Raw genomic sequence first — 266163 nt, 5'->3', positions numbered from 1 at the left:
CAAAACACTGATTGTATTCCTTCTTTAGAGGTATCAATTTAATCCGTGTAATAGCGCCATTATATCCATACCTTTTTATAGTCCTGCTGACAGGTTCTCTTTAAGAAGCTTCTGTTCTCTACATGTGGGCTGGAAGCTAGAAATAATCTATAAGATGGCTTGTGTGATATGAAAGCATTTTCTTCTCTATTAGCTGTTTATTTCTCTTAATATATTTTCCATAAACCACTTGTTCCAAAACAAATTTTAATAGTATTCGAAAAATAAATGTTAATTGGAATAGTACTCAGGAATTATTTGTGTAAACCCAGTGAATGCACAGTATGAAATAGAATAGCATGGCATCTAATCCAAGTATACATCCTCTGAGAAAATATGGGTTAGATGGCCAAGCGATAATAAAAAAATATATAATGACATTCAAATTAAACCGTTAAAAACATAGGATCACACAGTGGAATCATTATGTGTATCAAGTAAGGAATATCTAACAGCGGTAATACATTTTTCTATCGTTCCGTTAACAAATGATCATAGCAATGTAATTATAGAGGATAAAGAAGGCAAACGCTTGGCAGATGAGGTTTAAGATTGATTAATGTAGAGTAATGTACCTAGTTTGGAGTAATTGTATTGCTGCGAATACATTAAATGAGTCCATATTCCTGATTACATAGCAGGAGAAAAACCTTGGTATTAAGGTTACACATTAGCTAAGCAGCAGTACTTGATGTCAAGCATCGGCTACAAATCAAACCAAATTTTCCAATCACCCATGACAGTACCACAGAGAGAATAAAAGGGTGGAGCCCCTACCACACAACAGTTTGTTTCCTCTCCTTGGAGAGGGAAAACTACATTCTGGAGTTATCCAGGGAAATATACACTGCTCTAACAATAAAGGGAACACTAAAATCCCACGTCCTAGATATCACTAAATAATAAATAAGTTGTTAAACTTCATTCATTACATAGTGTAATGTGTTGAAAACAATAAAACCTAAAAATTATCAACGTAAATCACAGCAAGGTCTTAAGTTGGAATGATGCTCAAAATCAAAGTGGTAAATGAAGTTACAGGCTGATCCAACTTCAGTGGAAATGCCTCAAGACAAGGAAATGATGCTCAGTAGTGTGTGTGGCCTCCACGTGCCTGTATGACCTACCTACAATGCCTGGGACAAGCTCCTAAAATGAGGCGGTGGATGGTCTGAGGGATCTCCTCCTAGACCTGGGCTAAAGCATCCGCCAACTCCTGGACTGTCTGTGGTGCAACGTAACGGTGGATGGTGCGACATGATGTCCCAGATGTGTTCAATCGGATTCAGGTCTGGGGAACGGGTGGGCCTGTCCATAACTTCAATGCCTTCATCTTGTAGGAACTGCTGATACACTCCAGCCACATGAGGCCTGGCATTGTCCTGCATTAGGAGGAACCTAGGGCCAACCACACCAGCATATGGTCTCACAAGGGGTCTGAGGATTTAATCTCAGTACCTAATGGCAGTCAGGCTACCTCTGGTGAGCACATGGAGGGCTGTGCGGCCCTCCAAAGAAATGCCACCCCACACCATTACAGACCCACTGCCACAAACCGGTCATGCTGAAGGATGTTGCAGGCAGCAGATCTCTCTCCATGGCTTCTCCAGACTCTGTCACATGTGCTCAATGTGAACCTGCTTTCATCTGTGAAGAGCACAGGGCACCAGTGGCGAATTTGCCAATCCTGGTGTTCAGTGGCAAATGCCAAGCGTCCTGCACGGTGTTGGGCTGTGAGCACAACCTCCATCTGTGGACATCGGGCACTCAGACCATCCTCATGGAGTCCGTTTCTAACCGTTTGTGCAGACACATGCACATTCGTGGCTTGCTGTAGGTCATTGTTGCAGGGCTCTGGCAGTGCTCCTGTTCCTCCTTGCACAAAGGCTGAGGTAGCGATCCTGCTGCTGGGTTGTTGCCCTCCAACGGCCCCCTCCATGTCTCCTGGTGTACTGGCCTGTCTCCTGGTAGTGCCTCCAGCCTCAGGACACTACGCTGACAGACACAGCAAACCTTGCCACAGCTCGCATTGATGTGCCATCCTGGATGAGTTGCACTACCTGAGCCACTTGTGTGGGTTGTAGAGTCTGTCTCATGCTACCACGAGTGTGAAAGCACAACGAACATTCAAAAGTGACCAAAACACCAGCCAGAAAGCATTGGTACTGAGATATGGTCTGTGGTCCCCACCTGCAGAACCACTCCTTTATTGAGTGTGTCTTGATAATTGCCAATAATTTCCATCTGTTGTCTATTCCATTTGCACACCAGCATGTGAAATTGATTGTCAAACAGTGTTGCTTCCTAAGTGGACAGTTTGATTTCACAGACGTTTGATTTACTTGGAGTTATATTCTGTTGTTTAAGTGTTCCCTTTATTTTTTGAGCAGTGTACTTACCCTGGCCGGTTGCCTGGGTGGCAGTCTGGTACTAGTGTAGCCAGACCTTAGGGTCCTGGAGGCACCACAGCGGTTCCCTACTGGAAATATGCTGGTGAGCAGATGCTGACCGACTGCATAATAAATATATGCATCTTCTGACGGTCGCGTTGTGGTGGGTCTGCGCATGCAACATTAGGAGCGCTAGAAATGTTGATTCCAGTTCTGTGAGGCACCGAATCACAGGATGGTCGTTTGGATGATGGCCTCTGCAGACCCTCCTCAACAGCAGCAAATACAGCAGCCTTTGGCAGCAGCAGTGCTAGGATGGTGGACAAATTCACAGCCTCCAAAGAAGATCATTCTGAAGAAATGATTCCTCCTCCTAATCCAGTACATAAACTTCTATTTAGTTGTAAGTGACCTCTGTGAATATTCACCTTGTAATGGGGTTTCTTAGGAAAAACTTAAAGGGAACCTGTCACCTGAATTTGGCGGGCCCTCTGTCCGGTCCGATGGGCGGTGTTTCCTTAGCTTTTATTCACCCCTTCCTTTCCCGCTGGGCGCAATATTTTCCGGACTTTGCGTCGGTTTCCTACGTAGTTCACACGTGTGCAAAGCAATCTTGCCTTGCGCACGCGCAGTATGCTTTGCCCAACTGTGGGCAAAGCCAAAAAGCATTAGTGCGCATGTGTTGGCGCACTATGTCCCGGAACACAGCGAAATACTTCCGGGACATAGTGCGCCGGCGCATGCACACTACTGCTTTTCGGCTTTGCCCGCAGTTGGGCAAAGCATACTGCGCATGCGCAAGGCAAGATTCCATTCCCTGTCATGGAGAATACCTGCTTGGCCCTGTGTTGAATGACACTTTGGAGAAAGAAGGTGACATTAACAAGGGATTTCCTAATTTAGCAATTCTTTCATGTGAGAGGTCCTTTTCAGAGAAGGCAATAGAGCTGGAAAATGCTCTCAAGGGGTGACCAGATAAAGAAAAGCAGATGTTTCATTTTAGGGGGACCCTCCTCTGAGGACAACAGATGCCACTTTCAGGACAATACCAAATCAGAAGAGGCTGAACAGATTCCTGAAATTCAGATCATTCAAAATGGAGTCTATAAGATTGGCCTTAAAACTATGTACAGATTGCTATATGGTAGTCCTGGATTTAAATTATGCGTGCTGTCATGTTACAATTCACATGGAACACCAGAAATTCCTGAGAGTTGTTCTCATTATAAAAGGAGAAATCAGACGCTTCCAGTTTCCGGACTTTCCCTTCAGATAGTCAATGGCCCCTCAAGTCTTTCCAAAGATTGTAGCAGAGGTGACAGCTCATCTACAGGAGAAAGAGGTACTGGTGACACCTTACCTCGACAATTTCTTGATTGTGGGCAGATTAGTTGAGCATTGCAAAGCTCAGTCAAGGTTGCCCTGATCAACTGAGCTCTGAACATTGACAGAATTAGGTTGGCTACGCAATTTAAAAAAATCAAGGATAGAACTAAAAGAGTGCGGGTCTTCCTTGGTGTTCTTCTGGACTCAGTGAATCAGACTTGCTATCTCTCAGAGGAGAATAAAGAAAAGATTTCATGCCAAGTGAAGCAAATCTAAGGCAAAATCATTAGGAACTCTAACGTTTTGCATTCTGGCAGTGGCAAAAGAAAAATCTGGTTCCTCCAATCTGAAGGTGCTCCTTGCTGTAATGCAGTCCCTAAGAAAGCTCTATTCATCTGTAAAAGTTCCCCACGTAAGGCTCTTGTTGGACCACAAGGTAACTGTAGCTTAAGTAAACCATCAAAGGGAACCAGGTGCGGATCCCTAATGACAGTGGCAGACAAGATCTTTCGTATAGTGGAGGCTCACTGTGAAGAATATAGGAGGAATTTAATGGCAGCTTACAATCCTCCTTCAGCATGATGTGCAGCTGTAACAAGACACCTGGCTCTGCAGATGGTCCAGCCACACCAGTTAGTATCCAAGTTGATACAGGATGACTGACTGTAGAGGCCAGGCTGTGTAACTGCTTTGTCCAGTCAGACAGAATTTCATAAAGAGATTTAAGGAGAATATGGACTTATCGTACAACCATAGCCACATATCGGTTAAACTTCCGAGATCTCTGGAACAGGCCAAACGCATTGCAGGGTCTCAATATGATCTGGCGCCCCAGGGTGGGGAGCTACACAGAATGGCTAGTAGAAGCCAGGTAGGTGTGTTCGGTCTCCAAGAGTAACAGGGGCCCGGCCGGATCTTATGGCTCAGCACTAGACAGGCCGAGTGCAAATACAGGTGAAGTACAAAAGATATATACGCAGATGAATCATGTCAATTACTCGTTTGATGTTCAACCATGTGTGATGGGCTGCCAGCTGATTCACGTTCCTCCCAGCATGTTATGCAACATGCCCCCTTAGAACTGAACAGCAAGTATGGGCTAAACAGCAGGTCATACTGTATGAGCTTGGATACTAGCTGGTGCGGCTGGACCACCGGCTGAGCGAGGTGTCCTATAACAGCTACACATGCTAAGGGAGGATTGTAAGCTTCCATTAAATCCTCTTGTTTTCTTCACATATACCTCTTATACTTAACAGCACTTCACATAAAAGGGAATTGCAGAGCAGACTTCTTGAGCCGCCTCCAGCTGAAACAATTGTAGTGGATAGTGAATCAGACAGTGTTCGTGGACTTATGGAGGCTTCAAGACATAGATCTCTTTGCAAACAAGTACAACAGGAAGGTAAGGAAGTTCAGTTCACTGGACCCAATAGAATACCCACAGGCGGTAGATACCTTCCTGCTCAAAAGGGATTTTGGATTGGCTTATGCCTTTCCGCTCATCATGTTGATCCCAGCAGTTCTGAGGAAGATCAAGGAAGATCAAGCAAGAGTAATCTTGATAGCACCATTTTGGCCCAATAGTCCTTGGTTCTCAAGGATGAAAATTATGTCAGTCACCGATCCACGGGTCTTATCAGATATTCCAGTTCTGCTGTTGCCAGGTCTAATTCTTCATCCTCAAGTGGCCAGCTTGCATTTGATGTACATGTGCACAAATACACTAGGTGGTTAATATACAAATATATACATAAATGATGCGTCAGGACACTGTGACTAATAAATACAACAATATTGCTGTAAACATTAAATTAAAAACATAAGATACTTAGAATTTTTTGATCAAAAAGCACAAAAGCCATCCAGCCACGTAAAGGTGTACCTTTTAATATGCATGATCTCTAACCACGAAATGTCTTACCTCTCTGTGCCAAACCAGGCCTCATCTTAATGGGGAATAAAAATGAAACCAGTCATAGATTGCAATTAGAACCTTGTGTGGATAAGGGTGCTGACTGAGCCTTAGAGGGTGCCACCCCCCAATATGTGCTAAAAAAAGGAAAAATAGGGCCCGCACAGTTTTGATATATTAATGTACAAGTGCACAAATACACTATGGTATTCTTTTGATTCCTTCTGAATGGGGAGTGAAAATTAATCAGGTACATCTCTATAGTGTTCCAACATACAGTGCAAAACCAACCAAAGTGGCAGCAAGCGAAAACAATTGACATCACCTATCCCACCCTCTAATCCCACCCCCACCCAACTACCCACTCCCTTTTTTCCGTATGAGATAAAAATACTGTTAAATAGGGCCTGAGCTGTGCGTTACAATAGTGTATTTTGTGGACCCTGATTCCCCACCTATGCTGCCGAAATACGTTACCAAAGTAGCCGTTTTCGCCTGTCAATCAGGCTGGTCTGGTTGGATGGGCGTGGTGACATCGCTGTTTCTTCCCCCAGATCTTGCTCGGTGGGGGCGGCCATCTTCCCAGAAGGTGTATAACTTTGGGCATAACCAGAGCATATGGCATATCCCTGCCTTTATCCACGAACAATGAGAACATGTAGAATCAGCTCTCATACCGACATTGAACATAATATCTGATGACTTATATGCCCTATGTATAACAAATACATGTGAAAGACTATTAGGTTCACTATGAGAGAGCTTGGGAATATATTCCAGGATTGATGACCATATATCTTTAGAAATAATACTAATCTCCGACTACAGTAGGTTTTTCATTTAGTTGCATAATAATTCTGCACACTAAGGCTGCCGTCACACTATCAGTATTTGGTCAGTATTTTACATCAGTATTTGTAAGCCAAAACCAGGAGTCGAACAATTAGAGGAAAAGTATAACAGAAACATATGCACCACTTCTGTATTTATCACCCACTCCTGGTTTTGGCTTACAAATACTGATGTAAGATACTGACCAAATACTGCTAGTGTGACGGCAGCCTTATAGTTGCACACATACATTTTCTCCTATGAAAGACTAATCCTCACTGTTACTTTCTTACATACTTAGGTTTATTAATGTCTTGGATTGACCGACAGCATTGTCTAGTTATAAAATTAATTATCAAAAATAGAAATTCCCTAATAAATGTACATTCTGTGTATGTAACTCTGTATCTATCTTCTTCAGTATGCATGTATTCTGAATGTGAGAGAAGAGACCAATAGCAGACACCTCTGAAAAACAGGTTAAAATCTTACTGTCCCATCCAATATATGACAGCCTTTCAAGTATAGTTTTTGTTATTTTCCACACCTAGGATAAAATATTAATGTCACACTGTTGTTTGTGAAACCACTGTGCCAGCTGGGAAAGGCCTAGAGGGGCATAGCTAAGCAATCACATGGTTCTTCACTAGAGCCCCTGATGGTGTGGTTAGACTTGACTTCAGGTGGACGCCAGGTAACATTTCAAGACAGACCCCAGAGACGCAGTAACTGACATCCAAGGTGGAAGGTAAGCAGGGATGGACTTGGAGAGTCAGACTGGCCAGGAACTAGTTAACAGAAGGGAAGGATGCTGTACGGCTGGTTAGATAGAGCAAGTTCTAAATTGGATTGCACCAGTGGTAGACAGAGTGGATACTGAAATGGGATGGAAAGAACAGGTTCAGAAACACAGGATGGACTCAGATGCAAGGTCACAGGTGTTGGTCCAGACTAAACTGAACAGGTGAGTGTAGCGGAACAGGTGTGAAATAGGTGGATCAGAATCAGGACTAAGTATAGGCAAGATGGGTTAACGAACAGATTCAGCAGCACGGACAAGACCAGGTTCAGACAAGATGGACAGGATCAGGTTCAGGGAGCACTAATACAGGGGCCTCACAACGAAGTAGCAAGTGTACACACTAATCACTGATGTTGTTCAGGTACCTCCCTATAGGGGAAGGTGCCTTAAATCCATGACGTCTCCCATCTATTGGCTGGGGACATTTTCAGAAGGCCCAAAGCACACTGCCAGGAGACCTGCACACCATGCGCAGCTCCTGCGAGGAAGCAGCTACTGCAGGTACCAGAGCAGGACAACTGAGTAGATGAGCACATTGGCGTCCCTGGTAGTTGGAGGAAGAGGAATCGTGCAGGCATTCCAGCGCTGACATTACAATTCATTTGGCCTATTCTTATTCTTTCCATATTCAAACTGCTATTTGCTTTCACTTGCAACACAAATCCACAAAGCTTTGTTCTTCTTTCTCAGCCAGTGCAATTACAACTATTGAGAAGTGGCTGGGCAGGGCACTTTTAAGGCTATGAGCATGTCACGAAATATAAAAAGACTTAGCACTATCATTAAAATGGGGTGGAGGACTTGCAGTATGACATATGTGGAAGTCAGGTTCTTCGGTGGTGCTCTGCTAAATAATTCTTGACAGGATCAGATAAAGAGCTATTTTCAGAGAAGACGTAAGTGGCACTCACAACGAGCAGTAAAAAAGGTAATTTCTCTTTTGTGCTTCTTTAAAACATCTTGTCAGTTTTGACAGCAGAGAGAAGAGTAGTGGGTGCTGTTAAACAGACCACGGCGTTGTCTAGATGCATTTCAACAGGCAAGTGCTGGTGCACTTTTAAGGCTATGTTGTCTCTGTAAAGTCCTCAGTGGAATTGTTAAGGTGTTGCACTGGAGCTGCAAGAATGAAATCCACAGTAACATCTACAGTATAAATTGACATGATTTCTTATCAGCATCTGAATATACACTGCAGGTTTCCTCTGCAGCATCTGGATGAGAATTCTAAAACTCTGATTCCCAATTCTAGTTCTGAAAAATGCAGATGATTCTCTTTTGGTTTTGGCTAAAAAAAAAATATAATACAGTATATATTGGTATGTACTGCACAAAGATGGAATATACTCATATATAATACACACCTATGTACTATATATTTGTATATGCTATACATAATTATATATAATATCTGCAGCAATACAAATGCTGCAGGGGAGGAAGGCTGGGGTCAGGGGCCACTCTGACACTAGAGTTATTACAGCAGAAGTGACAGGAGGCTTCTGGGGTCAGTGATAACAAGCAGTGAATTAGTAATTGTGAGTTTGGTGCTATCTGATCGGTGCAGGATCAGTTTTCTCAGCCACCAGAAGCACCAATCACTGTTGTCATCAGGGACAGCGCTGCCTCCTATCACTGCTGCTCTGGGGATTCTGACCTGCAGAAGGTACAACTCCAGGCCTGCTCTCACATTGTGCTCTGTGACAATAGGACACAATGGCAGTTGGAGGATGGATGCAGGCGCAGAGGGACTTTCAACTAGCAGAGTGGCGTTCAGGCGGTCTCTCTATACGTTTTTGAAGAATGTAAAACTGCCTAGTTAGCTACGCCCCTGCCATGTGACTAAAGAGATGCTGTGCTACTGCTTCTCCCACCTCATAGCCAGCGGGAGCATCAACAAGAGGAGAGGAAGTGGGTCCTTAACAGTGTCTTTTGCAGAATGTATACCCCCTTCAGTATGCAAATGAATCAGGTGCGGGCCCCTTCCTCTCCTCTTAGTTTTGATGCTGCGGTCAGCTCTATGACAGAGCAAGGAGTTTCAGAAATTGTTGGGGCCCTCTCCCCTTTTGGGGCCCCGGTACAGTTGCACTGGCTGCATCGGCGAAATGTCCATCCCTGCCAGATAAATAAGTAAAACTGATGATGGGTAATGATGATATAGGTACAACAAGGTGCAATCACAAGTTAAACAGGTACATGGATAATCAAAGAATATAGAAGTGATTTAGAAACAAGGATGAAGATGCCAACACTATTAAAGTCCCAAGAAATAAATTATTTCAAGCGCACCTGTCACCCCCAAAATCGATGGTGAGGTAAGCTCACCGGCATTAGGGGCTTATCTACAGCATTCTGTAATGCTGTAGATAAGCCGCCGATGTTACCTGAAAAAGGAGAAAAAGAGGTTAGATTATACTCACCCAGGGGCGGTCCCGCTCCGATGGGCGTCTCAGGTCCGCTCCGGCGCCTCCTATCTTCATTCCATGACATCCTCTTCTTGTCTCCGCGCCGCTTCTTCGGCGCAGGCGTACTTTGCCCTGTTGAGGGCAGAGCAAAGTACTGCAGTGCGCAGGCGCCGGTAAGGTCAGAGAGGCCCGGCGCCTGCGCACTGCAGTACTTTGCTCTGCCCTCACCAGGGCAGACAAAGTACGCCTGCGCCGAAGCCGCGGCGTGGAGACCAGAAGAGGACGTCATGGAATGAAGATAGGAGGCGCCGGAGCAGACCTGAGACGCCCATTTGACCACGGACCACAGCGGGACCGCCCAGGTGAGTATATTATAACCTCTTTTTCTCCTCTTTCAGGTAACATCGGAGGCTTATCTACAGCATTACAGAATGCTGTAGATAAGCCCCTGATGACGGTGAGCTTACCTCACCATCGATTTTGGGGGTGACAGGTTCTCTTTAAGATGCAATAATCGATACAGTAATCAGGACACATGGTAATCAGAACATGTTAGAGCTCATCCACCAAATACTCTGGTATTCTGACCACTGCACAGAGTCAGACCCACCGGCTACTTCGCACCAGCATGGAAGATCATGTCAGCAGTCTAAGGCTGCTTTCACACTTGCGTTTGTAGCAGCTGCGGAGGGCTGCGGACTTCCTGCGTGAAGCCCCGCCCTCCGCCGCTAGCTCCGCCTATTTCTGCATGTGGCCGGCATGCGGCCTGTGTACCTATATTTAACATTAGGTACGCAGGTCGTGCGGCTGTATGCGGATGTGTCCGCATGCGTCGTTTTGACGATGTGGAAAAAAAAAAATGCTACAAGCTGCGTCCTACGCTGGTCTCCGCATCGTCAAAACGACGCATACGGAAGCATCCGCATACTGCTGCACGACCTGCGTACCTAATGTTAAATATAGGTACACAGGCCGCATGCCGGCCGCATGCAGAAATAGGCGGAGCTAGCGGCGGAGGGCGGGACTTCACGGAGGAAGTCCGCAGCCCTCCGCAGCTGCTACAAACGCAAGTGTGAAACCGGCCTCAGTGGCCTAGAGTGAATTCATCATCTCAGTCTTCAAAACTCCTAGACTGCTCTCACCTTCCCATTCCCCCATTCTCCCCTGAACCTTAGTCACCTCTGGTATTGGTCTATAACTCATACTCTGACTTGGGTCTGGACTCTAATCAAGCAATAAAGGTGAGAGACATTGTCGCCAATCTTGTTTCCACTGTGAACCAATCCATTGTGGTAAAGAAGTGGATACCTCACGCTCTTCAGGCTCTTTGTCTTTTAGGACGGTCAGATAAACTGCAAAATGTTTCTCTAACTGCTCCAAACTCCTTGAGATTCTAGACATGGAGTAGGTGCAGCTTTTACAGTGGAACTTGTCACCATCTGGTCCCCCTCTTCCTCGTGTGGACCCTCTGGTGCTTGTGGAACGTCCCCAAGGGCTATGGGGTACTCGGTACCGGGCCCTTCGGTTCTCAAGGGGGATGTCACGGTGGCTGACCCGGTCCGTGGCCCTCGGGAGGTCCGTTGTAAATGGGGAAAGGTCTTTATAGGGGAAATAGTCGTGATGCCACCTGTGGTATTCAGTCAGGGTGACCGACGCTGCTTTAAGGGGTCCGCTGAGGTGATGTTATGGCAGCTAGATGGTATACCTTCCCACAGGTGAAGTGTATCCCCAGGGCTTCCCAGTGTGTAGATGGTGGATGGTGAGAGGCGCAGTGAAGAACGAGGACACAAGGTTGCAGTCTCTTTACCTTTACTGAAGGCTTTAGTGCAGCGCCCCAGAGTCCTGGTCGTTGCAGTACTGACGCTCCGCCGCTAAGGGGGGCTATGGTACGTCTGATGGCACTGAAGGGGTTCACCTGACCAGGTATCACAGACACCAATACACTTCACAGTCTGGCCTCCAGGGGGAGCTAAGGGTGCTATGTATTAGGCCACTCCTCACAATCTGGTAAAACTGGGGGTTAGAGAGGAAGTTAGTAAGAAGCTGACTGGGAATCGAACAGGCAACACCCTGTGGCAGAGGGTGTTGCGGGGAAAGACTCAGGGGGGTCCCTGTCAGGGGTGGGATCCTGACAGAGGCCTAGCGAACAGAGAGAATGTTACGGGACCGCGCCTGCACGAGATAGCGGCGGTACCCTAAGAAAGGACAAGAAGCGAGGTATATTGTGCTGAGTGAGAAACGAGATCAACGCAACAAGGAGAAATACCAGTAGGAGTCGTGCTGTAAGACGAGGCAACATCCTACTGAGTCGCGTAGCCGGTGGCCGGAACGCCGAGGAAGTACTAGGCTCCAAGCAATACTTCAAACCTACGGCAGGACAGTCAGCTATAGGTGGGCTGTCTCACACAAATCACTGTTGTGAATTTGGATTCTGGGCTCCCCCGGTGGCTACTGGTGGAATTGAACTTGTGACATCATCTTCCCTGTTCACCTGTTCTGATTAGATCTGGGTGTCGCTATATAACCTGGCTTCTCTGTTAGATGCTTGCCGGTCAACAATGTTATCAGAAGCCTCTCTGTGCTTGTTCCTGCTCCCAGACATCTACTAGATAAGTTGGACATTCGTCCATGTTTTGTTTTTGTATTTTGGTTCCAGTTCACAGCTGCAGTTTCGTTACTGTGTCTGGAAAGCTCTTGTTGATCAGGAATTGCCACTCTGGTATTATGAGTTAATGCCAGAGTCCTAAAGTAATTTCTGGATGTGTTTTGTTAGGGTTTTCTACTGACCATGAAAGTATGCTTTCTGTCTTCTGCTATCTAGAAAGCGGACCTCAAATTTGCTAAAACTATTTTCCTGCTGCGTTTGTTGTTTCATCTCATATCACCGCCAATATATGTGGGGGGCTTCTGTCTCCTTTTTGGGCATTTCTCTAGAGGTGAGTCAGGTCTTATATTTCCCTCTGCTAGCATTATTTAGTTCTCCGGCCGGCGCTGGGCATATAGGGATAAAAAGTAGGACATGCTACCTGGCTACTTCTAGATGATGCGGTAGGTTTAGTTCATGGTCAGTACAGTTACATCTTCCAAGAGCTTGTTCCTATTGAGGCTTATGCTAGTTCTCTGGCCATGGAGATCATGACAGTTTGACCGGCCCACTAAAGGGTTAAAATCCTTGGCTGAGAAAGGAGAGAAATAAGAAGTCTGCTGAAAATTTTTTTTTTTTTTTTTTTTTTTTTCTCTAGTAGTTAGTGTGCTCTTAATTGGATCACTTGCCAGTCTGTCTATGCTGCAGTCTTTCTTTTTTTTCTCTCTCCTTCTAATCTTTGAATGGCTCTATGTTCACCTGTCTATAATGGATCTACAGAGTGTAACTGCAGGTTTGAATAATCTCGCCACGAAAGTACAAAGTTTGCAAGATTTTGTGGTTCATGCTCCGGTATCAGAGCCGAGAATTCCTTTGCCGGAATTCTTCTCAGGGAATAGATCTAGCTTTCAGAATTTTAGAAATAATTGTAAGTTATTTTTGTCCCTGAAATCTCGTTCTGCTGGAGACCCTGCACAGCAGGTTGGGATTGTGATTTCCTTGCTCCGCGGCGACCCTCAAGATTGGGCTTTTGCATTGGCACCAGGGGATCCTGCGTTGCGCAATGTGGATGCGTTTTTTCTGGCCTTGGGCTTGCTTTATGAGGAACCTCATTTGGAACTTCAGGCAGAAAAAACTTTGATGTCCCTATCGCAGGGGCAAGATGAAGCTGAAATTTACTGCCAAAGATTCCGTAAATGGTCTGTGCTTACTCAGTGGAATGAGTGTGCCTTGGCGGCTACTTTCAGAGAGGGTCTTTCTGATGCCATTAAGGATGTTATGGTGGGGTTCCCTGTGCCTGCAAGTCTGAATGAGTCCATGACAATGGCCATTCAGATCGATAGGCGTCTGCGGGAGCGCAAACCAGTGCACCATCTGGCGGTGTCCACTGAGAAGACGCCAGAAAACATGCAGTGTGATAGAATTCTGTCCAGAAGCGAGCGGCAGAATTTTAGACGGAAAAATGGGTTGTGTTTCTATTGTGGGGATTCTACTCATGTTATATCAGCATGCTCTAAGCGTACTAAAAAGCTTGATAAATCCGTTCCCATTGGCACTTTACAGTCTAAATTTATTTTGTCTGTGACCCTGATTTGCTCTTTGTCATCTATTACTACGGACGCCTATATCGACTCTGGCGCCGCTTTGAGTCTTATGGATTGGTCCTTTGCCAATCGTTGTGGGTATGATTTAGAGCCTTTGGAGACTCTTATTCCTCTGAAGGGGATTGACTCCACCCCATTGGCTAATAATAAACCACAATTCTGGACACAAGTGACTATGCGTATTAATCCGGATCACCAGGAGACTATTCGTTTTCTGGTGCTGTATAATCTACATGATGATTTGGTGCTAGGATTGCCATGGCTGCAGTCTCACAACCCAGTCCTTGACTGGAGAGCTATGTCTGTGTTGAGCTGGGGATGTAAGGGGACTCATGGGGACGTACCTTTGGTGTCCATTTCATCATCTATTCCCTCTGAAATCCCTGAGTTCCTGTCTGATTATCGTGACGTCTTTGAAGAACCCAAGCTGGGTTCGCTACCTCCGCACCGTGAGTGCGATTGTGCTATAGATTTAATTCCGGGTAGTAAATACCCAAAGGGTCGTTTATTTAATCTGTCTGTGCCTGAACATACTGCTATGCGAGAATATATAAAGGAGTCCTTGGAAAAGGGACATATTCGTCCATCGTCATCTCCCTTAGGAGCCGGTTTTTTCTTTGTGTCAAAAAAAGACGGCTCTTTGAGACCATGTATTGATTATCGGCTTTTGAATAAAATCACGGTTAAATATCAATACCCATTGCCGTTGCTGACTGATTTGTTTGCTCGCATAAAGGGGGCCAAGTGGTTCTCTAAGATTGATCTCCGTGGGGCGTATAATTTGGTGCGGATCAGGCAGGGGGATGAGTGGAAAACCGCATTTAATACGCCCGAGGGCCACTTTGAGTATTTGGTGATGCCTTTTGGTCTTTCTAATGCCCCTTCAGTCTTCCAGTCCTTTATGCATGATATTTTCCGCGATTTTTTGGATAAATTTATGATAGTGTATCTGGATGATATTCGGATTTTTTCGGATGATTGGGACTCTCATGTCCGGCAAGTTAAGAGGGTTTTTCAGGTTTTGCGGTCTAATTCTCTGTGTGTCAAGGGTTCTAAGTGCGTTTTTGGGGTTCAGAGAATTTCCTTTTTGGGATATATTTTTTCTCCCTCTTCCATTGAGATGGATCCTGTCAAGGTTCAAGCTATTTGTGATTGGACGCAGCCCTCTTCTCTTAAAAGTCTTCAGAAATTTTTGGGCTTTGCCAACTTTTATCGTCGATTTATTTCTGGTTTTTCGGATGTCGTTAAGCCATTGACCGATTTGACTAGACAGGGTGCTGATGTTGCTAATTGGTCCCCTGATGCTGTGGAGGCCTTTCAGGAGCTTAAGCGCCGTTTTTCTTCTGCCCCTGTGTTGCGTCAGCCTGATGTGACTCTTCCTTTTCAGGTTGAGGTCGACGCTTCTGAGATCGGGGCTGGGGCAGTGTTGTCGCAGAAAAGTTCTGACTGCGCCGTGATGAGGCCTTGTGCCTTCTTTTCCCGTAAATTTTCGCCCGCTGAGCGGAATTATGATGTTGGGAATCGGGAGCTTTTGGCCATGAAGTGGGCGTTTGAGGAGTGGCGCCATTGGCTCGAGGGGGCCAGACATCAGGTGGTGGTATTGACTGACCACAAAAATTTGATCTATCTTGAGACCGCCAGGCGCCTGAATCCTAGACAGGCGCGCTGGTCATTATTTTTCTCTCGGTTTAATTTTGTGGTATCGTACCTACCGGGTTCTAAGAATGTTAAGGCGGATGCCCTTTCTAGGAGTTTTGAGCCTGATTCACCCGGCAACTCTGACCCCACAGGTATTCTTAAGGAGGGAGTTATCTTGTCAGCCGTTTCTCCAGACCTGCGGCGGGCCTTGCAGGAGTTTCAGGCGGATAGACCGGATCGTTGTCCGCCTGATAGGTTGTTTGTTCCTGATGATTGGACCAGTAGAGTCATCTCTGAGGTACATTCTTCTGCATTGGCAGGTCATCCTGGAATTTTTGGTACCAGGGATTTGGTGGCAAGATCCTTCTGGTGGCCTTCCCTGTCATGAGATGTGCGAGGCTTTGTGCAGTCTTGTGACGTTTGTGCTCGGGCCAAGCCTTGTTGTTCTCGGGCTAGTGGATTATTGTTGCCCTTGCCTATTCCTAAGAGGCCTTGGACACACATCTCGATGGATTTTATTTCAGATCTGCCTGTTTCTCAGAAGATGTCTGTCATCTGGGTGGTGTGTGACCGTTTTTCTAAGATGGTCCATTTGGTTCCCCTGCCCAAATTGCCTTCTTCTTCCGAGTTGGTGCCCCTGTTTTTTCAAAATGTTGTTCGTTTGCATGGTATTCCTGAGAATATCGTTTCTGACAGAGGAACCCAATTTGTGTCTAGATTTTGGCGGGCATTCTGTGCTAGGATGGGCATAGATTTGTCTTTTTCGTCTGCTTTTCACCCTCAGACTAATGGCCAGACCGAGCGGACTAATCAGACCCTGGAGACATATCTGAGGTGTTTTGTGTCTGCTGACCAGGATGATTGGGTTGCTTTTTTGCCATTGGCGGAGTTCGCCCTCAATAATCGGGCCAGCTCTGCCACTTTGGTGTCCCCGTTTTTCTGTAATTCGGGGTTCCACCCTCGATTTTCCTCCGGTCAGATGGAATCCTCGGATTGTCCTGGAGTGGATGCGGTGGTGGAGAGATTGCATCATATCTGGGGGCAGGTGATGGACAATTTAAAGTTGTCCCAGGAGAAGACTCAGCTTTTTGCCAACCGTCACCGTCGTGTTGGTCCTCGGCTTTGTGTTGGAGATTTGGTGTGGTTGTCTTCTCGTTTTGTCCCTATGAGGGTCTCTTCTCCTAAGTTTAAGCCTCGGTTCATCGGTCCGTATAAAATATTGGAGATTCTTAACCCTGTTTCCTTCCGTTTGGACCTCCCTGCATCCTTTTCTATTCATAACGTTTTTCATCGGTCGTTATTGCGCAGGTATGAGGCACCGGTTGTGCCTTCCGTTGAGCCTCCTGCTCCGGTGTTGGTTGAGGGTGAGTTGGAGTACGTTGTGGAAAAAATCCTAGACTCCCGTGTTTCCAGACGGAGACTCCAGTATCTGGTCAAGTGGAAGGGATACGGCCAGGAGGATAATTCTTGGGTCACTGCATCTGATGTTCATGCCTCTGATCTGGTTCGTGCCTTTCATAGGGCCCATCCTGATCGCCCTGGTGGTTCTGGTGAGGGTTCGGTGCCCCCTCCTTGAGGGGGGGGTACTGTTGTGAATTTGGATTCTGGGCTCCCCCGGTGGCTACTGGTGGAATTGAACTTGTGACATCATCTTCCCTGTTCACCTGTTCTGATTAGATCTGGGTGTCGCTATATAACCTGGCTTCTCTGTTAGATGCTTGCCGGTCAACAATGTTATCAGAAGCCTCTCTGTGCTTGTTCCTGCTCCCAGACATCTACTAGATAAGTTGGACATTCGTCCATGTTTTGTTTTTGTATTTTGGTTCCAGTTCACAGCTGCAGTTTCGTTACTGTGTCTGGAAAGCTCTTGTTGATCAGGAATTGCCACTCTGGTATTATGAGTTAATGCCAGAGTCCTAAAGTAATTTCTGGATGTGTTTTGTTAGGGTTTTCTACTGACCATGAAAGTATGCTTTCTGTCTTCTGCTATCTAGAAAGCGGACCTCAAATTTGCTAAAACTATTTTCCTGCTGCGTTTGTTGTTTCATCTCATATCACCGCCAATATATGTGGGGGGCTTCTGTCTCCTTTTTGGGCATTTCTCTAGAGGTGAGTCAGGTCTTATATTTCCCTCTGCTAGCATTATTTAGTTCTCCGGCCGGCGCTGGGCATATAGGGATAAAAAGTAGGACATGCTACCTGGCTACTTCTAGATGATGCGGTAGGTTTAGTTCATGGTCAGTACAGTTACATCTTCCAAGAGCTTGTTCCTATTGAGGCTTATGCTAGTTCTCTGGCCATGGAGATCATGACAAATCACCTACGAAGACACAGGGGGCAACAATAGGAGAAGGGCGACACTAGGGTCCAGGAAGAGCTCCGAGCCTACCCGTCATACGGGTGCGTCCTAGCCATATCATGTGGGGGACGAAGAAGAACATCAGAATCGAGTTGTGCGGGAACACGAGAAACAGACACAACAGTTGTGGGGACTATCCCGAGAGCACAGCAGGGGAGGACCACAACACACAAGCGCTAGAAGGTAGGCACAGATTTCCACCTGCAAAGGAAGCTCTGGAGGTGCCATCGGACCGGCCGGACTTGCGCAGCCTGGTTGACCATATTCCGGACTGAGGATCCTGAAGCCTTCAGTAAAGAGGTAAAGAGACTGCAACCTGGTGTCCTCGTTATTTACTGTGACCGGCACTGCACCGCACTACCACCACCATCCACACCTATTATTGGGCGCCCCTCAGCAGGGTCACGGACCGGGTCTAGCCACCGTGACAACCCCAGACCAGAGACTCAGAGGCCCGGTACCAGGTACCCCTAGGCCCTGCGGCAGTGGGGGCGCTAGATTAGCATCCACAGTCCAGAGCACAGGGCAGGCAGAGTCCGGCCGGTTTGGAGGCAAATCCAGAGTCCCCTTATCCAGGTGAAAATCAGTAGCCTTCCTCTAGCGCCTGGGTGTTGTAGTACCTTAATGCTGAGCCTCTCATAAGGTCCTCACAACTGTTGTAGATGTTCTAGATGTTATGTCTCTTTCTCTGTCCCCGGATGGATAGGACAACCCGTATGACCGGTGGCCTGAGGCTTTTTACAGGGACTCTAACACGCCCCGGCCTCTGAGGGGTGCCACTGCGACTCCTGGGTATGGGGCGGATCAGTAACGTGAAATTAGCTGTCCTGCTGGTATCTGGAGCAAGGCATAAAGGACTGTTGCTCCCTCGGTGTACTGGCTACCGGATCCTGCGCCTCAGAAGGAGGCAGCCTGTGCAGGGCAGAACTCCTTCTGGTTCCCACTCCTTTTGCTATGACTTCGTTTTCACCCTCTACAATACAGTTCTCTGTTCGTGTCCTTTCTTAGGGGCTGCCACACGTGGGGCAGGCGCAGCTCCGTGTCCTTCCATCTAGGCCTCTGACAGGATCCCACCCCTGTCAGGGACCAACTAACTGAGCGGAGCTCAGCTAGCAGCTGCCTGAGTGAAGCTCAGCCAGCATCTGCCTAACTTCCTATCCAGACCACCAGTTTTACCTAATTGTGAAGAGTGCCCTAATAAATAGGAGCATAGCTCCCCCTGGTGGACTGGAGTATGAAATGTGTTGCATGTTTGTGATACCTGGTAAAGAGATCTCCTTTATTGCCTCCAAACGTAACATCACTCCCCCCTATAGGAGAATGATATTACTGTATGACCAGGAACCTGGGGCGCTGCACTCGGTTATCAAGAACCACGTCCTATCCATTTTCTGATGCCACATCTCTAAAGTATCCCATGAACAGACTAGTGGAATCCATGACTAAGTCTGCCTTGTGTCCAGATTTCTCTGCTACCCAGGTTGCGAAGGCTGTTATTGCCTGGGCAAAACACCTGTGCTAAGCCATGATATCCAGCCCTCTAATATCCGAGTTGGCAGACCTCACAGATCAGATTGCCCATGCGAGTAAATATCTTAAGGGTGGCCCAATCAGTTATTAGGTTTAGGGGATATCACTTTTTCACACAGAGTCGTATAGGTTTGGATTTCTTTTTCCTTTAATAGGGGAGGAGAGGAGTGACATCACACCCATGTCAGCAGATTCAGCCCATAATTACTGCAGTGCAGTAATGTGAGCTAGTTGTACACTAGGTTTTTGTCAAATTTCATTAGCTGCTCCCCCTAGTGTTTAAAAGTGGAAATGCCAAACCTTTTAAAATTATTTTTCATATTTTACTAAATTAAAAACAAATGATAATATTTTTTAAGAAAATGTAAACATTAATTCTTTACATTTTTTCAATCGCTGGAAAAAAAAATTTTTTGATGGCACCTTCCCTTTAATTTAAAAACTGCATTTTGTGATTACTTCTATTACTTTGTGACATATATAAATTTGTTTGGTGATCTGAAACATTTCAGTGTGACAAACATGCAAAAGAATAGGAAATCAGGAAGGGGGCAAACACTTTTTCACACCACTGTATGTCAACGGTCCCCAAACTTAGATTGCTGTGATCAGACACTTGGAAGGTTGGAAGAGATGCAGCGACCAATGACAGCAACCCTTGGTCTCTGATCGCTGTGATTGGGTAGTAAATGTTTAGATAAATAGGTAAATGTTTTACATACCCCGGCAGAGTTTTTACTTTGGCCTTTTTTCATAGAATATTAATGGTAACGCCAAAACTTTTACTCCACTCGTGGTTAGTGGTTGGCTGAAGCCATATATTGTCAAACTACTGTGTTTTCTCTTTTTATATCATAATGACAATCCAAAACATCCAAATGACCCTGATCAAAAGTTCACATACCCTGGTGATGCACAAAAGTTGACACAAATGGGTTTGAATGGGTACTAAATGTAACATCCTCACCTGTGACCTGTTTGCTTGTAATCAGTGTGTGTGCATAAAAGCTGAACGAGTTTCTGGGATCCAGACAGACTCTTGCATCTTTCATCCAGCCACAGATGTTTCTGGATTGTGAGTCATGGGGAAAGCAAAAGAGAATTGTCAATGGATCTACGGTAAAAGGTAGTTGAACTGTATAAAACAGGAAAGGGATACAAAAAGATATCCAAGGAATTAATAATGCCAGTCAGCAGCATTCAAACTACGATTAACAAATGGAAAAATGGAAAATCAGGGGCTCTGTAAAAATAGATAAGAGCAACAATAATGTCGTCCACAACTGCCAGGAAAATTGTTCGGGATGCAAAGAAAAACCCACAAATAACATCAGCTGAAATACAGGACTCTCTGAAAACTAGCGGTGTGGCTGTTTCAAGATGCACAATAAGGAAGCACTTGAAGAAAAAGGGGCTGCATGGTCGAGTCGCCAGAAGAAAGCCATTACTGCACAAATGCCTCAAAGTATCTTGCCTACAATACGCAAAACAGCACAGAGACAATCCTCAAAACTTCTGGAACAAGGTAATTTGGAGTGATGAGACTAAAATTGAACTTTTTGGCCACAACCATAAACATTACATTTGAAGAGAGGTCAACACCAAAGGAACACCAGTCCTACTGTAAAGCACTGAGGTGGATCGCTGATGTTTTGGGGATGTGTGAGCTACAAAGGCACAGGAAACTTGGTCAAAGTTGAAGGAAAGATGAATGCAGCACGTTATCAGTAAATACTGGAGACAAATTTGAACTCATCAGCCCGGGAGCTGTGCATGAGACGTACCAGGACGTTCCAACATGACAATGATCCAAAACACAAGGCCAAGTCGACCTTTCATTGGCTACAGCAGAACAAAGTGAAGGTTCTGGAGTGGCCATCTCAGTCTCCTGACCTCAATATCATTGAGCCACTCTGGGGAGATCTCAAGCCCACAGTTCATGCTAGGCAGCCCAGGAATTTACAGGAACTGGAGGCTTTTTACCAAGAAGCTTTACCATCTGAGAAAATTAAGAACCTCATCCACAACTGCCACAAAAGACTTCAAGCTGTCATTGATGTTAGAGGGGGCAATACATGGTATAAAGAAATGGGGTATGTAAACTTTTTGTCAGGGTCATTTGGATGTTTTGGGATATCATTATGATTTAAAAAGAGAAAACACAGTAGTTTGAAAATAAATGGCTTCACCTAACCACTAACCATGACTGGAGTTTTGGTGTTATCATTCATATTCTCTGAAAAAAAGGCAAAGAAAGCAAAAATTCGGCAGGGGTATGTAAACTTTTGAGCACAACTGTATATATATATGTATATATATATATATATATATATATATATATATATATATATATATATACAGTATATATATGCAGCGCCCCCACTGCCGCAGGGCCGAGGGGTACCCGGTACCGGGCCTCTGAGTCTCTGTTCTGGGGTTGTCACGGTGGCTAGACCCGGTCCGTGACCCTGCTGAGGGGCGTACAATTAAGATGGATGTATGGTGATGATGTTATGGTGCGGTGAAGTGCCGGTCGCAGTAAATAATGAGGACACCAGGTTGCAGTCTCTTTACCTCTTTACTGAAGGCTTCAGGGTCCTCAGTCTGGAATACGGTTAACCAGGCTGCGCAAGTCCGGCCGGTCCGATGGCACCTCCAGAGTTCCCTTTGCAGGTGGAAATCTGTGCCTACCGTCTAGCGCTTGTGTGTTGTGGTCCTCCCCTGCTGTGCTCTCAGGATAGTACCCCACAACTGTTGTGTCTGTTTCTCGTGTTCCCTCACAACTCGATTCTGATGTTCTTCCACGTCCCCCAGATCTTATGGTTAGGACGCACCCGTATGACGGGGAGGCTCGGAGCTCTTCCGGGACTCTAGCGTCGCCCCACTCCTGTTGTTACCCCCCTTGTGTCTTCCTAGGTCAATTGGGTGAGACAGCCCGCCTCTAACTGACTGTCCTGCCGTAGGTTTGAAGTTTGGCTTGGAGCTCTGTACTTCCTCGGCGTTCCGGCCACCGGTTATGCGCCTCAATAGGATGTTGCCTCGTCTTACAGCACGACTCCTACTGGTATTCTCCTTGTTGCGTTGATCTCGTTTCTCACTCAGCACAATAAACCTCGCTTCTTATCCTTTCTTGGGGTACCGCCGCTATATCGTGCAGGCGCGGTCCCGTAACGTTCTCTCTGGTTGCTAGGCCTCTGTCAGGATCCCACCCCTGACAGGGACCCCTCTGAATCTTCCCCCTACAACGCCCTCTGCCACAAGGTGTTGCCTGGTTCCAACCCAGTCAGCTTTCTCTTCTAACTTCCTGCCTAACCCCCAGTTTTACCAGATTGTGAGGAGTGGCCTAATGAATAGAACCCTTAGCTCCCCCTGGAGGCCAGACTGTGAAGTGTATTGGTGTCTGTGATACCTGGTCAGATGAACTCCTTCAGTGCTATCAGACGTACCATAGCCCCCCTTAGCGGCGGAGCATCAGTACTGCAACGACCAGGACTCTGGGGCGCTGCATATATATTGCTGCAATAGCTGCATGTGTGTAGCAGATGAGGTTATGCCTTGATCTGCTCAGACACAGATACACAAAAGAAGGTTTTACTTATGACGTCCTTGTTCGCTAGTTCTGCAGATGATGAGTCTCAGCAACAGCATACTGGGCAAAAACATACTCAGTATAATGCTAGTGCCACTGTAAGTGATTGGGTGCCCACAGAATCCTACACTCCTTGCGTGAATTTATTTTGTCCACGGACGTCCATGTTTACATTACAGGGTTTAGGGAGGTTGATTTAAAAAAATAATCCTCTCTGAAGAACTATTAAATTTAATAGTTGAGCAGACCAATTTGTATGCTGCTTAATTCATTGCCAGCCACCCGACATCATACTACTCCAAAAGTAGTAACGGGAGACCTGTTGATGTGGCGGATATTTTAACATTTTTCGGCCTACTCTTAAACATGGGTCCGATAAAGAAAAACACCATCAGATCTTACTGGTCATCTGATGTCATGTACGACACCCCTATTTACAGAGAAGATTTGAGAGCATTCTGCGATTCCTACAATTCCTAGAAAACTCAAATTGCCTCTCTCCCAATTACCCCAGCCATGACCGACTTTACAAAAGTCAGGCCCTAATAAATTATTTTAATGATACATTTTTCCACACATACAGTACAGACCAAAAGTTTGGACACACCTTCTCATTTAAAGATTTTTCTGTATTTTAATGACTATGAAAATTGTACATTCACAATAAGGCATCAAATAGCCGGATTACTTACGGTAATGCTCTTTTAATGAGTCCATGACAGCACCCACTGGAGAGATAGGGATCCGCCCCAAGGAACAGGAAACCTACAGAGACATAAAAGGGGGCGGTCCCCCTCTCCTCCTCAGTTTAATTTCAGAGTACCCGGAGGACCGCCAGTGTTAGTCAATCATCACAATGTATCATCAGAATATAAACTTCATAGAAGTAATTACATTGGCTTTTATTAGGGAGGGATGTGACTGGGTGCTGTCATGGACTCATTAAAAGAGCATTACCGTAAGTAATCCGGCTATTTACCCTTCGCCATGACAGCACCCACTGGAGAGATTTCCAGAGACCAACACCTAGGGGGGGACCACCGTGCTGAGGATAGTCCTGCCAAAGTGTAGGTCAGAGTCAGAAGACAGGTCAAGCCTGTAGTGATTATAGAAAGTGGAAGGAGCCAACCAAGTTGCAGCCTTACATATATCTTCGATTGGCACGTTCCCTTTTTCGGCCCAGGAAGAAGCCATGGCTCTGGTGGAATGTGCTTTGATGCCCTCCGGAGGTTCTTCATTTTTCATGGAATAGGCCAACCGGATAGCGTCTCTTATCCACCTGGATAATGTTGCTCTTGTGACTCCATATCCTTTCTTTTTGCCCTGGAAGGATATGAACAGAGCCCTACTCTGCCTCCAACTACTAGTTTTCTCAATATATTGCAAAACTACTCTCCTGACGTCTAAAGTATGGAATTTTTGTTCTTCAGGAGTAGAGGGGTCTTTAAAGAAAGTAGGAAGATGTATCTCCTGTGACCTGTGGAACTTCCCTGCTACCTTAGGAAGGTATAGGGGGTCCGGTTTTAAGATTAGTCTGTCATGAAATGTGAGAAGGTAAGGTTGATCTATCGACAAGGCCTGAATGTCGCTGACTCTTCTAGCCGATGTTAAGGCTACTAAGAAGGCTGTTTTTAACGACAAGTGTTTTAACGATGCTGTGTCTATAGGCTCAAACGGAGATTCTGTTAGAGAGTCTAAGACTAGATTTAGATCCCACGGAGCTACTCTAGGTATGTGGACAGGAGTAACTCGTTCACAGGCCGTGATGAAGCGGGATACCCATTTATTACCAGCAATATTATGGCCATAGAGGGCACCCAGAGCGGACACCTGGACCTTTAGTGTGTTAACTGACAGACCTAACTCTTTCCCTTTCTGTAGAAATTCTAGTATAGATTTTATTGGGACTTCAGAGGGGTTTGAACTAGTATGGAACTGAAGAAACTTCTTCCATACTTTGGTGTAAATTTTTGTTGTAGATGGTTTCCTGCTAAGCAGGAGTGTATCAATTAGGCCTTTTGAAAACCCCCTGGAATTTAATATCTGCCTTTCAAATTCCAGGCCGTCAGGTGGAGGCTGTCCACCTGAGGGTGGAAGAAAGGTCCCTGGGAGAGAAGGTTTGGGATTGAGGGAAGGACCCAAGGATCCGTCACCGACATCGACCGCAGGCACGAGAACCATGGTCTCTTGGGCCAGAATGGCGCTATTAGTATTATCCTGGCCTGCTCTTCCCTGATTTTCCGTATTACTTGTGGAAGCAGAATTATCGGAGGGAAAGCATACGCCAGCTTGAATTGCCAGGGTGTTTGAAGAGCATCTAGAATGTCCGGGTGATCTGCACGGGACCGAGATGCGAATTTGTGGACTTGTTTGTTTTGTTTTGTAGCGAACAGGTCTATTTGGGGTTTGCCCCATAACAATGTTATCTTGTGGAAAATGTGAGGATTGAGACACCATTCTCCTTGATGAAGAGTGTGTCGACTTAGGAAGTCCGCTTGTTGATTGTCCTCTCCTTTGATGTGGACTGCCGAGAGGGACAACAGATGCTTTTCGGCCAGGATTAAGGTACTGTTTGCGGAAGACATTAGAGCGTCTGATCTTGTGCCGCCTTGTTTGTTTAAATACGCCACTGTCGTAGTGTTGTCTGAACAGATTCGGACGTGGCTTCCTCGTAGCTGTGGGAGAAATTGACGCAGTGCATAGTTTACCGCATTCAATTCTTTTAGGTTTGATGAATATAAATCCTCATTCTTATCCCAGGTTCCCTGGCAGAATCTATCTCCCATGTGTGCGCCCCACCCGTGGGGACTAGCGTCCGTAGTTATCGTGTGGGATGGTGATATTACCCAAGGGACACCCCCCGCTAGGTTGTCTTTATTTAGCCACCATTCTAAGGAGGATAAGACTTTCTCGGATAAAGTTATTTTTGATTCAAGGTGCCCCAGAAATTTCCTCTGTTCCCGAAGTATCTGATGTTGTAATGTTCGGGTATGAAGTTGTGCCCACTGAACGGCTGGAGTACAGGAGGAGAGGGATCCTAGCAAGGACATTCCTGCTCTCAGGGACATTTGAGGTTTGTGAATGGCCGCCATAACTTTACCCTCTATAAGAGATATTTTTTCTTGGGGAAGTAGACATTTTTGCTTTATGGAATCTAGATTAAATCCCAAAAATGTTTGAAGAGAAAGTGGGAGGAGTCTGGATTTTTTATAGTTGACGATCCAGCCCAGGCTTTCTAAGGACGAGACAGTGTCAGCTAATCGTTCCGCACACTGAAGGGACGAATTCCCTACAACTAAAAAATCATCTAAGTAGGGAATGATTAATGTGTCTCTTTGGCGAAGGTAGGCCATTACTTCTAACATTACCTTCGTGAAGATCCTGGGTGCCGTGGAGAGACCGAAGGGCATGGCTGTATACTGGAAATGATGAATCTCCCCCTCAAGAGTTACTGCCACTCTTAAGTATTTTTGATATCTACTATGGATAGGGAGATGGTAGTAGGCATCTTTTAAATCAATGCCGCCCATTCTACAATTTGGAAAAAGGAGCTTAATGGCCGATCTAATGGACTCCATTTTAAACGTATAATTTTTAATAAACGTATTGAGTTTTTTAAGATTTATAATTGTTCGAAAAGAACCATCGGGTTTAGGGATTAAAAATAACGGAGAGTAGAACCCTTTACCCTCTTGTCCCTTTGGCACCCGAACTAAAACATTTTTAACTATAAGACTTCTAATTTCCAGTTCAAGGGCCTTCTGTTGCACTGGTGAGGAAAGGGCTGTTAAAATAAAGGAATCATGGGGAATTTGGAGGAATTCTATTTTCATTCCTTCCTTAATAATATTTAGCACCCAGGAACTTGACGTGATTTTTCGCCATTGGGGAAAGAAAAATTTTAACCTGCCCCCTACTGGGGTGTCTGGTGTTTCAGAATTTGTTGTCTCTACGGAAGGGGGGGCCTTTGAACATAGTGCCACCCTGTTTTCCCTCTCTTGTGGCCCATCGTGACGGTCTTTCATTTTGTGTTCTTTTCCCGAACGGCCTCTTCCTAAAGGTCTTCCTATAGAAAGGAATTGAGGGGTCAGGGAAGGCTTTTTTCCTCTCTTTTGCTTTTTTGAGGATCTCGTCTAATGCTTTCCCAAACAAAAACTCACCCTCACACGGAATAGCGCAGATCTTAGCCTTTGACTGCGTATCCCCCTTCCAGCTCTTCATCCATAACGCACGTCTGGCATTATTAATTAGACCGGCTGACCTTGCTGCGAGGCGAAGGGAGTCAGCTGAAGCATCGGCCATGAATGCTGCTGCACCTCTAATTAGTGGTATCGCATCCCGCAATTTTTGTCTGGAGACCCCCTGTTCGATTTGTTGATCCAGCTGATCAATCCACACAAGCATGGATCTAGCTGTGCACGTGCTGGCAATTGATGGCTTAAATATGCCCGTGGAAGCCTCCCATGATCGTTTCAGTGACGATTCTGCCTTCCGATCTAAAGGATCAGAAAGTAGGCCCGCATCCTCGACTGGTAGGGCTGACTGTTTTGAGGTGGAGGCGACTGCAGCGTCCACCTTAGGGATTTTAGTCCATGAAATTAACTCCTCATCATTAAAGGGGTACTTCCTTTTGGAGGCTGACGGGAGGAAACCTCTCTGGTCCTGTTTCTCCCACTCCCTCTTTATCAGAGCCTTAACCGCAGGAATTACTGGGAATGCTCTTCTCTTCCTCTCCGCCAACCCTGCAAACATGATGTCTTGTGCAGTTTGGTCGTCTTTTGTATCCTCACAACCTATAGTATTCCTGATGGACTTTACTAGGTTGTCCACCCCATCAAGGGGAAAACAAGCTCGACCCTCAATGTCGGAATGTGTTGAGGAAGAGGATGACGCCTGCGAGGAGTCTGAGTGGATAACGCCTTCCTCCTCGGACTCAGAGCTAGATACAGCCTTTTCTTTCCCGGATCTTTTAGGGGGGGTACTGGCTTGTGAGATGGCCTGTAGTTCCTCTCTAATTATGGCCCGTATATCTGTGACCGACATAGATGGACTCTGCATTGTTTCCGCCATACACTGATTGCAGAGTTTTTTGGGGTGGGAATCTGGGAGAGGCTCGTCACATAACGCACATTGCTTGTGCTTAGATTTCTGTCTCCTTTTGGCCTGGGAGAAGAAGACATTGTGGAAAAGGGTGTCAGCTTTATAGGCAGAGGGGAAATCACACTCACCCAGTGAAGCTGTACGGTACCGAAATAGGAGGCTGCGACTTTCTGGATCTTGAATCCTTGGTCTCACTCCTGTGGCTGGCATCTGAGGACTTTCTGCTGGCTGGCTCACCTGCTGGGTCCACAGTCTTGCCTGGGGACGACATGTTGCATCGCCTGTGCGTTTGCAACTTCCCCTCTTTTATAGGCCAGATCCGGTCAGTAAACTTTTTTTTTTTTTTTTTTTCTGCAGTGCACTGCGCATGCGCGAAACCGCGCTTTTCCCCACCGCTGTGTGAGTGACCCGGAAGTGTCCTCTACCTCCGGGTCACTCTGGGGATTCTTACACCGCTCCTGCGCATGTGCGGCCGCCATTATCCCGGCCTGCGCTATGGAGCGGTGTACCGGCTGCCGCTGCAGCTGTGCCGCAGATCCCGGACCCTTTACCTGTGGTCCGCGTTTGGAGCCTCTCAAGGCCGCACCTCTGCAGCGTTGTTCCGTGGAATCGGCGTCGTCTCCCCCGGACTCAGCCATCCCACATGCCGGCCAGACGAGGGGGGAGCCGTCTAACGGAATCTCCCCCGACGCTGCATCTGGACTGCATCCCCTGCCGTTCCCGCAGAGACCGCACAGGCGGATGCTCCTAGCCCAGGTAAGATCTTCTGTAGACTTCAGAGATCCTGTCCCCTGGGAACAGGAAACCTAAACTGAGGAGGAGAGGGGGACCGCCCCCTTTTATGTCTCTGTAGGTTTCCTGTTCCTTGGGGCGGATCCCTATCTCTCCAGTGGGTGCTGTCATGGCGAAGGGTAAAACTATGAATTAACACATGTGGAATTATATACTTAAAAGTGTGAAACAACTGAAATTATGTCTTATATTCTAGGTTCTTCAAAGTAGCCACCTTTTGCTTTGATGACTGCTTTGCACACTCTTGGCATTCTCTTGATGAGCTTCAAGAGGTAGTCACCGGGAATGGTTTTCAATTCACAGGTGTGCCCTGTCAGGTTTAATAAGTGGGATTTCTTGCCTTATAAATGGTGTTGGGACCATCAGTTGTGTTGTGCAGAAGTCTGGTGGATACACAGATAGTCCTACTGAATAGACTGTTAGAATTTGTATTATGGCAAGAAAAAAGCAGCTAAGTAAAGAAAAACGAGTGGCCATCATTACTTTAAGAAATGAAGGTCAGTCAGTCCGAAAAATTGGGAAAACTTTGAAAGTGTCCCCAAGTGAAGTGGCAAAAACCATCAAGCGCTACAAAGAAACTGGCTCACATGAGGAAGACCAAGAGTCACCTCTGCTTCTGAGGATAAGTTTATCCTAGTCACCAGTCTCAGAAATCGCAGGATAACAGCAGCTCAGATTAGAGACCAGGTCAATGCCACACAGAGTTCTAGCAGCAGACACATCTCTACAACAACTGTTGAGGAGACTTTGTGCAGCAGGCCTTCATGGTAAAATAGCTGCTAGGAAACCACTGCTAAGGACAGGCAAGAAGCATAAGAGACTTGTTTGGGCTAAAGAACACAAGGAATGGACATTAGACCAGTGGAAATCTGCGCTTTGGTCTGATGAGTCCAAATTTGAGATATTTGGTTCCAACCACCGTGTCTTTGTGTGATCCAGAAAAGGTGAACAGATGGACTCTACATGCCTGGTTCCAACCGTGAAGCATGGAGGAGGAGGTGTGATGGTGTGGGGGTGCTTTGCTGGTGACACTGTTGGGGATTTATTCAAAATTGAAGGATACTGAACCAGCATGGCTACCACAACACCCCCAGAAGGAGAGTGATGGGGTGCTACGCCAGATGACCTGGCCTCCACAGTCACCAGACCTGAACCCAGGGCTGCCACTAGAAATTTCGGGGCCCCATACTGGCAAAATTTTCAGGGCCCCCTTGAGACTCAGCCCAGGCTCCACTCCAGCCCCGCCTCCACGCTCCACCCCTCAAACTGTCCACAGTCCCACCGCTCTCTCTTGGAAAAACTCCACTGCTCACCTATCACACATTAACAGTTCCCATCACCAGATCACACATATAGCCGACAGCTTTTGTTTTGGCCAAAAGATTTTTTAAGCCGCCACCATAACACGGTAGACACTTTTGGCTGGGCCCTACTCTACTGTAACCTATTAAATATTTGTTAAAATATGAAATACAATTTAGGAATATTTTTATTTATGATGATGTGTGCAAAACTGTAAAGCGCTGCGGAATATGTTAGCGCTATATAAAAATAAAGATTTATTTATTTTTCAATTTTTAAAATGACCAACAATATCACATACAAGGAACAAATACCGCAACACCATGTCCAGACCACATATTACCACCAGTGACCAAATAATATCACATACAAGGAACAAATACCACCGCACCATGACCAGACACCATATTACCACCACATAGTGACTGAATACTACAATTCTGATCAGTAATAAAAAACAACAACACAATACTATCACCATAAGTGCCAGTATTCACAGGAGATCTGTACTTAGTATGCAGTGTCTGTGTATAGATAATACAGTGATCACTGGTGACATTATATACAGGACCTCTGTATATAGTATACCGTGTATAGTGTCAGTGTATAGGTAACACACTGACTCACCAGTGACGTCTCTAGGTGAAGTCCTTCATCTTTCATCCAGCACAGACCGCCATCACTTCATCCAGCCAGGGCTCATCTCTGCAGGAAATAACGCAAATAACGCAGTTATCTCGAGCTCCTCTTGTAGAACACATTACTTAATTTTTCTACATTACACCACATGAAAAAAAAGAGGAGACATAGTGTCACTCTACACAGTAACAGGACCGCCCCCCCCATTTACAACAGTGTCCTAAAAAAATAAAATAAATACATCACTGCAGTAATAATATCCCTAAATTAGTCCCTATGGTAATAATATTCCCCATCCTGGCCACCGTGTGTCTCATTCCTGGCGTCAGCCATATGTTCTCCCATCCTGCCCTCATGAGTATCCATTCTGCCCCATATGATCTCCCCATCCTGACCCATGATCCTGCACGATCTGTCTCCAATTCTGCCCCCAGTGTCTCCAATCATGCCCCCATGTCTGCAATCCTGCCACTTGTCTCCATTCATGCCTTCTGTGTCTCCATTCTGCCCCACCTGTCTCCAATCCTGCCCCATCTGTCTCCAGTCATGCCCCCATGTCTTTCATCCTGCCCCGTGTCTCCAATCATACCCCGTGTCCAGCGTTCTGCCCCCGTGTCCAGCGTTCTGCCCCCGTGTCCAGCGTTCTGCCTCTTTGTCCGGCATTCTGCCCGTGTCCAGCATACTGCCCCCGTGTCCAGCATACTGCCCCCGTGTCCAGCATACTGCCCCCGTGTCCAGCATACTGCCCTCGTGTCCAGCATTCTGCCCCCGTGTCCAGCATACTGCCCCCGTGTCCAGCATACTGCCCCCGTGTCCAGCATTCTGCCCCCGTGTCCAGCATTCTGCCCCCGTGTCCAGCATACTGCCCCCGTGTCCAGCATACTGCCCCTGTGTCCAGCATACTGCCCCTGTGTCCAGCATACTGCCCATGTCCAGCATACTGCCCCTTTGTCCAGCATTCTGCCCGTGTCCAGCATCTCCTGTGCCCCTTTGTCCAGCATTCTGCCCCTTTGTCCAGCATCTCCTGTGCCCCTTTGTCCAGCATTCTGCCCCTTTGTCCAGCATCTCCTCTGCCCCTTTGTCCAGCATTCTGCCCCTTTGTCCAGCATCTCCTCTGCCCCTTTGTCCAGCATTCTGCCCCTTTGTCCAGCATCTCCTCTGCCCCTTTGTCCAGCATTCTGCCCCTTTGTCCAGCATCTCCTCTGCCCCTTTGTCCAGCATTCTGCCCCTTTGTCCAGCATTTCCTCTGCCCCTGTGTCCAGCATTCTGCCCCTGTGTCCAGCATCTCCTGTGCCCGTGTCCAGCTTTCTGCCCCTTTGTCCAGCATCTCCTCTGCCCCTGTGTCCAGCATTCTGCCCCTGTGTCCAGCATCTCCTGTGCCCCTGTGTCCAGCTTTCTGCCCCTTTGTCCAGCATTCTGCCCCTTTGTCCAGCATCTCCTCTGCCCCTGTGTCCTGCTTTCTGCCCCTTTGTCCAGCATTCTGCCCATGTCCAGCATCTCCTCTGCCCCAGCGTGTCCAGCATTCTGCCCCTTTGTCCAGCATCTCCTCTGCCCCTGTGTCCAGCTTTCTGCCCCTTTGTCCAGCATTCTGCCCGTGTCCAGCTTTCTGCCCCTTTGTCCAGCATTCTGCCCGTGTCCAGCATCTCCTCTGCCCCAGCGTGTCCAGCATTCTGCCCCTTTGTCCAGCATCTCCTCTGCCCCTGTGTCCATCTTTCTGCCCCTTTGTCCAGCATCTCCTCTGCCCCTTTGTCCAGCATTCTGCCCCTTTGTCCAGCATCTCCTCTGCCCCTTTGTCCAGCATTCTGCCCCTTTGTCCAGCATCTCCTCTGCCCCTGTGTCCAGCTTTCTGCCCCTTTGTCCAGCATTCTGCCCCTGTGTCCAGCATTCTGCCCCGGGCCCCCCCCTGGATCGCCGCTCTCAAAAATAAAAAAAAGGTAGCCATGAAAATACAGAAAAATCTTTAAATGAGCAGGTGTGTACAAACTTTTAGTCTGTACTGTATACCCCCGAAAAAAATGTCTGTATGGATGAGTCTCTGGTCCTTTTCAAGGGCAGGCTGCATTTCAAGCTGTATTTGCCGAACAGAAGGTCCCAAATTGGACTGAAAATCTACATACCTACATACAGGGTGTATTAGGGGAAAGACACCCAAATTGTTCCTCCCAAATGCCTCCCACTCTCTGAACATAGCTGGGAAAATTGTCTGGACCTGGCTCATTCCCTTTTAGATAAGGGATACAATTTGTACATAGATAATTATTATACAAGTGTACCCCTGTCTACCAATAAAACAGTGGCCTGTGGCACCATTTGCCGGAATAAAAGAGCGTTGCCCAAGACACTTGTCACCCATAAATTGAAGGTAGGTAAAATCAAGGTGCTCCATAATGAGGGCATGCTACTTGTCAAATTTCATGACAAAAGGGATATCCTCATGTTAATATCAATTTCTATACCCAGGCTATACTGTCCGGAAGCCTGTCTGTGTACAGGATTACAATAAATTTATGGGTGGCATGGACATTGTGGACGAGATGCTACAACTAGTTCTATAGCGCTGTTCGCAAGTCTCACGTATTGTACAAAAATCTTGTGGTACACCTAATCCAAGTAGCCTTAAAATTCTATTGTACTGTACCGGAAAACTGTACGCCAAGGATCTTACTTTGAGATCCAAGAAAAAATAATAAAACATCTGATATTTGAAGACCAAGGGAAGATGGGGAGAGAATTATCTAGTGAGGCCTGCAGAATTGTCCAAGATAAGCATTTTCCCTCACAAGTGCCACCTACAGCCAAAAAAGTGCAACCCCAAAGGAGAAGTAGGGTGTGTTACAAAGATGTCAGGAAACCAGTTACCTGTATGACACATGCTCTGATAAACCTGGTCCCTGCATTTGGGAATCTTTCTGTCACTACCACACATCCCTAGAATAACTGGATTTATTTTTTTGGCATCTTCTGCCATTTTCTCTTTATTCACTTTTTATTTTTTATCACCCATTTATACAGTAAATTGGAATACATAAAAAAATGAAAAAGTTAATACTCACTATACCCCTAGATGAATACTGTAAGGGGAATTGACACTTCTGTAAAAAAAAGAATGACATTTTATTTTTTTCACACTCCTTTTGAACTAAATTCTTTAAATAAAATGTGGGCTCAATAGACTCATTACACCCATAAATGAATTCTTTAGGGGGTGCAGTTTAGAAAATTGGGTCAATAGGGGAGTTTCTGCTGTTTGGGCATCTGAAGAACTCTATTTCAGCCAAATTCGTATTCCAAAATTCAAATAGTGCTTCTTCCGTTCCGAAAGCTGCTGCTTGACCAAACAGAGGTTTGTGACCACATGCCAGGTATCTCCATGTTCAGAAGACAGTGAGTAACAAACCTAGCAGTTCATTTTTTCAAGTTATGTTTTGCAAAAGTGAAGAAATTGAGGTTAAACAACATTTTCGGGAAAAAATTTAAATATTTCTATATGACAACCTAATTTTATCACCTTGTGTGTAGTACCTGTGGGTTCAAAATCCTCACTATACCCCTGATTAAAGTCTTTGTGGGGTGTAGTTTCCAAAATTGGGTCAGTTGTGGGGAGTTTCTACTATTTAGGCACCTTATGAGCTGTGCAAATGCGACATGGTGCCTGCAATCTATTTTTAGTCAAATTTGTATTCCAAAATTCAAATATTGCTCCTTCCGTTCTCAGCCTTGTCTTTTTTGTCCAAACAGTGTTTTTTTTTATACCACATCTGGGGTATCAGAACGCTCACAAGAAATCTCTTGCAAAAGTAAAAAAATGGGGGCTAAAGCAACATTTTCGTGAAAAAATTGAAATATTTCTAGATGATGACCTAATGTTATCACATTATGTGTAGTACTTGTAGGTTAAAAATCCTCACAGTACCCCTAGATAAAATCTTTGAGGAGAGTAGTTTCCAAAATGAAGTCAGTCGTAAGGGGTGAGGTTTCCACTGTTTAGTCACATCAGGGTCTCTCCAAACGAGACATGGTGCCCTCTACCGATTCTAGACAATTTTACGTTCCAAAAGTCTAATGGTGCTCCCTCCTTTCCGAGCCATGCTGTGCGCCCAAACAGTAGCTTCCCACCACATATGGGGTATCGATGTACTCAGGAGAAATTGCAAAACAAATTGTGTGGTGCATTTTCTTTTTTTACTCTTGTGAAAGTGCAAATTTTGGGGCTAAAACAACATTTTTGTGGAAAAAATGTTTTGTTCTTTTTAATTTTCTTGGCTCAATGTTATAAAATTTTGTGAAGCACCTGGGGGTTCAAGATGCTCACCACACATCTAAATAAATTCTTTAGGTGTCTAGTTTTCAAAATGGGGTCACTTTTGAGGGTTTACTTTGGTTAGGCTCATCAGGGGGCTCTCCAAATTGCGACAATGTATTCACTACTGATTCCAGTCAATTTTGCATTCAAAAAGTCAAATAGTGCGCCTTCCCTTCCAAGCCCTGCCATGCACCCAAACAGTGGTTTTCCCCCAAATATGGGGTATCAGCATACTCAGGAGAAATCGCTCAACAAATTGTACGGTCCATTTTCTCACTTGTGAAAATGCAAAATTTGGGGCTAAAGTAAAATTTCTGTGGGAAAAAGTATTTTTTTTCCATTCACATTGCTTTAGTTCTTGTGAAGCAACTGAAGGGTTAATAAACTTGTCAAATGTGGTTTTGAGCACCTTGAGGGGTGCAGTTTTTAGATTGGTGACACTTTTGGGTATTTTCTGTCACATACACCCCCAAAGTCACTTCAAATGTGAGGTGGTCCCTAAAAAATGGTTTTGGAAAATTTGGGGGGAAAAATTAGAAATCATTGGTCATCTTTTAACCCTTCTAACTACCTAACAAAAAAAAAAATTAAAAAATGATGCAGTTGTAGACACGTAGGAAATGTTATTTATTAACTATTTTGTGTGGTATAACTATCAAATTTTTTTCTAGATTTTCAATATTTTCATAAATAAATGCAAATAACATTGACCAAACTTCACCAATAACATGAAGTAGAGTAGGTCACGAAAAAACAGAATCAGTGGGATACGTTGAAGCGTTCCACAGTTATTACCTCATAAAGTGACAGTGGTCAGAATTATAACATTTGGCAAAGTGGCTTATTAAGGACAAAAATGCTGGAAACTTGACAGAAAACAATAAGAACATGCTGGCATTTCTTCAAGCATCTTCCTCTGTGGGTTCACCTGTCCTGAAGGAAGTGTTATTTTTTATTGAGCATTCTCTGGCAGCGTAATGATTTTCCCACTATTTCACTGTAATGCAGGGCCGGCCCGAGAGATTACGGCGCCCTAGGCGAAACTATTTTGTTGCGCCCCTACTACTTTTAACATACCTCCCAACTTTTGAAGATGGGAAAGAGGCAAGCTTCGCGCGCCGCGGCAAATTTTAGGCCACGCCTCTGGCCACACCCATTCATAACTAGCCACACCCATATCCACGTCCCAACCACACCCATTTAGCTCTGCTGATCACACTGTTTCATAAAGAATAATTATAAACAAAAAAATATGGCCACACAGTGCCCCATACTGTATAATGGCCACACATGATGCTCCATACTGTATAATGGTCACACATGATGCTCCATACTGTATAATGGCCACACATGATGCTCCATACTGTATAATGGCCACACAGTGCTCCATACTGTATAATGGCCACACATGATGCTCCATACTGTATAATGGCCACACATGATGCTCCATACTGTATAATGACCACACATGATGCTCCATACTGTATAATGACTGCACATGATACTTCGTACCGTATAATGGCCACACATAGCTACTCCTACACACGCGGCTGCGCTCCGTACACACGCGCTCCGCTCCATACACCTCGAACACACGCGGCTCCGCTCCGTACACCTCGTACACATTTAGCTCCGCTCCATACACCTCATACACACACAACTCCGCTCTGTACACCTCATGCACACACGGCTCCGCTCCATACACCTCATACACATTCAGCTCCGCTCCATACACCTTTTGCCTTTTGAAAAGATTTTTTATAATTTTTTCTATTTTTTCTCTGGCGCCCCCTTAGGGTCGGCGCCATAGGCGGCCGCCTAGTTTGCCTATACGTTCGGGCCGGCCCTGCTGTAATGTGAACAAGGCTCACGCTTTGTCACCAGAGCTGCATTTAATTACACACTTTCATCAGTTACTATATGGCAGAGCCATATAGTTAGGCTACTTTCACACTAGCGTCGGATGACGCATGACGAATTGCGTCGTTGTGACGTACCGACGCTAGCAGTGAATGCGCCGCTGTTTTTCAAAGCATCCGCTGCCCCATTGTGAGGTGCGGGGAGGCGGGGGCGGGGGCGGAGTTCCGGCCGCGCATGCGCGGTCGGAAAATACGGGAACGACGCACCAAAAAACGTTACATGCAACGTTTTTTGGTGGCGACGGACCGACGCAACACGACGCAACCGTCGCACGACGGTTGCGACGTGTGGCAATGCGTCGCACTGCGTCGCTAATGCAAGTCAATGGAGAAAAAACGCATCCTGCAAGCACTTTTGCAGGATGCGTTTTTTCTACAAAACGACGCATAGCGACGTGCAGTGCACGACGCTAGTGTGAAAGTAGCCTATACTGATGAAAGTAGCTGCCGCAGAGCTAATCTGGTGTCGTCCAGCAAGAACATAGCGCAGTACTGGCCGGCGCGGGTCCTCTTGTGCAGCAGGTGGCGCTGTGACTGGAATGCGGATCGTGGAAGTTTTCTCTCGGAACTGCCATACCCAGTGCACGGGAGGAGCGGCGAGTGACACGCACACCCGGGGTCAGTGCAACGCAGAGGGGTCTGGGCGCTCATATATGGGGGAGGTAACATGGCAGAGCTATGGCAGACGTGCAGCTGGCTGTGTGGGGCATGCCATGGACAGGGTGCAGCTGGGCTGTTATGCAACCACGTCCTCCATGCTCCTGACTGCTGAGTGTTCCTGTGCAGGGCTATTGGGACATAGCTGGGTGTGGGCTTCATCATAGAGCTGAGTATATATATATATATATATATATATATATATATATATATATATATATATATTTTATACTATTATTATATATTAACACAGGTCGTTGAATACAATTTTGCTATATTAATGAAAAGTTTAATATATATAGACACACACACACACACACTGTACACACTTTCTGACCTCACACCACCCTTCCGGTATTCTCACATTAACTGTCAGTAAAGTTATTATTTTTTTTAATAATTGTGCCTTAGGTATTTTTTAAATGGTGCACAAAAGCCTTTTTGGGGGGCAAATTCTACCCTATGTCACATGTTCCAATTCAATCCCACTTTTTCCTGCTAAGCATTCGGCTTCCACGTGTTATTTTTGTGCTTATTCTGACGGGTTAGACTGGCATGTTGCTGGTGGGATCGCATGTTCACATTACGCATGATAAGTGTATGGCCTGCTGTGCCAGAGGTTTAATGAGCTAAATTAGAAAAATGGATGTTGGGCTATGTTCCCACTGGTGTTTCTGAAGTCCTGTTTGTCGCAATAGTGCAGCAGAATATAAAAAACGGAAGCGTTGTATAACTGATGCAAACAAACTCTGATTATTTTGAGTTGCTTTTCTGAATGTTTTTGTATAATGGAAGGAAAAGCGTATCGTCAAAGACCGCGCTGAAGTTGGTTTCTTATTGAACCGGTTTCTTATTCGTCTGGTTTCTTATCTGGAGCTGAAGTTGGTTTCTTGTTTGGCTTTTTTTTTGTACTGTTTTTTTTTTTTACAGGTTTAACAGCAAAAATAAAAAATCCCAATAATAAAATACAATGCAGCGAGGTGCCCTGATGAGAATACACTTAAAGACAGTTACAAAAATTATAAAACTGGCACAAAAATGGGCATGAAATTGGGGCCCGAAGGGTGTTATTGAAAGGGTTAAATGACTTTGGCACACTGATATCACAATGCACAAAACAGATAGTGATGCCCCGCATCTAATTCAGGTCACTTGAGCCTGGCCCAAATGGGTTTTGGGCATCAGAACTGGCATCAAAGTGGGCAAATAGGCAATTTTTCTCAGATTTGAATAAGTAACTGGTATTTTTAAGGGGATGAATGACTTTGTGCCACTGATCTCACAATGCAGACACACAGGTAGTAGTGCCCACATCAAATTCAAGTCACTCCAACCTGGCTCAAATGGGTTGTGGGCATCTGAACTGGCATCAAAGTGGGCAAATAACCAATTCTCCAAGATTTAAATAAGTAACTGGTGTTTTTAAAGGGTTAAATGACCCTGGGCCACTGGCCTTCTAGCAGGAAGACCCACATCAAAATCCAGTTTTTTGTTTTTTAAGGCTGACAGAGTGGTTACTGATCAAAAAAGGTGTCAAAGTGAGCAAACTGCAACTTGAACAAGTTACTGGTTTGTTTTAAAGGTTAAAGAGGTTGTCTAGTCTAAAGCTACAAGTCTGCAGTCACTGTCGAATAAGAAACCAATTTCAGCCCCAAATAAGAAGCTGGGCGAATAAGAAACCAACTTCACCATCGTATCATACAGTCCATTTTTTTCCATTGGGACCCTGGTGGACTCCATCATAATCACTGGGCTTCCTTTGCTTCTATATACATCTGTTATGCACATTTGTTTTTTTACTTTAATTCCATTTGTCTGTTCCTTTAAAAAATGAAACTAATAAATGGAATGGCAAAATATGCAAGTGTGAACATGGCCTAACTGTGTTGCCGTACTGGCATGCCCTGGCCAATGACTCTGACTAATAGAAGAGGTTGAAAGCAGGCTTCCAATATCAACTTTATATCGAATGAGCTGTCTTAAGATATTGATGACATATGGTTTGGAGGGGGACCAGCACCCCCTGCTGATCAGCTGTTTTCTGCTCCATTGGTGGCCGAATGTACATAGTGAGGAGCCAACCTGCTCCTGTAGTGTCCGTTCTCAGGTACTATAGCTCAGTGCCATTGAAGTAAACTGGAAGGAAGGTACACTACACGGAGAATGAAGCTGTGCAATGTGGCTCCATTCACAGTTTACATCTTGCCGGAGTTGAAAATAACTGTTTGACACCCAGGATCCCCACTGATCTGATATTGATTCTAAGGATAGATCCTCAGAAAAAGAGAACACCCCGTCCTGTAAAAGTGCTGATATTTGTTTGTTCTGTTTCCCTTAAAGACGGCTACAAAGTAGTGTTTACCCTTGCGCGGAGATGAAAAAATAATAATTTTATGCATCATCAGAAAATGACCTATTGTTTCTTAGATATGAAATAAATTAACAGTAGTTTCTATTCTTTCCCATCATGTTTTTGGCCCCACAAACCACCATCAGTAACGCATAATTCTGTTCCTGCAGTCTCTAAAGGTGTCTTTAGTAGCCCAATTTGATACGTTATTAAGCAAAAATGATGCCTTATTCCTCCGCTATATGGCTTGCATAACATTCCTGAGTAAAAGGCTTGCAATGACCGTCCCTGTTGTCAGGGGCTGCCCCCCTTTACTTTGCTTTCTCCATTAGTTGCCTGAAGGGTCTTTCTTGTAATCTGTGGGGGATCTCCATCCATCAAACGCCAGATCAGTTATCATTGAGGGACAACCACTTTATTAACACCTTACATTCTTATTCTCAGCCGCTTAATTTTTCATTAGTGGTGTAATAAAACAAATGTATGATACAGCGATCATTTCCTGTATTGATTGTTGCGTAATGGTATAGCACATCTTTAAAATCCTAATTAATTAAACGTCTTACTGATGGTAGGGTTTATCGTATTTAGTCTTTATTCATTATTTATTTGTTACAACTGACACAATCTAATACAAATAATCAACCAATTATCTTTCCATCTTTTACTAGGTTGATAATGGCAGCGCGTCCTTCTTGTCTGCATCAGCTATTTCTGTAGCGAAACTCTGCTTACAGCCCTTTCACGCAATCATCAAGGTAATATATGTAAAGAAGAACAAACGGGTGGCTCTCTATAGGGTTGCGTTTACACTGGCCACTCGTTCCCAATAATCAGGCAGTTGAAATGAGATGCCAGTCACCCGCTGCATGATCAAAATGATCGTTCTTCAGGTAAAAAGAGTTTATTCATATTCTTGAAAATCATTGTTCTTGGCAGCACAATGTAAACAGGACATATGCTGCCGAGAGCGATGATATTCTATGTGCACAGAACTATCGTTTTAACATTTGTTTTGTGCACATGGACGTGCGGTTGGCCTGTCTAAACAGGCTATACAACTACCAGTCAACTTACACATTATAAATATACCTTAAGGCTTAAAACCCTTTATGCGGGTACATAGCTCATGTTTTGCTTACATATTCACTTGCAGAAAATCCTCTGCATTTTACGTTGCCAGTAGAAATCTCATAAACTTGCTATGCCATATATCTTCAGTGTTAATTGACCAGAGCTGCGGGTTTGAGATCCCCCAACATGTCAATTTATGCTGCCCATTATCCGTGAATTTCACCCTTTGCAATCTTTCTTCGGAATGATATATCGCTGTGGGACATCCACGGTGGAGACAGTACATGTGAACGTAGCCTTCCTCAAAGTGCATGCAACTACTCAATCTGAATAATAGCTAGCTCTCCAATCACTTAGAGATAGTAGAAGATCGTGTCCCCAATAACTAGGTAATAGAATAATGATCGCAAAGGTATTACTGAGCGTAAAGGGAATCTGTCGCCACATGTGACCTATCTAAACTACCACTATGGGCATACAGGCTATAGAATGCTGAGGAGAGGGATACTTGTGTGTCTTACATCAGATGCCATGTTGTTGATAAATCATCTTCCAGGCTATGGGGAGGATGGTGCCTGGATGATAACTCTGCCTCCAGAGCTTGTTTTACATGGAGGGGAAGTTACCAGTGTGATATGTAATGGCCACTCTGTGCTCTACTGATCTCACTGCAGAGCTGTGTGTGATTATACCTGACACATCTGCTGGTTGCTCTCAGCTTCCAGCTCACAAGCAGGCAGGGTTGTATTATTGTTATAATACAGAAGAGCTCGGAGAGAAGCAAAAAATGTGTTTGCAAGAAGACTTAATTTCTCCTGTTCTGTTTTGGTTACTTGTCTCACACTGGGAACGCCTCCTTCATGTAAAATAAGCTCTGGAGGCAGATTTATCTCCAGGCACCATCTGCCCCATAGCCTGGAAGAGGTCACTTACATAAAGTGATAAAAGATGATTTATCGACAACAAGGCAGCTGATATGAGGCATACAGGTATCCCTCTCCTCAGCAGTCTAAAGCTTGTATGCCCATATTAATAGTTTAGATGGGTCAAATGTGGTGACAGATGCCCTTTAAAGGGGTTTTGCCGCCTTCTTTTAATAGAGCCTGTCATGTCCCCAATCGCTATTGATTTGCAGATATGGGGATCCTCTGCAGATTCATTTTTATTTATTTTTCCCAGCATACTTCAGCATTCAGTCATGAAGACGTGACCAGTGTGGCTTCAGTCACCGCTCAGTACATAGTGAGTGGTGGTTGTAACCACGACGCAGCACTGACTGACAGCCGGCTCAGTATCAGTTCTGAGTGGGCAGTCAGTGTCGGGTGTGGTTGCGGCTGCTGCTGACTATGTACTGAGCGGTGACTAGAATTTTAGTCTCTATGACTGAAAGCTAGAGGCTGCCGGGAGGAATAAAATTGGTTTCCTCATGGTAGCCAAACTTTCAGTGCAGCAGCCGCACAGCTTTGGTATGCTTTTAACCTGCAGATTAATAAGCGTTTTTATAGTTTTATAGGACTGGTTCAATTTAAAAGATAGCAGTGGGAGTGGATACAAGAAAAACAATGGAAGAGGAGATGTCCCAACCACCAACTGGTGAGAGACATTATTACAGGACAAGGGGGTGTTATTACAGGATTGGGGACATTACAGAACAGATGACATTATAACAGGGTGAGGGACATTATTGCAGGATTGGGGTAATTATTACAAGACGGGAGACGTAATTTTTGCAGGATTGGGGGCATTATTACAGGCTGAGGGACATTATTACAGGATGGGGGCATTATTACAGGGTTGGGGACATTATTCCAGGATTGGCGACATTATATGTGTGCAATTAGATATGCTTAGAGTAACCCATGCTCGGATTATATCTGCAGTATATAATGTTTGACACCGCTCCGTCCACTTCTATGGGAGCAGATGTCTAATGTGTGACCCCGCTCCATCCACTTTATTACTACTCCCATAAGTGTGGATAGAGCTAGGTCACGCATTACACCACTGCTCCCATGGAAGTGGACAGATCAGTGTCACGTATTACAGCACTGCTACCATAGAAGTAGAAATAGCAGGGTCACACTTTCCACCACTGCTTCCATAGAAGTGGACAGGGCAGGGTCACCCAATACACCACTACTCCCATAGAAGTGGAGGATTACATATTATACCACTGCTCCCATAAAAGTTGATGGAACGGGGTCACATTACACCAGTGCTCCCATAGAAGTGGATGGAGCGGGGGGGGGGTCATACATTATAACACTGTTCCCATAGAAATGGACGGAGCAGGGTCACACTTAGCACTGCTCCCTTAGAAGTGTACGGAGCAAGGTCAAACATCACACCACTGCTCCCATAGAAGTGGATGGAGTGGGGGTTACATATTATACAGCTGCTCCCATAGAAGTGGACGTAGCGGGATCACACATTACACCACTGCTTCCATAGATGTGGACAGAGCAGAGTCATGTATCGCTGAGAGAGCAGTAGTGTAATGTGTGACCCCGATTAATTTTTTTTTGTGGGGTTCAATTAATATGTGAATGTGTGACCTCTGCGTGCCCTTCTATCGGACCAGTGGTGTAATACGTGGCCCCTCTGTCCAATTCTATAGGAGCAGTGGTATAATGTGTGACACTGCTCCGTTCACTTCTATGGGAGCAGTGGTGTAATGTGTGACATCGCTCCATCAACTTCTATGCAAACGGGTGTAATGTATGACACTGCTCCGTCAACCTCTATGGGGGCACTGGTGTAATGTGTGACACTGCTTTGTCCACTACATTACTAATCCCATAGAAATAGAGCGTAGTCACACATTACACCACTGCTTCCATAGAAATTACACCCTCCAAAAAAAATTTCACCAGGGTCAGGGAAGACCTTATCTCATAACTTTGCAGCCCTTACAAAGTAATTTTCACTTTATTAAACCCCTTAGATTCCCATATAGTCCTCCATTTAGTACAATAGGCCCCACTTTGCTTCCATGTAGTGCAATGGGCCCCACATAGCCCCATATAGCATAATGAGCCCCATGTACACTGTGTGCAGAATTATTAGGCAAGTTGTATTTTGATCACATGAACATACGATACGATACGATACGATACGATACACTTTATTGATCCCGTGGGAAATTATGGTATCACAGCAGCACAACTTACATCATAAGAATCATAAAATGAATTACATAATTGACATGTCAGTTTGTTGACAGAGGACATTATACATTAGAATAGGACAAACACAGCGGGTGAACTGAAAAGTAGAAGGAATAAAGTAGACAATCCCCTTTATGATTTAACCCTAATGTTATTGTTGTACGTCCCCATAGCAGTTGGCACAAACGATTTCCTAAATTTTTCCTTCTTACACCTCAGAAGTATTAGCCGGTTACTGAAGGTGCTCTTCTGTCTCATGAATAGCTCATATAGTGGATGTGCATTATTGTTCATGATTGCCATACACTTTTTCAGAGTTCTTCTCTCCACTACCTCCTCAAGAGAGTCCAGATTGCAGCCGACAGCAGAGCTTGCTTTTTATACATGTTACTTTTTATACATGTTGTCCTACTCCAAGCTGTTCAGGCTTGAGAGCCAACTACCAATTAAGTAAATCAGGTGATGTGCATCTCTGTAATGAGGAGGGGTGTTGTTTAATGACATCAAAACCCTATATAAGGTGTGCTTAATTATTAGGCAACTTCCTTTCCTTTGGCAAAATGGGTCAGAAGAGAGATTTGACAGCCTCTGAAAAGTCCAAAATTGTGAGATGTCTTGCAGAGGGATGCAGCAGTCTTGAAATTGCCAAACTTTTGAAGCGTGATCACCGAACAATCAAGCGTTTCATGGCAAATAGCCAAATAGCCAACAGGGTCGCAAGAAGCGTGTTGGGCAAAAAAGGCGCAAAATAACTGCCCATGAATTGAGGAAAATCAAGCGTGAAGAAGTCGGTATCGTTCAAGAAAAACATGCTTTTCATGCAGGACAATGCTCCATCACATGCCTCCAACTACTCCACAGCGTGGCTGGCCAGTAAAGGTCTCAAAGAAGAAAAAATAATGACATGACCCCTTTGTTCACCTGATCTGAACCCCATAGAGAACCTGTGGTCCCTCATAAAATGTGAGATCTACAGGGAGGGAAAACAGTCCACCTCTTGGAACAGCATCTGGGAGGCTGTGGTGGCTGCTGCACGCAATGTTGATCGTAAATAGATCAACCAACTGACAGAATCTATGGATGGAAGGCTGTTGAGTGTCATAAAGAAAGGTGGCTATATTGGTCACTAATTTTGGGGGGGTTTTGTTTTTGCATGACAGAAATGTTTATTTCTAAATTTTGTGCGGTGATATTGGTTTACCTGGTGAAAATAAACAAGTGAGATGGGAATATATTTGGCTTTTATTAAGTTGCCTAATAATTCTGCACAGTAATAGTTACCTGCACAAACAGATATCCTCCTAAGATAGCCAAATCTAAAAAACCCCACTCCAACTTCCAAAAATATTAAGTTTTGATATTTGAGTCTTTTGGGTTGACGGAGAACATAGTTGTTGATCAATAATAAAAATAATCCTCTAAAATACAACTTGCCTAATAATTCTGCACACAGTGTAGTGCTCAATAATACAGAATAAAGACTAGAATCACAGTGCAGTGCCATTTTGTTAGTGACTGCACTGTGATCTAGACATGTTACTGGACCGGAGGAGCCGTGTAGAGCAAAGGAGCGTTACGGTGGGACTGCGGGATAGCAAGTGTGCTCCTTGTCTTAACACTAAAGCTCGGAGTCGCTACCTATCTCTGTAACCGGGATTACTCCTGAAGATGGAGATGCCCGAGCCTCGTTTCTTACTATGCTCCTAAGGAGCACTAGTCTGAAATGTGTATGGGGAAATACATAACAAGACGGAAAGGTCAGAACTGAAACAGTCACACAACACGCTCTCTCTGAAATATACAAAGGGACATAAAGTATAAAGCCCTAGATGCAACAAAGTAATATAAAGCTATCAAGGTAACAAGGAAAGGCTTAACCTAACACAGCTTTGGTAATGACTAGTGTTGTGCGAATTTGATTTGGTTCCCTCTGCAGAGGGAACCCGGCTTCCTGGATCGCGCTGGCTGATCAGCACCACAGCTGCATGTGTTGCGGTTGTGTCACAGCACATGCATGGAGAGCCCAACAAACAGTCTTAACCTGTTGAATCCACAGACCCTGACACCATTGTGACATTTGGTGATGTTTGAGAAAACCTCCTTGTGACAGGCGGTGACTTACTTGGTAAGTATCAGGGCTACGGCGGAGTGAGTATCAGGCATGTTGCTTTTATATAGAGGCAAAAATATGAGGGGGGAGGGAGACAAGGAATATGAGAATATATCTCTCACCCTCATCACATTCCATGTTTCTCCCCATCACAGTCCACGTGTCTCCCCATCCACATCTCCAGATTCCGACCTTTTATCACCTTTGAAACTGGTAAGACTCTTATTGTCACTCTTATTCATTCTCGTCTGGACTACTGCAACTCTCTTCTGATCGGTCTCCCTCTTACCAAACTTTCTCCTCTCCAATCCATCTTGAATGCGGCAGCCAGGGTCATATTTCTGTCCAGCCGCTTCACCGATGCCTCCATCTTGTGCCAGTCATTACACTGGCTACCCATTCGCTACAGGGTCCAGTATAAACTCATCTCTCTCACCCACAAAGCCCTCCACAGTTCTGCACTGCCTTATATCTCCTCTCTCATCTCTGTCTATCACCCTACACGTGCCCTCCGTTCTACAAATGACCTAAGGCTAACATCCCCCATAATCCGAACCTCACACCTCCGTCTCCAAGACTTCTCTCGTGCTGCGCCAGCTCTCTAGAATGCACTTCCCCAGTCGATCAGACTGATACCTAGCCCCGACCTATTCAAGCGCGCTTTGAAAACCCATCTCTTCAAACAAGCCTACCACATCAACTACTCAGTAAACTAACTTTGCCCTGTTCCCTCCTTCCAAATATTATTCTGAATCTGCACCCTACTATTCATTTGTCTCCACACCCTCCATGCACATGATAACTGCACTGGATACTTGACTATTGCACTTAAACACACAGGCTGATGACCGGACCATGCAGCTTTATATGAAAATCCCTATTTACTATAATTGCCAGACCTGAAATAGCAAGCACTATTCACCTATTGTGTCCCCCCATTTCCTTGTAGATTGTAAGCTTGCGAGCAGGGACCTCACTCCTAATGTCACGGTTTAAATTGTCTTAACTTGTATTGAATTTATTGTCTGTACATGTCCCCGCTTAATTGTAAAGTGCTGCGGAATATGTTGGCGATATATAAATAAAAATTATTATTATTTATTATTATTTGAATCACATTATTTGATCCAAATTATTACAGGTAACCAATGTCAACAGAAGATCAGGAAGCCCAGGAGGATGAGCTATTAGCCCTTGCTAGTATTTACTCCGAAGATGAATTTAAAAGGGCAGATGGCACCCCTGGAGGAGAAATTCAAGTATGCCTGGAATTACCTGCTAATTTCAGTATTTCTGTGAAAAGTGAGTGAGAAATGCTGCATGGTGCCAGAAGCGTATAGACATGACTGCAGTAGCTGACATAATATATTTCGAACTACACTATTTTTGGTGACTTTGGAACCCCATCATGTGACTACTGTTTCGCCTCAGTATGAAGTATTGACCACATGTAAACACACGGTGTCATTTTGTTCTTAGATGCAATATTGCTCAATGATTGAAATCAGTGAATTGTGTAAAGTAGGTACTCTTAGGCTGGAGTCACACTACCGTTGAATAAGGAAGAGTGCTATGCGATAAAAAATCGCATAGCACTCGGACAAGTATTCATCTATGGGGCAGCCCACATCACCATATATTTTCTCTGCCGTTTTCAGTGTGCAAATGAAATCGCAGCATGCTGAGTATATAAGCCTAAGGGTGCAAGTGAGACAACGCACGTTATACGCTGACCCCGGCAATGGAGGAGATGGAGAAATTAATTTCTCTGCCTCCTCTGTGCAAGAGGCTCGGGTCACAGACACATGACACTCGGCTCCCGCTCGCAGCAGAGCAGGAGCCGAGGGTCATTAGCATATCACATCCGATGCTCTCTGATGCCGGCCTTAAGCTGCCTTCATACAATGCATATGCTTTGCACTTCTTTTGCTGCAGTCGCATCCAAAATGCATTGTTTTGTCACAATTATTTTACATCAAAAACTTTGTGGTTCTACTGTGATCAAGGCAAAAGAAATTCGCTAGTAAAGGGGGCTAAGACCGATAAAAGCATGTGAATATATCATATTTCATATATTTTTATTATTTCCATTAAACTTGAAAGGTGCACGGAGGAACACGATACTGATAAAATACGCCAAATTCATTAAGCGGCATACTCCTGTGAATTTGGCGCATCTTCTTCCTGCCGCTTCGTACTCCAGCTTTAATGAGTTGGGACCTGTGTGTTTTTAGGAAATCTGAATTGTCACATATCGACTGCTAAATGTGAAAATATGATGCTGTGATACATGTGGTAATTGAATATTAGAATTTCTTTAATGGTTGTTATTCATTTTCTTTTCTTTCAAGGCAACAGTGCCGCAGAATGTTTTCCTGAGACCTTTGAGAACACTGTGTCCTTCCTGCCACCCATTGTGCTGAACTTTGAACTTCCCCCAGATTACCCGTCCGCTGCACCCCCGGATTTCACACTAAGCTGCAAGTGGCTTTCACCAAAACAGGTTGTGACAGAAAACTTGTAACAAAAATGGTTTATATTTCTGTAAATTCTTCAGCTATTCCCGACATGACTATTTTTTCTTTTTATTTGCGTTCTTGTTTTTTTTTCATCTTCCACGAGTTTTTTATATTTTTTATTGTTTCGCTGACATAGCTGATATACTGCAAAGTGGGAAAAAATTACAATAGTGGAAAAAGTGCAAATCCACAATTGTTTTTTATTTATTTACCATGCTCGCTATATGTTAAAAATTATCTGGTAATATTGGTCAGTATGACTACAGAGATACCAAACATGCACAGGTTTTTTTTTTTCATTTACGTGGTGAGAAAAAAAAATCAGAAATTTGTAGAAAAAAAAAATCTCCTGTGTCAACATTTTTTAAGACCCGCAACGTTTTACATTTTTGGTCAATTGGGCCATGTGAGAGCTATTTGTGCATTGAGCTGACGTTTTATTGATACCAACTCATGATGTAGTCATGATGTTTTGATCGGCTATTACTGCATTTTTTTTGCAGTGTTGCAGCTGCTGAAAAAACGTTATTCTGGCCCTTTGATTTTTTTCTCTTTATACTAATGGCCAATTAAGTTAATTAGTTTTTATATTTTGATATATCTGTAACAATACCACATATATCTTTTTTTTTTATTTATTTTTAATTGGGCAAAAGGGTGTGATGTGAACCTATATGTGTGTGTATAAATAAATATATACACACATGAAAATAAGTATTTGATACACTGTTGATTTTGAAGTTTTCCCACCTACAATGAATGGAGAGGTCTATAATTTTTATCGTAGGTACACTTCAACTGTGAGAGACAGAATTAAAAAAAAAATCCAGAAAATCACATTGTATGATTTTTACATAATTCATTTGCATTTTATTGCATGAAATAAGTATTTGATGTAATAAAAAAATAGAACTTAATATTTGATACAGAGACCTTTGTTTGTAATTATAGAGGTCAGACCATACCTCCCAACCGTCCCGATTTCAGCGTGACAGTCCCGCTTTGGCACCGGGGTCCCGCTGTCCCGCTTCGGGCATTTAAAATCCCGAATTTGCGGCCGCCGGTGAAGCCCCGCCCACTTCCGGGACGTAGAGAGAGCCCGATTAGGTTTGTGGCTGTTTTTTTTTTCTTATACATGCTGGGTCTCCTCCCGACCGATCCCGCCCCCGCCCCCTGTGTGTGCGGCGCTGCCACGCTGAGGAAGAGAGCCAGCAGCGATCAAGATGAGAGGTCAGCGACTCACTACCTGAGGTGTGTGCACAGAGCTCTGGCGTCTCCTGCTCTTAGCTGCTATCCCGGCAGAGAAGGAGAGACGGGGGAGGTGCCGGGACAGTGCAGAGCTGTGAGCAGCCGGAGAAACTGAAGAGCTGCACATGGACAGATCAGCCGCCCCTGCACCACAGAGGAGATTGTGTGTGTGTGTGATGTGTGTGTGTGTGTGAGATGTGTGATGCTGCATTTGTGTGTGTGTCATGTGTGTATGAGGTATCTGGTGTGTGTGATGGCTGGGTGTGTGTGTGTGATGGCTGGGTGTGTGTGTGTGATGGCTGGGTGTGTGTGTGTGATGGCTGGGTGTGTGTGTGTGATGGCTGGGTGTGTGTGTGTGTGATGGCTGGGTGTGTGTGATGGCTGCATGTGTGTGATGGCTGCGTGTGTGTGTGATGGCTGCGTGTGTGTGTGTGTGTGTGATGGCTGCGTGTGTGTGTGTGATGGCTGCGTGTGTGTGATGGCTGCGTGTGTGTGTGTGTGATGGCTGCGTGTGTGTGTGATGACTGCGTGTGTGTGTGATGGCTGTGTGTGTGTGTGATGGCTGCATGTGTGATGCATTTGTGTCAAAGCTGCATGTGTTTGTGAGCTGCGTTTGTGATGCTGCGTGTGTATGTGTGATACTGTGTGTGTGTGATGCTGCATGTGTGTGAGCTGCGTGCCTGTATGTCATTATACAGTATGGAGAACTGTGGCCATAATACAGTATGGAGCATCATGTGGGGTCATTATACAGTATGGAGCATCATGTGCAGTCATTATACAGTATGGAGCATCATGTGCGGTCATTATACAATATGGAGCATCATGTGCAGCCAGTATACAGTATGGAGCATCATGTGTGGTCATTATACAATATGGAGCATCATGTGCAGTCATTATACAGTAAGGAGCATCATGTGCAGCCAGTATACAGTATGGAGCATCATGTGCGGTCATTATACAATATGGAGCATCATGTGTGGTCATTATACAGTATGGAGCATCATGTGCGGTCATTATACAGTATGGAGCATCATGTGCGGCCATTATACAGTATGGAGCATCATGTGCAGTCATTATACAGTATGGAGCATCATGTGCGGTCATTATACAGTATGGAGCATCATGTGCAGCCAGTATACAGTATGGAGCATCATGTGCGGTCATTATACAATATGGAGCATCATGTGTGGCCATTATACAGTATGGAGCATCATGTGTGGTCATTATACAGTATGGAGCATCATGTGCAGCCAGTATACAGTATGGAGCATCATGTGCGGTCATTATACAATATGGAGCATCATGTGCAGTCATTATACAGTATGGAGCATCATGTGCAGCCAGTATACAGTATGGAGCATCATGTGCGGTCATTATACAGTATGGAGCATCATGTGCGGTCATTATACAGTATGGAGCATCATGTGCGGCCAGTATACAGTATGGAGCATCATGTGCGGTCATTATACAGTATGGAGCATCATGTGCGGTCATTATACAATATGGAGCATCATGTGTGGCCATTATACAGTATGGAGCATCATGTGTGTTCATTATACAGTATGGAGCATCATATGCAGCCAGTATACAGTATGGAGCATCATGTGCGGTCATTATACAATATGGAGCATCATGTGCAGCCAGTATACAGTATGGAGCATCATGTGCGGTCATTATACAATATGGGGCATCATGTGCGGTCATTATACAGTATGGAGCATCATGTGCGTTCATTATACAGTATGGAGCATCATGTGCGGTCATTATACAGTATGGAGCATCATGTGCGGCCATTATACAGTATGCATGCGGTCATTATACAGTATGGAGCGTCATGTGTGTTCATTATACAGTATGGAGCGTCATGTGTGGCCATTATACAGTATGGGGCATCATGTGTGGTCATTATACAGTATGGAGCACTGTGTGGCCATATTTTTTTGTTTATAACTATTGTATATGAAACAGTGTGATCAGCAGTGCTAAATGGGTGTGCTTGGGACGTGGATATGGGTGTGACTAATTATGAATGGGTGTGGTCAGAGGCGTGGCCTAAAATTTGCCGCGGCGCGGCTTTAAGCTTTCTCCCCCCTTGAAACCTGGGTGACAGCCCTGACAGTTCCAGATCCGTCACAGAGTAGGTAGGCCTGGTCCGGGTCTTCTCCTTACACAGTCATCGTGTCCCCTTTGCAGAAAAGCATCCCCAAAGTAAGATGTTTCCCCCACCATGCTTCCCGGTTAGGACAGTGTTCTTAAGGTTGTACTCTTCCTTCTTCTTCCTCGAAACACAGCGAGTGGAGTTGATACCAGAAAATTCTATTTTGGTCTCCTCTGACCACATGACCTTCTCCCATGCCTCCTCTGGATCATCCAGATGGTCATTGGCGAACTTCAAATGGGCCTGGACATGTGCTGGCGTGAGCAGGTGGACCTTGAGTGTCCTGCAGGATTTAATCTATGATGGCGTAGTGTGTTACTAACGGTAATGTTTGAGACTATGGTCCCAGCTCTCTTCAGTTTATTGACCAGGTCTTCCGTGTAGTTCTGTGTTGATTCCTGACTTTTCTCAGAATCATCCTTATCCCACGAGGCGAGATTCTGCATTGAGCCCCAGACCGAGGAAGATAGACAGCCATCTTGTGTTTCTTTCATTTTCTAATAATTAATTGTGCCAACAGTTGTTGCCATCTCATCAAGCTGCTTGCCTTCTCACCAAGCTGCTTGCCTATTGTCCTGTAGCCCTTCCGAGTCTTGTGCAGGTCTTCAATTTTGTCCCTCGTGTCCTTAAACAGATCCTTGCTTTTGGCCATGGTGGAGTTGTTGGAATGTGATTGAGTGTGTGGACAGGTATCTTTTATACAGGTAACGAGTTCAAACAGGTGCAAATTATACAGAGTAGGAGGTCTTCTTAAAGAAAAACTAAAAGGTCTATGGGACAGAATTCTTGCTGGTTGGTTGGTGATCAAATACTTACGGTATTTCATGCAATAAAAGGTAATTTAATTATTTAAAAATCATACAATGTGATTTTCTGCTTTTTATTTTTAGATTTTTTCTCTCACAATTGCAGAGTACCTGCAAGATAAACATGACAGACCTCTCAATTCTTTGTAGGAGGGAAATCTTGCAAAATCAAGTATAAGTATCAAATAGTTATTTTCCCCACTGTATATATGTACACTTATGTTTATGAATTTAACCCCTTCATGACAGAGCTTTTTTCGGTTTTTCGCTCCTCTCCTTACCAGAGCTATAACTATTTTTTATTTTCCCGTCAATTTGGCCATGTGAGGGCTTAATTTTTGAGGGACAAGTTGTACTTTTGAACAACACCATTGGTTTTACCATATCGTGTACTAGAAAACGGGGAAAAAAAATTCCAAGTGCGGTGAAATTGCAAAAAAAAGTGCAATCCCACACTTGTTTTTGTTTGGCTTTTTGTTGCTAGGTTCACTAAATGCTAAAACTGACCTGCCATTATGATTCTCCAGGTAATTACGAGTTCATAGACACGAAACATGTCTAGGTTCCTTTTTATCTAAGTGGTGAAAAAAAATTCCAAACTTTGCTAAAAGAAAAAAAATGCGCAATTTCCCGTTACCCGTAGCGTCTCAATTTTTCGTGATCTCAGGTCGGATGAGGGCTTATTTTTTGCGTGCAGAGCTGACGTTTTTAATGGTACCATTTTGGTGTAGATACGTTCTTTTGATCGCCGTTATTGCATTTTAATGCAATGTCGCGGCGACCAAAAAAAGGTAATTCTGGCGGTTTTACTTTTTTTTGTTGCTACGCAATTTAGTGATCAGGTTAATCTTGTTTTTTTTTCTTATTGATCGGTCGATCCTGAACACGGCGATACCAAATATGTGTAGGTTTGATTTTTTTTTTTTAATTGTTTTATTTTGAATGGGGGAAAATGGGGGTGATTTGAACTTTTATATTTTTTTTATATTTTTAAACATCTTTTTTTTATGTTTTGGCATGCTTCTATAGTCTGCACAGGAGGCTAGAAACTGGTACAACTCGATCGGCTCTGCTACGTAGAGGCAACGGTCAGATCACATCTGTGTAGTAGAATTGCTGAGTTGCTATGAGCGCCGACCACTGGGTGGCGCTCACAGCAATGCAGCACTGACAACCATATAGGTCTCAAGGAGACCTCTGGTTGTCATGCCGATGACCATGATTATGTGACGGGGTTAGCGGTGCGCGTATTTCCGGCCCGATAGCCGGAAGTGCGATTTAAATACCGCTGTCAGAGTTTGTCAACGGAATTTAACTAGTAAATAGCCGCGGATGGATCGCGATTCCACCCGCGGATATTGCGGGCACATGTCAGCTGTTCAAAACAGCTGACATGTCCCCGGAAAGATGTGGGCTCACCACCGGAGCCCACATCAAAGCGGGGCATACAGACATCGGTGTACTAATACCGTACATCCGATGTCAGTAAGGGGTTAAGCATTTCTTTTTTTTTTAAATCATGTATTTTTTATTAAAGCATATGACACGCCATTAACACAGTCCGATACAATTTCCAAACAAATACCGTACATTAGATACATGACCTGATAATATATTTTCATTTTACTAAACAACACCCTTACCACCTAACCAACCCCCCTCTCCCTCCCCCCAATCTCTTGCCCATTATCCAATACAACCATCTGACAGCATCACCTCTTGAGAAAAGATAACAAGCTTTACAAAAACACGCCTGTACATGTAGGAGTCCCCCCAGAATCAACTACACAACACCCATTCTACTTTGCAGTAACTCAGCAGATGGATAATCCATCCACCCCACACATTTTCAAATTTTGTATTCTGACCTCTCTTACTGTATATATTTCTTTCCATAAGGACAATAAAATGTATCTTGTTGATAAATTCCTTTTTCCCTGGCGGTTTTTCATCCAACCAGTGCATTGCGATAAGCTTTCACGCAGCATACAACAATCTTGCGATAGTCAGCCTTCCACATTCATCCGTAGCAATATCATCCATACAGCCCAAAAGGCAAGTCAGCGGGTTACGCACCACATCTACTCCTGTCACCTCCTGGATCAAGTTAAAGGGAACCTTAATTTGCTGTCAAACACGACGATACACACCGACCTAACGACGAAATAAGGTGCTGGCCTTCTAGCTCCGACCAACGATAACGTTGGAAAGTTGTTCAGTGTGAAGGTTCCTTTAGCAAAAGCACTCAATCTAGGAGATCTGCACACCTCCATACACACAGCCCACTGTGAGACAAACCGGTCTCAATTTACAAAGTAAACCACACGCAGGGGTGGAGATATGGTGAACAGCCCTCTCTCCCAACTCTTCAACTTCTCACAATCAAACTTTTATGACCGATTTATCCCTTTTAGTCCTATATGTGCTAAAACAATTCTCCAGGTTTATATCCCATCCACTAAGTATCCTACAGCGACCGTACAACATATATTAATTTGTGCCAATATAACCCATTTTTTAATGTGCACGTTTTGCACATATAACTCCTGATAAGGATGACTGTACAGGTTTTATTTACGCTTCAGTTGCCATTGGAACAGACCTCAAGTAGTTCCAGCTCATGGCTGGTCATGCTTAATGCAGGGTCTACAGCCATTTTATGTGTGCTCTAGGTCAGTGTGTTTGAACGAAGTCTCCTATGAGGGATGGTATCACGGAAAGGGGTAGAGCTTCGTTCATTACACTGTGGGAGCTCATCCCAGTAAGGCGATGTGATTCTGTGCTGGTAACTGAGATTAGCAATATATTGTACGCTGGGCAGCACACAGGGGCTGAGATTAGAAATATACTGTAATAGGGGGCCCTGTGTGCAGAGACTGAGAGGGGAGATATATTGTAGGATAGGTTGAGAGAAGAGATACACTGAAGGAAGGGGTTGTGTGTACAAGAGCTGAGAATAGTTGAGCTGTGTAACCTGTTGCTGAGAAATCAGTGATGTAAAACTGCAAAAGACTCTATGCGTATGGCAAAGGATTATCTTCTAACATGCATCAATAGAGCAGAATTTGCAGGTTCGCAAAAGTGATCTTTCAGCAGAAGGCTGAAGTGATCTTTCTGCAGTGCTGTTGTGGAAAAGAGTTGAACACTGCTATAACCAGCTAGTGATGTAAAACAGCACAGGCAGCTGTACTGATGTTGATGGCAGAAGATAAAATTGGTCAGACATTTTACTGAGCAAGAGCAATACGTGCACAGAGGCATAAGGGGAATTCTGCACTTAGATTAGCTTAACCCCTTACCGATATATGACGTACTGGTGTGTCATATGCTAGCTCCTTGACTTTAGTGCGGACTTGCACGACAAACCCGCATCTTTCCCTTCACATGATGGCTGATATATCAGCCATTATGTGCCTCTAACAGCCACGGATAGAGAGGAGCTACACTTGCCTCTGTTGACCAACCGAGCATGCGGGCTCGTCATTCCACGTGCCTATGATGTGAACATGAGGTGTCGATGGGTTGTCATAACAGCTGGGGGTCTGCTGAAGACCCCCGGGGCTGTCATTACAATCATTCTGTCAAAGCCAGCGTTTAGCTGCTGTTCATAGGAGATCGCGATTTTCTCTATACATACAGTAGCAGTGCTTCTGTACTATTATGTATAGCATAAGCGATAAAACAATTGAAGCTTCTCTAATAAATACAGTAAAAGAAATGCTTTTAAAAATATAAAAACAATTGAAAAATAAAAAATTTCAAATCATCCCCTTTTTGCCCCATTAAAAATAAAACAAAAATATACACATTTGGTATCTGTGTTTGAAAAAGTCTGATGCATCAAAATCTAAAATAAATTAATTTGATTGATAAAATGTCGCAATAGAAAAGAAATCAAAACACCAGAATTCCGTTTTTTGGCCTCCACAACATTGCAATAAAATGCAATAAGAGGTGATCAAAACATCATATCTACCCCAAAATGGTATCAGTAAATTTAAATAGCAGGATAGGAAGCATTGTATATACTCGAGTATAAGCCAAGTTTTCAGCACATTTTTTTTCTGCTGAAAATGCCCCCCTCGGCTTATACTCGAGTGAGGGTCACAGGAGGCAGGAGTCAGCTGCTGTGTCTAAAGCCTGTGCCCGCTGCTAAAGAAATGAATGTTCACTTTGCTGGCAGTGAATATTAATTTCTCTTTAATAGTGGGCACAGTAGTCACAGCCGCTGGCTTCCTACAGTGGTGGGGCGATCACGTGTGCCCGCTACTTAAGGGAATGAATATGCAATGCCCTCCACTCCCAGGGCAGTGAGTATTCATTCCCTTAAGTAGCGGGCACACGTGCTCGTCCCTCCGCTGCAGCTGCTGGCATCGGAACAAGATGCTGCGAGGGAGCATAGGGACAGTAAGTAGGAAAGTTTATATTTTTTTTAATGTTTTTCTGATGGGGCCATGCAAACAAGGATAGGCATGAGGAACCATGCAGACCAGGATAGGGATGAATACTATGCATACCTCGATAGGGATGAGGAGTCATGCATACCAAGATAGGGATGAAGGAGCCATGCATACCAGGGTAAGGATGAGGGGGCCATACATACCAGGACAGGGATGAGGAGACAATGCATACCAGGCTTACACTTGAGTCAATAGGTTTTCCCAGTTACTCGAGTATATATGATAATTGCTGCTCTCTGCGACATACACAAATATTGGTAATAGAATTGTAGGTTTATTGTCAACGTGTTTCAGAGTCTACGGACTCCTTCTTCAGGACAACCAGTGAGAGGTCTCTCACCTGGCCAAAGCAAACCTAATGCTTTGGACTGATGAGAGGCAAACACCATGAAAAATGCAATTCGAATGTATGGTTTGGCTTATCATGTTATTTGGCAAAGCGAGTTACAGGGTCAGTACTTTTAGAGTTACTAAATTTAACTTCAAAAAGGAGCATTGCATGGTCTCCTTACTACAGATTGGCAGTCTCCACAGACAGAAATGGTCCACCTTATTGTTCTTATTAAAATGTGTACATTATAGATACAGACTGAAAGACAGCAAAACAATGAAGGAACACATGTAAAACAAACCAGAATGTGTGTCAAACCTTAAATTCCTCAAAGTACAGGCATACTTTTTCATTTTCCGGGTGTTTGCTTTTGAAGCTGCTTCAGACAATACCATATATTATATAGAGTCTTTACAAACAGAGTGATCTATTTCAAGTGTTTGTTTCTGTTAATGATTATGGCTTACAGCCAATGAAAACCAAAAGTAATTATCTCAGTAAATTAAAATAATTAACAAAAAACACCTGCAAAGGCTTTCAAAGTGTTTAAAAAGGTCACTTAGTCTGTTTCAGTAGGCTCAACAATCATAAGGCCGGGGTCACACTTGCAAGTGTGATGTGTGAAACGCACGTGAGTCTCTCGCATCAATACCCAGCACTGCCACCGGCACTCGGACTGGAGCGTACGGCTGCATGTATTTCTATGCAACTGAACGTTCCGGTCCCGAGTGCTGGGTATTGATGCGAGAGACTTGCACGAGATTCTCGCATCACTCTTGCAAGTGTGATCCCGGCCTAAATTAGAATGATTAACAAAACACCTGCAATGGTTTCCTAAGCATTTAAAACGATCCCTTAGTCTGTTTCAGCAAGGCTCCACAATCATGGGGAAGACTGCTGACTTGACAGATATCCAGAAGGCAGTCATTTACACACTCCACAAGGAGGGTAAGCCACAAAAGGTCATTGCTAAAGAATGTGGCTGTTCACAGAGTGCTGTATCCAAGGATATTAATGGAAAGTTTGTGTGCAAGGAAAACGTGTGGTAGAAAAAGGTGCACATGATTGTTAAGATAAGGCCACTGAAAAATTTGGGGGAGATTCACAAGGCGTGGACTGCTGCTGTAGTCATTGCTTCAAGAGCCACCACACACAGACGTATCCAGGACATGGACTACAAGTGTCGCATTCCTTGTGTCAAGTCACTCATAACCAATAGACAACACAGAAGTGTCTTACCTGGGCCAAGGAGAAAAATAACTGGACTGTTGCTCAGTGGTCCAAGGTTTTGTTTTCAGATGAAAGTAAATTTTGAATTTCATTTGGAAATCAAGGTCCCAGAGTCTGAAGGAAGAGTGGAGAGGCACGCAATCCAAGCTGCTTGAGGTCTAGTGTGGAGTTTCCACAATCAGTGATGGTTTGGGGAGCCATATCATCTGCTGGTGTAGGTGCACTGTGTTTTATCAAGACCAAAGTTAGCGCAGCCTTCTACCAGGAAATTTTAGAGCACTTCACGCTTCCCTCTGCTGACAAGCTTTTTTGGAGATGGAAATTTCATTCTCCAGCATGACTTGGCACCTGTCCACACTGCCAAAAGTACCAATACCTGGTTTAAAATCAACAGTATCACTGTGCATGATTGGCCAGCAAACTCGCCTGACCTTAACTCTATAGAGAATCTATGGGGTATTGTCAAGAGGAAGATGAGACACCAGACCCAACATTGCAGACGAGCCGAAGGCTGATATCAATGCAACGTCGATTTCCATAACACTTCAGCAGTGCTACAGGCTGATTGCCTCCATGCCACGCTGCATTGATGCAAAAGGAGCCCCGGCCAACTATTTAGTGCATTTACTGATGTTATAAAGTGTTCTAATTTACTGAGATAATTACTTTTGGGTTTTCATTGGCTGTAAGCCATAATCATCAACATTAACAGAAATAAACAATTGAAATAGATCACTCTGTTTGTAATGACTCTATATAATACATAAGTTTCACTTTTTGTACTGAAAAACTGAAATAAATTAACTTTTTGATGACATTCTAATTTAGTGAGAAGCACTTGTACATAGGCCAATGCTGCAGAAGAGTAAGTAAAGGGCCTAAAATGGGTGAAAATTATAATGGACAGTGATGGTTTTTTCAAGATTAAAATAATTGGATTTAAACTCTTCATACGTGAATTACAACATTTTTTCTTAACTGTCAAATGTTTTTCAAGGTGTTTGATTTTTATTATTTCAGCTCACTCTGTTGTGTCAGCACTTAGATGATCTATGGGAGGAGAACAGTGGATGTGTTGTCTTGTTCCCATGGATTCAGTTTCTGAAGGAAGAGACACTTGATTACTTGAACATAAAATCTCCATATGAAATTGAGCTGTCTAGCAATGGCTTACAGAACCGTATGGAACCCACTGAAAAGACCCCTGCCGATGGGGTCTTATTGGAAAGAGGATCATCTGATAAACGGGCCATACAGGACGTGCAGTCAGTGTCTGCCCTGGTCAAATACATCTTGGTCTTCAGTGAAGCTCAGGAAAAGAAGGTTTTTGATAGCAAACCGTTCTTGTGCAATATCTGTTTTATGGAGAAGCTGGGCAGTGAGTGCACCCACTTTAAGGACTGCCAGCATGTGTACTGTAACTGCTGTCTCAAAGACTACTTTGAAATCCAGATTAAGGACGGACAAGTTCATGCTCTAAACTGCCCTGAACCAAAGTGCAAATCTGTTGCAACACCAGCTCAGGTAAGTGAAAGATCGTTGAGTCATTTGCCATACAAAATGCCGTAAGTGCAAAAAACCTTTCTACTTCTCACCAAAGTTTTAGTAAGTAAAGGGAACCTGTCACTAAATTCATGCTGCCCAATCCACGGGCTACATAAATCAAAGCCTGGCTGCGCAATTGCACTCAGATATGACTTATTTGAAATACTGTATTGCTTTAGAGAAAACATGGTTTGAAATGGTGACCGGAAACTGTAGCGATGAGATGAGTTTAGTCCGACACAGCCCCTGATGGGCTTCTCCCTGCACCGCTCTACTTCATTAACAAGTCTTTTTATATGTACACAACTAGAGTGCAGCGAAGAGAATTCTGCCACGGGCTGCGCTGAGCTAGTTAGCTTTCCCTATCTCTGGCCGGCTTTTCAAACTGCACGGATAAAACATACCTGGCCTGTGGGCAACATGAATCAATTGACTGGTTCCATTAACCCTTTTACCCCCGAAGGTGGTTTTCATGTTACTGACCGGGCCAATTTTTAAAATTCTGACCACTGTCACTTTATGAGGTAATAACTCGGGAACGCTTCAACGGATCCCGTTGATTCTGACATTATTTTTTCGTGACATTTTGTACTTCCTGACAGTGGTAAAATTTCTTTGATATGACTTGCGTTTATTTGTGGAAAAAAAACGGAAACTTGGCGATAGTTTGGAAAATGTTGCAATTTTTCAACTTTGAATTTTCATGCCCTTAAATCACACACACGTCGCAGAAAATAGTTAATAAATAACGTTCCCCACATGTCTACTTTACATTAACACAATTCTTGAACCTACATTTTTTTTTTTAGTTGGGAAGTTATAAGGGTTAAATGTTGACCAGTGATTTTTCATTTTTCCAGCAAAATTTATAAAACCATTTTTTTTAGGGACCACATCACATTTGAAGTCACTTTGAGGGATCTATATGATAGAAGATACCCAAAAGTGACACCATTCTAAAAACTGCACCCCTCAAGGTGCTCAAAATCACATTCAAGAAGTCTATTAACCCTTTAGGTGCTTCACATGAATTTTTTGAAAAAAAATTAAACATTTAACTTTTGTTTCACAAAATATTGACTTCAGATCCAAATTTTTTTATTTTGACAAGGGTAACAGGAAAAAATGGACCCTAGAATTTGTTGTGCAATTTCTCCTGAGCATGCCGATACTCCATATGAGGGAGAAAACCACTGTTTGGGCGCACGGCAGAGATCAGAAGGGAAGGAGCGCTATTTGACTTTTTGAATGCAAAATTGCTGGAACAATTGACAGATGCCATGTTGTGTTTGGAGAGCCCCTGATGTGCCTAAACAATGAAAATCCCCCACAATTGACACCATTTTGGAAACTAGACCCCTCAGGGAACTGATCGCGATGTGTGGTGAGCACATTGAACCCTCGGGTGCTTCACAGAAGTTTATAACGTTGAGCCGTAAAGATAAAAAATATCAAATTTTCCGAACAAATTTGATTTGAGCACAAAATATTGCATTTTCAGAAGGGTAACAGGAGAAATTGCACCATACAATTTGTTGTGCAATGTCTCCTGAGTACGCCGATACCCAATATGAAGGAAAAACTACTGTTTGGACGCACGGCAGAACTCAGAAGGGAAGGAGCATCATTTGACTTTTTGAATGTAAAATTTCCTGGAATCATTAGTGGACGTCATATCCCATTTGGAGAGCCCCTGATGTGCCTAAACAGTGGAAACCCCCGACAAGAAACTGGAAACTATAACCCTCAAGGAATGTACATAGATACGTGGTGAGCACCTTGAACACCCTCCCCGGTGCTTCACAGAAATTGATAACATTGAGCCGTGAAAGTAAATGTATCACATTTTCTCCCAAAAAAGTTATTTTGGCCCCAAATTTTGCATTTTCATAAGGATAACAGGAGAAACTGCACCATACAGTTTGTTGTGCAATTTCTCCTGAATATGACAAGGGGGGAATACTACTTTTGAGGCACAATGAACAGCTCAGAAGGAAAGAGGCGCTCCATATTGGAGTTTAGATTCTTCTGGAATGGTTTGAGGGTGCCATGTCACATTGGCAGAACCCCTGAGGTACCAGAACAGCAGAAACCCTTATATGTGAGCTCATTTAATAAAACTGCACTCCTAAATAAATTTGTCTAGTAGTGCACTGATCATATTGACACCACATATGCCTCAGAGAATTTTTTACCGCTGAGCGGTGAAGAAAGAATAAATTACATTTTTACCAATAAAATATTGTTTTATCCCCAAGTTTTTAATTTTTCTAAGGGCTAATAGGAATTTTTTTACAACAAACGGAGGTCTATTTTTTCCTGAATGCGCCAATACCCTACATGTAATCGGGAAATATTTTCAGGCACAGTGCAAAGCTCAGAAGGCAAGGAGCGTCAGATTTTACTGTTATGGTTTGCAGGTGCCATGACCCACTGGGAGAGCCCGTGAGGTGCTAGAACAGCAGAACTCCCCATAAGTGACCCTATTTTACAAACTACACCTCTCAATGAATTCATCTAGGTGTGCAGTGATCATATTGACACCACGGGTGTGTCACAGAGTTTTATACCATTGGGCAGTGAATTAAAAATAACTACATTTTTACCACTAAAATTTTGTTTTAGCCCCATATTTTATATTTTCACACAAGAAGTGGGTAAAATTGGCACCAAACTTTGGCCCACAATTTCTACTGAACTTGGCAATACCCCATATGTGGCTTTACAGTACTACTTAGCCATCCAGAGAGACTCCGGAATGGAGCGCAGATTTTCCTAAAACAGTTTGCGGACTCTATAGACAGAGCCCCTAATTGCTAGAAGAGCAGAATTCCTCAAGTAACCCCATTTTGGAAACTATACACCTTGGGGAATTTATCTACAAGTGTAGTGACGATTTTGACTCCATGGGTATTTTCCAGAAACAAGCAGCAATGAATGTTGCCTAGTGAATTTGTAAACTGCTGTTGTAGTGACCAGTACGTTGTAGTCACCAGTATATTATGCCCAGCCCATGCTCTGGAGGCATGCACCCGTAAGTTAGGCGGGCTCTAATCGCTTCAGAAATGCCAAACATGGATGCAATATGTGGTTTAGGTACACTGTGGGGCATTTGGATTTGAGAGCGGAGAATTTGCTGAATTTCTTTTGGGGAGCGAGGAGCCATTTAGCTTTTCCAGAGCCTTTGTGCTATCAGTAGCTTGGAAGCTCCCTATATTTCCGTTAACAGATGACAGACCTGAGTGGGGACTTGCTTTTTTTGTGGATTGAGTTGAAGCTTTTATTGGGAACATTTTACATAACGTTTTGGATGAAAGTACTCTACGGTGACTGCTTACTTTGGGGTTTCTATCTGAATCTCTTAGTGACGTGATTCAGATGAAACCCAGAGGGATCCATTCACTATAATGAGGCAGCAGAGTTAGTCTGGACTCCGTCTGGCCTCTGTTCAGTGGTGTCCTTCTTTCAGAAGTGCACAAAACTGTAGCCGATGGCACTTTTATGCAATTCTAAAAAGGACACCGCCGGATCACAGGTCAGACGGCACCCACAGCGCCTCTATCTGTCTCATTATAGGGAATCTTCAGCCAGAGGTTCTGTCTGAATCACGTATTGCAGAGATTTACACAGAAACCCCAATACTAGCCCTCAGCACAGACCGTACGATAAATGTGCGCCAAGCCTTACTGCGATCTTTGGGAGGCAGAATGAAAAAATCAACAGCAGGTGAAGAATTGGTTTTATTAATTTTTTACACCGTTCCTCATGTGGTATAAGTGATTAGGCGACTTTATTCTTCGGGTTGTTGCGATTACAGCGATGCCAGATGTATATCGGGTTTTTGTGGATGGCTGCTGTCACACACTAAAAGATGCTTTTTTATTGCAAAAAATAGCTTTTGCATCACCATATTTTGAGAGCTATAATTTTTCCATATTTTGGCCCACAGAGTCAAGTGAGGACTTGTTTTTTTTTTTTGCTGGACAAGTTGACGTTTTTATTGTTACCATTTTTGGCCACATGACATTTTTTGATTGCATTTTATTCCGATTTTTGGGAGGCAGAGAGAACAAAAACCAGCAATTCAGGATTTTTATTTTTTTTTGGTGGGGGAGGTTTATGTTATTCCATGTGTGGTAAGATTGATAAGGCAGTTTTAGGGTATGTGCACACGCTGCGGATCCGCAGCGGATTTGACGCTGCGGATCCGCAGCAGTTTTCCCAAAGTTTACAGAACCATGTAAACCTATGGGAAAAAAAAAACCCGCTGTGCACATGCTGTGGAAAAATCCGCGCGGAAACGCAGCGGATTATTTTCCGCAGCATGTCAATTCTTTCTGCGGATTCCGCAGCGGTTTTCAACCTGCACCAATAGGAAAGTGCAGTGGAAAACCCGCAGAGGAATCCGCAGAAGAAACCGCGATAAAATCCGCAGTGAAAACCGCAGTGGTTTTGCACTGCGGATTTCCCCAATCCGCAGCAGAATCCGCAATGTGTGCACATACCCTTATTCTCCGGGTCAGTATGATTACAGTGATACCTCATTTAGATTATACTCACCCAGGGGGGTGGTCCGGTTCGGCTCAGGTCCGATGGGTGTCGCGGTCAAGGTCCGGCGCCTCCTATCTTCATGCGATGACGTCCTCTTCTTCCTGCCGCGGCTGCTGCGCAGGTGTACTTTGTCTGACCTCTTCAGGGCAGAGCAAAGTACTGCAGTGCGCAGGCGCCAGGCCTCTCTGACCTTTCCCGGCGCCTGCGCACTGCAGTACTTTGTTCTGCCCTCAACAGCCGCGGCAGGAAGACAAGAAGAGGACGTCATCGTATGAAGATAGGAGGCGCCGGACCACGACGCCCATCGGACCTAGACCGAAGCGGGGACCGCCCCTGGGTGAGTATAAGATAACCTGTTTTTCTTACCTTTCAGGTTACATCGGGGGCTTATCTACAGCATTACAGAATGCTGTAGATAAGCCCCTGATGCCGGTGGCCTTATATCATATACGATTTTTGGGGGTGATAGATTCCCTTTAAATATTTATTTGTAGATACAATACAATATTTGCTTTGTTTTTTTATTTTTTAGAATTATTTTCAAAAAATGTTTTTACTTTTTTTTTTTTTACCTTAGTCCCACTATGGGGCAATTATTTTTTGCAGGCTGATCGCTTGTACAGCATGGGGATGCAGCAACATCCCCATGCTATAGAAACTGTCAGCTCTGCACTGACAGGGAAAGTTTCTGATCATGCACTGCACGTGATCACCAAGTTTCCTAGCTCTGGTGACCCGGATGTCGTCATGATGACATCGAGTCACCATGGCAACAACCGGGACCCCTGCGGAGTCTCCGATCCAAAGGCAGAGGGGCTGTCATCCCTCTGCCAGCTCCCGCAATGCTGCGATCTCGTTTGATTGCAGCATTTCGGGGGTTAAAGTGCCTGGAGTGGTGCGTGACCGCTCCTGACACTTAGGGGCGGGTGTCAGCTGTCAGAATCCGCTGACACCCGGTGGCGATCGCCCACACACCAACATGGTGGCGGGTGATACCCTCGGCGTAATAATCCGTCCCTTGTTGGATAGACCAAGGTCACATGGATGTCTGATGTCAGAAAGAGGTTAAAAGTAGAGCTTATAAATGTGTACAGAGAAAAATTAATAAATTAAATGAACATTCAGTGTTTGGAAACTGTTAGGCTATGTGGATACGTTGCAGAATTGCCGCCGAAATTTCCGCGGCAATTCTGCAACTCCCTGCCACGGGAAATACGCATGTAGAATTGGCATGCATATTCCCGCTAAACACTAGCGTTTTGCATAGTGTTTGACAAGTGTGACCAACTTTTTACTATTGATGCTGCCTATGCAGCATCAATAGTAAAAAGATCTAATGTTAACCCCTTCCCGACCCATGACGCCACGTAGGCGTCACGAAAACCCGTGCCAATCCGACCCATGACGCCTATGTGGCGTCATGGAATGATCGCGTCCCTGCAGATCGGGTGAAGGGGTTAACTCCTATTTTACCCGATCTGCAGGGAGAGGGGGAGTGGTACTTCACCCCCCCCGTGGCTACGATCGCTCTGATTGGCTGTTGAAAGTGAAACTGCCAATCAGAGCGATTTGTAATATTTCACCTAAAAAACTGGTGAAATATTACAATCCAGCCATGGCCGATGCTGCAATACCATCGGCCATGGCTGGAAATACTGAAGTGACCCCCCCCCCCACACCCACCGATCGCCCCCCAGTCCTCCGTTATGGGGTCCGGTCCCCTCCGTCCGCCTGCCGGCTCCCCCGTCCTCCTGTCCGCTCCCTCCTTGCTCAGATCCACCCCCCCTGTGCTCCGATCACCCCCCCTGTGCTCCGATCCACCCCCCCACCACCCCTTCATACTTACCGATCCTCCCGGTGTCCGTACGTCTCCTCGCTGGGCGCCGCCATCTTCCAAAATGGCGGGCGCATGCTCAGTGCGCCCGCCGAATCTGATTTTGATCGCTGTGGTAGGTTCTGTCACAGCGATCAAAATAAAAAAAATAATAAATAACCCCCCCCCCCCCTTTATCACCCCCATAGGTAGGGACAATAATAAAATAAAGAAATTTTTTTTTTCTTTTTCCACTAGGGTTAGGGTTAGAACTAGGGTTAGAACTAGGGGTAGGGTTAGGGGTAGGGTTAGGGTTACGGGTAGGGTTAGGGGTAGGGTTATGGCATGTGCACACAGAGCGGATCGGCAGCGGATCGGCAGCGGATCGGCCGCGGATCCGCAGCGGATCCGCAGCGGATCGGCCGCGGATCCGCAGCGGATTGGCCGCGGATCCGCAGCGGATTGGCCGCTGCGAATTCGAAGCAGTTTTCCATCAGGTTTACAGTACCATGTACACCTAAGGAAAACCAAATCCGCTGTGCCCATGGTGCGGAAAATTCCGTGCAGAAACGCTGCGTTGTATTTTCCGCAGCATGTCAATTCTTTGTGCGGATTCCGCAGCGTTTTACACCTGTTCCTCAATAGGAATCCGCAGGTGAAATCCGCAAAAAAAACACTGGAAATCTGCTGTAAATCCGCAGGTAAAACGCAGTGCCTTTTACCTGCAGATTTTTCAAAAATCGTGCGGAAAAATCTCACACGAATCCGCAACGTGGGCACAGAGCCTTAGGGTTAGGGTTGGAATTAGAGTTAGGGTTGGAATTAGGGCTAGGGTTTGAAATAGGGTTAAGATTAGGCTTGTGGTTAGGGTTACGGATAGGGTTAGGGGTGTGTTGGGGTTACAGTTGTGGTTAGGGTTGGGATTAGGGTTACGGTTGGGATTAGGGTTAGGATTAGGGTTGGAATTAGGGTTACGGGTGTGTTGCGGTTAGGGTTGTGGTTAGGGGTGTGTTGGGGTTAGGGTTGTGATTAGGGTTATGGCTACAGTTGGGATTAGGATTAGGGGTGTGTTGGGGTTAGTGTTGAAGTTAGAATTGAGGGGTTTCCACTGTTTAGGCACATCAGGGGTCTCCAAACGCAACATGGCGCCACCATTGATTCCAGCCAATCTTGCGTTCAAAAAGTCAAATGGTGCTCCCGCCCTTCCAAGCCCCGATGTGCGCCCAAACAGTGGTTTACCCCCACATTTGGGGTACCAGCGTACTCATGACAAACTGGGCAACAACTGTTGGGGTCCAATTTCTCCTGTTACCCTTGCAAAAATAAAAAATTTCTTGCTACAACATAATTTTTGAGGAAAGAACAATTATTTTTTATTTTCACGGCTCTGTGTTATAAACTTCTGTGAAGCACTTGGGGGTTGAAAGTGCTCACCACACATCTAGATAAGTTCCTTCGGGGGTCTAGTTTCCAAAATGGGGTCACTTGTGGGGTGTTTCTACTGTTTAGGCACATCAGGGGCTCTGCAAATGCAATGTGACGCCCGCAGACCATTCCATCAAAGTCTGCATTTCAAATGTCACTACTTCCCTTCCGAGCCCTGACGTGCGCCCAAACAGTGGTTTACCCCCACATATGGAGTATCAGCGTACTCACAACAAACTGGGCAACAAATATTGGGGTCCAAATTCTCCTGTTACCCTTGTGAAAATAAAAAATTGCTTGCTAAAACATCTTTTTTGAGGAAAGAAAAATGATTTTTTATTTTCACGGCTCTGCGTTGTAAACTTCTATGAAGCACTTGGGGGTTGAACGTGCTCACCACACATCTAGATAAGTTCCTTGGGGGGGGTCTAGTTTCCAAAATGGGGTCACTTGTGGGGGGTTTCTACTGTTTAGGCATATCAGGGGCTCTGCAAACGTAACATGATGCCCGCAGACCATTCCATCAAAGTCTGCATTCCAAAACGTCACTACTTCCCTTCCGAGCCCCGGCATGTGCCCAAACAGTGGTTTACCCCCACATATGGGGTATCAGCGTACTCAGGAGAAACTGGACAACAACTTTTGGGGTCCAATTTCTCCTGTTACTCTTGCAAGAATAAAAAATTCTGGGCTAAAAAAATATTTTTGAGGAAAGGAAACACATTTATTATTTTCACGGCTCTGCGTTATAAACTTCTGTGAAGCACTTGGGGGTTCAAAGTGCTCACCACACATCTAGATAAGTTCCCTTGGGGGTCTAGTTTCCAAAATGGAGTCACTTGTGGGGAGTTCCTATTGTTTAGGCACATCAGGGGCTCTGCAAACGCAACCTGATGCCCGCAGAGCATTCCATCAAAGTCTGCGTTTCAAAACGTCACTACTTCCCTTCCGAACCCCGACGTGTGCCAAAACAGTGGTTTACCCCCACATATGGGGTATCAGCGTACTCAGGAGAAACTGGACAACAACTTTTGGGGCCCAATTTCTCCTGTTACTCTTGCAAAAATAAAAAAATTCTGGGCTGAAAAAATATTTTTGAGGAAAGGAAACACATTTTTTATTTTCACGGCTCTGCGTTATAAACTTCTGTGAAGCACTTGGGGGTTCAAAGTGCTCACCACACATCTAGATTAGTTCCTTGGGAGGTCTAGTTTCCAAAATGGGGTCACTTGTAGGGGAGCTCCAATGTTTAGGCACACAGGGGCTCTCCAAACGCGACATGGTGTCCGCTAACGATTGGAGCTAATTTTCCATTCAAAAAGTCAAATGGCACGCCTCCCCTTCCGAGCCTTGCCGTGCACCCAAACAGTGGTTTACCCCCACATATGAGGTATCGGCATACTCAGGAGAAATTGCCCAACAAAATTTAGGATCCATTTTATCCTGTTGCCCATGTGAAAATGAAAAAATTGAGGCTAAAATAATTTTTTTGTGAAAAAAAAGTACTTTTTCATTTTTACGGATCAATTTGTGAAGCACCTGGGGGTTTAAAGTGCTCACTATGCTTCTAGATAAGTTCCTTGGGGGGTCTAGTTTCCAAAATGTGGTCACTTGTGGGGGAGCTCCAATGTTTAGGCACACGGGGGCTCTCCAAACGCGACATGGTGTCCGCTAAAGATTGGAGCCAATTTTTCATTCAAAAAGTCAAATGGCGCTCCTTCCCTTCCGAGCCCTGCCGTGCGCCCAAACAGTGGTTTAATAAAAAAATTGTTGCTAAAAGATCATTTTTGTGACTAAAAAGTTAAATGTTCATTTTTTACTTCCATGTTGCTTCTGCTGCTGTGAAACACCTGAAGGGTTAATAAACTTCTTGAGTGTGGTTTTGAGCACCTTGAGGGGTGCAGTTTTTAGAATGGTGTCACTTTTGGGTATTTTCAGCCATATAGAACCCTCAAAATGACTTCAAATGTGAGGTGGTCCCTAAAAAAAATGGTTTTGTAAATTTTGTTGTAAAAATGAGATCACTGGTTAAATTTTAACCCTTATAACTTCCTAGCAAAAAAAAAAAATTGTTTCCAAAATTGTGCTGATGTAAAGTAGACATGTGGGAAACGTTATTTATTAACTATTTTGTGTCACATAACTCTCTGGTTTAACAGAATAAAAATTCAAAATGTGAAAATTGCGAAATTTTCAAATTTTTGGCCAAATTTCCGTTTTTTTCACAAATAAACTCAGAAATTATCGACCTAAATTTACCACTAACATGAAGCCCAATATGTCACGAAAAAACAATCTCAGAATCGCTAGGATCCGTTGAAGCGTTTCTGAGTTATTACCTCATAAAGGGACACTGGTCAGAATTGCAAAAAACGGCAAGGTCATTAAGGCCAAAATAGGCTGGGTCATGAAGGGGTTAAAAATAATAATAAAAAAAAAATCATGATATTCTCACCTTCCGACGGCCCCAGCAGCCTTCCCACTCCTCGTGATGCTCCCGGCAGCTCCCGTTCCCAGTAATGCCTCGCGACAGTGACCCCAGATGATGTAGCATCACGCGAGACCGCTACATCATCACAGGTCATTGTCGCAAGGCATTACTGGGAACGGGAGCATCGCGAGGAGTGGGAAGACTGCGGGGGCCGTCGGAAGGTAAGAATATCACGATTTTTTTTTTTATTATTATTTTTTTATTTTTACAGGTATATGGTTCCCAGGGCCTGGAGGAGAGTCTCCTCTCCTCCACCCTGGGTACCAACCGCACATGATCCACTTACTTCCCGCATGGTGGGCAAAGCCCCATGCGGGAAGTAAGCGGATCAGTGCATTCCTATGTGTGCGGAATCACTGCGATTCCGCACAAAGAATGAACATGCTGCGTTTTTTCCGGAATGCGATTCCGCCGCTGAAAAAAAACGCAGCATGTGCGCAAAAAATGCGGAATGCATTAAAGATGATGGGATGTAAGTGGGTTTTTTTAGCAGAAAACGGCCGAAAAAAATGCTAAAAAAACGCTAAAAATCCTGAACGTGTGCACATATCCTTAGGCTTTCCTTCATGATTTGGCAACTTGCAGCATCCGTGAGGAATTATAAACTGTTGGCCACATCAAGTTTGTGTTTTTAGATCCTAATGCTTGCATATCACAAAATGGAAAAAAATAGAAAGTAAAATATGCACCATAACAAAAACAAGGCCTCATTCAGTCATTTTGACACGCAATAAGAAAGGTTTAGAATCCAGAATGTCAAACTGCGAAAAATGTAAAAAGGTAAAATAAACCACTTTCGTTAAGTTTAGACACATTAGTCTTAACTAGGGTTGAGCGAAACGGGTCGATCATTTTCAAAAGTCGCCGACTTTTGGCTAAGTCGGCGTCTCATGAAACCCGATCCGACCCCTGTGCTTGTCGGCCATGCGGTACGCGACTTTCGCGCCAAAGTCGCGTTTCAATGACGCGAAAAGCGCCATTTCTCAGCCAATGAAGGTGAACGCAGAGTGTGGGCAGCGTGATGACATAGATCCTGGTCCCCACCATCTTAGAGAAGGGCATTGCAGTGATTGGCTTGCTGTCTGCGACGTCACAGGGGCTATAAAGGGGCGTTCCCGCCGACCGCCATCTTACTGCTGCTGATCTGAGCTTAGGGACAGGTTGCTGCCGCTTCGTCAGAAGCAGGGAGAGCGTTAGGCAGGGTCCACTAACCACCAAACCGCTTGTGCTGCAGCGATTTCCACTGTCCAACACCACCTTCGGTGTGCAGGAACAGTGGAAGCTATTTTTTTTTTTTTTTCCCCTCAGCGCTGTAGCTCATTGGGCTGCCCTAGAAGGCTCCGTGATAGCTGTATTGCTGTGTGTACGCCACTGTGGAAACCAACTGCTTTTTTCAAAGCACATATCCTCTTGTTCCTTCCTTTCTGCACAGCTATCTTTTTTGTTTGTCCACACTTTTTATTTAATTTGTGCATCAGTCCACTCCTATTGCTGCCTGCCATACCTGGCTTACATTACTGCAGGGAGATAGTAATTGTAGGACAGTTTTTTTTTTTTTGTTTTTTTTGTGGGAGATTAAGATTGGCATTTCTGCTACAGTGCCATCCCTGTGTGTGCCATCTCTCACTGAGTGGGCCATAGAAAGCCTATTTATTTTTTCCGTGATTTGTGTTCTAAATTCTACCTCAACACAAAAACACTACATCAATCAGTGGGAGAAAAATATTGGCCTCAGTCAGGGCTTGTGTGCCACTGCTGTGTGTGCTATCTCTCATTCAGTGGGCTATAGCAAGCCTATTTTTTTTTTTTTTTTTTTTTAATATTATTTGGTTTCTAAAGTCTCCCTGAAAAAAAAAAAAAAACCTAAAAAAACAGTGGGAGAGTAATATTGCCCTTTCAGCTTGTGTGCCAGTCTTGACTCCTGGGTGTGCCACCTCTCTCCCTCTCATTCAGTGGGCCATAGAAAGCCTATTTATTTTTTTTTTTAAATATTATTGGGTTTCTAAAGTCTCCCTTAAAAAACAAAAAATACATAAAAAAACAGTGGGAGAGTAATATTGCCCTTTCAGCTTGTGTGCGAGTCTTGACTCCTGGGTGTGCCACCTCTCTCTCTCATTCAGTGGGCCATAGAAAGGCTATTTTTTTTTTGGTTTTTTTAATATTATTTGGTTTCTAAAGTCTCCCTGAAAAAAAAAAAAGAAAACATACAAAAAACAGTGGGAGAGTAATATTGCCCTTTCAGCTTGTGTGCCAGTCTTGACTCCTGGGTGTGCCACCTCTCTCCCTTTCATTCAGTGGGCCATAGAAAGCCTATTTATTTTTTTTTTTAAATATTATTGGGTTTCTAAAGTCTCCCTTAAAAAACAAAAAATACATAAAAAAACAGTGGGAGAGTAATATTGCCCTTTCAGCTTGTGTGCCAGTCTTGACTCCTGGGTGTGCCACCTCTCTCTCTCATTCAGTGGGCCATAGAAAGCATTTTTTTTTTTTTGTTTTTTTAATATTATTTGGTTTCTAAAGTCTCCCTGAAAAAAAAAAAAAAAAACATACAAAAAACAGTGGGAGAGTAATATTGCCCTTTCAGCTTGTGTGCCAGTCTTGACTCCTGGGTGTGCCACCTCTCTCCCTTTCATTCAGTGGGCCATAGAAAGCCTATTTATTTTTTTTTTTTAAATATTATTGGGTTTCTAAAGTCTCCCTTAAAAAACAAAAAATACATAAAAAAACAGTGGGAGAGTAATATTGCCCTTTCAGCTTGTGTGCCAGTCTTGACTCCTGGGTGTGCCACCTCTCTCTCTCATTCAGTGGGCCATAGAAAGCATTTTTTTTTTTTTTTTTTTAATATTATTTGGTTTCTAAAGTCTCCCTGAGAAAAAAAAAAATAAATTAGGTGGGAGATTAATATTGACATTAGTGCTTGAGTGACAGTCCTGCGTGTGTGTCATCTCTGTGATTTTGTGCCACAGAAAACAGAGTGTGTAACATTGTGCCTGATTTTCCTTGTGGTCTCACCAACCTGTTAAGGGATATTGAAATCATACTGAAGTTATAGCTCACCGTGTAAGTTGTTTGACAGCAACAAATAAAGTTACTTTGGTTAAGATTTTAAAACAATGAGGAAGTCTGGTGCAAGAGGTCGTCGTGGGCGTTCATTGTCAGCTGGTAATGATGGTAGTGGTAGTGGAGCATCAGGTGGTCGTGGGGATAAAAATATTCCACCTAAGTCTGGAGCTGTGGAGCCAGTTTCGTCGTCAGGCTACACAAGGCCTCGAACGCTCTCTTTTCTGGGAGTAGGAAAACCGCTTTTAAAGGCGGAGCAGCAACAGCAGCAAGTTTTGGCTTACATTGCAGACTCAGCCTCTAGCTCTTTTGCCTCCTCTTCCGAAACTGGTAAATGTAAAAGCAGCGCGTCGCTTGTGGATGTTCACGGTCAGGGACAAGTCGCTTCCTTGTGCTCCTCAGCAAAAACTACAACAAGAGAGAAGGATGCAGCAGGCGACACAACGGGTCACTCCATGGAGCTCTTTACACATACCGTCCCTGGCTTAGAAAGTGAAACATTTAACAGGCCATGCCCATTACAAGTATATTCTGACATGGAGTGCACTGATGCACAGCCACAGCCAGAGTACTATGCTGCTCCTTTGACTCAGACCACCACATTGCCCTCTCAGGGTACAGATCCACAATCAGACCCTGATGAGACTATGTTGCCCCGCCACGAACGCTATACCACCGACCGACACAGTGACACAGACGAAGTTGCACACGAGCTCGAAGAGGAGGTAATAGATGACCCAGTTATTGACCCCGATTGGCAGCCATTGGGGGAACAGGGTGCAGGCGGCAGTAGTTCAGAATCGGAGGTGGAGGAGGGGCCGCAGCAGGCATCAACATCGCAACAGGTTCCATCTGCCGGGCCCGTATCTGGCCCAAAACGCGTGTCAAAGCCAAAACCTGTTGGAGCACAGCGTTGCCATCCGGTTAAAGCTCAGTCTGCAATCCCTGAAAAGGGATCCGAGTCTAGGAAGAGTGCAGTCTGGCATTTTTTTAAACAACATCCAACTGATCAGCGCAAAGTCATCTGTCAAAAATGTTCAACTAGCTTAAGCAGAGGTCAGAATCTGAAAAGTCTAAATACTAGTTGCATGCATAGACACTTAACCACCATGCATTTTCAAGCCTGGACTAACTACCAAACGTCCCTCAAGGTTGTAGCACCCTCGGCCAATGAAGCTAGTCAGCAACGCAACATCCCTTCCGTCACTGTAAGGCCACCATTTTCCGCACCACCGGCAGTATCTGTGCAGGTTTCTTTGCCAGCCAAAAGCAGTCAGGGTCAGGGAATCACCAGTTTTGTAGGAGGAAATATTGCATCTAGGGCACCGGCGGAAACAATACCGTCTCCAACCGTCTCTCAGTCTGCCATGTACACCGGCACACCCGAAAGTTCCACGATCTTCAGCTCTCCAGTCCAGCTCACCCTACATGAGACTCTGGTTAGAAAAAGGAAGTACTTATCCTCGCATCCGCGTACACAGTGTTTTAACGCCCACATAGCTAGACTAATCTCGTTAGAGATGATGCCCTACCGGTTAGTTGAAAGCGAAGCTTTCAAAGCCCTGATGGAGTACGCTGAACCACGATACGAGCTACCCAGTCGACACTTTTTTTCCAGAAAAGCCATCCCAGCCCTGCACCAGCATGTTAAACAGCGCATCGTCCATGCACTCAGGCAATCTGTGAGTACAAAGGTGCACCTGACTACAGATGCATGGACCAGTAGGCATGGCCAGGGACGTTATGTGTCCATCACGGCACACTGGGTGAATGTGGTGGATGCAGGGTCCACAGGCGACATCAATTTAGGGACAGTTGTGCCTAGCCCACGGTCTAGGAAACAGTTGGCTGTAGGCGTTCGCACCCCCTCCTCCTCCTCCTCCTCGTCCTCCTGCAGAAGCTACAGCTCTTCCACAGAACGCAGTCTGCCAACCACTCCATCGGCAGATGACACTGTTGCACACCAGTTGTCCCATTATGGGCCAGCTACTGCCAAGCGTCAGCAGGCTGTATTGGCTATGAAGTGCTTGGGCGACAACAGACACACCGCGGAAGTTCTGTCCGAGTTCTTGCAACAAGAAACACAGTCGTGGCTGGGCACAGTAGATCTTGAGGCAGGCAAGGTAGTGAGTGATAACGGAAGGAATTTCATGGCTGCCATCTCCCTTTCCCAACTGAAACACATTCCTTGCCTGGCTCACACCTTAAACCTGGTGGTGCAGTGCTTATTGAAAACTTATCCTGGGTTCTCCGACCTGCTCCTCAAAGTGCGTGCACTTTGCTCACATATCCGACGTTCGCCTGTACACGCCAGCCGTATGCAGACCTATCAGCGGTCTTTGAACCTTCCCCAGCATCGCCTAATCATAGACGTTGCAACAAGGTGGAACTCAACACTGCACATGCTTCAGAGACTGTGCGAACAGAGGCGTGCTGTTATTTATTTGTGGGAGGATACACGGGCAGGCAGTAGGATGGCAGACATGGAGTTGTCAGGTGTGCAGTGGTCTAAGATACAAGACATGTGTCAAGTCCTTCAGTGTTTTGAGGAATGCACACGGCTGGTTAGTGCAGACAACGCCGTAATAAGCATGAGCATCCCCCTAATGCGTCTGCTGATGCAAAGTTTGACGCACATAAAGGAGCAGGCGTCTGCACCAGAGGAAGAGGAAAGCCTTGATGACAGTCAGCCATTGTCTGGTCAGGGCAGTGTACAGGACGAGGTAGCGGGCGAAGAGGAGGTGGAGGACGAGGAGGATGATGGGGATGAGTATATTTTTAATGCCGAACCTTTCCCGGGGGCACAGGAAATTGGTTGCGTGTCACGGCCGGGTTCTGGTTTTTTGAGGGACACAAGTGACGTAGATTTGCCTGCAACTGCCCCTCAACCAATCACAACCGGAGATTTGACAACTGGAACTTTGGCCCACATGGCGGATTATGCCTTACGTATCCTAAAAAGGGACACACGCATTACGAAAATGATGAACGATGACGATTACTGGTTGGCCTGCCTCCTTGATCCACGCTATAAAGGCAAATTGCAAAATATTATGCCACATGAGAACTTGGAACTAATATTAGCAACCAAACAATCAACTCTTGTTGACCGTTTGCTTCAGGCATTCCCAGCACACAGCGCACGTGATCGTTCTCACACGAGCTCCAGGGGGCAGCAGACTAGGAGTGTTAGGGGTGCACACATCAGAAGTGGCGTTGGACAGAGGGGTTTTCTGACCAGGTTGTGGAGTGATTTTGCTATGACCGCAGACAGGACAGGTACTGCTGCATCAATTGAAAGTGACAGGAGACAACATTTGTCCAGTATGGTTACTAACTATTTTTCATCCCTTATCGATGTTCTCCCTCAACCGTCATTCCCATTTGATTACTGGGCCTCCAAATTAGACACCTGGCCAGAATTGGCAGAATATGCATTGCAGGAGCTTGCTTGCCCGGCAGCAAGTGTCCTATCAGAAAGAGTATTCAGTGCTGCAGGTTCAATATTAACCGAAAAAAGGACTCGTCTGGCTACCCAAAATGTTGACGATCTAACATTCATTAAAATGAACCACAACTGGATTTCGAAATCTTTTGCCCCACCTTGCCCGGCCGACACCTAGCTTTCCTATGAAAAGCTCTTGCCTGTGAATTACTTTTCTAATGTCTAATTTGCTGCAGCTGATTGTACAGCATACGACATGTTTACACCTCCCTAAATGGCAAAACTCCCCACACGGGGCCGTGGTATCGCGACTTGGCGCAAGCACCCGTGAGACTGCTGTTTGTCTGAAGAGGTGGGTGTGCTCGCTTTTGGTTGACGGCATTGCTACTGGGTCCCTCATAGTACAATGTAGTGTCTCTGGCGGTGGTGGTGCGCACCCAACATCAGACACACCGTTGTAACATGAGGGGCCCTGGGGCGGTCCCGCCGGCCTCAAGAGAGTTCCCCCCTACCCCAGCTCAAAATGTGCTCTACCACGTGCAAAATTATGTCGCACAGCTCCACCAATCTTTAGTCTATTCGCTGACATCATTCAATGTCTGGCACTGACAATACAAATTTGTAGACATCTATGATGCAACTTAAAGTAGTCTGTGTCTGTGTCCTATATTGGCACCATTAAATAGTTACTGCCAAATTACTATGTCAGAAACTCAGCAGATGAGCCCACCCCTGTACCTAAGTATGCCACCTTTTTTTTTGTTTTGGTTGTTTTGCGAGACATTAACATCTATTTATATTTTGGGAGTACTGGGACAGACACTCCTTGCACTACTCCTCCACTCACCACCAAGCTGCCCGTGTATCCATGTAACCGCTGTAAAACTGCCATGAGCCTATTGTTTGTTATTTTTGGCCTTTGAAGCCTGTCTGCGGTCCCTCCTTCCACTAGTCCTCCACTGGCCAGACCACTGCTGCCCGTGTACCCCTGGAACCAATTATAAAGTGCCTACAGCCAGCCCATTTTTTTATGTTAGGCCTTTGAAGCCTGTCTGCGGTCCCTCCTTCCACTAGTCCTCCACTGGCCAGACCACTGCTGCCCGTGTACCCCTGGAACCAATTATAAAGTGCCTACAGCCAGCCCATTTTTTTATGTTAGGCCTTTGAAGCCTGTCTGCGGTCCCTCCTTCCACTAGTCCTCCACTGACCAGACCACTGCTGCCCGTGTACCCCTGGAACCAATTATAAAGTGCCTACAGCCAGCCCATTTTTTTATGTTAGGCCTTTGAAGCCTGTCTGCGGTCCCTCCTTCCACTAGTCCTCCACTGGCCAGACCACTGCTGCCCGTGTACCCCTGGAACCAATTATAAAGTGCCTACAGCCAGCCCATTTTTTTATGTTAGGCCTTTGAAGCCTGTCTGCGGTCCCTCCTTCCACTAGTCCTCCACTGACCAGACCACTGCTGCCCGTGTACCCCTGGAACCAATTATAAAGTGCCTACAGCCAGCCCATTTTTTTATGTTAGGCCTTTGAAGCCTGTCTGCGGTCCCTCCTTCCACTAGTCCTCCACTGGCCAGACCACTGCTGCCCGTGTACCCCTGGAACCAATTATAAAGTGCCTACAGCCAGCCCATTTTTTTATGTTAGGCCTTTGAAGCCTGTCTGCGGTCCCTCCTTCCACTAGTCCTCCACTGGCCAGACCACTGCTGCCCGTGTACCCCTGGAACCAATTATAAAGTGCCTACAGCCAGCCCATTTTTTTATGTTAGGCCTTTGAAGCCTGTCTGCGGTCCCTCCTTCCACTAGTCCTCCACTGACCAGACCACTGCTGCCCGTGTACCCCTGGAACCAATTATAAAGTGCCTACAGCCAGCCCATTTTTTTATGTTAGGCCTTTGAAGCCTGTCTGCGGTCCCTCCTTCCACTAGTCCTCCACTGGCCAGACCACTGCTGCCCGTGTACCCCTGGAACCAATTATAAAGTGCCTACAGCCAGCCCATTTTTTTATGTTAGGCCTTTGAAGCCTGTCTGCGGTCCCTCCTTCCACTAGTCCTCCACTGGCCAGACCACTGCTGCCCGTGTACCCCTGGAACCAATTATAAAGTGCCTACAGCCAGCCCATTTTCTTATGTTAGGCCTTTGAAGCCTGTCTGCGGTCCCTACTTTAAATACTCCTCCACTGACCACCAAGCTGCCTGCCCGTGTATCCATGTAACCGCTGTAAAACTGCCATGAGCCTATTGTTTGTTATTTTAGGCCTTTGATAGCCTGTCTGCGGTCCCTACTTTAAATACTCCTCCACTGACCACCAAGCTGCCTGCCCGTGTATCCATGTAACCGCTGTAAAACTGCCATGAGCCTATTGTTTGTTATTTTAGGCCTTTGAAGCCTGTCTGCGGTCCCTCCTTCCACTAGTCCTCCACTGACCAGACCACTGCTGCCCGTGTACCCCTGGAACCAATTATAAAGTGCCTACAGCCAGCCCATTTTCTTATGTTAGGCCTTTGAAGCCTGTCTGCGGTCCCTACTTTAAATACTCCTCCACTGACCACCAAGCTGCCTGCCCGTGTATCCATGTAACCGCTGTAAAACTGCCATGAGCCTATTGTTTGTTATTTTAGGCCTTTGATAGCCTGTCTGCGGTCCCTACTTTAAATACTCCTCCACTGACCACCAAGCTGCCTGCCCGTGTATCCATGTAACCGCTGTAAAACTGCCATGAGCCTATTGTTTGTTATTTTAGGCCTTTGAAGCCTGTCTGCGGTCCCTCCTTCCACTAGTCCTCCACTGACCAGACCACTGCTGCCCGTGTACCCCTGGAACCAATTATAAAGTGCCTACAGCCAGCCCATTTTCTTATGTTAGGCCTTTGAAGCCTGTCTGCGGTCCCTACTTTAAATACTCCTCCACTGACCACCAAGCTGCCTGCCCGTGTATCCATGTAACCGCTGTAAAACTGCCATGAGCCTATTGTTTGTTATTTTAGGCCTTTGATAGCCTGTCTGCGGTCCCTACTTTAAATACTCCTCCACTGACCACCAAGCTGCCTGCCCGTGTATCCATGTAACCGCTGTAAAACTGCCATGAGCCTATTGTTTGTTATTTTAGGCCTTTGAAGCCTGTCTGCGGTCCCTCCTTCCACTAGTCCTCCACTGACCAGACCACTGCTGCCCGTGTACCCCTGGAACCAATTATAAAGTGCCTACAGCCAGCCCATTTTTTTATGTTAGGCCTTTGAAGCCTGTCTGCGGTCCCTCCTTCCACTAGTCCTCCACTGGCCAGACCACTGCTGCCCGTGTACCCCTGGAACCAATTATAAAGTGCCTACAGCCAGCCCATTTTCTTATGTTAGGCCTTTGAAGCCTGTCTGCGGTCCCTACTTTAAATACTCCTCCACTCACCACCAAGCTGCCTGCCCGTCTATCCATGTAACCGCTGTAAAACTGCAATGAGCCTATTGTTTGTTATTTTAGGCCTTTGATAGCCTGTCTGCGGCCCCTACTTGCAATACTCCTCCACTGACCACAATGCTGCCTGGAGTGCCTGCCTGTGTATCCATGTAACCGATGTAAAACTGCCATGACTGCCTACTGTTTGTTATTTTAGGCCTTTGATAGCCTGTCTGCAGCCCCTACTTGCAATACTCCTCCACTGACCACACCAATGCTGCCCGTGTACCCCTGAAACCTATTTAAAAGTTCATAGAGCCTAGTTATATATTTTATTTACTATTAATAAGGCCATGATGGACTACGCTGTACCACGCTACAAGCTAACCAGTCGACACTTCTTTTGCGAAAAAAGCCATCCCAACCCTCCACCAGCATGTAGAAGACCGCATTGTCCATGCACTCTGGCAATCTGTGAGTACAAAGGTGCACCTGACAACAGACGCATGGACCTGTAGGCATGGCCACGGAAGATTACGTGTCCATTACGGCGCAATGGGTTAATGTGGTGGATGCATGGTCCACAGGGGACAGCCTACTAAGTCTGTCTGCAGTCCCTAATTCAAATTGTCCTCCACTGTCTAAATCGGAGCTTCCACCTTCTGGCTTTCGGCCTATAGTATCAGAAATTAAACTGCATTTGGCCTTCAACTTTGGTTAGGGCCTACTAACGGCTTCTGCCCCTGCCTGGTGTTGCCCTCAACTAAATAAAGCTGAGCTTCAACCTTCCGGCTCTCATTAAGTGGTTTTAAAAAAAAAAAAATGGTGGTTAGGGCCTACTAACGGCTTCTGCCCCTGCCTGGTGTTGCCCTCAACTAAATAAAGCTGAGCTTCAACCTTCTGCTCCAAATTACCATTTTAAAAAATGCAATAATCTTTTCCGGCCTACTAAAGGTGTCTGTCTGTGTGCCCCTGCCTGGTGTTGCCCTCAACTAAATAAAGCTGAGCTTCAACCTTCTGCTCCAAATTACCATTTTGAAAAATGCAATAGGCTTTTCCGGCCTACTAAAGGTGTCTGTCTGTGTGCCCCTGCCTGGTGTTGTCCTCAACTAAATAAAGCTGAGCTTCAACCTTCTGCTCCAAATTACCATTTTAAAAAATGCAATAGGCTTTTCCGGCCTACTAAAGGTGTCTGTCTGTGTGCCCCTGCCTGGTGTTGTCCTCAACTAAATAAAGCTGAGCTTCAACCTTCTGCTCCAAATTACCATTTTAAAAAATGCAATAGGCTTTTCCGGCCTACTAAAGGTGTCTGTCTGTGTGCCCCTGCCTGGTGTTGTCCTCAACTAAATAAAGCTGAGCTTCAACCTTCCGGCTCTCATTAAGTGGTTTTAAAAAAAAAAATGGTGGTTAGGGCCTACTAACGGCTTCTGCCCCTCCCTGGTGTTGTCCTCAACTAAATAAAGCTGAGCTTCAACCTTCTGCTCCAAATTACCATTTTAAAAAATGCAATAGGCTTTTCCGGCCTACTAAAGGTGTCTGTCTGTGTGCCCCTGCCTGGTGTTGCCCTCAACTAAATAAAGCTGAGCTTCAACCTTCTGGCTCTCATTAAGTGGTTTTAAAAAAAAAAAATGGTGGTTAGGGCCTACTAACGGCTTCTGCCCCTGCCTGGTGTTGCCCTCAACTAAATAAAGCTGAGCTTCAACCTTCTGCTCCAAATTACCATTTTAAAAAATGCAATAATCTTTTCCGGCCTACTAAAGGTGTCTGTCTGTGTGCCCCTGCCTGGTGTTGCCCTCAACTAAATAAAGCTGAGCTTCAACCTTCTGCTCCAAATTACCATTTTGAAAAATGCAATAGGCTTTTCCGGCCTACTAAAGGTGTCTGTCTGTGTGCCCCTGCCTGGTGTTGTCCTCAACTAAATAAAGCTGAGCTTCAACCTTCCGGCTCTCATTAAGTGGTTTTAAAAAAAAAAAATGGTGGTTAGGGCCTACTAACGGCTTCTGCCCCTCCCTGGTGTTGCCCTCAACTAAATAAAGCTGAGCTTCAACCTTCTGCTCCAAATTACCATTTTAAAAAATGCAATAGGCTTTTCCGGCCTACTAAAGGTGTCTGTCTGTGTGCCCCTGCCTGGTGTTGCCCTCAACTAAATAAAGCTGAGCTTCAACCTTCTGCTCCAAATTACCATTTTAAAAAATGCAATAGGCTTTTCCGGCCTACTAAAGGTGTCTGCCCCTCCCTGGTGTTGTCCTCAACTGAACAAAGCTGAGCTTCCACATTCTGGCTTTCGCCCTATACTATCAGATATTAAACTGCATTTGGCCTACTAGTGTGGTTAGGCCCTTGAAACAGTGTCTGCTGCTCTTGGGTTTGCTACTCCACTGAACAAAGCAATGCCGCCTGTTTAGTCCTGTTACCAATTTTGAACTGCATGTAGCCTACTTTATTCTTTGGCCCTATATCTGTTTCCTCCTCATCCTGCCCATTGCCCAGCCACTGCTAAATGAGTCTGCTGGTACATTGACCTAGACCACTACATTCCCCTTGTACTCTACACAGCCAGAATCTGTCCCTGCTGAAAGTAAGGTTCCCCTTCCCGCATGTTATACCACCTTATACAGGGACAAAGAGGAAGGTGCAGATGAAAGTGCAGGTTCCTTCATCAGGTGGGGGGGCATACTCGTTGGCGACGTCACTGGCACAGGGCCCCTCAGAGTACGCAAAAGTGTCGCTGCTGGTGGGAGGCGCCCCCGCCATGCAAACACACCGCCGTACTTTGAGGGGCCCTGTGCCAGTGGCAATGCGAACGAGTGGGCCCCCCCCGCTTGCTCAGGATCACAGCACTTGCAACTTTTAAATACTTACCTTTCCCTGCAACACCGCCGTGACGTAGTCCGCATTTCCTGGGCCCACGAAAAACTTGAGCCAGCCCTACTCCCCCCACAACTTTCCCCCAATTCCCTATGCCCAACTATTATTATACAGTTAATTAAGATTGGCAAGCTTCAGAAACAAGAATGGATGTTTTTGGCATTAAAATGGGCACTGTAGGTGTTTTCCTGGCCTCCACTCACTGCCGACTATGCTTCCCCATTGACTTGCATTGGGTTTCGTGTTTCGGTCGATCCCCGACTTTTAGCGATAATCGGCCGACTGCACTCGACTCGACTCTGGACAAAATCGGGTTTCCCAAAACCCTACTCGATCTTAAAAAAATGAAAGTCGCTCAACCCTAGTCTTAACACATCACACAGTGAAAGCCTGTTCTGTCCTTCTCTGGAGGTGGTCTCTTTTTTTCTTTTTTTTTTTTCTTGCATCACGCTGCATCCTTCTAATTGTGAAACATTCTGCAGGGGAAAAATTAAATGTTCCCAGCAGGTAATATCTCCTATCACCTCCTTGGTTATAGTGGAATTTATCATATAAACTTTATAAGCTAATATTGCTGCAATGGAAATGAGAAATAAAAAAAGGAAAATACTTTTTATTCAGATTTTCAGTTACTTTACTATGATGTGGTCAGATAGGCAAGCAAGTAGTCTGATAGTCTTCCAAAACCAAAGACAAATAGAGCAGGTATTGTGTAAAGTCAAGGACGGAGTCCAGGCTATTTATTGTATTGCATGGAGAAGATGTTGAGTGCTATCTGCAGCTCTGAATTCCATGTTTGAGTACAGATAGTGAATTGTTAATGTCCTTTTTTCTTGCAGGTAAAGAATCTGGTAGAGGAGCAGCTTTTTAGCCGCTATGATCGTCTCCTCCTGCAATCAAGCTTGGATTTAATGGCCGATGTTGTTTACTGCCCACGTCCAGGCTGTCAGACCCCAGTCATGCAGGAGCCAGAGGATACAATGGGCATCTGCTCAGTCTGCCAATATGCATTTTGTATCTTGTGTAAAATGACCTTCCATGGAGTCTCCTCTTGCAAAGTGACTGCAGGTAGGTTCAGTATTTATTGTCTCTGTGCAACAAGCAGAAAAACGCATTTTATTTGGTGTTTTCAACCAAAGTCATAATATCATAAAAGTTAGTGTTCTGGGATTTGAGGTTGGGGAGAGCGTGAAAATAAGTATGTGGTACTCTAAATAATCTCTATATTGTCAGTTCTGGAAGAATCTGACAAAAATTGGACTTTTGACCATTGTACATTATTCTTCCAGTCACGGTGCTCTCAGTTTTTTAGAATAAAATGACACCATTTTCTAGAATCTGGAAATTCATACCTCAGGGTGTTTATGCTTACTATGCGTAGAAGATTCAATACCCTCTCCAAGGTACAGTAAAGGAGCTAACCAACACGTCATTGTACTGATGGAATAGGTCAACCCCTTAAACATAGTCTAACTAAAGGTCAGAAGAACTAAACATTTACCTGGGCCGACAGATTAACTTCAGGTTGGATTTGCGGGATCAAAGTTTTTGGCGTAAAAATACACTTTTAATTTGTTTTTTTAAATAACTAAAATCTGAAATAAAAGTCATATCACTCAAAGTCTGAGTAATAATTTTTAGTATTTCTTATATTTACCCTCCTTACTCTCAGAAAAACTCATCTCTCTGCGTCAAGACTATTTGGCTGCAGATGATGAAGGCAAGAAATTCCTGGAGAAGAGGTATGGAAAGAGAGTAATCCAGAAAGCTGTGGAAGAAATGGAGAGTATGGATTGGCTGGAGCAGAACTCCAAGTGCTGTCCTCGCTGTGGAACTCATATTCAGGTTGAATATTAATTAGACTTTGCAGACCCAGTTTCAGGATAAACCAGGCCGTCTACAGTCACTGTCGTCGATAATAGGGCTGAGATATGCCGGCCTCCTACTACTGGCATCCCTGTAGTCAAACGGCCAGTCACATGACCACCAGGACAAACACAGTGCCTTCATTCCATGAACAAGCACAATGCACTGATGTAAAATACTGACCAGATATGGATAGTGTGAACGTGGCCTTGATGTTACAGAGTGATTTATATACGCTGGAGGCATAAATGTCACAAGCCCCCTATGGGGAGGTATATGGTAGCATTCGTGTTTCAAACCATCTATGCAATGATTAAGAACTGCAAGGTTTGGAACGCGTATGCTACTATACACCTGTTGGCTTGAACATAGACTTAATGATCTACCTCTGTGATTACCTTGTAGAGTTTAATATCATCTGCAAATACTGAAATTTTACTTTGTATGCCTTCTGCAAGGTATTAATAAATATATGAAAAAGAAAAGGGCCCAATACTGCTCCACTGTTAACTGTGACCCAATTCGATTAGTAACAATCCTCTGTTTCCTATCACTAAGCCAGTTGTTAACTCAATTATACATTTTCCCTAATTTCCATTATTCTCATGTTAGAAGCAGTGAGTGACCCCAGCACCACCCCCTGATGACAATTAATTTGAGGGCGGTGGTAGAAGCTGTGGGGCAGCACTCGTGTCGCTCACTGTTTTTATCTCCACCCCCTGACAACCTCTTCTTTCACAGAAGCGGAGATGGAGATAGAAGCAGAATTCCAACTCTGAACTTGCCTTTCCCACAGCATCTATCACCCAGGATGTCTTCAGAGGGAACAGCAATGCAAGAAACTAATAAGTTACTACAGCACTACCCCCTGATGACATACTTTTGCTACGGGGACTGAGGGCAGCCCCAGCCCCCCGTGACATCACGTTTGAGACTCCTTTCAAACAAAACGTCACATGAAGTACAGTAAAAACTATATATTTAGCAAATAGCTAAATAGGGAAAAGTGTAGGGTATTTGTGTAATAAAGCAAATTACAAAAGTGGTTAGGGTGTAAGTATAGATAAAGTGGCATGTGAAATTTGTGCACCCCTGGTCAAAATGACTGTTATTGTGAACAGTTAAGCAAGTTGAAGATGAAATGATCTCTTAAAGGCCTAAATTTAAAGATGACACATTTCCATTGTATTTTAGGAAAAAAAAAATAGATATTTTCATCTTTTACATTTTAATAATTACAAAAAGAAAAATGGGCCAGTGAAAAAGTTTGGGCACCCTGCATGGTTAGTACCTAATAGCACACCCTTTGGCAAGTATCACAGCTTGTATATGCTTTTTGTAGCCAGACAAGACTCTTTCAGTTCTTGTTTGAGTGATTTTCATTCATTCTTCCTTGGAAAATTCTTAAAGTTCTGTGAGCTTCCTGGGTCATCTTGCATGCACTGCTATTTTGAGGTCTAGCCACAGATTATCAATGATGTTCAGATCTGAGGTCTGTGAGAGCCATTGTAAAGCCTTCAGCTTGTGCCTTTTGAGGTAATCTATTGTGGATTTTGACGTGTGTTTAGGATCATTATCCATTTGTAGAAGCCATCCTCTTTTCAACTTCAGCTTTTTTTTACAGATGGTGTTATGTTTGCATAAAAAAATTGTTGAAATTTCATTGAATCCATTCTTCCCCCTACCCATGAAATGTTCCCTGTGCCATCTGTTGTGAATTCCGCTCTTGGGCTCCCTCCGGTGGTTGTAAGTAGCACTTTTGTGAATTCTGCTCGTGGGCTCCCTCCTGTGGTTTTGAGTGGTATAGCTGCTTCTTGGATTTAGCATCAGCAGCTGCTTCCACTGATCGTCTTTCTGCTCGGCTATTTTAGTCTGGCTTTATCCCTCAATCAATGGCAGTTGTCAATTGTTCCTGCTTGGAGGCACGGCTCTTGGATTTCCCTGACACTCTGACCCGTTCAGCAAAGATAAGTCCTTGCTTGTCCTTTTGCAGTGCACTTGTTGTGGACTTATTGTTCAACACATTTTATGTTTTGTTCATTTGTCCAGCTTATCAGTATGGATCTATTCAGCTAAGCTGGAAGCTCTGGGCTGCAGATTTTGCCCTCCACACCTTTAGTCAGGTGTGGAGATTTTTGCATATCTCTGCGGTGGACTTTTTCTAGTTTTTATTACTGACCGCACAGTGTTTCTTTCCTTACTGTCTATCTAGCTAGAATTGGCCTCCTTTGCTAAATCTTGTTTCATACTACGTATGTCATTTCCTTCTCCTCTCACAGCCAATATTTGTGGGGGGCTGTCCTATCCTTTGGGGATTTTCTCTGAGGCGAGATAGCTTTCCTGTTTCTACCTTTTAGGGGTAGCTAGTTCTCCGGCTGTGACGAGATGTCCAGGGAGTGACAGGAACATTCCACGGCTACTGCTAGTGTTGTGTTAAGATCAGGAACTGCGATCTGTATAGTTACCACCTGCCCAGAGCTAGTCGCATGTCGCTCCTAAATTACCAGTCCATAACAGCCATCATTGGTTGAAACACAACCCCAAAGCCCAACCCTATGCTTAATGCTTAATGAGATGTTCTTTTCCTGAAATTCTGTGCCATTTTTTCTCCACATATACATTTCATCATTTTGGCCAGAGTTGGTCCACAGAACTTGTTTTCAAAATGTATCAGGAATGTTTAGATGTTCTTTTGCATAATTCTGACGCTGAGTTTTATGGTGAGGATGCAGGAGAGGTCTTCTTCCGATGATTCCTTTTCAGATGTCTTTGAACAGTAGAACAATGTACCACAGCTCCAGAGTCTGCTAAATCATTCTGAAAGTCTATTGCAGTGATGCGGGAATTCTGATTTGCCTCTCTTGCAATTCTACGAGCAGCTCTCACTAAAATTTTGCTTGATCTTCCAGACCCTATCTTGACTTCCACTGTTAGGCCATGTGCACACGTTCAGGATTTTTCGCGTTTTTTTCGCGTTTTTTCGCTATAAAAACGCGAAAAAAACCGCTTACATATGCCTCCTATTATTTACAGGGTATTCCGCATTTTTTGTGCAAATGTTACATTCTTTCCGCGAAAAAATCGCATCGCGGAAAAAAAAGCAACATGTTCATTAAAAATGCGGAATTGCGGGGATTCCGCACACCTAGGAGTGCATTGATCTGCTTACTTCCCGCACAGGGCTATGCCCACCATGCGGGAAGTAAGCAGATTATGTGCGGTTGGTACCCAGGGTGGAGGAGAGGAGACTCTCCTCCACGGACTGGGCACCATATAATTGGTAAAAAAAAAAGAATTAAAATAAAAAATAGTGATATACTCACCCTCTGATGGCCCCCGAAGTGTTCCCGCCTCTCCGGTGCATGCTCTCTCTTCCGTTCCTAAAGATGGTGTGGTTCAGGACCTGTGATGACGTCGCTGTCTTGTGATTGGTCGCGTGACCGCTCATGTGACTCACGCGACCAATCACAAGCCGCGACGTCATCGAAGGTCCTGAACCACACCGGCATCTATAGGAACGGACGCCGCTGAGGAGATTGGCTGTCTGCAGAGGGTGAGTATAACCATTTTTTTAAATTTTTTTTATTATTTTTAAACATTCTATCTTTTACTATAGATGCTGCATAAGCAGCATCTATAGTAAAAAGTTGGTCACACTTGTCAAACAGTATGTTTGACAAGTGTGACCAACTTGTCAGTCAGTTTTCCAAGCGATGCTACAGATCGCTTGGAAAACTTTAGCATTCTGCAAGCTAATTACGCTTGCAGAATGCTAAAAAAAACGCGAAAAAAAAACGGAAAAAAAAACGCAAAAAAAAAATGCGGATTTCTTGCAGAAAATTTCCGGTTTTCTTCAGGAAATTTCTGCAAGAAATCCGGACGTGTGCACATACCCTTACTGTTAACTGCCATTTCTTAATTACATTTCTAACTGAGGAATGGGCAACTTGAAAATGCTTTGCTATCTTCTTATAGCCTTCTCCTGCTTTGTGGGCCTCCACCATTTCCATTTTCAGAGTGCTAGGCAGCTGCTTAGAAGAACCCATGGCTGCTGGTTTTTGGTACAAGGTTAGAGGATGTTGGGTTTTTATAATACTGGGAAATTTACATCACCAGGCCTTTCCTAACAATGATAGTGAACAAGTCATAACCGTAACAAGCTAATTAAGGTCAGAAACTTTGGTCAAAGCTATCTGAGCCCACAAATCTCTCAAAAGTGCCTAAACATTTGCATCTGCCCATTTTCCTTTTTGTAATTTTTAAAATGTAAAAAAAATTTTTTTGTCTAAAATATAAAGGAAATGTGGAGATTATTCATCTTCAGTTTGCTTAACTGTTCACAATAACATTAATTTTGACCAGGTGTGCCCAAACTTTTACATGCCACTTTATTTTAAAAAAATACATTTTATGAGCTGGACCACCCCTTAAACTTGTCTTTGCTGAAGATGGATTTAGGATCAGATTACAGTTGCCACCTATAGTTGTCAAATGATGGGGAGTTTAACTCTGAGGGGGGACAGAGATAGAACACCGTAATGCTGTTGGTCTCAGTAAGTGTTTTCTTGTTTCTCCCCAGTGCTTACGCACAGCTACACTGCTCAGTACAGTTGTTGTATGGGGGAACAGGATCTCTTGTTCTCTGTAGTGTGTATGGGAGACCTCATGGCAGCTATATGCTTTCCGCCAGCTCAGTAAATACTGAAAATTAGAACCTGAGAATAGAAAGGTATCATTTCTCTTATTTAACTACAAGTGCTTCTCACTAAATTAGGATATCATCAAAAATTTAATTTATTTCAGTTCTTCAATACAAAAAGTGAAACTCCTATATTATAATAGTCATTACAAACAGAGTGATCTTTTTCAGGTGTTTATTTCTCTTAATGTTGATGATTATGGCTTACAGCCAATGAAAACCCAAAAGTCATTATCTCAGTAAATTAGAATAATTAACAAAAAACACCTGCAAAGGCTTCCTAAGTGTATAAAAAGGTCCCTTAGTCTGTTTCAGTAGGCTCCACAATCATGGGGATGATTGCTGATTTGACAGATGTCCAGAAGGCAGTCACTGACTCACTCCACAAGGAGGTTAAGCCACAATAGGTCATTGCTAAAGAAGCTGTCTGTTCAGAGTGCTGTATCCAAGCATATTAATGGAAAGTTGAGTGGAAGGAAAAAGGCGCACAAGCAACCTGGATAACCGCAGCCTTGAAAGGATTGTTAAGAAAAGGCCATTCAAAAATTGGGGCGATTCACAAGGAGTAGACTGATGCTGGAGTCATTGCTTCAAGAGCCACCACACACAGACGTATCCAGGACATGGGCTACAAGTGTCACATTCCTTGTGTCAAGCCACTCATGACCAATAGACAATGCCAGAAGCGTCTTACCTGGGCCAAGGAGAAAAAGAACTGGACTATTATTGCTCAGTCGTCCAAGGTTTTGTTTTCAGATGAAAGTAAATTTTGCATTTCATTTGGAAATCAAGGTCCCAGAGTCTGGAGGAAGAGTGGAGAGACCACAATCCAAGCTGCTTGAGGTCTAGTGTGAAGTTTCCACAATGAGTGATGGTTTGGGGAGCCATGTCATCTGCTGATGTAGGTCCACTGTGTTTTATCAAGACCAAAGTCAGCACAGCCGTCTACCAGGAAATTTTAGAGCACTTCATGCTTCCCTCTGTCGACAAGCTTTTTGGAGATGGAAATTTAATTCTCCAGCAGGACTTGGCACCTGTCCACACTGCCAAAAGTACCATTATCTGGTTTAAAAAGAACAGTATCACTGTGCTTGATTGGCCAGCAAACTTGCCTGACCTTAACCCCATAGAAAATCAATGGGGTATTGTCAGGAAGATGAGACATCAGACCCAACAATGCAAACGAGCTGAAGGCTGCTATCAAAGCAACCTGGGCTTCCATAACACCTCAGCAGTGCCACAGGCTGATCGCCTCCATGCCACGCCGCATTGATGTAGTAATTGATTCAAAAGGAGCCCTGACCAAGTATTGAGTGCATTTGCTGAACATACATTACTGAACATAGGCCAACATTTTGTATTTTAAAATCATTTTTCAAGCTGTTGTTATAAAGTATTCTAATTTACTGAGATAATGACTTTTGGGTTTTCATTGGCTGTAAGCCATAATTCTCAACATTAACAGAAATAAACACTTGAAATAGATCACTCTGTTTGTAATGACTCCATATACCGTATATACTCGAGTATAAGCCGACCCCCCTAATTTTGCCACAAAAAACTGGGAAAACTTATTGACTCGAGTATAAGCCTAGGGTGGAAAATGCAGCAGCTACCAGTGAATTTCAAAAATAAAAATAGATGCTCCATACCGTTCATTATGGCCCCATAGATGCTCCATATAAAGCTGTGCCACATATAATGCTCTGCACCGTTCATTATGGTCCCATAGATGCTCCACATAAAGCTGTGCCACATATAATGCTCTGCACCGTTCATTATGGCCCCATAGATGCTCCACATAAAGCTGTGCCATATATAATGCTCTGCTCCGTTCATTATTGCCCCATAGATGCTCCATAGAAAGTTGTGCCATATATAATGCTCTGCACCGTTCATTATGGCCCCATAGATGCTCCTTATAAAGCTGTGCCCCATATAATGCTCAGCACCGTTCATTATGGCCCCGTAGATGCTCCTTATAAAGCTGTGCCATATATAATGCTCGGCACCGTTCATTATGGCCCCATAGATGCTCCTTATAAAGCTGTGCCATATATAATGCTCTGCACCGTTCATTATGGCCCTATAGATGCTCCATATAAAGCTGTGCCATATATAATTCTCTGCACCGTTCATTATGGCCCCATAGATGCTCCATATAAAGCTGTGCCATATATAATGCTCTGCACCGTTCATTATGGCCCCATAGATGCTCCATAGACAGCTGTGCCATATAGAATGCTCTGCACCGTTCATTATGGCCCCATAGATGCTCCTTATAAAGCTGTGCCATATAGAATGCTCTGCACCGTTCATTATGGCCCCATAGATGCTCCATAGAAAGCTGTGCCCCATATAATGCTCTGCACTGTTCATTATGGCCCCATAGATGCTCCTTATAAAGCTGTGCCCCATATAATGCTCTGCACCGTTCATTATTGCCCCATAGATGCTCCATATAAATCTGTGCAATATATAATGCTGCTGCTGCAATAAAAAAAAATGACATACTCACCTCTCTTGCTGCCGCAGCTCCTCAGCGTCCCGTCTCTCTGCACTGACTGTTCAGGCAGAGGGCGGCGCGCACACTAGTACGTCATCGCGCCCTCTGACCTGAACAGTCACTGCAAGAGGACGGGAAGACGGAGCGGCGCCCGGCGTGTGGAACGCGGACAGGTAACTATGACATACTTACCTGCTCCCGGCGTCCCTGGCTCCTTATCCCGGACAGCTGGTCTCTGGGTGCCGCAGCCTCTTCCTCTGTCAGCGATCACCGTTACCGCTCATTAGAGAAATGAATATGCGGCTCCACCCCTATGGGAGTGGAGTCCATATTCATAATTTTAATGAGCGGTCCCAAGTGACCGCTGAACAGGGTAAGAGCTGCGGCACCGAAGACCGTGGGACGGGCAGGGGGAGCGCCAGGAGCGCCGGGACTAGGTGAGTATGCGACAGACCTCTCTCCCCCTCACCCGCTGACCCCACCGCCGATCATGACTCGAGTATAAGCCGAGAGGGGCACTTTCAGCCCAAAATTTGGGCTGAAAATCTCGGCTTATACTCGAGTATATACGGTAATATATGAATTTCACTTGTTGTAGTGAAGAACTGAAATAAATTAACTTTTTGATGATATTCTAATTTAGTGAGAGGCACTTGTAAATACCACAGGTTAGCACGAGATAACTAGATAAAACTTTTTTTTTTGCTTTGAATGACTCGCTTCCTTCTACCTCTTTTTGCTACTGCATAGAAAATACATTTTCTGACTTGGACTTCTTATGTCCAAGTTTGCCAACTCTTGGTGCCTCTATAATCATTAAAAAAAAATCTAAAAAGACATATGCAATGAGAAAATGAGAAAGTAAAAATGATTTTAGTCATTGAAGGTTTTCCCTACTCTGAATGTCATTCACATACATTTTGTCCTCACAGAAAACTGATGGCTGTAACAAAATGACCTGCACTGGGTGTAAACTGTACTTTTGCTGGCTCTGTATGAGCACACTGTCTCGAGGAAACCCATATAAACACTACAATGATTCTTCTTCAGAATGCTTTAATCAGTATGTATCCAGCATGCTTTTAGAAATATGTCAGTTATCAAAAACATGGGTGGGTCATTTGCCTTAATAAAAACTTGGTGTTCTCATCTAGAGTAAAAATGTTAGCGCTAATATTGAGAAATAAGGGTTGTCTCAGGACGGATATTGATGGTATAGTGCTAAATTATATTATTAGCGTCCAATCGACTGACAGTGTCTTGACCAATGTGATCGTTATTGATTGTTAAATGAAGTCGTATTTTTCAGAATGTATATATTTTCACCCGTGTCACTGTGAATACCAATGCTGAGTTTAATAACTCTACCTATCGTAAAGAAACTAGGGCTCACCTATGATGGAATAGTATAGAGAAACACATCATGGTGCTACACTTTGTATGGGATACAAAGTACCGTACATGTAAAAGGGAGAAAAAGACCAAAAAGGTGTGCACACCAGGTAAATAATCAAAGAATACAAAACTTTATTTCATAACTATGGACACACAAACCCATTAAAAACATGTAAACACAACACAATCATTATCCAACACCCCTAGGTATATGAAATGATTTAATGGCCACAAATGTAGTAAGGAGCAATTAACAAACAATATTTGTAAGACTCTTGATTAGTATATGCATATATTCACCCATATGTAGAATGGAAATAATAGTCATGCATGGTATGGAGGTCACACATAGAGCGGGCAACATGTACTAGAGATATATATATATATATATGTACCACAGCAGGCTGAATAATGGGAGGAAATTAAATAGTGCTGCACTTGCATGCATAACCATAGATAGAGAGAGCCTTGTAGTCAGTACTACCTCATATGCTCCATAAGCGCTCTAGGCCACAGGAAATCAGGGGTGCGGGGAGAACCCTTCACATGTATTCTTTCATTATTTACCAGGTGTGCACACATATTTTTGTATTGGTCTTTTTCTCCCTTTTTCTTTACTTTTTTTCTGTTTGGGTCTTTTTACTGTTGACATTTCATACTAAATATGCTGTCCAGCGAATTCTTCAAGTTATTACAGTTCTGCGAACACATATTAATGTATATATCTAATATGGCATAATTTGGCACCCAAGAGATCAGAAAAGATCTGTGCCAGACATTTGTTTTCTCCTTTATTGTGTGTATTTTCCATTATAATTGGGGCATCCAGTTAAAAGGGAACCTGTCACCCCGTTTTTTCGATGTGAGATAAAAATATGGTTCAATAGAGCCTGAGCTGTGCTTTACATCAGTACCTTTCATATCCCCTGATTTCCAACCCTTGCTGAGAAAATACCTTAGTAATCTCTCTTTTCGTATGTCAATCACCCCGGTCCGATGGGTGTGGCCTAATCGCTGTCTCTCCCCCCGCTCCTCGGTGTGTCAGACGTAACTAAATCTGTGAATAGCACAGAACCCGGTCATTTTCTGCTGTTGCGCATTGAATTAGCCTCTAGTATGACCAACTGTGGGCAAAGCATGAAATCCTTATTGCGCATGCGCCGGCTTTTGACCCTATGCTCTGTGTCCCGGAAGCATAGAAAGACTTCCGGGGCACAGAACGTCAAGAAATATGCTGGCGCATGCGCAATAATGAGTTGTATGCTTTGCCCACTGTTGGGCAAAACATACTGCGCACGCGCGAGATGCCACAGACGCGCAGAAAACTAAGCCAACGCAGGAAAGAAGATTCGTAGAGCAAAGCTGGAGGTGGGGAGAATCACCGATTAGGCCCCCCCCCCATCGGACCGGACCGGGGTGATTGACATATGAAAACGGAGAGATTACTAAGGTATTTTCTCAGCAAAGGAGGGGAATCGGGGGATATGAAAGGTACTGATGTAAAGCAGAGCTCAGGCCCTATTAACCATATTTTTATCTCATATCGAAATAGGTTCCCTTTAAAGGGAAAACAGCTGTTGAGCAAGTAGTCACAGGCAGAGCTGATCTGAGTCTGCCATATCAGAATGAATCCTGCAATCATGTGATCGCCGAAGGCATCGGCTTTGCGGATGCTTGGCGTCTGTATATTCAGTACATAGTGCTCATTAAGTCCTTTGTGCCTGTGGAAAAAAGAATAAATCAGAAGCGGTAACAAGCCACTTCTGTCTTCTAAAGGAAAATCGGAGCAAAGACACGGCAGCTTCTCATCTGGAGTGCAGATGTTGTAGGCATGAACTCAGTACGTCACTGTTTCACAGTGCTACAGTAAGGATAGGAGGAGATGCCATGGAGCGTGTGGTGGCAGTGGGGTACATTCATAAGACCACCCATTATGTGGGGCAGAAATCCAAATCCGGGACTGTCCCACTGTATCTGGGACGATTGGGATCTATCTATATCAGGGGTGGGGAACCTCAGGCCCCTGAGCATTTTCCCAGTGACTGCAGTGCTTGGGCCAGCCGCTGTATGTTGGTGGTATAAATATTCAAATTGCCCTTGGCAGAAAAAAAGATTCCCCACCCATGATCTACATACATGACATAATATTTTGTAAATTAATCTGCCCCTAGTAAAGTGATTGCACAATCTACCTCTACAAAATATTAACAAGTTTCTGTGTTTATTCATTTGCAGGCTGTTCTTGGGTCTGGAATTAGACGACGGTGTTTTTGATGGCAACTTAGAAGACTGATGTGTGCCTTTGTGGAAGGGTTCCTGCATGATGTTTCCAAATTATTTTCTCTCCAGTTTACCATTGAGCATTACAATGAATGTACTGATTCTTTGTATTGACACATAGAGCACATCGATATTATGCAGCCAAGCAAGAATATTTGTTTATTCTAGTTATTCGCTCAAGCACTGTTTTAACTTTTCACTTTTACAAAACCTCTGGCATGTCACACACATTACTGAGGGGCTCAAAAAAAGTTTGTAAATTCCATCTTCAATGTCAGGAAAGAGCATAGTTTGGCACAGTGATTCTGTTTTGTTTTAACATTTCTTGGGGTCTCAGGACCCAAATGACCACCAATCAAAGCTAACATGTTTATATCATGTCAATAGTTTTGTAAAAGTGCAGTTACACTTAAACATCTAATAAAGCTTAAATATACTGCCTTAAGTATAATTATCACTGTCAATGTGATTTAATTTGCCAAATATAAAATGTTCTGTTCTCACTTTCGGAAATATTGGTAATTTATGCCTCTGTAAGATGTTGGGTGTCAAAAAGACAAAATTGGACAAATGATACTTGTAAACTTCTAACTGTAAAATTCCAATTTAATTTAGAGGTTCTTTGGTCCCATCACTAAGGATTTTGTACAGGGATATTGCACATACATCATTAAACATATGTCCAGTCATCCATTTAAAAACATTTGAATCTAAAATAGTACGTTTATCGTTTTTCCACAACTTGCTTCCTTACTTTGCAAAAATCTTATTACGGTGCTCATAGCTTAAGTATTATGCCTGAACACTGGAAAACTAATTTGTGAGGACTGATTTAGTGCATTGAGTAACATGAAACGAATGGAAGAATACAGAGCTATCAAAACTGAAAATAAGCATATTTAGCATTAAAATGATCAGCCTGGAAATGGAAAAAAACAAGACTTTTTTATTTATACAGTACATGACATGGTGCTCCAATATAGCCAGTATCTTCAAGTACCATGTATTACACGGATAATACTTGGTAGTAGGGAAAGTACTCTATTTTTGTTTGTTGCTAAACTTAAAGTCCTGCCCGATTATCACGGGGTGCAGTAAGTCTCTCACAACCCCGACCTTATGGGACTCGGTACCATAGTTTGTTTTTTATAGACACTCTGGCAGCAGGGTAGTCCTTGGCATTGCCGTGGATCCAGTTGGCGCCCATATGTTTCCCAGGGATCAACTGATGGGGGAGTGTGGACCTTAATAGGGTCACCAAACTCACCGAGTCCACTGGCCCTGTTGAAATTGCCGCTGTTGGAGCTGCGCATTCACGAGATGCATGAGTAAGTTCTCCATTTTGCCTGATGTCGTCCGCTGGCTTTGTTTATGGCATCCTTTACCCAGGACATGCAGTTTGACCACGGCTGCTTCTGGTGTTTCAGGAACGTTGTCCGCATTCGAAACACCACTTGTGACCGTTCAACTCACTTGGCGGTAAACGGAGGTAGAAAGCACAGCCCTTCAGGCAAACAACAACAAAAAACAAAATGCTGCAACAGAGCCCATACATTACAGCAACACAGGTTCAGTCTTTCCTCCACAAGGCACAAACCACTGGAGAATCCTCTCTCCAGTCTTGCAGAACACAGACTGACTCTGGAGCCAAGCCATTTAAGCGCCAGACCATGTGACTCTTCCCCCATGTGACTGAACACACGACTGTGACATCACACAGGTCCTGTCAGCACACAGCAGTGGCGGCTCTGCAGGTGGAGATAAGGTGGACACCCTCCCAAACATTCTATGGATGTCTAAATAAAAACCAGCCCATTACAGAATTTAGCTTAAGGCTATGTGCACACGTTCAGGATTTCTTGCAGAAAATTCCTGAGAAAAACCTGAAATTTTCTGCAAGAAATCTGCATGTGTTTTTGCCGCGTTTTTGGTGCGTTTTTTTTCCAGACATTTCCCAATGCTTTATAGTGGGAAATCTGCCCAAAAAACGCAAAATTAATGAACATGCTGCGTTTTTTACTGCGATGCTTTTTTTTGCGGAAAAAAACGCATCGTGTGCACAAAAATTGCGGAATTCATTCTAAATGATGGGATGCATATTGTATGCTGTTTTTTTTGCGGTTTTATAGCGTTTTTATCACGAAAAAAACGCGAAAAATCAGCAACGTGTGCACACAGCCTAAACCTCACAGCACGTAGTCTGATGGAGGAAATTACTCTGGGTTTTACATCACTGACGCCATTAAGCGTAGTGATACATATCTCCCCTCCAACATTTTACCAGTGACTTTATCACAATATATACACACAAACACATACATATATGTTATCATATGCATATATATTATTATTTATTTATATAGCTCCATTAATTCCATGGTGCTGTTCAAGAGAGAGGGGTTACGCACAGAATTATAGATATCGTTTACGGTAAACAAATTTATAATGACAGACTGGTACAGAGGGGAGAGGACCCTGTCATTGCAGACTTACATTCTATGGGATAAATAACATTTCTGATACAAGCCATAATCCTAATTAATCTACCTTGTTAGGGAATATAATCTTAGTGACCCTATACATATTTTAACCCCTTAGAGACAGCCAAATTTTTGAAATCTGACCAGTGTTATTATATGTGGTAATAACTCTGGAACGCTTCAACAAATCCCAGTGATTTTGAGACTTTTTTCGTGACACATTATACTTTATGATAATGGTAAATTTAGGTCGATATGTTTTGTGTTTATTTATAAAAAATATCAGAAATTTGAGAAAAATGTAAAAAAATTAGCAATTTTCAAACTTTGAATGATTGTCCCTTTAATCCAGATAGTCATGCCAAAGCAAAACATTAATAAATAACATTTCCCTCATGCCTGCTTTACATCAGCACCATTTGTAAAATATTCTTTTATTTTGTTAGCATTTTAGGAGGTTTAAAAAGTAGCAGGAGTTTTTCATTTTTTCAAAGAAATGTACAAAATTTATTTTTTTAGGGACCTATCCATGTTTGAAGTGCCTTTGGGGGTCTCATATATTGGAAAACCTCCAAAGTGATACCATTTTAAAAACAGCACCCCTTGACATATTGAAAACTGCAGTCAGGTAGTTTATTAACCCTTCAACTAATTTTCAAGAATTAATGCAAAGTGGCATGACAGAAATTAAAAAGTGTATTTTTACCACCTAAATGCCTCTAACTTCTGAACAGGTTACAACAGCCGTCGGACTCTACGGCCGCTATTTGGTTATGAATTGCCATGGCAAGCATCAGGACCGAAAAATCATGATCTGAGGGCACCAATTGGGATAAAGAGGAAGACCCCCACACTGTTAACCATTTATATGATGTAGTCACTATTGACAGCAGCATCTAAGGGGTGAAACAGATTTGGATGGTGCAAAAACTGATCTTGATACAGCAAGTTGTCAGCTATAGTGTACAGCCGACAGCTGCGGGATTGTCACCTATATGGGGAGGCTATTCTCTTATATCGCAGGTCAGTTAAAAGACGTTTTGGCTGTTATTAAGGGGTTAAAGATATTATATAGCTCTGACCTCTATTATTTAAGGGACATAGCATTTATTCTTAATGGATCACTGGTAGTGTTGAGCGATACTTTCCGATATCGGAAAGTATCGGTATCGGAAAGTATCGGCCGATACCGTCACAGTATCGGAATCCAATCCGATACCGATACCCGATCCCAATGCAAGTCAATGGGACTCAAGTATCGGACGGTATTCCTGATGGTTCCCAGGGTCTGAAGGAGAGGAAACTCTCCTTCAGGCCCTGGGAACCATATAAATGTGTAAAAGAAAGAATTAAAATAAAAAATATCGCTATACTCACCTGTCCGACGCAGCCGGGACTTCAGCGAGGGAACCGGCAGCGTTGTTTGTTTAAAATTCGCGCTATTACTTGGTTACGTGAATTCCCGGCTTGTGATTGGTCAGGTCGGCCATGTTGCCGGGACGCGGACCAATCACAGCAAGCCGTGACGAAATTACGTCACGGCTTGCTGTGATTGGTCCGCGTCCCGGCAATATGGCCGCCCTGACCAATCACAAGCCGTGACGTCACGGGAGGCTGGACACGCGCTCATTTTAAAATGGGCGCGTGTCCAGCCTCCCGTGACGTCACGGCTTGTGATTGGTTGCGCCGCGATCAACCAATCACAAGCCGGGAGGCTGGACGCGCTCATTTTGAAATGGGCGCGTGTCCAGCCTCCCGTGACGTCACGGCTTGTGATTGGTTGCGCCGCGATCAACCAATCACAAGCCGGGAGGCTGGACGCGCTCATTTTGAAATGGGCGCGTGTCCAGCCTCCCGGCTTGTGATTGGTTGACCGCGACGCAACCAATCACAAGCCGTGACGTCACGGGAGGCTGGACACGCGCCCTTTTTAAAATGAGCGCGTTTCCAGCCTCCCGTGACGTCACGGCTTGTGATTGGTTAATGGCGGCCATGTTGCCGGGACGCGGACCAATCACAGCAAGCCGTGACGTATTTTCGTCACGGCTTGCTGTGATTGGTCCGCGGCCCGGCAACATGGCCGCCCTGACCAATCACAAGCCGGGACTTCGCGTAACCATGTAAAAGCGGGAATTTTAAACAAACAACGCTGCCGGTTCCTGCGCTGAGGTCCCGGCTGCGTCGGACAGGTGAGTATAGCGATATTTTTTATTTTAATTCTCTATTTTACACATTTTAACATTAATGTTGTTCCGATACCCGATACCACAAGAGTATCGGAATCCCGGTATCGGAATTCCGATACAGCAAGTATCGGCCGATACCCGATACTTGCAGCATCGGAATGCTCAACACTAATCACTGGCCTATCTTAGAGATTTTGGAAATACAATCAGAACTTCAGTAGGTCACAGATGTTTAACTCGCATAACAACTTATGTACAGCAATGATCCAATATACAGTAGTGTTCAAAATAATAACAGTCTAATATGACTAACCAGATTACTGTTTTGGGTATAAATTATATTATACATGTCAAACAATTCACCAGTTGGTGCAGAAGATTCTAAGAAAACCAATACTCAGCATTCATGATCTGCAATATTTGAGTCGGTGTATTATAATAATTAATTGAAAGGGGGTGTTCAAAATAATAGCAGCGTGGAGTTCAATTAGTGAGGTCAGTCATTCTGTGAAGAAACAGGTGTGAATCAGGTGGCCATTATTTAAGGGTGAAGCCAGGACATGTTGTACATGCATTTTTCCTTGAAAGCCTGAGAAAAGAGTTGTTTGAGACAGCTTAGAAGAACAGCGTACTTTGATTAAAAAGTTGACTGGAGAGGATAAAACTTATAAAGAAGTGCAGACAATGATAGGCTGTTCAGCTATAATGATCTCCAATGCTCTAAAATGGAAAGCCAAACCGGAGAGACGTGGAAGGAAACAGAAGACTACCATTCAAATGGAGGGAAGAATAGCCAGAATGGCAAATGCTCAGCCAGTGATCAACTCCAGGATGATCAAATACAGTCTCAAGATACCTGTGAGTACGGTGACAGTTAGAAGATGCCTGCGTGAAGCTAATGTCTTAGCAAGACGTCCCCGCAAAGTCCCACTGTTAAAAAAAGACATGTACTGAAGTGGATACAATTTTCCAAAGAACACATCAACTGGCCTAAAGAGAAATGGAGAAACATTTTATGGACTGGTGAAAGTAAAATTGTTCTTTTTGGGTTCAAGGGCCGCATACAGTTCGTTAGACGACCTCAAAACTCTGCATTGAAGACAGTGAAGCATGGTGGTGCAAGCATCATGATATGGACATGTTTCTCTTCCTATGGTGCCTGACCCATTTACCGCATACCAGGGATCATGGACCAGTTTGCATATATTAATATACTGGAAGAGGTCATGTTGCCTTACACTGAAGAGGATATGCCTTTAAAATGGGTATTTCAACAAGAGTGTGAGGTTACATTAAAAATCCTGTTTCTGAGGCAAATGCCAAAAAATTGTGAGATGTAGTCCAACCACCCTGGGCTGGAATAACCGTTGATTGGTGTCAGAATTTGGTTGACTCTATGCAACATAGATGTGAAGCAGTTGTAAAAAACTGTGGGCATACAACTAAATATTAGGTTAGTGATTCACAGGAATGCTAAATCCACAAAAAAAGCGCATATTGTGAGTTTGTAAAGACAAATGCAGACACTGCTATTTTTTAGAACAGCCCAACGTTCATTTTTTATTTTCTGTAAAGTACTTAAAAATAATATACATTTCTCTTCTTGTTTTGAATTAGAAAACATTGTGCAATGTTCCCAATGCATAGAAATAAAAACTAGTATAAAGATTTTGTAATTAACTCATGTTTTTGAACACACTGCTGTTATTTTGAACACTACTGTACATCCATAATTTGGGTGTATGTAATTTTATTATTTCTTTATGATATTTAACTCAAATAAAATCTATATTTTATTCACACATCCCTTTCGTCCCCCCCCCTTCCCTTCCTATTAATATACATAAGACCACCTATCCTCATTTGCCTGAAATTACAAATGCACAGAGCATCAAACAGCAATTGTAGATATACACCACTCAATTGAAATAAACATGATAATGGTATATGTAGCGTTGGCGTCCCTGCACAATTCCCATTCTACCCCGATTCCATTCTATCCTCTGCCTGGCAGGGATGCCGACTAACTCACTGTCCCGATCCTTGGCCCGCTCTTCCTCCTGCTGCGGCCTCCCGGGGTCTGTGCACGTCTAGAAAATACCTGGGCACTGCGCTTAGGGTGCGCGCTCTCGATCTGTTAAAGAGACAGTGCTCATTGTCCTAAAGTCCCCAGCCAATGGCTGGGAGACACTTATTATTTAAGGCATCTCCACCTGTTGGGAGGTGCCTGAACAGCGTGTTCACTCTGCTTGTCTGCATGCTTGCTAGGTCTTAGGTCCCCTGTTCTAGTATACCTGTCTGTCAACACTTCAATACTCTGTTCCCTGTAACTGCTACCACTGACATTCCTTTGGCCGAGACTCTCACTAAAGGCGTTTCTAAAATTTTGGAGGACACCAAGGTCACATTAGTGAAGTCTTTGGAATGGATGAAGAGACACGCAGACAAGAGGCATTTAGATTTGCCGCTGTTTCATCCTGGGGACAAGGTTTGGCTTTCTTCGAAGTTTGCCATCTCAAGCTACCTTTGTAAAGGTTGGGTCCTCGCTTTATCCATTCTTTCGAGGTTTTCAAACAGATTAATGCCACTTTCCTAAAGCTCAAGCTCCTGGCCTCTTTACGGATCTCCAATTCATTCCATGTATCTCTCCTCAAGCTTATCATCTCTTATCATCCCTTATCTCTTATCAGCTCCTTCTTCAAGGACCCGGGTACCACTCCTGCTCCTTTCAGCTCTGAAGATGTTTTCGAGGTAGAGAATATTCTGGTCACAAAAAGGGTAAGAGGACAAACCTTTTTTCTTCTGGATTGGAAGGGGTTTGTTCCTGAGTAGAGGTAGTGGGAGCCCAAGGAGAACATACATGCCCCTTTCCTTACCGCCCTGGCCCTCGGCCCATGCTTCTGCTGGTGCAGCCTCCCAAAGTCTGCGCACACTTGTCGGAACCCCGGGCACTGCACTTAGGGTGCGCTCCCGGTCTCTTTAAGAGACAATGTGCACTGTCCTAAAGTGTCTTCAGCCAATGGCTGGGAGACACGTATTATTTAAGGCACTTCCATCTTTTGGAAGGTGCCTGAGCAATGTGTTCACTCTGCTTGTCTGCATGCTTGCTAATTCTCAGGTCCCCTGTTCTGTACCTGTCTGCAACTGCCGCGCCTGCATCTGACATGCCTGCCAGCACCGGCCGTGCCTTACTGTATGCCAGCTGTACGTGCCTGCTCCTGCTGTGTCTTGACACACAGATATACTCACCAACGGCTGCCAGACGACACTAATTCTGCCATAGGCAAAAGATTTAAATGATGACACAGCATGCTCAGCGGTGACTGGATCCTCTCACTGACTTCCTAATTGTGCATTGCGTGGTGATTGGATCCTCTCGTCGTTCTTCTTTCAATAAGGTCGTACTTAAATTGCGAATGGCAGCCTCTTTAGCACATATAAACTGCAGGAATATTTAAAATCACGGATAGTGCTTTTTTTCTGCCAGATGCTACACACGGCAGAGAAAATCACCAAGTTTTTCGGACTGTCCATAAATTTAAAGATGATTGGCAACCCAGCTTATTGGGCTCCTTGCTATAGTTTTGATAAACTCACTGTTTTAGCAACAGGAGATTATCATTACAAGGACAAGTAAACCTGCAGCCATGTAGTTATCTATATTCATGAGCTCTGTATAACCCCTCCCATACCACTAATTGACAATTTTCTGCCTATGCACAGTGTACACAAAGCTGTCAATCAATGAGGTAAGGCATTAGTGGTATTCCTGTTGGAAGATGTTCTCACCTATTCATGGGAACTACCACTGATCTTTATATTGGGGCACTAATAGAATGTAGCACATTCATTTAGTGCTATGGGATTGCGAAATCAGCAGTGCAATAGCAAATAAATGGAGCAGTGATTGAGCATGCACACTGCCACTCCACTCTAATAGGGATAAGGCTATGTGCACATGTTGCGGATTTGCTGCTGCAGATCTGCAGCTGTTTTCCATGCGTTGTACAGTACCATGTAAACGTATAGAAAACTAAATCCGCAGTGCACATGCTACAGAAAGAAAACGTGCGGAAACACAGCTGTGTTTTTTCCGCAGCATGTCAATTCTTTGTGCGGATTCCGCAGCGGTTTACATCTTCTCAATAGGAATCCGCAGGTGTAAAACTGCAGGTGGAATCCGCACAAAAAACGCACAAAAACCACGGTAAATCTGCTGCAAATCTGCGGGTAATCCGCAGTGTGGTTTACTTGCGGATTTTGCAAAAACAGTGCGGAAAAATCCGCACATCAATCCGCAATGTGTGCACATAGCCTAAAAGTGCCCTGTTCTTCAGATCGGTGGGGTCTGAGATGTTAGAGCCCCACCCATCTAGACATTATTATCTAACCTGTGAATAGGTGACAATTTTTTCCAACCTGTATACCCTTTAAGGATAAAGAAACAGCAAACATACAAAATGGGAAGTGCTGAAAATCAAACACGATTTTCAGAACGAAAAATTCTGTCGTTGTTAAAGTCTATATCTATCTATCTATCTATCTATATCTATATCTATACAGGGGTGAATAATTATTCCCACTTTCTTTATTTCATAATGTCTTTTTCCTAAATGTGTGTCTCAACAAGTAACACGGCTAGTGACTCGCGTCCTGTTGTAATCTGTAGTAATACATATCACTGTCGCCTTAAGCCTTAGCCAGCCTTTGGTCACGTGCTCTTAGTTGGGCTTCGCCCTGTGGATCGCTGTTAGAGCTCTCTAACGTAAAGCCTCTTCTGTACAGTTCACAGTCTGCCTCCCTATTGAGACACACGAACACTTCAAGACATTGTGTGACAGGTTAAAGGGAAATCTGACATCTACGAGGGCAGCAATAAAGAACGGTGAGTAGCTAATTAGCAGAAGACTATACTCTCTGAATATTTTTTTAAAAATGTTATAAAAATAAAGCTGAATTATTAATGAAAAGTTATGTAAAATGTTTGTACTTTGCATTTCAGTTGTTCATCATTTTTCAAATCTTTGCATTATGTAATGGAAGGAGAATATAAATTGGCTGATATGTCAGAGCAAACGATCTAGACAGGCGACACTTGTGCTGTGGTTTAGCTCAAGGGGATGAGTTAATACAACTGTAATAAAATGTGACTTGTGACAGCTATTAGGCCAGCCTCCTATTCACTGATACCAGGAAAAGGAGCAGTATGAAGAGAATTACAATATCAATATTACTACATTTCCACATAAAATGCCAAGTGCCTAAAGGTACCTTCACACTAAGCGACGCTGCAGCGATACAGACAACGATGCCGATCGCTGCAGCGCCCTGTTTCATCGTTGTGTGGTCGCTGGAGAGCTGTCACACAGACGGCTCTCCAGCGACCAACGATGCCGAGGTCCCCGGGTAACCAGGGTAAACATCGGGTTACTAAGCGCAGGGCCGCGCTTAGTAACCCGATGTTTACCCTGGTTACCATTGTAAAAGTAAAAAAAAAAACACACATACTCACATTCCGGTGCCCGGCGTCCGCTTCCCTGCACTCCTCCTGCATCCTGTGTCAGCGCCGAACATCTCCGGCATCTCCCACAGAGCAGAGCGGTGACGTCACCGCTCTGCTTTACGGCCGGCACTTACACAGGATGCAGGAGGAGTGCAGGGAAGCGGACGCCGGGCACCAGAATGTGAGTATGTGTGGTTTTTTTTTACTTTTACAATGGTAACCAGGGTAAACATCGGGTTACTAAGCACGGCCCTGCGCTTAGTAACCAGATATTTACCCTGGTTACCACTGTAAAACATTGCTGACATCGTTGCTTTTGCTGTCAAACACGACGATACACGCCGATCTGACGACCAAATAAAGTTCTGGACTTCTAGCTCCGACCAGCGATATCACAGCAGGATCCAGATCGCTACTGCGTGTCAAACACAACGATATCGCTATCCAGGACACTGCAACGTCACGGATCGCTAGCGTTATCGTTGGAAAGTCGCCTAGTGTGAAGGTACCTTAAGACAAAGAATGGATTGGAAATATATCCTGTACTCTTTGCTTATTATTTTGACAGAATTCTGACGCATTTTAGTAAGCATATCTTGCAAAGTGCTTTAAAGACATGCTTAGTTTATTTGTGAAACACATCCAATTTTTTCCTAGATTTGCAATTGATGAAAAAAATATTATGGTATGACTAAGACAACTTAAAGGGAACCTGTCACCCCGTTTTTTCCGTATGAGATAAAAATACTGTTAAATAGGGCCTGAGCTGTGCATTACAATAGTGTATTTTGTGGACCCCGATTCCCCACCTATGCTGCCGAAATACGTTACCAAAGTAGTCGTTTTCGCCTGTCAATCAGGCTGGTCTGGTCAGATGGGCGTGGTGTCTTCCCCCAGATCTTGCTTATTTTTCCGTTGGTGGCGTAGTGGTTTGCGCATGCCCAAGTCCAGAATCCACTGCACAGGGGAGGGAAAAGAGCGCGATCTGCGCTATTCCCCTGGTGATCGGTGGAGGCGGCCATCTTCCTGTGGCCGCGTGTGCGCAGATGGAGCGCTCTGCTGCCCGGGGTTTCAGGAAAATGGCCGCGGGATGCCGCACGTGCACAGATGGAGATCGCGGCGGCCATTTTCCTGAAGCAGAGATGCGAACTCTGGCGAAAGCTGGCTTCTCAGTGTTTCACTTAGGTGATTTGCATGTACAGTTGGGAAAATAAGTATTTGATATACTGCCAATTTTGCAAGTTTTCCCACCTACAAAGAATGGAGAGGTCTATAATTTGTATCGTAGGTAAACTTCTACTGTGAGAGACAGAATCTAAAAATAAAAACCAGAAAATCACATTGTATTATTTTTAATTAATTAAATAGAATTTTATTGCATGAAATAAGTATTTGATCACCTACCAGCCAGAAAGAATTCTGGCTCTCACAGACTTGTTAGTTTTTCCTTAAGGGCTTGTTTCCATTTGCGAGAAACACGTCCGTATCTCGCATGTGGAAACCAAGCTCTGGTGCCGGCACTTGGGAGCGGAGCGTGCGGCCACATAGGAACACATGGAGCCGCACGCTCCGCTCTGGAGTGCCGGCTCCACAGCTTGGTTTCCACATGCGAGATACGGACGTGTGCCTCGCATGTGGAAATGAGCCCTAAGAAGAAAACTCTGCACTCATTACTTGTACTAATTGCACCTGTTTAAACTAATCACTTGTATAAAAGATAGCTGTCCGCGCAGTTAATCACATTTCAACCTCTCCACCATGGCCAAGACCAAAGAGCTGTCTAAGGATACCAGAAACAAAATTGTAGACCTGCACAAGGATGAGATGAGCTACAGGACAATAGGCAAGCAGTTTGGTGAGAAGGCAATAACTTAGCGGAATTATTAGAAAATGGAATCCAAATGGTAACGTTTCTCTTTGTGGAGCATAACAAGTCAAACCTGGCATGCCAAGGTGAGGAGACGTTTAAGCCTTGCAATGCTCCTCTGGGAAATATGCAAATTGTCTCTTCAGAAAGACAGAGAACTAGAACTCTAGTGCCACCTATAGGAAGAAGGAATCCTAAAAGTAAATATTGACCCTTTAACGAGCCTTGTCACATGACTTAGGATAAAAACCAAAACAAAAATCTCAATATGCAGACACTGTGTTTCGGGGTGCTGCCCCTCATCAGTGCAAAGTGTGAGATCTGGTTTGGCTGGGTGAGAGGCGTTTGTACGGAATCCAAGGGGTAATGTGTCTCCTTGTGGAGATTTACATGTCAAGCCCGACATGCCAAGGAGCACGGCATGTGCACGGCCCCATAGAATAACATTGGTCCGATTGTGACCCAATGTTTTATCACATAGCACTAGGATCGAATACGCTGTCATGGGCACCAAGACTTAGAGAGCTTACTTAGTGTGAATCTTGCCTCGAGGTAAATACCTTTGAGAAGGCCTGAAAAGATGTAGTAAAGAAACATAAAGCTGGAATGGGCGTTATGATTTTTATGTCCAGAAGTTACATCATATTCCTATGACGATCTTCATGGACATTGTACTATTTTACATTCGGTTAATTAGTAATGTGGCCCACTTAGGGCCTTAGGGCTCTGTTGTTTCTTATGCAATTTAATAAATAAAATAAAAAAACTGGAAAGGGCTAGAAAAAAAGCAGTGAGTCAAAACCGAAATCTAGGTAATTCCTATAACTTGCAACTGTACATTATTTACATTTAATTTAATTTGCAATCTGCACTATGTTTTTATAATATTATTCATAAATTTAGGATAGAAGTTTACAGAAGTTTTCATCACGGAATGATTCCATTTTAGAGCTTGCTCACACACTGCTTTTTTGCCACTGTTTTTTTCATGCATAGCCTTAGATATATAAGTCTAGAAAACCACCAATAGCGCATTCCAAGTCCATTATTATTCAATGGCAGCCAGTGCCAATGCTTTGTCACTGGGCGTTATGCTCTTTGGTACCAGTTTATTTATAAAGAGGTTGTTCTATTTTACAAATCATTATCTCCGAGGTTGAAGCGGTATGATCACTGTGTATGTGTCTTATCCGCCTGTCACTTGTTACTAAGCAACTAACCTGCGGAACTGGTTTTTACTTCCTTAGGTTATTACGTGTGGAAGGCTTATGTAATACAGTGAAATACTGTATTGTCAGTGAATATACAATTCCCAGTAGCAAATGTGTGTATAGTGCACCAGATAAATGGCCAGGATAACAGATATGCATCTCTGCACATGTTCAGACAAAACATGTCGGAAAGCAACAGGATGCAGTTTAATATTTTTTTCTGCTTTTTTTTATCTTATGTTATTTTTTATGATAATATTTTGTTATTTAAAACACCTTCCTGCCGACTCTCCTCATCTCACTGTTTCAGGAAATAGTTGAATTCCCCATAAAACAATGATGGTGGAGTATCTTTTCTTAGCAGACTGCATTTTGTGTTCCTCTGGTATTCCTCCTGGAAATTTAGGATGAAATTGACAACTACAAGCATGTAATCAGTAGTAATATTCAATTTTAATATACTATTACTATCAGCAATTTGCAACAACAGCATTTCAAGGTTAATGCATTTATTTTACATGTGCCGCTTTTTAATTCTGAAACAAGGTTAGCGGTACACAAATTGTATACAGCACATCCATACTGATGTTATACCTGTAACCTGCTAAGGTTACACAATCTCAAATTAAAGAGGTTTTTCACCAATTTGATATTGAGATAGGTTACCAATATCAGATTGGTGGGTGACCCCACACCAAACACCATAGATGTTTGAAGTGCCAGTGGGTTTGCCAGATGGTAGACACACACTGATCTGATATTGATGACCTATCCCAAGGAAAGGCCATTACTATCAAACTGGTGAAAGTCCCCTTGAGGCCATGTGCACACGTTAAATATTTTTCGCGTTTTTTCGCTATAAAAACGCGAAAAAACGCTTACATATGCCTCCTATTATACAGTGTATTCCGCATTTCTTGTGCAAATGTTGCATTTTTTTCCGCAAAAAAATCGCATCGCGGAAAAATAAGCAACATGTTCATTAAATTTGCGGAATTGCGGGGATTCCGCACACCTAGGAAAGCATTGATCTGCTTACTTCCCGCACGGGGCTGTGCACACCATGCGGGAAGTCAGCAGATTATGTGCGGTTGGTACCCAGGGTGGAGGAGAGGAGACTCTCCTCCACGGACTGGGCACCATATAATTGGTAAAAAAAAAGAATTAAAATAAAAAATACTCATATACTCACCTTCGATGGCCCCCGGAGTCTTCCCGCCTCAGCGGTGCATGCTGCCGCTTCCGTTCCTATAGATGATGTGTGTGAAGGACCTGCGATGACGTCGCGGTCACGTGACCGCGACGTCATCGCAGGTCCTGCACACATCATCTATAGGAACGGAAGCCGCTGAGGAGATCAGCTGTCTGCAGAGGGTGAGTATAACCATTTTTTTATTTGTATTTTTTTATTATTTTTAACATGATATCTTTTTACTATTGATGCTGCATAGGCAGCATCAATAGTAAAAAGTTGGTCACACTTGTCAAACACTATGTTTGACAAGTGTGACCAACCTGTCAGTCAGTTTTCCAAGCGATGCTACAGATCGCTTGGAAAACTTTAGCATTCTGCAAGCTAATTACGCTTGCAAAATGCTAAAAAAAAACATGAAAAAAACGGGAAAAAAACGCAAAACAAAAAAGGCGGATTTTTTGCAGAAAATTTCCGGTTTTCTTCAGGAAATTTCTGCAAGAAATCCTGACGTGTGCACATACCCTGAAACTACACTCTTCAACATTGAAATTGTAACAGCAGGAAGGCAAAGTCGTGGAATTATGGCAATCACAGAGTCTATAAACATGTTAATGATATGTAAATGATGAAAAAATGAAACCCCCCCCCAAAAAAAAGTCAATTTATAAAATATCTAGTATGAGTGTCGCATACAGAAACACATGCATTTCTATGCCTAGGCATACTGAGGTTATTAATGGCTGTCTGAAGAATGAAGGTCTACCCTTTTCAACAATGAGTCCTGGTTGTGTCTTAAACACAATGATAGCCGGAGATTCATCTGGAGACAATGTAGGCAATACCATGAGTGAACAAAACAATTTTCCTACACTTGGCATTATGATATGGGGTTGCACATTTCAGGTTCAATAACAGCTCAGTGTTACATTGATTTGGGTCGTCTTCTCCAACGTAGGGGCCGAGAAACAGCGGCACTTGTCGTCCCTCTGTTGTCCATGGGCTGAGTAGTCTCTAGGAGCCCGCTGGCTGGGGTTTCGGGAGTTAATGTGACATGCACAGCCTCTGAGTCTTTAGCTTTTGCAGCACGGCCTATTCTGGGAAAACGATGCTCAGTCTATTATTAAGTCTCTTAACAGGAATCAGGGGCTCTGCACTGATATCGTGGGTACCATGGGTCACAGTCTCTGCACGGGCCACTGTCTCTGCACGGGCCACTGTCTCTGCACGGGCCACTGTCTCTGCACGGGTGTCAAGGCGCCCCTCTCCAGTCACAGCAGAGTCTGCTTTCATGTACTCACAAGATGCAGTCTTTCTGGGCAATCTCCCTGCATTTGTCCTCTGACCGTGAGCCCTCTCTCCTCCCCGGAGCGCAGCTGCCAACTGCCCTGACCGCTGCACACACTGCTCTGCCACTTGTGCGTGCGCCTTTCCCACTCTCTGCCCGGCTTCCTTCCTGTCCCAGTCTCTAAGTCTGCCCCCCGGGGAACCTGTAGCACAGCTGAATGGTTCCAGGCACGGAGCAGAGAAGGTAACCGCCCCCGGACTCTTCTTGTGTTCCACCTCCTTACATATATATATATATATATATATATATATATATATATATATATATATATATATATATATATATATATATACACACACACACATTGCTCAGTGTTGATGTTGTACTGTAGCTCCAAGAAGGACCGTGAAATGCTCTCATGGGTATGGTGAGACTTATCCTTCTTGGTGTTGCAATTTCAGTGTTCAGAAGTGTATAATCCCTGTATACAGCATTTGATAGCCCAAAACCTGATAATCCGGCCCTTACTTTCAAGACAGCAATACCGTGTTGAACTTCACAAAGATATAAAAACAAGACTAGGAAGAAATAATCAGTCTCTTCTTATTAAGTAGGAAAAAACAAAATATACCAGGTTTTCACATTTTGATGAAATCACACGTATCCTTAATTTGGCTCTGTCTGGTCACATTTGTAAGGAATTCTTGCTCCTTACCTTTATTTTCTCTCCCATCAATTTTTGGGTTATTGCTTTCACGTAAGATCCTCCCATCACTTTTGCTAATTGCTGATTTTAAAGTCCGTGTAAAAATGCTAGCAGTTTTAAGTATGTTTTTATGGAATTCTTTATATACAGTACAGAGCAAAAGTTTGGACACCTCATTTAAAGATTTTTCTGTATTTTCATGACTATGAAAATTGTAAATTCACACTGAAGGCATCAAAACTGTGAATTAACACATGTGGAATTATATACTTAACAAAAAAGTGTGAGACAACTGAAAATATGTCTTATATTCTAGGTTCTACTAAGTAGCCACCTTTTGCTTTGATGACTGCTTTGCACACTCTTGGCATTCTCTTGATGAGCTTCAAGAGGTAATCACCGTAAATGGTCTTCCAACAATCTTGAAGGAGTTCCCAGAGATGCCTAGCACTTGATGGCCCTTTTGCCTTCACTCTGCTGTCCAGCTCACCCCAAACCATCTCGATTGGGCTCAGGTCTGGTGACTGTGGAGGCCAGGTCATCTGGCATAGCACCCCATCACTCTCCTTCTTGGTCAAATAGCTCTTACACAGCCTGGAGGTGTGTTCGGGGTCATTGTCCTGTTGAAAAATAAATGATGGTCCAACTAAACGCAAACCGGATGGAATAGCATGCTGCTGCAAGATGCTGTGGTAGCCATGCTGGTTCAGTATGCCTTCAATTTTGAATAAATCCCCAACAGTGTCACCAGCAAAGCACCCCCACACCATCACACCTCCTCCTCCATGCTTCACGGTGGGAACTAGGCATGTAGAGTCCATCCTTTCACCTTTTCTGCGTCGCACAAAGACACAGTGGTTGGAACCAAAGATCTCAAATTTGGACTCATCAGACCAAAGCACAAATTTCCACTGGTCTAATGTCCATTCCTTGTGTTCTTTAGCCTAAACAAGTCTCTTCTGCTTGTTGCCTGTCTTTAGCAGTGGTTTCCTAGCAGCTATTTTACCATGAAGGCCTGCTGCACAAAGTCTCCTCTTAACAGTTGTTGTAGAGATGTGTCTGCTGCTAGAACTCTGTGTGGCATTGCCTGGTCTCAAATCTGAGCTGCTGTTAACCTGCGATTTCTGAGGCTGGTGGCTCGGGTAAACTTATCCTCAGAAGCAGAGATGACTCTTGGTCTTCCTTTACTGGGGCGGTCCTCATGTGAGCCAGTTTCTTTGTAGCGCTTGATGGTTTTTGCAACTGCACTTGGGGACACATTCAAAGTTTTCCCAATTTTTCGGACTGACTAACCTTCATTTCTTAAAGTAATGATGGCCACTCAATTTTCTTTACTTAGCTGCTTTTTTCTTGCCATAATACAAATTCTAACAGTCTATTCAGTAGGACTATCAGCTGTGTATCCACCAGACTTCTGCTCAACACAGCTGATGGTCCCAACCCCATTTATAAGGCAAGAAATCCCACTTATTAAACCTGACAGGGCACATCTGTGAAGTGAAAACCATTTCTGGGGACTACCTCTTGAAGCTCATCACTTTTTTGTTAAGTATATAATTCCACATGGGTTAATTAATAGATTTGATGCCATCAGTGTGAATTTACAATTTTCATAGTCATGAAAATACAGGAATATCTTTAAATGAGAAGGTGTGTCCAAACTTTTGGTCTGTACTGTATCTTTTTAATTTTGTTTAGTATTTAATACAATATTGAGGGGCCATTTACCCAGAAGTCTTCAAAGTTCTATTGGAAACCCAAAATGATAAGTTACATTTATGCTCATTTTCATATTTGACAATATGCTACTAGCATTTTAGAACAAAATGAATGCTACTAAAATACTCCTAAACACTAAATCTGGTCTAATGAAGGATGACCTTAATAAAATCTATTACAAATGTATTTTTTTTTATTATAGAAATGTGTTTTTTTTTATTGCAACAGATAACCAATGTCAAGAGAAGACCGAGAGGCACAAGAGGATGAACTATTAGCCCTTACCAGTATATACCCTGAACATGAATTTAGGAGGATCGACGCTGCTCTTGAAGGGCAAATTCAAATATGTCTAGAGATACCATCAGATTTTTTAGTATATATAAAAAGTGAGTAAGAAATGTGAAATAGCTTTTCATGTAAAGTCTACAATTAGAGAGCAATGAAAGCCTGGTAGTGAAATAATTCGGCAGCACTGAGTTGTAAACTCTTTGTTCTGAACAAGCTTGCTATCGGATTCTCAGTCAAGACCCCCTTCGAAAGACATTCCATATCTATCAGCCAAATGATTATTTGGTCTTTAGCTAGCTTCTCCCATACACAGGAATGCTTGGCTGATCGCTCCTGTGTTCTCCGAGAGGGTAGCTGCTAGACTCCACCAAAAGGCATGGGATCTGCCATTGGTAATCCAATGTGCTGGTCATTTTCTTCCCTGACACCATCTGTACAGGGAGATTCAGAAGGCCCCATACACGTTAAACTGTTAGAATAAACTCACTCAATTAGAGAAATAGTGTTAAGCCAAAAATACAAATAAATATTAAAATACCTGAAGGTGTTCATATCTTCTTTGCTCCCAACTTTCCCAATACCTTCAATGATCTGCAACAGATCTACTGTACCACAATGTCTCTAATATCACTCACAATGCCTCTAATATCACTCACAATGCATCTAATATCACTCACATTGTCTCTAATATCACTCACAATTCCACTTACATCACTCACAATGCCACTTATATCACTCACAATGCCTCTAACATCACTCACAATGCCTCTTATATCACTCACAATGCCTCTAATATCACTCACAATGCCTCTTATATCACTCACAATGCCTCTAATATCACTCACAATTCCTCTAATATCACTCACAATGCCTCTAATATCACTCACAATGCCTCTAATATCACTCACAATGCCTCTAATATCACTCACAATGCCACTTACATCACTCACAATGCCTCTAATATCACTCCCAATGCCTCGAATATCACTCACAATGCCTCTAATATCACTCACAATTCCTCTAATATCACTCACAATGCCTCTAATATCACTCACAATGCCTCCAATATCACTCACAATGCCACATATATCACTCACAATGCCTCTAATATCACTCACAATGCCTCCAATATCACTCACAATGCCACTCATATCACTCACAATGCCTCTAATATCACTCACAATGCCACTTACATCACTCACAATGCCTCTAATATCACTCCCAATGCCTCGAATATCACTCACAATGCCTCCAATATCACTCACAATGCCACATATATCACTCACAATGCCACATATATCACTCACAATGCCTCCAGTATCACTCACAATGCCTCTAATATCACTAACAATGCCTCCAATATCACTCACAATGCCACTTAGATCACTCACAATGCCTCTAATATCACTCACAATGCCTCTAATATCACTCACAATGACACATATATCACTCACAATGCCACATATATCACTCACAATGCCTCTAATATCACTCACAATGCCTCTAATATCACTCACAATGCCTCTAATATCACTCTCAATGCCACTTATATCACTCACAATGGCACTTTTGATGGTCACGAAGTTTGATATGACTGTGACAATACCTTATGCCAGCCGCTAGGTTCCTCATCTTGCATAACCCTAGCCAGCACTTACCTCCTGTAGACGAGAATTATTCTGTTTGAAGTGTTGCTTTTGCGTCCACATGTTAGGACGAAAGTACATGTATCGTGTGCCTGGTGCTAATGATTAGAGAGACAGCTGTCCCACCAAGGACAACATCTGCAAAGAGTTTGTATGTTCTCTCTGTGTTTGTGTGGGTTTCCTCCGGGTTCCTCCCACATTCCAAAGACATACTGATAGGGAATTTAGATTGAGGGCCCCATTGGGGACAGTAATGATGATGTCTGTAAAGCGCTGCGGAATATGTTAGCGCTATATAAAAATAAAGATTGTTATTATTATTAACTAAGATTTAACATGTGTATTGAAACGAAGAGTATAAAAATAGTAACTAATGTGAGGCAGTGACCGATGTCACAGGTAGGGGTTACTGTGTGCTCTCCCCAGGTTGTGCATGGAGACAGATGAAGGCCATAGGAGTGCATGGCAGTCACGGGCGGTGGCTGCAATACAGACTAGAAAAAATAAAAGTAAGTGTTAGTCTTAGACATGCTGGTGTCCAAGGCAGATGTTGGGAAACCTGCTCTGGGATATTGTGCTGTGAAACAGATTGCAGGATGGTAGTCGTGCAGTTTGTTTAATTTCAGGCCGGGGTTTTCCTTGTGGCTGAAGGCCACAGGTTTCTTTGGTAAAAGCCCCTCAGTAAAGGGTTTTGGGTGTCAGGTGTAATGTCATTGTGAGACTGGTGTTTGGAGAGTGCAGAGTAGGAGGCACCACTGAGCGCTGGCTGTGTGTGAAGTGACACAAGCAAGCGAAGCAGAACAGTCAAGGCAGCCGAAAGGTCTGGCACCCACAGCGTACACAGCGGTGCAGGCACCCACAGCGTACACAGCGGTGCAGACGCCCACGTCAACTGGTTAAAGGAAGATATGGTTCCCGGGTTGGATCTGGAGGATATCATGGACTGTGTTGTGATGTGAGTAAAGAGACATTAACATGGCAGTGCATTCGCCCATGGTAACTGGTCAAAGGGAGGTCCAGCGTGTTTAGTGACTGTAGTCTAAAGGATGCTATGTAATATGTAGTGCTGTGAAATGGACACTATTATTATATGCACTTGTGTGTGAATTGTACATTTAATGCCGTGAAGTAACACATTAAAGAGATCTTGTGTTGGAACTTTGTGGGTCACTGCCTCCTCACTGCACAAGTGTGCTACTGCTGCTTTACACTAAGTATTGATAAGTGCACGGTCAGATGTGTGATGGTTGTATAATTTAAGGCTATGTTCACACGTTGTGTTTCTGCTGCATTTTTTAATGCAAATTTTAAGCTGTGTTTTACAGCACCAGCAAAAGCTATGAAATTTCCAAAATCTCATGCACACACATTGGTTTTGACTGAATTGGAAAACTGCAGCATGTCACTTCTTTCAGCGTATTTGCAGCATTTTGTTACCATAGAAAACAATGAATAAGTGCAAAAAATGCAGGTATCAGGGTTTCCTGCATTTTTTGTGCAAAAACCTAAGGACGTTGCATAATATTTTTTAGAGGGTCACTAAACTTTATCAGCATGCACAACAGACAACAAAAAAAGCAGCAAAAAAATGCACAGCAAAACCTGCTAATGGTAAGCAGCTTCTTTACTGCCAAGAGAGCAGGTTTTCCCTGCAGAAAAAAAGCACAGCAAAAAAGCGACGTGTGAACATAGCCTAAAAGAGGATGTTTTGTGACATAAATAAGTATATATCTTTGTTTTGTATAAGCCATATAGATTATATTTAAGAAAATGAATGAAATATTCTGTCATATATTCTATAATTTAAATGCTAAATATTATTTTGTTGTTATATTTTCTGCAGGCAACAGTGCAACAAACTCTCTTGTGGACAACTTTGAGAACGCTGTGTCCTTTCTGCCACCCATTGTGCTGAACTTTGAACTTCCCCCAGATTACCCATCCGCTGCGCCCCCGAACTTTACACTAAGTTGCAAGTGGCTTTCACCAAGACAGGTTACTTTTCATTTATTATACTAACAGGCTGTTTATATGAAGGGGTGGTCTCTTAGGCCTCTTGTAAAGCAGAGTTTCTATAGAAGAATACATCCATAATTCATTTTTTTTTAAAAAAGTACTCGGATTGTTGGGAGAAAAATAGTCACAAATAACAACACAGACGTGGCATGCCCCATTATTTGTAACTTTTTTTATGCCAAAAAAATGTTATATACTCTCTATTAGATCACACAAAACATATTTTTCTGCTGTTTAAATCACATGAGATCTGCTGGTGAATTAATTCATTCGCTGGCTGGTGAATGGTGATGGCATTACTGCAAGTGCCTGCTGAATCCAGTAGGTGTGTATCACTGATTTTGGTATTTTTGAGAAATTCAAGTCCCTTGGCAACTTTACATTTACCCCAGACAACCTTTTTACATGAACCCCTACAATGATGATATCAGCAGCTGACACGAGGGGCTCATATTACTTGTGTATATGCAGCTAAATTCTGTAGTGCTGCCCTACTATCTCCCAATAACATAATAAGAAATCATTCACCCCCAGTTTACAATCACAGATTAACCCCCTCCACCATTATATTTTATTTTATATTTTATTATAATAAATCAATAAAATAATCATTTCATAAATGGATAAGTAATCGCACACTCCTGTTACATAGTGTTATAATAGATCCCGCGCTCGGAAATCACCACCCTCTCCCAACCACATGTTTCAGAGCACTGGTGTCTGCCACTGTGCCGCACACACTGACAGCAGCGCCCAATAATCTTTGCGTTGTCAGTCAGAAGAGTTCTTCACACTATCCAGTCTCAGGCAGTGCATCACATGCTAGTACATGGCCTCACAAAACCCATTCATACAAAAAAGACACCAAACACTTTTAATGTGGATAAAAAATGGCCGTGTAGTTTATTTAGGGTTACATAAGTTAAATAAATACCAATAAATATACTCATCTCTTAAAACCAAAGTTCCATACTTCTCTAGTAAACCAATCCACCCATACATGGGTGATTTTCCCACCAGGCCAGGTCTCAACGAGACATGGCCCCCCCCACCACCACACAGCCATCTTTCAATAATCGACTGCAGGTCAAGGTTAAAAATGTCCAAGCCGATATCCGATAAATGAACTAGATCACGCCTATAAAGTCCTGGTAAAAAACCTTCTAAATCGGAATGCCTAAAAAAGAACCCTGAAATCAAAGGAAAAAATTTCTCCATCGATTTGTTCACTCTTTTGCGTATTTTCTCCAAGAAAGAAAAACGGTTAATATGCCATAATAGTCTGGGAACGATCTCGGAAAAAACAAAAGACGTATGAGGCAAAATTTGCCTAAAACCGATAATATCTGATCTCATAGTAGCTAACAAGTCCACGGTCCTGATTTTTCCGAGATCATTACCATAGACATGAAAAATAATTAAATCGGGAGAAGGGTATTCTCCTAGCCATTTTTTAACTTGAGCAACCAGGGAAAACCATTTTAAACCTCGAACTCCAAGCCACCAAACCTGAATAACTGAAGGATTAAAAGATAAGTTCTCTGTGTAAATTCGCTGACTAACCCTCTTCCGGGCCCAGAAGACAAAAGAATGTCCGACTATCCAGATAACTAACGGACCTAAAAGAAAATCGATAATTAATAATCATAAAGGTCATGTCTGATATACAGTTTGAATCTTTTGGAGTTCCATCTACCCAATTCCTTTATTCCAGACTCAGAAAGTCCGGCCCTAGAGGCCTCAGTAGCCGCTCCGATTCTAAAAGAATGGGAAGTAATTTTCAAATGTTTTAAATTCAAAAAAGTCAGACACTTCTTCAGGATAAAATTAAATTGGAATACAGTGACCGGTGATAAGTCCCTATGAATAAACAATGGGCCTTGACTTAAAGGTCTAGTTTGAAACCAAATAGACAGCCTATGTACTGGGCAGATGGCCGGATCAGAGACTGCATTAATTTTCAACCTAGCACCTCTGCCTAACTGATCCGTCTTTGATGTCCTAATAAAAAGGATTAAAAAGGCTTCATGAATTTGAATATCGGATAAAATGAGTCCTGAAGGTTTAGATTTTTTAGCAGACACTACTTCGCCAATCCGCAGTGCACCGAAAAATGATAAAGAAAAAATAGCGCTAAATAATAGCGCCTCTTCAGAATTCAAACAGACGTGAATGAGACTAGAGCATAAATCTTTGAGCAGCAATAGAGATATAGGTCTTCTAGTATCAGGCATAAAATTAGACTTTTTGAGGCCCTTCAAAAACTGTTTCACCGGAAATAGATTGGTTAAAGGAATGCTACCTGAAAGTTTCAGGAAAAAAGAAACTCCCGCAAGGCATTTCGCTATTGCGGAGTACGACAGACCCCTCTGGGCCATGTCAGCAGCAAATTGGAGCGCTGCCATAGGGTTCGAAACCAAAGGATCAAAATAATTTAACTCGCAAAAATTATTCCAGTTACGCCATGCGGCTGAATAATCAGCCCATGATCTTTCGGATAATGAATTTTTAATAAAATGCGGTATTAAAGTGTAATCACGTCCCAGATTGAAGGGGATAAGAGGGTTGCTTCTGAGTCCGCACTGGGAACCTGCAGAAAAAAATTTGACCACTGACGATTAAGCAAAGAGTCCGTTAAACTTATAAGCTTACTCTGACCCAGCTTAGCCTTCAGCCATATATTATTTTTTAGGCATAGAAAAACCAATTGTCTCAATATTTTGGCTACAAGTGTATTCTTAGAAGATAAAGTATTAATGGCAAAAACCACCGCCTGGTTAGAGGAAAGAAATAAAATTCTGGAATTCTGCATTAGAGACCCGCAAGTGTAAATTCCGGCAAAAATAGAAAAAATTTCTAGGACTGTAAAATTAGAAACGAACCGCTCAGACACCCAATTCGCTGGCCAATGGAAATAAATCCAATGGGAAGCAAAAAGGATACTACCGCCGAGATGCTTGTCAACAGAAAAGAGAAACGGGAAAGAATCAGCTGACACAAATGATGCTTGCCACAAGGATCTACCGTTATGCTCTGATAAAAAGGAGAGCCATATTCTGGCATCTTCTTTTAGTGCAGAGCAAATCCTAATATGAGAGTGGGGTGAAGATACACCTTTCGTGGCATCATATAAACTTCTACAAAACGCCCGCCCAATTGGAATAACCCGAACTGCAAAATTCAACAATCCTAACAAGGATTGAATTTCTTTAAGAGTAACCTTCTCTTTTGACAAAAAATTAGATAAAGCAGAGCGAAGTTTAAAATTTTTTTCCACCGGAAGTCGAGATTCCATTTTTTCCGAATCCAGAGTAATTCCCAAAAACTCAATGGATCGAGAAGAACCAACCGTCTTTTCATGGGCGATAGGGATACCGAAGAATTCGCACATATGAATACATTTATTAAGGGCGTCCTCACATGTAGAGGAGCCACAGGGGCCAACAAATAAAAAATCGTCTAGATAATGGAGGATACCTGCATCTTTACAATTAGTTTGCAAGACCCAATGAAGAAAAGAGGAAAAACTTTCAAAATAGAAGCAGGACAAGGAAAAACCCATGGGCAAGCACTTATCATAAAAGAAACAATCATCAAAATAAAAACCTAACGAATTAAAACCGGATTGGTGGACGGGGAGGAGTCTAAACGCCGACTTAATATCCGACTTGGACATCAATGCATTGCAGCCGAATTTCCTAAGGATCTCCAATGCAGAATCAAATGAAGAGTAAGATACTGAAATTAAGGACTTATCCACCTCATCGTTCAGAGATGAACCCAATGGGTGGGATAAGTGATGAATTAGTCTAAATGAGCCCTCCTCTTTCTTCGGAACTATACCCAAAGGAGATGTACGAAAGTTAGGGAACGGAGGTGTTTCAAAAGGGCCTGCGACTCTGCCTAACTGGATTTCATTAAAAAAAATTTCCCTAGCGACCTCCGGGTTGGCATTCAAAGAAGGTAAATTAGAAGCAATCAAACAGCCCTCCCCTTTAAACTGTGGCACAAAAAATCCTTCAGAAAAACCAGAAAACAACAAATCACTGATCTCCTGATCTGGAAATCTGCTTAACCATGGGGACATGTTTGCTAGAATCACTGGTGTCTGTGCTTTTTGTAATGGGCTCCTTGGCAGAGGGCTGCTGAGCTGCTTGTTTCCTGAAACATTTGGCCACAGGGTGTGAGTTGCCACAGAATGAACATTCGTGGCGGAATCTGCAATTGCTATTCCACTTGCAAAAGGAATCATTGAAGGCGAAACAAACGCCACGTTTCAAAGTGCTAGAGGGGGTCTGCCTAGGATTATTATGTCTTTGTGGAAGCATAAGGTTAATCCACAAATCAATATCCTTCACTCCCCAATGGAGCTCAGGATGAACTGACAATTTGTGCCTGAAAGCCTCATCGTAATTCAGCCAGGCGAACCCGCCAAAATTCCGATAGGCTTCCAGTATGATATCTAAGTGTTGAAATAATTTGCTGCAGAGATGGGGGGATTTTTCACCCTGTACTGCAGCAAAAATGGCAAATGCTTGTACCCAATTGTTAAAGGATTTAGAATTTGTGCGTTTAAATTCGTCTGACTCATTTTTATCATCCTTCTTATCTGATCTAACAAGCTGATCCTTTCTAGGTAGTAGGGAAAAAATATCAACATATTGATTATTCCAAATGAGCTCTTTAACAGCAGAGCTCAAATGGAATCCCAAAGGAGATAGCTCGCATGTCAGAGCTTCTTTAAATGTGTTAATAGGAATAGTGTTAGCGGGTAATGCGCTAGAAACCGCAGCGCTAGGCACATCTGATGTGCGTGCAGTAGAAGGAATAACTTCCTTCAAGGTGTCAGCTAACACTTTCCTTATTAAACTTGTGAGCTGTGAATGAGGGACAGACATAGATAGGTTATTAGTCTCACCCCTCGATGAATGATGTTCGGTCCTTGGATCTCTGCAGCAGCTGGAGCTCGAGCCCTCCAAGTTAGGCAAGCTCACATGGGAAGCTGCTGCGAGCGGCGATTCCTCCTCTTCTTCCGACTGGGACGTCACCAGATCTTCCCGGATGATGGCGTGTAACCCCGATGATGAAGCTGCTGCCGCTGCGGGAGCCGCTGGCACCGCAGCGCTTTTACGGCCGCGGTGAGATGCGGGCCTCCCGTCCGGAACAGCTGATGAGGACGGAGCTCTATCCTGAAGCTGGTTGCGGAAGTCTCGCGCTGGGCTGCGAGACTTTCGAGGAGGGCGGCGCCGCGACTTTCCCCTCACTTCCTGTCTGGTGCGGCTAAAGGCAGGCGGCGACGCTGAAGGGGAATACGGGACCCTCTGTCTCTGAAGCCGCACCGAAGCAGGAGATGCCGGCGGGACCGAGGATGCTTGACACGGCGGCTGGAGGGGAGCTTGACACGGCGGCTGGAGGGGAACTTGACCCGGCGGCTGGCTGGAAGTTTGACACGGCGGCTGGAAGGAAGCTTCTGGAGGATGAGGGACCGACTCAGCTGCCGCCGAAAGAGGTTCTATAGCCAGGCAGCGCTGAAGCCAGTCCACTCCACCCTCGGCACCGGCTCTGGTCAGGAGCTGTTGAAGGAGACTCTCCATCTTCAAGGTACTTCTTCTTCTTTTCTTCTTTCTCCGACAGAATGATAAAAACCCTAAACACCAGGGTTTATATAATATAAATCAGGCGCCAAACATACCAACAGCCAATAAAAAATGGCTAAAAAAGGGCGCCAGTAAACTAGAAAAAACTGGATAAAACCAGAATCTAACATCCACAGCTGACTGGCCTGACCTTTAGGTGACCTCTCAGTAAAGAAGCCAAATAACTCAAATAGGGTTTATGAGGCCATGAGACCCCCGCTGCATTTTTTTGTGCTTACGCGGGGGGGCTAACATTACACATTTGCACATTACGTGTGCACATATACATAGTACAAACGCATACCGATGAATATAAAAAATATATAACACATGCATACCCACAATGACATTTTTGTGATGCACTTCTTCAGACGATTTTTTTGCTCTTTCATGCATATATGTAGAAGGCAATACGTTTTAAATTTTAGATAAGCCTCACCACACGAGGTTTTGCTTTTTTACTAAACCAGCTGCTTTTTTATGTGCCATTATGCCATGAAAAAAAAAAAATACTAAGTGACCTATTACTGCCAAACTAGAGAGTTTTGACATAAAAAAGAAGTTAAAAGGGAAAATTATGGAAACAATAATAGTTTAGCATAACTCCTTCCTTAAATTTGAATCCATTAAATGCATAAAATAGTGCAATTGTGGGCAGGTATACTAGAAGGTAATCCTAGTTATACACACTCCTCAACATTAAAATTGCAACTACAAAGGAGAGAAGTCATGGTTTTATGAAAATCACAGGATGTATATACATGTTAATTATATGCTTAACGGAAGGACGGGATAAACACTAGTTGATCCCCACTACAACTAAAGACAGATGGGATAGACAAACAAGGGGAACTCTTATTTTGAGTAGACTCAGAGATGTAACACAGATGTCCTCCAAACACCAAAGAGGAAGATAGCTGACTGCTAAAGCTCCAAGCTTAAACAGGGGGAAACTGAAGTATCACAGGCGATTCCCAGCAGCAGTCTGGGAGTCTATTAACACCCTGGTCCAGATGTGTCAATTAGAGCTGGAGAAAGATTGCCACTCGGTCAAAGAGTCAGAAGGGTTAAGAAGGTGTCTGCAAAGCCAACACAGAGACCTTCTGCAGCTAGATGCAGTGCGACTGTCTTTAGCTTCTGACATACTCGTGACACCATGGTAGCACATTTAGGTCCCTGAAACTGCTTACAGTAGCAAGAGCAACACATGGGTTGAGATTGTTGCGTTGATAAAAACGGCTCTTAAGGCGCTTTCATGTTCACTTGTGAAGGCCTATTAATGGGATTGCCCACATGGTCTCCAGATTCTCACCAGCAATCATTTTGTTCAAAACAAAAGCAGGACTCATCTCTGAAGAGGATAGATCTCCATTCCAGCCTCCATTCCAGTTTTGACCTGCACCATAATATCCTTTGAAAGTGTGGGCATGAGGTCAATAAAGAAGCCTTCGCAAGGGAACATTACATGGGGAGGTGGTATAATGCGAGTAATCGCACAATGTATGGGAGCTGAACCCCTTTAGTCTTCATTCCAGTTACACTAACAGCTCAACGTTACATTGAATGAAAATTCATATTGAGTTAGACTACATAAGTGTACATGCCCCAAGTATTCTTAATTTAACATTATATTTGTACTTATTTTGCTTATTTTAATCCAATTTTTTATTTTTATTATTTCAGCTCACTCTGTTATGTCAGCACTTAGATGATCTATGGCAGGAGAACAGTGGATGTGTTGTCTTGTTCCCATGGATTCAGTTTCTGAAGGAAGAGACACTTGATTACTTGAACATAAAATCTCCATATGAAATTGAGCTGTCTAGCAATGGCTTACAGAACCGTATGGAACCCACTGAAAAGACCCCTGCCGATGGGGTCTTATTGGAAAGAGGATCATCTGATAAACGGGCCATACAGGACGTGCAGTCAGTGTCTGCCCTGGTCAAATACATCTTGGTCTTCAATGAAGCTCAGGAGAAGAAGGTTTTTGATAGCAAACCGTTCTTGTGCAATATCTGTTTTATGGAGAAGCTGGGCAGTGAGTGCACCCACTTTAAGGACTGCCAGCATGTGTACTGTAACTGCTGTCTCAAAGACTACTTTGAAATACAGATTAAGGATGGACAAGTTCATGCTCTAAACTGCCCTGAACCAGAGTGCAAATCTGTTGCAACACCAGCTCAGGTAAGTGAGGTCTCCGTGAGGCTCATTAGTAAAAAATGGGAGCGTTTTCGTAAAAGATTTGCATTTTATGCCTAGCATAGCTTCACTGCAGATAACGTAGCCTTAGGTTAAAGGGAACCTGTCACCCCCCCCCCAGGCATTTGAAACTAAAAGAGCCACCTTGTGCAGCAGTAATGCTGCATTCTGACAAGGTGGCTCTTTTAGTTATTGGTGCTGTAACTGCAGAAATAATCCGTTTTGTAATTTGTCCTAAATACCTTTCTTCAGTCCTGGAGGCAGGCCTTTCCCCCCCCTGCTGCAGACACCACACAGCCGTCACTCAAATCTTCTTGGCGCCGGGCGCCGCCTCCTCAGCGCTGTTTTGAAATCAGCCGGCGCCTGCGCTCTTTTGTTATGCCTTGGGCAGGCGCAGTGAGCGCTGGCCGTCCTCATATGCAGTCTAGCTGACTGCACCTGTGCGGCCGCCCTGCCTGTGAATCCCAGCCCCGCAGTGTGCATAAATCAGAGAACACTGTGTAGCGCCCCCACTGTCGCAGGGCCGAGGGGTACCCGGTACCGGGCCTCTGAGTCTCTGTTCTGGGGTTGTCACGGTGGCTAGACCCGGTCCGTGACCCTGCTGAGGGGCGTACAATGAAGGTGGAGGGAATGGTGATGATGTTATGGTGGTGCGGTGCAGGTTGCAGTAAATAACGAGGACACCAGGTTGCAGTCTCTTTAACTCTTTACTGAAGGCTTCAGGATCCTCAATCCGGAATACGGTTAACCGGGCTGCGCAAGCCTGGCCGGTCCGATGGCACCTCCAGAGTTCCCTTTGCAGGTGGAAATCTGTGCCTACCCGCTAGCGCTTGTGTGTTGTAGTCCTTCCCTGCTGAGCACCACGGGATAGTCCTCACAACTGTTGTGTCTGTTTCTCGTGTTCCCTCACAACTCGATTCTGATGTTCTCCCACGTCCCCCAGATCTTATGGTAGGACGCACCCGTATGACGGGGAGGCTCGGAGCTCTTCGGGGACTCTAGCGTCGCCCCACTCCTGTTGTTACCCCCCTGTGTCTTCCTAGGTCACTTGGGTGAGACAGCCCGCCTATAACTGACTGTCCTGCCGTAGGTTTGAAGTTTGGCTTGGAGCTCTATACTTCCTCGGCGTTCCGGCCACCGGTTATGCGCCTCAATAGGATGTTGCCTCGTCTTACAGCACGACTCCTACTGGTATTCTCCTTGTTGCGTTGATCTCGTTTCTCACTCAGCACAATATACCTCGCTTCTTGTCCTTTCTTGGGGTACCGCCGCTATATCGTGCAGGCGCGGTCCCGTAACGTTCTCTCTGGTTGCTAGGCCTCTGTCAGGATCCCACCCCTGACAGGGACCCCTCTGAATCTTCCCCTACATCACCCTCTGCCACAAGGTGTTGCCTGGTTCCAACCCAGTCAGCTTTCTCTCCTAACTTCCTGCCTAACCCCCAGTTTTACCAGATTGTGAGGAGTGGCCTAATAAATAGAACCCTTAGCTCCCCCTGGAGGCCAGACTGTGAAATGTATTGGTGTCTGTGATACCTGGTCAGATGAACCCCTTCAGTGCCATCAGACGTACCATAGCCCCCCTTAGCGGCGGAGCATCAGTACTGCAACGACCAGGACTCTGGGGCGCTGCAACTGCGGGGCTGGGATTCACAGGCAGGGCGGCCGCACAGGTGCAGTCAGCTAGACTGTAGGATTGAGGACAGAGGACGGGCAGCGCTCACTGCTGAGAGAAGGCACTGGCACTCCTACTTCCCTGCCTGTCAGATCCTGATCTGATACTCTGCAGTGCGATATAGAGTTTATGTCCTCTTTTTTTCTCTGAAGAGGCAATTTGCATATTAAATTTCCCAGAGGAGCATAGCATGGCGAATAAGCCTCCATACCTTGACAAGCCAGAGCTGGTATGTCACGCTCCACAAGGATAAACCTTACCCCTTAGACCCCAGTCCAGAGCCTCTCACCTAGCCAAATCAGTTCTCATGCCTCGCAGTGACGAGGGCCAACAGCCCGAAACACCGTGTCTCCAAATTGAGATACTGATTTGGCTTTTATTCTAAGTCATATAGCAAGACTTGTTAAAGGGTTGATTGTGACTTGTAGGATCGCTACTTCCAACAGGTGGCGCTATAGAGTTCAAGTCCTCTTTTTCTCTGAAGAGGAAATTTGCCAGTAAATCTCTGAAATACGTGATTCAGACAGAATTCCCTATAATGAGGCAGATGGAGGCACTGTGGACTCCATAGGACCCGTGAACCGGCAGTGTCTGTCTTTTTAGGATTGCATGAAAGTGCTGTCGGCCACAGTTTTGTGCACTTCTGAAAAGGACAGAGGTGAACAGAGGACCGACGGAGTGCAGAGTAACTCTGCTGCCTCATTATAGTGAATGGAATCCTCGGGGGTTTCATCTGAATCACGTCACTCAGAGATTTAGATGGAAACCCCAAAGTGAGTGCTCAGTGTAAAGTGCCCAATAAATGTGATCCCAAACTTTATGTAAAATCTTCCCAATAAAAGCTTCAACTCAATCCACAAAAAAAGCAAGCCCCCAATCAGCTCCGTCATCTGGTAATGGAAGTTTAACCCCTTAATCCCATATGACGTACTATCCCGTCGAGGTGGGGTGGGCCTTAATTCCCACCGACGGGATAGTACGTCATAGCGATCGGCCGCGCTCGCGGGGGGAGCGCGGCCGTTCGCAGCCGGGTGTCAGCTGCCTATCGCAGCTGACATCCGGCACTATGTGCCAGGAGCGGTCATGGACCGCCCCCGGCACATTAACCCCCGGCACACTGCGATCAAACATGATCGCAGTGTACCGGCGGTACAGGGAAGCATCGCGCAGGGAGGGGGCTCCCTGCGGGGTTCCCTGAGACGATCGGTACAAGGCGATGTACTCACCTTGTACCGAGCGTCTCCTCCCTGCAGTCCCCGGATCCAAAATGGCCGCGGGGCTGCATCCGGGTCCTGCAGGGAGTACTTCCGGGTGCCGTGCAGGCGCTGGTAAGCCTGCACGGCTGTACGTCAGATCGCCGATCTGACAGAGTGATGTGCAAACTGTCAGATCGGCAATCTGTGATGTCCCCCCTGGGACAAAGTAAAAAAGTAAAAAAAAAAATTTCCACATGTGTAAAAAAAAATAAAAAAATTCCTAAATAAAGAAGAAAAAAAAAAATATTATTCCCATAAATACATTTCTTTATCTAAAAAAAAACAAACAAAAAAACAATAAAAGTACACATATTTAGTATCGCCGCATCCCTAACGACCCAACCTATAAAACTGCCCCACTAGTTAACCCCTTCAGTGAACACCGTAAGAAGAAAAAAAAAAAAAGAGCCAAAAAACAACGCTTTATTATCATACCGCCGAACAAAAAGACGGATATAAATATCCATGGTACCGCTGAAAACGTCATCTTGTCCCGCAAAAAAACGAGCCGCCATATAGCATCATAACCAAAAAAATAAAAAAGTTATAGTCCTCAGAATAAAGCGATGCCAAAATAATTATTTTTTCTATAAAATTGTTTTTATCGTATAAAAGCGCTAAATCATAAAAAAATGATATAAATGAGGTATCGCTGTAATCGTACTGACCCGACGAATAAAACTGCTTTATCAATTTTACCAAACGTGGAACGGTATAAACGCCTCCCCCAAAAGAAATTCATGAATAGCTGGTTTTTGGTAATTCTGCCTCACAAAAATCGGAATAAAAAGTGATAAAAAATGGTCACGTGTCCGAAAATGTTACCAATAAAAACGTCAACTCGTCCCACAAAAAACAAGACCTCACATGACTCTGTGGACCAAAATATGGAAACATTATAGGTCTCAAAATGTGGAGACGCAAAAATTTTTTTGCTATAAAAAGCGTCTTTTAGTGTGTGACAGCTGCCAATCATAAAAATCCGATATAAAAAACGCTATAAAAGTAATTCAAACCCCCCTTCATCACCCCCTTAGTTAGGGAAAAATAATAAAATTAAAAAAATGTATTTATTTCCATTTTCCCATTAGGGTTAGGGTTAGGGCTAGAGTTAGGGTTAGGGTTGGGGCTAGGGTTGGAGCTAAAGTTAGGGTTAGGGTTGGGGCTAAAGTTAGGGTTAGGGTTGGGGCTAAAGTTAGGGTTAGGGTTTGGATTACATTTACGGTTGGGATTAGGTTTGGGATTAGAATTAGGGGTGTGTCAGGGTTAGGGGTGTGGTTAGGGTTACAGTTGGGATTAGGGTTAGGGGTGTTTTTGGATTAGGGTTTCAGGTAGAATTGGGGAGTTTCCACTGTTGAGGCACATCAGGGGCTCTCCAAACGCGACATGGCATCCGATCTCAATTCCAGCCAATTCTGCATTGAAAAAGTAAAACAGTGCTCCTTCACTTCCGAGCTCTCCCGTGCGCCCAAACAGGGGTTTACCCCAACATATGGGGTATCAGCGTACTCGGGACAAATTGGACAACAACTTTTGGGGTCCAAGTTTTCTTGTTATCCTTGGGAAAATAAAAATTTGGGGAGCTAAAAATAATTTTTGTGGGAAAAAAAAGGATTTTTTATTTTCACAGCTCTGCGTTGTGAACTGTAGTGAAACACTTGGGGGTTCAAAGTTCTCACAACATATCTAGATAAGTTCCTTGGGAGGTCTAGTTTCCAATATGGGGTCACTTGTGGGGGGTTTGTACTGTTTGGGTACATCAGGGGCTCTGCAAATGCAACGTGACACCTGCAGACCAATGCATCTAAGTCTGCATTCCAAATGGCGCGCCTTCCCTTCCGAGCTCTGCCATGCACCCAAACAGTGGTTCCCCCCCCACATATGGGGTATCAGCGTACTCAGGATAAATTGGACAACAACTTTTGGGGTCCATTTTATTCTGTTACCCTTGTGAAAATACAAAACTGGGGGCTAAAAAATCTTTTTTATGAAAAAAAAAAAAGAATTTTTATTTTCACGGCTCTGCGTTATAAACTGTAGTGAAACACTTGGGGGGGGGGTTCAAAGCTCTCAAATCACATCTAGATAAGTTCCTTAGGGGGTCTAATTTCCAAAATGGTGTGACTTGTGGGGGGTTTCAATGTTTAGGCACATCAGGGGCTCTCCAAACGCAACATGGCGTCCCATCTCAATTCCAGTCAATTTTGCATTGAAAAGTCAAATGGCGCTCCTTTCCTTCCGAGCTCTGCCATGCGCCCAAACAGTGGTTTACCCCCACATATGGGGTATCAGCTTACTCAGGACAAATTGTACAACAACTTTTGGGGTCCATTTTCTCCTTTTACCCTTGGTAAAATAAAACAAATTGGAGCTGAAATAAATTTTGTGTGAAAAAAAGTTAAATGTTCATTTTTATTTAAACATTCCAAAAATTCCTGTGAAACACCTGAAGGGTTAATAAACTTCTTGAATGTGGTTTTGAGCACCTCGAGGAGTTAAATTTTTAGAATGGTGTCACACTTGGGTATTTTCTATCATATAGACCCCTCAAAATGACTTCAAATGAGATGTGGTCCCTAAAAAAAAAAATGGTGTCGTAAAAATGAGAAATTTCTGGTCAACTTTTAACCCTTATAACTCCCTAACAACAAAAAACGTTGGTTCCAAAATTGTGCTGATGTAAAGTAGACATGTGGGAAATGTTACTTGTTAAGTATTTTGTGTGACATATCTCTGTGATTTAAGGGCATAAAAATTCAAAGTTGGAAAATTGCGAAATTTTCAAAATTTTCGCCAAATTTCCATTTGTTTCACAAATAAACGCAAGTTATATCGAATAAATTTTACCACTAACAAGAAGTACAATATGTCACGAGAAAACAATGTCAGAATCGCCAAGATCCGTTAAAGCGTTCCAGAGTTATAACCTCATAAAGGGACAGTGGTCAGAATTGTAAAAATTGGCCCGGTCATTAACGTGCAAACCACCCTCGGGGGTTAAGGGGCTTCTGCGTTACTGGTAGTACAAAGGCTCTGGAAAAGCTAAATGGCTCCTCGCTCCCCAAAAGAAATTCAGTAAATTTTGCGCTCTCAAATCCAAATGCCCCCTTCCCTTCTGGGCCCCAATGTGCCTAAACAACATTTAGCGCCCACATGCTTGGCATTTCTGTAGTGATGAGAGCAATATCATTTCACAACATCCACTGCTGCTTGTTTCTGGAAAACACCCATGGAGTCAAAATCGTCACTACATCTGTAGATAAATTCCCAAAGGGGTATAATTTCCAAAATGTGGTCACTTGAGGGGGGGATTCTGCTTTTCTAGCACTTAGGGGCTCTTTATATGGACTCCACAAACTAGTCTAGGAAAATCTGCGCTCTAGGAGACAAATAGCGCTCCGTCCCTCCTGAGTCTCTCCGTATGGCAGAGTAATAGTATACATCCACATATGGGGTATTTCTACATTCAGCAGAAATTGGTGGACAAATTTTGGTGCCATTTTTAACATTTTCCTAGTATGAAAATGTAAATCTTGGGGCTAACACACAATCTTGGTGGTATAAAGGTAAATTATTTTTTCTTCACTGCCCAATGGTATAAATGTCTGTGACCCACCTGTGGTGTCAATATGATCACTGCACCCTAGATGAATTCATCGAGAGGTTTAATTGGTAAAATGGGGTCACTTATGGGGGGGTTCTGCTATTCTGACACCGCAATGGCTCTGCCAATGTGACATGGCACCCTCAAACAAGTGCAGCAAAATCTGCACTGTAATATGGTACTACTTATTTTTTCAAACAATTTTATTAACATTTTAGGGATAATTATAATACTGATTTTAGCAGATTTTAATATATCTCATAACTGGGGAAGGTAGGGGAAGGGAGGAGAGGGAAGAAGGAACGGGGGTAGGAAAGATAAACAAGATGTGTACAGGTCCTTCTCAAAAAATTAGCATATAGTGTTAAATTTCATTATTTACCATAATGTAATGATTACAATTAAACTTTCATATATTATAGATTCATTATCCACCAACTGAAATTTGTCAGGTCTTTTATTGTTTTAATACTGATGATTTTGGCCTACAACTCCTGATAACCCAAAAAACCTGTCTCAATAAATTAGCATATCAAGAAAAGGTTCTCTAAATGACCTATTACCCTAATCTTCTGAATCAACTAATTAACTCTAAACACATGCAAAAGATACCTGAGGCTTTTAAAAACTCCCTGCCTGGTTCATTACTCAAAACCCCCATCATGGGTAAGACTAGCGACCTGACAGATGTCAAGAAGGCCATCATTGACACCCTCAAGCAAGAGGGTAAGACCCAGAAAGAAATTTCTCAACAAATAGGCTGTTCCCAGAGTGCTGTATCAAGGCACCTCAATGGTAAGTCTGTTGGAAGGAAACAATGTGGCAGAAAACGCTGTACAACGAGAAGAGGTGACCGGACCCTGAGGAAGATTGTGGAGAAGGACCGATTCCAGACCTTGGGGAGCCTGAGGAAGCAGTGGACTGAGTCTGGTGTGGAAAGGCGTGTGCAGGAAATGGGCTACAGGTGCCGCATTCCCCAGGTAAAGCCACTTTTGAACCATAAACAGCGGCAGAAGCGCCTGACCTGGGCTACAGAGAAGCAGCACTGGACTGTTGCTAAGTGGTCCCAAGTACTTTTTTCTGATGAAAGCAAATTTTGCATGTCATTCGGAAATCAAGGTGCCAGAGTCTGGAGGAAGACTGGGGAGAAGGAAATGCCAAAATGCCTGAAGTCCAGTGTCAAGTACCCACAGTCAGTGATGGTGTGGGGTGCCATGTCAGCTGCTGGTGTTGGTCCACTGTGTTTCATCAAGGGCAGGGTCAATGCAGCTAGCTATCAGGAGATTTTGGAGCACTTCATGCTTCCATCGGCTGAAATGCTTTATGGAGATGAAGATTTCATTTTTCAGCACGACCTGGCACCTGCTCACAGTGCCAAAACCACTGGTAAATGGTTTACTGACCATGGTATTACTGTGCTCAATTGGCCAGCCAACTCTCCTGACCTGAACCCCATAGAGAATCTGTGGGATATTGTGAAGAGAAAGTTGAGAGACGCAAGACCCAACACTCTGGATGAGCTTAAGGCCGCTATTGAAGCATCCTGGGCCTCCATAACATCTCAGCAGTGTCACAGGCTGATTGCATCCATGCCACGCCGCATTGAAGCAGTCATTTCTGCCAAAGGATTCCCGACAAAGTATTGAGTGCATAACTGAACACTATTATTTGATGGTTTTTTTGTTTGTTATTAAAAAACACTTTTATTTGATTGGACGGGTGAAATATGATAATTTATTGAGACAGGGTTTTTGGGTTATCAGGAGTTGTAGGCCAAAATCATCAGTATTAAAACAATAAAAGACCTGACAAATTTCAGTTGGTGGATAATGAATCTATAATATATGAAAGTTTAATTGTAATCATTACATTATGGTAAATAATGAAATTTAACACTATATGCTAATTTTTTGAGAAGGACCTGTATATATAATCTTTTTAGCAACTTCTACAGTAGTCAGTTGCTTAATTTCCATACACAATAAACATAAACCTTAAGTTTTGGGCCGTCTACCTAAATAGGTCGAGAAACAAACAACTGAATACCCAAGGGATTAACTGTATTAATAATCTACAACTAATTGGTTTACTTAAGACGTCAACAGCTCCTGCAGTCTTTTAATTATTCTATTGTTTGAAATTTAATGTTCCATTTATTCCATTTTTTTTTCGTATTTATATAAACAGCCTTTCACTATTGAGAATGTATGATCTAGTGTATTGTGTAAATTTAAGTTGTCCACAATGCTAGGTAAGCTCGGAATTTCTCAGCTCTTCCACAGGGCTGCTATTTTATTTTTTACTATGAGCAATAGGTGAATTACAACAGATCTTGTTGAATAATGCAGTTTTTCGGTATCTATGGAGAGAAGTGCAGTCTAAGGAGTGAGAACATAATCCTCGTTAAGAAGTGTGCCTATATATCTGGATACCTGATTCCACAGATTTGTAATTTTTGGACAGGACCAAAAGATATGAAATAAGTTTCCTTTAATTCCACATCCCCTCCAACATAAGGGTGAGGAGTCTCCTTCGAATTGGGAAATTCTATTTGGTGTGTGGTACCACCTTGTTAGTATTTTATAGTATGTTTCGTGTAATTGTAGCGAAATGTTAGAGGAGTAGGTGTTTTTGATTGCATCCTCCCATTGGTTCTTGTTTATGTTTATATTTAATATTCTCCCCCATTTTATCATATATTTATTTTTTTGGAATTTATGGTCTTTGTTAAAGATATTGTATAGGTACTTTGTGCTCCAAAATATCTTGTGATTAGCATTTTTAAGTAATAAATAGGTTGCTTCCGTTTTGGGGGGAATTTTAGAAATGAGTTCTTGGAGGGATTCTTTAATAATATAATAATGCATAAATTCTGATGATGGGATGTTACATTTTTGTTTGATTTCTGAAAAATTTAATATTTTGTTATTCGCAAGCAGATCTCCTAATTTTTTTATACCTTTTTGAACCCATAAGTCCATAGATTGAGGTAATCAGAGAAATTGAGAAATTTTCCATAGGTGCCCATATGTTCCCTTTTCCAGACGAACTAGCCAATTTGTCCCATGCTTGAATAATAGCCAAAATAATCGGATGATTAGATTTATATTTGCATATGTTGAAGATATGTTTGAGAAGAAGGTTTTCCAAAGAATTAGGTTTATAGAGAGATGCTTCCATTTCTAGCCAAGCTGGCTTTTTTTCTTTTTTCTTTAACCAATCCTGACTTTGCTTTATTAGATTTGAATTGTGATATGCCAATAGGTTTGGAAGACTCAACCCCCCATTACTTTTATATTTATAAAGAGTATCCTTGGATATCCTTGCTTTTTTGCCATTCCAGATGAATGATAGCACTTTTTTTTGACAATTTTTTAAAAAATCGGGAGGGAATTTCAACGGCAAAGCTCTAAAAATATACAAAATATTTGGGAGGATTATTGTCTTGATCGCCAATACTCTGCCCATCCATGAAAGGCCGATTTTGCCCCATGATTGGAGGTCTTTTGTTATTGTACTTAAGATGAAATCCCGTTAGTATTAGCAATTGTATGCATTTTTTTTGTAAATAAGATACCCAGATATGAGATCTGGTTCTCTTCCCAAACAAAATCCACCATTTTTTTTAGTGAGTCATCCGTTTCTTTGGGTAGATTAAACTGTAGAATCTTTGATTTAGAATTATTTATTTTAAACGATGAGATCAGAGAAAATTCTTCCAATATTCCCAGAAGGTTTGCAATAGATTTGGTGGGGTCCGTGAGAGTTAATATCATATCGTCTGCAAAAAGACTAACTTTATATTGTTTGTGTCCTAAGTCAATTGCTGAGATATTCTTGTTTATACAGATTGTTTCCACTAGGGGCTCGATTGCCAGGGCGAAGAGAAGGGGAGAGAGTGGGCAGCCCTGTCTTGTACCGTTGCTTATTGGGAATGCCTTTGACAAGTTATTATTAACATATATTTTTGCACTTGGGTCGAGTAAAGTGTAAACACCGTTGCCAGCCACCTCTCATTGAAGCCAAAATTTTCCATGACCATTCTTAGGTACTGCCAATTGATCCGGTCAAATGCTTTTTCTGCGTCAAGCGCCAGAAAGACAGAAGGGGTATTATTAAAATTAATTTTGTTCAATATGTTGAGGAGTCTTCTGGTGGCATCAGAGGTTTATCTCCCCTCGATGAATCCTGTCTGATCAATATTTATTATTTTCGGAAGAATTTCTTTCAATCTGTTGGCCAAAATTTTTGAATAAACTTTAATATCTGTGTTTATGAGCGATATTGGTCTGTAATTTTTTATTTCATCCAGATCATTTTGGGGTTTTGGGATCATGATTAATATAGCTTCTAACATTTCTTTAGGAAAGTAACCGGTTTCCGAGGCCAGATTAAAAATTTTTGACATCTGGGGAGCAAGGGTCTCCGAGAAGGTCATATAGTATTCATTCACTAGCCCATCGGGGCCCGGTGATTTCTGAGATTTAAGGGTTTTTATTGTTTCTACAACTTCAGATGTTAGTTCAGAGGATTCTACTTTGGGGAGCCGCAATTTATTAAGAAAGGATGATATTTTTTGTGGATCTGGTGTAGGTATTAGGGGATCATCTTTTAAGTTGTATAGTTTATAGCAGAATTTGGCAAATTCATCCGCTATATTTGTCGGATGATATTTCGTTTCTCCCAAATTATTTTTTATTTTATTTATTCTATTTCTGATCCTATCTTTTTTAAGTTTGGCTACCATAAATTTTGTTGGTTTCAGAGTAGTTTTTAAATTTAGATGCTTTGATAATTTTTTCGAAATCTTCTGTAATGGCTTTATTAAGTAATTGTTGTAGACTTAGAAGGTAATTTTTTTGTGATTCAGTGTTTGAACCATTAAGGCTACTTTCTTTTGCACAAATTTGTTCTTGGATTTTAAATTTTTAAAGGGGGGTCCAATCAACACCTCAGTAATCACAGGGGAGTGGTCTGAAATTGATTTATCCAGCATGGTAGATTTTTTTATTTTTGTTATGGAAAATATGTCGGTAAGGAACAGGTTGATCCTAGATGAAGATTTGTGCACCTAGGGAAAAAAAGTGAACTCTCTAGAAGAGGAGTTCAGACATCTGAAGACGTCGTATAATTCGTTACTAGTGATGCTGGTGTCAAGACTATTTGATGAATGACATGTAACTGTCGTAGAGTCAAGTTTCCCATTTGGGACCATATTGAAATCACCTAGAATGTATAGGTTTCCTTTTTTGTTTTTTTTTCGATCTTCCTATGACCTTATTGAGGAAGCTTAGCTGTTTTGTGTTTGGGGCGTAAATGTTTACAATTGTGTAAACTGTTGTATTTATTTGGCAGATTAAGATGTGATATCTACCGTTTGGGTCCTTAATTTCTTCTATGAGTTGAAAGGGAACAGTGTTTTTGATCAGTGTGATCACGCCTTCCTTTCTCCTCTTTGTCAGAGATGAGAAGCAGTGTGGGAAGTTTTTGTTTGAAAATGTGGGGTGATTACCTTCACAAAATGTTGTCTCCTGCAGGCATATGACATCCGCTTGTGACTGTTTGATCTCCTTCCATAAAGTATACCTTTTCCATGGACTATTGAGTCCCCTAACATTGTAGGACAGGAATTTTAGCTGCATGTTGGAGCCGTTGACGATACTGCAAACACACTACAAATAAGTTCAAAAGATTAAATACAGCAAGGTCTTTTTTCCTGGATGGGACTGTTGACCTAGTGGGGGAAAAGTTCGTATATAATATACTCCGTATTGACCCCATTATTTTTTGAGACCGATCGTTGACTGAAATGTACCTTAGAGGGAAAAAATGGGTTAATTTAACCCCTCATATAAACCCGCATAAAATCACTGAGTAATTCAGGTGTGGGATCTGAAGAGATTCAATCCTTCTTCCACTGAATTGATGATCATAAACTTATCTTTATAATGAAACATTAGTTTTGTGGGGAAACCCCACCTGTATTGGATATGATTCTCCCTAAGAATGTCTGTCAAGGGTTTGAATGACCTGCATGTGTCTAAAGTGTGCTTAGATAGATCAGTGAACACCTTTAGACGATTATAGGGTTCTGGCAGAGACCCCTTATCTTTAATGTAGTTTTGGATTTTTTCCTTCTTACCATAAAAATGTAAACAGAGGATAGTGTCTCTAGGTTTTTCTGCTGGAATGCTTTTTGGTTTCGGCACTCTGTGAATTCTATCAATGCTGAGTTCGAGGCTAGTGACATTTGGTAGAGTTTGTTTGAAGACAGTCTTAACAAAGTCAGGTAAATCAGACTGCTTCACCTCCTCAGGGATTCCTCTGATTTTTAAGTTATTTCTTCTGCTTCTGTCCTCAATATCTGCCATCTTGAATCTTAAGTCAATTATTTCCTTTTTTAGTATATTATTTTGGTTAGTAAGGGCCTCTGTTTTTTGTTCTAGATCCGAAACTTTTCTGTTATATAGCTCCAGCTTTTGGGTAAAGTTGTGGCAAACCTCCTCAAATGTGACTTGTTGCTTTTTAAAGCCTGAGTTTAGTTTTTCATCAATTAGCGCAGAAATTTTGTGGAAAAAATCCTCCTGATTCGTTCTTATTGTTGTTTGTTGGGAGGCTGGGCGATCCCTTTTGTTTTTGTTAATATTGTCTGTATCTGTGGAATCCTCTGGCACGTTTCTTTTAGCGGAGGCCGTAGTGTCCATCACTTCTGTAGTATTTTGTTTTACCTCAGATGGGTAGGAGTTGTTTTTATTTTTTACTTCTGGGCAGAGACTGTTTGCTTTATTATTGGTTGGCTGTTGAGTTGGAGCCATTTTTTGGGTGGCTGGTTTATTACTACTGGAAGACATGGTTGTTGTTTTGTTTATTTTAAAGTCGTCTGCCTTTTGAGGGGATCTAAATTTGTTCGGGCTAATTAGGTTTGGGATATCGGTATATGATTTAGAGGAGTATTGCATAAGGGTTTGTTTGGGTTTTTGTGAGTTTTTTTATCTCAGACATTTTTTAGCAAAGTTCTATCAAGTTTGCGTATTTAGGTACTGTCTCTTTAAATGTCCTGTTCTGTCAAGAAAATGGATCTCTGTATTTCTCAGGGATATGATTCCCAAGCCTTTAATTAATGGGGATTCTCGCAATTATTCCACAGCTATGGCCCCACTCTTAGCCCAAATAGTATACCACTGAATCAAACAGTCTGCTGCAGCACCCAAGACGGCACAGAAATGTGGCTATTTATATGTGGCTTATGTTCCACAGCTTTTGCTTCCCGCTCAGGTATCTTATAGCCTTTGTTCCACAGCTTGGCCGCTCGATTATGAGGTAGACTGATTTCTAATAGTGGTTTCCCCTCTAATGTGATGTTTACACAGCTTTGGTCTCCCCTCACGGTATATGAAGCTCTTTTATAACAGAAATGTTCCACAATACTGCTTGCTGCTTTTTTGTGTGCTTTACTAACAGTTATAGTAGTTTATGCCTGTTTGCGTTCTTATTTTAATTATCGTTTTGTATCCCAGGCTATGACCCATCTGCTAGTTCCGCAGCATAGGCTCCCGTTCATTATTCAATAGAGTCACTCTTTGCACATATTAAGTTGTTCCACAGCAGCTGCTCCCCGCTATTAAGGTTAATGTTAGTTCCACAGCAGTGGCTCCTGCCGCTCAGTTTAGGGAGATCACTCCCTTTGTGTCTGCTGCTCGTTAGTGCCAGGGGGTGGATTCCCGGATCCGGGCTTACCTTTGGAGCCGCCAAGTGGGAGAAGCATTGACGCCGCTGTATTCCGGGCTGCTGGATCCCCTCTGCAGCTGCGATTGATGTTGCGGCAGCGGGCGGGAGCGACGTCCTCGGTGATGATCCAGGGAGGCTCCGGAGCAGTTGCTGGTGGTTCCAGATCTCCTCGGCGGTGTCCGCGCTGGGTAAGCAAGCTGTCTGCGGCTCTCGCTCCCCTCCGTCTTCTCCCTAACCTGTGATTCGAAGCCGACGAGCAGGAGGGACACCAGGCTGGGCCGCCGCGAGGAGGAAGGTCTTTAGCGGCAGCTTCTTTCTTCAGCAGCGACGCCGCTTCCGACACCGTTGGCGGCCTCCGCCTGAGGGCTTGAACGCTGCAGTTGTCCGGTGAGCGGGATCTCTTCGGCTGTTGCTTTTTCCGGTGGTGTGCAGGTGCGGCGTCCCTGGCTTTAATCCTGGCGGTCGCCGCCTGCACCGCTCAGGGATCCTCCGCAGCCGTTCGTTGCAGAGGGGGCCGGATTTTCTTACTTGCTCCCTGATGCCCGAGGACGGCAGGGAGATTCTTCGGTTGATTCCTTTTTAGGACAGGAGTCCAGGGCTGTAAGCCGCTGCATAGCTCCGATGTGTAAGGGTTGTTGAAAGCAGATATGAGCTGCAGCTCGGGTGTTCTTCTGCACTTAGCTTGTAATAGTCCCTTCGTTCTTTATGGAGCGCAGTTCTTCTTTACTTCCTGGTTACAGGGAAGATGCGATTCTTCTCCTCCGGTGTGTTGTGATCTTTGTGACCCAATGAGGTCAAAATTTAGGCCGCTGCTTGCCTGCAGGTGCTCCACTAGGCCACAGTTCTCAAAATGGCGGCACCGCTGTGAGAGACCACACAGAAACCTCTAAGGCAGAGGTGTCAAACTGCATTCCTCGAGGGCCGCCAACAGGTCATGTTTTCAGGATTTCCTTAGCATTCCACAAGGTGCTGGAATCATTCTGTGCAGGTGATTAAATTATCACCTGTGCAATACAAGGAAATCCTGAAAACATGACCTGTTGGTGGCCTTCGAAGAATGCAGGTTGACACCTCTGCTCTAAGGTCTCTATCTCAGGTTTTTCTTGGTGTATGAAAATGGTTTTGGTCTCAAAATGTTCTCCAAGTCTCCAGTTGTTAATAGAGACAATATATAGGGTTTTGGTAGTCTCGAAGTAGCTTAAAGTAGCTTTTTTAAGGGGTCTTTGTGGGAGCTCTAGACTCCTGCATCCTCACATGCTAGAAGCCAGGCCACACACCCCTATGAACTACTTCCCTTCTGAGCTTTGCACTGTGCCTCAAAAGTAGTTTTCGACCACATATGGGGTATCGGTGAACTTAGGAGAAATTGCACAACAAATTTTGGGGTCCATTTTCTCCTGTTACCCTTGTCGAAATACAAAATTTGTAGCTAAAATAGATTTTTGTTGGAAAAATGAGCTTTTTTATTTTCACGGCTTAATGTTATAAACTTCTGTGAAGCACCTGTGGGTTCAAGGAGCTCAATACACATCTAGATAAGTTCCCTAAGGGGTCTAGTTTCCAAACTGGTATCACTTTTTAGGGGGTTTCCACTGCTTAGGCACATCAGGGGCTCTCCAAACGCGACTTGGCTTCCGCCAATTATTCCATCAAATTTTACATTCAAAAAGTCAAATGCGCTCCTTCCCTTCCAACCCTTCCAAGGTCTGCCGTGCACCCAAACAGTAGTATTCCCACACATATGGGGTATCGGTGTACTCAAGACAAATTGCACAGCAAATGGTATGGAAAAATTTCTCCTCTTACCCTTATGATAATGCCTTGCAGCGCTGGAGTCCTGGGTTCTAATCCCACCCAGGACAACATCTGCAAAGAGTTTGTATATTCTCCCCGTGTTTGTGTGGGTTTCCTCCGGGTACTCCGGTTTCCTCCCACATTCCAAAGACATACTGATAGGGAATTTAGATTGTGAGCCCCATTGGGGACAGCGATGATAATGTGTGCAAACTGTAAAGCGCTGCAGAATATGTTAGCGCTATATAAAAATAAAGATTATTATAAGCTAAAAAAGATTTATTTGGAAAAAGTTGATTTTTTCTTTCCACGGCTTAACGTTATAAACTTCTGTGAAGCACCTGTGGGTTCAAGGTGCTCAATACAAATCTAGATAAGTTCCCTAAGGGGTCTAGTTTCAAAAATGTTGTCACTTGATGGGGGTTTCCACTGTTTAGGCACATCAGTGGCTGTCCAAACATGACATGGCGTCCGCTAATTTTGCCAGCAAAATCAGAGAAAGGACAGACTTCTAAAAAGGGCAAACCTTGTTGTATAGCAACCAAATAGCAGCAGAATTAAATACAATACTGTCTGTACGATTTCTAAATCATGGAACATGACAGGACCTGTCATATGCTGAAAAAATTGAGATAATTATCTAATAAATGCTGAACTCACTAAGATTCTGACAATATTTTACATTTTGCTCTGCATTATTCCATTGCAGACATATTCAAATATGTTGTCTTAGGAGAGCAGTATGTGAAATCTCTGCTAATAATGCAAGAGGCTATTTCTGGGTGTTTTTTCTCTAGGAATGACCGCTTTCAGTCTTCCTTCCCAGATGCTGTCAATCACAACTCAGCAGCGTCTGAGACTGCTAAATGAGATATGTGGAGCTGTGATTGGCAGTGTCTGGGAGGGGTGAAGGTCCATACTCCCTAAGAACACTGTAAAGAAATGCCCAGTTGAACTGTAAAGGGGAGATTTTACATTTTGTGCTCCTAAGGCAACAAATTGGGTGCAGTGACACAGTGGAAAATCGACAAAGGTAATAAAATCAGGGGAACGCAGGGATTTTTCCAAGGTATTTAACGCAATTTTTTTTTTTTTTTTTTTTTTTTTTTAGTAAGTGATAGGTCCTCTTTACATTTTTCGAATCTACTTTATTTGTTGGTCATAGTTTCAATCTACAAGTGGTCTGTTTTTTCTTCCTATTTTACTGGACACATTTGACTTACTTTATGTTGTTATCATACAGTATATGGTTTGTTTAAGAACATTCTGAAATTCTGGGTTTACTTGCTGAATGTGTATTTTATATACAGTATGTATCACATTTTGTATTATAAACTGTTAGGTTTTTATTTTCACAATGCAAAAAATACCTTACAAATTAATAGTGATAAGATGTCTCACAATATTACGTTCTGGATTGCATATTTCAGTACGGATAGTAAATGGTTTATGTCCTTGTTTATTTTCAGGTAAAGCGTTTGGTAGGGGAACAACTCTTTAGCCGCTTTGATCATCTCCTCTTGCAGTCAAGCTTGGATTTAATGGCCGATGTTGTTTACTGCCCACGTCTGAGCTGTCAGACCCCAGTCATGGTGGAGCCAGAGGGTACAATGGGCATTTGCTCAGTCTGCCAATATGCATTTTGTATTCTTTGTAACATGACCTTCCATGGAATCTCCCCTTGCAATATACCTGAAGGTATGTTTGGTAATTCGACAAACACTAATCCTGTAGTTATGTTTCTCAAAAGTCTTGATTAGTTTTGACAGGATTACAACTTTAAGCACTTATTTTAGAGGCTTTTATAGGTAACAGTACGAGCATAATAGCAAGCATTTTATCTATCATCTCCTATAAAAGTCAATTCTCCATCATATAATGCCGATACAAACAACAAAATATGACAGCTATGGGTATGGACCCACTACACCACTGCCCGGGTTACCCTGAAGTGGTGTGACTACGTTGCTCTGGTCTTTGCTAGATCCTCTGATGTTGAGGATAGGTTTGGCTCTCAGGATAGCCACCAGTTGCTACTCCAGGGCAAGGCCCGGACCTGTAGCAGCTGACCAACAGATCAAGGCAGGTATGCGCAGTACAGAGGGAACAGGCTGAAACATAGTCAGACAGTCCGAGGTTGGGGCAGGCAGCACTGGTTGAGGACACAAAGCCGAGATCAGGAGCGAAGAGATCAGGTGGAACAGGTGGATAAGCTGAGTTGGTAACAGGAGACTAAACAGGAACAAACCTTGACTGGAAGCTAGAACAGAATACTGACTAGAACCAAAGCTCAGGCAACAAGTGGAAGGAGGAGCTGCCTAATATGTACCCGGGCAGCTAATATATACCCTGTTGGCAGATGATGGGCTAGGGAAGCTAATCTCTACAGGACACAACAGGGTTAAATTCCTGCAGAGACTGGCCACGCCTCCCTATAGCCAGGTGGAGATGGGAGAAAGATGCAGCTGTACTGGGGGGTGCTGCAAGAGACAAACTCAGGAAGACGGCCTGACACATGGGGCAGCAGAACTGTGCCCACAGTGAGTAGGAAGGCGCTGAGATGGCACTCGAGTTACCGGCGTGACACAAAAGATGAGTTTCCAACTAGGAATTATCTTCAACATTCCTTTATACGCTTTTAATCCCTTTACGATCTATGACGTATAGGTGCGTCATTGGTCGCCTCCCCCTCTTTGGTGCATGCACCGGCGCTGAGCCCGCACCTTTTCCAGCACGTGACAGCTGATCGTATCAGCTGGCATGTGCACCTAACAGCCACAGATGGAATCACGATTCACCCATGGCCGGCGCTCAAAGCAGATGAGCATTTTTGCACAAGCGATCAGATAAACGCAGCTTCAAATCTCCTATAGAGACTATTGAATCATGTAAAAAGTTAAAAAAATAAGTTTTTAAAAATATTTAAAAAGTGAAAATATAAAAGTTCAAATCACCCCCTTTTGCCCCATTCAAAATAAAACAATAAAAAATACACATATTTGGTATCACCATGTTCAGAAACGCCCAATCAAAATATAAATATTGATCTGATCGGTAAATGGCGTAACAAGAAAAAAAATCAAAATGACAGAATTGGTCCGTGTGCCATCCTTGTGCGTTTTTAAAGTCATAGGGATAAAATTGAAACAAATTGTTTCAATACAGGGACACACGGACAGCACACAGGCAGCACACGGATGCCACACGGATGGTACACACGGACACACGGATAGCACACGCATGCCACACGGTTGTGACAAACGGACACATGGACACGGATATCTCCGATACCGTTTTTTCCGGTACTGGAAATATCAGGACGTGTGAAACCGGCCTAAAGTATATTTTCTCTGAAATCCAAAAAGCGTTTCAGATAAATATATACCTGTCTGCATCCATGCCAGGTTCTGATTCTGCCCGCGGTATGGAGCGGCACCGAGCAGTATCCTCTGCTAGATATTGGACTTTTCCAGCAGTGAGAAAGCGGCTAGAATAATTACAGATTTTTTACCTGAAACTATAGAGTATAAGCAATGTGTTGTATCTGCATACAAATTTGCCGCAAATGTTACACTTTGCATTAAAAAGGGAATCAGACAAACCTCATATGCAAACAAAATGTCTGCAAAAAAATGGAAAGATGTCAATTTCAAATGCCATACGTGTCTGCATTCACAAGTGTGTGTGTGTGTGTGTGTGTGTGTGTAAATATGCAAAAATACACCAAACAATTTTTGCATGCAAATTATTCTATCATTTACTTTTTGATTGTTTATTAGTTGGACTGTCACATTTCCCTTTCTCCTTTCTTTCAATCCCAATCCAATAACTGTTGCACCATCTTTCTAAACCTTCATCTTCCTGGGTCACCATACATAGAATCTATATTACTAGTGATATGGACACACTAGGAAGTAATTCTCATGAACATTGTGGAGTCTACATATTATGGAGTGTGGACCCTTATACAGGGTCTCCTCACTGACACCAACTAACAGTCAGAACAACGCACCAGGAGGGTCCCGCACTGGTCACACGAAACAGCCACAGTCCACTGGAGACAAATGACTGGTCCCTAGATGAGATAAGAACCGTTATACAGTGCTGGTGCAGATCAGCAGTATACACTATTTGTTTTTTGCTTTTTTTTTACTGCTGGGGACAGTTGTACATCAGCATCTACTGCTCTACTGATGCCTAAGCTTCCAGGATGAAGGCTCCTACAGCAGCTGCTCACTCCCAGCAACTCCCTATTCAAAGCTATGAGGTCAGTAGCAGCTCCTCTGCTTACCATGCTCCCTTACACCTTCTTACCTCCAGCTCACCATCCTTTCAGTTCAGTGTGTCCTGTATGCACAACAGGTGAGGTGTCCTAATGTTGGTGGCTATGTGGTGCACTTGTGAGAGGAGCCAGGGCCGTAGTCGTGGCTGATATATATTGCTCAATCGCGCCCTGGTTCCCCATCACATAAATACAATGTCCTCTTTTTGGCATACCTTCTGCTTCCCCCTCTGCACCTTTTCTGGTTTCTTTCCTCAGCACGTCCTAATCCACTACAGCACCGACATAGGGTTCTACACAGCTGATATCCTTCTTTTTCCCTGTGCTCTCCCTCAAGTCCTTCGGCACGTTCCCTGCCCGTGCCATCTGGTTTGGGACCGCAGCGCACTCCATGTCCAGCTTCAGTACTCTTAGGGGTTCTCCTGTCCGTTTCGCACCAGAAATAAGGGCTTCTGCCCACGTAGTAAGCTGCCACATGTTAGAACCACCTGCATTCCTGTGCTGCTGTAATCTCCAGTACCCAGGCTCTGGACGGCTGGGCTCTTATCTTGTGAAAGTTGCATGATCACTGTGTTGTCCTGGGTTCTAAGCCCTACCGGACTGTCCAGGCTCCCTGGCCCTACTAACTACCATCAGGAAATGCTCTTGCTTACCCACGGTGGCCCCTCCTATGTTAACTGTTCCTATAAAAACTATAGTACTAAAGTATCCCCATCTAGTGTCCTAATTGACATACTGCACTTTCCCTTTTCACACATCATGTATATACATAACAGCATAAGGAATTAAAACATACGATTAGCAACATTTAACAACGTTGAAACGGGACGTGTTTGGGGTATAAAACAGTGTCTATAACCCCCTTTACACACTAGTGCAGACAGCCAGCATGTAAGAAAACAGACAGAATTGTGAAGACAATTACGTTATCCAGTGTCATAACAGAACCCTTACATACATGATTCTGAGACAAACCAATAATTGGTTTTAAAGCTTATCTGCTATAGATTACATTCATACAAAAATTTTGGCCAAATGATTTCCTGCTTATTATTTCAGAATAATGACTTTAAGGGGCTATCTTGTCTTCTTTCTTTTCTCTGGATCACACCACTCCCTTGCCTACCAGCTTTCCTCATAGTTGAGGGGTGTGTACTCCTGCTCGACTGGGACAGTCGTTTTTGCACTGCTGGCCAAAATTATGCCCTCCCTGAGGATGCTGTATAAGGCAGTTTTGTCACTTGAAACACAGGATCACTGAAGCTGTAGGGATCAAGAGGTAACAGCTTGTTCCAGTGATGCTGGACAGCTTCAGTGCAGTCCTTACAAGCTCAATAGAAAAGAGCTTGTAAGTATTATGTACATTCGGTCACCATGCAAGATCACAGGCAAGGAGTTACAGTAACTTTTACGGGAACGGTGCATTATTTTAATAAGTGGTAAACTGGAAAGATTGGAATATCCCTTTAATAATATCGTATCAGCTGTGTTTTTCTTTTGCATTTTTATGCAGACTTCGTGTGGTGTGGTAATGTTTCTTAAAGTTATGGTTGTTCTCTTGATATTTCTCAGAAAAAAATGCTGATCTGATTGAAGAAGATCTGACTGCTGAAGAGGAAAATAGGAGACTCCTGGAGCAGTCAGTGCAAAGGATGCAGAATAGGGAGTGGATAAAGGAGAACTCCAAGAGCTGTCCTGGTTGTAAAGTTCCTATTGAGGTAAAATAGCAAAGACAGCAGGAGGAAACCATCTTCCTTCTAAATCAGTACTTTAGAAAGCACATGGGAAGTTCTACATCTTGAAATCTGAGAGATAAGTGACACCTGGGACAGTCAGACTTCCCTAACTCAGCCCACATGCGTCTGTGTACATGTTGTATGGCTATTTTCAGACATTTTTTCATATGCTCAGGAATTGACAGGATTGAGGCATGGTTTCTGTGCCTAAATGTTGTCATAATCTAGTGAAATGTAAGGGTATGGTATATCTTATCCCTCATTTATCCTTCTGGAAATGTGTGCCTCTGCCGATTTCTAGCACCACAGGACACCTAAACCATTTTGACACCACAGCCAATGATATCTCAACATTGTACGTAAACGGACATTGTTTTGAATGGCTGAATGGCTCCTTTTGTTGGAAAGTAACTGAAATTACTTTGTAGCACTCAGTAGGTTTGATGGCGGAATAGAAGTGCTGAGGAGTCGGACCCTACATTCAGGAAATCAAGTTTGAGATTTATAACTATATATCAGTATTTCAAAATATCAATCATGGATAGATTGTTCAATTAAATTTTTTTTTTCTTTCACAGAAAAATGAAGGCTGTAACAAAATGACCTGCTCCAAGTGTAAGAGGTTCTTCTGCTGGCTCTGTTTGAAAATACTGCCTCAAGACTTCCCATATAAGCATTTCCAGGATCCTTCCGGATGCTTAAATTGGTATATATCCAGCATGGTCTTAGACAAATGGATTGATTAGTTCTTCAGAGCTGTTGTTGATAAAGGGGGTCACAGATTGTTGTATATTCAAGCAGTCCACAAATTACAGTATGAACATCCTACTTCTGTTTGAACACTAGTTATAAATGTCAGATCGTAAAATATGAGATATCGTGAGATATGCTGGGAAAAAAATTATTTGATTCATGGAGGCCAAGTATTGTAGCTGAAAGGGCTTAAGAATCTGCTGCCAAAATTTTGGTGCCAGATACCATAGGACAGCTTCAGAGGTCTTTTGGAGTGCATGCCTCAATGGGTTAGAGCTTGTTTTTCTTCTCAAGTTGGAACCTACAGAATATACAGATTGTTTCAAAGTTATAGCTAATGGATATATTCTGCAAGCCATACTGACCTCTATCAAAGAGCTGATCTATTTGTTAGTACACTACATTATGCATTGATTTTCTGTGTCTGTCCACTCGCAGATTGCAAGAAGCTGAAGTAGAAGATTGATTTGTGGCTTGGTGACTTGGATTCTTGCCTTGCTGATGACCATATGCATCATGACCAGCAGAATATGCAGAGCAACATCCGCATTGCACTCTTGTGAAATTGGCTTTAGAATAATTTTTACTACAACAATCAAATTATATTATGATGAATTAATGTTGTAAAATCAACTGGAACCGGAAGCAGGCAGGGCCATATTAACCTATGGCTGCGACTCTAGGCTTTCAAGTATTTTGGTTCCCTTATAGCATGGCAATTTTTCATCCCAATACAGCTTCGTCTTTGTGCAAAGAATATTTGTCAACTAATCAGTGTTCATCACAATATCAAATTCACAGGTAGATGTCTGGGAAGCAGAATTTATGCCATCATTTACACTTTCATTATCCATTCGGATACCCAGTTGAAATAAAGTCTATGTTGACCTCTTTTCTCACTGTGCAATCATTCCTTTCTTTTCTCTTTTGATATCCTGACTTATGCTCATACATGTTAGATGCCATTTGATCTTTTTTTTAAAACAAATTCTATAGCTGATCCAAATGACCCATGAGTATGATAGTAATAAGGAATGGGGAGTAGTGATGAGCGAATATACTCGTTACTCGAGATTTCTCGAGCATGCTCGTGGGTCCTCCGAGTATATTTTAGTGCTCGGAGTTTTAGTTTTTAGCGCCGCAGCTGAATGATTTACATCTGTTAGCCAGCATAAGTACATGTGGGGATTCCCTAGCAACCAGGCAACCCCCACATGTACTTATGCTGGCTAACAGATGTAAATCATTCAGCTGTGGCAAGAAAAACTAAATCTCCGAGCACTAAAAAATACTCAGAGGACCCCCGATCATGCTCGAGAAATCTCAAGTAACGAGTATATTCGCTCATCACTAATGTAGAGGCATGATTTTACAACCCTGATGTTAGTAAGATACATAAGAAAAGCTTGATTGAAAGATGGGTAGAACTTACCATATACAAATGACCGCATGTATTATTCCTAATATCTGTCAGTTCAAAAAACTGTTCAAATATAAGTACACATTCTTGATACATCTTTGGCATAGCCAAGTAGTACAGCACACCTTCCCACCTCCTTATTTTCCATATACTGCTACCAACTCTTTCTTGGTAACCCTGGCTTCACAGGAGCCAGAGTAGGGTGGAGATAGATGGAAAACAAGAAGGTTGGCTTCATCAAGAGTACGCGGAGTGGCCGTGCTTTCATTTTGTGCTGACAGACTCCCTTTATGCATATAAAAAAGCTGATATACAAGAGAATGTTTTGTAGCACCCATGTACAGTTATGGCCGAAAGTGTTGGCACCCTTGAAATTGTTCCAGAGAATGAAGTATTTCTCGCAGAAAATTATTGCAATTACACATGTTTTGTCACACAAATGTTTATTTCCTTTTTGTGCATTGGAGCAACACAAAAAAAGAGAAAAAAAGGCAAATTGGACATAATTTCACAGAAAACCCCAAAAATGGGCAGGACAAAATTGTTGGCACCTTTCCAAAATTGTGGGTAAACAACTTCGTTTAAAGCATGTGATACTTGTTCAAACTCACATGTGGCAAGTAACAGGTGACAGCAATATGAAAAGCACACCTGAAACTAGATAAAAAAGGGAGACGTTGACTCAATCTTTGCATTCTGTGTCTGCGTGTGCCACACTAAACATGGCAAACAGAAAGAGGAGGAAAAAACTGCCTGAGGACTTGAGAACCAAAATTGTTGAAAAATATCAACAATCTCAAGGTTTCAAGTCCATCTCCAGAGATCTTGATGATTCTTTGTCCACTGTGCGCAACATAATCAACAAGTTTACAACCCAAGGCACTGTAGCTAATGACCCTGGATGTGGACGGCAGAGAAAAATTGATGAAAGCTTGCAACGCAGGATAGTCTGGATGGTGGATAAGCAGCCCCAATCAAGTTCCAAAGAAATGCAAGCTATCCTGCAGGCTCAGGGTGCAGCAGTGTCAGCATCAACTAACAATTTAATGAAATGAAACACTATGGCAGGAGACCAAGGAGGACCCCACTGCTGACATAGAGACATAAAAAAGCTAGACTGCAGTTTGACAAAATGTACCTGTATAAGCCAAAACTCATCTAGGAAAGCATCTTGTGGACAGATGAGACCAAGATAGAACTTTTTGGTAAAACACATCATTCTACTGTTTCCCGAAAATGAAATGAGACTTACAAAGAAAAGAACACAGTACCTCCAGTCAACCATGACTTAGGTTCAAAGATGTTTTGGGGTTCTTTTGCTTACAATGGCACTGGGTGCCTTGACTGTGCAAGGCATCATGAAATCTGAAGATTACTAAAGAATTTTGGGGCACCATGTAGAGCCCAATGTCAGATTTCTGGGTTTGCGTCCTAGGTCATGCGTCTTCCAGCAGGACAATGACCTCAAACATACTTTAAGAAGCACCCAGAAATAGATGGAAACAAAAAGTGGAGAGTTCTGAAGTGGCCAACAATGATTCCCGATCTAAATGCCATTGAGCACCCGTAATGAGATCTTTTAATTGCTCTTGGGAGAAGGCACCCTTCAAATATGAGAAACCTGGAGCAGTTTCCAAAAGAAGAGTGGTCAAAGATTCCAATAGAGAGGTCTAAGAAGCTTATTGATGGTTACAGGAATGAGAGTGCCAACAATTTTGTCTGGCTAATTTAGGGAGTTTTGTGTGAAACGATGTTCCTTTTTTTCCTCTGTTGTTTTTTTTGTTTTATTAAAAAACATAAAAATTAAATAAACATGTGCATAACAAAATAATCTGTAATTGTAATAATTTTCTGTGAGAGATACTTCATTTTCTGGAATAATTTCAAGAGTGCCAACAATTTCAGCCAAGACTGTATATATGAATGTGTATATACTATATAATATGCAAATTGCCTCTTCAGAGAAAAAGAGGACTTAGACTCTATAGCGCCACCTGTTGGAAAAAGTGATCCTACAAGTCACAATCAACCCTTTAACGAGTCATGCAATATGACTTAGGATAAAAGTCAAATCAGTATCTCGATTCGCAGACACGGTACTATATATATTATATACATACTGTATATATATCTATATGTAGATACTATATAAGACAAAATTGGTGGATATAGATCACATACAGTAGGGAAAATAAGTATTTGATATGCTAAGTTTTCCCAATATCTGTAATTTTTATTGTACAGTACAGACCAAAATTTTGGATACACCTTCTCATGTAAAGATTTTTCTGTATTTTCATGACTATGAAAAAAAAAGTGTGAAACAACTGAAATTATGTCTTATATTCTAGGTTCTTCAAAGTAGCCACCTTTTGCTTTGCTGACTGCTTTGCACACTCTTGACATTCTCTTGAAAGTGCATGAAGGGACGCTGCAACGGTAGAAGGCTATGTGTATTTCTATTGTTGGCAAAACCATGCCTTTAGTTCACGTGGGATCCGTTGCTATGTTTCTCTGCCTGCATATTTGCTGCACTCTCAATGTAGATGGACATATGTGTAAATATAACATAAATATTGATTGAGGATATGCAATGATTTTGCTTATACATGTCTAATATATATTTACCTTATCTGAAGTACTAGCAAGTGATTCTAATATGATATAGCAGACAGGACTGACCATTCAGTTATTTTAGTGTCCCCCTCTTTTAGCTGGCCTCTGTTTGCTTGGTTTGAGGCACTAATCTGTATTATTTGTAATGTGTTATTGCTTGAATATTTAATAAATTTACATATTTTATATATTGTTGTTGAGAGACACTTCTATGGTCAATTTACTGTAGGATCTACAGTACAGACCAAAAGTTTGGACACACCTTCTCATTTAAAGATTTTTCTGACTATGAAAATTGTACATTCACACTGAAGGCATCAAAACTATGAATTAACACAAGTGGAATTATATACTTAACAAAAAAGTGTGGAACAACTGAAATTATGTCTTATATTCTAGGTTCTTCAAAGTAGACACCTTTTGCTTTGATGACTGCTTTGCACACTCTTGGCATTCTCTTGATGAGCTTCAAGAGGTAGTCACCGGGAATGGTTTTCACTTCACAGGTGTGCCCTGCCAGGTTTAATAAGTGGGATTTCTTGCCTTATAAATGGGGTTGGGACCATCAGTTGTGTTGTGCAGAAGTCTGGTGGATACACAGCTGATAGTCCTACTAAATAGACTGTGAGAATTTGTATTATGGCAAGAAAAAAGCAGCTAAGTAAAGAAAAACGAGTGGCCATCATTACTTTAAGAAATGAAGGTCAGTCAGTCCGAAAAATTGGGAAAACTTTGAAAGTGTCCCCAAGTGCAGTGGCAAAAACCATCAAGCGCTACAAAGAAACTGGCTCACATGAGGACCGCCCCAGGAAAGGAAGACCAAGAGTCACCTCTGCTTCTGAGGATAAGTTTATCGGAGTCACCAGCCTCAGAAATTGCAGGCTAACAGCAGCTCAGATTAGAGACCAGAACAATGCCACACAGAGTTCTAGCAGCAGACACATCTCTACAACTGTTAAGAAGAGACTTTGTGCAGCAGGCCTTTATGGTAAAATAGCTGCTAGGGAAACCACTGCTAAGGACAGGCAACAAGCAGAAGAGACTTGTTTGGGCTAAAGAACACAAGGAATGGACATTAGACCAGTGGAAATCTGTGCTTTGGTCTGATGAGTCCAAATTTGAGATCTTTGGTTCCAACCACCGTGTCTTTGTGCGATGCAGAAAAGGTGAACAGATGGACTCTACATGCCTGGTTCCCACCGTGAAGCATGGAGGAGGAGGTGTGATGGTGTGGGGGTGCTTTGCTGGTGACACTGTTGGGGATTTATTCAAAATTGAAGTCATACTGAACCAGCATGGCTACCACAGCATCTTGCAGCGGCATGCTATTCCATCCGGTTTGCGTTTAGTTGGACCATCATTTATTTTTCATCAGGACAATAACGCCAAACACACCTCCAGGCTGTGTAAGGGCTATTTGACCAAGAAGGAGAGTGATGGGGTGCTACGCCAGATGACCTTGGCCTCCACAGTCACCAGACCTGAACCCAATCGAGATGGTTTGGGGTGAGCTGGATTGCAGAGTGAAGGAAAAAGGGCCAACAAATGCTAAGCATCTCTGGGAACTCCTTCAAGATTGTTGGAAGACCATTCCCGGTGACTACCTCTTGAAGCTCATCAAGAGAATGCCAAGACTGCAAAGCAGTCATCAAAGCAAAAGGTGGCTACTTTGAAGAACCTAGAATATAAGACATAATTTCAGTTGTTTCACACTTTTTGTTAAGTATATAATTCCACATGTGTTAGTTCATAGTTTTGATGCCTTCAGTGTGAATGTACAATTTTCATAGTCATGAAAATACAGAAAAATCTTTAAATGAAAAGGTGTGTCCAAACTTTTGGTCTGTACTGTATATGTTTAATACTTGTTATGAAGTGTTGCCTATCCTTTTACAGGATTAATGGACATGGGTAGTATGCTTATAATAAAATATAGCCTGCACGTCTTCCTCTGCTTACTGTCATTAAATGGAAACATTGATTCCTGAGGCTGAACTGACTAATAAGGAATCTCTAATAAAACACAGCATTAAGATCGATGTAACCGGTGCTATGTGCTGGAAAAAGTCTGCATCCCTTAGAGCCGCAGACTCGGCTCTATGTCCATTGGTCCAATAGTCTTTAGAATAAGGCCAGCTCCTCTCACTCCTCCCCCACTTTTTCAGCAAGGACACAAATGTAAAAAGTTTCACCTTCATGAGAACCAAACTTTGTATCATCCAGTTTTTTTCTAAGCATATTTCTTGTCGTCATTGCAAGTAAACTCCACAGTCCCCATTCCACTCTCGTGTACATCTTCAGCTTCTCTTATATGATCTTTCTGATCCTGCTCAACGGGGAGATGGGGAAGCCCTGAGATGATGACTCTGTACACACATACTTTACATTAATTACAACCGTATCAACAAAAGAGAAGGAAGTGGAGTATTATACGGTCCCAGTACACCCCTTACACTCCCCCTTCCTTTAATTATGGTAATGCCTTACCATAGCATAAGCAAATCTTTGTTTTGTACAACTAATACTCCACGCAGGGAGACGAATGAGGTAGTCTTTTGATTCAGTGGGTATACTGGACACCACCCGCCGCAGAAAGTCTTACGGCTCAAGTTGGAGCCAAAAAATAAAACATTTTTGTGTTCTTTAATAAAACTTTGGTACCTGGCACATAGTCCTCCAGGTATACCTACAGTCCATAGGGTCCTGAACATAAATAACAAGGGGACCCCTCCATGGGGCCTACAGTCCTTTGGAGATGACTTCCCCCATTTCTTTGTGGGAAGCATGGTCCCGCGTATTTAGAACTGACGTGTAGAATCACAGGATCTGTTCATTAGGTCAACAGTCCTTAAGAGGGAAGGTGTCTCCCTTTAAACTGAGTATTGCTTCTGTATGCCGGGTGTACTGCCTGTCCTGGAATCAGTCCATTGTTGCAGTCACACCTAGGTCAGGTAGTCCAAAGTCCTGTTCCACCATCCAGCAGAAAGGTCGCATCAGGCGCAACAAAAAAACAAACTCAAGGTGGAAGTCCACACACAAAAACCGTTCAACTTTAGGCCATACCGGCCTTACTGAACCACTATTCTGGTGCTGCATGGCTCCTTTGCCCACCGGGACGTGAAACAGTCCTGCATATCAGGTGCAACAGGCACTAATTATAGATATTTTTCACTGATTCACTAGAGTCCATCCTTTCAGCGGCACCCGTCCTGTGTCACATGGTCTCCTCTACAGTTAGATGCTCGTGCTCGAGCTGATACACTGCAGCTGCAGTTGTCACTGGCTGCCACGGTATGGCAGGGGCATCAATAGGCCACTCATTGGCCTGAGGGTCAGGTTCTGTGTGGGCCATCTCACCGCCCGAGCACAGCCCCAGTTCTCTTTCCTCCTGATAGGTTACGGCAACCGCATAGAATCCACAAGAACCATCCTCCCAATAAAAGGTGACCCAGTCGCCTACTTTCAAGGGTCTGCTAAATTTTACCGAGGCGGCGTTCACATACACTTTCGCATTGGTGTAATTCTCCTGGATAAATCCATACCCGTGTTCCATGTCAGTGTAGATCAACTGCCCGCTGTTGCGCCGTTTGGTTATAGCACCCCCCAGTTGTCGCAATTCCACCCACACCTCCTTCTGTTGTTTTTTGCGGAGCATGACCTCCTCTATTCAGGCGGCCTGCGTGGGGGATGGGAAGGGACCTTCTGATTGACGATGAGCACGGGATGACCCCTGAATTAAGATATTGCCGAGCGCAGACCTGTCCTCTCTGGTCTGGGGCCGAGGATCACTCACTGCCTCTCGTGACCGGACTGCGTCCATCCCGTGGCTATTAATTTTCACCACCGCAGCAGCTGCGCACTCTGTCTCCCTCACTTTCAGCGCGAGCTCCTCCAAGGCGGCCGCAACATCTGGTCCTCCGCCCTCTACCTCCTGACTCAGATGTTCCGGACCCCGACGATGAAGCTCTGGCTCCGGCGGCCGCTGCCACCGCTCCTCTGCTGGACTGGGGAAATGGTGAGTACAGAATTCATCAGCGACCCCTATCTATTGCCCGTGTCGAGTCTTTTCCTCCTCCCCCCTGCATCTCCACTTGATGCGGCCTACACCGCCGTAGCTCTGCGTGCATGAGCACTCCATCACTGCCGGTCTCATAGCTTGTGATGGGGCCACGCAGCTGCACTCGTGGTTTTCTTCAGGGCCCCACCCATTCCAGGGTGGGGTCACTTCTGGCCGCTCCACCCATTTTCTAGAAATCTGTGGGAAGGGACCAGAACTTCCCCTCTTCAGACACTCCCACAAGGGGCGGGCACCATACATAGACCGCCATCTCTGCCAGGCAGTTTTTCGCACCACTTCAGGACACCCATGAGGGGTGGGACCAAAGTTGTTCACCATTTTGGCACCATTCTCCATTATTTTCAAAGTCGCCATCTTGGCTAGCCCATAGTCATTCACAGTCAGTCCATTAGTCACATCACCTTTCTTAGTTTCTTCCAGTACTTCAAATTCTCCTTTTTCCTTTCCATGGCATCTTCTCCCTTACTACTTCTGGTCACATTTAAGTAATCAGCATTTTCCTTCTTTTCGGTTTCTTCGCATTGCAAGGTATCGGCATCCTGCCGACTGTACCAAGTGTGAGAAAGCGCCAGGGCAGTAGTCATAGCCGCAGACTCCTGTACATCTGTGCCCCCATCATATGAAAACATTGTCCATCACTTTGCATACCTGTGGCTCCACTTTCTGCGCCTTTAGGGTCCCCTCTGCCCTGTTGTAGATTCCCATCAGTCGGTGTTATAAAGATTGAGACAGTCCTTTTCAACTTTCAAATAAACAACTTTACTATTTTCTTTACGCAGAACATTCAGATTCTTCAGAGCATTTACAACAGGATTCACATTACACATCTCTTCTTCTTTTCCTGCACTTTTCGTCCTGTCACACAGCACACCCCGGTTGGACCATGCCTCATGGTTCCTCAGCGTCCTCCCAATTCAGCTCTGCCATGATTAGACTTTCCTTAGTCTGTTTCGCACCAGACCAGAGAATTTCTGTCTCCGAAGACAGTTGCCACTTGATGAGCGACCTGCCCTTCTGTACTGTACTTTGTGGTGACCCAGCATACTCCTGTTCCAAGCTCACTGCTTCTGAGAGTTCCTTCAGCTGTTTTGCACCGGTACTGACGGGCATCTGCCCAAGCTATAAGCTGCCTCATCATTGAGCTACCTGTGTCCCCGTCCTGTCACTGTTTCTGTTTTGATTCTCCTTTTCCGCTGCTGTACTGGCCACTGCTGCTCAGGCCCGATACTGTTGATGACTGGGCTTCCCTCTTAGCAAATGTTGCATGGTCGCTGCTATTGCCCCAGGCACTTAAGCCCGTGTGGACTGTCTGGGCACTCTGGCCCTTCTGACTCAAATCAGGAAGTCTTCCCTATCTTAACTGCAGCTGACCCCTCCTACAATAAACTATGTACACTATTGTGCCCCCCATCTAGTGGCCAGAAATGAATACTACACTTTCCCTATTAGCAAGTACACTCTATAGCAAATATATACATTACATTTTACGTCTAGTAGCATTATTAAATATTCACAGTGGAGAAAAGCAATTAGAGCGCCCCCACTGTCGCAGGGCTGAGGGGTACCCGGTACCGGGCCTCTCTGTCTCAGTTCTGGGAGTGTCACGGTGGCTAGACCCGGCCCGTGACCCTGCTGAGGGGCGTCCAGTGAAAGTTGAGAATGATGTGGTGTGGTGCAGGTCGTGATGAATAACGAGGACACCAGGTTGCAGTCTCTTTACCTCTTTACTGAAGGCTTCAGGATCCTCAATCCGGAGTACGGTTAACAGGGCTGTCTGAGACCGGCCGGTCCGATGGCACTTCCAGAGTTCCCTTTGCAGGTGGAAATCTGTGCCTACCTTCTAGCGCTTGTGTGTTGTAGTCCTTCCCTGCTTAGCACCACGGGATAGTCCTCACAACTGTTGTGTCTGTTTCTGAAGTTCCCTCACAACTGATTCTGATGTTCTTCTCCGTCCCTCAGATGATATGGCTAGGACGCACCCGTATGATGGGTAGGCCTGGAGTTCTTCCGGGACCCTAGAGTCGCCCCTTTCCAACTGTTGCCCCCTATGTCTGCTTAGGTGATTTAGGTGAGACAGCCCGCCTATAACTGACTGTCCTGCCGTAGGTTTGAAGTAAGGCTTGGAGCTCAATACTTCCTCGGCGTTTCTGGCCACCAGCTACCCGCCTCAGTAGGATGTTGCCTCGGTCTTACAGCACGACTCCTACTGGTGTTATCTCCTTGTTGCGTTGATCTCGTTTCTCACTCTTCACAATAAACCTCGCTTCTTGTCGTTTCTTGGGGTACCGCCGCAATGAAGTGCAGGCGCGGTCCCGTAACGTTCTTTCTGTTCGCTGGGCCTCTGTCAGGATCCCACCCCTGACAGGGACCCCCCTGAATCTTCCCCTGCAACACCCTCTGCCACAGGATGTTGCCTGGTTCCAACCCAGTCAGCTTTCTGTCTAACTTCCTATCTAACCCCCAGTTTTACCAGATTGTGAGGAGTGGCCTAATACATAGCACCCTTAGCTCCCCCTGGAGGCCAGACTGTGAAGTGTATTGGTGTCTGTGATACCTGGTCAGGTGAACTCCTTCAGTGCCATCAGACGTACCAACACCCCCCTTAGCGGCGGAGCATCAGTACTGCAACGACCAGGACTCTGGGGCGCTGCACTCCCCCCCGGTTAAATCCAGTACTCCTGGACTGGGAAGAAAACAACAATACATGTCAGCAAAAAGACACACAATTTTTGAAATGCAATAACAAGTGATAAGTAATAAGAACAGTGCTTCCCTTTATGGGAGGTGAGGACTCTTGAACGTTACAAACATGGTTAAATATTTTAAATAGACTATAAATAACTTCTATTACCCAACCGGGTATTCTACTTAGTGCAATCACTGAACAATAATTTAACTTTGCCTCTAAGGACATATAAGCTGAATCCACTAAAGGCTTACTCATAAAACACTACAATGTTAATCAACTTTTCTTCATTTTCCAACTTTACATTCGCAGGACTGCCTGTCTATCTGCCCCAGGCCTACTGCCTCTCGCTCTTTTGCAGGACCGCCCCATTCCTCATCTGGGCCTTCTGCCTTTCTCTTTCTATACACAGTGTAGGACTTATCAACCTTCTCTCAGCACAAGATCACTGAGCCATCTCTGCATGGCTCCTAGGAGGACTCACCAATTAACCCCGTACGGGTTCACTTTCTGTCCTCATTCTTTAACACATTATATTAAACATTTCCTACAAGCAACTAACTAACTACATATAACTTTTACATATAAATACTATCATTACTTCTTTTAAGGCAACATTATGCTTTAAGTGCTATTGGTGAACGTTCCCTTTAAGAGGTGTGACAAAACACTTCGGGATCGCCTTTGCTGGGGTCAAAGGTCACGTGGTTTGTGCATTGAATCTGAGGCATACAGCAGGTTTCTTAGCAGACTGACTTCAGGTCAGATTTATTAACGTGAAAGCAACATAGATAAAACAAAGCATAAAAATAAATCCTAGCCTGTCCGGCACTAACTAAACAAATACGCTGCTATCTAACAACTGGGGGGGCTTCTCCCACCCAGCTAACAACACACAGTGCTTGAGCACAGCTCTCACTCACGTTTGTCTCACACAGACAGGCAATCTGTGTGCCCCAGGCTGACACCGGAAACCCTCAGCTGGTCATCCTTTATTCCCGCACTCATTAACCCATCATTATCCTGAAGATACTGAGCGGCCTAATTCACATAGGACAAATACCTGGGCGAGATATACCTGCCCCCGACTACCAGACCGACATGATTCTTACAGAGGGGACCAAGTCTCTTGGAGGTAGTGCAACTTCTCAAGCTGCGAGTTCATGTAAGGCAGGGATTCCTGTACTGTTTCCAGTAACAGTTTCTTCGCAAAGAGTCCTTTCCCTTGTAAAACCAGTAGGGAGCACCTTTAAGAAGGTGCAAACTATTTACAATAAGTTTGTAATCATGCAGTGTTCATGATCCAGCAGTTCTTTTCAACAGTAATAAACAGGAAACAAAACAAAAAGGGAAAAATAGGGATCCTGGGTAAACTAAGGGATCCCTTTAAGAGTTAACCCTAGTCGGGTTGTAGCAGCAGAAAGACACATAGAAAGACGAACAGTTAACTATATACAGTTTGTCAAGCATTTATGCTTACTCAGGTTCTGGCTGAGCCGGAGGTGGCCTCCTTCCGGGCCTCACCTGGCAGATGGGTCGTGGTGGCGTAACAAGGACCGGTCCTGGCCTCAGCAACGACAGGATTCCTCTTTGGGACACCCTCCTCAATCGGGAGCGACCACGACTCAAAGATACATGGTGGGTCTGGATTTCATGGGGTTCCGCGGGGGCAGGTTCCGTCGCCTTCTCCGCAGGGGATTTGTCCTCTGACGTTCCGGCAGCGGCCTGGAGTGCGACGCATCGCTGGACACCCCGAGCCACCCAGCCGACCTCCCTCTTCCACCGTGTGTAGGTTACTACATCTCCGGGCTCCAGGTCGCGGTCATACCTTCCTCCGCAGGGCTCCACTTCTTTCCGGTCAACACGGACCTGCAGTGGCTCTCCAATTTCTTGGATGACTCCCCTTCCTTCCCGGGAGTTGAAGAACACCACCACACCCCAGTGTGACGGCGGAGCCTCCTCAACGCCCGTCAGGTCGACCTGGGCCGCAGGTTGGGGTCTGCTCCGCCACGCCGCCATCAGGCGCCGCAGGTGTTCTGCCTCCGGCAGGATCCTCAGGCCCTGTGCCTGCAGCTCACACTCTGCCGCGGCCGGGATGGAGGAAGCAGGGGACACCGGAGTTAGGCGGACCTCCTTAGGCTGACCCAGCCGAGCGGTCACACGAGCGTCGGCCTCCCGGCGGCGTGCTAACTGCCGGGCCTCAGCTGCAGCCACACACTCCTCAGACGGCGGCCAGTTGGATCTGCCCGGCGGTATCTCCGTGAGGGCCAGCCCCTGCAACGATGGCGAGTCTGGGGCTGTTACGGGTAGTGCAGCCTCATGCTGGGTCGGGTCGTCCCCATGCGGTGCTTCCGACGTCGCCATCTTTGCCTCCTCCTCGGTATCTTCTTCCCGCGCTCTCTTTCGTGGGCAGCCCCGTCTCCATGGTCTCCACCCTCCAAAGAGGATGAGAAGGTGGACCTCAGCTGCTGACGGGCACATCCTCAGGATACAGAGATATTTAGACTGGGCGGCCATTGCCTTTCGCGCCCTTCAGCTTAGCTGCGCCCACTCCACGCCCTTCTTCTTCTCCTGCGCTCTCCTTAGCGCTGTAATGGCGGTGGTTTTGGCGGCAAGTGGCAATACACAGTCTTTGCAATAAGTCACAGTCCAAGCACAATAAATCACAGTTCCAAGGCACACATGACCTGATTCTTCAGGCTTGAGTAGAATCCTGTTCGTGACGCCAAGTTGGAACGCCCCCACTGTCGCAGGGCCGAGGGGTACTTGGTACCGGGCCTCTCTGTCTCGGTTCTGGGAGTGTCACGGTGGCTAGACCCGGCCCGTGACCCTGCTGAGGGGCGTCCAATGAAAGTTGAGAATGATGTGGTGTGGTGCAGGTCGCGATGAATAACGAGGACACCAGGTTGCAGTCTCTTTACCTCTTTACTGAAGGCTTCAGGATCCTCAATCCGGAGTACGGTTAACAGGGCTGTCTGAGACCGGCCGGTCCGATGGCACTTCCAGAGTTCCCTTTGCAGGTGGAAATCTGTGCCTACCTTCTAGCGCTTGTGTGTTGTAGTCCTTCCCTGCTTAGCACCACGGGATAGTCCTCACAACTGTTGTGTCTGTTTCTGAAGTTCCCTCACAACTGATTCTGATGTTCTTCTCCGTCCCCCAGATGATATGGCTAGGACGCACCCGTATGACGGGTAGGCCTGGAGTTCTTCCGGGACCCTAGAGTCGCCCCTTTCCAACTGTTGCCCCCTGTGTCTGCTTAGGTGATTTAGGTGAGACAGCCCGCCTATAACTGACTGTCCTGCCGTAGGTTTGAAGTAAGGCTTGGAGCTCAATACTTCCTCGGCGTTTCCGGCCACCGGCTACCCACCTCGGTAGGATGTTGCCTCGGTCTTACAGCACGACTCCTACTGGTGTTATCTCCTTGTTGCGTTGATCTCGTTTCTCACTCTTCACAATAAACCTCGCTTCTTGTCCTTTCTTGGGGTACCGCCGCAATGAAGTGCAGGCGCGGTCCCGTAACGTTCTTTCTGTTCGCTAGGCCTCTGTCAGGATCCCACCCCTGACAGGGACCCCCCTGAATCTTCCCCTGCAACACCCTCTGCCACAGGATGTTGCCTGGTTCCAACCCAGTCAGCTTTCTGTCTAACTTCCTATCTAACCCCCAGTTTTACCAGATTGTGAGGAGTGGCCTAATACATAGCACCCTTAGCTCCCCCTGGAGGCCAGACTGTGAAGTGTATTGGTGTCTGTGATACCTGGTCAGGTGAACTCCTTCAGTGCCATCAGACGTACCAACACCCCCCTTAGCGGCGGAGCATCAGTACTGCAATGACCAGGACTCTGGGGCGCTGCAAAATATACACATACTGTACTTTACATTAATTACAAACGTATCAACAAAAGAGAAGGAAGTGGAGTATTATACGGTCCAAGTGCACCCCTTACATATGCATAATATCCAACCTGCATCTCTTGCTCTGCTTATGGTCATTGAATGGAAACACTGATTCCTGAGACTGAACTGACGAGCAAGCAAATCTCTAATACAACACAACAAGAAGGTCGATGCAATTGGTGCGCCATGCTGGAAAAAGTCTTCATCCCTTAGAGCTTTGGACTCCACGCTACGTCCATTGGTCCATTATTCTTTAGAACAAGGCCAGCTCCAAACAATAATAATGACAAATGATGAAAATCAAATATGAATTTGAACAGAATATTCTTCCACAGTTAAAGTGACTCCATATATGATCCAGGGGAGGACATACCATCACTGCACCGCAAATGCACTGGAGCTAAAGGGTTAATGATGCTCACTTCCACCTCCAAAGCAGTAAGCAGCTTCGATCACAGACACATAAATGGGTGCATTATGATGAGTTGCGAAGTTTCCAAAACTGTTCTTGCACAGGGGTCTCTCCTGTCTGCTAACCCCTTCTAGGAGGAGTGGCGGACACAACACTGGTGCAACCTGTGCAGCACAGGCGCCCAAGAGATAATGTGACCCATGAACACTTCTAAAGCAGCACGCAGCGTGTGTCACAGTTGGACTGTAGAAGGCCCATACACTGTTCTTGCACAGGAGCCCTCTTCTGTCTGTGTCCACCCCTACCGGAAGCACACCATTTACTGTGACAGGTGATACTGCCCCTCCCTGCCAATGGTCCACATTATGTGCTGTGTCTTCCTGAAATCTGAGTAACAGGTAAAGCAGCCAGTGACGTGTGTGCAGGTGAGATCACTTCTTGTATAGTATTACATAGCACTATCACTTTAAGCCTGGGACAGCCCTTAGTGACGTGGGTTACTTGGGCGGGGGGCACAGCTCTGCAGTCTCGCCCTGTGGATCGCAGTTACGAGCTCTCTAACGAAAAGCCTCTTCTGTACAGTTCACAGTCTGCCTCCCTATTCAGACACAAAAACACTTAACTACAAGACATTGTGTGACAGGTTAAAGGGAAATCTGACATCTACGGGGGCATCGATAAAGAACGGTAAGAAACATTCATTTAAAGGGAACCAGACAGCTGATTCACGCTACCGAACCATGGGCAGCAAGGATCAGAAACCAGCCCTGTTACTGCAGCCGTTAATGGGGGTTATGGCAAACTAAAAAAATGACAAATAGGAAGATAGTTGTCATTCTATTTATCAACTTTTCAGTTAATTCATAAGTGGTATTAACAAATGGCATCTCTTTTATCTGTATAGAACGCATGTGCATTGTATTTGGTTCATCACTATATTTCAGCTCTGCTTTCTTTCAATGAAGGGCTAGCGTCACTTCTGTAGGCTCAGGAACAGATTCTGTCCTTTGTACTGCACAATAACAATGTAACAAACTGCAATGTGAGAAGTATTTGGCCTGTGTTAGTTTTCAGCCTGGGGAAATACACACCGTTTCTATTTACTAACATCAAGCATATTTCTCAGAGCCAGAAAAGTAGTATGATAGGGTCACACGGCCATTTTCTCTCCATTCTAGAATAATGGTCCGATTTTTCTGAGCAGACTCTGATCAGAGTGGCATCAGTTATTCTCAGATGTGGAGAAAAAAAAGTTCTTCACCTTCTCTATTCTGTCAGACCATGAAAATATGACTGCACTCGGATGTCATCGAAGCGCAGTCCGATTGTTTTCACAAACCCTTAGACTTACATTGCCAATTTTTATCCTACACGTGAATCAAAATTGCATGTGTCCAATATTTTTCCCTGAACCGCTCAGCCCAAGGAAAAAAATATCATGGGTACTAGGGCTATCTGTGAACACCACAGATAGCACTTGTTTGATAAAATCAGTTGTGTGCACAGAGCCTAATATGGGATTCTTTTTAATATTTTTGTAAGATGATTTTATAAAAATGTCTCGATACATTTTGTAGAATTTATCAGGCATGTGAGACACTATTTCTTACTCCATCTCATGACGGCTTCACTATTTATTCCAATATTTTGTTTCAAAATGTCGTTAACATTGGTAATAAATTTGACACGTTCACAACTCTTTTCTAGACAAAACTGTTGTGGAAGATGGAGAAAAATGTTTAAAAAATAAAATAGATCTTCTTATGTCCTTATTGGTTCTATCTTGCCAGAATTCTGCAATCATTTTGGTAAGAACAGTAAAATAATCCTTAAATCACTGCGTATAATTTTTTGTCTCCAAAGCACAATGAATTGAAGAAAGCCAAAATTATCCACAGGTCCAATTATAAATACTAAAATATAATTTTACTAATCGGCATAATAAAAACACACAATATAAACAATCATATACAGAAAATATAAGGGATAATCAAGTAGGATCAAATATCTTTACTATTAATCCCTGCCTGGTTCACCCACATATTTCATCTGTGTATAGATCTGGCTTTATTATGTTTTTAATATGATGATCTATAAAATTACATTTTAAAATGGTGGTAAAGTAATTTGCGCCTGGTGAGATGTTTGCAATATTTCACAGTAATTATAATGGTTGTTCCTTTGTTATGTGTAAAATACTGGCATACATGTATGAAAGTCTTGAGGTGGCAGACAAATGCACCAAATATAATTATTTGCAAACATTATTAGAACACTATTGGCAAATGTAGGATAGTACTTTACAGATATTTCCATCCTAGAATAATTAGATTTAGTGACGTAAGTCTGGAAAATCCCAAAGACACATTCCAAGTTCATTGCTAAAATGCTGAGTCACTTGGCTGCGTGCCCTTGGGTCCTGTACATTACCAGAGTGGCTGCGGCAGACCAGACTATAACTTTACCATTAACAGTATACAACCTGAACAATGTGCTACTTCTTTATGTGCTAAGTGCACTCAGTGCTAATACGCCATGTTATGCCTTATTCATGTGTTTGTCTCCTTTGCATCCTAAAAACACGTCTGTTCTTCATCGCTGTGATAGAGAGGAAGAGGACTAGCAGTACCCAAAACACAGTGTCTGCAAATTGAGCTCTGGTTTGGCTATTCTCCTAAGTCATGTGACAAGGCTCGGTTAAAGGGTCAACATTGACTGTTAGGATTGCCACTTCCAATAGGTGGCACTAGAGTTCTAGTCCTCTTCCTCTCTGAAGAGACAATTTGCATATTTCCCAGAGGAGCATTGCGGCTTTAAGTCTCCTCATCTCGACATGCTTAACATGTCACTCTCCGCGAGGAGAAACGATACTTCTTGGATCCCGGTCAGACACCTCTCAATCAGCCAAACCAGATCTCCACTTTGCACTGACAACGGGCAGTACCCCGAAACACAGTGTCTGCAAATTGAAATTCTGGTTTGGCTTTTATCATAAGTCATGTGACAAGACTCGTTAAAGGGTCGACATTGACTGTTAGGATTGCTACTTCCAATAGGTGGCACTAGAGTTCTAGACCTCTTCCTCTCTGAAGAGACAATTTGCATATTTCCCAGAGGAGCATTGCGGCTTTAAGTCTCCTCATCTCGACATGCTGAACATGTCACTCTCTGCAAGGAGACATGATACTTCTTGGATAGCTGTAAAAATGTAACTATTTTCTTCACTGCCCATTGGTATCAATTTCTGTGAGGCACATGTGATGTCAACATGCTCACTGCACCCATAGATTAATTCATTGAGAGGTATAGTTTGTAAAATTATAAGGGCATAAGGCATAAGGGCATTTCTGCTGTTCTGGTACCTCAGGGGCCCTGCTAATGTGACATGGCACCCTCAACCCATTCCAGCCAAATCTAAACTCCAACATGGTGCTTCTTCTCTTCTGATCTTTGCACTGTGCCTCAAAAGTCGTTTTTGAACACATATGGGGTATTGGAGAACTCAAGAGAAATGTAAAAAAATGTATGGTGCATTTTCCTTTGTTACCCTTGTGAAAATAAAAATTTGGGGCAAAAAGAACATTTTTGTGTGAAAATATGATTTTTTTTTTTCACAGCTCCACTTTGTAAACTTCTGTGAAGAACATGGGGGTTCAAGATCCTCATCACACATCTAGATTCCTTGAGTAGCTTAGTTTTCAAAATGGGGTCACTTCTGGGGGGTTTCCACAATTTAGGCACATCCAGGGCCGGTTTTAGGCAAAGTGGGGCCCTAGGCAAAGTTTAAAATGGGGCCCCAAATGCTAACATATTGCACATCACACAGAAGCATTTCGGTTGTATTTACCTGCGCTGATCTCAGGCCGCTAAACGAGTGTGATCGACAATACTGAAGTCGTTGGACGCTTGTTTCCCGGCCTCTTTCCACCATCTGAGAAAGAATGATGGGACAGAACCATCACTAATAGATCACTAACAGATCACCATACAGGATCATGTTATCAGCAGCACATCTAAAGTTTATACTGGCGATGTGCTGCTGAGAACAATGATTTTTATTCCGGCATAAACAATCCAATCACCCAATGAATATGCAGCATTTTGCTTGTTTAGTATAATACACCCCATAGTCCTCCATATATTATAATGTGCACCACAGTCCTCCATATTGTAAAATGCACACCCCATAGTCCTCCATATAGTTTTATACTCTTCCCATAGTCCTCCATATAGTATACAGCAGAGCCCACAGTAGTATACAGCAGAGCCCCCAGTGGTATACAGCAGAGCCCCCAGTGGTGCACAGCAGAGCCCACAGTAGTGCACAGCAGAGCCCACAGTAGTGCACAGCAGAGCCCACAGTAGTGCACAGCAGAGCCCACAGTAGTGCACAGCAGAGCCCACAGTAGTGCACAGCAGAGCCCACAGTAGTGCACAGCAGAGCCCACAGTGGTATACAGCAGAGCCCCCAGTGGTATACAGCAGAGCCCCCAGTGGTATACAGCAGAGCCCAAAGTGGTATACAGCAGAGCCCCAAGTGGTATACAGCAGAGCCCCCAGTAGTATACAGCAGAGCCCCCAGTAATATACAGCAGAGCCCCCAGGGGTATACAGCAAAGCCCCCAGTAGTATACAGCAGAGCCCCCAGTAATATACAGCAGAGCCCCCAGTAATATACAGCAGAGCCCCCAGTGGTATACAGCAGAGCCCCCAGGGGTATACAGCAGAGCCCCCAGTAATATACAGCAGAGCCTCCAGTAATATACAGCAGAGCCCCCAGTAATATACAGCAGAGCCCCCAGGGGTATACAGCAGAGCCCCCAGGGGTATACAGCAGAGCCCCCAGTAGTATACAGCAGAGCCCCCAGTAATATACAGCAGAGCCCCCAGTAATATACAGCAGAGCCCCCAGTGGTATACAGCAGAGCCCCCAGTAATATACAGCAGAGCCCCCAGTAATATACAGCAGAGCCCCCAGGGGTATATAGCAGAGCCCCCAGGGGTATACAGCAGAGCCCCCAGTAGTATACAGCAGAGCCCCCAGTAATATACAGCAGAGCCCCCAGTGGTATACAGCAGAGCCCCCAGGGGTATACAGCAGAGCCCCCAGTAATATACAGCAGAGCCCCCAGTAATATACAGCAGAGCCCCCAGTAATATACAGCAGAGCCCCCAGGGGTATACAGCAGAGCCCCCAGGGGTATACAGCAGAGCCCCCAGTAGTATACAGCAGAGCCCCCAGTAATATACAGCAGAGCCCCCAGTAATATACAGCAGAGCCCCCAGTGGTATACAGCAGAGCCCCCAGTAATATACAGCAGAGCCCCCAGTAATATACAGCAGAGCCCCCAGGGGTATACAGCAGAGCCCCCAGGGGTATACAGCAGAGCCCCCAGTAATATACAGCAGAGCCCCCAGTGGTATACAGCAGAGCCCCCAGGGGTTTACAGCAGAGCCCCCAGTAATATACAGCAGAGCCCCCAGTAATATACAGCAGAGCCCCCAGGGGTATACAGCAGAGCCCCCAGGGTATACAGCAGAGCCCCCAGTAGTATACAGCACAGCCCCCAGTGGTGTACACCACAGCTCACATCCCCCCTCCCCTCTCCTCTCCTCCCCTCTCCTCTCCCCGTCCAGTAAAAAGAAAAAAAAAACAAAACACAAGCTCCTCACCTCTCCACACGTGCCCGCGCTGCGCGCTGCTCCTGTGTCGGCGGCTGCAGCTGCTCTGCCTGGGACACAGTGAGTGCGCGCGCACCCGCTGTGTCAGAGGCAGAGCGGGGAATGATGGGAGAGGGGGCGTCAGGTGACGCTCTCTCCTCCATCATTGCTTTGAACTGTACCAGCAGACGCCGGTACAGTTCAATGCGGCGGGGGAGTCGGCGCTGGCAGCAGGCGGGCCCCCTGCCTCACAGGGGCCCCATAGCGGCTGCGTGATTTGCTGCTAGCTGGGGGCCCCTGGGGGAGTGGGGGCCCCTGGGGGAGTGGGGGCCCCAGGCAGCTGCCTGGTCTGCCTGCCCCTAACGCCGGCCCTGGGCACATCAATGGCTCTCCAAATGCGACATGAGGTCCGCTCTTGATTCCAGTCATTTTTCCCCCCACATTTTCTCCTGTTACCCTGTTGAAAATAAAAAATTTGGAGCTAAAAGAACAATTTTGTGGGATTTTTTAAAAATTATTTTCACGCTGTACGTTATCAACTTCTGTGAAGCACCTGGGGGTTCAAGGAGCTCACCATACATCTGGTTAAATTCCTTGATTCCAGCCAATTTTGCACTACAAAAGTCAGTTTGTGCTCCTTTCCTTCCGAGCCCTGCTGTGCGCACAAACAGTAGTTTTGCCCCACATATCAGGTATCAGCTTTTCAGAAAAAATGTCAAAACAAATTTTGTGACCCATTATCTTCTGTTACCCTTATGAAAATAATAAATATGTGGCTAAAAGAAAATTTTTGTGCGAAAAGTGTGATTTTCTATTTTCATGACTCTACGTTATAAAGTTTGGTGAAGCACCTGTTGGTTCAAGGTGCTCACCACACATCTATATACATTCCTTGAGGGGTCTAGTTCCCAAAATGAGGTCAGTTGTGTTTTGTTTTCGCTGTTTAGGCACATCTGGGGCTCTCCAAACGCGACATCATTCCACTAATGATTCCAAACAATTTTGCACTTCAAAAGTCAAATGGTGTTCTTTTCATTCATAGGCCTGCCATGCGCCCAAACAGTAGTATTTCCCAACATACGGGTTATCGGCATACATAGGAGAAAATGTGCAACACAACAAATTTTGAGGTCCATTTTCTCCTGTTACCCTTGTGAAAATAAAAAATTGGGGGCTAAATTAAAATTTTTGTGAAAAAAAAGTGAAATGTTTATTTTTTCCATCCGCATTGCATTAACTTCTGTGCAGCACCTGAAGGGTTAATAAACTTCTTGAATGTGGTTTTGAGAAGCTTGAGTGGTTCAGTTTTTAGAATGTTGTCATTTTTCGGTATTTTCTGTCATATAGGCACTTCAAAGTCACTTCAGATGTGATGTGGTCCATAAAAAAATGGTTTTATACATTTTGTTGGAAAAATGAGAAATTGCTGATCAACTTTTAACCCTTCTAACTTCCTAAGAAAAAAAAATATGTTTAAAAAATTGTACTGATGTAAAGTAGACATGTGTGAAATGCTATATATTAACTGACGTAACGCATACATTTAAAAAATGAGGCCTGGTCATTAACCTACAAAATGGCTCGGTCCTTAAGAGGTTAATATGTCACATAACCAAATACTTTGGAAAAAATAAGATGTCATTGCTGACTAAGAGCATGATTGCTTGAGATGCGTTCACCTTATCATTAGTACCAACAGTATTTTCTAAGTTTGTGTCAAAGTTTATGGATTCTAACTTCATTTTGGTGCTGTGTGTGTACCCCCGTAGTATTTTACAGTATACACACTTCTTCAATGTCAAGAGAAGACCAGGAGGCACAAGAGGACGAACTTTTAGCCCTTACCAGTATCTACTCTGAAGAAGAATTTAAGAGGAAAGATGCTGCTCCAGGGGGGGAAATTCACTTGTGTCTAGAGTTACCTTCAGAATTTGTAATATCCATAAAAAGTGAGTATATGGATATTAGCAGCATCTAGAATTAAGCAGATTCACAAATGCATTAGCTAATCTGTTTGGCAGAACTGACTTTTGTTTTCGACCATTTTGAGAAGATACTTAGTAAATACTGTATATTGTCCAAATCTAATCTGACACATATACATAAATTTGCATATGAGAGTGTCATGGATATTTCTGTATGTACTCATTATAAAGTGAATAAACACTATTATCATATAGTGTATTGTATGTATATTATGCTGCCTTAGTTTCATACTAATGCTGCCATCGTCATGCTGATTGACAGTTAAGTAGCGGGGAGTCGGTTGTCAATCATTATGACCTGGGCAGTCATGCTTCATCAGCAGAGCAGGGCGGAAGAGAAGCAGCTGTTCTGTTGATGTGACATCACTGTAAACTGCAGGAGCAGTCTATGACTCCGCTGAGGCTGCAGAGACGGACATCGACACATCAGGCAGGTAGTTATCAACTACCTGTCTGTGAGTTCTTATACCTATTGGAAAAATTAAATAGTCCCAGATAACCCATTTAAGTTTAGTATGGCTTGTAAAATCTTTGCCCATAAATAAGTATGACAGTTTAGGACTACCCCCAAATAAATGACCCATCCTAAGTATGTATAGCATACCTCTAAATAAACTGTAAGTGCCACAATGTCATTTTTGCCAGTCACAATGTCCCTGATGACAGCAATAATAATCTCATGATAGCAGTAGTGCGACACGCCTAACTCCAAGCTCTAGGGCTACAAAGAACAATCTGTAACAACATGTCCCCTGTCATGTGCCATGCATAGTATCGGTTTATGCTTCTGTAGGAGAGACCTTAGGCTGACTTCAGGCAGCCAGACTGGTACGATTGCTACATCTGCATGCCATATAGTTAAAGGGAACCTGTCACCTGAAAAAATGCTATTAACCTGCAGATATGGGGTTAATCTCCAGGTTAATGGCGTTGTGAACTTGCCCGGTGCAGGCATTTAGACCCATGTTTCCAGGTGGAAATTACCTTTATCCTTCCCCCCGGCAGTGTTCAGGTTCCAGTCATGGGGGCAGCACTGGCACTTTTTCAGTCACCGCTCTGTATACAGAGAGCGGCGGTTGTAACTGTTCCCCCTGCACTGACTGATAGTTGTCCCTAATGCTGAGCTGCTGTCAGTCAGTGCCGGGGGCATGTTTACGGACGCTGCTCTCTTTACATAGTGTGGTTACTGAATCCATACCAGGACTCCCTAGTGACTGAAGCCAGAACACTGCTAGGGGAGAATAAAGTTAATTTCCTCCCGGCAGTGGGGGTCTAAATGCTAGCGCTGGGCAGGTTCACAATGCTATTAACCTGCAGATTAACCCCGTATCTGAAGGTTAGTAGCGTTTTTTTCATGTGACTGGTTCCCTTTAAGTCTCTGCTTAAAGCCTCTCATGATAGACATATTGTTCCAATGCAAATCACATGGTCTCCTTGACTGCCATAATTCCCCTTAACCATATACAATATACGTCCTTTCACTGTATAAACCTTACACCTTACATTATGAACATGGTAAACATGATGCGGCCATATATTCAGTCATTTAAAAGCTAATGCTGTTTGTTCTAATTTTTTTTGATCAAGGCAACAGGGCAACAAATTCATTTGCGGAGAACTTTGAGAACACTGTGTCCTTCCTGCCGCCAATTGTGCTGAACTTTGAACTTCCCCCAGATTACCCGTCCGCTGCACCCCCGGATTTCACACTAAGCTGCAAGTGGCTTTCACCAAAACAGGTTACTTTTCTTTTATTATAACAGGATTACATACAGCTGTTTATATAATTGGTGCATTTCTTAATTGCCTCAAAGGCTGTTAAAAGTACTGTATGGGAAAACACAGACCATATGCGTTGAAACCTGGCATAAATACTTTTATGGAATCTGTATAAACTGTAGATTCCCTCCAATGACATGGCACACTATGGACCCATAACAGTCTATGGGCACAATATTATGGATCCTTACAACAGCAAACCATAATGCAGTTATGGGAACAAGCCCTTAAAAGTAGCATGTCAAGTATCATTAAGGGATTCATGGCAGCTCTGGGTCTGCTGAAATGTAAATGTTGTTTTTTCTTTTTGGTCCAGCAAAAGTTAATGTCAGCCTCTTGCAGTTCTTTTAGGCTGATCAGCTGATGTTGGTTAGTAACCACTCCCATCTCCCTTTAAATTCAGTTTTAGAGTTATTCTATGCAGCTGTGGGTGTGGATCTCTCTTGTTAATGGTGGTGTTGCTGCTGTGAGAGTTCTGGTTCCTGGTGCTATATTTTCTGCTACTGTGGAATATAACAGCAGAGCCGGACCTAGGTATTTTTTCTTTTTTTGTCTGTCCCCTGTTCATCTCTTCCCCTCTGTGATACCATCTGCTATGGTGAGGCTAGCATCCTTGCTGGCCAGTGCACTAGCTAAGGTCAAGAGAGGAGAATGTCAGGTACTAGGCACTTGGCGGCGGCGGGAAGAACTTGCATAGGGCATTAGGGGAGCTTAGGGACAGGCATAGGTTGGTGTCAGGAGGTGTCCCATCCTACCTTTAGGGCCTTCCTCCCGCTTTCCATCCATTCGTATTAACTTGCTGTGTCGTAAGCTGGAGTTACCCGTGTCCAAGCTTGACAGGGCCCTTCATAATGAAATATTTCATTTCATACATATCATTAGGTTTTGTAAGATTACACAAAAAGTATATTTCAAATAGAATAATTAAAAACCCTGCTCCTGTGTTTAGACATTGCTGTTACATTTTGTGCTCCAGATGGTGTTCTTTTGACGCCCTCTCAAACAGTCCACCTAATGCATGCCCCCCAAATTTTAATGATAGGTAGGAGTGACACCACCGCAGTATGAACATTTCACCCCGGCAACTATTATTTTACAATAAGCCACTGTGCTAACCTCGCCCATCCTTTATATCTGCTACATTGAATGTTGCAAATAGCGTAACCTTTTAGTGTTTCCACACAGTTTGATACCTCTGTAAGGAGATGAACATACTGCCCACATTAACCTTGAAGACCCAAGTATTGTTATGGTGCATAATGTGGACTGTGAAATGCGTTATTAGTGTTGGTATTGTATTGTACCAGGCAGTAAGGAGAGTGCTGGTTAATGTTTGGCACTAACCAAGAGTGTGAGGGGTAAACTTGAAGGGTCAGAGATAGTTTCCTGTCAGGAAGTCAGAGAGGGCCCAGCGTGCCACAGAAGCAAACCTAAGGTCTGACTAATCAGCAGAGCCGCGTGCTGTGGGTGTCCCTGACTTGAGTGGAGACTGAAGCAGTGGATAGCGTGATCCTGAAAAGAGAGAGAAGTGACTGAAGGACAGAGTGATCAACGGGAGATGTGTCCTGGAACAGGACGCCTAGCAGTACGACCCTGAGTTTATAACTCAAAGAGATATCGGTCCATGACAGAACAGAGTCCGTGAGACGAATAGAGTGCTCCGGGTGAGCGTTCCAAGGCATCAGAAGCAGAAAAGCAAAGTAGTGGAGATTTAGTTAATTTAAGAGGAAGAGAGGACATGGAACCGCAGGTTGAGAATAGGACTCTCACTTACTGGATACTAGTACTATGCTGGGTAGTGGTGAAGATATAGGACAGAGTGAAATAGAACTGAGTCATTCTGAGAAGGACAGGGAGAATGTGAAGATGTTAAAGATACTGTATGTGTTAAAGGAAGCATTTGTAAAGTATTGCAACCTCTGCCTACTGTACACAGTTCCTATCAAGATGCTGTTTAGTAAAAGAATATTTATTTTTGAGTGGTGGTCTTCCTCACTGAACTGTTCAACATCCTGTCCTGGCCAGCCGAAGTCACCGGCATCATGTGGCCTGCAAGGGCGTAGCACCCCTCATAATACAAGTCTAGACTCCAAGCCAGGACCCCCATATTCATGTAACGTGTTGGGGCGTAAGAGACGAGTACCTTGCCTATGGCTACTGGCCCATGCCACGTCTCACTCCTCTCATAGCCCCCACAATGCTCCCAACACACACATTGAAGCTCACAGTGTGATGGCCACCATATTATACAATGCCCACACAAACCTCCACAAATTTTACTGCCCCCTTCACAACATCTCCACACAGTATGTTGCTCCCACTTTCTCCACACATAGTATGAAGCCGCCATAGTACGCCCTCCCACCTCCCCAGTATGATCAATTCAAGGTTTATTCTTCAAACACAGTATGGTGATGCACAGTACATTTTCCCAACATAGCACAACATCATACAGTATGATTCCTCCCACAAAGTATAATTCCTCCACACACAGTATGATAACCCCCTTCCAGGGCCCACCATATAAGCATTCCATTTGCCTGTACATCCTTCGGTCTCTACAAAAGTGGAATGGTGGAGCATAGATCTGAGGGCTCCCTGCTCCATCATTATCTTCAACTGTTTCTATGTCCTGAGAAGTTGGGACCCACACCCAACCATCTGGAACAATGAGACAACTCAAATTCAGGACTATGCCGCTACATCTACAATGATTAATGTTATTGATAAGTCCCCTTTAGTGCTGATTTTATTGCCGCACAATAGGTGAAATCACTCTGTAGCTAGTGTATGAGAAGATCTGGATGGTGTGACTGAGTCTCTGGGTAGATGTGTACACCAGCACATGACCGCGTATGGCCAATATTGCTTCCTCCTACCTGCCACCTCCACTACGCACTAACCCGTGTAGGGAAAACACCACTCCTTTAAAATAAAAACACTACACATTAAATTCTTTTGGATAATTTTGGCCACAGTGGCCAGTTTATTAACCAACAATAACATAAATAATTTCTTTAAACATTAAATATTAAATATGCAATTTTATGCAAAAAATGAGGGTAGGGTTCTTGGAGCTCCCGAAAGATCTGGCTTAAATATTTGGCAAAAAAAACAAAAAGAACTTCGACCACCGCTTTACCCTCAGCCATGCACCACCAGCTCGAGGGCACCATAATTCAAGACTAACCACCAACCAGCTCCCAGGGTAAAAACCCCGTCCAGAGCCCGTAACCAAATGCCAGATCAACCAACACAGTTTTAACTGTCCGGAATTTTACAGGCTCGTGAGTGCCCCAACACTGCCAATACTCTCTCAATTCCTTCTTGTATTGCCGGTGCCCACAAATCGATTCCAGTCTCATTTAAATGAACCCTGTCTTCTCTCCAAAAGTTACCAACACCCAATTCCAATTCAAAGTGCCTTACACTTATAAGCCCATTCCTGGAAACAAAATTTGCCACGGCCCTATTCAACTTCACCCTAGCCCTGTTAATCCCTTTTACAGATCGGACTAACCTCCATTCTTTTTGGGGAACAATATCAGACCATACAGTCAACACCCCTGGAAACTACGTCCACAACCGGAGGAAGTCGAAACGAATGTCCCTGATCAACTCCCTCACAGGTTTGGCGTCCAAATCATTCCCCCCCAAGTGCACCACCAAAATGTAGGGTGCACTATCCAAACGGGAGGCTCGGGAAAAATATGACAAAACCCTGTTCCAAACCATCCCTCGAAACCCTAACCACCGAACGACAACTTGATCCCTGCTAAAGCCTAATTGCCTACCGTCTGGCCTCACGTCAGCCCAAAGCGCCCGCCAATACACAAAAGGGTGTCAAAAAATCCAAGCCAAATGTGGATCCCGACCTGAAATACATAACAACAGAAACCGTTAATCCCAACCCCTATACAGTGCCCTAATGCAATTAGTGACGCACATATGTTAAATAGCAGCCCGAAGTCCACCGGCCTATCCGCTTAATCTCGTCCCCTCCCAGGCCAAGACTATCAGCCTCAGAAGCAGCCCCGATCCTGAAAGATTGTGACCCGTACCTATCCAGTGGAAGGCGCAACTTGGAGGAGTGCAATAAATTGAAAACGAGATAAAAATGCTCCACCACTATGGCATAACAATGGGCCTTCCTGACCCGACCACAAACTCCAATACACTTCCAAGCACCTTTTTGGGCACATCAAAGACCCATCAACTCTATCCAGAACCACGCGCTTGCCGGTACCCGCCTGATCTGTTTTTGAATGCCGAATCCAAAAAGCAATGCCCCCCGCCCAAAAATCGACATCCTGAGTCGAAGACCACCCGCCCTGTTCCTGTTGCAGGACACTAATTTGCCTACTCGCAGTGCCCTAAAAAACGCTAAAGAAAAAGCTAACTTAAACAACGCTGCTTCAAAATTAGATACATAAATAGCTTGCATACATTGATGTTTTTTTTTTGCACTTTATCTTGCAGGGTGCAGTTGGACCAAGATGGCTCTGTAAACTGTGGCCTCTGTTCGCACAGCATGCATTTTGTAGCACTGGGCAGCCTGCCTGTATGTGCCTTAGTAATAGGCTGTAAGCCAGATGCTCTGCATTGCCTGTGTGAATAATGCCACATACAGACTAGTATCTTTTATCTTTTTGTGCACTTAAATACCAAACAGCCAACACTAGATTGAAAGTGGTTGTTTCATCGGTATTGTTGCACCTGTTTCTGCCATCATTAATCGGGTCCGCTGCACCCTGCCAGTGCATTTGTTTTGGAGGCCAGAGCAGGTAAACAGCTCTGCCTCTTTCTCTGTGACTTTTTGAAAACATTTTTGGAGGATTTTTTAAGTCCTCTTTTTGTGTCGGTGAGCCTTGCTTCAAAATTAGAGTAACAAATCCTGTCCAATAAGCGTTTGAGCACACTAAACGATATAGGCCTGCGCCTGTCAAAACTCCTGTTGCCTTTTCAGAAACCCTTTAACGCCTGCTTTACCAAGAAATTCTTTGTCGCATCAACCAAGCCCTCTAACTTAAAACCGAAAGCAAGACCAGCCATAAATTTATTAACTTTAGAAATAGACCATCTGATGTCCGCCGCCTTGTCAACCAAATATAACACTGCTAACTTCTTATCTTCCTCAGACCCTAATGCTCCCCACTGTAACACCCAACTTTGTCATATTTTCCACGATGCTTCGCATGACGCCCAGGTTTGGCTTGTAACCGACGCTTGAATCAATCTTCCTGCTCTTCCGTAAGAATCTGCCACAAGTGTGAAGGGCATACCACTCCTGAAGCCTCCGCGTCTGGTGGCAGCTCCCTGAAACGCTCCCACTGTAAATGAGATAAAGCATCCGCTATGGAATTTTGCACACCTGGCACATGCACAGCGGAAATCCAAGCATTTAATTCCAAACACCGCAAGATGACTTCTCTCACCAACTTAATTACAGGGGGAGAAGAAGCAGACAGAGTGTTAATCACTGACACCACACTCATATTATCGCAATGAAACCGAACTCTGCGGTTCGCAAACATTTCACCCCAAATCAAAACAGCCACAACGATGGGAAACAATTCCAACAAAACAAGGTTTCTTGTGAAACCCTTCTATTACCACCAATCAGGCCGCGTCCCAAGGCTCCACTGCCCTCCACAATAGGCCCGGTAACCGACGCTGCCCGCTGCGTCCGTGTAAATCTCGCAATCAACGTTATTCACTATCTGCTGTCGTATCAAAGATCGACCATTGTACTTTACCAAAAAACTCTGCCACACAGCCAAATCCTGCATGCAAAATTTAACCGGCTGAGCAATGACTGCAACTCCTTCAAAGTCACCTTTTTTAGCCTCCTGATTCGATGCACTTACTGCCTTAGTAACAACAATTTATTCTCCGGCAACCGACACTCCATTCTTTCTGAATCAATTAGTATTCACAGGAAGCTTAAAACAGTGCTAGGGCCTTCAGTCTTTTCCTTTGCCAACACGGCCAATGTATTCCTACATAAACTAGAATCTGGTGGACCTACTGTATAAACAAAAAATCGTCCAAATAATGAATGAGCGACGGAACGCCGGCAACATCCCTAACCACCCATTCTAAAAAGGTACTGAACGTCTCAAACAATGAACATGAAATTGCACACACAACCCATCGGCAAACACCTATCCAGATAGTAGCCACCATTCCAGAAACATCCCAGCAAGGGAATACTATCCGGATGCACCGGGAGTAATCTGAAGGCCGATTCAATATCAGTTTTTGCCAACAAGGCTCCCGCGCCGTAACTGTGAACCCATTGCACCGCCGTCTCAAATGATGTATATACTACGGAACACAGCTCCTGAGAGATGCCATCGTTAACCGAAAGACCCTTCGGGTACGATAAATGCTATATTAACCTACATTTATTCGGTTCCTTTTTAGGAACCACCCCCAATGGGGAGACAATCATTCTTTCAACTGGTAACAACAAAAACAGACCCGCCATTCTACCCAATTCTACTTCTTTTTTCAATTTTACACTGACTACTTCCACATGCAAATCAGCCGACCTCAAGTTCTTAACCGAAAAAGGGACCGTGTGGTTAGGGGGGGGGATTCTGAAACCTTCAGCAAAACCATTCCAAATGGCCCCAGCTTTCTCCTGATCCGGGTACCTACTTTGAAAGGGGTCATCTTTTGAAGCATCACCGGTGTCTTCCCCTTGACCGGCACCCACTGCTGGCTTACCCCTTCCTTTTTTGAAAAATTTGGAAGCCCCATGTGAACTTTCATTGCATTGGGAACATATGTGTTTAAACTTGCAGGTATTGCCATATTTGCACTGGCCCTCATTAAATTGCCAGCAGGTTCCAGACTTATCTTTGGCTCCTTGCGTCCCCTGACTACTGCTTCCGTGGCCTGCCGGCTGGTTGCCGCTACCTTCGCTCCCATGAAAGGACTGCCCGTACCGGACTGGAGCCATCACTTTCAACCAGAGCCCAATATCTTTCTGGTCCCACATAATCTCAGGCCTGACCGCCTACCTCTGCCTAAATTGCTCATCATAGAGGCCTGCCCTCCATAGGAACGGTGTGCCTCACCAATCGAATCAAGATAACAAAATAAACCAGAACAGTTCTCAGGAGACTTTTCACCTATTACGCTCGCCAAAATCGCAAACGCTTGCAGCCAATTGACGAACGTCTGCGGAATCAGCCGCCACCTCCTCTTTTCTTCCTCCTCCTTTTTGCTGTCTTCCCTCTTTCCCTAATCCAAATTAAACTTCTCCATGGGAAGGATGTAAAAATCTCCAAATACTCATCCCGCCAAATCTTTTCCTTTACCTCTTTCTTTAAATGTGCCCCCAAGGGCCCCTCAAAGCATACGTACACCTCTCCTTTCGCTCTATCATCCAGTTTTATCAAATCCCCTTTCTCCTTTTCTGTTTGGACCAACACGGATATGCCAGTTAACGGTAACTGCACTCCCTCTACAGGCCTAAATGGCTCGCCTACCAACTGCGACCCCAACCCCGGGAGCCATGCCCCTACCGGTGACGCTCCGACCCCGCTAGCTGCCCCACCCTCTAATCTACTCAGAATTTGCGACACACTGACCAAAGCATCTCGGAGACCCGGCACTACTGTCCCACTAGAACCCCCAGCCTCCTTGTTACCAACCCTAACTCCTGATTCCCTCCAATCCCACCTGACGTAGCCTCTGTGGGCAACAGACCAGACATAGAGACATACTCACCGAGCTGCGCGGGAGCTGTGTCCCCACCAGCCGGACATCCCGAATCCTGACTATCTCCATCCCCATTCTGATCACTGTTGAACTCCGAATCTTCTGCTCCGCTTCGCTGCTCCAGGCCAGCGCCCCTGGCCTCCTCGTCACCAGGGGGACCGGAGCACCTGCAGCGCGTCGCACCACCAACTTCAGACACTATCTGGATTGTGCCCGCTCACAGGACCCACCAGCCAGGTCATACGTCCGTCCCCGGGATCTGCCAGGCAGCGCGACATCGCTGCCCGCCGCACCTCCTTTGCTGTGGATGGCTGTCTGGGCCCCATCTGCAGAGCGTTCTCCTGCTGCAGCCTGCCCACTGGGATCCTCTACCTCGTGTTCCATCTAGCCGGCCCCCAAATAGGGTCCCCACCAGGGGTACCAGCCGTGAGGATGACACCAGGGGCCGTGTCCTTCGCCCCAGCCTCCGCCTGCCCACCGGCACTGCCACAAGTCAACTCCAGGAGTCCTCTACCCTCCTGGCTGAGCCACGGGCCTTTGATGCCGCCTGTTCCTCCCTTGCAGGCCGCACCTTTGGTGCGGCCCTCACTCCTGAGGTGCGTCGCCGACCTGCGCCCGCCGGCCGGGAGGATTCCTGCCAGAGGGGGCACAGCGGGGAGACTCCACTGTGGGGATCCGGAGCCTGCGTCTGCTGTGCGTCGCTACCTCCGGTGATAGTCTCTCCGGGGGCCTTGTCCTCCTGGTACTTCTGGCGCTCTCCCGGGTCCTGGTGTCCCCCAGCAGAGACAAAAGCTGATCCTCCAGCCATCCTCCTCTCCTGGACCGAGCGACTTCCTGCAGGCGCTCCATCAAGCATTCCACGGACTCCAACCAGTAAGTTGAATTGCCTGGGGGTCTCCTTGCGCTGGCTTCCTGCATTAGACTGGCAGTTTTCTTGCACTTTTGCCATGCTCCCAATGTCCCTCCCCTAACACCCCCTCCTTTCCACCAATCCTGTCCCTCTGCCCTATAGATTTAAAAAATGCCCCATGTCCAAGCGCAGTCATGGGGGCTTCCATTGAGCTGCGCCTATTCCTGCTCCCCCCTTGAGGTAGACATTCTGAGAGGGGATAAAAAGGTGTAATATGTATATTTCAGGATGACCTGTTAAGGCACAGTCATTGTTAAATTGTTTTTTTTAATTTTAAAGAGTATATAAGACAATTTTTTGAACAATAATAGGTAATAATAACTTTAACATATCCACAGTCTCTAAACTGGTATATACTGGAGTTCTTTTTGAGTCCTTATTTGAAAAGCACAGTCTTGTTCCATCTTTTAGTTAAATATACTGTATATTCATCCTGTTGTTGACAAGTGTTGTTGATCCCTTGCAGTCTCCAATGCTAGTTACTTTTACTCTGCACTATCTGAGTAAGAGACCACTTATATGATTGTGACCAATTTGGAGACTTTTCTCCACTTCTCGTCTCTGTGACCTCTTGCTACTTCTCTGCTTTTTAGTTCTTGTTGAGTACCAGCCACTTTCTGTTCTCTGAAAACCTTTTTTCTGGTATTTGGTATAGCTGGTACAATTTTTTCATAACTTTACTCAGGAAAACCTGATCTGAACCCTTACATACAATTAAGTTCCTCTACAGAACTTCGACTGTAGCCTTCATTGTCTGGTCCCTTCTGCAAAATTGGTGATTAAATTAATGATTAATGCTATTCCCCTGCTATCTGTTATGCTGCAGACATCATTCTCTTTGGGTAATCTTACCTAGTTGTACAGCACACCTTCATGAATTGCCTGCCAGTACCATTGTCAGAGCAGCAGCTTTCCTGTTGGTGACAGGCTAGATTCTCATGATTAGATTGACATCCATCCATGAGCCAATATTTTCATTGCATTGAACTGGCTATTCTGCTGTTGCTTACTTTGCCTGCTGACCACCTGATATCTTGGCTTGTAGCATGTACTTGCGGCCTCCCAGGGTCCTGGTCATTGCAGTGGAACTGCTTTCCTCTCGGGGAGAGTGATGCTACGTTTGGAGGCAAAGAAGGATAACTATTGCATCCAGGTATCACAAACATGCAACACATTTCACACTCCAGACCACCAGGGGGAGCTTCTGCGCCTATTTATTAGGTCACTCCCCATATATATATATATATAACTGGTAGTCTGTAGGGAAGGTTAGAACGTTCCAGACCAGAGTCTGAGGAGGATGGAAGGTTAAAGGAGCTGTGCATGCCCTCAGAGCTGCAGCTCCCAGAAAGAGACATTCAGAAGGCAGAACTGTATTGCAGAGAGCATGAAGGGAGTCACAACAAAGGAGAGGATACCAGAAGGGGACCAGCCCTACACAGGCTGACTCCCTCCGAGGCGCAGAAGCCCGGTAGCCGGAACACCGAGGGAGTAATGACCTTTATGCTTTGCTCTAGAGACCGGCAGGACAGCTAATTGCAAGTTACCTGTCCACACTTACACCCAGAAGGCACGGTGACAACTACAGAGCCAGGTTATCTAAGAGACCCTATGAACAGGCTCAAGTCACCAGTCATACGGGTATTGTCCTATCCTATATGGGGGACAGAGAGAGAGAGAAACACCACATCTGTGAGACCCTTATGTGAAACCATAGGCAGTAAGGGACTACACCACCACAGCGCAAGGGAAGGCTACTGATTTCCACCTGGACAAGGTGGACTCTGGACTTGCCTCCAAACCGGCCGGACTCTGCCTGCCCTGTGATCTGGTGCCCTGGACTGTGGATGCTGAAGTCTTCAGTAAAGGTAAAGAGACTGCAACCCTGTGTCCTCGTTCTTCTCTGCGCCTCTCACCATCCACCATCTACACACCGGGAGCCCTGGGGACATACTTCACCTGTGGGAAGGTATACCATCTAGCTGCTATAACATCACCCCAGCGGACCCCTTAAAGCAGCGTCGGTCACCCTGACCGAATACCACAGGTGGCGTCACGAACACAAACTTTATCACTTTAAAGACCTTTCCCCTTTTACACGGACGTCCCAGGGCCACGGACCGGGTCAGCCACCGTGACATCCCCCTGTGAACTGCAGGACCCGGTACAGAGTACCCCACGGCCCCTTGGGGGCGATCCATACTTTGTTCAGGGCTGTTTTGCTTCCCATCCAGAGATAGGCCTGCAGTACCTCACTATTGATGAGCAAGAAGTTGAAGTCTTCTATGTTGCTGAGTGCTCATAGTTCTGTGGAGCAGGATATGCTCTTTGGCACTCAAATCAGCAGAACAGGGTATACTGGACAAACATGTTGGGTTAGCAGAGCCAAGTGTGCAGACAGCACCGTAGAGCGACAGGGCAAAGCACATAGTTAGGCACTTTGGTAAAGGTGAATTGAGTGTAGACTTCAGTTTGGAGCACCATGGTAATGTACAGTCAGGCACCTTGGTATAGCAGAGCTGAGTGTGTGGACAGCACATTAAAGAGCCAGGGCAATATAAGTAGTCAGGCATCATGGTGGAAAAAGGTCAAATCTGTGAACTTCATGTTAGAACCCTAGAGTTGAGACAACAGACAGACACATTGTTAAAGCAGAGTGAAATGTGCGCACAGTATTTTGGAACAGCAGAGCTGAGATGACAGACATGATTTTTGGTATAGCTAAGCTGGATTTGTGGACAGCACATTGGAACATGAGAGCTGATACAGCAGTCAGGCATCTGATTGTTAACCTTGATTCATTCTCCCCTAATCAATCAAAGACTAAGGTAAACAAGACCCCTAACGCACCCCCTCCCCCTTTGATAGGTCAGGTAACAAGCTCTAACAACCACTTACACTAAAATTGTTACCCTTTTCACCAAAAATACCAGCAAAAGTGAAAAACTGGTGTCTGGGGTAGTATTCCTGTACTGATGGTGGTTCTGATGACATTCAGGTAGTGATCGTTGTTCTGGTGCTGTATTCATGTACTACTGATGGGTCTGGTAATGTATTCATGTAGTGATGATGGTTCTGGTGCCGTATTCATCATCAGAACCATCATATTCATGCATATGAAACCAACATCCATACATACATACAATATGAGCACCCACATAGCCCTGCACATGCAGTATGAATCCACACACAGACCCCAACATACATTAAAAGCCCCACATAGCGCCCTATATACAGTATGAGCCCCAACATAGCCTCCTGTATACAGTATGAACCCCCACATAGCCTCCTATATACAGTATGAGCCCCCACATAGCCTCCTGTATACAGTATGAACCCCCACATAGCCTCCTATATACAGTATGAGCCCCCACATAGCCTCCTGTGTACAGTATGAGCCCGAACATAGCCTCCTGTATTCACTATGAGCCCAGAAGTATTGGTGGTGAAAGCGTTTACGAGTATGGGGCTCAATGTAAATCCTATGCCTCACTGTACACTTTAAATAACAATATGGGTTGAGCCTACATAAGTGAATATACCCAAAACATTCTTAATGTAACTTTTATTTTTTACAGCTCACTCTGTTATGTCAGCATCTAGATGACCTATGGCAGGAGAACAGTGGATGTGTTGTCTTGTTCCCATGGATTCAGTTTCTAAAGGAAGAGACACTTGATTACTTGAATATAAAATCTCCATTTGAAATTGAGCTGTCTAGCAATGGCTTACAGAACCGTATGGAACCTACTGAAAAGACCCCTACAGATGGGGTCTTATTGGAAACAGGATCATTTGACAAACGGGCCATACAGGACGTGCAGTCAGTGTCTGCCCTGGTCAAATACATCTTGGTCTTCAGTGAAGCTCAGGAAAAGAAGGTTTTTGATAGTAAGCAGTTCTTGTGCAATATCTGTTTTATGGAGAAGCTGGGCAGTGAGTGCACCCACTTTAAGGACTGCCAGCATGTGTACTGTAACTGCTGTCTCAAAGACTACTTTGAAGTCCAGATTAACGACGGACAAGTTCATGCTCTAAACTGCCCTGAACCAAAGTGCAAGTCAGTCGCAACGCCTGCTCAGGTAAGGCAAAGCTCGGTGGACCTTTTGCGCAAATGATTTGTTCTTTAATTTTGGTATAGCTAAACAATTTCTATTCACAATATAGGGAAATATCATTTAACGTAGAGTACTGACATCCATGGGCCAATTAAGACATACAATTCATACTAAAATAGCTGAATGATTAGATGTTTCTTCATCATGAACAATTATGTTGTGAATGTCATCAGTGTTAGGTCAGAGTCACACAAGCATATGGCATCCGATGCGAGAGCATCAGATGTGAAATGCCAATGACACTCGGCTCCAGTTCTGCTGCGACCATGAGCTGAGTGTCAGTGCTCGGTGCCCCGATCCTCTCGCATCAGAGAATCACAGCACAGGTGTGCAGGAGACGGAGAAATTAATTTCTCTATCTACTTCAATGCCAGTATCTGCAGGGATCGCACTGCACTCGGGTGATATCTGAGTAAAGTGCGATGTTTCACACGCACACATAGACTTGTATGGGTGAAAACGATCCCATTCTCAGATGCAACTGCAGCATGCTGTGATTATTTTCGCATGCCAAATCGGCATGAGAAAATAATCGAAGATGTGAACGGGCCCATAGTTTAACACTGGCCAATCTGAATTTTTATCGGATTCCACTTGTCTAATTTCATATCAAGTGTGAATGAGCCATAGAGAAGATTCACATGTAACGTATTTGCTGTCCAAGAATTCTGGAGGAATCTGCATGAAAATCCACAGAAGCAAATTTGCAGATTTGTGCAACAGATTGCCGAAAATAAAAAACACTATACGTATATTCATCAGTGCGTTTATACAGTGGTTTGTGAAAGTATTCACCCCCTTGGCTTTTTACCTGTTTTGTTGCACTACGACCTGTGTTTAAATATTTTTGTAATCTGATTTGTGTGAGATGCATCTTAGACTTAGTTGGTGAAGTAAAGTGCAAAAAATATAGACATAAATTAAGTTTATGGGATCAAGTAAAATTGGCATGTGCATATGGATTCACCCCTTTTGAGATGAAGCCCCTAAAAATTTCTGAAACAAGCAATTATCTTCATAAGTCGCATGAAAGGAAGACCACTTGTGTGCAGTCTAAGTGGCACAGGGTCTGTCAGTGTATACACGCCTTTTCTGAAAGGCCACAGAGGCTGCAACACCATTACCCAAGAGGCACCACTAACGAAACACCATGAAGACCAAGGAGATGTACAAACAAGTCAGGGTCAAAGTTGTTGAGAAGTACAAGTCTGGGTTGGGTTTTTAAAAAAATTTCAATCTCTACCTGAGCAAAATCAAATCCATTATCATCAAATGGAAAGAACATGGTACTACAACAAGCCTGCCAAGAGAGGGCTGCCCACCAAAACTCTCAGCCCAGGCAAGGAGGGCATTAATCGGAGTAACAGAACAGAAATCAAAGGTAACCCTGCAGGATCTGCAGAGTTCCCAAGTAGAGACTAGAGTATCTATCCATATGACCACAATAAGTCTTACACATCGTAGAGGTGGGTGGCCTTTATGGAAGAGTGGGCATAAAAAAGCCTTTACTTATACACAAAAATTGTAAGGCTTGCTTTGAGTTTGCCAAAAAAACATGTGGGAGACTCCCCAAGTTTATAGAGGAAGGTGCTGAGGTCAAATTTGACCAAATTTTAACTTTTGCCACCAAGGTAAACACTACATCTGGTGCAAACCAACATACAGTTAGGTCCATATATATTTGGACAGAGACAACATTTTTCTCATTTTGGTTATAGACATTACCACAATGAATTTTAAACAAAACAATTCAGATGCAGTTGAAGTTCAGACTTTCAGCTTTCATTTGAGGGTATCCACATTAAAATTGGATGAAGGGTTTAGGAGTTTCAGATCCTTAACATGTACCACCCTGTTTTTAAAGGGACCAAAAGTAATTGGACAGATTCAATAATTTTAAATAAAATGTTAATTTTTAGTACTTAGTTGAAAACCCTTTGTTGCCAATGACTGCCTAAAGTCTTGAACTCATGGACATCACCAGACGCTGAGTTTCCTCCTTTTTGATGCTCTGCCAGGCCTTCACTGCGGTGGTTTTCAGTTGATGTTTGTTTGTGGGCCTTTCTGTCTGAAGTTTAGTCTTTAACAAGTGAAAGGCATGCTCAATTGGGTTGAGATCAGGTGACTGACTTGGCCATTCAAGAATATTCCACTTCTTTGCTTTAATAAACTCCTGAGTTGCTTTGGCTTTATGTTTTGGGTCATTGTCCATCTGTAGTATGAAACGACGACCAATCAGTTTTGCTTCATTTGGCTGGATCTGAGCACACAGTATGGCTCTGAATACCTCAGAATTCATTCGGCTGCTTCTGTCCTGTGTCACATCATCAATAAACACTAGTGACCCAGTGCCACTGGCAGCCATGCATGCCCAAGCCATCACACCGCCTCCGCCATGTTTTACAGATGATGTGGTATGCTTAGGATCATGAGCTGTACCCCGCCTTCACCATACTTTTCTCTTTCCATCATTCTGGTAGAGGTTGATCTTGGATTCATCTGTCCAAAGAGTGTTCTTCCAGAACTGTGCTGGCTTTTTTAGATGTTTTTTAGCACAGTCCAGTCTAGCCTTTTTATTATTGATGCTTATGAGTGGCTTGCACCGTGCAGTGAACCCTCTGTATTTACTTTCATGCAGTCTTCTCTTTATGGTAGATTTGGATATTGATACGCCGACCTTCTGGAGAGTATTGTTCACTTGGTTGGCTGTTGTGTAGGGGTTTCTCTTCACCATGGAGCTTATTCTGCGATCATCCACCACTGTTGTCTTCCGTGGGCACCCAGGTCTTTTTGCATTGATGAGTTCACCAGTGCTTTCTTTCTTTCTCAGGATGTACCAAATTGTAGATTTTGCCACTCCTAATATTGTAGCAATTTATCCGATGGGTTTTTTCTGTTTTCGCAGCTTAAGGATGGCTTGTTTCACCTGCATGGAGAGCTCCTTTGACCGCATGTTTACTTCACAGCAAAACCTTACAAATGCAAGCACCACACCTCAAATCAACTCCAGGCCTTTTGTCTGCTTAATTTAGAATGACATAACGAAGGGATTGCCCACACCTGTCCATGAAATAGCCTTGGAGTCAATTGTCCAATTACTTTTGGTCCCTTTAAAAACAGGGTGGCACATGTTAAGGAGCTGAAACTCCTAAACCCTTCATCCAATTTTATTGTGGATACCCTCAAATGAAAGCTGAAAGTCTGAACTTCAACTTCATTTGAATTGTTTTGTTTAAAATTAATTGTGGTAATGTCTATAAGCAAAATTAGAAAAATGTTGCCTCTGTCCAAATATACAAATATATATGGACCTAACTGTAGCTCATCACCCCAAGAACACAACCCCCACAGTGAAACATGGTGGTGGCAGCATCATGATATGGGGATTTTTTTTTAGCAGCAGGGATAGGGAGAATGGTCAGAGTCGAGGGGAAGATGTGGGGCGCCCCAGGGTCCTGGTCATCGCAGTGGTATTGCTTACCGCTCGGGGAGAGTAATGCTACGTTTGGAGGCAAAGAAGGATAACTGCATCCAGGTACCACAAACATGCAACACAGTTTACACTCCAGGCCATCAGGGGGAGCTTCTGCTCCTATTTATTAGGTCACTCCCCATATATATATAACTGGTAGTCTGTAGAGAGGGTTAGAACGTTCCAGACAGTAGTCTGAGGTGGACAGAGGGTACAAAGGAGCTGTGTATGCCCTCAGAGCTGCAGCTCCCAGAAAGAGACATTGAAGGCAGAATTGTATTGCAGCGAGTGTGAAGGAAGTCGTAGCAAAGGAGATGATACCAGAAGGGGACCAGCCCTACACAGGCTGCCTCCTTCTGAGACACAGAATCCCGGTAGCCAGAACACAGAGGGAGTAATGACCTTTATGCTTTGCTCCAGAGACCAGCAGGACAGCTAATTGCAAGTTACCTGTCCGCCCTACACCCAGGAGGCACGGTGGCAACCTTTGGAGGCCGGGGCGTGCTAGAGTCCCTATTAACAGCCTCTAGCCACCAGTCATACGGGTTTGTACTATCCTATATGGGGGACAGAGAGAAAGACATTACATCTGTGAGGACCTTATGTGAAGCCTTAGGCAGTAAGGAACTACAACACTGCAGCGCAAGGGAAGGCTACTGATTTCCACCTGGACAAGGGGACTCTGGACTTGCCTCCAAACTGGCCGGACTCTGCCTGCCCTGTGATCTGGTGCCCTGGACTGTGGATGCTGAAGTCTTCAGTAAAGGTAAAGAGACTGCAACCTTGTGTCCTCGTTCTTCTCTACGCCTCTCACCATCCACCATCTACACACCGGGAAGCACTGGGGACATTCTTCACCTGTGGGAAGGTATACCATCTAGCTGCCATAACATCACCCCAGCGGACCCCTTAAAGCAGCGTCGGTCACCCTGACCGAATACCACAGGTGGCATCACGAACACAAACTTTATCCCTTTAACCCCTTCCCGACCCATGACGCCTATGCGGCGTCATGGAATGATCGCATCCCTGCAGATCGGGTGAAAGGGTTAATTCCTATTTTACCCGATCTGCAGGGAGAGGGGGAGTTGTACTTCAGCCTAGGGGGGGTGGCTTTGCCCCCACGTGGCTACGATCGCTCTGATTGGCTGTTGAAAGTGCAACAGCCAATCAGAGCAATTTGCAATATTTCACCTATGAAAATGGTGAAATATTGCAATCCAGCCATGGCCGATGCTGCAATAGCATCTGCCATGGCTGGAAATCATGTACTGGCCCCCCCCCACCGCCCCCGATCTCCTCCCCAGTCGTCCGTTCTGTCAGGTACCCCCCTCCGTCCCCCTGTTCGCTCCCCCGTGCTCCTGTCCGCTCCCCCGTGCTCCTGTCCGCTCCCCCCGTCCTCCGATCCCCCCCCCAGTGCTCCGATCCACCCCCCCACCACCCCCTCATACTTACCGATCCTCCCGGTGTCCGGCCGTCTCCTCGCTGGGCGCCGCCATCTTGGAAAATGGCGGGCGCATGCTCAGTACGCCCGCCGAATCTGCAGGCTGGCAGATTCGTTACAGGTACATTTTGATCGCTGTGGTAGGTTCTACCACAGCGATCAAAATAAAAAAATAATAAATAAACCCCCCCCTTTATCACCCCCATAGGTAGGGACAATAATAAAATAAAGAAAATATTTTTTTTTCTTTTACCACTAGGGTTAGGGTTAGAACTAGGGGTAGGGTTAGGGTTACGGGTAGGGTTAGGGTTAGGGGTAGGGTTATGGCATGTGCACACAGAGCGGATCGGCCGCGGATCCGCAGCGGATCGGCCGCGGATCCGCAGCGGATCGGCCGCGGATCCGCAGCGGATCGGCCGCGGATCCGCAGCGGATCTGCAGCGGATCGGCCGCGGATCCGCATCGGATCGGCCGCGGATCCGCAGTGGATCCGCAGCGGATTGGCCGCGGATCTGCAGCGGATTGGCCGCGGATCCGCAGCGGATCGGCCGCGGATCCGCAGCGGATCCGCAGCAGATTGGCCGCGGATCTGCAGCGGATTGGCCGCGGATCCGCAGCGGATCCGCAGCGGATTGGCCGCGGATCTGCAGCGGATCCGCAGCGGATTGGCCGCGGATCTGCAGCGGATCGGCAGCGGATTGGCCGCGGATCTACAGCGGATCCGCAGCGGATTGGCCGCGGATCTGCAGCGGATTGGCCGCGGATCCGCAGCGGATCGGCAGCGGATCCGCAGCGGATTGGCCGCGGATCTGCAGCGGATTGGCAGCGGATTGGCCGCGGATCCGCAGCGGATTGGCCGCTGCGAATTCGAAGCAGTTTTCCATCAGGTTTACAGTACCATGTACACCTAAGGAAAACCAAATCTGCTGTGCCCATGGTGCGGAAAATTCCGTGCAGAAACGCTGCATTGTATTTTCCGCAGCATGTCAATTCTTTGTGCGGATTCCGCAGCGGTTTACACCTGTTCCTCAATAGGAATCCGCAGGTGAAATCCGCACAAAAAAACACTGGAAATCTGCTGTAAATCCGCAGGCAAAACGCAGTGCCTTTTACCTGCAGATTTTTCAAAAATCGTGCGGAAAAATCTCACACGAATCCGCAACGTGGGCACATACCCTTAGGGTTAGGGTTGGAATTAGGGCTAGGGTTGGAAATAGGGTTAAGAATAGGCTTGTGGTTAGAGTTACGGATAGGGTTAGGGGTGTGTTGGGGTTACAGTTGTGGTTAGGGTTGGGATTAGGGTTACGGTTGGGATTAGGGTTAGGATTAGGGTTGGAATTAGGGTTACGGTTGTGTTGCGGTTAGGGTTGTGGTTAGGGGTGTGTTGGGGTTAGGGTTGTGATTAGGGTTATGGCTACAGTTGGGATTAGGATTAGGGGTGTGTTGGGGTAAGTGTTGAAGTTAGAATTGAGGGGTTTCCACTGTTTTAGGCACATCAGGGGTCTCCAAACGCAACATGGCGCCACCATTGATTCCAGCCAATCTTGCGTTCAAAAAGTCAAATGGTGCTCCCGCCCTTCCAAGCCCCGACGTGCGCCCAAACAGTGGTTTACCCCCACATTTGGGGTACCAGCGTACTCAGGACAAACTGGGCAACAACTGTTGGGGTCCAATTTCTCCTGTTACCCTTGCAAAAATAAAAAATTACTTGCTAAAACATAATTTTTGAGGAAAGAACAATTATTTTTTATTTTCACGGCTCTGCGTTATAAACTTCTGTGAAGCACTTGGGGGTTGAAAGTGCTCACCACACATCTAGATAAGTTCCTTCGGGGGTCTAGTTTCCAAAATGGGGTCACTTGTGGGGTGTTTCTACTGTTTAGGCACATCAGGGGCTCTGCAAATGCAATGTGACGCCCGCAGACCATTCCATCAAAGTCTGCATTTCAAATGTCACTACTTCCCTTCCGAGCCCTGACGTGTGCCCAAACAGTGGTTTACCCCCACATATGGGGTATCAGCGTACTCACAACAAACTGGGCAACAAATATTGGGGTCCAAATTCTCCTGTTACCCTTGTGAAAATAAAAAATTGCTTGCTAAAACATCTTTTTTGAGGAAAGAAAAATGATTTTTTATTTTCACGGCTCTGCGTTGTAAACTTCTGTGAAGCACTTGGGGGTTGAACGTGCTCACCACACATCTAGATAAGTTCCTTGGGGGGTCTAGTTTCCAAAATGGGGTCACTTGTGGGGGGTTTCTACTGTTTAGGCATATCAGGGGCTCTGCAAACGTAACATGATGCCCGCAGACCATTCCATCAAAGTCTGCATTCCAAAACGTCACTACTTCCCTTCCGAGCCCCGGCATGTACCCAAACAGTGGTTTACCCCCACATATGGGGTATCAGCGTACTCAGGAGAAACTGGACAACAACTTTTGGGGTCCAATTTCTCCTGTTACTCTTGCAAAAATAAAAAATTCTGGGCTAAAAAAATATTTTTGAGGAAAGGAAACACATTTATTATTTTCACGGCTCTGCATTATAAACTTCTGTGAAGCACTTGGGGGTTCAAAGTGCTCACCACACATCTAGATAAGTTCCCTTCGGGGTCTAGTTTCCAAAATGGAGTCACTTGTGGGGAGTTCCTACTGTTTAGGCACATCAGGGGCTCTGCAAACGCAACCTGATGCCCGCAGAGCATTCCATCAAAGTCTGCATTTCAAAACGTCACTACTTCCCTTCCGAACCCCGACGTGTGCCAAAACAGTGGTTTACCCCCACATATGGGGTATCATCGTACTCAGGAGAAACTGGAAAACAACTTTTGGGGTCCAATTTCTCCTATTACCCTTGGGAAAATAAAAAATTGTGGGCTAAAAAATCATTTTTGAGAAAAGAAAAATTATTTTTTATTTTCATGGCTCTGCGTTATAAACTTCTGTGAAGCACTTGGGGGTTCAAAGTGCTCACCACACATCTAGATTAGTTCCTTGGGAGGTCTAGTTTCCAAAATGGGGCCACTTGTGCGGGAGCTCCAATGTTTAGGCACACAGGGGCTCTCCAAACGCGACATGGTGTCCGCTAATGATTGGAGCTAATTTTCCATTCAAAAAGCCAAATGGCGTGCCTTCCCTTCCGAGCCCTGCCGTGCGCCCAAACAGTGGTTTACCCCCACATATGGGGTATCATCGTACTCAGGACAAACTGGACAACAACATTTGGGGTCCAATTTCTCCTATTACCCTTGGGAAAATAAAAAATTCTGGGCTAAAAATCATTTTTGAGGAAAGAAAAATTATTTTTTTATTTTCACGGCTCTGCGTTATAAACTTCTGTGAAGCACCTTGGGGTTATAAGTGTTTACTATGCATCTAGATAAGTTCCTTGGGGGGTCTAGTTTCCAAAATGGGGTCACGTGTAGGGGAGCTCCAATGTTTAGGCACACAGGGGCTCTCCAAACGCGACATGGTGTCCGCTAACGATTGGAGCTAATTTTCCATTCAAAAAGTCAAATGGCACGCCTCCCCTTCCGAGCCTTGCCGTGCACCCAAACAGTGGTTTACCCCCACATATGAGGTATCGGCATACTCAGGAGAAATTGCCCAACAAATTTTAGGATCCATTTTATCCTGTTGCCCATGTGAAAATGAAAGAATTGAGGCTAAAAGAAATTTTGTGTGAAAAAAAAGTACTTTTTCATTTTTGCGGATCAATTTGTGAAGCACCTGGGGGTTTAAAGTGCTCACTATGCCTCTAGATGAGTTCCTTGGGGGGTCTACTTTCCAAAATGGGGTCACTTGTGGAGGAGCTCCAATGTTTAGGCACACAGGGGCTTTCCAAACGCGACATGGTGTCCGCTAACGATGGAGATAATTTTTCATTCAAAAAGTCAAATGGCGCTCCTTCCCTTCCAAGCCTTACCATGTGCCCAAACAGTGGTTTACCCCCACATGTGAGGTATTGGTGTACTCAGGAGAAATTGCCCAACAAAATTTAGGATCCATTTTATCCTGTTGCCCATGTGAAAATGAAAAAATTGAGGCTAAAATAATTTTTTCGTGAAAAAAAAGTACTTTTTCATTTTTACGGATCAATTTGTGAAGCACCTGGGGGTTTAAAGTGCTCACTATGCTTCTAGATAAGTTCCTTGGGGGGTCTAGTTTCCAAAATGGGGTCACTTGTGGGGGAGCTCCAATGTTTAGGCACACGGGGGCTCTCCAAACGCGACATGGTGTCCGCTAAAGATTGGATCCAATTTTTCATTGAAAAAGTCAAATGGCGCTCCTTCCCTTCCGAGCCCTGCCGTGCGCCCAAACAGTGGTTTACCCCCACATATGAGGTATCAGCGTACTCAGGACAAATTGGACAACAACGTCCGTGGTCCAGTTTCTCCTTTTACCCTTGGGAAAATAAAAAATTTTTTGCTAAAATATCATTTTTGTGACTAAAAAGTTAAATGTTCATTTTTTACTTCCATGTTGCTTCTGCTGCTGTGAAACACCTGAAGGGTTAATAAACTTCTTGAATGTGGTTTTGAGCACCTTGAGGGGTGCAGTTTTTAGAATGGTGTCACTTTTGGGTATTTTCAGCCATATAGAACCCTCAAACTGACTTCAAATGTGAGGTGATCCCTAAAAAAAATGGTTTTGTAAATTTTGTTGTAAAAATGAGAAATCACTGGTCAAATTTTAACCCTTATAACTTCCTAGCAAAAAAAAAATTTGTTTACAAAATTGTGCTGATGTAAAGTAGACATGTGGGAAATGTTATTTATTAACTATTTTGTGTCACATAACTCTCTGGTTTAACAGAATAAAAATTCAAAATGTGAAAATTGCGAAATTTTCAAAATTTTTGCCAAATTTCCGTTTTTTTCACAAATAAACTCAGAAATTATCGACCTAAATTTACCACTAACATGAAGCCCAATATGTCACGAAAAAACAATCTCAGAATCGCTAGGATCCGTTGAAGCGTTCCTGAGTTATTACCTCATAAAGGGACACTGGTCAGAATTGCAAAAAACGGCAAGGTCATGAAGGGGTTAAAGACCTTTCCCTTTTACACGGACGTCTCAGGGCCACGGACCGGGTCAGCCACTGTGACATCCCCCTGTGAACCACAGGACCCGGTACCGAGTACCCCACGGCCCCATGGGGGTGCTCCAGATGGATGGTGCAAAATATAGGGATATTCTTGAGCAAAACCTGCTTCAGTCTGTCGGTGATTTGAGACTGAGATGGAGGTTCAACTTCCAATAAGACAATGACCTTAAACATACTGCTAAAGCAACAATCGAGTGGTTTAAGGGAAAACGTAAATGTTTTGGAGTGGCCTAGTCAAAGCCCAGACCTTAATCCATTTGAGAATCTGTGGTCAGACTTGAAGGAGAAGTTTTGCCTTGAGGAATGGGTAAAAATCCCAGTGGCGAGATGTGGAAAGCTCATAGAGAATTATCGAAAGCGATTTGCAGCTGTAATTGCCACAAAAGGAGGCTCTACTCGGTACTGACTTTAGGGGGGTGAATACATATGCACATGCCAATTTTTTGTTATTTGATTCCATATATTTTTTCACTTCACCAACTTAGACTATTTAGTGCTTATGCATCACACACAAAGAATTACAAAAATATTTAAACTCACGTTTTAATGTAACAAAATAGGTAAAAAGTCACTGTTATTACACCAGCTTATCATAACATTTGACCAATGGGTCTACAGATGCCAGCGAGGGACCAACTAACGTTTTCAATCGGAGTGCCAATGTAAAGTTATTTTTAAATTCTGCTAAAAAAATGGAAAAAGACACTGCAGGAGTGAGCACTGGCATACACTATTAACCTATTGTGTTATTACTTTATCATCAACATTGGTGTTTACTATTATAGCTAAGGTCGACTCTACTTTATCCATATTTCTTTTGCATGCTACCATCAACTTTTGGAATGCATTTAAGCAGCCAGCATTGGACTCCACAATTAACCCTTTCTGACTTATACCTCCAGCCACACGTGTTACCAGATTACTGTGGGAATGTATGAACATTTATGCCATACACATTTAGCTGTAGCGCGGTGTCTTATTTCATTTTTTTTGTTGAATGTTATTGTGGAAGACCAGGCACAGACGCTGTCTAGACACCAGCAGCTTTTGCTTATTTTCTTTTATTCAGGGGCGCCAATGTGTTTTTAATAGAGTTTTTATGTTTTAATTCTGAACTTGTAAATATGTCTGTAGATTACCTGGTGAGCTACACAAAATATTGCAACTGATTTTTTTTGCAAATTTATTCTTCGAAAACATGTCAAAAGCAAATCTGAAAACCATGTGCAACATGTCATACAGCGATGTAGAAATCTGTGTTTTTCAACAATTATTTTTGCCATTGTATGGATGCTACTATATTCAACTGCAGAAAGGTAAAAGGTAATTTTATTGAGTGCTGCTCTGGATTCCATGTTTGAGTACAGATAGTAAATTGTTCATGTCCTTTTTACTTCTAGGTAAAGTATCTTGTAGGGGAACAGCTCTTTGGCCGCTATGATCGTCTCCTCTTGCAATCAAGCTTGGATTTAATGGCCGATGTTGTTTACTGCCCTCGTCTGAGCTGTCAGACCCCAGTTATGCAGGAGCCGGAGGGTACAATGGGTATCTGCTCAGTCTGCCAATTTGCTTTTTGCGTTCTGTGTAATATGACCTTCCATGGAATCTCCCCTTGCAAAATACCTGATGGTATGTTCAGTAGTTCTTGTCTCAGTGCTAACAAGCACATGTTTTTTTTATGATAATTGAACAGTACTTTTTGTAAATGATATGTTGTCCTTGACGCTCTTTCATAGAATCATAAAATGTTAGAGCTGGAAGGGACCTCAAGGGTCATTGTGTCCAACCCCCTGCTCAATGCAGGATTCACTAAACCATCTCCGACAGACGTCTGTCCAGCCTCTGTTTGAAGACTTCCATTGAAGGAGAACTCACCACCTCTCGTGGCAGCCTGTTCCACTCATTGATGACCCTCATTGTCAAGAAGTTTTTACCACTATCTAATCTGTATCTTCTCCCTTTCAGTTTTATTCCATTGCTTCTTGGGTTTCCATGTGCAAATGAGAATAAGGATGATCCCTCTGCTCTGTGACATCCCTTCAGATATTTGTAGACAACTATTAAGTCTCCTCCTAGCCTTCTTTTTCCAAGCAAAACATTTACAGATACTTTAACCGTTCCACGGGCGACATACTTTGCAGTCCGTTCACCATTCTGCTAGCTCTTCTCTGAACTTGCTCCAGTTTTTCAATGTCTTTTTTAAAATGTGGTGCCCAGAAATGGACACAGTATTCCAGATGAGGCCTGACCAAAGAGGAGTTGAGGGAGATAATTACTTCACATGATCTAGGCTCCATTGTTGAAGGATGCAGCTTTCTCCTTGTATATGTGTTTTTTTTCTTTAAGTATGATGTACAAGTGTTTACTTGACTCATCTCGGTAATTAATTAATGACCCAGTGACTATTTCCCTTTCCCACCACCCTCCAGCGGTGTCGGCACTGTCTCTCCCGGGGCTTACGTGACATTGTTACGGATGTCTAATTTGTCCGAAGGAGGGGAGAATGAAGTGGCTGGAGGCTTCATGTGACATAACAATGTCATGCAGACCCGGGAGAGCCAGTGTCGATACCGTTGGAACGATGCCGGTGTATTTCAAACTCAACTTGCGTTCTTATGATGGAAACACCGAGCAATGGCTGGGTTCTGTGCTCCAAGCCGCTAGCGATATGACAATTTATCTGGTAGCCTTCATATTTTCAGAATATATACTTATGTTTTCTTTTCTTGATATCTCCTAGATAAATTTCTTGAACTGAGTGAAGAGTATTTGGCTGCTAATGAGGAAAGAAGAAAAGAAATGGACAAAAGATATGGAGATGTTCTAAAGGCGGTTGAAGGGTTGAGGAATATAGAATGGCTAGGGAAGTACTCCAAGCCCTGCCCTGGTTGTAAAGCTCCAACTGAGGTAAGATATTAAAGGCAGCAGTAAAGAACCTTCTACATAAAACAAACTTTTGTACACATAGTAGGTTCCAGTTAAAACATTTAAGAGGATAAATAAATTCATTACATTTAAAATACACTTTTAACATATTTATTCAAACATAAGTGCCTTGGTTTCATGTGGTTATATTTTTTATTTTGCTTAATAAAAGTACTTTTCAGGGATGACTCTAACTTTCTGGGCATCCTTTCTTGACAGTCCACAACTGAGACATCATGACTATGCCACACGTGACCATTAGGGATGAGAGAACATGCTCATATAAGTTGTTATCCAGGCATGCTCGGGTACTAACCGAGTGTCTTTGGAGTGCTTGAAAAATATGTTCAAGTTCCCATGCCTGCATGTCTCGTGGCTGTTCGACAGCCGCAACACATGCAGGGATTGCCTAACAAATAGGCTATCCCAGCATGTGTTGTGGCTGTCTAACAGCCGCGAGACATGCAGGCACTTGGGACTCGAACACATTCTTCGAGCACATCGAAGTCACTCGTTTAGCACCCAAGCATGCCCGGATAGCACCTTATATGAGCACGTTCTCTCATCAGTACTGACTGTCAATTACTTGGCTCAGAAGTTATGTTGATGTAGACATCTTGAGACTGCTGAGCCCGTGTGATTGGTTGCAGTGGTTTCATGAGATAAATGAATTACATCATCGCTGCAGCTTATTAACAAAGACAATATGCAGTGCCGAAGAGACAGACCTGGAGCAGTTATGGGTGAATATAGCAAATTTTGTTTTTTTAACCTTCCCAAACTCACAGAATAAAAAAAGAATCACAGAAAAAAAACATTTAACACAGTGAGCAAGTTTAATTCTCAAAGCACATACATCAAGAATATGGTTGATGCAAATCGATTTGCAAGTCACGTCCATTGGCCACGGCAGTGGTCTGCAGCTGTTGGATGGGAGTGGGAGAGCTGGCTCTTATTTGATGGCATCTGCAGGCTTTCTTTTGATTAGCCGTTCTTTGTCACATGTTGTCACGTGTATCACGCCACAAGGATGACATCGAACAAGGCTAATCAGATAACAGGCGGTTCCCCGGTTCCCATCTAGCAAGCCAAAGAATATATATATTTATTATCTCAAAATGTGAGTTTTTGAACTGTGAATCTATGACATGTCAGGTGATCCATCATTAACAGATTGTTCACTTAGAGATACTTTTCCTTTTACAGAAAATTGATGGCTGCAACAGAATGACCTGCACTAGGTGTAGGCAGAATTTTTGCTGGCTCTGTTTGAAGATATTGTCTCAAGATAATCCATATAAACATTTTGACAGTCCTTCAGAATGTTTTAATAGGTATGTATCCAGAAATAAGAGCTTGCTCAACCGGTTCTTCAGATTTGTCAATGATAATGAGTTTTCTGCCTTCATAATATGTTATCTCTTACACAGCTTCAATCTGGTGTCACAGTTACTTTTATCAACTATATACATTGATCATTTCTAAGATTCAATTTATGGCCAGTGATAATAGAAGATATACACAAGCATATGATTTTGTACCATCTACAAAATGAAAAGAGTGCTCATTTCGTTTATAATCTTCATGAACATAGGCGCTCTATGTATAAATCTAGCTGTTTCTTACATGACAGCAAATAGCAGAACACATAGCTGCGTAATAAGTAAAGACACTCCCTGCACACATCCAGCTTAGTCACATACCTCAACAGATCTTTGTTTCAGTGTGTTCTCCTACTGAAAATTACCACTCGCTGAGATTCAACCCTGTCCTTCCTCTAACACAGGGGTGGGGAATCTTTTTTCTAATAAGGGCCATTTGGATATTTATGCCATCCTTCGCGGGCCGTACAAATTCCGCCCACAAAGTGCATCCTGACTCTGGCACTGGTTTCAGGCTCTAATCTTTCATTGCATGCCCTTCAATGTTCAGTAGTGAGCACTGCGTGTGTGATAACAGAGCAAGAAGAAATTATTGAGCTGGTTGTAATCAAAATACAGCTCCCTGCCCAAGAACCCTGAGAATCTGCTCGGGGGGCCTGATAAAAGCTCATCGAGGGCTGTAAATGGCCCTGGGGCTTCAGGTTCCCCACCCCTGCTTTAACATATTCCTCTCTTTTGCTTTATGTTTGTCAAATAATGAAGTTGGTTAACCAAACACTACTTCAGAAAGTGAAGGCATAGGCATTTAACAACATGGGTTAGTAAGGAGTGACATTTTAGGAATTAATTTGATTTTCCGGTTCGAGGTTCTGGTCTTGGCTATCACTGCATCTCATTCACCAACATATGTGCTGGTATGTCATATAACAGGTCTTTATATTCACAGACCCATAAGGCTGGCTGGCCTGATGTATTTTTGAGTCCTAAAAGTTTCCCTACTACCTCTCCAGTGAAATGTGTTCCCATTACTTTCTTTTAGCTCTGGAACCTTATATTGACATACCACTTCTGCATCAGCTGCTTATCTATTGCTTTTGTGGTTGTTTTCACACAGGGCTAGGCCTCAGGGTAACTGTATGAAATCAATCTGCAGTTGCTGAAACTAATAAAAGATCTTGAGCTGCAACTTTGCAGGACCTTCCTGAGTTGTTTTTCAGCTCCAACTGGGAACTTTTAAATATGTTACAGATTAGAGAGGCAGGTTGGTGTGGTTCTTGTGTAATCTGTGATAAAAGTTTTCAGTTAATGAGATGAAATGCCCGTGTTCCGGGGCGGGACTGTAAGCAAAGTCTTATATTCCTGTTCTAAGCCAGAGAAACCAAGGAAAGACCTGCCCACAGGCCACCCCGAAGCACACCTCATCATAGAGACAGACTGTTTGTGCTTCGGGGCGGCCTGTGGGCAGGTCTTTCCTTGGTTTCTCTGGCTTAGAGCAGGAAGATAAGACTCTGCCTACAGTCCTGCCCCGGAGCACGGGCATCTCATTAGCTGAAAACTTCTAAAACTAATTACACAAGAACCACAAGATGGATTTATTCACCCCAGCTATGATTTTTCTCAGTGTAACAGCACCAACATGACAACGCCTGTAGTTTAATTAGCAAAATCCTGATGACAGGTTCTCTTTAAGCACACAATGTTATCTAGACAATGTGCATATCACTCTACTTGTCAGACAGTTCCTCATATACAACACAGCCATAGATTTTGTCCATACACAGTGCCTTACATAATTTCAGAATACAGAGAAACTGAGTTCACACACACTGCAACCTCCAGACCATGGATATTTCAGTGTACCCTTGTGAACAGTGTAATCACAGTGTATCGCTATATACAATCCAGCTCTCAATGAGGGCCCTCATATACAGTACAGAGCCAAAGACAATGCAGCTGTCAGAGAGAGCAATCATAAGCAGTGTCAGTCCAGCCCCACAATGGAAAGTGCTTTAAACGTGTCGAAATAACGTTTAGGTTTAAATATTAATACTAATTCCTGTTTACTAATTCTTATTCCACTGATCTACTTTGTATTTTGTCATATAATGTATTATATATTCTCCAAGCCATGCTGGTTCAACAAATGCTGCTTCATGTGCCTTTATGTAGAAAATGTCATGATTTTCTTTGTTTATTAATTTGCAGATTGCACGAAAAAGAAGAAAATTGATTTGTGCCTTTGTGACTGGGGTCCTTACAATAACATTTATACCATGCCAATGCCCACACGAGTGATGGCCAGGAAGTTTAGAATACCTCTCTAATTTTCCTTACCAATAAAATGTATTTTACCACTAAAATCTATATTATATCAATATTTAATTAAAGTATTCTGGAACTGAAAGTATCAATTATTGATAAGATTTAAAAGAAAAAAACAAATACTCAATTTTCACAATTTGTGAATTATTTTGCTGATAGAAGAAAATATATATTAACATAACAGTTGGCAACCTAATTTTGCAAGCTATTAAGATGAATAAAATGTATAATTTTGAGTGTGTGGGATGCCCTACACAGGCATACTATGGGCGTTTAGTACTGAGCTATAATAGGTGTTATGGTTCTCAATGGCAAGAGAACATAGCCCAGCAAACATAAGTACTAGCTCTTGGAAGGATGGAAACTAAACTGACCATGAACTAAACCTGCCGCACAACTAACAGTAGCCGGGTAGCGTTGCCTACGTTTTTTATCCCTAGACGCCCAGCGCCGGCCGGAGGACTAACTAATCCTGGCAGAGGAAAATATAGTCCTGGCTCACCTCTAGAGAAATTTCCCCGATAGGCAGACAGAGGCCCCCACATATATTGGCGGTGATTTTAGATGAAATGACAAACGTAGTATGAAAATAGGTTTAGCAAAATTGAGGTCCGCTTACTAGATAGCAGGAAGACAGAAAGGGCACTTTCATGGTCAGCTGAAAACCCTATCAAAATACCATCCTGAAATTACTTTAAGACTCTAGTATTAACTCATAACATCAGAGTGGCAATTTCAGATCACAAGAGCTTTCCAGACACAGAAACGAAACTACAGCTGTGAACTGGAACAAAATGCAAAAACAAACGAGGACTAAAGTCCAACTTAGCTGGGAGTTGTCTAGCAGCAGGAACATGCACAGAAAGGCTTCTGATTACAATGTTGACCGGCATGGAAGTGACAGAGGAGCAAGGTTAAATAGCGACTCCCACATCCTGATGGAAACAGGTGAACTGAGGGGATGATGCACACCAGTTCAAATTCCACCAGTGGCCACCGGGGGAGCCCAAAATCCAATTTCACAACAGTACCCCCCCCCTCAAGGAGGGGGCACCGAACCCTCACCAGAACCACCAGGGCGATCAGGATGAGCCCTATGAAAGGCACGGACCAGATCGGAGGCATGAACATCAGAGGCAGTCACCCAAGAATTATCCTCCTGACCGTATCCCTTCCATTTGACCAGATACTGGAGTTTCCGTCTGGAAACACGGGAGTCCAAGATTTTTTCCACAACGTACTCCAACTCGCCCTCAACCAACACCGGAGCAGGAGGCTCAACGGAAGGCACAACCGGTACCTCATACCTGCGCAACAATGACCGATGAAAAACATTATGAATAGAAAAAGATGCAGGGAGGTCCAAACGGAAGGACACAGGGTTAAGAATCTCCACTATCTTGTACGGGCCGATGAACCGAGGCTTAAACTTAGGAGAAGAAACCCTCATAGGGACAAAACGAGAAGACAACCACACCAAGTCCCCAACACAAAGCCGAGGACCAACCCGACGCCGGCGGTTGGCAAAAAGCTGAGTCTTCTCCTGGGACAACTTCAAATTGTCCACTACCTGCCCCCAAATCTGATGCAACCTCTCCACCACAGCATCCACTCCAGGACAATCCGAAGATTCCACCTGACCAGAAGAAAATCGAGGATGAAACCCCGAATTACAGAAAAAAGGAGACACCAAGGTGGCAGAGCTGGCCCGATTATTGAGGGCAAACTCCGCTAAAGGCAAAAAAGCAACCCAATCATCCTGATCTGCAGACACAAAACACCTCAAATATGTCTCCAAGGTCTGATTCGTCCGCTCGGTCTGGCCATTAGTCTGAGGATGGAAAGCAGACGAGAAAGACAAATCTATGCCCATCCTAGCAGAGAATGCTCGCCAAAATCTAGACACGAATTGGGTTCCTCTGTCAGAAACGATATTCTCCGGAATACCATGCAAACGGACCACATTTTGAAAAAACAGAGGAACCAACTCGGAAGAAGAAGGCAACTTAGGCAGGGGAACCAAATGGACCATCTTAGAGAAACGGTCACACACCACCCAGATGACAGACATCTTCTGAGAAACAGGAAGATCCGAAATAAAATCCATCGAGATGTGCGTCCAGGGCCTCTTCGGGATAGGCAAGGGCAACAACAATCCACTAGCCCGAGAACAACAAGGCTTGGCCCGAGCACAAACGTCACAAGACTGCACAAAGCCTCGCACATCTCGAGACAGGGAAGGCCACCAGAAGGACCTTGCCACCAAATCCCTGGTACCAAAGATTCCAGGATGACCTGTCAACGCAGAAGAATGAACCTCAGAAATGACTTTACTGGTCCAATCATCAGGAACAAACAGTCTACCAGGTGGGCAACGATCAGGTCTATCCGCCTGAAACTCCTGCAAGGCCCGCCGCAGGTCTGGAGAAACGGCAGACAATATCACTCCATCCTTAAGGATACCTGTAGGTTCAGAGTTACCAGGGGAGTCAGGCTCAAAACTCCTAGAAAGGGCATCCGCCTTAACATTCTTAGAACCCGGCAGGTAGGACACCACAAAATTAAACCGAGAGAAAAACAACGACCAGCGCGCCTGTCTAGGATTCAGGCGTCTGGCGGACTCAAGATAAATTAGATTTTTGTGGTCAGTCAATACCACCACCTGATGTCTAGCCCCCTCAAGCCAATGACGCCACTCCTCAAAAGCCCACTTCATGGCCAAAAGCTCCCGATTCCCAACATCATAATTCCGCTCGGCGGGCGAAAATTTACGCGAGAAAAAGGCACAAGGTCTCATCACGGAACAATCGGAACTTCTCTGCGACAAAACTGCCCCAGCTCCGATTTCAGAAGCGTCGACCTCAACCTGAAAAGGAAGAGCAACATCAGGCTGACGCAACACAGGGGCGGAAGAAAAGCGGCGCTTAAGCTCCCGAAAGGCCTCCACAGCAGCAGGGGACCAATCAGCAACATCAGCACCCTTCTTAGTCAAATCAGTCAATGGTTTAACAACATCAGAAAAACCAGCAATAAATCGACGATAAAAGTTAGCAAAGCCCAAAAATTTCTGAAGACTCTTAAGAGAAGAGGGTTGCGTCCAATCACAAATAGCCTGAACCTTGACAGGATCCATCTCGATGGAAGAGGGGGAAAAAATATATCCCAAAAAGGAAATCTTCTGAACCCCAAAAACGCACTTAGAACCCTTCACACACAAGGAATTAGACCGCAAAACCTGAAAAACCCTCCTGACCTGCTGGACATGAGAGTCCCAGTCATCCGAAAAAATCAAAATATCATCCAGATACACAATCATAAATTTATCCAAATAATCACGGAAAATGTCATGCATAAAGGACTGAAAGACTGAAGGGGCATTTGAAAGACCAAAAGGCATCACCAAATACTCAAAGTGGCCCTCGGGCGTATTAAATGCGGTCTTCCACTCATCCCCCTGCTTAATTCGCACCAAATTATACGCCCCACGGAGATCTATCTTAGAGAACCACTTGGCCCCCTTTATGCGAGCAAACAAATCAGTCAGCAGTGGCAACGGATATTGATATTTAACCGTGATTTTATTCAAAAGCCGATAATCAATACACGGTCTCAAAGAGCCATCTTTCTTAGCCACAAAGAAAAAACCGGCTCCTAAGGGAGATGACGAAGGACGAATATGTCCCTTTTCCAAGGACTCCTTTATATATTCTCGCATAGCAGCATGTTCAGGCACAGACAGATTAAATAAACGACCCTTAGGGTATTTACTACCCGGAATCAAATCTATGGCACAATCGCACTCCCGGTGCGGAGGTAAGGAACCAAGCTTAGGTTCTTCAAAAACGTCACGATATTCAGTCAAGAATTCAGGAATCTCAGAGGGAATAGATGATGAAATGGAAACCACAGGTACGTCCCCATGCGTCCCCTTACATCCCCAGCTTAACACAGACATAGCTTTCCAGTCAAGGACTGGGTTATGAGATTGCAGCCATGGCAATCCAAGCACCAACACATCATGTAGGTTATACAGCACAAGAAAGCGAATAATCTCCTGATGATCCGGATTAATCCGCATAGTTACTTGTGTCCAGTATTGTGGTTTATTACTAGCCAATGGGGTGGAGTCAATCCCCTTCAGGGGTATAGGAGTTTCAAGAGGCTCCAAATCATACCCACAGCGTTTGGCAAAGGACCAATCCATAAGACTCAAAGCGGCGCCAGAGTCGACATAGGCATCCGCGGTAATAGATGATAAAGAACAAATCAGGGTCACAGATAGAATAAACTTAGACTGTAAAGTGCCAATTGAAACAGACTTATCAAGCTTCTTAGTACGCTTAGAGCATGCTGATATAACATGAGTTGAATCACCGCAATAGAAGCACAACCCATTTTTTCGTCTTAAATTCTGCCGTTCACTTCTGGACAGAATTCTATCACATTGCATATTCTCTGGCGTCTTCTCAGTAGACACCGCCAAATGGTGCACAGGTTTGCGCTCCCGCAGACGCCTATCGATCTGGATAGCCATTGTCATGGACTCATTCAGACCCGCAGGCACAGGGAACCCCACCATAACATCCTTAATGGCATCAGAGAGACCCTCTCTGAAATTCGCCGCCAGGGCGCACTCATTCCACTGAGTAAGCACAGCCCATTTACGGAATTTCTGGCAGTATATTTCAGCTTCGTCTTGCCCCTGAGATAGGGACATCAAGGCCTTTTCCGCCTGAAGCTCTAACTGAGGTTCCTCATAAAGCAACCCCAAGGCCAGAAAAAACGCATCCACATTGAGCAACGCAGGATCCCCTGGAGCCAATGCAAAAGCCCAATCCTGAGGGTCGCCCCGGAGCAAGGAAATCACAATCCTGACCTGCTGAGCAGGATCTCCAGCAGAGCGAGATTTCAGGGACAAAAACAACTTGCAATTATTTTTGAAATTTTGAAAGCAAGATCTATTCCCCGAGAAAAATTCAGGCAAAGGAATTCTAGGTTCAGATATAGGAACATGAACAACAAAATCTTGTAAATTTTGAACTTTCGTGGTGAGATTATTCAAACCTGCAGCTAAACTCTGAATATCCATTTTAAACAGGTGAACACAGAGCCATTCCAGGATTAGAAGGAGAGAGAGAGAGAGAAAGGCTGCAATATAGGCAGACTTGCAAGAGATTCAATTACAAGCACACTCAGAACTGAAGGGAAGGGAAAAAAAAAAAAAATCTTCAGCAGACTTCTCTTTTCTCTCCTTTCTCTGTCAATTAATTTAACCCTTTTTTGGCCGGTCAAACTGTTATGGTTCTCAATGGCAAGAGAACATAGCCCAGCAAACATAAGTACTAGCTCTTGGAAGGATGGAAACTAAACTGACCATGAACTAAACCTGCCGCACAACTAACAGTAGCCGGGTAGCGTTGCCTACGTTTTTTATCCCTAGACGCCCAGCGCCGGCCGGAGGACTAACTAATCCTGGCAGAGGAAAATATAGTCCTGGCTCACCTCTAGAGAAATTTCCCCGATAGGCAGACAGAGGCCCCCACATATATTGGCGGTGATTTTAGATGAAATGACAAACGTAGTATGAAAATAGGTTTAGCAAAATTGAGGTCCGCTTACTAGATAGCAGGAAGACAGAAAGGGCACTTTCATGGTCAGCTGAAAACCCTATCAAAATACCATCCTGAAATTACTTTAAGACTCTAGTATTAACTCATAACATCAGAGTGGCAATTTCAGATCACAAGAGCTTTCCAGACACAGAAACGAAACTACAGCTGTGAACTGGAACAAAATGCAAAAACAAACGAGGACTAAAGTCCAACTTAGCTGGGAGTTGTCTAGCAGCAGGAACATGCACAGAAAGGCTTCTGATTACAATGTTGACCGGCATGGAAGTGACAGAGGAGCAAGGTTAAATAGCGACTCCCACATCCTGATGGAAACAGGTGAACTGAGGGGATGATGCACACCAGTTCAAATTCCACCAGTGGCCACCGGGGGAGCCCAAAATCCAATTTCACAACAAATAGGGCTGTCATAGAGGTGCATGAGCTCCTTGTTGTACCTAAGTATGTGTAGCACCCCCACCCCGCCGCAGGGCCGAGGGGTACCCGGTACCAGGCTTCTAGAGTCTCTGCTCTGGGGTTGTCACGGTGGCTAGGCCCGGTCCGTGACCCTGCTGGTGGGAAGGCGACGTACAGTAGATGAATAGTGGTGGATGATGTGATGCAGTGGTGCGGTGCAGCAAATAACGAGGACACCAGGTTGCAGTCTCTTTACCTCTTCACTGTAGATCTCTGGGTCCTCAGTCCGGAATCCAGATCACCAGGCTGCGCAAGTCCGGCCGGTCCAATGGCACCTCCAGAGTTCCCTTAACAGGTGGAAATCTGTGCCTTCCTTCTAGCGCTATGTGTTGCGGTCCTTCCCTGCTGTGCTTACGGAAAGTCCCCACAACTGTTGTGTCTGTTTCTTAAGTTCCCTCACAACTCGATTAGATGATCTTCTACTAATCTCCGTCCCTCCCTGATGTTGCGGTCAGGACGGCACCCGTTTGACGGGTAGGCTCGGAGCTCTTCCGGGACCCTAGTGTCGCCCCTCTCCACAAGTTGCCCCCCAAGACTGCATAGGTGATTTAGGTGAGACAGCCCGCCTGAGACTGACTGTCCTGCCGTAGGTTCGAAGTATTGCCTGAAGCTCTATGTAGAAATACTTCCTTCGGCGTTCCGGCCACCGGTTGTTGCGCCTCAGTAGGATGTTGCCTCGGTCTTACAGCACGACCCCTACTGGTATTCTCCTTGTTGCTTTGATCTCGTTTCTCACTCAGCACAATCTATCTCGCTTCCAGTCCCTTCTTGGGCACCGCCGCTATACTGTGCAGGCACGGTCCCTTTACGTTCGCTCAAGTTGCCAAGCCCCTGTCAGGATCCCACCCCTGACAGGGACCCTACTGAATCTTCTCCCGCAACACCCTCTGCCACAAGGTGTTGCCTGGTTCCCATCCAGTCAGCTTTCTCTCTAACTTCCTGCCTGACCCCCAGTTTTACCAGTGTGTGGAGAGTGGCCTAGTAAATAGAACCCTTAGCTCCCCCTGGAGGCCCGGCGGTGAAATGTATTGGTGTCTGTGATACCTGATCAGATGAACTCCTTCAGTGCCATCAGACGTACCATAGCTCCCCTTAGTGGCGGATCCACAGTACTGCAACGACCAGGACTCTGAGGCGCTGCACTCCCCCCCGGTTAAATCCAGTACTCCGGGACTGGGAAGAAAACAACAATACAAGTTAGCAAAAAGACATACAGATTGGTGAGTGCAATAACAATAAGTATACTTGAACAGAGCTTCCCTTTATGGGAGGTGAGGACACTTGAACGTTACAAAACATGGTTAAATATCACAGCAACAGGCTATAAATAACTTTTCTTACCCAACCGGGTATTCTACTTAGTATAAATTCCTGAACAATAATTTAACTCTGCCTTTAAGGATGCACACTCTAAATCCACTAAAGACCTTCTTATACACATTATAAGGCTTAAGCAACTGTGCTACATTCTCCTTCTTTAAATCTGCAGGACCGCCTGTCCTAACGGCGCCAGACCTACTGCCTCTCCTTTCTTACAGGACCGCTCCTTTCAGCCCGAGCCTTCTGTCTTTTCAACTACTATACATAGTATAGAACATAACATACTTTCAGTTTAGGACACTGAGCCATCTTCATATGGCTCCTAGGAGGACTCAGGGTTTACCTTCTATCCTCATTTTCTATCAACATTATCAAACATTTTCTTAAAACATTAACTTCCATCATTACTTCCTTACTAGCAATCATGCAGGACACTATGTCTACCCCTACGGGCCTACTGCACCTTTCTTCTAGCTTTCACACTTTCTTCCTATGAACATTATCAGCATTTCTTCACAATTAACCAGTTTGGTACATATAACTTTTACATGTAAACATTAGCATCTCTTTCTTCATCAAGACATTACTATTATCTGTCAGTCTTAGAGCACACGGTTCATCAGCGTAATACGTGGACATCCCCTTTAAGAGGGGACCAAGTCTTTATGAGGTAGCATATCTTCTCAGGCTACCAGTCCGTACTCAACAAAGGCTCCGGTGCGGTATCTTCGCAAAGAGTCTCTATTTAAGTAAAACCAGTAGGGAGCGCATTTAAGAAGGTGCAACTATTTACAATAAGTTTGTATCATGCACTGTTCATGATTGCGGCAGTTCTTGATAACAGGAAACAAAAAGTAGAAAAACAAACCAAACAATAGGGATCCCGGGTCAACAAAGGGATCCCTTTAAGAGTTAACCCTAGACGGGTTCAGCAGCAAATCAGGAAACGAACAGTTAACTATTTACATACTCATGGCCTCGAGGTTTATCCTTCCAAGTCTGGGGGTGGTCTCCGTGAGTACTGCCCTCCTCCCGCCACCACATAAAGGGCGTCTGCACCCTGGATAGGGGTCTGAGTACTCACGGTTCTCCTCGGAGTGATGGTCCGCAGGCATTTGGCACACAGGGAGATTGGGGCGATGACCGCTGGTCTTGGGGAATCATCAGAGGGTGGTGCTGTCACTTCCGGCTTGTATTTCCGCACGTGCAAGGCATACCACCCTTTGTCTCCCCAGTGGCGGGTATACCGAACTCGGTCCCCTGGATAGAGATCCCGGCCTGGGTGTCCCTCAATGAGATGCGCCTCTACATCCCGCCGGTTTACAAACACCTCCAAAGTAAGACCGGACTCCTTAATGAAGCCCCAACCTCCCTGCAGTCGGAAGGTGCTGATCACGCCGTAGCGCTGCGGGCCCCAGTTCTCCTCAGCAGCCTGCCTGACCTGAGCTTTAGTTTGGAGGTCCTTCTCTCGCTCAGCCTGACGCCGGAGCTCCTTCTTGCGGGCCCACTCCTCTTCCTGCTGGCGCAGCTGCTGGCGGTATTCCCTCTGGCGGATGACCTCAATACTCTCCCCCTCCTCCTGGACATCCCCTGGAAACCCCATCAGATTGGTAGTGGCCGCTCGGGTCCACTTGAAGGTTACCCATTCTCCCTGGAGCTGCGTGGGCTGCTTGGTGGGTCGTAGGGGGCTATCGGCTGTCTGTAGAGTTTCCCAGGGCCTCTCGCATTCAATGCGGCTACACACCCGCCCGGGTGGTTGTGGTGGAGGGGAGTCTACATCCACCAGCAGGGGCTCTTCAGTCGCCGCGCCAGGGTCAGCGCCGTTACCTGCTTCTGAAGCATCTCCGGTGCTGGTCTCCTCTGTTGTCGGCTGCGGGATCGGTGCCTGGTGCTGGTGCGGCTCCTCGCCGGGGGTGGTTGCTCGCTGGCACAGACTCCGGAACTGCCGGCACAGCTCCTCTACCTCCGCCCCAAGGATCTCCTGATTCGCGCAGCCTGGTAAGAGCTCGTTCGGCTCCCATTGGCGGGGCCTGGTACGGGTCTTCTCTCCCTCTCCGGGGTGACTTCCGCGCTCCATGCTGCCAATCGGATTCTGCCTCGTGGCGTTCAGAGGTTTTCGCTCCTCCCCTTCCGGAGAGCGGCCCCTCTCTCCTCCACCATCCCACACTAGGAGGCGGACCCTTCTCCTTGATGAGCATATCCTCTGGACATAGTAATATCTGTGAGGGGCGGGTTCCATCTTCGCGCCACTCTTCCAAGCTACGCCCACGATGACATGCCCCCTCTCTCCTGCGCGCCACATAGTACTATAATGGCGGCGGTTTGGGCGGCAAATAGCACAGCACAGTCTTTACAATAAAGTACAGTCCAAGCACAGTAGATCACAGTTCCAAGGCACACATGACCTGATTCTTCAGGCTTAAGTAGATCCTGTTCGTGACGCCAAGTTGTAGCGCCCCCACCCCGCCGCAGGGCCGAGGGGTACCTGGTACCGGGCTTCTAGAGTCTCTGCTCTGGGGTTGTCACGGTGGCTAGGCCCGGTCCGTGACCCTACTGGTGGGAAGGCGACGTACAGTAGATGAATAGTGGTGGTGGATGATGTGATGCAGTGGTGCGGTGTAGCAAATAACGAGGACACCAGGTTGCAGTCTCTTTACCTCTTTACTGTAGATCTCTGGGTCCTCAGTCCGGAATCCAGATCACCAGGCTGCGCAAGTCCAGCCGGTCCAATGGCACCTCCAGAGTTCCCTTAACAGGTGGAAATCTGTGCCTTCCTTCTAGCGCTATGTGTTGCGGTCCTTCCCTGCTGTGCTTACGGAAAGTCCCCACAACTGTTGTGTCTGTTTCTTAAGTTCCCTCACAACTCGATTAGATGATCTTCTACTAATCTCCGTCCCTCCCTGATGTTGCGGTCAGGACGGCACCCGTTTGACGGGTAGGCTCGGAGCTCTTCCGGGACCCTAGTGTCGCCCCTCTCCACAAGTTGCCCCCCAAGACTGCATAGGTGATTTAGGTGAGACAGCCCGCCTGAGACTGACTGTCCTGCCGTAGGTTCGAAGTATTGCCTGAAGCTCTATGTAGAAATACTTCCTTCGGCGTTCCGGCCACCGGTTGTTGCGCCTCAGTAGGATGTTGCCTCGGTCTTACAGCACGACCCCTACTGGTATTCTCCTTGTTGCTTTGATCTCGTTTCTCACTCAGCACAATCTATCTCGCTTCCAGTCCCTTCTTGGGCACCGCCGCTATACTGTGCAGGCACGGTCCCTTTACGTTCGCTCAAGTTGCCAAGCCCCTGTCAGGATCCCACCCCTGACAGGGACCCTACTGAATCTTCTCCCGCAACACCCTCTGCCACAAGGTGTTGCCTGGTTCCCATCCAGTCAGCTTTCTCTCTAACTTCCTGCCTGACCCCCAGTTTTACCAGTGTGTGGAGAGTGGCCTAGTAAATAGAACCCTTAGCTCCCCCTGGAGGCCCGGCGGTGAAATGTATTGGTGTCTGTGATACCTGATCAGATGAACTCCTTCAGTGCCATCAGACGTACCATAGCTCCCCTTAGTGGCGGAGCCACAGTACTGCAACGACCAGGACTCTGGGGCGCTGCATATGCCTCTGATTTCATGTGGAGGCACTCTATTGTTTAGTTGTGTCAGAATTGTAGGAGCTAAACAGGTTTTGCGCCTGGAGCACTGCTGGGTGCATAAGTCTTTATCGCTGTAATAGGATTTCCATTAAGGTCCATGAGGCCTTTACCTCCTTAACCCATTTCCAACATGGGGTGCAATAGTATGTCGATAACGGACTCCCCCTGTTTAGTGCAGGTTTCCGGCACTGAGCCCACGCCTTTCCAGGCACATGTCAGCTAATATATACTGCTGACATGTGCCCACAACAGCTGCGGGTGGACTTCTGTGCATGTTATCAGGCCAAAATCACCAGGGTATGTGAACTTTTGATCAGGGTCATTTGGATGTTTTGGGTTGTCATTATGATTTAAAAAGAGAAAACACAGTAGTTTGACAAATGGCTTCAACCAACCACTAACCATGAATTGAGAAAAAGTTTTGGTGTTATCATTCATATTCTCTGAAAAAAGGCCAAGAAAGCAAAAATTCTGCCGGGGTAAGTAAACTTTTGAGCACAACTGTATATTTTGTAATGTGTGTCTGTAAATATTTCTATATGTGTGTGTGTTCATGTGTGGGTGTTTATGAAAGCGGTAACATAACAATACCTGTAGTTTACTTAGAAAAGTCCTGCTAACAGGTTCACTTTAAGCACAGAATGCTATATAGACAATGTGCATATCACATTGCTTGTCAGACAGTTCCTCATATACATACACACACACACGTCTGTAAATATGTGTGTATGCATAATGTGAGTATATGTGTCACGATAGGACTGGCGAGTAAACTGGGACCAGGGGCACCTTTCCTGGCCCTAGCACTAGGGGGCGCCCTAACTCACCCTGTTCCCCAGGATACCTCAGATGACGAGGATGCCGTGGCTTCCGCCCTTGCCCTGTCTCCTAACTGCAGCCCTGCCTCTGTCCCCTTCCGCCACCCAGGGAAGAGGGGCACTACCATGTACTGCAGTACACCAACCCGACAGACAGGGGAACAAAAGACAAGGGTAAAAGAAAATTCCACTCACACAAATATACTCTCACAAATAACAGAGGTATTCACCAGGGTGTGAAGGATGGGGGAAAAAAGTAAAGCAGGGAAGGATGAGGAATTTCTAAGCGTACAAACCAAGCAACAGTCATACAATAAACTCACCCAGCTCTCCAGACACCAACTCTTCTGGTCTATCTAGCAAGTGCTATCTCAGACAAGGATCTAGCCTGAAGGCCTAGCTTTTATAGGGGAGAGGAGTGGCTAACCCAGCACAGCTGAATGCAGGGATTACCACATGGCTAATTAACCTCTGTCCTGCTGAAAGAAAACAAATACAATTTAATATACTGGAGAAGTGCTTCTTCTCAGCGGTGAAGCATGAGCCATCAAACGCTGCGGTCTTCTGGTACTGCTCTGTCGTGGTAACTTCGTGACAATATGCCAGTTATGTGCTAATGTGCAACAACTGAGGTGTGAGCAGGGGCAGGATGGGGTGGGTGCCTGGGAGGCAAATGCCCCCCCCGGGCCGCTACCCCAGCAGCTGTGCAGGGCCGGCCACCTGATGGCCATGCACAGAAAACTGCACGCGGCCGTGTCTGCTGTGCTGTGATGCGGCCAGCAGCAGACACGACCACACACATCAGTCTGTCTCATAAGTTGCAGACCACGGCTTGTGAGACCTCAGCATGCTCATGCAGGGGGCGCGATGGCGTAATTCTCACTTTGCTCTACAGGCCAGAAGAGAAGACGGAGGCTGCAATGCCGGGAATCAGGATGAGGTGAGCATAAACTTCATTATTTGTTATATGAACGGGCCGTGGGGACATCCTACTATATATGGGGGGGGGGGGAGCTGGGGCCATAATACTGTGTACATGGGGGCTGGGGCCATCATACTTTATATATGGAGGAACTGGGACCATCATACTTTATATATGGGGGCTGGGGCCATCATACTTTATATATGGGGGCTGGGGCCATCATACTTTATATATGGAGGAACTGGGACCATCATACTTTATATATGGGGGCTGGGGCCATCATACTTTATATATGGGGGCTGGGGCCATCATACTTTATATATGGAGGAACTGGGACCATCATACTTTATATATGGGGGCTGGGGCCATCATACTTTATATATGGGGGCTGGGGCCATCATACTTTATATATGGGGGCTGGGGCCATCATACTATATATATGGCGGCTGGGACCATCATACTTTATATATGGAGGAACTGGGGCCATCATACTGTATATGGGGGGCTGGGGCCATCATACTTTATATATGGGGGCTGGGGCCATCATACTTTATATATGGAAGAACTAGGGCCATCATACTTTATATATAGAGGAACTGGGGCCATCATATTTTATATATGGAGGAACTGGGGCCATCATATATGGGGAGAACTGGAGCCATCTAATATATAAAGCTGAATGTGTGTGTGTATGTGTGTATGTCCGGGATTGGCATCTGCACCGTCGCAGCTGAAGAGATTTGTGGCTGAATATGAGCACAGACGTGTTCGTGCTGATAAAGGCAGAATGAGGAAGGTTTTTGCCAGTCAAGTTAATCGGATTAAGAGAGCAGCTGTTAAAAAGCCATTACAAACCAGCAAACAGATATTTGAAGCTGCTGGTGCCTCTGGAGTCCCTCGAACTTCAAGGTGTATGATCCTTCAAAGGCTTGCTGTGGTGCATAAACCTACTATTCGGCCACCGCTAAACAGTTTTCACAAGCAGAAACGGTTGTAGTGGGCCCAGACATACATGAAGACTAATTTTCCAACAGTCTTGTTTACTGATGAGTGTCGAGCAACTGTGGATGGTCCAGATGGATGGAGTAGTGGATGGCCACCATGTCCCAACAAGGCTGCGATGTCAGCAAGGAGTGGAGGAGTCATGTTTTGGTCCGGAATCATGGGGAAACAGCTGGTAGGGCCCTTTAAGGTTCCTAAAGGTGTGAAATTGACCTCTGCAAAGTACATAAAGTTTCTGACTGACAACTTTCTTCCATGGTATAAAAAGGAGAAGCGTGCCTTCAGGAGCAAAATCTTCTTTATGCATGACAATGCACCATCTGAAGCTGCAAAGAAAATCTCTGAGTCATTGGCTGCTATGGGCATAAAAGGAGATAAACTCATGGTGTGGCCACCATCTTCCCCTGTCCTCAACCCTATAGAGAACCTTTGGAGCATCATCAAGCATAAGATCTATGAGGGTGGGAGGCAGTTCACACCAAAACAGCAGCTCTGGGAGGCAATTCTGACTTCATGCAAAGAAATACAAGCAGAAACTCTCCAAAAATTCACAAGTTTAATGGATCCAAGAATTGTGAAGGTGATATCAAAGAAGGGTTCCTATGTTAACATGTAACTTGGCCTGTTAGGATGTTTTAGAGTTAAATAGCTTTTTTGTTCAGTGAATGTGACCTCCTAATGCTGCAAATTCCACAATTGAGCATTTTCAGTTCTTTAAAACACATCAAATGTTTAGAAATTCTACTGTTCATAATAATTTGGAACAGTGCATTTTGAGTTTTTATTCATTTTGGAGATTATACTGTTATCATTGGGAGGTTTCTCAATAAAATTCAATGTATAATCTAACGGGTGATGACTTTTATTAGACTGACTGTCATTTGCCCCGACCTTTTAGGAAAATCTGAGAAAAATGTAATTTGCATAATAATTTGGAACATAGTGTATATATATGGGGGAACTGGGGCCATCATACTATATATATGGGAAGAACTGGGCCGATCATACTATATATATGGGGAGAACTGAGGCCATCATACTATATACATATGGGAGCTGGGGCCATCATACTATATATATATGGGGGAACTGGGGCCATCATGCTATATATATAAATGGGGAGAGCTAGGACGATCCTACTATATATATGGGGAACTGGGGCTATCCTGCTATATATATGGTGAGAACTAGGGCCATCATACTATGTATATGGAGGAACTGGGGCCATCTTACTATAACCAGCAAAAAAACACAGGGTCAAAGCCCAGGATTCTCTCTCCTCCAAATAGCTACCAGCACAGAGAATAAATGTAAAATGTAACTTTTATTTACTTATATTAAAAAACTTCCTTATAAGAGAAAGTGACCAAGTGCAAAATAAAGTTTCACTTATCCACTATATGTCCAAACGGACCAAACAACATAGGAATACTAATATCTATTGTAATAGACACCCTATATATTATATTATTTGTGACCAATTCCAATTCTGATCAACATTTAGATTAGATACCAAATCATATATATTTATAGACCAAGGTTCCTTGGAACCAGCGGTGGACACCGCGTTCTGTACCCACACCTCTGCCACCTCCCGACAGGGACCTTAAGCTTTGGTCCACTTTAGGATCCATATCCATATGTGAATATCCCTATTCACATACATACATGATACTACCCTAACTCCTGAAGAGGATACATATATACAAATTTTCGCAACCAAATTTACTAGCCTGGACATTTGGATATACTCCATCATCCAGATGAGTAGCAGGACGGTTCAACACACCGCCCCCCGCCACCGTATCCTCATCTAATACTGACACATGGGATCCATGTATAGGACCTAGTTCTAACCTTAAAGGGCCACTGTCACCCCCCCCAGCCATTATAAACTAAAAGAGCCACCTTGTGCAGCAGTAATGCTGCAGTCTAACAAGGTGGCTCTTTTAGTTTTTGATTCATTTATTACCTCAATAAAGCGTTTTAAAAATTGGCCACAAGTACCAGATATTGTACCGGGAGGCGGTCCGAATCGTCCTCTATCAATCTCCCAACTGCCGTCACTCTTCTCTTCAGGGGCGATGGTCGCCGCCCCCTTCGCACTGTTGCTTCTTAAATCCGGCGCCTGCGCTGTGCGTGCCTGCCTGGGGCAGGCGCAGTCTTCATTGTCAGTCACAGCTCAGACGCAGGGTGCCTGACTGCACAGGTGCGGGAAGTGCGGCCACCCTGTTCCTGAATCCCCGCCCCGCACTGTGTTATTCATTATGCACAGTGCGGGGCTGGGGTTCCTGGGCATGTGCACTGCGCTTGTCAGACGCTCCCCCGGTCCCCCGCCTTCCAGCGTTGTTCTTTGTGGCTGTTCAAAACGTCGGCAATGAAACCTGTATATTCCGGCAATGCTGGAAGGCGGGGGACTGGGGGAGCGTCTGACAAGCGCAGTGCACATGCCCAGGAACCCCAGCCCCGCACTGTGCATAATGAATAACACAGTGCGGGCCCCAGGCAGGCACGCACAGCGCAGGCGCCGGATTTAAGAAGCAACAGCGCGAAGGGGGTGGCGACCATCGCCCCTGAAGAGAAGAGTGACGGCAGTTGGGAGATTGATAGAGGACGATTCGGACCGCCTCCCGGTACAATATCTGGTATTTGTGGCCAATTTTTAAAACGCTTTATTGAGGTAATAAATGAATCAAAAACTAAAAGAGCCACCTTGTTAGACTGCAGCATTACTGCTGCACAAGGTGGCTCTTTTAGTTTATAACGGCTGGGGGGGGGGTGACAGTGGCCCTTTAAGGCTAGGTTCCCATTGCGTTAATGGGATAGTGCTAACGGACAGCGTTGCACGGCGAAATTAACGCCGTGCACCGCGTCCGTTAGCGCTCCCATTGCCGGCAATGTTAGAGCGCATTGCTAGCGCGTGTCATTTTCGGCACGCGCTAGCGATGTGCCGGTCTTTTGTAGCGCGCCTCGGACGCTGCTTGAACGCGGCCCCGAAAAAGACATTGCGTTAGCGCAATCCGCTAGCGCTCGCGCTAAACGGATTGCACTAACGCAATCTGAACCTAGCCTAAGCCACACACAAATAGTGTTTCTAAGGGACCGAGTACACTGAAGAAGGTCAATGTCTCTGACCGAAACGTTTGTACAAGTGGCTGCCATTAAAATTTCATATCATTGCAAGTTGAGTGCCAAAGTTTATTTCATATAGCTTCTGGTTTGGGAACCTTCTTTGTGCACCACCACAGCTGTGCCACGTTATACTACACCATAAGTACAATATCAAAGCATTTCTTGGACAACATTAGGAAGTACAACTCCTGCTTCCAAATGACATCATTTTGTGCAACAAAAGAAATGTCTACAACAGGATTTATGCCGACATTTAAAGTTCAAGGACAGGTTTACCACTCAATTGGCTCACTGATTCCATTACAAGGAGAAGAAGCTCAATTTCCTCAACTCTTTTTCTTGGGAAATGCAGAAGCAGAGGCTCAGCGGAGATACTCTTTAATTCCTAACACTCGCCTTGATATTGTCACTATTTTGCAGCAGTTCCTTCACTCCAACAATCCATGTTCAACTTTTCAAGACTGCACTTGAATGCATGCCAAATGACGATTACAAGGTTGTCATTCGAGCTGACAAAACACCACAAGGTGAACATCAGCGACGTTTCAATGCTCCCACATTTGATGAGGTAGCCATCTTGATAGTAGGTAATGATTTTCAAAGCCGTAACTTTGTGCTTCAGAAAAGGAACAATAGTTTGCAACGAGTAGCAGAAACTCACAGGTCCTATGATGCACTGCAATATCCAATCATCTTTTGGCAGGGACAGGATGGCTATCACTTTGGAATACCTCAGACAGATCCTACAACAGGCAACCCTTCAGGAAAAAAAGTGTCTGCCATGGACTTCTATGCATATAGGATCATGACAAGATTTGCAGTGGAAAATCACATCTTGAAATGCAAACACCTCTTCCACCAATTTATTGTTGATATGTATGCAAAGATTGAGAGTGAACGTCTTTTATATATCCGACTAAATCAAAAGAAGCTCAGGGCAGAGGAATATATTCACCTTAGAGATGCTGTTGCAAATTATGCTGATCCAAAAGAGTTGGGGAAAATGGTTATTCTTCCATCAACTGTCACTGGAAGCCCACGACACATGCATGAATACACACAGGATGCAATTACTTATGAGAGAAAGTATGGCCGTCCAGATCTTTTTATCACCTTTACTTGCAATCCTGCCTGGGAGGAAATTGGAGGGCACCTGCAGCGCCCCAGAGTCCTGGTCGTTGCAGTACTGTGGCTCCGCCGCTAAGGGGGGCTATGGTATGTCCGATGGCACTGAAGGAGTTCATCTGACCAGGTATCACATACACCAATACATTTCACAGTCGGGCCTCCAGGGGGAGCTAAGGGTGCTATTTATTAGGCCACTCCTCACCGTGTGGGTAAACTGGGGGTCAGGCAGGAAGTTAGGCAGGAAGTTAGACAGAAAGCTGACTGGGTTGGAACCAGGCAACACCTTGTGGCAGGGGGTGTTGTGGGGGAAGATTCGGTAGGGTCCCTGTCAGGTTTGGGACCCTGACAGAGGCCTGGCAACAAGAAAGAACGTCACGGGACCGTGCCTGCTCAGTATAGCGGCGGTGCCCTAAGAAAGGAACAGAAGCGAGATATATTGTGCTGAGTGAGAAACGAGATCAAAGCAAGAAGGAGAATACCAGTAGGAGTCGTGCTGTAAGACCGAGGCAACATCCTACTGAGGCGCACAACCGGCGGCCGGAACGCCGAGGAAGTATTACTATATTCAGCTTCAGGCAATACTTCAAACCAACGGCAGGACAGTCAGTCATAGGCGGGCTGTCTCACCTAAATCACCTATGCAGACATAGGGGGCAACCTGTGGAGAGGGGCGACTCTAGGGTCCCGGAAGAGCTCCGAGCCTACCCGTCATACGGGTGCGTCCCAACCATAACACCGGGAGGGACGGAGGATTAGCAGAACATCATCTAATCGAGTTGTTGTGAGGGAACACGAGAAACAGACACAACAGTTGTGGGGACTATCCCGTAAGCACAGCAGGGGAGGACCACAACACATAGCGCTAGCAGGAAGGCACAGATTTCCACCTGCAAAGAGAACTCTGGAGGTGCCATTGGACCGGACGGACTTGCGCAGCCTGGTGAACCGTATTCCGGACTGAGGACCCAGAGACCTTCAGTAAAGAGGTAAAGAGACTGTAACCTGGTGTCCTCGTTATTTACTGCACCACACCACCACCATCCACAACTATCATTCACTGTACGCCCCTCAGCAGGGTCACGGGCCGGGCCTAGCCACCGTGACAACCCCGGAGCAGAGACTCAGAGGCCCGGTACCGGGTACCCCTCAGCCCTGCGGCAGTGGGGGCGCTACACACCTGTTGACAGGCCAAAAAACAGTGAATCGCCATGACCTTATTGCTCGGGTTTTCAAACAGAAACTTTCAAAAATGACTAATCTCATCACAAAATCACATATTTATGGTGAGACGCAGTGCTGGATGTATTCAGTTGAATGGCAAAAAAGAGGTCTTCTTCACGCCCACATCTTGATCTGGCTAAAGCAAAAAATACAGCCTACCGAAATTGACAATATCATCAGTGCCGAATTGCCAGACCTTCAGATTGACCCATTGCTGTTTGACACCATCACAAAAAACACAATCCATGGTCCGTGTGGGAGTCTCAACAAAACTTCTCCCTGTATGATTGATGGCACGTGTTCAAAGCATTACCGATGATCCCTGGTCCAAGAAAACCAAACAGGACAAGATGGATATCCAGTCTACCGAAGAAGAAAGCCAGGGGATGGTAGTTTCACAGCAAAGCTCAAAATGCGTGTAGGATCATCACTCCAAGAGATAGAAATTGACAACAGGTGGGTAGTGCCTTACAACCCTTTGCTCTCAAAAATCTTCCAGGCCCACATAAATGTCGAATCTTGCCACTCTGTGAAATCAATGAAGTATATCTGCAAATATGTCCACAATGGAAGTGAGCAAGCAGTTTTTGAACTCCAGAAAAATGCACCTATTATTGATGAAGTGGAGGCATTCCAGATGGGCAGGTACATAAGCAGCAATTAAGCTGTTAGGAGAATACTAGGATTCTCCATTCATGAGCGCTATCCACCAGTTGTGCATCTGAGTGTGCACTTGGAAAATGGACAGAGAATTTGCTTTAACCCAGCAAACTTGCAGCAGCAGCTCCTAACACCACCTGAGACCACCCTCATGGCATTTTTTGAGCTGTGTCAACAAGAACATTTTGCAAAAACAATTCTTTACTGTGATTTACCAAAGTATTACACTTGGAATGCCTCCAGAAAAACACTGGAATGGAGGAAACTGGGGCTTGATATTGAAGGCTATCCAGGGGTGAAAGCAACTGATACTCTTGGTCGCGTCTACACTGTTCATCCGTCAAATGCAGAGTGCTTCTACCTGCGCATGTTACTTCATGTTGTCAAAGGCCCTACATAATTTTCTGACCTGAAGACCGTCGGAGGCCATGTGTGTGAAACATTCAGGGAAGCTTGCCAAAGAAAAGGACTTCTGGAAAATGATGGACACTGGGACATGACCCTCAGTGAAGCAGCAGCCACACAAACCTTAAAGCGACTAAGACACCTCTTTGCTATTATTCTAACAACCTGTAGCATTTCAAATTCTCTTGAGATTTGGACAAAGTACAAAACTGATCTCAGTGAGGACATCCTCATGCAGATTAGAAGGGAAAATCCTCAGCAACTCATCAACTTCACTGAGGAAATGTTCAATGAAACTTTAATGTTCCTTGAAGATCAGTGCATAGCAATATCAGGAAACGCCTTACAGTTGCTTGGTTTGCCTGCTCCAATAAGAAATCCTGAAGGCATCCAAATGTGTAGGGAGCTTTTTATAGAAACAAACTAAAATATTGATGAACTGACAGCATTTGTGTCTCAGAACGAGCCATGTCATGATCTCCATGGCCAGAGAACTAGCATAAGCCTCTATAGGAACAAGCTCTTGGAAGATGTAACTGTACTGACCCTAAATAATGCTAGCAGAGGGAAATATAAGACCTGACTCACCTCTAGAGAAATGCCCAAAAAAAAGGAGACAGAAGCCCCCCACATATATTGGCGGTGATATGAGATGAAACAACAAACGCAGCAGGAAAATAGTTTTAGCAAATTTGAGGTCCGCTTTCTAGATAGCAGAAGACAGAAAGCACACTTTCATGGTCAGTAGAAAACCCTAACAAAACACATCCAGAAATTACTTTAGGACTCTGGCATTAACTCATAATACCAGAGTGGCAATTCCTGATCAACAAGAGCTTTCCAGACACAGTAACGAAACTGCAGCTGTGAACTGGAACCAAAATACAAAAACAAAACATGGACGAATGTCCAACTTATCTAGTAGATGTCTGGGAGCAGGAACAAGCACAGAGAGGCTTCTGATAACATTGTTGACCGGCAAGCATCTAACAGAGAAGCCAGGTTATATAGCGACACCCAGATCTAATCAGAACAGGTGAACAGGGAAGATGATGTCACAAGTTCAATTCCACCAGTAGCCACCGGGGGAGCCCAGAATCCAAATTCACAACAGTACCCCCCCCTCAAGGAGGGGGCACCGAACCCTCACCAGAACCACCAGGGCGATCAGGATGGGCCCTATGAAAGGTACGAACCAGATCAGAGGCATGAACATCAGATGCAGTGACCCAAGAATTATCCTCCTGGCCATATCCCTTCCACTTGACCAGATACTGGAGTCTCCGTCTGGAAACACGGGAGTCTAGGATTTTTTCCACAACGTACTCCAACTCACCCTCAACCAACACCGGAGCAGGAGGCTCAACGGAAGGCACAACCGGTGCCTCATACCTGCGCAATAACGACCGATGAAAAACGTTATGAATAGAAAAGGATGCAGGGAGGTCCAAACGGAAGGAAACAGGGTTAAGAATCTCCAATATTTTATACGGACCGATGAACCGAGGCTTAAACTTAGGAGATGAGACCCTCATAGGGACAAAACGAGAAGACAACCACACCAAATCTCCAACACAAAGCCGAGGACCAACACGACGGTGACGGTTGGCAAAAAGCTGAGTCTTCTCCTGGGACAACTTTAAATTGTCCATCACCTGCCCCCAGATATGATGCAATCTCTCCACCACCGCATCCACTCCAGGACAATCCGAGGATTCCATCTGACCGGAGGAAAATCGAGGATGGAACCCCGAATTACAGAAAAACGGGGAAACCAAGGTGGCAGAGCTGGCCCGATTATTGAGGGCGAACTCCGCCAATGGCAAAAAAGCAACCCAATCATCCTGGTCAGCAGACACAAAACACCTCAGATATGTCTCCAGGGTCTGATTAGTCCGCTCGGTCTGGCCATTAGTCTGAGGGTGAAAAGCAGACGAAAAAGACAAATCTATGCCCATCCTAGCACAAAATGCCCGCCAAAATCTAGACACAAATTGGGTTCCTCTGTCAGAAACGATATTCTCAGGAATACCATGCAAACGAACAACATTTTGAAAAAACAGGGGCACCAACTCGGAAGAAGAAGGCAATTTGGGCAGGGGAACCAAATGAACCATCTTAGAAAAACGGTCACACACCACCCAGATGACAGACATCTTCTGAGAAACAGGCAAATCTGAAATAAAATCCATCGAGATGTGTGTCCAAGGCCTCTTAGGAATAGGCAAGGGCAACAATAATCCACTAGCCCGAGAACAACAAGGCTTGGCCCGAGCACAAACGTCACAAGACTGCACAAAGCCTCGCACATCTCGTGACAGGGAAGGCCACCAGAAGGATCTTGCCACCAAATCCCTGGTACCAAAAATTCCAGGATGACCTGCCAACGCAGAAGAATGCACCTCAGAGATGACTTTACTGGTCCAATCATCAGGAACAAACAGCCTATCAGGCGGACAACGATCCGGTCTATCCGCCTGAAACTCCTGCAAGGCCCGCCGCAGGTCTGGAGAAACGGCTGACAAGATAACTCCCTCCTTAAGAATACCTGTGGGGTCAGAGTTGCCAGGTGAATCAGGCTCAAAACTCCTAGAAAGGGCATCCGCCTTAACATTCTTAGAACCTGGTAGGTACGATACCACAAAATTAAACCGAGAAAAAAATAATGACCAGCGCGCCTGTCTAGGATTCAGGCGCCTGGCGGTCTCAAGATAAATCAAATTTTTGTGGTCAGTCAATACCACCACCTGATGTCTGGCCCCCTCGAGCCAATGGCGCCACTCCTCAAACGCCCACTTCATGGCCAAAAGCTCCCGATTCCCAACATCATAATTCCGCTCAGCGGGCGAAAATTTACGGGAAAAGAAGGCACAAGGCCTCATCACGGCGCAGTCAGAACTTTTCTGCGACAACACTGCCCCAGCTCCGATCTCAGAAGCGTCGACCTCAACCTGAAAAGGAAGAGTCACATCAGGCTGACGCAACACAGGGACAGAGGAAAAACGGCGCTTAAGCTCCTGAAAGGCCTCCACAGCATCAGGGGACCAATTAGCAACATCAGCACCCTGTCTAGTCAAATCGGTCAATGGCTTAACGACATCCGAAAAACCAGAAATAAATCGACGATAAAAGTTGGCAAAGCCCAAAAATTTCTGAAGACTTTTAAGAGAAGAGGGCTGCGTCCAATCACAAATAGCTTGAACCTTGACAGGATCCATCTCAATGGAAGAGGGAGAAAAAATATATCCCAAAAAGGAAATTCTCTGAACCCCAAAAACGCACTTAGAACCCTTGACACACAGAGAATTAGACCGCAAAACCTGAAAAACCCTCTTAACTTGCCGGACATGAGAGTCCCAGTCATCCGAAAAAATCAGAATATCATCCAGATACACTATCATAAATTTATCCAAAAAATCGCGGAAAATATCATGCATAAAGGACTGGAAGACTGAAGGGGCATTAGAAAGACCAAAAGGCAACACCAAATACTCAAAGTGGCCCTCGGGCGTATTAAATGCGGTTTTCCACTCATCCCCCTGCCTGATCCGCACCAAATTATACGCCCCACGGAGATCAATCTTAGAGAACCACTTGGCCCCCTTTATGCGAGCAAACAAATCAGTCAGCAACGGCAATGGGTATTGATATTTAACCGTGATTTTATTCAAAAGCCGATAATCAATACATGGTCTCAAAGAGCCGTCTTTTTTTGACACAAAGAAAAAACCGGCTCCTAAGGGAGATGACGATGGACGAATATGTCCCTTTTCCAAGGACTCCTTTATATATTCTCGCATAGCAGTATGTTCAGGCACAGACAGATTAAATAAACGACCCTTTGGGTATTTACTACCCGGAATTAAATCTATAGCACAATCGCACTCACGGTGCGGAGGTAGTGAACCAAGCTTGGGTTCTTCAAAGACGTCACGATAGTCAGACAGGAACTCAGGGATTTCAGAGGGGATAGATGATGAAATGGACACCAAAGGTACGTCCCCATGAGTCCCCTTACATCCCCAGCTCAACACAGACATAGCTCTCCAGTCAAGGACTGGGTTGTGAGACTGCAGCCATGGTAATCCCAGCACCAAATCCTCATGTAGATTATACAGCACTAGAAAACGAATAGTCTCCTGGTGATCCGGATTAATACACATAGTCACTTGTGTCCAGTATTGTGGTTTATTATTAGCCAATGGGGTGGAGTCAATCCCCTTCAGAGGAATAAGAGTTTCCAAAGGCTCTAAATCATACCCACAACGATTGGCAAAGGACCAATCCATAAGACTCAAAGCGGCGCCAGAGTCGATATAGGCTTCAGTAGTAATAGATGACAAAGAGCAAATCAGGGTCACAGACAAAATAAATTTAGACTGTAAAGTGCCAATGGAAACAGATTTATCAAGCTTTTTAGTACGTTTAGAGCATGCTGATATAACATGAGTAGAATCCCCACAATAGAAACACAACCCATTTTTCCGTCTAAAATTCTGCCGCTCGCTTCTGGACAGAATTCTATCACACTGCATGCTTTCTGGCGTCTTCTCAGTGGACACCGCCAGATGGTGCACTGGTTTGCGCTCCCGCAGACGCCTATCGATCTGAATGGCCATTGTCATGGACTCATTCAGACCCGCAGGCACAGGGAACCCCACCATAACATCCTTAATGGCATCAGAGAGACCCTCTCTGAAAGTAGCCGCCAAGGCACACTCATTCCACTGAGTAAGCACAGACCATTTACGGAATCTTTGGCAGTAAATTTCAGCTTCATCTTGCCCCTGCGATAGGGACATCAAAGTTTTTTCTGCCTGAAGTTCCAAATGAGGTTCCTCATACAGCAAGCCCAAGGCCAAAAAAAACGCATCCACATTGCGCAACGCAGGATCCCCTGGTGCCAATGCAAAAGCCCAGTCTTGAGGGTCGCCGCGGAGCAAGGAAATCACAATCCCAACCTGCTGTGCAGGGTCTCCAGCAGAACGAGATTTCAGGGACAAAAATAGCTTACAATTATTTCTAAAATTCTGAAAGCTAGATCTATTCCCTGAGAAGAATTCCGGCAAAGGAATTCTCGGCTCAGATACCGGAGCATGAATAATAAAATCTTGCAAATTTTGTACTTTCGTGGTGAGATTATTCAAACCTGCAGTTACACTCTGAAGATCCATTATTAACAGGTGAACACAAAGCCATTCAAAGATTATAAGGAGAGAGAAAAAAAAGAAAGACTGCAGCATAGACAGACTGGCAAGTGATCCAATTAAGAGCACAGAAAAAAAAAAAAAAACTCTCAGCAGACTTCTTATTTCTCTCCTTTCTCAGCCAAGGATTTTAACCCTTTAGGTGGCCGGTCAAACTGTCATGATCTCCATGGCCAGAGAACTAGCATAAGCCTCTATAGGAACAAGCTCTTGGAAGATGTAACTGTACTGACCCTAAATAATGCTAGCAGAGGGAAATATAAGACCTGACTCACCTCTAGAGAAATGCCCAAAAAAAAGGAGACAGAAGCCCCCCACATATATTGGCGGTGATATGAGATGAAACAACAAACGCAGCAGGAAAATAGTTTTAGCAAATTTGAGGTCCGCTTTCTAGATAGCAGAAGACAGAAAGCACACTTTCATGGTCAGTAGAAAACCCTAACAAAACACATCCAGAAATTACTTTAGGACTCTGGCATTAACTCATAATACCAGAGTGGCAATTCCTGATCAACAAGAGCTTTCCAGACACAGTAACGAAACTGCAGCTGTGAACTGGAACCAAAATACAAAAACAAAACATGGACGAATGTCCAACTTATCTAGTAGATGTCTGGGAGCAGGAACAAGCACAGAGAGGCTTCTGATAACATTGTTGACCGGCAAGCATCTAACAGAGAAGCCAGGTTATATAGCGACACCCAGATCTAATCAGAACAGGTGAACAGGGAAGATGATGTCACAAGTTCAATTCCACCAGTAGCCACCGGGGGAGCCCAGAATCCAAATTCACAACAGAGCCAATATTGGTACCAGAGCAAAGGGACACCTATAACTACATTTTAAGTTTCAGTGAAACCAACAAAGGTGGGATTGTCTTCCTTGATGCTCCAGGTGGAACAGGAAAGACATTTGTAATCAACTTGCTCCTGGCAAAATTTCAACAACAAAAAAAGATTGCACTTGCAGTGGCATCTTCTGGAATTGCAGCTACGCTTTTAAAAGGTGGCAGGACAGCACATTCGACATTCAAACTACCACTTAACCTGTCTCATAGTGACAGCCCCGTGTGTAATATTGCCAAGGGATCAGGACTGGCCAAATTGCTTCAAAAATGCAGTGCCATCATTTGGGATGAAGGTACCATGTCACACAAAAGGGCTCTGGAAGCAGTGGACAGACTGCTGCAAGACCTGCGTAGCAACAAATATATCATGGGAGGAGTAGTTGTTTTGGCAGGTGACTTCCACCAAACACTACCTGTTATTCCAAGATCAACCCCTGCAGATGAACTCAATGCCTGTCTCAAAGCATCGTACCTTTGGAGAAAAGTAAAGAAAATGTCACTGAACACAAACATGAGGATCTACATGACAGGCGATGTTTCTGCTGGACTGTTTTCGAGCCAGCTGTTGACTATTGGAGATGGCAAGGCACCAGTAAACTCAACCACTGGACAGATCACCTTCCCAAGCAACTTTAATTGCATTGTGACTTCCATTGAGGAATTGAAAGCAAAGGTTTTTCCAAACATTCAACTCCACTTCAAAAATTCTGGCTGCTGTGTGAAAGGGCTATTCTAGCTCCCAAAAATGACAGAGTCAACAAGATCAATCTTCAAATTCTAAATCTCCTTCCAGGTGTATGCACAACCTACAAGTCAGTGGATACAGTAATAGACCCTGCTCAAGCATTATTTTATCCAACTGAGTTCCTCAATTCCTTGAAGCCACAAGGACTTCCTCCTCACAACCTCTTTCTAAAACATGGAGCACCTATTCTGCTATTGAGAAACTTGGATCCACCAAAGCTGTGTAATGGAACAAGACTCTTGATTAAGAACCTGTTTAGACATGTAATTGAGGCAACCATTTTGACAGGATGTGCCACAGGAGAAGATGTTTTCATTCCAACAATTCCTCTCTTTCCATCTGATTTGCCTTTTGATTTTAAACGCCCCCAGTTTCCTGTTTGACTGGCATTTGCTACGTCCATCAACAAGGCTCAGGGACAGTCCTTGAAAGTAGTTGGAATCGATTTACAATCTCCATGCTTTTCTCATGGTCAACTTTATGTGGCCTGTTCAAGAGTTGGAACAGACAAAAATCTGTTCTTCTTTGCACCTGAACGAAAAACTAAGAATGTCGTTTATCAAAAGGCTCTTGAATAAGTAGTAGAAGATTACTTCACATTACTTGACCAATTTAGTTAAATCTGTGTGGAATATCTCTGGTGTTGAAATATATGTTGTGAAATGCTTCTATTAGCTTAGTTTTTGCCTTTTAATAATTAAATTTCTATCTATTTGCTTTGTGGTTTTTGTGTGCAGAATACATTTTTGTTAACACATCCTACTTTGCTAAAAGCAGTTATTAACCCGGGCGAAGCCGGATAGTACAGCTAGTATATATATATATATATATATATATATATATATATATATTGAGAAATGCACATGAGACCCTTAGCACAAAATTTGGCCAAATAATGTGCCCATCCACCATCATCAAGGTAATCTCATGAATCGGATGGGTCCCTGACCTAACTGGGCAGTGTGAACACTTACCTGTGGCTAATCTCTGAATGTGTGGGTGAATATAAACACCTCTCTTGGTAAAGCCTACATTTATGGGTTGGTCGGAACCTGATGTGATCAGATGTAATTATAGTCACCGCATGGTGAAGGGCGGAGTGCACCTATTCAGACTAGTTCTCATTGTTTCAGTTAGTTTTTCTGTTAGGCCAGGGTCACACTTGCGAATGATATGCGAGAAACTCGCGCGAGTCTCTCACATCAACACCAGGCACTGCCGCCGGTACTCGGACCGGAGCGTGTGGCTGCATATATTTCTCTGTAGTAAGCTCAGTTCTGCTCCAACAGCTCTGTAGTAAGCTCTGTTCTGCTCCCTTATCTCTGTAGTAAGCTTGGTGCTTCTCCCATATCTCTGTAGTAAGTTCTGTTCTGCTCCCTTACATCTGTTTTCAAGCTCTGTTCTGCTCCCTTATCTCTGTAGTAAGCTCGGTTCTGCTCCCTTATCTCTGTAGTAAGCTCGGTTCTGCTCCCATATCTCTGTAGTAAGCTCAAGTTCTGCTCCCTTACATCTTATGGTGGCTCAGTGGATAGCACAGCAGCCTTGCAGCGCTGGAGTCCTCGGTTCAAACCCCACCAAGGACAACATCTGCAAAGAGTTTGTATGTTCTCCCTGTGTTTGCGTGGGTTTCCTCCGGGTACTCCGGTTTCCTCCCACATTCCAAAGACATACTGATAGGGAATCTAGATTGTGAGCCTGTCATGATCTCAATGGCAAGAGATCATAGCATCAGCATATATAGGAACTAGCTCTTGGAAGATGGAAACTGAGCTGACCATGAACTAAACCTAACGCACAACTAGCAGTGGCCGGGTAGCATGCCTACGTTGATTCTAGATGCCCAGCACCAGCCGGAGGACTAAATAAAGCTAGCAGAGGAAAATATTAGTCCTAGCTCACCTCTAGAGAAATACCCCGAAAGGAGACAGAGGCCCCCCACATGTATTGGCGGTGAATCAAGATGAAATAACAAACGTAGTATGAAAATAGGTTTAGCAAATTTGAGGTCCACTTACTACATAGCAGAAGACAGAAAGGACACTTTCATGGTCAGCTAAAAACCCTATCAAAACACCATCCAGAAATTACTTTAAAACTCTGGCATTAACTCATAACACCAGAGTGGCAATTCCTGTTCACAAGAGCTTTCCAGACACAGTAACGAAACTACAGCTGTGAACTGGAACAAAAATGCAAAAACAAACATGGACAAGAGTCCAACTTATCTAGTAGTTGTCTAGGAGCAGGAACAAGCACAGAGAGGCTTCTGATAACATTGTTGACCGGCAAGCAACTAACAGAGCAGCAAGGTTATATAGCGACTCCCACATCTTGATGGGAACAGGTGAACAGAGAAGATGAAGACACCAGTTCAATTCCACCAGTAGCCACCGGGGGAGCCCAGAATCCAAATTCACAACAGTACCCCCCCCTCAAGGAGGGGGCACCGAACCCTCACCAGAACCACCAGGGCGATCAGGATGGGCCCTATGAAAGGCACGAACCAGATCAGAGGCATGAACATCAGATGCATTCACCCAAGAATTATCCTCCTGGCCGTATCCCTTCCACTTGACCAGATACTGGAGTCTCCGTCTGGAAACACGAGAGTCTAAGATTTTCTCCACAACGTACTCCAACTCACCCTCAACCAACACCGGAGCAGGAGGCTCAACGGAAGGCACAACCGGTACCTCATACCTGCGCAATAATGACCGATGAAAAACGTTATGAATAGAAAAGGATGCAGGGAGGTCCAAACGGAAGGAAACAGGGTTAAGAATCTCCAATATCTTATACGGGCCGATGAACCGAGGCTTAAACTTAGGAGAAGAGACCCTCATAGGGACAAAACGAGAAGACAACCACACCAAGTCCCCAACACGAAGACGAGGACCAACACGACGACGGCGGTTAGCAAAAAGCTGAGTCTTCTCCTGGGACAACCTCAAATTGTCCACCACCTGCCCCCAGATCTGATGCAATCTCTCCACCACAGCATCCACTCCAGGACAATCCGAAGATTCCACCTGACCAGAGGAAAATCGAGGATGAAACCCCGAATTACAGAAAAACGGGGACACCAAAGTGGCAGAGCTGGCCCGATTATTGAGAGCGAACTCCGCCAATGGCAAAAAAGCAACCCAATCATCCTGGTCAGCAGACACAAAACACCTCAGATATGTCTCCAGGGTCTGATTAATCCGCTCAGTCTGGCCATTCGTCTGAGGATGGAAAGCGGACGAAAAAGATAAATCTATGCCCATCCTAGCACAGAATGCCCGCCAAAATCTAGACACGAATTGGGTCCCTCTGTCAGAAACGATATTCTCAGGAATACCATGCAAACGAACAACATTTTGAAAAAACAGAGGAACCAACTCGGAAGAAGAAGGCAACTTGGGCAGAGGAACCAAATGGACCATCTTAGAGAAACGGTCACACACCACCCAGATGACAGACATCTTCTGAGAAACAGGCAGATCTGAAATAAAATCCATCGAGATGTGCGTCCAAGGCCTCTTAGGAATAGGCAAGGGCAACAACAATCCACTAGCCCGAGAACAACAAGGCTTGGCCCGAGCACAAACGTCACAAGACTGCACAAAGCCTCGCACATCTCGTGACAGGGAAGGCCACCAGAAGGACCTTGCCACCAAATCCCTGGTACCAAAAATGCCAGGATGACCTGCCAACGCAGAAGAATGAACCTCAGAGATGACTCTACTGGTCCAATCATCAGGAACAAACAGTTTATCAGGTGGGCAACGATCCGGTCTATCCGCCTGAAACTCCTGCAAGGCCCGCCGCAGGTCTGGAGAAACGGCTGACAATACCACTCCATCCTTAAGGATACCTGTGGGCTCAGAGTTACCAGGCGAGTCAGGCTCAAAACTCCTAGAAAGGGCATCCGCCTTAACATTCTTAGAACCCGGTAGGTATGACACCACAAAATTAAACCGAGAGAAAAATAATGACCAGCGCGCCTGTCTAGGATTCAGGCGCCTGGCGGTCTCAAGATAAATCAAATTTTTGTGGTCAGTCAATACCACCACCTGATGTCTGGCCCCCTCAAGCCAATGGCGCCACTCCTCAAAAGCCCACTTCATGGCCAAAAGCTCCCGATTCCCAACATCATAATTCCGCTCAGCGGGCGAAAATTTACGGGAAAAGAAGGCACAAGGCCTCATCACGGAGCAGTCAGAACTTTTCTGCGACAACACTGCCCCAGCTCCGATCTCAGAAGCGTCGACCTCAACCTGAAAAGGTAGAGCAACATCAGGCTGACGCAACACAGGGGCAGAGGAAAAACGGCGCTTAAGCTCCCGAAAGGCCTCCACAGCATCAGGGGACCAATCAGCAACATCAGCACCCTTCTTAGTCAAATCGGTCAATGGCTTAGCAATATCCGAAAAACCAGCAATAAATCGACGATAAAAGTTAGCAAAGCCCAAAAATTTCTGAAGACTCTTAAGGGAAGAGGGCTGCGTCCAATCACAAATAGCTTGAACCTTGACAGGATCCATTTCAATGGAAGAGGGGGAAAAAATATATCCCAAAAAGGAAATCCTCTGTACCCCAAAAACACACTTAGAACCCTTCACACACAAAGAATTAGACCGCAAAACCTGAAAAACCCTCCTGACTTGCTGGACATGAGAGTCCCAGTCATCCGAAAAAATCAGAATATCATCCAGATACACAATCATAAATTTATCCAAATAATCGCGAAAAATATCATGCATAAAGGACTGGAAAACTGACGGAGCATTTGAAAGACCAAAAGGCATCACTAAATACTCAAAGTGGCCCTCGGGCGTATTAAATGCGGTTTTCCACTCATCCCCCTGCCTGATTCGCACCAAATTATACGCCCCACGAAGGTCAATCTTAGAGAACCACTTGGCCCCCTTTATGCGAGCAAACAAATCAGTCAGCAACGGCAATGGGTATTGATATTTAACAGTGATTTTATTCAAAAGCCGATAATCAATACATGGTCTCAAAGAGCCGTCTTTTTTTGACACAAAGAAAAAACCGGCTCCTAAGGGAGATGACGATGGACGAATATGTCCCTTTTCCAAGGACTCCTTTATATATTCACGCATAGCAGCATGTTCAGGCACAGACAGATTAAATAAACGACCCTTTGGGTATTTACTACCCGGGATTAAATCTATGGCACAATCGCACTCTCGGTGCGGAGGTAACGAACCAAGCTTGGATTCTTCAAAGACGTCACGATAGTCAGACAGGAACTCAGGAATTTCAGAGGGAATAGATGATGAAATGGAAACCACAGGTACATCCCCATGAGCCCCCTTACATCCCCAGCTCAACACAGACATAGCTTTCCAGTCGAGGACTGGGTTGTGAGATTGCAGCCAAGGCAATCCTAGCACCAAATCATCATGTAGATTATACAGCACCAGAAAGCGAATAATCTCCTGGTGATCCGGATTAATACGCATAGTTACTTGTGTCCAGTATTGTGGTTTATTATTAGCCAATGGGGTGGAGTCAATCCCCTTCAGAGGAATAGGAGTCTCCAAAGGCTCTAAATCATACCCACAGCGTTTGGCAAAGGACCAATCCATAAGACTCAAAGCGGCGCCAGAGTCGACATAGGCGTCCGTGGTAATAGATGACAAAGAGCAAATCAGGGTCACAGATAGAATAAACTTAGACGGTAAGGTGCAAATGGAAACAGATTTACCAAGCTTTTTAGTGCGCTTAGAGCATGCTGATATAACATGAGTAGAATCACCACAATAGAAACACAACCCATTTTTCCGTCTAAAATTCTGCCGCTCGCTTCGGGACAGAATTCTATCACACTGCATACTCTCTGGCGATTTCTCAGTGGACACCGCCAGATGGTGCACTGGTTTGCGCTCCCGCAAACGCCTATCGATCTGAATAGCCATTGTCATGGACTCATTCAGACCCGCAGGCACAGGGAACCCCACCATAACATCCTTAATGGCATCAGAGAGACCCTCTCTGAAAGTCGCCGCCAGGGCGCACTCATTCCACTGAGTAAGCACAGACCATTTACGGAATCTTTGGCAGTAAATTTCCGCTTCATCTTGCCCCTGAGATAGGGACATCAAAGTTTTTTCTGCCTGAAGCTCCAAATGAGGTTCGTCATAAAGCAACCCCAAGGCCAGAAAAAACGCATCCACATTGAGCAACGCAGGATCCCCTGGTGTCAATGAAAAAGCCCAGTCTTGAGGGTCGCCCCGGAGCAAGGAAATCACAATCCTGACCTGCTGTGCAGGATCTCCGGCAGAGCGAGATTTCAGGGACAAAAATAATTTGCAATTATTTCGAAAATTCTGAAACCCAGATCTATTCCCCGAGAAAAATTCCGGCAAAGGAATTCTCGGCTCAGATACAGGTGCATGACAAACAAAATCTTGCAAATTTTGTACCTTCGTGGCGAGATTATTCAAACCTGCAGTTACACTCTGAAGATCCATTGCAAACAGGTGAACACAGAGCCATTCAAAGGAGAGAAAAAAAAAAAAAAAAAAAAAAAAAAATTTCAGCAGACTACTTATTTCTCTCCTTTCTCAGCCAAGGATTTTAACCCTTTAGTGGGCCGGTCAAACTGTCATGATCTCAATGGCAAGAGATCATAGCATCAGCATATATAGGAACTAGCTCTTGGAAGATGGAAACTGAGCTGACCATGAACTAAACCTAACGCACAACTAGCAGTGGCCGGGTAGCATGCCTACGTTGATTCTAGATGCCCAGCACCAGCCGGAGGACTAAATAAAGCTAGCAGAGGAAAATATTAGTCCTAGCTCACCTCTAGAGAAATACCCCGAAAGGAGACAGAGGCCCCCCACATGTATTGGCGGTGAATCAAGATGAAATAACAAACGTAGTATGAAAATAGGTTTAGCAAATTTGAGGTCCACTTACTACATAGCAGAAGACAGAAAGGACACTTTCATGGTCAGCTAAAAACCCTATCAAAACACCATCCAGAAATTACTTTAAAACTCTGGCATTAACTCATAACACCAGAGTGGCAATTCCTGTTCACAAGAGCTTTCCAGACACAGTAACGAAACTACAGCTGTGAACTGGAACAAAAATGCAAAAACAAACATGGACAAGAGTCCAACTTATCTAGTAGTTGTCTAGGAGCAGGAACAAGCACAGAGAGGCTTCTGATAACATTGTTGACCGGCAAGCAACTAACAGAGCAGCAAGGTTATATAGCGACTCCCACATCTTGATGGGAACAGGTGAACAGAGAAGATGAAGACACCAGTTCAATTCCACCAGTAGCCACCGGGGGAGCCCAGAATCCAAATTCACAACATGAGCCCCAACGGGGACAGCAATGACAATGTCTGCAAAACTGTAAAGCATTGCGGAATATGTTAGCGCTATATAAAAATAAAGATTATTATTATTATTATCTGTAGTACGCTCTGTTCTGCTCCCTTATCGCTGTAGTAACTCCGTCCTGCTCCATTATCTCTGTAGTAAGCTTGGTTTTGCTCTCTTATCTCTGTAGTAAGCTCAGTTCTGCTCCATTATCTCTGTAGTAAGCTTGGTTCTGCTCCCTTATCTCTGTAGTAAGCTTTGTTCTACTCCCATGTCTCTGTAGTAAGCTCGGTTCTGCTCCCGTATCTCTGTAGTAAGCTCAGATCTGCTCCCTTATTTCTGTAGTAAGCTCTGTTCTGCTCCCTTATCTCTGTAGTAAACTCCATTCTGCTCCCTTATCTCTGTAGTAAACTCCGTTCTGCTCCCTTATCTCTGTAGTAAGCTCAGTTCTGCTCCCATATCTCTGTAGTAAGCTCAGATCTGCTCCCTTATTTCTGTAGTAAGCTTGGTTCTGCTCCTTTATCTCTGTAGTAAGCTTAGTTCTGCTCCCTTATCTCTGTAGTAAGCTCTGTTCTGCTCCTATGTCTCTGTAGTGAGCTCAGTTCTGCACCCTTATCTCTCTAGTAAACTCCGTTCTGCTCCATTATCTCTGTAGTAAGCTTGGTTCTGCTCCCTTATTTCTGTAGTAAGGTCAGTTCTGCTCCCATATCTCTGTAGTAAGCTCAGTTCTGCTCCCTTATTTCTGAAGTAGTAAGCTGAGTTCCTCTCCAGTATCACTGTAGTATGCTGTGTTCTGCTCCCATGTCTCTGTAGTAAGCTCAGTTCTGCTTCCATATCTCTGTAGTAAGCTCGGTTCTGCTACCATATCTCTAGTAAGCTCATTTCTGCTCCTATATCTCTCTAGTAAGGTCAGTTCTGCTCCCTTATCTACATAGCAATCCATCCTTCTTGTGTCTATGTAATCAGCTTGCTTATGTTACAGTATCTATGTAGGCAGTAAGCTTGGTTCTGTTCCCATATCTATGCAGCAAGCTCCATGCTATTTATATATCTATGTACAAGCCTGATTTTAAAGCCTGTTATCTCTGTTGCTTTAATGCAGCAGCCAGAGATAAGTAGAGCAAAGGTGGGCGACTGCCACTCGAGGGCCACTGCCTGGGTGTGAAAGAATGATGTGTACATATTGTAGGGATTCACTTTCTGGTAGGTATCAGGCCTTAGGTAGCATTCACACAGGCAATGCAGTTTTGGTTCAAACACGTGCAGTTTTTATTGCTTTCCACAGATTCCACAGCACCAAAACAAACTCATTGTCACGAGTGTGTCACGTCCTTCTGGGAGATCTTGGGTTAGTAAATTATTACGTATTGTGAATCGCAGATCTTCCATTTAAGGTACCTTCACACTCAGCAACTTTACAAGGAGAACGACAACGATCCGTGACATTGCAGCGCCCTGGATAGCGATCTCGTTGTGTTTGACACGCAGCAGCGATCTGGATCCCGCTGTGATATCGCTGGTCGGAGCTAGAAGTCCAGAACTTTATTTGGTCGTCAGGTCGGCATGTATCGTCGTGTTTGACAGCAAAAGCAACGATGCCAGCAATGTTTTACATGGAGCTAACGACCTGTGAGAACGATAAGTGAGTCACCGTTACGTCACAGAATCGCTCCTGCATCGTTCTGGAGCTGCTGTGTTTGACGTCTCTACAGCGACCTAAACAGCGACGCTGCAGTGATCGGCTCGTTGTCTATATCGCTGCAGCGTCGCTGAGTGTGACGGTACCTTTAGTCTGTGTGTTTTGTTCCTCATAATAAATAGATTTGATTTCCTTTGGTGCTGAAGAGTTTAACGACCCTTTGTATGCTGGTTAAAGACATGGAGCTCGATCTCACAGCTGCTCCTGACCTGCTCATTTCCTCTCTCTATAAAATCTTGCAAGACCTTCTCTTCCCCACCAGTGAAAGTGTAATTACTGGTTTGCTGGAGTTGCTGTCCTGAAATGGGAGATTGTTGGTGCTGCTGGAAATAGTTGCATGTTGTTTTTGAGTGTATGCTTTCTTCCTTGTCCTATTCCCATTTGGTTTGTACATTCCTATCTTTCCCTATATTTCTGTCTACCTTTGGTGAGTGTTTTGTATGTAAGTTGCTTTTTGTTATCCCTGTTTGTCTTATGTGTTTATAGACTAACATTTCTGTCCCAGGCCTCCTGGGGAAGGTGACTGGGATGGCTTAGGGTATAACAGAAGAACAGTAAGGCTGGTTGCCCAAACCTCCTCACCTTTTGAGGTACCTTTGGGTGCAGCTTGACACTCAAACATAAATCCTTAGCCTTGGCCAGGCGCTAACTAAACAGATCAGATCCTGGCTACTCATATACGACTGAGATAGCCCCAGCAAACAAAACAGCTATTGTACATATTGTCCATAGCAACCACTGATACTTGTGGTTCTCTGCACACAGCCTGTGAAGTCTGTTCTCATAGAGGGATTCAGGCCTGTCTCTCTCTTTAGCTCCAAGACACATCCACTCTGGTCAGCTTCCCTGAGTTGACTTACTAAGGCGAACAGCATAGCCTGGTTATAAGCAAGCTAGACAGGTGATTTAATCAGAGCCTGTAGAGTAGCGTTAGGATTTAACCCTAGTCTACCTGGATTTGCTATGATATGTATACTGTGTGTATATTTTATAAGATCATGTGCAGTTAAAAATATATGTATAATTTTTATTTGCACATTAATTATAGGAATATTATATATCTTTAGTCACACACTATTTGTGGGAATATAATATTTGTATGCAAAATTATGCATTTCTACATTTTTTTTCTTTCCAACTAATATATTGAGGTGTTTGAGGGTCATCAGATATCAGGTGCAGAGAAACGCTGCTGAACACCGTCCACCAGGTATTAGATAAATGATTTATAAATTAGGACACATGATGATACCTGCTGTACTTTGCATCAGACAGTCACCTTTGTGAATGTCCTGTCCCATGTGCAGCAGCATTTCTCTGTGCTTGCTGTCTTATTATGCAGATGAGAGAGGTCCTAATTGAAACCTCTTAAGACTTATTTAAACCTGTCCTTTAAAGGGAATGTGTTGCAATTTTAATTTTTGTACTAACGCCTTCCTGGGAGCTGCGCTCCCGCAAACAGCAATATATGTATGGCGCCGTGATCGCACGGCCTCACGTTGAGCACCACGTCAATCGGGTGTGGGTGTCAGGTCTATATGAGAGCTGACACCCTGCAGCAACGCCCACGATCGGCGTCCACGATGGCCACGGGGTCCTTCAGGGAAGGTGGTGTGTCATTGCTTGCTCAGAGCAGGACCTGAAACACCTCCTTCCCTGCCTGTCAAGCACTGATGTGATGCTCTGCAGTGCAGAAGCATTGCAGAGCATCAGAGCAGCGTTCTAATGCTATACTGTAATGTCCTATCCTAGGACAATGTAAAAAAGTAAAAAAAAATACAAAAAGTTTAAAAATATTGTTATAAAAATCCAGAAAAACAAAAAAAAGAAACAAATATTTTTCCAATAAATACATTCATTTATGTAAATAAAAAATAAACAATAAAAGTGCACATATTTTGTATCGCCGTGTCCGTAACTACCTGCTCAATAAAACTGTCCCACTGGTTAACCCCTTCAGTGAACACTGTAAAAAAATGAAATAAATAATGAGACAAAAAAACAATGTTTTATCATAATACCACCAAACAAAAAGTTCAATAAAACGTGATCAAAAAGATGAATGTAAATAAAAATAGTACCGCTGAAAACATCATCTTGTCCCGCAAAAAAACAAGCTGCCACAGCAGAAAAATATATAAGTTACAGACTAATGCAATGCTAAAATAATTATTTCTTCTATAACATAGTTTTTATTGTGTAAAAGCGTCAAAACCTAAAACACTATATAAATTGGGTATCACTGTAATCATACTGACCCGAAGAATAAAGCTGCCTTACCAATTTTACCACATGCGGAATGGTTTAAAAAAAAAAGAAGCAATTCCTGATTTGCTGGGGTTGGATCATTCTGTCTCCCAAAAATTGGAAAAGAAAGCGATCAAAAAAATTGTGCCCGAAAATGGTACCAATAAAAACGTCAACTAATCCTGCAAAAAATAAGCCATCACATGACTCTGTCAGATGAAATGTGGAAAAATTATAGCTTTCTAAATATTGTGATGCAAAATCTAGTTTGCGCAATAAAAAGCGTTTTATAGTGTGTGTCAGCAGCCAAACTAAAAAACCCGATATAAATCTGGTATTGCTGTAATCGCACTGACCTGAAGAATATAGTCGCCTTATCACTTATACTGCATGAGGAACAGTGTAAAAAATAAATAAAACCAATTCTTCACATGCTGTTGATTTTTTCATTCTGCCTCCCAAAGATCGCAGTAAGGCTCGGCGCACATTTATCCTGCGAACTATGCTGGGCGCTTACAATCTCTGAAATACGTGATTCAGACAATCACCGGTGGAAAATTCCCTATAATGAAGCAGATAGAGGCACTGTGGATGCCATAGGACCTCTGATCCAGCGGTGTCTGTCTTTTTAGGATTCCATAAAAGTGACATCGACCACAGTTTTCTGCATTTCTGAAAAGGACAGAGGACTGGTTGAAAAGGACAATGCTGAACAGAGGCCAGATGGAGTCCACAGTAACTCTGCTGCCTCATTATAGTAAATGGATCTATCGGGGGTTTCATCTGTCATGTCACTCAGAGGTTTAGATGGAAACCTCGATGTAAGTGCTCGGTGAAGTGCGCCGCATAAATGTGATCATAAATGTTATGTAAAATGTTCCCAATAAAAGTTTCAACTCAATCCACAAAAAAAGCAAGCCCTCACTCAGGTCCATCGTCTGTATCGGATCATCGGAAATCGGACACCGTTCTCTCTTGGTTCTCCTCCTATCTCTCTGACCGATCCTTCACTGTATGTTTTGCTGGTTCCTCCTCCTCTCCCCTTCCCCTTACTGTTGGGGTTCCTCAAGGATCAGTCCTAGGCCCCCTCCTCTTCTCTTTTTATACTGCCCCTATTGGACAAACAATCAGTAGATTTGGTTTCCAGTACCATCTCTATGCTGACGACACCCAATTATACACCTCTTCTCCTGCTTTCACTCTGACCTTCTTAGAAAACACCAGTGATTGTCTTACCGCTGTCTCTAACATCATGTCCTCCCTCTATCTGAAACTGAACCTGTCAAAAACTGAACTCCTCGTGTTCTCTCCCTCTACTAACCTACCTTTGCCTGACATTGCCATCTCCGTGTGCGGTTCCACCATTACTCCCAAGCAACATGCCCACTTCCTTGGGGTCATCCTTGATTCCGAGCTTTCATTCACCCCCCACATCCGATCACTGGCTCGCTCTTCTTATCTGCATCTCAAAAATATTTCTAGAATTCGCCCTTTTCTTACTTTCGACTCACTCTGCAAAAACTCTTACTGTCTCACTTATTCATTCTCGTCTGGACTATTGTAACTCTCTACTAATCGGCCTCCCTCTTACAAAACTCTCCCCACTCCAATCTGTCCTGAATGCTGCTGCCAGGATCATATTCCTCACCAACCGTTACACCGATGCCTCTACCTTGTGCCAGTCATTACACTGGCTACTCATCCACTCCAGAATCCAGTACAAAACTACTACCCTCATCCACAAAGCACTCCATGGCTCAGCACCACCCTACATCTCCTCTCTGGTCTCAGTCTACCACCCTACCCGTGCCCTCCGCTCCGCTAATGACCTCAGGTTAGCATCCTCAATAATCAGAACCTCCCATTCACGTTTCCAAGACTTTACACGTGCTGCGCCGATTCTTTGGAATGCACTACCTAGGTTAATATGATTAATCCCCAATCCCCACAGTTTTAAGCGTGCCCTAAAAACTCATTTGTTCAGACTGGCCTACCGCCTCAACGCATTAACCTAACTATCCCTGTGTGGCCTATTAAAAAAAAGAAAAAAAACAATCAGGTTCCTCGCATCATGTTCTCATACACTTTATGCAGTTAATAGCACTCTGTGTCTGTACTGCTATATACTTAGGCAGTTAACTGGTTCATGCAGCTTTACATGAACACCCGAGCCTTATACTATGGCTGGTCCAAATAACTAAAGCAATTGTTACCATCCACCTCTCGTGTCTCCCCTTTTCCTCATAGTTTGTAAGCTTGCGAGCAGGGCCCTCATTCCTCCTGGTATCTGTTTTGTACTGTGATTTCTGTTATGCTGTAATGTCTACAGGGGCGGACACAGACGATTTGGGGCCCCTGTGCAAGAAATGTGTTTGGGCCCCCCTCCTTTTATGGCTACCAATGTACAGATATATACATACTATATTTTTCGGATTATAGGACGCTCCGGATTATAAGACACACCCCAAATTTTGAGGAGAAAAACAGGAAAAAAAAATTTTCTTAATAAAATCGTGGTGCTTCTAAGGGTATGTGTCCACGTTCAGTTTTGCTTCAGGCTTTGGTCAGGATTTTATGCAGGTAAAATCCTGACCAAAACTGCACCTGAGGTCACTGGCAGGTCACCTGCGGTGTTCCTGTGTGTTTTGCTCATAGTAGCAACATGCTGCGTTTTGAAAAAACGCACCGCATGTGCGTTTTCGCAGCAAAAACGCATGCGTTTTTTAACGCATAGTGGAGTCGGGATTTCATTAAATCCCCTCCACTATGCTGTAACATCTGGACGCTGCGTTTTTGACGCTGCGGAACAACGCTGCCTGAACGTTTCCTGAACGTGGACACATACCCTTAGGGTATGTGTCCACGTTCAGGATTGCATCAGGATTTGGTCAAGATTTTATGCAAGTAAAATCCTGATCAAATCTGCACCTGAGGTCACTGGCAGGTCACCTGCGCTGTCCTTGCGTTCTTTCTGCACTGTAAGGGTATGTGTCCACGTTCAGGATTGCATCAGGATTTGGTCAGTATTTTACCTCAGTATCTGTAAGCTAAAAACCAGGAGTGGGTGATAAATGCAGAAGTGGTGCATATGTTTCTATTATACTTTTCCTCTAGTTATTCCACTCCTGGTTTTGGCTTACAAATACTGATGTAAAATCCTGACCAAATCCTGATGCAATCCTGAACGTGGACACATACCCTAAGGACATGCTACGTTTTGAAAAAACGCTCCGCATGTCCGTTTCCGCGGGTCTGCCGCATGCGTTTTTTTCTGCATAGTGGAGACGGGATTTCATTAAATCCCCTCCACTATGCTGTAACATCTGGACGCTGCGTTTTTGACGCTGCGGCAAAAACGCAGCGTTTCCTGAACGTGGAAACATACCCTTATAATCCATGCGTCTTATTGCTTACTCGGGGTAGTAGCTGTGGTGAAACGGGGTCCCGGGGTCGCTGCTGGAGGAGGCAGGAGTGGGGTGACGCTGCAGGCCGCAGGCTGGGATGAGGGGGTGTTCCGATGTGGGTGCGCTACAGCAGGTGTCCGGTGCTGCTGCAGGTGTCCGGTGGTGCTGCTGCGGGTGTCTCCGGTGCTGCAGGTGTCTGGCGGTGCTGCTGCGGGTGATCTCCATCTGTGCATGCGCCGCCCCCAGTGCCATTTTCCTGGAGTCCACCGCACAGGAAACCATGGAACTGCGGGGGGCTCTGGCCTTTCACAAAATGTCGACAGAGCCCCCTGCAGCAATGGAGACACCCGCCGCAGCAACGGGCAGCATCGCCAGACACCCTCGCAGCCGGACACCCCTGTAGCACCGCCGGACACCCCCTCATCCCAGCCAGCGGCAAAGGTACCGGTAAGGTATATATGGAGCGCCCCCACACCGCCGCAGGGCCGAGGGGTACCCGGAGCCGGGCCTCTAGGTCTCAGTCCTGGGGTTGTCACGGTGGCTAGACCCGGTCCGTGGCCCTGTCTGTCAGTGGGGGACGTCCGGTGCAATAGGTGGGGTTAATGGTGCAGGTCGCGGTAAATAACGAGGACACCAGATTGCAGTCTCTTTACCTCTTTACTGAAGATGTGGGAGACCTCAGTCCAGAGCGCTGTTAACTGGGTTTTCAGAGACCGGCCGGTCCAACGACACATCAGGAGCTCTCTTTACAGGTGGGAATCAGTATCTACCTTCTAGCGCTGTGTGTTGTAGTTCTTCCCTGCTGAGCTCCCGGGATAGTCCTCACAACTGTTTCTTTCTGTCTCTACTGTTCTTTTTCCGTCCCCCAGGTGATATGGTAGGACGCACCCGTATGACGGGGTAGGCCTGGAGTTCTTCCGGGACTCTAGAGTCGCCCCTCTCCCGCAGCTGCCTTCGTTGTCTGCTTAGGTGTTAAGTGAGACAGCCAACCTGTAGTTAGCTGTCCTGCCGTGGTTTGCAATGTACTTAAAGTCTCTTACTTGCTCGGCGTTCCGGCCACCGACTGTTGCGCCTCAGAAGGATGTTGCCTCGGTCTAACAGCAAGACCCCTTCTGGTATTTCTCCTTTTCTGTATTCCCGTTGTTTACTGGTTAGTTCTGCTCTGAGGAGTCTGCCAGGATCCCATCCCTGACAGGTCCTCTCACTAGCTCTTCCCAGCTACTTCTCCCTGTCTTCCTGTCCAACCCCCAGTTTTACCAGAGTTGTGAGGAGTGGCCTACTAGATAGGACCACCCCCCCTGGTGGCCGGAGTGTGAAGTGTGGTGTGAGTGTACCTGATCAGAGAAACTCCTTAGTGCAATCAGACGTACCATAGCTCCCCGTAGTGGCGGAGCCACAGTACTGCAACAACCAGGACTCTGGGGTGCTGCTTTCCCCCCCGGTTAAATCCAGTACTCCGGGACTGGGAAAACAAGAACAATAATACATGTTAACAGAAAACACACAAATTTTTGAAATAGCATAACAATTGAACATAACAATGCTTCCCTTTACAGGAGGTGAGGATTCTTGAACGTTGCAAAAGTTAGGTCATGCACAGTTTATGACTCTCAGTTCAGTGGTTGAAACAGCGGGGACCCCGGGTAAACAAAGGGGCCCCCTTTTTGAAAGTTTTTGAGCAATTCACCGTCCATTACTCTATTGTCCATTTAAAACCCTGTAACAAAAAGATATATATACAAACATTTTCAATTAAATAGCGGCCCTTATTAATACTTCCAAGGTTTGTAGCGGAGGGGAGTTTGATTTTGAGTGCTGCGTGTGGACCTTCGCAGCGCAGGGGTTGCTATTGGCCTAACAGGGCCCGCTATTCTTGCTACCGCTGGTGTAGTGCACTGTCTTCTAGCTACACTTCTAGTGAGTCTGGGTAGCACTGGCAGGTTAGGGCTCTCAGAGCTGCTGCTATCAACAGTGGGTACAGCAGATTCACCGATAGCAGAGGGAGGATTTGCCGGTTCAACGGTTGGCATGGCTTCATCAGGTAAGGCTTGTTGAGGTAGTGGGGCCGGATGATCTGGTACCTCCATCGTTTCTGGCGGGTCCGGCTGTGGAAACATTAGGACAGGTACCACGAGGGCTTGGTTTATCTGAGTCCAGGACTGGGGAAAGTCACCAAGGACAGTATGGAACACCTTCTCCTTTTCTACCGGCGGGGAGATTTCTGGGGCCGTGCCCCCCTCTTTCAACTTATCGGGGCAGACCTTAAGGTGATCCCTGGATACCGCTGCCAAGGTCTCCCCTCTGTCCTTGCTGATGAGACAGACCTTAGTGTTGTCGAAGTCGGATGGCAAGATGGTATACGGTTCCGCTTCCCATTGGTCATCGAGCTTGTGTAACCTCCTCTTTCGTTTAAGCACTTGCTCACCAGGTGACAGGGGAGTCGCAGGAGCATGTTGATTGTAGTCCCTTTCTTGTTTCTGCCTGGCCTGGGCGAGACTTCTCTCTACACACTCCTGTATTTCGCGGTACCTTCGCTGCCTTTCTGCATCCCAATCTGCATCCGGCGAGGTATCTTCGGGTACTAGGACCCCCATGTCCAGATCAACGGGTAACCGACTAGATCTTCCTCGCATCAGGTACGCTGGAGTACAGTTGGTGGAACTTACGGGGATGTGATTGTACATATCCACTAAGTCAGGCAACTTTGTCGGCCACAGGTTCCGTTCCTCCACCGGTAAGGTCTTCAATAAATCAATTACTACCCGGTTCATCTTCTCGCACATCCCGTTGGTTTGAGGGTGGTACGGTGTAGTCCTGATCTTCTTACACCCGTACAACTGGCAGAATTCTTGGAACACTTCCGCTTCGAATGCAGGCCCCTGATCGGTCAGTACTTTCTCTGGGTAGCCATGGGGCCTACAAAAGTGCTGCTGGAAGGCCCTGGCGGCAGTCCTAGCTGTTAGATCCTTGACAGGCACAACCACCAAAAACCTGGAGTAGTGGTCCACGATGGTAAGGGCGTAGATATAGCCCGACCGGCTAGGCGTCAGCTTCACATGGTCCAGCGCGACCAGCTCGAGCGGCCGTTTGGTGATGATAGGCCGCAGGGGAGCCCGTTGACTGTCACGGTCCTTCCTGCGCAGACTACATGGACCACACTCCCGACACCACTTCTCAATGGTTCTCTTCATGCCAATCCAATAGAACCTCCCTCGGAGCAGCTTCTCCAGCTTCTTCCATCCGAAGTGTCCGGCTCCATCATGGTAGGCTCCCAGAATCATGGGCGCATCTCGCCTTGGCACCACTATCTGCCACACCAATTCATGAGTACGTGGGTCGATGCTCCTCCTGCACAACTTGCCATCATGGATAAACAGTTTGCTTCTCCCCTTCCACAGCTGTTGGGTCTCTTGTGGATCATCTGGGCCAGGGTGCAAGCCAGCCTGCGTCAAGAGTTCCTTCACCTGACGGACCGCGGGGTCACTATCCTGGGTTTCTGCCCATCCGTGGTGGGGCAGGGGATTCAGCGTGGCATCCGGTTGGTTCTTGTGCCTGTTCTTCACATGGTGAGAGTTCTGAGTGGCTTTGGGGCGATGGAAGGCAGGCAGCTCCACTTCTTCAAGTGCCTCCGGGTCTTCTCCCACTTCTGGTAAATTGGGCATTCGGGACAGAGCATCGGCATTGGCATTCTGGTGCCCTGCCCGATATTTGATGGTGAAATCATAGTTGGACAGCCGGGCCATCCACCGCTGTTCCAAAGCCCCGAGTTTGGCAGTATCCAGATGCGTTAGCGGATTGTTGTCCGTGAAGACGGTGAATTTCACAGAGGCCAGATAGTGCTTAAACCTCTCTGTCACCGCCCAGACGAGGGCAAGGAATTCCAGTTTGAAGGAACTGTAGTTGTCAGGGTTCCTTTCCGTGGGACGGAGTTTCCTGCTGGCGTAAGCAATCACTCTTTCCTTGCCTTTCTGGACTTGAGACAGCACGGCTCCTAATCCCACATTACTGGCATCTGTGTACAGCACAAACGGTTGGTCGTATTCGGGGTAAGCCAGTACCTCTTCCCCCGTCAGCGCCGACTTCAAGCAGGTGAAGGATTCTTCCAGCTCCCCGTTCCAGTCAAAGGGGGTGTTCTTTCCCCTGGTCTTCTTTGGTTGGCCCACCAACAGGTTTTGCAAGGGTGCGGCCTTTTTGGTGAAGTCTTTAATGAACCTCCGGTAATAGCCTACCAGCCCGAGGAACTGCCGGACTTCGTGGAGGTCACTGGGCTTTGGCCAGTCCTTGATCACTGTGACCTTGTCAGGGTCTGGGGCCACTCCTTCAGCGCTCACCACATGGCCCAGGTACTGCACTTTAGGTTTCAGCAGATGACACTTGGACGGTTTCACTTTTAGGCCGAAGTTGGACAAGGCTTCAAACACCTCGGCCAGGTGCTTCAGATGGTCTTCGTAGGTTTTAGAGAAGACTATGACGTCATCCAGATATAGCAGCACGGTTTCAAAGTTCAGGTGTCCCAGGCAGCTCTCCATCATCCTCTGGAACGTTCCGGGAGCATTGCACAATCCGAAGGGCATGTAGTTGAACTCACAGAGGCCCATTGGCGTCGTGAAGGCCGTCTTCTCTTTGTCCGCCTCCGCCACAGGAACCTGCCAGTACCCACTGGTGAGATCTAAGGTAGAGAAATAGTTAGCAGATTTTAAGGCAGCCAGAGACTCCTCTATCCTGGGCAGTGGGTATGCGTCCTTATGTGTAATGCGATTCAACTGTCTGTAGTCAACACACATCCTCATTGTACCATCTTTCTTTTTAACAAGGACTAACGGAGCCGCCCAGGGGCTACAGCTGTCTCTCACCACCCCAGCCTCCTTCATTTCTCGCAACATGTCCTTGGCACACTGGTAATGAGCTGGGGGTACAGGGCGATATCTCTCTTTTATGGGTCGGTGATCTCCTGTGGGGATGTGATGTTGGATCCCTTTCACCTGCCCAAAATCTGAGGGGTGTTTGCTGAATACCTGCTCGTACTCGTGTACCACTCTGTAAGCCCCCTGTATTTGATGAGATGGGGTAGAGTCAGTGCCCACATGCAATTCCCGACACCAGTCTTTCAAGTGCTCGGCAGAACCTTTGTTCTCCGCCACGTTTGACGGGACCAAGGGTTCAGGTGTCTGTATTACACTATTATTGACAGTGAACAGTTTGGCGAGCGTGGTATACTTGGTTAGGTGGACCTCTTCCTCCCCACAATTGAGGACACGTACGGGCACTCTCCCCTGTCGGACGTCGACCACCCCCCGGGCTGTCAGAACAGTAGGCCTATTGTCTGAATATACAGGTTCCACCAAGGCCTGGTAGTCCTTACCCCTGAGGCCTATGGCTGCTCGACACCATATTAACATTTCACTTTTGGGGGGTATCGCGATGGGGTTTGAATCACTCACAGTGACACGACCAATCTCACCACCAGTCAGCTCTACCTGTTGTCTCTGCATCAGAGCTCTGATTTCCTTCTGCAGGGCACGTTGCTCACTGTGGCCAAAGGTTTCTGCCACCTGTTGCAACAAAACAATCACTTCTGCAAGACAATTTTCTATAACATTAGTACCAAGAGTCATCATGGGATTACATTCTCGACGATCAATATCTACAATCACAATCCCTTGGGCTTTCAATTCCACCCGCCCCACTTTGATGGTGACCTCCTTATACCCCACCTGTGGCAACGGCTGACCATTACTGGCGATTATGGTGAAATCATCGTCAGGGCCACGAGTAATATCAGCGTCCTCCCAATACCGTTTGTAGAGCACGTAAGGTATAGTTGCAGCGCCCCAGAGTCCTGGTCGTTGCAGTACTGTGGCTCCGCCACTAAGGGGAGCCATGGTGCGTTCGATGGCACTGAAGGAGTTCCTCCAATCAGGTATCACAGACACCAATATGTTTCACAGCTGGGCCTCCGGGGGGAGCTAAGGGTGCTATTCATTAGGCCACTCCCCACCATAGTGGGTAAACTGGGGGTCAGGCAGGAAGTTAGTAGAGAAAGCTGACTGGATCGAATGAAGCAACACCTAGTGAGAGAGGGTGTTGTGGAGGAAGAGACAGTAGGGTCTCTGCCAGGGGTGGGATCCTGGCAGAGGCTTGGCATTGAAAGAACGTAACGGGACCGTGCCTGCTCAGAATAGCGGCGGTGCCCTAAGAAAGGATTGGAAGCGAGATAGATTGTGCTGAGTGAGAAACGAGATCAAGCAGAAGGAGAATACCAGCAGGGGTTTTGTTGAAAGAGGCAGCACCTTGCTGAGGCGCATTACCGGTGGCCGGAACGCCGAGGGAGTGGAATAATATACAGCTTTAAGCCATACTCCAAACAGCGGCAGGACAGTCAGTCTCAGGCGGGCTGTCTACCACATATCACCTATGAAGTCTTGGGGGGCAATTGCGGGAGAGGGGCGTCTCTAGGGTCCCGGAAGAACTCCAGGCCTACCTGACAAACGGGTGCCGTTCTTACTGTAACTTCAGGAAGGGACGGAAGATTAGCAGAAGATCAGTTAATCGAGTTGTGAGGGAACTTAAGAAACAGACACAACAGTTGTGGGGTACTTTCCGTAAGCACAGCAGGGAAGGACTACAACACAAAGCGCTAAGAAGGAAGGCACTGATTTCCACCTGTGAGGAGAACTCTGGAGGTGCCATTGGACCGGCCGGACTTGCGCAGCCTGGTGGGCCGGATTCCGGACTGAGGACCGAGAGATCTCCAGTAAAGAGGTAGAGACTGCAACCTGGTGTCCTCGTTATTTACCGCGACCTGCACCCCACAACTGCACCGCTACACCACCGTTAACAGCACCTATTTACAACGGACGTCCCCCACTGACAGACAGGGCCACGGACCGGGTCTAGCCACCGTGACAACCCCAGGACTGAGATCCCAGAGGCCCGGCTCCGGGTACCCCTCGGCCCTGCGGCGGTGTGGGGGCGCTCCGCAACTTGGCGTCACGAACAGGATCTACTTAAGCCTGAAGAATCAGGTCATGTGTGCCTAGAGACTGTGATTTGTTGTGCATGAACTGTAACTTTATTGAAAAGACTGTGTTGTGCCATTTGCCGCCAAAATCCGCCGCCATTGCAGCGCTGAGGGGAGCGCGGGAAGAGAGGAGGGGCGTGGAGTGGGCGTAGACAAGTTGGAGAGCGCGAACAACAATGGCCGCCCAGTCTAAATACTTCTGCACGGTGAGGACGTGTCCGTCAGCAGCAGAGATCCGCCTCCTAATTCTTAATGGGGGGCGGAGGCAGAGAAAACGAAACCGCTCCCGAAGGAGAGAGCGGGAAAAAGACCAGGAAGTGACCCGCGTGGAGGACGCTATGGCCAGCAGCTCCGAACCCGACAGTGGGGTTGAAGTGGAAGTCTCCCCCGACTACCCGGATGAGCCCAGTAGCCCGTCCTCCGTGGATAACACCAGATTCCTGAGAGCTGAGATGGAGGACTTATATAACCAGCTCCTCCAACTGAATGTGAGAGTCCAGGCTCCGCACCCGGTGGAGCCGGTAGAGGGTTCCCGGACATCGGAGTTCTCACCGGAAGAACCAGCGGGACCTGCTACGGAAAGTGAACTCGTACCAGTTGGTGAGTCCGCCGATCCTGCCCCGCCAGCCGAGGGTGTGTTAGTGGGTCCTGTAGCGGCACCACCTCTCCCGGGAACCCACCGACTCCAACGCCTGCTACCATGGGAGGAAGCCACGGGCATGGAACACCGTATGCGAGCCCCAATCACCCCTACTCCCTTGCTGTGTGAGGTCCACGCGGAGCGCACGGTGTGCCGCTGGGTGAACCCCGGATCCAATCTTATGGGGTTCCCCGGGGTGGAGACCCAGAAGGGGGAGATGGTACAGGCCCTAAGCTGGGAGGAATACCAAATCCAGCTAGAACATCGGTGGCGAGAGGAGGAGAAAGTACATCAGGCTGGGCGGGAGGCCCACCATCAAAAGGATTTGGCGGTCAAGGATCGGGCCCGCAAGGACCCCACCACTCACCAGGCCCCGCGCAGGCAGGGCATCGTCACCACCTTTAAGCTCCAAGGAGGCTGGGGCTTTATTAAGGAACCGGGGCTATATGCGGAGATCTTTGTCAACCGACGGGATGTTGAGTCACACCTTAGAGAGGGCCACCCCGATCGGGACCTCTACCCGGGGGATAGCGTTACTTACATCCGGCATTTTGGGGAAAAGGGATGGTTTGCTCTGAACGTCTACAAGAAAGAGAAACCAGCCCCTGTAGCCAAGGTGCCACCGTGTGATCGATCCGTAACCACCCCGGTCGGCCCCACCTGTCTGATCACAAAACCTGCGATCTGCCGCATGACCCCCGCAACCACCGTAGTGGTCAAGGAAGTGCCTTTCCAAGTGACCAATGTTCCTGATGTACCAGCGCAGAAAGACGTGGGAACGCAGACCCTCATCACCGCACACGATCTGGTTGTGCAACAGACCCGCACCCATGGGGTGTACCTGGCCGCGGGAGTGAATCTGGAACCTGACCTGCCTGTATTGCAGGGGTTCCCCCGCCAGGTGGCGCCTTGTGGGGGATTCTGAATTGAATGCTCTTTTATGAAAATGTAAATAGTTACTGTTTGTTCTTTAAGTTGCTGCTAAACCCGTCCAGGGTAAACTTTAAAAAGGTGACCCCTTTGTTGACCCGGGGTCACTATTGTTGTTTTCTTGAAGTTTTGCACAAAGTTTCACAAACTGCGAAATCATGGACTGTGCATGATTTGAACTTTCTTGTAAATAGTTTGCACCTTCTTAAAGGTGCTTCCTACTGGTTTTGTTTAAAGACATTTTGCGAAGATACCATTCCGGAGCCTTTGCATGGACTGGTAGGCTGAGAAGAAGAGCTACCTCAGAAAGACTTGATCTCCTCTTAAAGGGGAGGTTAGAATTGAACTTGAAAGTGATACTGTTTTAGAACAGTAATGTCGAGATAATGCTTTGAAGAAAATGTAACTGTTTTTCATGGAAAAGTTATGTGTGTTTAATTTGTTTAAAATGTGAAACCTAGATAATGTTCTTTGAAGAGAAAGATGCAGAAAGCCCGTAGGGGTAGATGTAGAGTTCCGTTTAACTGAAAGTAAAGAAGTAATAACGAAGGTGAGGATAGAAGGTAAACCCTGCGTCCCCATAGAAAGTTAGTTCGTTACTAAGGACAGAAAGTAGACCCGTAGGGGTTAGTGAGTGAGTCCTTATAGGAGCCAAGCAGAGTGGGCTCCATGCTCTCAAATTAAAAGGAATGTTATGTCTATACTATGTATAGTAGAGAAAGGCAGTAGGCCCTGGCTGAACAGGGCGGTCCTGTAAAAGAAAGGAGAGGCAGTAGGTCTGGTGCCATAGGGACAGGCGGTCCTGCAGGTTCAAAGTAGGAGAATGTGAAGTTACCTTGCCCTGTAATGTGATTATAGGAAGGCCTTTGATAAACTAAGAGTGTATGTTTCTTAAAGGCAATGTTAATTTATTGTTCCAGCATTTGCACTTAGTAGAATACCCGGTTGGGTAATGAGAGTTAATTGTAGCCTGTTGCTATGATATTTGATTATGTTTTGTAACGTTAAAGTGTCCTCACCTCCCATAAAGGGAAGCCTGTTCAAGTATGCTTATTGTTTTGCACTCAACAAATTTGTATGTCTTTTTGCTAACCTGTATTGTTGTTTTCTTCCCAGTCCCGGAGTACTGTGTTTAACCAGGGGGGAGTGCAGCGCCCCAGAGTCCTGGTCGTTGCAGTACTGTGGCTCCGCCACTAAGGGGAGCCATGGTGCGTTCGATGGCACTGAAGGAGTTCCTCCAATCAGGTATCACAGACACCAATATGTTTCACAGCTGGGCCTCCGGGGGGAGCTAAGGGTGCTATTCATTAGGCCACTCCCCACCATAGTGGGTAAACTGGGGGTCAGGCAGGAAGTTAGTAGAGAAAGCTGACTGGATCGAACGAAGCAACACCTAGTGAGAGAGGGTGTTGTGGAGGAAGAGACAGTAGGGTCTCTGCCAGGGGTGGGATCCTGGCAGAGGCTTGGCATTGAAAGAACGTAACGGGACCGTGCCTGCTCAGAATAGCGGCGGTGCCCTAAGAAAGGATTGGAAGCGAGATAGATTGTGCTGAGTGAGAAACGAGATCAAGCAGAAGGAGAATACCAGCAGGGGTTTTGTTGAAAGAGGCAGCACCTTGCTGAGGCGCATTACCGGTGGCCGGAACGCCGAGGGAGTGGAATAATATACAGCTTTAAGCCATACTCCAAACAGCGGCAGGACAGTCAGTCTCAGGCGGGCTGTCTACCACATATCACCTATGAAGTCTTGGGGGGCAATTGCGGGAGAGGGGCGTCTCTAGGGTCCCGGAAGAACTCCAGGCCTACCTGACAAACGGGTGCCGTTCTTACTGTGAGGGAACTTAAGAAACAGACACAACAGTTGTGGGGTACTTTCCGTAAGCACAGCAGGGAAGGACTACAACACAAAGCGCTAAGAAGGAAGGCACTGATTTCCACCTGTGAGGAGAACTCTGGAGGTGCCATTGGACTGGCCGGACTTGCGCAGCCTGGTGGGCCGGATTCCGGACTGAGGACCGAGAGATCTCCAGTAAAGAGGTAAAGAGACTGCAACCTGGTGTCCTCGTTATTTACCGCGACCTGCACCCCACAACTGCACCGCTACACCACCGTTAACAGCACCTATTTACAACGGACGTCCCCCACTGACAGACAGGGCCACGGACCGGGTCTAGCCACCGTGACAACCCCAGGACTGAGATCCCAGAGGCCCGGCTCCGGGTACCCCTCGGCCCTGCGGCGGTGTGGGGGCGCTCCGCATAGTCGTCACCTGAGAACCGGTGTCCAGCAAAGCATTCAAGGGGATTCCATCAATCACTACAGGGAGAACTGGTCGTCCTCCAATATACTTGGTTCTCCAATGCCGCGGGCCTGACCGTCCTACTCCTGGGGGTTGGCCCTTTGCCCCAGGGGTTGCTCGTTTAAAGGACAGTACCTTGCAAGATGGCCCACCTGGTGACAGCGGCGGCAGATGGGTCGTCCATCCGGGTGGAAGCGATCGTCGGGCCGGCTCCTAGTCGGCGGAGTCCTCCTCTGTCGCATCCAAGGGACATCCTCCGGACTGGAAGCCAACTGGATCTTCTCTTTGGGGGCCTCCTGTAGGGACTGCACCGTCCGGGCCAGGGCAGCAACGCTCTTGGTTAGCTCTTGCATTTGGAGACGGAGTCCTGCAGGGGAGTCGTCCTCGAAGCTCTGGGCGTCGGCCTCCGCGGCAACTGGGGTATCCGATGCCACCTCCTGGTGGTATGTGAGAGCGGGGCGCCTGGGTGGTATTGCGCGGCTGGGCTGTCGCTCCTGCAATTTATATACCAAAAGAACCAGAGTATATAATTCACCACCACAAAATCTTTAAAAAGTCACTTTTTATTAATATATTTCATATCACAAACAGTATAACAAAAATTTATATAATAAAGGAGAACAACAATTGAGCACTCAAAGGGGGGATCACTGCTCCATTAATCTGACTTGGTGTAGCATGTGTCCGTATATTTGGGGAAGGATATCATTATAATTGGTGTTATAAAATTAAAAGTCAGATTTGTATCACAAACTGATTTAGCACCACATAGTCACCGATAACATACACAAACTCCCGACATCATTGCTTACCCATTGTAGGTCCAATTGGAACACGTGGTCCACCCTAAGACCCCTGACGCGCGTTTCGCGTTTAGATGGCTTTCTCAAAGGGGATATAAGAAAGCCATCTAAACGCGAAACGCGCGTCAGGGGTCTTAGGGTGGACCACGTGTTCCAATTGGACCTACAATGGGTAAGCAATGATGTCGGGAGTTTGTGTATGTTATCGGTGACTATGTGGTGCTAAATCAGTTTGTGATACAAATCTGACTTTTAAATTTATAACACCAATTATAATGATATCCTTCCCCAAATATACGGACACATGCTACACCAAGTCAGATTAATGGAGCAGTGATCCCCCCTTTGAGTGCTCAATTGTTGTTCTCCTTTATTATATAAATTTTTGTTATACTGTTTGTGATATGAAATATATTAATAAAAAGTGACTTTTTAAAGATTTTGTGGTGGTGAATTATATACTCTGGTTCTTTTGGTATATAATCTGATTTTTGAGTATTTCACCTGGCGATGTGCCAATTTGTCATATGGGAAAGGTTTTAAAACATTTACCTTTGGCCCTTGTGAATATGCAGTGCTGGATTGCCTTTGTTTGTATGTCGCTCCTGCAATGCCTGGATAGCTTTATCTTTAAACTGCGCAAAAGTCAAGTCTGGATTTTGCATGGCCAGGAAGTGCAATTGGCTCCGCTGGTGACTGCACAGGAGCCCCTCAATGAACCGCTTCTTCAGGATTTTATCCTCATCCTGCATGCTGCCGGGGTCACTCTGCTTAATGGCCCGCATCGCTTCCTGGAGATTAAGGGCATAGTCCCGTAAGCTATCCTGTGACCTTTGTTTGCATCCATAAAAAGTCAGTTTAATTTCTGTAGCAGTGCGAGTATCAAAGGTGGCTTTAAGCTTGGCAAAAATCTGTTGTGCAGTTCCTTTATCCTCAGCGGGCCAGGATTTCAATTCTCTCAGAGCCGCCCCAAAGAGTTGGCCGGTTATCATATGGACCTTCTGAGGCTCGGTTAGGGGATAGAACTCGAGCAGGCTGCAGAGCCCTTCCTTAAAGTCAGTGAACGTATGCGCCTCCCCAGAGTATCGTGGGAGCCAGGCCGCTCCGGGCAGGTAGGGCATGGAGAAGGGCATTATGGCTTTTGCATTAGCGGCAGTGTCCGACTGGCTGATGGGGGCAGCGGGTTCTGCGGCAGCCAGTGGTGGTATTAGGGCCACGGCTTCGCCCGCTGCGGGGACCGGAGCTGCCCCTGCGTCCGCGGCTGCGACCGCCACCTCCTCTCCTCCCGACTCGGACATGGCCGTCCCTTCCTCCCACTAACCTGCTGGAGGTCGGAGTTCCTCTTCCGGGATTGGCGTCTCACCGCGCTTTCCGTCCCGCGCTTCTTTTGGCTGATCCCGCCCACGTAGCTAAGGCTCCTCCCTCCGCGCGCGGCAATGGCGAATTTTGGCGGTAACTTTCCGCGGCAAGCAGTAGCACACAGTTCTCTCAATAAAGTACAGTCCAAGCACAACAAATCACAGTTCCAAGGCACACATGACCTGATTCCTCAGGCTTAAGTAGATCCTGTTCGTGACGCCAAGTTGGAGCGCCCCCACACCGCCGCAGGGCCGAGGGGTACCCGGAGCCGGGCCTCTAGGTCTCAGTCCTGGGGTTGTCACGGTGGCTAGACCCGGTCCGTGGCCCTGTCTGTCAGTGGGGGACGTCCGGTGCAATAGGTGGGGTTAATGGTGCAGGTCGCGGTAAATAACGAGGACACCAGATTGCAGTCTCTTTACCTCTTTACTGAAGATGTGGGAGACCTCAGTCCAGAGCGCTGTTAACTGGGTTTTCAGAGACCGGCCGGTCCAACGACACATCAGGAGCTCTCTTTACAGGTGGGAATCAGTATCTACCTTCTAGCGCTGTGTGTTGTAGTTCTTCCCTGCTGAGCTCCCGGGATAGTCCTCACAACTGTTTCTTTCTGTCTCTACTGTTCTTTTTCCGTCCCCCAGGTGATATGGTAGGACGCACCCGTATGACGGGGTAGGCCTGGAGTTCTTCCGGGACTCTAGAGTCGCCCCTCTCCCGCAGCTGCCTCCGTTGTCTGCTTAGGTGTTAAGTGAGACAGCCAACCTGTAGTTAGCTGTCCTGCCGTGGTTTGCAATGTACTTAAAGTCTCTTACTTGCTCGGCGTTCCGGCCACCGACTGTTGCGCCTCAGAAGGATGTTGCCTCGGTCTAACAGCAAGACCCCTTCTGGTATTTCTCCTTTTCTGTATTCCCGTTGTTTACTGGTTAGTTCTGCTCTGAGGAGTCTGCCAGGATCCCATCCCTGACAGGTCCTCTCACTAGCTCTTCCCAGCTACTTCTCCCTGTCTTCCTGTCCAACCCCCAGTTTTACCAGAGTTGTGAGGAGTGGCCTACTAGATAGGACCACCCCCCCTGGTGGCCGGAGTGTGAAGTGTGGTGTGAGTGTACCTGATCAGAGAAACTCCTTAGTGCAATCAGACGTGCCATAGCTCCCCGTAGTGGCGGAGCCACAGTACTGCAACAACCAGGACTCTGGGGTGCTGCATATACACATTATAAGACGTACACCCATTTTCCCCCCCAAATTTGAGGGGAAAAAGTGCGTCTTATAATCCGAAAAATACGGCATATTGCATAGTCTCCTCTCATTATGTATATTTCCACCCGTTATTACACAGTCCCCTCTCTTGTTATGTGTAACGCCGTCACTTATTACACAGTGCCCTCTCGTTATGTACAGCATTTGTGGAGATCAGAACCAAAGAATCCATCTTGTCTTCCTCCTGAGAAATCTGGTTTACAACAGGAAAATTGAGCAAACTTGACATTTTCTTTTATGGAAAGTAATCACGCGCGCATTTCTCCTTGAAATTGTAGCCTTTCATCCACATACCAGATATTGTAACTTTTCACTAGAATAGATTTGCTTTGTAAGTGATTGTGAAATATGAGCGCTTGTGCGCATGTCTGTAAAATGCCTAACTTTTTTTACTATATAAAGAAGGGGGAGCGCCCAGTGAGGGAGGCGTGCTCCAGGGCTACCCCTGTTTATGACCACACAACCTTTGTGCTGCGTGTCATTTACTTGGATCCCTCAATCCAGGAAGCCAGGGACGGAAGAAGGACTCAACATTTCTTGGCCGCCCGAACAGGGACCCGAGGCGAGAGTATCTGCTCGAGATTCACCTGCGGATACGGACAACGGAGATCTGGGATAATGGACGGCAAATGAACTGAAAAACCTGGCCAGGTAAGAGACATTATTAGTTCTCTTTTATCTGCCCTGTATTATCCGGAAGATCTCTACGAGCCGTGTCACGCTGGGTTAGTCTAGTAGTGAGTAGATACCTATAAAACTCGGGTTACCATATTGTATAGATTTATGAGTCTTGTCCCTGGCAGTGTGTGAACAGTGTGAAGGTTGTGGCATGTTGTGAAAGAAGAGCAAAAGTACGTAGAACAATAAGCCAAAATATTTGGGACACAAGCCTTATACACGAAAGTCAGCCTAACTGGGTCATGTGGTTGCGTCCTTTCAGGGAGACCTCCGCCCATGCTTGACTCTCTCTAAGTGCTTGAAACCCTTTATTTCTGGATAAGGTTTGATAGAATGAGCCCAGGACGCGGACCCATGAGCCTGGGACAAGTATGATATCTGAAACTGAGAGTTTTGTGATCTGTATGGTGTTACTAGGTCTGTTTGCATGTGCAATAGCACTCAAGTACGTTTTACACGTTAGAAAAAACGGAGCAGACAAGCCCTTCAATATTTTAGCTCCTTAGGAGAGAAGGCAACGAGACGCCACCAACAGAGGAAGTGGTTGTCCAAACGTCACCTAGGGTAGTCATAGCTAATATTGAAAAGAAAAATGGGAAATAAACAGACAAAAACCGTCTTAGGACAAGTGGAAGCAGCAGATATCATACAGGAAAGATGTGGAAAGACAGTCAGAAGACAGATTAGAAGGGTAAGAGAAAAATTGGGAATTTCAGAAGCTCTAGTGTTTAGCACTGAATGGGAAAGAGCAAAGAGAGAGAGAGGAGGAATAATTAAAGATAATGGATGGGAAGACATCGTGCACTGCATGATACAAGTCTCAAAAACAGCGAGAGAAGAAAATTGGAAGTATGACCCAGATACTTCAAAATGGACTATGGGTAAGGGACAGTGTTGTGGTATCCCACCCCCTTACCTAGATCCAAATGCCCAATCATTTGTACCATCTGGAGGAGCAGAAGGAGGAAAACAATTTCCAGCCTTGTATCCCAATCTTGGTGGGGTAGGAGGATGGGTATGTTCACACTGTGGACAACAAAATCCAGATTGGAGGAATGATTGCCTAGCCTGTGGTGCGCCTAGACATGGCACTGTACTTGCTCCTGTTAGGGTAGTACCAAGACCTTTTAGGGAAACAAATGCTGACGGGGTAATGGGAACTAGGTATCATCAAACTCGGCAATATTTCCCTTGGTCCCCTGCTGAAGGTATGTCTCTCTTGCATAACGCGCCAGACCCCACCCAGTTTCCAGTCAGATTTGCACAATATATACAGCAAATTATGCAGACTCACGCAGGAGTCTGGGCGGATGGAGAGGAATTATGTAGAATGAAAATGACTCCTGGTCTCTTCCAGGAATTACTGGCATATCTACAGGGACATAGGCCACAGGCAGGACAAGTGGGACAGGCAGGACAAGTAGGACAAGCAGGAGAAGGTGCCCTACAAACGGTAGAATCAGGCAATCAGTTCGTAGACCACTTAATAATTTTCATGAGGCAGAAACAGAGGCAGAGAGGAACAACGGGAGTGGTGGCTCAGAAACCTGGTCAATCAGTAGATGAGTATTATCTAGGGGTAGAAAATAGCTTTAGAGATGAAGGAATAGATCTGACCACTCCAGGAATGATGAGGTTAATTACAAAAACCTTCATAGATGGATTGTCTCCAAAAGTGAAGGAGAAACTTAAGGCCGCAACTCCTGATTGGAGAACCTTGGAAGACCCACACTTGGCTAGGCAAAAAGCCGTAGGGATAGAGTTGGATTTAAGAGAAAATCATAAGCCTGTCAGAATAGCGCAAGCAAACACAACAGGAGGGAGAGCAAGACATAATTTTCCTTGTCATTACTGCAAGAAACCAGGACATTTCCAGAGAGAATGTAGAAAGAAGCAGGCAGACATAAAATCAGGAAAATTTGTACCAAAGAATAAGCCCTCAGACATCCAACAGACATCCATAGTGGATGGTCCCATACCAGATTCAGATTGACTCAATGTGTTACAAACCTCCCTACCAGCTAGAAGACCTATGATACAGGTGAATGTAGGGGGGAGAGAGATTCCATTTTTGATAGATACAGGTGCAACTTCCTCAATTTTGAATCAAGATTTTCTTCCGAATCCGGAAGATATTTCACAACAAACAACTTTTGCTGAGGGTTATGATGGGGTAATTCGAACACTGCCATATACTGTGCCCCTAGAGGTCTCATTAGGACCTAAATGTTTTGCATCCAGATTTTTGTATGCTAGAGGTGCCCCAACATGTTTGTTAGGAACTGATGTCCTAAAGAAATTAGAAGCTAATATCAATTTTAGGGAAGATGGCACAGTTATGCTGACTATCCCTGATGATGCAGAAACATTAGAACAATATGTCAGAATTCAGGCTTTTGAGGATTATACTGAAGAAAAAGAGTACACCACAGATCTAGACCTCTCAACGGTCCCAGAAACACTGTGGGCACAGGGTGATACTGATGTGGGATTATTGCATATAGCTCCTGTAAAACTATCTGTGCAACCAGGAACTGTTCTCCCACAGCTCAGACAATACCCTGTGAGTGCCCAGCAGGAACTAGCGATCACAAAACAGATAGAGGAATATAGAGAGAAAGGAGTTTTGGTAGAGATACAATCACCTGCTAACACTCCTCTGTATCCAGTCAAGAAGAGAACTCTTGATAAGAGTTCTATGCCCAAATATCGTATGGTACATGATCTAAGAGAAATAAACAAAGTTTTAGATCCAATCACCCCAGTTGTACCCAATCCTCATACGTTACTATCACAGATACCAGCCAGTTCTCAAGTGTTTACTGTAATAGATCTTTCAAATGCATTTTTCTCGGTTCCTTTACACCAAGACAGTTGGCATTTGTTTGCATTTACATTTAAGGGCAAACAGTTGGCGTGGACACGCCTTCCACAGGGAATGATACACTCCCCTACTCTTTATTCAAATGCCCTACAAACAGTCCTTCAGAGGTTTGAACCCGAACCACAGGTAGTAATTTTGCAGTATGTGGATGACCTACTACTTTGCTGCCCAGACGTAGAAACTGCAGAAAGGTCCACTGTAAGTTTACTATGTTTTCTAGAAAAAGAAGGGTGTAAAGTGAATAGACAAAAGTTACAAGTTTGTCAGACCAAAGTGGTCTTTCTAGGTCATTGCATTTCTCAAGGTAAAAAGCATCTTACACCTCAAAGAACTGAAGCAATAAGACAGATGAATGAGCCTAGAAATCATAAACAGCTACGAGCATTTTTAGGAATAGTGTCTCATTGTAGACAATGGATTATACATGCCAGTCAACTAATGCAACCACTGTATGACTGTGTAAAAAGTGAACCTTACCTGTTGACAAAAGAAGGTCAGATTTCGTTCCAACAATTAAAAGATGCCTTTGTTTCAGCTCCAGCGTTAGGGCTACCAGACTACACTAAACCATTTCAGCTTATGGCTGCAGAAGTTGATTCCCATGCTACAGGAGTTCTTACCCAGAAGCATGCAGGGAAACAAAGACCAATTGCATATCTTTCAGCAAGGTTAGATCCCGTAGCTAGAGCAGCGCCAACCTGTGTACGTGTAGTTGTTGCTGTCTCACTATTGTTGGACAAAGCATCAGAAATTGTCCTAGAGCATCCACTCACAGTTCAAACTACACATGATGTTTATGGGATATTAAACCAGGTCCAACCAAAACACATTTCCATGGCCAGACACTTGCGGCTGCAGTGTTCTTTGCTGCTCCCCTCTACTATCACATTTGCTAGGCTTCAGACTCTCAATTTAGCTACACTGCTACCTCTCGAGTCTGAAGGGGGGAATAAGGACACTGATCCACACGCAAATTTTTTCCCTACAGACACACATGATTGTACAGAGCTCATTTTACAAGAAACGGTAGGCTTACCCAATGTATCCGAAACACCACTTCAAAATCCAGATTTAGAGCTGTTTATAGATGGTAGTAGGTTTGCAGATGACACAGGTAACTTCCATACAGGGTATGCAGTTGTGTCAGAATCTGAAATTCTCAAAGCAGAACCACTTCCACCGAAACAGTCTGCACAAGAAGCAGAACTAACAGCATTGATTGAAGCGCTAAAAATAGCTGAGAATCAGACAGTTAATATATACACTGATTCTAGGTATGCACATGGTATTGTGTTTGATTTTGGAGTAATCTGGAGAGCTAGAGGTTACATGACAGCATCAGGACAACCTGTAAAACATGCTTCTCTGATCAAACAGATCTTAGAGGTTGCACAAGAAACAAAAGAAGTAGCAGTAATCAAGGTAGCTGCACATGTGAGACTCGACACTAGGGAATCTAGGGGAAATGATAGGGCTGATAAAGCAGCCAAAGCAGCAGCAGTCAAACCCTTACAACAGGTTCATACTGTAAACCCCACAGAAAATACTGAAGATAGACTGAGACAAGCACAGGAAGATGCAGGAGAAGAGGAGAGGGACAGGTGGAAAAAGGAAGGGGCAGAAGAACAAGCAGGAATTTGGAAGAAAGATGGACTAATATGTCTACCTAGAGCCTGGTACCCGATTGTAGTTGGTGGATTGCACCACCCTACTCATGTGTCTGCAAATGCAATGACACTACTGGCAAAGCAAGTCTGGTTGGCTCCAGGTTTTGGCAACTATGCAAGAGACTATTGTGCTGCATGCGTTATATGCCTGGCACATAATCCCGGACAGACAACAAAGACCCCTATGAAGCACCACGTCCGACCTCTCTACCCGTTTCAGCGATTACAGATAGACTTTATCCAGCTGCCAAAAAGTAATGGGTATGAGTATGTGTTGGTGTGTGTGGACATGTTCTCGGGGTGGCCAGAGGCCTATCCAGTTCGGAAGGCTTCAGCTAAAAACACTGCTGTAAAGCTAGTTGCCGAACTGGTGCCCCGTTATGGTCTCCCTGAAGTGATCGAGTCAGATAGGGGTACTCATTTCACTGGAGAAATATTTCAAAATGTACTGAAAATGTTGGGTGTTGAAAGTCAGTTACACACTCCGTATCATCCACAAAGTTCTGGTAAGGTGGAACGCATGAATGGAACTTTAAAATTAAAAATACAGAAAGCCATGGCTGAAACAGGAAAGCCTTGGACAGAATGCCTTCCACTGGCCCTTTACTCAATACGCAATACCCCAAGGGGTAAGACTAAACTGTCTCCATATGAAATTTTGTTTGGCAGGACTGCCAATTTAGGATGTTATTTTCCACAGCAACTTGTGTTAAATGTAGAATCATTGACTTCTTATGTGCAAAATCTTCAGAAACAATTAACTAAGGTGCATGCACAAGTTTTTGCTTCCCTTCCAGATCCTGACAACACTGTAGGAAGTCACAAGTTGGAACCAGGTGATCAAGTCTATGTAAAAAGACACACCAGAAAGGCTCTTGAACCAAGATTTGACGGACCCTTCCAAGTCCTGTTGACAACACCTACATCAGTCAAGCTTGAAGGAAAGGCATCATGGATACATGCAAGCCATTGCAAAAAAGCAGGACAAAACTCATGATATTGATGTTAATAATGTTAACCTCAACGGAGGCATGGGATAGACTGAATTCTCTAGCCCCTTTGAACAATAGATTTGTACAACATCATAGAAAATTAATACATGACTTGTTAAATAATACGCAACCCCTGGCAGTTTGTTGGATCTGTACCCATTCACCAGTATCAGCCACAAGTATACCTTTTCTAGCAGTTCCCGTGTCAGTTGAAGAAATATTCGCTTGGCCTAATTGTTCAGACAACCTGGCCAACAACCAAACTGGTAATACTAGGCTGTGGAATACTACAATCGCCATACCAATTGTGGGATGGGTAGAATTTCCTTGGTGGCAGGGTAATCTCTCAGGGACTGGTACACATCTACAATATTTGGCCTATAAGGGTGGGGCCTGGGTACCTAGGAATAAGACTGGATTAACTAATTTAGGACAGGTCCCCACAGAAAATCTACAGCTCAGTTTCAGTACAACCGCCGATCCCTCTGATGCTTTCAAACCTGTAGTATTGGAAAGATACATACATAATAGAAAATGGGAACATTCTGAGTTGTTCCCCCAAGGTGATGCAAACAGTTGT

General features: G+C 44.8%; 3 protein-coding genes across 7 annotated transcripts; all 3 read left to right on the top strand.

The window, feature by feature from the left end:
* The first annotated feature begins 37520 nt into the window (after positions 1-37520).
* Positions 37521-97023, top strand: LOC143776447 (E3 ubiquitin-protein ligase RNF14-like). 3 transcript variants are annotated; one of them, XM_077265851.1, is made up of 9 exons: positions 37521-37682; positions 40743-40829; positions 47564-47724; positions 48774-48925; positions 60198-60701; positions 84604-84832; positions 85437-85609; positions 93768-93898; positions 96466-97023. In XM_077265851.1, the coding sequence occupies exons 3-9, from the start codon at positions 47571-47573 to the stop codon at positions 96521-96523; spliced, it is 1401 nt and encodes a 466-aa protein (XP_077121966.1). In that variant the 5' UTR covers positions 37521-37682; positions 40743-40829; positions 47564-47570; the 3' UTR covers positions 96524-97023. The 3 variants fall into 3 exon arrangements, with proteins under 3 accessions (XP_077121966.1, XP_077121968.1, XP_077121967.1); XM_077265853.1 differs by lacking the exon at positions 37521-37682 and adding an exon at positions 37743-37870; XM_077265852.1 differs by lacking the exon at positions 37521-37682 and adding an exon at positions 37743-37889.
* Positions 97024-105961: 8938 nt separating this feature from the next.
* On the top strand, positions 105962-150174 carry LOC143776450 (E3 ubiquitin-protein ligase RNF14-like). The gene is made up of 8 exons (XM_077265861.1): positions 105962-106061; positions 114891-115051; positions 118443-118594; positions 125935-126438; positions 143979-144207; positions 148364-148509; positions 149106-149233; positions 149719-150174. Coding segments are annotated over exons 2-8 (1314 nt in total). The 5' UTR covers positions 105962-106061; positions 114891-114897; the 3' UTR covers positions 149720-150174.
* LOC143776448 (E3 ubiquitin-protein ligase RNF14-like) lies at positions 105987-203460 on the top strand. Of its 3 annotated transcripts, XM_077265856.1 has the most exons (9): positions 164913-165074; positions 166095-166195; positions 171818-171997; positions 173621-173772; positions 186032-186535; positions 197997-198225; positions 199337-199503; positions 200728-200855; positions 203109-203329. In XM_077265856.1, exons 3-9 carry the CDS (start codon positions 171844-171846, stop codon positions 203131-203133), a joined length of 1359 nt encoding a protein of 452 aa, XP_077121971.1. In that variant the 5' UTR covers positions 164913-165074; positions 166095-166195; positions 171818-171843; the 3' UTR covers positions 203134-203329. The 3 variants fall into 3 exon arrangements, with proteins under 3 accessions (XP_077121972.1, XP_077121969.1, XP_077121971.1); XM_077265857.1 differs by lacking the exons at positions 164913-165074; positions 166095-166195 and adding an exon at positions 105987-106061; XM_077265854.1 differs by lacking the exon at positions 166095-166195 and having other exon boundaries at positions 164905-165074; positions 203109-203460.
* Positions 203461-266163: the final 62703 nt, after the last annotated feature.

Source organism: Ranitomeya variabilis, chromosome 5, assembly GCF_051348905.1.
Source record: "Ranitomeya variabilis isolate aRanVar5 chromosome 5, aRanVar5.hap1, whole genome shotgun sequence".
In the NCBI taxonomy this organism is placed as follows: Eukaryota; Metazoa; Chordata; class Amphibia; order Anura; family Dendrobatidae; genus Ranitomeya; species Ranitomeya variabilis.
This window is presented reverse-complemented; position numbering and strand designations above follow the sequence as displayed.

What these genes read in the sequence shown, in the direction of transcription:
- LOC143776447 (XM_077265851.1), top strand. Translation starts at nt 47,571, where the DNA reads ATGTCAACAGAAGATCAGGAAGCCCAGGAGGATGAGCTATTAGCCCTT. An exon ending in AGTGGCTTTCACCAAAACAG is followed by an intron (nt 48,926 to 60,197) that starts GTTGTGACAGAA and finishes TTATTATTTCAG; the next exon opens with CTCACTCTGTTGTGTCAGCA. An exon ending in TCTTCAGAATGCTTTAATCA is followed by an intron (nt 93,899 to 96,465) that starts GTATGTATCCAG and finishes ATTCATTTGCAG; the next exon opens with GCTGTTCTTGGGTCTGGAAT.
- LOC143776450 (XM_077265861.1), top strand. Translation starts at nt 114,898, where the DNA reads ATGTCAAGAGAAGACCGAGAGGCACAAGAGGATGAACTATTAGCCCTT. An exon ending in AGTGGCTTTCACCAAGACAG is followed by an intron (nt 118,595 to 125,934) that starts GTTACTTTTCAT and finishes TTATTATTTCAG; the next exon opens with CTCACTCTGTTATGTCAGCA. An exon ending in GTTGTAAAGTTCCTATTGAG is followed by an intron (nt 148,510 to 149,105) that starts GTAAAATAGCAA and finishes TTTCTTTCACAG; the next exon opens with AAAAATGAAGGCTGTAACAA.
- LOC143776448 (XM_077265854.1), top strand. Translation starts at nt 171,844, where the DNA reads ATGTCAAGAGAAGACCAGGAGGCACAAGAGGACGAACTTTTAGCCCTT. An exon ending in AGTGGCTTTCACCAAAACAG is followed by an intron (nt 173,773 to 186,031) that starts GTTACTTTTCTT and finishes TATTTTTTACAG; the next exon opens with CTCACTCTGTTATGTCAGCA. An exon ending in CCCTTGCAAAATACCTGATG is followed by an intron (nt 198,226 to 199,336) that starts GTATGTTCAGTA and finishes GATATCTCCTAG; the next exon opens with ATAAATTTCTTGAACTGAGT.